Raw genomic sequence first — 288,358 nt, 5'->3', positions numbered from 1 at the left:
GATTTGTGTTTGTCATATTTTGTTTGTATATTTTTTTTTGTCTTTTTTGTTGTTGTTGTTGGTCTTATACTCTCCTCCAACTTTGCCTTTCCTGTTTTTTCCTTTCTTCCTGCAGAACTCCCTTTAGAATTTCTTGAAGGGGAGGTTTCTTGTTGGTATACTCTTTCAGTTTCTGTTTGTCTGCGAATATTTTGAACTCTCCATCATGTTTGAATGCTAGTTTAGCTGGGTAGAGTATTCTTGGTTGGAAATTTTTTTCCTTTAGTACCTTGACTATATCATACCACTGTCTTCTTGCCTCCATGGTTTCAGAAGAGAAATCAGCACTTAATCTAATTGAGCTTCCCTTGTATGTGATGGTTTTCTTTTCTCTTGCTGCTTTTAGGATCTTCTCTTTGTCTTGAGCATTGGATAATTTGACAAGTATATGTCTTGGGGTGGGCCTGTTGGGGTTTATGACTTGTGGAGTGCGCTGTGCTTCTTGGATATGTACATCTGTCTCTTTCAGTAGATTTGGGAAGTTTTCAGTCATTATTTCCTGCAACACTCTTTCTGACCCCTTTCCCTTCTCTTCACCTTCTGGAATGCCTATAATACGTATGTTTGAGCGTTTTGCATTGTCATTCAGGTCCCTAAATCCTAATTGGATTTTTTCTATCTTCTTATTGACCCCTTCTACTATCTGTTTGATTTCTGATGTACTGTCTTCCACATCACTAATTCTCTGCTCTGTCTCTTCTAGTCTGCTGATATTTGCTGCAAGTGTATTTTTGATTTCTTGAACTGTGGTGTTCATTCCCATCATATCTGTTATGTTTTTGCGTATGTCTGCAATTTCCCCTCCAAGTGATGTCTTCATGTTGTTAACCTCTTTCATTACTGCATCAAATTTGTCAGTGATAAATGTTCTGAGATCTTTCATTGCTTGTGCCAAGTTTTGCTCCCCTTCGTGATTATTGGTTTGTTGATTGGATTCAGCCATGTTTTCCTGATTATTGGTTTGGTTCGTAGATTTTTGTTGCTTTCTGGTCATCTCTTTATTTTGACGAATTTAATCAGTTCCTTAGCTTCTTTGTCTGCTCTTGGAGGTTAATTAGTTGTTATTTTTGCACAGGTGTTATATCTTCTCTTTGTCACTTTTTTCTTCTTATTCTAGTTACTTGTTGTTGGTTAAGTTCACTTTAGAGGAAAGTATTAGTGTTGGGGAAAGGCAATTGTGTAAGCAAGGGAAAAGTGTAAAGTTGTATTGGTGATGTATGTTAATAAAGCAGGAATATGAGATCTGGAAGGATGGAGGTTAGATTCATGTAGATTGTATAGAGTTATAGCTGTAGGTAGAGTACCTTTTATGAAGTTGATGACTGAATTTGGGAGGAATATGGTATGAACTACACAGCTATTGTTTTCATGAGAGAGGGAAAAAGAAAAGAAAGGTAATAGTTTCAAGAGTGGATAATAGACAGAAAACAGAACAAACGTATTAGAAATTAAGAGTTAGACACTTTGTGGATCAAAGAACGGGAGGTGGGGGGTGGAATATAGGAGAGACAGTAGATGATAGTGGATATCAAGATGCAGGGGAAGGGGGATAGTGTAGGTAGCCTAAATCAGTTCACACAGAAATGAGGCAGTGGAGGATGGGAAAACCCAGCAAATGTGAGGTGTTCCCTGTAGCACCTATTGTATACTTGAATTAAAGTAAAAATAAGTGGAAGATGAGGGACAAGAGGGAAAGAGAAAACCGAAAAAAAAAACAAAAAAAAAACAAAAAAAAAAAAAAACAAACTAATTATAATAGAGAAAAAAGAAAGGCAAGAAGAAAGGAAGAAAAAAAAAGAGGATGGGCAAACGGTGGGGAACGGATAGGGAGAAGAGAGATACAGGTACACACGTGTCACAATTGCAACACTATCTAAAACAACAACTTCCCCCCGCTTTGCCCTAAAACCCCCCCGTCTGTCTGCCCAAATGGGTCTGCAAGCACCTCCCTTCCCACAAACCCCCAATAGGCCGCCCAGGGCCCACGAACTCCCCAGTACTGCAGATGCTCAAAAAAAAAAAAAAAAAAAAAAAAAAAATTTAAGTAAAATTAAAAAACAAACAAACAAACAAACAAACAAAAAAGAAAAAAACAAAAAAAAAACAGAAACCCCTCCGCAGGCCCCGCTCCGCCCGCCGCGGAGGCTTGGACCGGCTCTGCCCGGCTCCTCACGCCGCCATGGCCTGGCCTGGCTCCGCCCAGCTCCGCTCGCTACAGCGGCCCAGCCGGCTCCGGCATCCACCTCCCGCCACCGCGGCCTGGACCGGCCCTGCCCGGCTCCGTACCCGCCGCGGCCTGACCCGGGCCCGCCCGGCTCCAAACGCTACCGCGGCCCGCAGCCGGGGCCTGCACCGGCCCCGCCCGGCTCCAAGCGCTACCGCGGCCCGCAGCGGGGGCCTGCACCGGCCCCGCCCGGCTCCAAGCGCTACCGCGGCCCGCCGCCGGGACCTGCACCGGCCCCGCCCGCCTCCAAGCGCTACCGCGGCCCGCAGCCGGGGCCTACACCGGCCCCGCCCGGCTCCAAGCGCTACCGCGGCCCGCAGCGGGGGCCTGCACCGGCCCCGCCCGGCTCCAAGCGCTACCGCGGCCCGCAGCCGGGGCCTGCACCGGCCCCGCCCGGCTCCAAGCGCTACCGCGGCCCGCAGCCGGGGCCTGCACCGGCCCCGCCCGGCTCCAAGCGCTACCGCGGCCCGCAGCCGGGGCCTGCACCGGCCCCGCCCGGCTCCAAGCGCTACCGCGGCCCGCAGCCGGGGCCTGCACCGGCCCCGCCCGGCTCCAAGCGCTACCTCGGCCCGCAGCCGGGGCCTGCACCGGCCCCGCCCGGCTCCAAGCGCTACCGCGGCCCGCAGCCGGGGCCTGCACCGGCCCCGCCCGGCTCCAAGCGCTACCGCGGCCCGCAGCCGGGGCCTGCACCGGCCCCGCCCGGCTCCAAGCGCTACCGCGGCCCGCAGCCGGGGCCTGCACCGGCCCCGCCCGGCTCCAAGCGCTACCGCGGCCCGCAGCCGGGGCCTGCACCGGCCCCGCCCGGCTCCAAGCGCTACCGCGGCCCGCAGCCGGGGCCTGCACCGGCCCCGCCCGGCTCCAAGCGCTACCGCGGCCGGCAGCCGGGGCCTGCACCGGCCCCGCCCGGCTCCAAACGCTACCGCGGCCCGGCCCGGCCTGGCTCAGCCCCACCGAGCGGGGCTAGATGCCTCGTCTCCGCCTACCCAAGAAGGGAATCCTCTGCAGGTAGCTGGGATCTCCGTGTATATTTCACAGACGAATCCTCTCTGTTACCTTCCCTCCAAATCGATGTCCAGACACCTCCGGACCAGCAAAAATCCCGAAACAATCCGGTCCCAAAGAGTCTCCAACGCCGCCCAGCCGATTCCCTGCAGAAGACTCTAACAGGGATGTTCACTCAGCCGCCATCTTGCCCCCTCCCCTCAATTTTTCATTTTATGAAGGCAAGCCCATTGGGGTAAGTTTCTCATTTTCATACTTTCTGTAAGAATGTTTACTGACATCCAACTAACGCTAGCAGTGCGGAGGGGGTGGCGCCAGGGACGTGCGGTGGTGCCCAGCACCTGCTGCCCGTCCTGCCCAGTGCTGGTAGCATGCAGAGGCCCCGGGGCGGCACTCTGTCCATGGGGAGAGGTCCAGGACAGCAGCCTGAGTGCTCGCGGCCTGAGAACGCGGGTTTCCTGCCTGAGCTCACCTCCAGGCTGGGTATGAGCCGCCCAGCTGCTTCGCATCCTTCAAACCTAATCGAGTTTGCCCCCTCTTCTTACTCTGTGTCCAAACCTAAATGTGGATAAGGCCGTTACCCTTCTAGTCGGCCAAATGGGAGTGCAAGTGCGCAGACCAGGCTGATGCACTGTGACTCTGCATGTTCAGAGGGCGGGATGTTCTTCCTGTCTGCCCTGCCCTCGCACCTGATCTCCAGGTGGGCTGGGCTGGCCCAATGGGCAAGTTGCAGGTGGGCACAGGTGTCCCCAGAGGACACGCATGTCCTGGGCACATATGGCCTAGGCAGACATGCGTGTCTCCAGTGGGCACACATGTCCTAGTGGCATGTGTGTCCCTGGTGGGCACACATGTCCTAGGCAGACATGTCCCAGGCAGACATGCATGTCCCCATGGACACTCATGTCCCAGGCAGACACACATGACTCCAGTGGGCACACATGTCCTGATGGCATGTATGCCCCTGGTGGGCATGCATGTCCCAGACACACACGTCCCAGGCAAACACACATGACTCCAGTGGGCATGCATGTCCCAGGCAGACACATGTGACTCCAGTGGTCACACATGTCCTGGTGGCATGCATGTCCTAGTGGCATGCATGTCCCTGGTGAGCACACATGTCCCAGGCAGACACACGTGACTCCAGTGGTCACACATGTCCTGATGGCATGCATGTCCTAGTGGCATGCATGTCCCTGGTGGGCACACATGTCCGAGACAGACACACATGACTCCAGTGAGCACACATGTCCTGGTGGCACACATGTCCTAGTGGCATGCATGTCCCTGGTAGGCACACATGTACCAGACATGCATGTCCTGGGCAGACACACATGTCCCCAGTGGCACACATCTCCAACATGCGTGCATGTCCCTAAGCCCTCCCTGTGCTTTCCTGGACCCAGGCCGACCCCTGTCGCTCTCCGTGGAGAGCCCCCCTCTGCCTCCAGGCCAGGCAGCCATGTCCACCCACCCCCCTCGGAGCACACGGTCGGGGACCCCATGCCAGGGCGACATCTGCCACAATGCCTCCTCCACTTGTTGGGGTGAGCTTTACCCCCCAGCTCTGGGCAGGCCGGGGCCCCATCACAGGCCTCCACCCCAGGACAGATGGGAGCCCCCCGCAGACTTCTGTCCCTCGGACCGGCTCTGGGCACGGGGGCCCACCTTGAGCCCTCCACACCCCCGAGGATGACTTATCCTCAGTGGTGTGAGGGACACGTGGGTGTGCAAAGACATGCACAACTGAGGTCACACGTGCCCAAAGTAATTGAACAAGAACAAGGGCTGCTATGCACCTGGCACCATCGTCCTCTATCGGCCTCCCTTGGGCATCTGTTCTTCCTGGACGTAATGATTACACTGAAGACGTCATGAATATCTCAGCACTTGAGTGCTTCATTTACAGATGATGTGACTATTTTTAGAAATTTCAGTTACACAGTAAATGCTGCTCAATCTCAGCATCTGCCATTAGTGTTTGTAGATTACATTCACTGTTGGGTGTCCCCGGTTCCCTGCTTTTCTTCACGTAGTCATGACCTATTAACGCTGTGCCCTAGTGCAGGTCAGAATCTAGTCTCCCAGGTTGTTTTTTCAAAATCCAATCTCTGCTTCCTACTGCTGACGATAGTGGTGTGAAGTGGAAAGCAGAAGCCCAAGGCCACGGCACACCCCAGGGGGCCACTCTGACCCAGCCAGTCTCAAGAACACCTTGAACAGCTTAGATCTCTGGATTTGTGGTGGGACAGACAGAGAGGGCGGCACAGGGCACCAAACAGCCCCTGGAGCAGATGGAGAAGTCTGGTCATTTGTGGTCGTTCATGACTCGCCAATAGTGAAACTGGCCCTCAGGGTGCCCAGTGCCCTGCAGCAGCAGGACACAGTGGAAGCCTCTCCTCGCAGATGACTGTCCCCAATGCAGGGGCCCAGCTGGCATAGCAGGTGAGTGCTGGCTTCACGCAGGGTGCTGGGGCTCAGAGCCCCACAGGCAGGCCCCACAGCGCCCTGAGGATGGGCTGCGGCTCCTGGGCTGCTGGTCTCGGCCTCTGACTCATGGCCTGGTGGTCCCCCCAGCGCCACCGTGTTTCTTGTTGAGCCGACTTACACGAAGCAGTTAATGGCCCAGCCACGGATTCAGTATCAGCCATTCAGAGGTAGGAGAACTCGGCTCCGAGGGTCAGGCCCAGAGGGCAGTGGGGATGCCAGGCTGCTCCTCCTGGGCCCCGTCTTCCATTTTCCCACCAGCAAGATGCCAAGTATATGTGCTTCTAAAGGAAAAAGGTGGCCCAACCCAAGATGGAAACAACAAACAGGTAATGCCTTGGTGTAGCTCGAGGCTCTGTAAATACCCAAACCAGCTCAACGGCCTGCCTGCCCGGCTGGACCATCCTCAGCTCTCCCCACTTAGCTCCCACTCAGGCTCCCTGGGCCTCGTCCAGGCCATGCTTCCTTCCCTCGTGCACACCGGGTCAATCCTGTGGGATGATATGTCCATCACAGGCGACCAAGCCAGGCCAAGTCTGCAGGGGCCTCAGGTGTGCAGAGCCAGCATCCTGCCTGATGAGGAGGGGAGACCCTCCCTGTGCCACTGAACCCACTGCCAGCAGGAGACCCGTGGCAGAATCCAGGCTGACCTCACCCAGCAGACTCCATGCTAAGAAACATAGACATCAAACCAAACTTCCATTCAGCAATTCTTCACTGCCGTGTGTGAAGAAACCTTATACTTCAGTTCTTTCTGAAAAAGGAACAAGCTTGGGATAAGCTGATTCCACTAAATGCAATGTGAAGAGATCACAGAAAAGTTTCTGCTTCCTGAGGAAGTTGAAAGCTCCACTACCTGCCCTTGCCTGCTCTCCTGGCACCAGCGTCCCGGGTCCAGCTTCATGAAGGGAAACCGGAGTGAGGAAAGGGACGAAGGCCCTGTAATTGATCAGAATTATTGAGTCAACCCACACTCCACATGGGCTTGGCTTTTTTTTTTAATTAACTTATTGAAATATATCACCCACACACAAACAAACATAAACAATAAGTGTATAGTAATAGTTGTGAACTTACAAAACAAACATGTATAACATCATACAAGACTCTCATAACTCACCCTACCACCAACACCTTACATTGTTGCTAAACCTTTTTAACTAATGATTAAAGAGCATTGTCAAAATATTACTATTAACCAAAGTATTTTCCCTCAATCCTCCCTATTATTATTATCTGAATGTCTTTTATATATGAACATACATAAACAAGTGTATAGTAAAAGTTGTGAACTTACAAAGCAAACATACATAACATCATACAGGGGTCCCATACATCAACCCTCCACCAATACCTTGCGTTGTCCTGAGGTGTTTGTTACAAATTATGAAAGAATATTGTCAAAATCTTACTGCTAATTATATTTCTTATTTTACATTTGGTGTGTTTTTCCCCCAACCTACCCTATTATTATTTTGTAAATATATTTTTTATGACAGAAGTTGTAACCTTATAAAGCAATCATGCACATGTGCAGAATTCCTAAGCAACACCCCTCCATCAACACACCACACTGGTGGAACATTTGTTACAGGTAAGATAATATCATCTGATTGTTATCATGTCCATGGTATACATTTGGCTCACATTTTCCATACTGCCCCATTATCAACACAGTACATCTTTGGCATAGTTGCAAGAATATTATATTATTACTGTTAACCACAGTCCATCGGTCACTCCAGATGTATTTTTCCCATGCTTCTCCACATTCCCAACACCCTGCAGTAGTGATATACATTTGCTCTAGCTCACAAAGGACACCCTTGCATCTGTACCATCAACCACAATTCCCATCCACCTCTTGGTTCACTGTGCTATTCAGATCCTAGGTTTTACTCTAGCATCTGTTAACTGGCATTTACATACCTGGACTTCCATTTTCAGACACATCCCCATTTATAAACTAGCTATTACTCAGTATTTGTTACCATCCATTCTATACATTTCCATACTTTCACAGTAAAGCTAATTAAAACTTCTACATACATTAAACAGCTGTAGTCCATCTCAGTCCTCCTCTTATCTCTGTTCAGAATCCACCACCTACCACCAGATCTTGAAGATATTTTCCTACAATTTATTCTGGAATTTTTATGGTTCTTGCTTTTATTTTTAGGTTTTTGATCCATTTTTGGATAAGGTGTGAGACAGAGGTCCTCTTTCCTTCTTTTGGCTATAGATCTCCAGTTCTTTCAGCACCAATTTGCTGAATGGACTATTCTGCCTGAGTGTTGGTTTGACAGGCTAGTCAAAAATCACTTGACCATACCTGTGAGGGTCTGTTTCTGAACCATCAGTTTGGTTCCATTGGTCTATGTGTCTATCTTTATGCCAGTACCATGCTATTTTTACCACAATAGCTTGGTAGTATGATTTAAAGTCTTGAGATGAGGGTTCACTTTTCCTTTTTATGATATTTCTGGCTATTCAAGACCTCTTACACTTCCAAATAAATTTGATAATTGTGTTTTCTTTCTTTTTTTTTTAAATTGCTGGTGGAGTTTTTACCAGGGTTGCATTGAATCTGTATATCAATTTGAGTAGAATTGACATCCTAATGATGTTTAGTTTTCCAATCCTTGAGCCTGGAATGGTATTCCAGTTATTTAGGCCTTTCTTTTATTTCTTTTAACATTGGGTTGCAGTTTTCTGAATACAAGTGCTTTACATTGTCGGTTAAGTTTATTTCTGACTATTTGAGTTTTATCTGTCATATTTTATTTTCACCACTCTTTTGACACTTTTAGTTACTTTTATTGATATAATCTTCATTTCTAGTCTCTCTTCCAGGTCCATCTCTCCTGCTTTACTTTTCAGGCTCTAGCACACCCTTTAGTATTTTGTGAAAATCTAGGCTCTTGCTTAATAATTCTCTCAGTTTCTGTTTATCTGTGAATATTCTAATCTTGCCCTAATTTTTGAAAGACAGTCTTGCTGGATATAAAATTCTTGGCTGGAATTTTTTCTCTCATAGCATCTTAAATATATCAGACCACTGTTTTCTTGCCTCCATGGTTTCTGGTGAGAAATCAGCACTTAATCTTATTGGGTATCACTTATATGTTATGCATGGCTTTTCTCTTGCTGCTCTCAGAATTCTCTCTTTGTTTTTTGGTCTTTGACATTCTGATGAGTATGTGTCTTAGAGTTGGTCTATTTGGATTTTTTCTGGATGGGAGTATGTTGTGCTTCTTGGACATGGATATCTATGTCTTTCAATAGGGTTGGGAAATTTTCTAACATTATTTCTTTAAATATTCCTTCCGCCCCTTTTCCCTTCTCTTCTCCTTCTGGGACACCTATCCACATATGTTTGCACATCCCTGGCTGTTGTTTAGTTCCCTGAGACCTTGTTCAATTTTTTCCATTCTTTTCTTCATCTGTTCTTTTGTATGTTCATTTTCAGAAGCCATTTTTTCAAGTTCACCAATCCTTTCTTCTGCCTCCTCAAATCTGCTATTATATGATTCCAATGTTTTTTATTTAATTTATTGTGCCTTTAATTCCCATAAAATCTGCTATTTTTCTATGCATGCTTTCAAATTCTTCTTTGTGCTCCTCCAGTGTCTTCTTAATACCCTTATTCTCTTTAGCCATCTCATTGAGTTTACTAAGGAGATTTGTTTGAACATCTATGATTAGTTTTCTCAACTCCTTTATGTCATCTGGAAGCTTATCTTGTTCCTTTAACTGTGCTATATCTTTCTGTTCCTTGGTGTGGATTGTAATTTTTGGTTGGTGTCTTGGCATCTGGATTGCTAGAGTATTTATTCTGGGTGCATATTTTCTCTTCAGTTTAGGGTTTCCTGCCCTTTCTCCCTTGCTGGTTGTACAGTAGGAGCTAATTGATGTATATAATTGGTGTTATAAACTGTGGAGGCTCAAGCTGCCCTCATTGCCCCAGGGATGGATGAAGCTTCTCCCAACTTTCTCTTTTCCCAGAGGTAGGGCCAGAGTCACAGTTGTGTGGAATAATCCAAGTCTTGCAGGCTTAGACTGTAGTTGCCCAGAGAGAGTGATGAAGTTTCACATCCCTTTCTCCCCTGCCTGGGGCATGGCTAGAGCTGCAGGTGTGGGCAGCAATCTATGCAGTGCAGGTCCAAGATGACTGCAGTTGCCCAAGTAGACTTCTGGTTATTCAGTTTGTGCCAGCCAAAGTTGCCCTCAGTTATCTGGATAGACTGTGCAGAGCTAGCCAGCCTCCTCCCTGCCAGAGGTGGGACTGAAGCCTACACTAGGGCTGTAAGCTAATCTGCTTCCTACCATCACTGTGATTTTCAGTCAGCCTGGCTTCCCCTCAGGCTAGGGGCGGAGTCAAATGGCAGCCATGGGCTTCTTTCTGATTTGGACAAATTCACACCCCAGCTGTTCCTAGGGTTATTCCTTAGCCATCTGAGTCTACCAATCAGTAGCTGAAATCAGCAGCCAACTGTCTGCTCCTCCCCTGTTTTTCAGAAATGGAGTTTTCAGTTTCAGTCATAGACCAGCTCCTGGGGCAGCTTGTACCACCAGAGCAGGACAATCTTGCCTGGCAATTTCCCGGAGAGGCTGGCATAGGTCCCTGTAGCTTCCTCCCTGCTGGAGGTGGAGCTGGGGCTTAGGTTAGAGCTGCGATCTGATCTGGATGGGAAGAAGCCAGTCCCCACCAGCAATGGGATTTGCAGTCCGCCCCACTTCCCCTCGTGCCAGGCACAGAGTTAAGATGGTGGCTTCCAGCCTCTTTCTGATTTGGACAGTCTCAAACTTTAGCTGTTCTCAGGATTTTACTTTAGCTCACTGAATTTTACTCATCAGTAGCTAAAGTTGGTGCCCAACCATCTCTTCTTCCCTCATTTTTGGGAAGCGGAGCTTTCAATTCCAGCCACAGAAGAGCTCTCAAGGAGACTTGTGCCTCCGGTGGAGGATGGGTACTGGCCTCCAGGGCATGGAGCACTTAACTTAGGAGTCTTCCCTGCAGATGGGCGGTCTCCTTCTTCCATTCCTTCATGGAATATGCAGATGCTCTTCTGGCCTCCTGAAGCCCCCAAACAGGTGCTTCAGCTAGCTCAGACAGCTCTGGGTGTTTACTAACTGCCCTGTAGCAGGAGCTGATTTTAGGAGCTCCTTATACTGCCCCCATCTTGCTGTAATCTTGGGCTTGGCTTTTAGTAACCCAAATGATAAAATGACAGTAGTTGAAATGGTGACGTGGAAACGGAGTTGCAGAAGGTTCATCATTGCACAGACCTGGGGCTCCTGGGGAGGGCGAGGCTCAGAAGAAGAAATGAATAAGCCATAATTGTTAGGGGGGAAATAAGCTACATGAAAAAAGTCACCTGGGAATTTTACATCATATACACAAGTGTTCAAAATTAATAGGAAAGTTGAAATGAAATAATGCATGTGCAAAGTACCATAAATCTACAAAACTAGGAAGTGCAAATATTTGAAGGAGCTAGAACTGAATGAGGAAAGAATTTGAAGCACAAGAGCATCCAAAGAAATCCTGAAGTAAAGAACAATGGTTTTAGCCACATAGAGCTTTTAAAAAAAGAATCTGTGCACTGAAAGGTTTAGGGGGAGAAAAGCAGCTGACAAAAAAATTCAGCTAATGTTTACTGGGAAAATATTTAGATTTAACTTCTTTTGAAAATGGAAATTTCTTTCTAAAAATGGAAAAGGTGATTTTCAGAAAAGAATAAAATATGTTAAATTACGTATTTTAATGTTATTAGTATATATAACCTATGATATGTTTGTTACAATGTATTTCTTCAAACATTAGATCAATGAATTTGGATTCACAGCACATTTTTGAAAATTCCAGCACAAAACTGAGCCCACTCCCAGTGGGTCTGAGTAGCACTGCTGGCAGCACAAAATGAAGGGCATGGGCAGCAGAAGCCAACTTAGCAGGAGAGGCCCCTCAAGCTTCCCTCCCCCCTCCCCTGCCCTCCTCCAGTGCCTTCCCTGAGGCCCTCTGAATTATCCTCACAGGTCCAAGTGTATCCAGTTTCTACCAGGAAGCAAGATCAGCACCTAAAGTTTGGACTATTGTTTTACTGTGCATGTATGTTTCTTTATTCTTTTTTAAACATGCATTTTTTTTCTTAGGAAAGTAAAATGTATTGCATATCAAGTGTATTGTGATTAGCGAGTAACTTCACACCAACAGTTCTCCATGGAATATGCAGGCAGCATCCCCTGGGGTAGGGTTCCAGCACCCCCCCCCTCCAAGCTCAGCTCCTCAGCACCAGCTGGGGTGGGACTGGGGTTACTTTATGTGTGCTATGACCACAGTATTTTATTTGTGATTAACCGTTTTTATTTTATGTTAAATATATCTAGTACCTGAGTGATTTTCTCTGAGTAGGCAATTTAAAAAATATAAATTTGGACTAAAGAACAATTGAAGAAAAAAACTTGTAGCTTAAAGTCTACTTGTCGTAACAGCATTGAGGAAGGTTGTGAGATGACACATACATGGGTGAAATGTATGATAAAGTAGAGGTAAGTATATGTACAAGGAAGGGATAAAATGGGGGTATAGGGATACTTCTGGGTGGCGCTTTGCAGGCTTGAGGGGGGCTAGGGTTAGGGGGATGGGTCAGATGCCCCAAGGAAGTGGGGGGATGGTTGGAGGGAACAGGTGAACATGGTAGATTGTTGGGTATGTGGTTGAAAGTATAATGTTGAGAAAACTCTTTAGAAAACATAATAAGGGAGGATTAACTGTTTAAGGTGCTTAAGGTGTGACATCTGGCACAGGGGCAGGCTTCTAGGGAGTATATGTGTGCTCATCTTGTCATAGTGTGTTATATCACTTGGTGGAGGCCCATACAATGAGTGGAAAGGTGTACCTACATCCTGGGGAGGCCTAATGTTCTCCAACAGAAGGAATTGTATCTCTTGAGAGAATTGGTGGCTCCCAATGGGGGAGGACAGTCTAGCATGTCAAGCCCTCAGCATTGTTGCAAGTATCTGTGACTCTGGACCTTCACGCAGTGAAGCTTGGTTGTCACTGTGGGCCCTGAGAGAGGAATAGAATAGATGGAAGCAGGGAAACTGGGGGGCAATGGAAGTATTCCACAAGATCATGCAATGATGGATATAGGACATGCTAAATTTCACCAAAAATGTATTCAAATCTATAGGCTAAAATGTAAACCATCATGTAAACCATAATGTAACTAAAAATTTAGAAAATTAAATAGTTTAAAATATAAACCATAATGTAAACCAAAATGGAATCAGTTTTCATTGCTATGTTTTAATATCTGTACATCAGCTGCAACAAGTATAACATGAACATGTAAAAAGATTATTGTTAGAGACAATGAGGAAGAAATGAAAGAAATTGTCTTCTCACTGTCCATAAAAGGCAACACCTATTACAGTGATGAAAGGTAAAATATCAAAAACAAAGTTTTATGATGTTTTTCATTTTTTAATACACCAATTTTTACTTGATTTTAGTTTTTCTAAATTAGTATTTATTCTATTTCTAATCTTTAAAACTATCATTACTATTTCATTTTCCTATTAATCGAATTTGGCAATATGATAGGCTACATTTTTAAAGAAGTTTTGGACCACAAAGGGGTTCAACTATGGCAGGGGAGGAACACGGGTATGGGGTGTTATTGATAGGGGACACATGGTTGTGAGGGAGTTCTCCAGGGCATGTATTTAGGGTATTATGAAAATGTTTGGATATTTCTTGGGTATTTTCATAGTAGTTACAGTTACAAATGACAAATGAGGGAGTGCTGAGTTCTTAGCCAGGGGAGCTCTGTCACATTCCCCAATGGAACAGCAACAATCCCCCAAGTGCCAGCCAAAGACCAGTGAAGAAGGATGGTTCAATGATGAGCCCTTGATACTGATGACTATGCTTAGGAGGCTGTGTGCCTGAAATTTCAACTAGGCCTAGAGCTGCAGGGTACCTAAGAGTTACCTCCTGAGAGCCTCCACGCTGCTCAAATGAGGCCCCTCTCTAAGTCAAACTGAGTGTGTTAATGCATTACCTTCCCCCCAGCATGGGACATGATTCCTGAGGATGAGCCTCCCTGGCACCAAGGGATTACTACCAATCACTAACTGGTGATTTAACTAGAAAAAGACCTTGACTAAAAGGGGGAAAGGGTAAAGACAAATGAGTTTATATGGCTAAGAGTCTTCAAAAAAGAGTTGAGAGGTCATCAGAAGGGTTATGCTTTTACATGCCTCAGCAGGATCCCAAAGACAGCCAAAGTAGATGCAACCCCAGGTACTGGTGCCCCTGAGGGCTACAGAGACACACAGGTTCTATGGTCATGGCAGATGGCTCTGGAGTTCAGTGCCTTGCCAGTGAGCCCTACTTTGGAATTTGCGCTCCTGAGTGTGATGGAGTTGGACTCAGATGTGACTTTTCTACACATGCCTCTTCTGTCACATTTACTGAAACTGTGGTTGGTGCTGGGGTTGGCATATACTCAGGAGACTTGAATCTCTGGACTGGCCATGTGCCAGCTGGGCCCTGAGCCTCAGCAGAGTTGAAGCACCTACTCTCCAGTTCGTTGGACTTACCCATGTCAGCTAACAGGGAAGTGAAGATGGTCAACTACCACACCAGGGAAGTAAGAGTGCCTACAACTGCAAGCAGGAGAAATGCATCCATCAATCATGTGGGATCTAAGCCCCTTCTCGATACAGAGGTAAAGTGGACATCACCATCTCAGGGTCCACAGGATGGAGGAATAAAGTATGGATGAGAGTGGACTTACAGTGAACCCAAAATTAAACTATGGACTATATACTTACCAGTTCAAATATAAAAATGTGCTTTCATTAGTGGTAACAAATGTACACACCAAAACAAGGTGTTAATAACAGCGTGGTAAATGGGAATCCTTATTTTACACATGATTGTTCTAGAAACCCACAAAAAAGTTCTACTCATCTTGAAGGAAACAAAAGTTTAACTTAAAATAATCTTTTTATGAGAGCCCAATAGATTCTTTTAATCTTGTCAGAACTGCTCAGTAGCTCAGGGAATAGATTTAACAAATTGCAGAGGAAGCCCAAGCAGATACAGCCGGCCTAGGAATGCAGGGGTTACAGGCAAGTCCTTCATATAAAATCTAAAAGTTAATAGGGTAATTAGGGTAATTCAGGTTTGCCTAGGCAAATAATGATTGCAGGAATAAGAGAATGGGACGTTTAGGTCGATCACACTGTGGATGACCAGTGAGCACAGTCATCTGGATGATTGGATAATTGGACAATTTCAGCCTGGGAAGAAAAGAACAAGTGAATTTGTGACATGTGTTGCTTTTTCTAAAGTACCACCTCCCTCCACCAAGGGTAGCAGGGTGGCTGTGGGCACTGCCAGCAGGGCAGCACCCTCTGCCCCTGCCGCCGCCCAGTGAGGGGTCAGCCACAGCAGGACTCATCTCAGGAAGGCTATGGAGCTGGGGCTCAGCCTCCTGCGGCCCAAGAAAATCTACCAAGACTGTCAAGTCTACCAAAAAGGAGCCCAGAACAGAAGGCTACTCCAGGGCCTGCCCTCTGGAGCAGGTGTCCAAACAGGCTCCATCTGTGAGTGCAGGGCAGCAGGCTGCCTGGCCCTCGGGTCGGAAGGTGGCCACTTCTGCTCAGAGGCCATCATGCTTAGAGCCCTTAGACAGAGGCTGGCAACCATGTAGCAGGTGCAGGACACATTGTGGAGGGCAGCAAGAGAGTACCGTTCTTAGGATGGTTTACATTGGAAGGTTTTTAAAACCAAAGATTTGATCTCTGATTAAGAAAAGCTTTTCCCCTTTAATTTTCATTTAAAACCATATTTAAACTCTAGGGTTTAACTGGTAAATTTAAGCTTTCAGCATCCGTCTTAATCTTCTGCCGACTAAATTAAAGCTACAAAACCTGTGAAAAAAAATGGTTTAATTAAAAGATGCTAAGTTGGGATGACAACAAGAATCATTTACAAAGATGAAGATATGTGAGTAAATGTAGGACACTCCCTGTGCCAAGTCCCCCCCCACACACACACACACGTCCCTCTGTGCTCCCAGCAGAGAGGGGAGCGGGCCGGCCTGCCAGATGCTCTCTGGTTCAAGGGCCCATGGGTCCTGGAGGGATGAGGAGAGCAAAGTGGGCAGAAAACCTCCATCCTGCCCATTCAGTTCTCTTGATTCTGATTTCCAGCGCAACAGGAAGTATTTTGTGTGCACACATCATCTCTCATGCCCTCAAGTTTGGGAATGGTCAGCTTGAGACCCCAGGAAGTGTTTGCCCAAGAAGAGCTGTGGGCACATTGTTTCTTTCACACAAACATGATGCTAGTAATGGCCTCCCATGAAAGCATTTTTGAGGCTCTATCTCCTATCTGTGAGACTCCGTAAACACTTTGAGAGTGGCTGTGGAGATCTTATTTGTTCATTCAGCAAATAGTTGAATGAACAATTGACCACGGATATGAGCCAGCCCCTTTGGCTTTAGAGCAAAAAAACAAGAGACCAATTCTTGCCCCCAAGAGGCTCACTTAGTTTTATTTCACAGGTTTGATTATCGGAACCTGAACACAATCCCTTTCTGTTAGAAACTATCCAAGAGTGGTATTTGTCTCTATTTTTTCACTATAGTAAGTGATTTGTTTACAATTCGATGTGTCTTTTGATATATGCTGAATGCATTAGCAGAGGGTCTTAGTTATTTGTATCAAATATGCAATTTTGAATGGACCAAATCCTGAAACATTAAGACAATAAATGGATACTTTTGTCAAATTGATGATAATCTAAATACTAAAGTTAAATTGTCATTCAGGCTGCAGCTTGCTCTTGGAGTCTACCTTGTGTCCTTTCATAAGCATCTGTTCAGTTTAAAATTATTCATAACTTAAAATGTCAGAGGCAAAGAACTCTAACCAGCATGGACATAATTAAATAAGAACACTGTTTCTCATAAAAATGTTTATCCAAACAGTTTCTGTAAAAACAAAAAACATAAACTCAATTAACATTCATGTAAACACATTTTTATAGAAATGCTAGGGAATAACCTCTTAATTTTTCTTGAAGTAAAATGAGTTCAATAAAAAAAGAAACTGGGTCACACAATCTTATTCTCTTTCAATAGATGGCACTTGAAGCATTGTTTGTCACATAAAATCCCATTTTCTGGATTTTTATTCATTGTTCATCAATAAAATATATTTGCTTTAAAGAAATAACAATTCCTATGCCATTTTCCACAATTATTTCCAGTGAATACATTTCCTCATTGTGAAATGATTCTCAACATTATTCCAGCACTAGATACTTATCCAGAGACAGCAGGTGTGAAATATTCCCCCCTCCCGTCTGTGTTTGTCTACAGAGGCCCCCTTGGCTCAGTGCTGCTTCTCGAGCTCCTGCTGTGTGCTGCAGGCATAGGTCCTGGGGATAAAGGACACCAGCCCTTCTTCTGTTGCTCGTTCCTTCTTTGGTTCCTTCCCTTCGTTTAGGACATAAGTGCTTGGGCTTGAGGAGAGGTTGATGGCAGCTTCTCTGGGCTGGCTGGTGAGCCAGTCTCCCTGCTCCCCACACTTGGGCCTTGCTCAGCTTGGGGACCAGTCACCCCAGCTGCCTGTGCCACCCTTCCACATATGTGAGTCCCCCAAACCCAGGGGACCATCCATGGCAGACCCTGTCCTGGACAGAGCCCTGCCTGGCTGGGCAGATGCATGCCTTGGGTCAAGTGTCCACTTCATTCACAGGTGTAAATGTACTCCCTGGACATTATTTGTCTCTTGCTCCCTTTTTCAATCTGTACTACTCTATGTTTCTCTTCACCCTATTGCATCAGCTCTATGCACCTGCTCTCTGGTTAACCTGATTTTTCCTGCAGAGGATTGTTTGCCTTATTAAACTATTCAAATAAGATTTTGGTTTAATACTGCTATTTTACCTCTGAGTTTCCCTGAATTTATGTGAATTTAAAAAAAATTCTTCTTGCTTTCTTAGAGTTAACTCTGATCTTAATATTTATATTTATTAGTTGGTTTCTTAGCTTTAAAATGTTTATTCTTATTTTCTAATATACAGATTCAAGGCTATATATTTCCCTTTAAGCTTTTGGATGCAGCTCAAAATATGTAAGATATTCATTTTTACTTCATTGTAAGAATTCCAATTTGCCTTATTATTTCTTCTTTTACTTATGAATGTTTTCTTTTCAAGTCATGCAGCAGATTTAGCTTTTATTTCACTTATTATTTCTAATTCTATTGTATTGTGGTCAACAAATGTAGTACATTTTGCCTAAGTGCATATTTAATACTAGCCAATATTTAATGTGTGCTTCTCACTTTTGTGTATAGAAGTCTATGTGTAGTTCTTACATAAAAACTGGTGATCTGGCTGTTCAGATAGTCCATAAATTTAGGGATTTTTGTTCTGTACAAATTATAAATTCTAGAGAAAGATGTACTAGATGTTTCCCTATGATTAAGAATTTTTTCCATTAATTTGTAATTCTGTAAATTTGCTCCATGTCTTTGATGCTTCATGGCCAGAAGCATCGCCATGGGTAGTGGCCCCTTCCTGGTGAGCTGTGACTCTGTCGTCTGCTATGAGCTTTCTGTCCATAGAAGTGGTGGCATCGGCCATTTAAGTTGGCAGCTGTCACTTCAGCTGCCCAGTGTCCTTTGCTTACAAGTTGCTTATAAAGCACTTTTCTCTTTTTACTTTCAGACTCCCAGAATCATTACATTTTTAGTGTGCCTCTGTCAAATGCACATTTTTATTCTCTTTTTCTCTGTCCACTTTTTGGGAGGATATAACTCCATTATCTTAATTGAGTACTTACCCTCAAAATGTAAGTTTGCATCCTGAGCTTTGTCAATCTGCCAAAAATATTTCATTATTTCTATTTTCTTTATAAGCATCACTCCCATAATCATACCGAGTTTGCTAACTAATAGATTAGTTCCATTACAGTTTTCATGGCCCCTAAGGTATTCAAATTACCTCCACGCTACCACATAATTTAAATGAAAGAGAGATTTTTCCACAGTTGGTACACATGAAGATACATAAGGACCAAAATGTTTGCTCACCATTGTTCACTTCTTCCTTCCTGAATTTTACTTTTTCCTTTTCATTAAGAGCTTTTTTTCAATGTGAGGATCTCTGCATAGTGAAATTCTGTACTCTTTGATTGTGAAAAAAATTTCCTATAAACCTATACTTAAACAATACCGATTATATATGCTATTTTAGGTGAATGGTTATTTTTCCCTCAGAACTTTGAAAATATTCAATTTTCTTTTGCACTGCAGAATAATTTAATCTGGAAAATTCTATTTTCCATATAATTAAATTGATTTGTAGATGAATAATATTTCCTCTCTGGTGGCTTTTTGGTTTTATTCGAATATTTGGTGTTCTATAGTTTCACTGTAACTTTGAACTTTGTTCTAATTTTTGTTTAACTTGCTCAGAATTTAGTCAATCTGAGAATTTATGTCTAAAATAAATTCTGGAAAACTCTCAGCAATTATTCCTTTACACGTTGCATCTCCTGACTCTCTAATATTTCCTTTGGAGGGTAATATACAAGAATATCAGAAGTTTCCATTTTGTTCTCCAGTTGCAGGAAGCCTGTGTTTCAAATATCCACCTTTTCAAGCCATTCTCATGTCATCTTCAGATGTTTCTCCCAGAATATTAATCTCTTCTTCAGTTTTGATTATTTCTCTTCAGTTTAGATATCCAAACAAAAAAACTTCTGTACAAAACACACAGATGAATGATTCACAATAGCAAAAGTTGGAAACAATTCATGTATAAACTGGTGAATGGATAAAGAAGATGTGGTATATCCATACAACGGAATATTGTTAGCCATAGAAAGAATAAAGAATGAAACATGCTACAACATGGATGAACCTCAAAATGTTGTCCTACATGGAAGACACAAAAACCTCTTAACATGTGAGTCAGAAAGCAAATCAGTGGCCACCGGGGGCTGGGAGTGCCGGTGACCTCATGTGCACAGGGATACTTGTGGAGCGGTGAAATATTTTGGAACTAGATAGGGGTGATGGCCACACAACCTTGTGAATGTACTAAATGCTGATGAATTTTACACTGTAAAATTGTTAAATAGTGTTTTAGTTTGCCAAAGGCTGTTGATGGAAAGTACCAAAAATGGCTTAGTTTTTATAAAGGGTATTTATTAGGGGAAAAAGCTTAGAGTTCCAAGGCCATGAAAAGTCCAACCCTGCCTTCCACTCCAGGCCGCCCCGCCTGTCCCTGCCTTCCCCTCGGGCCGCACCGTCTCCCTGAGCTGAGCCGAGGGCAACCTGGCCGAGGGCTGTCTCCTGCTGAACCTCCTCTCAGGCTCAGCTGCTGTTTCCTCCCGCGCTCAGCTGCAAGCTCTGGCTCAGCTCTCCCCGGGCTCAGCTCTCTCAGCCTCTCCTTTCTCTCCTGCAGGATCTAACGAGGCGGTTCCCTCTTCCGGGCGTCCCCGTTTCCATCAGACCCAGCGAGAGGGTGGAGACTCAACCTGAGTCACGCCTCACTTACGCCGTCCAATTTGACAGGGTCTCCCCTTTCAACACCCACAGGAGTGGATTTAGTTCACAAACATGATCATTCTCCTTTTGCGGCACAAACTGCCACCAAATTATAGAATTTCCTATCAATAGTTACCGCTCTTTTCCGAGTGGAGCAGGGCGCCGTGTGAAATGACAGCTTCCCACCAACCTGAGAGGGATACATCAGACCAGAGGAAGGCTCGGGCAAGTCCAGCTCGGCAAGCAAGAGCAGGTAAGAGGGGCTTAGGGGCCCTCGGCCTCCGCGGCCAGAACGCAGCGCTCTCTCCTGGGGAGTCCGAGCTCCCGGTGGCCTAAACCCTGGTCCCGGCTGCAGGGAGAGAGGGCGGTGCTTCGAGGCTGACGTCTGCACTGCCACGAGGGGAGGGGTCTTTGGTGCCACACGTATGTGCGGGAGCCTGCGGTGCTTGGGAGCTGGGCAGAAGGGACCCTTTCACCCTATCTAGGCAGCCCCGCAGCCACAGAGCAGATCGCGCTTGGAGTTTCTGGGAGAGAAGTCTAAGCATGCGCGACTTAGGAGCAGTCAGTGCTAGCGATTCGTGCATTCTCAGACCTCAGTGATTTCTCAAGGCTGGTGTGTAACTATTAAGTGTTAGATGCTGCTGTGACTGGGGGGTAAAGAATTGGAAGGGCTGTGGGGCAAAAGCACAGCCATATTACCTCCCCCCAGTTTCTACCTCAATACTATTGTGGTCAGAAAATACATTGTGTAAGAGTTCAATCATTTGCAATTTGTGGAGACTTCCTTTTTGGAGCAATATATGATCAATCTTGTTAAGTATTTATTATTTGTGCCGGAAACATATAGTAAAAATATATACGATAAAATTTGCTAATCATGCCTTCAACTGTTTATCAATGACTAAGAGTTGTGCTTTACTGCTGGGGAAATATTGTGATTAGTAAGGGAAGAAATTGTAGTAGTGATGTGGAGAAGGTGGCCACGGTAGCTGCTGATGGTCAGGAGACAGAAGAAGAAATATGGTGTGGGGGCATTTTCAGGATTTGGAGTTGTCCTAGGCGGTGCTGCAGGGACGGATGCTGGACGTTGTGTGTCCTGCGGTGGCTCACTGGGTGGACTGGGGGAGAGTGTGGACTACAATGTGGACCACTATCCATGTGCTGCAGCGGTTCTCCAGAATGTATTCACCGAGTGCAGTGGATGAACCACAATGATGGAAGAGTTTGCTGATGTGGTAGAGGTGGTGTGGGTGGAGGGGGTGGTATACGGGGACCTCATATTTTTTTAATGTAATATTTAAAAGAAAATAAAGAAAAAAATAAGCAACACTGTAAAAATAAAGTATTATAAAGAAAAGAAATATAAAATAGACCAAAAAACCTAACAAAAAGAGTTGTGCTTTAAAATTCCTCCACCATGATTTTAAATAGTTTATTTTTTTTTCTTTTCATTATCTGTTGTTATTTTTACTTTGTGTATTTGAAGACTGTGTGCATACATATTTAGGTTCATTAAATCTTCTTGGTTGACTGGCCAATTTATCTCTATGCTGCAACCTTGTCTGTATCTAATAATCTTTCCTTGCAGTCTATTTTGTCAGAAATTAGTATATTACAACAGCTTTTTTATTATTTATGCAATATATACATTGCATCTTTTCAACCATTTTGAATCCTTTAAAATTTGTCTATAAGTGCATAAAATTATTTTTATTCATACTAAGAAATGTTTGCTTTTCAATCAGATTATTTACTCCATTTACTTGCAATAAAATTATTGATATATTGAATTTACGTTTTCCATATCAACATTTGCTTTCTATTTGTTTGGACTATTTTATGATCTTTTCCTCTTCTTTATTGCCTTCTTTGGGGCTGATTAAGTACTTTCAATTATTGTATCCCCGACCTCCCCTTTATCTTGTTTATTATTATTATTTTCCTGGTTATGTCAATAATTATAAAATACTTCCTTAATTTATTGGACTCTGTATTGTTTTCTTTTGATCAATTTCTGAACAATGAATGCACCTTTAAGGCCACAAGCCCTGTTCTTCCTGTCTTTGTGTGATTATTGTTGTGTGTTTTAACTCATTGGCATTTTTGCTTTCCACAGTCAATATTCATTTAGACTTGTCTACATATTTGTCTTTTCTTCCTTCAGTCTTTGTCCCACCTGCAACTCTGAGCTGCTACCTGGGATAATTTTTTGGTGATCCTGCTGTTGACAAATTCTCTTAGTTATTCCTTCTCTAAAATCTCTCTGTTCTGCCTGGATACAGCAGTCAAGCTTGGCAGTGATTGCGGTGTTTGAAACACTCCACTGCATCACTGACGTAGTGTACACGCAGCTGTCAGTCTTCTTTCTTTTTTGCTCTTTGAGGGTAATTGGCTTTTCTTCTCTCACTTCTTTCAGGACTTTCTTTTTTTCTTTAGTTTTCATCAGCTTTACTCTGTGTTCGTTAATGTATTTCTTTCAAATTTATCCTGCTTGTTCTTAATCCTTAAACTTTTGGCTTTTGAGTTTTCATCTATTTAAGAACATTCTCGACTTTTATTTCTTCACATATGCTCTGTTTTTCTCTCTCTCCTTTGTCTGGGTCTCCAGTTACACACACCCTGGTCTTTCCCCAATTTCCACACATCTGTGGTTCTTTCCTTTACAGTCTGCCTCTCTCTGTGCTTCAGTTGATCTCCTTTTTTCCATGCTGTCATTTACTCACTATCTCTTCAGCTGTTTATAATTTGCTTTAAAAGCCATCCATTATGTCACTTTAGAATTTCTAGAATTTTTCATAGTTTCCAGTTCTCTGATAAAATGCTCAAGAATGCTATATAAGTCCCTGCACATATAACCAATATTCTTCTTCACATACCTGGTTATTTGATTGGTTGCAGGACTCCATGGAGACTGTAAGGGGATTTTGAGGCTCCGAGAGAACATTCTTTCCCTCAGGGTGGGCTCACTTTGCCTCTAGTAGGTGGATCTCTTAGGAGATCACAAACCAACGAGACTGAGTCAGCTCGACTCAGTGATCCAGTCCCTGGAGACTGGTTTATTTCCAGTATCTTTTCTTTTGGTATGTGGCATGCCAGAATCCCATCTACAGCCTGGACTGATCTCCAAAGGCCCTCTTCCTTGATGGGCTCCAGACCCCATGACAAGAAAGTTCCTCTCCGCTCCTCAGAGAGGACTTTCCGAGTCAGCTGTTGCTGGAAGGCAAACTTGTCCCAACCCCCTGGCCTGCCCTCCTCTCCAAGACCCAACCTGTAAATCTTTGATGCTAATGGGCCTCTCGAAATCATCAATTATCTTTTTAGTTATGTGTGCCTCTTTTACCAAAATTAGAATAGCTTATGGATGTAAAACACAAACAAATAAGCAAACAAACAAACACCAAGCTCTTCCCATTTTAACACCTAGCAATATGGGATAAGGGGAACCTCCATCCACCGTAGATGAGGCCTCCATTTGCATATCCCAACATCTCCAACACAGTGAGAATTAAGAAGAACATCCAGCCACATTCCATATGACCCTGGAAAAGATGAAGAGTAGAAAGCATAGCTGGAAGCAAAGCAGCTAGTTTCTTAACACATTTTATTGTTATTCACCTTTAATTGTTTGCTTTGTTGACTCCCTTTTAATTCACTAGTCAGAGGGTATAAAAGAAGGTTATATAAAACTGGTATATAAACCTGCTGGCAATAGAGTGGAAAAAAGACCTCACATGAGATTGGTGATTAGCTGTGCATTTTGATGTTCCGTGTTGCATCTGCATCAAGCCTTCCCACAGCATATCTTGAATGTGGAAAACTGGTCATTTATGATAGTGCTCCTGATAAAAGCATGAAAATGAAATGCATGATGCACACACACATTCTCCTACACTGCAAAGTCAGCTAACAGAAAAAGGATCTCTAGAGGAAAAGCAAGCCCATTTCTGTGGAATGTGTCGATTTTGGAGATGTCTCTCCATGAGCATGCATCTGCTTAGAGTGAGCTTCCCACTTCTAAAGTTTCTCCTCATTCTGGCCCAAGCACAATATATAGCTTAAAAATGGTCATAATTTTTGCTCAAGCTTTGTAAGTTTACTTTTGTATCCTTTAAAAATGCACACTATTATACTGACTTCTTTATTCTTTAGAGTATAAATTACCTCTGTGGTTGCAAAATTGGTGGAACAATCTGATTATTTCCCCCATTTTATTTAACTTTCTTAGCTTTATATGTACATGCTGCAAGAGAGATAAGTAGAAAATGAAAAAAAAAAAGATTTGGAAGGTTTCAATTCACTATTACATCCATGGAAAAGTTTTGGGTTGATGGACAAATCATCTCACCTCCCCAAAATTACTTCAGAATGCTGAAAGTGAGAAAGAGAATATATAAATTCAAGGCCACATGGTGTCTTAGTAAGGGAGGGGCTGGCTAGCTATGAACCTGTCCCAGTGATGATGGGAAAGGTATTTTATTATTATTACTACTCTTAAATCACAACTTCCCAATTTAAAAAGGAGTAGATTCAATTAAATTCAAAATGTGAAAATCAGTTGTGGCCACTTGTCAATTAAAATTGATTGCATAACTTGTAAACTACTAAATAACTACTAAATTTTAAACACTGGAAAGGAGATGGTCCAGATGTCAAGTGCTGTGGGGAGGGCCATGTTCAGGGCAAAGAACATCTCCCTGAGAAGAGAAGAGTTAAAATGCACCTAAAGCATAAGGACGGCAAGGCGGACCTGCCAGCAGCAAAGAGGGGCTGGTGGGAAAAGTGAAGTGGGAATGCCTGTGGGGGGGCATTTGAATGAGGCTTGGCAGCTGGGCACCCACATAGAGTTGGGGTTAAATGCCTGTGAATGCACCCAGATCTATGTGACATTCAATGAAAACTATCCACTATTACAAAAGATGAGTAAACTGATGGACATGGTGGCAGAGTAGCATTAGCTGGTAACATTAGAGAATCATGTGAGGTGGGATGCACTCAGAAAACCAATATGATCCTCAGTGATCTGAAAACTGTAAGAATCTTCAATATGTAAAAAAACAAAATAACAGTTTATGTTTGTGATAATGTTATTGGACATATTCCTTTTTTTTTTTTTTTTTTTTTTTTTGAGGTACCAGGGATTGAACCCAGGACCTTGTACAGGAGCTCAACCACTGAGCTACATCTGCTCACCAGTGAGAGTTGGTTGCTTCATTTGTTTGTTTGTTTTTAGGGGGTACCAGAGATTGAACCCAGGATCTCATCCATGGGAAGTAGGTGCTCAACCACTTGAGCTACATCCACTCCCTTGTACATAATTCTTATGCCCCATTTAGAAATTAAACTGTGAATTGAAAGCTAACTTAAAAATGTCATTGCAATCTGCTAATCTAATAAATCCAGTGTTTACTGTTCACAGAATAACTGTCTTATTTTAATTGTTTTTTGTTTATTGTTTTCTACATTGATTATGTTAAAGATAATTAAGAGAGAACGTTTCTGATAAATCCAACTTTGCCATTTGGCCAAAGCAATGATAACCAATCCCCAAGCTCTAAATTAAACATGACAAAATCCCAAGTTCTTTAGTCAGGTACAGGGTTTAAAGATTTAAAAAGAAACAAAAGCAACTCATTTCTCAGCTCAAACCTTTTACTGATGACTGTGCTATTGAACCTTTTGTTTTCATGGATCTGTGGTTTACTGTTGCAAACAAATTCCAGAGAAAAGCAACTTGGAATTTTTGTTTCCCCAAAAGAACTTTGCTCATAATAGATTTCTCTACATATGTGTAGCTAATAATGAGGGTGCTGATAATTGCATCTACATCTGGAGTTTTTCCTTGTACGATATGAGCTTTAATTTTCTGCAGGAAAATTGGATTTTAGACAATATTCCAATCTGAGTTCCTCATGAGTGTTATAAGCCTAATGCAAAACTCTTGAAACTGAGTTAATTTATCTAGAAATTAAACAGCCAGATTAATTCAGAGTTATATTCATTGGTTTTTAATGAGAATAATAAAAGGGAGCTATTAATATTCAGTATTAACAGTTTCATTTGAGAAATTAAAAAGATAGAGTATTGCCAAGTAAGAGGGGAAAACTTAATGTAGAATTAGAGCAGATTTGGTAAAATAACATTTAAAAGTAAAAAAAAAAGATGTTATCAAATCTTTAGAAAGTAAAGTGTTTTTACATAAATTCTTATTTAACTAATTTGTAATGGACAAAAAAGTGAATTATTTGCCTTTCAAATAATTGGTCACCGCCTACCTCCAGGGGCGGGGGTAGCCGGCACTTGCCAAGGTAAGAAACTCCAGGCAGAGCCCAAGGACTTGCAGATGTGGGAGGCACTTTGCAGCTGGAGTCATCGCGTGCTGTAGGATTAGGTCTTCAAGAGCAAGGACCTAAATAGACCCGCAAACCACAAAGCAGGGAAAATGCGCGTCGGGCGCACGCAGAGCCGGCACGCCATCGCGCCTCATTCCGCCGCACCTGCAGAGAAGGACCTGGCTCGGCTCCAGGGTAGAAACACACCTGCTGGAGACCCTGGGCGCTGCGGAGGACCCAGCCTCGGATTGCGCGTGCGGGAAGGAAGGAGCCCGCCAGGGCGCCCTGGGGGCCTGGGGAGCGACCCGAGCCCGGTCCGGGGCGGCTGCGCGCGGCGACTGGCGAGAGGCGCCTCCTTCCCGAAAGGCCAAACTGCTGCAGCCTTGGAGCTTTGCGTTCTCAGAACCTAACAGTGGAGTCCGGGCAAAAACAAGCAAGACAAAGTACTTAAGGGGACCTGAAACTGCACCTGGCCCTCACCTGCCCCAGGGGGTTGTGGGTGCAGCGGGGGCCACCAAGGATCCCCAGACAGCTGTGGGATCTGCCCCCTCGGCCCCGCAGCTGCCCTAGGAGCGAATGCGCTTGGGAGGCTCCTCACTGAAGCTTCTGGGCAGAAGGGCGTGAGAAGACGGTTCGAGACCCTCGGCGGCCCGTCCCGCCCGCCGTCCTGAGGCGCGGCTGCTGCGCGGACATGAGGACCGTGGGGCCCCCGGGATCCCCCTGGGCCTCCGCGGTTGCAGGCTTTAGGGCGTCGGCCAGGGCCAGACCAGAGCCTGGGGGCGCGCCTGCCTTGGCTTGTCGGCGGCTGTGGTCCCTGACGTGCAGTCGAGCTTTCTCCTCGGACCTCGGTGAGCGCGGCGCGCCCCAGCTCCTTCCCGGGCTCAGCCCGCTGCTCAAGGGACCCAGCCAGAGAAAGCGACCTTGGCTCAGGGTGTCCTGGTGGCCAGGAGCCCCGCCAGGCAGCCGGAGAAGAGTCCAGCGGGCACCCACAGCTGAAGCCGGATTTGTGGACGAAGCACAGGACCGGTCGGCTGCGTTGCCCTCTCTGCTCCACTGCAGGCAATGACGAGGCTGGGCGAGGGGCGAGCGTCCTGAGTCCTGCAGTGGAGCCCGGAGCAGGGGCGGGCCGCGGGCACCAGAGCAAGCCGGGCGCCTGGCTTCTAGCCTGCCCTTCTCCCAGGCCCTGTGGCTCACGTGGATTCGCCCTGAGAACAGGTGTGGGAAGCCGCTGTGCCGAGGGGCCCTCTGCAAAGTGATGGGAGCCGGGGCCTCATCTTCTGGAACCTCCTCTACTCAGTAAGCCTCTCCCCAGGACACTTCCACTGGCAGGTCAGATCCCATAGTGATGGATGTAGGAGGACCGAATATCTGAAAGTAACTTGTTTCTCTCCCTGTTGCTAGGATACAAAGAAAAGAATTGTATGTAAATCAGAAGGTACTGAAATGCAAAGCTCTCTTTGTGCCAAATTCCACTTTTGGTGGTCAAGAATATGCTGTTGAAGCAATGAAGTATGAAAAACAGCTTCAACCAGTTGTCTGGACTTGTGCAGAAGCAGCCCCTTGCTGTCCTCACTTCAACTTGCCTAATTAACGTAGTAAAATTCCCACCCAGGGGTGGAGTTATCCGCCCCTTTCTTGATCATGCAATATATGTGCAAGCGTGATTTCCTGAATATACTAATTGTACAATTATATAACCAGCTACGGGTATTCATCCATATGACTAATGCATAATCAAAGCAAATGCTTAGTAGTAACTTGGGTATTTAATCAAGAGTGAAACTGCAGCACAGGGAGTCGGGTCTGAGTCACTTTAGATTGGCCGTGGCTCCTTACCTCTGCAGACACAATTAATGAGTTTACCTAATTCTTGTGTTGAAGTTTTCTCCATGCCATCTCTGGTTATCCATAAAGGCCCTGCTTTGAGGCCTAACGATAGGACCCTGGTATCTTCTTAGAAATCCCACTTTCAAATAAAAAGAAAATACAAGAACAAGGTTCCTAAGGACAATCATCAATGTCCAGGGCCTGGCCAATGTTGCCTCTTCCTTCCGTGGGCACCGCCCCTGTCCTCTGGGGATCCTTGCTGCTCCACTAGAGATGTAGCAGGACTCCCCAGGTGGGAATTCAATATTCTTTCCTTCATGGTGTGGGTCTCCTCCCACCAGGACAAAGTCCCATGGCCCCTTGACTATATTCATATGCCTTAGAGGTAAGTCCAGGGTGCACCCCTCCCCACAGATCCCCCATCACCAACACCCCACACCAGTGATCCTCCCCTGCCACAGTTGTAACCCTTCTACAATCCAAAATATCTGCCAAAACAAAGCCAAAAATAAATATATAAAAATAATAAGAAAACAAAATAATAAAAAATAACAAAATAAAAAAATATGATTTTAAACAAATTTCATTGAGTCTTTCATCACTGTAAGACCTGTAATCTTTTATGTACAGTGTTCGTTTCTTCTGTATGTTACCCCAGGGTCCTGTTTTTTTTCTTTATCTTCAAAGAAGCTTTAGATTACATAAAAGTCACAAAGAAAATATAGGGGATTCCCATATACCCAGCCCCCTCACCCTCCCCATTCTCTCCTATTAATAACATTTTACATGTGTATGGTACATTTGTTACAATTGTACAATTATTCAAGCATTGCTACTAACCATGGTCAATGGTTTACATTATGGTTTACATTTTGTACCATACACTTTTACAGATTTTGACAAAGTTTTAAAGGGCCTGTATCTGTCATTGCAAGATCATGCATAAAAATTCCAATGCTGTAAAAATGCCCTATGTTTCATCCATTCTAGTCTTAGCCTAGTATTATATATTGTCTAAGAGTCACCTCTTGAAAGCCTCCTTGTTGCTCAAACTTGGCCTCTATCTAAGCCAAACTCAGCATATAAATGAACTACCTTACCCCCTTCATGGGACATAACTCCCAGGGATGAGCCATCCTGGTACCAAGGGATTATTACCAAGTGCCCCTTGCTGTCCTCACTTCAACTTACTTAATTAACATAGTAAATTCCCACCCAGGGGTGGAGTTATCTGCCCCTTTCTTGATCATGCAATGTATGTGCAAGCGTGATTTGGATGCATTTCCATGCATTTGGAAAAAGACCTTGACCAAAAGGGGGACATATTAAGTACAAATGAGTTTTTGTGGCTAAGAGATGTCAAAGTGAGCCAGAAGGTCCTTTTAGAGGTTATGTTCATGCATGTCTCAGCAGGATCTCATTGACTGCCACAGTAAATGGTGCCACAAATGGTGGAGCTCCTGAGGCTCTACAGACATCTAGACACTATAGGCAGGGCAGACAATCTCAAGAATTTGGCACCTTGTCATTGGGCCTTACTTTGAAATATATGCTCCCCAATGTAACACAATTAGACTCCTTTATAAATTCCCTACACATGGCTCTTCTGCCCCCTTTATTTGAACATATAACTAGCAATATGCTCATTAAATATGTGTCCCAGAGACTTAAATCTACAGTTGTTCATATGCCAGTTGATCCCTGAATCTCAGTGGAGTTGAAACACCTACTCTCCGGTTCATTGGGCTCACCCAGGACAACTAACAAAAGAATGATAATGGACAATGCCCATTCCCAAAAACAGAGAGCATTTACAACTGCAAGCAAGAGAGTTCCATCCATCTGCTCTGTGGGATCTAAGCCCCTCTCAATCAGTAACAGAGTGGGCATCACCACTCCTAAATCCTCAAGATTGAGGAATGAACAAACATAAGGGGGAATGCAACTATGGACTAAAGCAGACATTATTATTCTAGCAATGGAAGAACTTGTAACATTGATATAAAGGCAGTGGCCACCAGAGGTTCTGAGAGGAGGGAGAGGGAAGAATAGTTGTAACATGAGGCTTTTTTGGGGCATCAGAATTGTCCTGTATGACATTGCAATGACAGATAAAAGCCATATATATTTTGTCAAAACCTATAAAATTGTGCAAAGTGTAAATTATAATGGTTTACATTATAGTAAACCATGGTTAGTAGCAGTGCTTCAATATGTATTTATCAATTATAACAAGGGTACCTCACTAATAAAAGGTATTGTTAATGTGGGAAAGTGTGGGAGGGGAGGGGTTGGAATATATGAAATCCCCTATATTTTAGATATAACATTTATGTAATCTAAAGCTTGTAAATTTTTTTATTCAAAAAAAAAAACTAACTAAAGAGCAAACATCTTTTGGACAAGCTCTAAGACTTGGTAGAAAACTGGCCAACATTTTCAGCAGCACGGTTTCAGTAACGGGCTTTTTTCCATTCCAACTCTTGAAGAAAAAGCATTTACAAACGCAGCCTCTTCACTGCCCTGTAACAGCCTAAGAGACCCCAGTTGCTTAACTGGGGGCTTTTCACTGGTGTTTTCCATCACTTCCTCTCTGATGCCCCCCTGGAGGCCACACTGACACACGGAGAGACAGACCCCAAGACCCTCAAGGGGCAAGGAATGCTGACTCTGAAATCCTTCCCATGCCCAGGGCTCTGCAAGCACAGGGCAGCTCTTACCAGGTGTTCCTGCTGTTTCTGTTGGCTTCACCTTCTTGTCTTGTGTTGCCTTGATTTAAGGCTTTATTTTCCTTGTTGGGTGTATTTTTCTTTTTCTCTTGTGGTGTGGGGTTTATACTTTCTATGCGTTTCCTTCTACTGGTTATTCTAAACATCTAAAGCATAACAAATACATCTTTCAAAAACAAGACTTAGTAATTGTCAGCATATGCCCTCTTCCATTCCCCATGACTTACCAAGTTGAAGCAATCTAGTGTTTTTAACTCCACAATATTTCAAAAATATTATGCTATAGAAAACATGTAAGTTTTGGTGGCTTCACTGCTTCTTTCTTTCCCTTCAGTCCATTACCTCATCTTTCTCTGAAGTGTGTCCTGCCAGGAGGGCCTTTGCTTCCCCTCCTGAATTCTGTTTCCTGAGGTTAGGGATCGGGATAGACGTCTATTTCTCAGCTTTTTCATTTGTTTTAAAAATTGTTTATTGGTTTCTAGCATCTATTAGCACACACAAGGCAATTTCCATGCCTGACCTTCTGGTTCTTGTTCTTTATGGAATCCTTTCCTCTGCTTGGTTTCCTTCCTCTGCTTTCTGTTTCTTCTCACCAGTTCTCCCAGTGGAGCAGGGCTCTTAACTCTTTCTGTTCCATGGACTCCTTTACCTGTCAGTGAACAGTACGAAAGGGCCCCTTACCAAGTCCACACTATACTGTGTATCATTTAATAAATATGTCACACCCACACCAACACATTCCCACAAGAATAATGTTTTCTTCTATTTCAGTTCAAGCTCATGGTCCCCTGGTTAAGAACCTGAGGGCATGGAGAGGGAAGAAGAGGAGCGATATGGGGGCAATTTCAGGACTTGGAGTTGTCCGGAATGATATCACATGGACAGGCGCTGGACATTATATTTCCTGCCATAACCCACTGAATGGACTGGGGGAAAATGTAAACTACAATGTAAACTATAGTCCATGCTGTGCAGCAGTGCTCCAAAATGTACTCATCAAATGCAATGAATGTGCCACACTAATGAAAGAGGTTGTTGATGAGGGAGGAGTGGGGTGGGGTGTGGGGTGTATGGGAACCTTTTATATTTTTTAATGTAACATTTTGAATGATCTATATATCTTTAAAAAAAAATAAAAAACAATCTATTCAAATTTTTTAAAAAGTTGTAAGCAAAACAGGAGAATTGCATCCATCGTCCAAGTGGAGTCAAGGCACCCTCTCGATAGAGGTGTGGAGTGGACATAGCCATCCCAAGGTCCACAGGATGGAGGAATAGAATATGGATTAGAGTGGACTTACTGATACTCTATTGTGGAACTAATGTGATTAGTAATGGAAGTAAATGTAGCACTGAGATGGAGAAAGTGGCCATGGTAGCTGCTGACGGTGGGGAGTGGGAAGAAGAGATGTGATAATGGGGGCAATTTCAGGATTTGGAATTGTCCTGGGTGGTACCACAGGGACAGTTACTGGACATTGTTTGTCCTTCCATGGCCCACTGGGTGTACTGGGGGAGAGTGTATACTATAATGTGGACCATTGACCATGTGGTGCAGCAGTGCTCAGAGATTTATTCACCAAGTGCAATGAATGTCCCATGATGATGGAGGAGGTTGTTGCTAAGGGAGAAGTGGGGCGAGGGGGGTGGGGGGTATATGGGGACCTCATATTTTTTTAATGTAACACTAAAAATAAATACATTAATTATAAAAATAAAAATTAGAAAATTAAAAAATAATTTTAAAAAGCTGTTTAATAAACAAACAAATGATTGTGCAAGAACAGCAAGAAATAATAGCTATGTAGAGCAGGAGATATAGAGAGATTAAGAGAAGAGGAATTTTCTTATTTCTTTGTCTGTTTTTTAATTACTATTATTGAAATACAGAAAATGCTTTAATAATGATTGAAGTGATAAAAGCACAACTTTCTGATTATACCAAATACCATTGATTGTACACCTTGAATAAATTGCATGCTTTATTAAAAAAAAAAAAAAAAAAAAAGAACCTCTGCTGTGGTTTGTACTTAGCTAGATGGTCTGTATTTTTATCTCTTTTCTCATATATTTTTAATATCTTGTCTTTTTCATTTAAATTATGGAGAATTTCTTCACTTTCATATTCCTGGTGGTGAATTTAGTCTTTGTCACATTTATTTCATAATTTGGTCCTCTTATCAGCTTTGCTTTTGTGGAATTTCCTTTCAAATGCGTATATTGGTCAGCCAGAGGGGTGCTGGTGCAAAGTACCAGAAATCTGTTGGCTTTTAAAAAGGTATTTATTTGGGGTAGAAGCTTAGAGTTACCAGGCCATAAAACATAATTTACTTCCCTCACCAAAGCCTTGTCACCTGTTGGAGCAAGATGACTGCCAACCTCTGCAAGGGCTCAGCCTTCCTCTTCCCCTTAAGGCTCCATGGTCCCCGCTTCTTCCAATATCAGCTGTGGTCTGGGATGTCTCATTCCTCCCTTGGGGCTTGGTTCTCTCTGGGCTCAGCTGCTCTGCTCTCTCCACAAGGCCAGCTGTGAACTCTCAGGCAAACTGCTCAACTCTCTTCCTGGGGCCTCTGCCATGTCTAACGGAGCCTTCTCTCTTTCCTCACATATCTGCTTTTCTGTGTATCTGCTTCCCAGGGCTCCAGCATTTAAACTCTGACTTTCTGCTCTGCCTATTGTTTTTCCTGTGAGTCTCTATCCACCAAGGGGTTGGGGCCTCAGCATCCTACTGATGTGGCCCAATCAAAGCTTTAATCATTATTTAATTGGGTAAAAGTGAAACCTGTGAACCCAATACAATCTAATATGCCCAGAGAAGCAGGCCAGTTTACAATCATAATCTAATATCTATTTTTGGAATTCATAAACAATAGCAAACTGCTACAATGTAAAATATCCATTTCTTATTCTCTGCTTCTTCTATTTTCCCAGCAGTCAGGCCCTAAATTACAGATGAACTATTATCTGTTTCAAGATATTCCTTTTTCCAGAATCATCTATCACTTCTACAATCAGCAGCAGTTTGTTTTTCACATTTACTCTTTTTCCTGCTTTCTTATGATTATTCATTGCTTGTTCTATTTTTGGAGATATTGAGGGAGATAATATTGACCAATTCTCCTAGTACAAAACACTTTAAAATGCTAAAACTATTTTAAATATTATTAATAATAGAGCAGCCAAAAACAAAACAACAACAACAAGAACAACAACAGGGACTCTTCTACCCTGGAGGCCAAAAGCAACCACCAAGTGCCAATCTAGGAGACAGACACTCTGGCCAAAGCTGGCGACCTGGACATCCTGTGTGAGCAGCTCTAGGGAGCAGGTGTGCAGCCCAGGCAAGGGGGAGAGGCCTGGAGCCCACCGCATGCTAAGACCCCAGCACACACCCCTGAACAGGTAACAGCAGGTAAACTGGTAATGGTAATGTGCCCAGATGGCTGGGTAGGAAGCACAGCTCGGGTAGAAGTTGAGGAAAACGGTCCTCAAGAAAACCCAAATGCAGCAGCTCTAGTGCAGCCTGCAATCCAGGATCTGCACACAAGCAAAACCCCAAAACTGAGAACTGAGGCAAAGTGTCCTGGTGAGAGGAATCAAATATTTCTCAGGACCAAAGAATTGTGAGAGATCAATTCTAAGAACAGAAACCACAATTGAAAACATTATAAAGTAGGCAATGAGAACCAAAAGGGGAAAAAAAGCTAATAGAGGAAGAAGACTTGACCCAATAGATAAGGCATCTGCTGACCACATGGGAGGTCCATGGTTCAAACCCAGGGCCTCCTTGACCCGTGTGGAGCTGGTGCATGTGTGGTGTTGATGCGCGCAAGGAGTGCCGTGCCATGCAGAGGTGTTCCCCGCCTAGGAGAGCCCCACGTGCATGGAATGCACCCCGGCTAAGGAGAACCACCCAGCTGGAAAGAAAGTGCAGCCTGTCCAAGAATGGTGCCACACACACGGAGAGCTGACACAACAAGATGATGCAACAAAAAGAAACACAGATTCCCGGTGCAGCTGATACGGATAGAAGCAGTCACAGAAGAACACACAGCGAATGGACATGGAGAGCAGACAACTGGGGGTGGGAAGGGGAGAGAAATTTAAAAATAAATTTAAAAAAATTTTTTTAATGCTAATAAAATCAGACCCACAAAGTGCAGAGAATGGAATTACTCTCTAGGGAATAGAAAATAAGCTTGTGTTAAAGTGCTTTTTGGAAGTATAACAGAGTAACAAGCAATGTCCTCTTGCCCAAATCTGTCAGAAACAGAGAAAAGATGGCACAGTCCTCAGCTGATTTTATGCAGCCAGAAGAGCTTGATTCCGACTCTTGATGAGACATTACCAGATATGAAAATCAGGACAAGTTTACTCATGAACAAAGATGCAAAAGTTCTGATTACAGATGAAACAAATACCATGGCGCAAAATAAGTGTCCTTCCACTGCTGAATTTGGGGCATATTCCAGGGTTCAGGGGATGAAGCAGGGACGCGGGCATGTGAAGCCTGTGCAAAGCCAGTCGGGCTCTGTGGTGTTGGCACATGCAGCCTGTGGCAGTGCTCAGCTCCAAAGTAGAGCCTACTCTGCCTGGCTCCCTCCACCTCCCCCTCACTTCTCTCTCCCCTGGCCCACACCAAGTGCAGGCACCTCCTGTCGGAAGGGCTTGCTCACAAGGTGGACTTACCTGGCTTGGGGAAGGGAGCAGAAAGAGCCAAGCTGCAGCTGAGAACCTGCAGTGAGAAGGGCTGGGGTGGGGCTGAGGGGGGCCCAAGCAGGCAGACACTGTGGACCCCACTCTTAATGCAACCCTTCATTTAAAATAATACAAAAGAATATCCAAACCATATAAAAAAAACTGCTACAATTGAACAGCGAAAAGACAAATAACCTCATGGAAAATGGACTGAGGACTGAATGTAGACAATTTCCTAAAGGAGATTTGCAAATGACCAATAAGTTACTGTCGAGATGCTCAGCATTATTAGTTATCAGGGAAATACAAAGCAAAACAACAAGCAGTGACCCCTTTATACCCACTAGAATGGCTATTGTTAGAGAAAGGAAAACAGAAAATAACAAATGTTGGTACAAATTGGAACCTTTGTATATTGGTGGTGGGAAGGTAAAGTGGAGCAGGTGCTGTGGAAAAAAGTTTGATGGTCTCAGAGGATTGGATACAGAATTACCACATGACTTGGCAAAACCCCTTCTAGATGCATCCACAAATGATTGAAAGCAGGAACTTGAGCAATTACTTGCACACCAATGTTCATCGCAGCGTTATTCGCGATTGCTAAAAGGTAAAAAAACCAAGTGCCCATTGAGAGATGAGTGGCCCAACAAACATGGAGTACCCAGGCAATGGGCATTCTGCTTGAAGTCTTGACCCATGTTATGTGGAGGAACCTTGAAGACATCATGTGAGTGAAACAAGCCCAACATTAAAGGGCAAATAGCAGGTGGTCTCCTACAATGAAAGCTCTGGGATAAGTGAATCCTTAAGGACAGGAAGCAGAATCATGTTACCAAGGGCTGGGGGGGGGCGGAGGATGGGAGCCATTGCTGGTGGGGTAGTTTCTGTCTGTGGTCATTGGAAAGTTTGGGCATTGGATGTTCATGGTGGTAGCACAATATAGTAAATCTGGTTAATACCAGGGAACTGCACATTGACAGTGGTTAAAATGGGGGGTTTTGAGTTGCATATCTGTTATCACAATTAAAGTTTAAATAATAATAAACACAAGAGGGAGTGGAGGAAGGGGTAGGTGGCTGTCTCTTAGGGTGAAGCTTCCTCTGCAGGTGAGGACACTCCCAGTGGCTCCTTTCCTCAAAGGACGGTGGACTTGAGGCTTGCTTGTGTGGGTGTGTTGGCTCAGTGCTAGGTTCACTTCGTGGCTGGGGGGCAAGCAGGCATCCTTTGGGTGCATCCACCCCCACATATCCCACAAAATAAGAATGAGGGATTTTCAGGTGAGCATGTCCCCTCTGAGAAGACCTCCCTTCTCATGTGGCCCATTGCCCCCTCCCCCCCCCCCGCCGCCTCAAGGGCCTCCTAAGTTTTTGCTCGTGGAGGTTTTGGGGCTCCACTGTGGGGGACACAGCCTGCTGCCCTTGGTGCCTGGGGCGCCCCGTGATCTGCACCCATGGGCTCAGGCCATGTGCAGAACAGCCATGGGTCACCTGAGCCTCACACAATAAAATATCCACAGGTAAAGCACCAATATCTTAGCTCACAAACTCTCTATCATTTGGGCAAAATCCTTCTGACCTTTAAGAATGGGTAACACAAAATCTGCCATTTTAACGATTTTAAAGTGTGAAATTCAGCGGCATTTAGCACATTCCTATAAGCAACCACCTCTATCTAGTTCCAGGGCTCTTCCGTCAACCTACAAGGAACCACATTCCCATTAATCAGGAGCTCTTTCTTCCTCCCTTCCACTGGCAACCACTGACTGCCATCTGTCTCTGAATTTACCTACCTGGATGTGGGGAAACACAAACATTAGTTATTCAATAGGGACAAAACGGGTGTCATGACAACACTGATTTTAATGAATATTATTTCTCCAATCACCTGGTCTCCAGAATGCATTTTAGGAAATAAGGCATGCTATACAATACTATATTTTTATCCAGAGATATGCTTCTATTCCTCTATTAAGTCAGCATTTCTGTTTCTGTTACATAAATATGATCTGCTTATCTCAGGGATATGTATAGCATATGGTATCTGAAAGATTTCTGATTGAAATATTGAGTCCTGAAGCTATTACAATGAGTTTTAATAAACTATAGTCCTTTACTGTCTTTACGATACAGTTTCCAGTCTAAGGATGAGTATAACAGAAGATTTTGAGCTACTTGAACATAAAAGGCATTAATGTTTAAAAATCCTTCAGGGAAGTGGATGTAGCTCAAGTAGCTGAGTGCCTACTTCCCATGTATGAGGTCCCAAGTTCACTCCCCAGTACCTCCTAAAAAAAATCCTTGAAAAAGTCTAATTTATATTAGATGAGGAATCACCTGAATAAGAAGAAATTTATTAATGACAGATAAGCAGAAGAGAATGAGTTCAAAAAATGATGTTTATCATTTCCATGAAATTTGGGAAAAAAAGATTATACTAGAGAAGTTGTAACTCAAATTGGGTGAGAAGAGTCATGAAATAGTCAAACTTTTGAACTGGCAAGAAGTCAATATGCTGAAAGGATAAAGATGAAATGCTGAGTTTCTTCATCATGCTGTCCAGAAGTTTTGATCTTAAGGTACTCGACTGTACTTCATCTATTTTATGAAATTCCTACTTAAAAAATGAAAGTTCAGCCAAACGCCTGAAGAATGCCTTCAGACCAAGTCCTGTATAGGCACAGATGTTTGTGGTGGGTGGTGGGTGAAGCTGGGTGGTGAGGTAAGTGTGCTGGTCTCTTGCTCACGTGTGACGGTGTTTTCCATGGACTACTTTCATAGCAGTCCTTTGACTATTAATAAAAATACTTGGCAGCTTGAAGCCAGCATGCATCCCACTGAGTGCGGATCTACAATGACATCTCCATTGAGAGGACAGACACAGCAGCAGGTTGTCAAGTTGTCATGGTAATAACAACAAAATTCTCCTACCATATTTTCAGTACAAAAATGGTGCTATGGGTATCGTTTTTCCTTAGCTTAAATTCAGTGCCATCTAAGGAAAATTATGCAAGCCCCTTGGGTACATCACAGTTCCTTTCCACCTGACAGGAGGCTGCAGTTAATCTCCAGCAATTGCACAGCTCAGGAGGAAGCCACTTGGCCACATTCTCCTCCATTAATTTGCAACCCATCCATGAACTGGCATGTAACACCCCATGTAAGTGAGGCTGATTTGCCATAAATCCAAGTCGTAAATGTAATTTAGTGTCTTATGAATCCTTAAAGGGGCATCTGGAGAGTTTCTGTGGTGGAATAGGAGGACCTCTGGGAAGATATGCAGCCCTCAAAGAAGCTGGCCTCCACAGATAAATGCAAAATAATTCAAGATTCTCCCAGAATTACGCTAAAATCCCATAATTACAGTAACCCTTCCGAATTACACTCTGCAGTTGGCAGAGACATAGTTTCTAAAGATGACCAAAATCCCATCAATTTCAATCTTCTTTACTTAATCCTTACATGCAAAACATTACAAGAAATAGCAAAATCAAGAGAGTAACCTCAGGATAAGGCAGATTCCTCTTTTTGCTGCACTTGTACTGTTCACGAAATTCTCCTTAAAGGACTGAATGAAATAAATGATAGAGGAGCATATTGAGGTCCTGGCATGCAAGTCCCTCAGTGAGAAAAGAGAAAAACCTCCAGCTTTAGAGGTTCTTTCCTTGTAGTTATATGAAAGTTCTATATTCATGAGTCAAAGACCAAGTCTTCATCAAGATGCTTAAAATTGTGTTGTTAAAAACCACTGAGAGGGAAGCGGACTTGGCCCAATGGATAGGGTGTCTGCCTACCACATGGGAGGTCCACAGTTCAAACCCTGGGCTTCCTTGGCCTGTGTGGAGCTGGCCCATGCACAGTACTGATGCACTCAAGGAGTGCCCTGCCACGCAGAGGTGCCCCCCACGTAGGGGAGCCCCATGCGCAAGCAGTGTACCCAGTAAGGAGAGCCGCCCAGTGGGAATCAAAGTGCAGCCTGCCCAGGAATGGTGCTGCACACACGGAGAGCTGACACAACAAGATGATGCAACAAAAAGAAACATAGATTCCAGGTGCCGCTGATAAGGATAGAAGCAGTCACAGAAGAACACACAGTAAATGGACACAGAGAGCAGACAACTGCGCGGGGTGGGGGGGGAGGGAAGGGAAGAGAAATAAATAAATAAATAATAAATCTTTATTTTAAAAAACCACTGGGTTTTCCTTTCTTTTTAGTGAGTTCAACTTGCTTTTGAGTTTGAAGAGTACCAATGTTTGCAGAAATAGAGAGGTTTTAGTACTATTAAAAATAAATCTTTTAAAATCCATAAAAAGTAGACAATGTAGTACCTAATATTTACTGGATTTGAAATTCATTTTTAAGATTATGGTGGGAGAAAGGAAATTATATTTTAAAAGATCCAAGTAGTTCCATATCTTTAAAAACAGGGACTTAAATCCAGGTGTAGTTGGCTCCTTGAGGAATATCAGTGGAATGGTCCTTCAATTACATAAATGCTTGGAAGAAATGTTAATCCTCCCAGTTGTGGGCTCTAGGTTAGGCTATGGAGGGAATGTCTAGCAGTGCGTCTAATAACTGGTTTCTGCCCCAAGGTCAACTTGAAAAGCCTTGACCTGAGCTTGTAGGTCAACAGGTCAGGGTACAGCTGCATTTGGGAAAGGCCGCACCTCAGGTTATGCCAAACAACTCTGTAATGATCACCTTGTCCGAGTTGATACTTGAGAGCATCCTTGTCCAATGCCACCAGGAAAGGACGTTTTCTGAGTCAGAGTGTAAGTGCATGTGGTGCTATTTTAATTGGTGAAGGACACCAAAGTGGCCTCCAAATTGGCAGTCATCCCACAAGCAAGCTTGGTATTCAAGTTTGTGGCCTTTGATAATCTATTATGTGAAAGAGATAATTCATTGTAGATTTTCAATTTATTATCATGGGCTTTCTGGATAAACAGTGATATTTTCTGCTGATAATGATAATTTTGCTTCTTCTTTTCCAATGTTTATGAATAATTTTAACTATTTTTTCTAATACCATGGTCTTCCAAAAGCTGTTCAAAAATAGGGATAATAGCAGGTGTTCTCATTTTGTTTTCATATTTGGTGTCAATCCTGTCAGTGTGAAACTTTTGATTTTAGTCATTTTTAAAATCATGTTAAAGAGTACCATTTCATCTTATTCCCAATGTAATAATCTTTGTTCAAATTTGGATTGAAAGTTGATTTTTTTCAAAACATTTTTATCTCTTTATATAAAAGATTTTACAGGTCTGTTTTTAATTACAAGGTGTTTCATCAGTTGTGCTCCATAATACCAGACTATTTTCCCCATTCTTTGCATTTCTTATTGCACTTTTTCATTTATTCAGTCATTTATCAATGGCGTTCTCTACTAGGTGGACCCATAAAGATGGGGAACTTGTTTCTTGTCATTGTTTTGTCCAGACACAGTGTGGACCATCAACAAATAATTTTAAAGGATCAAGTGGATGAAACGAGGAGCCACAAGAGCATCTAGATTGAAAGGAGCTGTGTTTCAGCCACCACCACATGTGGCAGAGGCATTTGCAGTAGAAGTAAAACCTCCATGCTTGCCAGGGGCAGATACGCCTCTGAACTTTGCTGCCTAAAGCACTGAAATGGACTGAGTAGGACCCTACGGTTACTCAGTGATCAAAGTGCCCATCCTGGCCCCATGTGCATCTCTGTGTCCAGAGAACTCCTGTCTGTGGAAGCTGTGCTCACATTTAACTTGAAACCTATTAGAGATGCTCCCTTACCATACCCCGAGCTGGTGAACCAGGTCATAGCAGCACAGATGGGCAGGGAAGCGGAGCTACTGACCAGACTAAGGCTGAATTCCAGCTCTGAGCACATCACTGCCTTGCATCCAAAGAACCAAGTACAGACTCTGGAAAATATTTTTAAAAGAACAATTTGCAGGCAGCAGAGAACAAAAGCAGGCATAAATTGGATGCATTTCAGCTTTCAGAAGCAGAGGCCACATTTGGTGAGCTTCACTTTCAGGCAGCTTTCTCTATTGGGGTCTTCCAGTTTCAGTAGTGTGGAATGGCCAGAACTCAAACAGAAAATCAAATTTCTTTTATCTTGATTGACTGAAAACAACACTTTTGCCCACAAGAGTGATTGGAAAATGTGAGCACTGGAGAATCAAGTCATAGATAAGGGAGGCTTCACATTTTTATTAAGCTCCCCAAAATCCTTGGCTGACTCCTGAACTATAAATGCATGGAGAGACTCCAAAATCCTGGTGGAAAGCAATATCTGGAAGCCTGGAATATCTGAGAAGAGATTTCCCATTACAGAGGAGCAGAAGTTTGAACCTTGCCAAATCCGAGAAGTGGGTTAACAGCTCAGGTTTGGCTGACACCCCGAAAGGAAATAAAGATTCATTCTGAGACAGAGAGGCAAAACCAAAACACCCCATCCTTAAAAATTCCAACATGATCTTCCAGCAAATTATGTTCTTGCTGGAATAAAAATCAAAATTCTTCTAAGGGAAATAGCAAAATCCAGAGTCTCTTCAACAAATCATCCACACTTTTCAGTATTTGATAAAACAATTATTAAAAAGGAACAGGAAAAGGTGGCCATGTTAGGAGGAAAAATGATCAAGGCAAACAAACCATGCAATGACTCAGATGTTGGAATTAGGAAAGGAAGATTTTAAAGCATTTATCACAAGTAATTAAGTGACAAGATGCCATGATGAGGGATATCAGATAAAATAGACTTCAGTATAAAAAGGATTACCAGAGAGAAAGAGGGATATTTAATGATGAAAGTATCACTTCGTCAGGAGAACATACCAACCTTAAATGGTATGTACCTGCTAATGGAACTTCAGCACATATGAAGCCCAAACTGCCAGAACAGAATGGCAACTAGACAAATCCATAAACATAATTGATTACTTTACAGCTCTGTTTCAGTAACTAACAAAACAACTGGTCAAAATGTCAGTAAGGATATAGAATATATGAGCAATACTATCAGTCACCTTTACTTAATTGAAATGTGTAGAACATGTCACGCAAAACCTGCAGAATACACATTCCATTAAAATACAAATGGAATATTCACTAAGTAAATGCTGGGCAAGAAAATAAGTCTTAACAAATTTCAAAATATTGAAATAATACAAGATATGTTGACTACAAAGGAATAAGTATATGTCAATAATAATAGGATATATTGTACCATATATATATACATATACACCATATATATATGTATGTATATATACCATATATACCGTATATATATGGTGGGTAAAAGGTTCGTATATTTTTCAAAACTCATCAAATTTATATCCAATTGTATAATGCATTGTACATATATTTTATCTTAGTAAAAAATATTTAGGGGAAAACCTGAAATAAAAGAAGCTGCTTAATTATCTTTTGTGACTGCAGTGGAGCCAATTCTTTATGAATTAAAAATCCATCTCTTGTGGGCAGATGTGACTCAAGCAGCTGAGCACCACCTCCCACATGGGAGGTCCCAGGTTCAGTTTCCAGTGCCTCATAAAGAAGATGAGCAGATACAATGAAAAGGTACAAAAAGCTGACACAATGAGCAGAAAAGTGAGCAGACACAATGAGCATGGTATGATGTGCCTCAAGTAGTTGAGCTCCCAACTCCTACATGGAAGGTCCCAGGTTCAGTTCCTGGTGCCTCTTAAAGAAGATAAGCAGATACAACAAGCAGACAATCAGCAGACAATGAGCACAAACAGCAAGCAGAAACAATGAGAAGACAGATGAGGGAGCTATCTTGGGGTGAGGAACCTAAAAAAATTCCATCTCTATACCTCCAGAAAATAAAACCCCATCTTTCCTCTAGGAATGACAAGGACCCACACCTGACTTACATGTCACTTACAGTTTTGAAAACAATAACCGAAGTATAAGAGAAAAGATACTTTGAGGAAAAAACATTCCTTAAATTCTTTATCAGTTTTTAGTTTTCAATAGTTTTTAGTTTAAAATGAGCTAAACATAATACCTCAATAAAATTTTGCTCAAAGTGATTAAACATACTTTCTTCCATTTTTCTTACTTGGATCTTAGGTTGACTTTTTCCCATCTTTCCTACTTCCTTCAGTAATGGACTCCATTTTCTCATTTATCTTCCTTTCTCTCACTTTTTTAATGGTCAATTGATTTTCTTAAATTGACTTTTTCAATTTTTTAATTGTCTTTATTTAAAAGATACATAGATCACAAAGAATGTTACATTAAAAAATATAAGGGGTTCTCATATACCCCACACCCCACACCCACACTCCTCCCACATCAACAACCTCTTTCATCATCATGGCACATTCATTGCATTTGCGGAATACATTTTGGAGCACTGCACACATGGATTATAGTTTACATTGTAGTTTACACTCTCCCCAGTACATTCAGTGGATTATGGCAGGATATATAATGTCCAGCATCTGTCCCTGCAATATCATTTAGGACAACTCCAGGTCTGAAAATGTCCCCACATCACATTTCTTCTTCCTTCTCCCTGCCCTCAACAACTACTGTGGCCTCTATCTTCACATTAATGACACAATTTCTTCCATTGCTAGAGTCACAATACTTCTATAGTATAATACCAGTAAATCCACTCTAATCCATATTTTGTTCCTCCATGCTGTGCACCCTGGGATGGTGATGTCCACTCCACCTCTAAATAAAGAGGGGGCTTAGATCCCATATGACTGATGGATGCAATTCTCCTGTTTGAAGTTGTAGGCATTCTTGGTTCCCTGCTGTGGTGGTTGACCATCTTCACTTCCCTGTTAGCTAACCTGGGTAAGTCCAACAAACCAGAGAGTAGGTGCTGCAACTCTGCTGAGGCTCAGGGCTGAGCTGATTTGAATCTCTTTCACTTTTAACTTTCTAAATATCAGTCCATTGTGAGATCACTTTCCATTTCTCAATAACCACTTCCTAAAACTGCTGATCTCTCCAGATGATACCAGTCCTTAAATTAAGGAACTATTGAGCTGTATTGGTGCCACATGCTAATGTTTGAAGAAATCATCTTTTCAACTTTGACATTTTCTTAATATTAAAATAATTGATCATTTACTGCTCTGTGAGTAGGGGTGAGGGACCAAAACCAATTCCCCCTCTATCCCTACACCTAAAACACAATTTGCCACAAAGTTGAGGATCTATAAAATTTCATTTTAGTGAATGATTATTCATTATTTGGACTTGAAGGATTGATAAAATTCATAAGATTTCTGGGAAGGATACAGATAAGAATAACTATGTCCATAAATGCTAATCATTTTAATTGATGTTGAAAATCCAATATAAATTAGGGATGTAACCTCTGAGCTCCTGGGCTCTGCCCGATGTTCTGAGTTTATTCTAGAATTATCCAAATGCTTGAACAATCCAAAAATTACTATTAGAAGAGGTAGATCCAGGAACGTTTGATTTTGCCTAAAGTTAATCCAGAAATCTCAAGTACCAAGATGAGGGTGAGTCAGTTCAAAGATTTTGTTAAGTAGTTTCCAAAGTGTGAATTATATGGAATAGTCTCTCTAGAATGCTAATAAAAGAAGGCTTTGTACATATAAAGAGATTATATAGTCATAAAAAGAGATGAAAAGTGGACTAATTGCAGGAAAAAAATGGAAGAAGAAAACTGTGGAGACAAGTGATTGAAACCAATAACTGTAAACTAATATGATTCTCCAGTTGGCCCAGGAATTGATGACCCCACTTCAGAATACACCAGAGTTAACACACTGTAAGTTTCCTGAAGATTCCCTTTTGATTATCTGGCTCTTGGGTAAACCAGAGTTTAGGGATAGAAGAAGCATCACATAATCAGAGGTATGACCTTGAAGACAAGGTCTAGAGAGCAGATAATACTCATTCCTGCTCTCAAGCTCTTTGCTGCTGAAGCTGCCTTAGAGAAAGTCATTTTACAACAATTCCCTAAGAATGTTAAACTATTAATATGGAAAGGGGAGCATGTAACATTGCTTTCAAGTGTGCTAAGTCTATTTGGCTTTCTTTTGTTTGCCACCATTGTCTTGGCTGAGTTTGGGGAGATTATAAAGGGATTAAATGGTCATGTTTATGATATTCTTTGGTAGTATTCAACTATTGAGATTACAAATGAATTACAAAGTTCCATAGCTATAGAGATGCTAACTTATTCTAAGATAAGGAAAGGAATAAAGGACATAGACATGCACCTTCTTCATGAAATGCAAGTAAGACTATATATATGTACATGTGTATGTATTTGTATATGTATTTGCATTTAAGTATCTGACAATGAAAATAGACCCTTTAGATAGGTCTTTGATTTCATTTCAAAATCTTTGTACACTACCCTCACATTAGTTGAAACAGCTCAAATTTTGAACCTACGTTTGTTGAAAGGATTTTAAGATAGAGGACACGTCCATCTGTTGAGTGGCAGAAGTAGTCCAAATGTCCAGCAGGCTTCATCACTAGCCCTGTGTCTACACAAAGGGAAACTGAGTCCTCTTTCTCTATTCATTACAGTCTGTCAGAGACATAAAAGATAGAGGAGAAATTAAAACACATTTTGAAAGAAAATGAGTTCCCAGCTGGAAAAATGCCAGTGCGTGTCTGCGGATGAGTCCCCCTAAGTCGTACCTGGGATGTGAGTGCCCTGAGGCACCACTGCAAGTTCAAAGCTCCCCTCTGACCTGCAGTGCCCATGGTGGGCACCTCCTTCCCCTGTTAAGCAGGATATCTTGAAGCATGAGCAGGACAGCGTATTCAATTGGGAGCAAAAAATTCCAATACATTCCAGAGGAAATTGGAAATTCTACGTAGGAACTATCTTACCATAAATATTTTCTGGGCTGATATGATTTTTTAAAAAGTATTAGATTATTTGCAGAGAGGATTTTAGTCAATCTACTCATTCAATGAACAAAAGAGAAGAAAAAATGAAGAAAACTCTCTAACTTCAAAAATAAAAAATTAATGAAATCTCTATCTTCTATGAAATAAGGAAACAGCCACAGCCCATGCACAAAATGCTACTAAGAATGACCAACCAGTGTTGTGCAATATGAACAGAGCCCAGAGATAGAGGGAATGGTAGGTTTAAGAGATGCTTACAGCAAAACAAATGCTGTAGAAGCCGTGGACTGATCCGATTTACACCACCACTGCAGATTCCCACAGGCCATACTAAATACTAGCACAGAACACAATATAATTAGGTTCATATTCATTCAACATAAATAGAATTGACCAAAAACCACCAGTGTGGATCTCTGCAAAACCGGAGTCCATCCCCAAAGAAGAAACAGAATGGAAAAACAATGTAAAATACACCTGCAAGGAGAACTCTCCAAGGCAAAGATGGAACATTCAGAAGTAATTCCCCAGAGTCTCAAGCACAGAAGGAATACTAATTCTCCCTAGAACACTAATCAGAAAGAGCTATGTGCGTTTGAAGATGAGATTATATAGTCATAAAAGGATATGAAAAGTGGACTCATTGCAGGAAAGAGATGCAAGAAAGAAATAGAAACTGTGGAGAGAAATGTCACCTTAAAAAGAGCAATATATATTATTTTAAAAGATTGTTTCTAAAAAGAAAAAAGTGGAACAGAAAGCAATATTTAAAATTCAGTTGAGTAAATAGGTATGTCTACTTCAAAGTGCTTAGGGCCCAAGAAAAAAAAAGTGATAGAAAATATTCAACCCAAGAATATCATGGTAAAACTGCTGAATGAAGTGTAAAATTTAGCATGCAAATATGAAATTTCAGGTAGGCTTACAGGACAGAAAATACTAAAGCATTTTAGACATTGCTCTGAGGCAAAGAGCACGAGACCAAAGGATCTTACCACTCAAATTCCTCTAAATTATATAGGAATCAAACTCAAGATATATGAACCCAAGAATCCTCCTCAAAATGACCGGAACTGAAATAAAAGTATGTAATAAATAAAATAACCACGGGATAGTAAATTCACATAAAATAATGGGAGGCAAAATTTACAGCGGTTATGTAGAGATAATTTAAGAAACACTAAGTGTAAATGCATGAATAATCCTTGCAGGATCAAATGTAAATGCCATGGGAGGTGGGGCAAGATGGTGTCTGAGCGAGTGCACCTTATGGTCTCTCCTGCAAAGAGGCGGCTGAGTCTTGCCAGAGTGGGCTCTCTTGGGGGCTTGTAGGGTGGAGGGCATGTGGACATCAATTTGGAGAGAAAGTGACAGAGGTGGTGCTTGCTAAAGGTAGAATTGCGACTTACAAGTACAGAGGTTGGAAGCTGTGGGCTGGCAGGATCCTTCCCGTGGGGCTGGCGGCCGCGGTGTTTCCTGAGAACTTTCCTTTGTGCTGTGGCATTCCTGGGGCCCATGGTCCCTGGATGCATGGTCCCCAGGCCAGTGTCCCCTGAGCCACCATAGCCCATGTTCCATGGACCTACATGCCTTGGTTCCGCAGAGTCCCGGACTTCCCTTTCCCAAGTCCAGTGCACCCAGAGGTCTGGGATTGCCTTAGCCCTCTGGTTTTGGTGGGAAGGATTTGGTGGGGGGATTCAGTAGGGGGGCCTGGCTAGTGTGGGTTTGATTTTTTGGTGTTCCCCCCCCCTTTTTTTTTTCTTTTCTTGCACTGGGAGGAACATACCAGCTGGATTGGGGAGACTCTGGGAAGAGAGGAGTGGCGAATTTGCTGAGAAAGCCCAATTCACCTAAACACCCTGGGATAGGAAAATTGGCCTGACAGAAGGTGGAGTCAGAAAATCAACAAGCCCTCTCATAGCACACCTAAAGGAGAGGGACTGCAGGAGCTGCTTTCCAAGTCTCCAGTAACATACTTGGCATTCCTGGTGAGGTGTGGGTGCTCTCTCTCTGGAAAGTAAGAGTCATTGTTTTCTGTGCAGAGCTGATTCAACAAGGACCCACTTGAATCTCCTACTGGACCTCTCAGGCAGCTTTCCTGCTGCTTGGGAGAGAGGGACGTGTGGAAGGGAGAAAAGGGGGAACATCAGATCCCTAAGCATTTTATTTAACTACAAATAGAATTCCTAGCTTGAAACTTTCCCTAGTATTTGGTTCATTTTTCCTTGTTTTTCCTTCCTCTTTATGTCCCCAAGGCCCTTTTTTCTTTCTTTTTTCTTTCTTGCTCTTTTCCTTTTTCCTGCTTACTACCCCACTCCCTTTTGTCCCTTTTTTTCCTTCTTTCTTTCTTTCTCTGCTTTCCTATTCTTCTTACATTAGGTGCTGCAGGGAGAGCTTCACATTTGCTGTATTTCTTCATCCTCCATTTACTCTTTTCTGTGTGTATAGATTTTGGCCAACAACACTACTCCCTTTCCTCTACATCTTTTTTATCCTCCATGATTGATTGTTTCTCTTACATTAAACCTCTCTTTCTTAGCCCCCTTATTTTTTTTGACTTTTTATTACTAATATCTTTGTTCTGCTTTCTGCCTTATATTCACTCTTTATATTATTGTCCTCTCTTTTCTCTTTCCCTCTCACCTGAACACACAGGCCTTTTAATTCATGCTGTATTCCTCCCCATATTCAGATTTTTATCTACTCTACTTTTCTTACTGTTATAACTCTACATACCTTCCATGAGTCTCATATCCATTCTCCTATATCTCACATGGTTCCTCTGTTAATATTTACTATTAGTACTACTATTATTCATTTTCTTTTCTTACTCCTTTAGCTTTCTCTGGCCCTAATATTTTCCTTCAAGTTAACTTAGCCAAAAACAAGGAAATAGAATAAGAAGAACAAAGTGACAAAGAGAAGATTTAACATGCACGCAAAAACAACTAATTAAACTCCAAACTAGACAAAGAAGGTAAGCAACTGACTAAACCCATCAAGATGAAATGATGACCAGACAGCAACAAAAACTACAAACCAAACCAATAATCAGGAAAATATGCCCCAATCCAATGAACAAACTAAAAACCAGGAAGAGGAGCAGAACATCGAACAAGTAATTATAGATTGCAAATCATATATTATGGACCAGTTTGATGAGGTGAAGGAAGAGATTAAGAATATGAAGAAAACAATTGGAGAGAATACAGAAGAAATTGCAATCATACTCAAAAATATACTGGATATGATGATGATGAACAGCACAATTCAAGAAATCAAAAATACACTATCAGCAAATAAGAGCAGACTCAAAGAGGCAGAGGAGAGATAAGTGATGTGGAAGACAGTACATCCAAAATCAAACAGATAGTAGAACTAGTCAATAAAAAGATAGAAAAAATCCAGCAGGGGCTTAGAGACCTGAATGATAATGCAAAACGTGCAAACATACATATTATAGGCATCCCAGAAGAAGAAAAGGGAAAGGGAACAGAAGGGGTGTTGGAGGAAATAATGGCTGAAAACTTCCCAAACCTATTGAGGGAGATGGATGTACATGTCCAGGAATCACAACGCACCCCAAACAGTATAAATCCCAACAGCCCTACCCCAAGACATATACTTGTCAAGTTATCCAATGCTCAAGACAAAGAGAATACAAAAAGCAGCAAGAGAAAAGAGAACCATCACATACAAAGGAGGCTCCATAAGATTAAGTGCTGATTTCTCATCTGAAACCATGGAGGAAAGAAGACAGTGATATGACATAGTCAAGGTACTAAAAGAAAAAAAATTCCAATGGCGAATACTCTATCCAGCAAAGTTAGCATTAAAAAATGATGGAGAGTTCAAACTATTCACAGATAAACAAAAACTAAGAGGTAATGCCAACAAAAATCCTGCCCTTCAAGAAATACTAAAGGGAGTTCTGCAGAAAGAAAGAAAAAACAAGAGAGACAGAGTTGGAGGAGAATGTAAGAGCAACTAAAAAGACAAAAACAGAGAAATAAAATTAAACAGAATATGACAAACACAAATCCAAAGAAAATATGGCTAATATAAGTAATTCTTTGAAAGTAAGAACACTGAATGTCAATGGATTAAACTCACCTGTCAAGAGACTCAGATTGGAAGATTGGATAAGGAAATATGACCTTTCCATATGCTGTCTGCAAGAAACACATCTTAGACCCAGGGATTCAAGGAGGTTGAGAGTGAAAGGCTGGAAAACAATCTTACAAGCAAACAAACCAAAAAGGGGCAGGAGTAGCTATATTAATATCAGACAAAATAGACTTTAAGTGCGAAACAATTGTGAGAGACAAAGATGGACACTTCATATTATTGAAAGGGATAATCTTTCAAGAAGAAAGAACAATCATAAACATTAATGCTCCTAACAAGGGTGCCTCAAAAATATGTGAGACAAACACTGGAAAAACTAAGTGAAGGAAGAGATGCCTCTACAGTTATAGTGGGGGACTTTAATATACCACTATCAACTTTGGACAGAACATATCAAAAGAGAATCAATAAAGAAACAAGACTTTGAACAATATATTAGAGGAGCTGGACCTAATAGACATATACAGAACATTACATCCAAATACAGCAGGATATACATTCTTCTCAAGTGCACATGGATTATTCTCCAAGATAGACCACATGCTAGGCCACAGAAAAAGTCTCAATGAGTTCAGAAAGATAGAAATCATACGAAATAATTCCTCTGACCACAGTGGAATGAAGTTGGAAATCTACAAGGGCCAGAGACCCAGATTTGGCACCAAGATTTGGAAGTTAAACAACAAACTCCTAGAGAAACAGTGGGTCAAGGAGGAAATCTCAAAATAAATTAATAAGTACCTTGAAACTAATGAAAATGATAACACAACATATCCAAACTTATGGAATGCAGCAAAAGCAGTACTGAGAGGGAAATTTATGGCCATAAATTCATACATCAAAAAAGAAGAAAGAGCTAAAGTTGAAGAACTAAATGCACACTTGGAGGAATTAGTTAAAAAACAACAAACTAACCCCAAAGGAAGAGAAAGAAAGAAAGAAATTACAAAGATTGGAGCAAAACTAAATGAAATAGAAAATAAGAAAGCACTTGAAAAAATAAACAAAACCAAGATATGGTTCTTTCAGAAGATCAATAAAATTGACAAACCCTTAGCTAGATTAACAACAAAAAAGAGAGAAGATGAAAATACACAAAATAAGAAATGAGAAAGGAGATATCACCACTGATCCCACAGAAATAAAGACTATCATAAGAAGATACCTTGAGCAATTATATTCCAACCAAAGCAACAATTTAGAGGAAATGGACAAATTCCTAGAAACACATAAGCAGCCTACATTGACAAAAGAAGTTGACAATCTCAACAAACCAAGCACAGGTAAAGATTTAGAAACAGTCATTAAAAACCTCCCAATTAAAAAGAGTCCTGGGCCAGATGGCTTCACAGGTGAATTTCACAAAACATTCTGGAAAGGACTAACACCAATCTTGCTTAAATTCTTCCAAAAAATTGAAACAGAAGGAACATTTCCTAACTCATTCTATGATGCCAATATTACTCTAATACCAAAGCCAAATAAAGATACCACAAGAAAGGAAGATTACAGACCAATCTTTCTAATGAAACTTGATGCAAAAATCCTCAACAACATATTTGCTAATCATATTCAACAACACATTAAATAAATTATATACCATGACGAAGTGGGTTTCATTCCTGGTATGCAAGGATGGATCAACATAAGAAAATCAATTAATGTTAATGTAATACACCACATAAACAGATTGAAGGGAAAAAATCACATGATCATATCTATAGATGCAGAAAAAGCATTTGACAAAATACAGCACCCTTTCTTGATAAAAAACACTGCAAAAGATCAGAATAGAAGGAAACTTTCTGAACATGATAAAGAGAATATATGAAAAACCCACAGCTAGCATCATTTACAATGGTGAAATCCTAAAATCTTTCCCTCTAAGATCAGGAACAAGACAAGGATACCCACTATCACCCCTCCTATTTAACATAGTCTTAGAAGTTCTTGCACTGAGGCAAGAACCAGACATAAAGGGCATCCAAATTGGAAAGGAAGAAGTCAAAATTTCACTATTTGCAGATGATATGATCCTATACATAGAAAACCTGGAGAAGTCTACAACAAAGCTTCTAGAACTTATAAATGAGTTCAGTAAAGTTGCAGGCTACAAGATAAATGCCCAAAAATCAGGAGTATTTCTGCACACCAATAATGAGCAATCTGAGGAGGAAATCAGGAATCAAATACCATTCACAATAGTAAATAAAAAAATCAAATACCTAGGAATAAATTTAAACTAAGAGGTAAAAAACTTACACACAGAAAACTACACAACACTGTTCAAGGAAATCAAAAAAGACCTAAATAAATGGAAGAATAGTCCCTGTTCATGGATAGGAAGAATAAATATTATTAAGATGCCTATCCTACCAAAACTGGTCTACAGATTCCATGCAATCCCAATAAAAATCAACACATCATTCTTTAATGAACTAGAGAAACTAACTATAAAATTTATTTGGAAAGGAAAGAGGCCCCTAATAGCCAAAGACATATTGAAAAAGAAAATGGAACTGGAGAATTCACACTACCAGACTTCAAAACATACTACAAAGCTACAGTAGTGAAAACAGCATGGTATTGGCACAAGGATAGACACATTGACCAATGGAACCGAATTGAGAGTTCAGATATAGATCCTTGTATATACAGCCATATGGTATTTGACAAGGCCACCAAATCCTCTCAACTGGGAGAGAATGGCCTCTTCAACAAGTGGTGCCTGGAGAACTGGATATCCATATGTAAAAGAATGAAAGAGGATTACCAACTTATGCCTTATACAAAAATCAACTGAAGATGGATCAAAGACCTAAATATAAGAGCGAAGATTATAAAGACCCTGGAAAGCTAAGTGCGGAAGCATCTACAGAACCTTGTAATAGGAAACGGCTTCATGGACTTCACACCAAAAGCATGAGCAGCAAAAGAACAAATAGATAAATGGGACTTCCTCAAAATTGAAGCCTTCTGCACCTCAAAGGAGATTGTCAAGAAAGTGAAAAGAGAGCCTACACAATGGGAGAAAATATTTGGTAAACATATATCTGATAAGAGACTTATATCTTGCATATATAAAGAACTCCTATATCTTGAAAATAAAAAGACAAACAGCCCATTTATAAAATGGGAAAAATATTGAACAGACACTTCTCCAAAATGATATACAAATGGCTAAAAAACACATGAAAAAATGATCAAAATCCCTAGCTATTAGGGAAATGCAAATCAAAACAACAATGAGATATATTCTTACTCCAATAAGACTGGCAGCTATCAAAAAGTCAGAAGACTACAATTGTTAGAGAGGATGTGGAGGAATGGGAACACTCATCCACTGCTGGTGGGAATGCAGAAGGATCCAGCCATTCTGGAGGACATTCTGGTGGTTTCTCAAAAAACTAGCTATAGATTTGCCACATGACCCAGCAATTCCACTGCTGGGTATATACCCAGAAGATCCGAAAACAAGGACACAAACTGGTATATGCATACCAATGTTCATAGCAGCACTATTCACTATTGCCAAAAGTTGGAATCAACCCAATGCCCATCAACAGATGAATGGATAAATAAAATGTGGTATATACATACAATGGAATACTACTCAGCTATAAGAACAAATACAGTACAAACACATATGATCACATGGGTGAATCTTGAGACCCTTATGTTGAGCGAAGCAACCCAGGCATTGAAGGACAAATACCACACTACCTCTCTGATATGAAATAAGTAAACCAAGCTGTCTCAGAGAACTAGGGACAGGATGATAAACTTTAAGGTAGTTGGAGGATAGAGGAAGGTTGTGAGCCGACAGCTACTCGGGTGAAATCTATGGTAAGCTGGAGGTAAGTATTTGTACAGGAAAGGGATAAATTGAGAGCATAGTGATAACTTTGGGTGGGGCTGTGTGGGCTTTAGGGGTGCTAGGGATGGGAGGATGGGTCAGATTACCCAAGAAATTGGGGAGAAGGTGAGGGGAACATTTTATCATGGGTGATTGTCAGGTATGTGGTTGAAATTGTAGTGCAGAGAAAACTCTTTATTTTTTTATTTTTATTTTTTTTTTACCCTTTGATAATTTTATTTTTTTTTAATATTTATTTATTATTATTATTTTTTAATTACATTAAAAAAATATATGAGGTCCCATTCAACCCCACCGCCCCCGCCCCCCACTCCCCCCACAGCAACACTCTCTCCCATCATCGTGATACATCCATTGCACCTGGTAAGTTCATCTCTGAGCATCACTGCACCCCATAGTCAATGGTCCACATCATAGAAAACTCTTTAAAAATGTAATATGGAAGGTTGCATGTTTGGAATGCTTAAGGGGGGGGCATCTGACACAGGGCAAGCTTCTGGGGAGTATGTGAGTGCTCATTTTGTCACAGTATATTATATCATTGGGTGGAGACCAATAGTGAGAGTGAAGGTATACCCACATCCTAGGGAGGACTGATGTTCTCAAACAGAGGGAACTGTATCTCTTGAGAGAATCAGTGGCTCCCAGGGGTTAGGCCAGTCAAGTATGTCAAGCCCTCAACATTTTTGCAACTATCTCTGAATATGGCCCCTCAAGTAATGAAGATTGATTGTCATGGTAGACCCTGAGGGGAGGGGGAAAGAAGTGTTGAATACATGGAATCAGGATAACTGTGGGGCAATAGAAGTGTTCCACAGGATCATGCCATGATGGATATAGGTCATGTTAAATTACACCAAAAATGTATAAAAGTCTGTAGGCTAAAATGTAAACCATAATGGAAAACATAAGATAACTAAAAATTTAGAAAATTGTATAGTCTAAAATATAAACCATGATGTAAACCCAAATGGAACCATGTTTGAAAGCTATCGTTTCAATATCTGTACATTAGCTGCAGCAAATATTATATGAACATGTAAAAAGATCACTGTTGGGGAAGGGACAAAGGGTTTGATGTAGGATATGTGGGAGTAACATATATTGTATATGTGAATTACTGTGACCTAAAACTTATGTCAAGAGAAACTTAACAATCAGGGGAAAAATAAAAAAGAAAGAAAGGAGGTAGACACTAAGGAAGAAATTGCGTTGCCACTGTACATACAGGGCAACACCTGTAGTACTGATGAAAGGCAAAATGTCAAAAACAAAGCTTTTTCATTTTTTCATTTCTTTGATACCCAAGTTTATTTTTCCTTTATTTAATTTTTCTAAATTTCTATGTATTCTATATCTAACTTTTAAACCCATCATTATATTCCATTTTTCTGTTAATGGAAACCTGGGTTTCCTTTTTAAAGAAGTTTTGGACTACAGAGAGGTTCAACTATGCTGAGGGAGGAGCACTTGTGTGGGGTGTCATTAGTGAGGTCCAAATGTTTGGGAGGGAGTTCTCCAGGGCAAGTATACAGGGTACATAGAAAGGTTTGGATATTTTTATAGTGGTTTCAGTTGGAAACGACAGATGAGAGAGTACTGAATTCCTGACTAGGGGAGCTCTATCACATTCCCCAATGGAACAACAATCCCCCAAGTGCAGTGGCAAAGACAAATAAAGATAGATGGTCCAATGATGAGCCCTTGATACTGATGGTTCTGATTATGGCCTGTGTGCCTGAAATATGAACTAGGTCTATAGCTGTGGGGTGCCTAAGAGTTACATCCTGAAAGCCTCTATGTTGCTCAAATGTTGCCACTCTCTAAGCCAAACTCAGCAAGTAGATGCATTGCCTTCCCCCCAGCATGGATATGACTCCCAGCGATGAGCCTCCCTGGCACCGAGGGATTAATAATCAAGCACCAGCTGATGATGTAACTACAAAAAGACCATGAACAAAGAGGTCAATTCAGACCAGCAGAATATCTTAGCCTACATATGGTATCAGGTGTTAAAAACTGCATTTTGACCTTCGATAAAAGGGAGAAATGGAAAGGGCAAATGAGTTTATATGGCTATGAGTCTCCAAAAAAGAGCCGGGAAGTCATCAGGGGGTGATGCTCATGCATGCCTCAGCAGGGTACCAGAGACAGCCAAGGTAGATGGAAACCCAGGTGCTGGTTCTCCTGAGGGCTTCAGTGACCCACAGGTTCTATGGTCAAGGCAGATGGCTCTGGAGTTCAGGGCCACATCAGTTGGCCCTACTTTGAAGTTTGTGTTCCTGAGTGTGATGGCATCGGACTCAGATATAACCTTTCTATACATGCCTCTTCTGTTACTTTTATCAGACCTGTGGTTGGTGTTTGCGTTGGTGTATACACAGGAGACCTGAATCTCTGAACTGTTCATGTGACAGCCAGGCCCTGGGCCTCAGCAGACTTGCAACTCCTACCCTCTGGTTTCTTGGACTTACCCTGGCCAGCTGACAGGGAGGTGGAGAGGGTCAACCACCACACCAAGGAGCCAAGAGTGCCTACAGCTGCAAGCAGGAGAATTGCATCCATCATCCATGTGGAATCTAAACCCCCTCTTGATGTAGAGGGGGACTGGACATAGCCATCCCAGGTCGACAAGATGGAGCAATAGCACATGGATTAGAGTGGCCTTACTGGTGTTCTGCTGGGGAAATATTGTGATTAGTAAGGGACGAAATTGTAGTAGTGATGTGGAGAGGGTGGCCACGGTGGCTACTGATGGTTGGGAGAGGGAAGAAGAGATATGGTGTGGGGGCATTTTCAGGATTTGGAGTTGTCCTAGGTGGTGCTGCAGGGATGGGTGCTGGACATTATGTGTCCTTCATGGCTCATTGGCTGTACTGGGGGAGAATGTGGACTTCAATGTGGACCATTGTCCATGTGCTGCAGCGGTTCTCCAGAACATATTCGCCAAGTGCAGTGGATGTGCCACAATGGTGGAAGAGTTTGTTGATGTGGGAGGGGTGGCAAGGGTGGGGTGAGGGTTATATGGGGACCTCATATTTTTTTTAATGTGACATTTAAAAGAAAATAAAGAAAAAAATGGAAAAAAATGGGAATGCCATGCATATTGTGGTATAAAAATTAAAGTAAAAACTGCACAAATAAGGAAGTGAAAAATGTGTGGAAAGTTAATTTTTTAATTTAGTCATCTGTTATAAAAGGGAAATAATATTGAAGAAAACAAGTCAAAATTTTACATTATATTTTCTTTACTATATCAGAATGTTTCAGTAAATAATGCTTATTAGTGTAAATAATATTTTACCTGAATTTCATCATCTTCAGGTATTTCATTGATTTTTCTAATTCAGTTTGAATTGAAAAACAAACATTTAAAACATTCACATTCTAAACTTACCTGTTTAAAATATGTCTGTCCTTGTAAATATTCCTCTCCTTCCTCCCTCCCTTCTCGGAACCACTTTCTCTTCCTCCTCTCTCCCCTCTCCTCCCTCTTCCTCTCTCTCCATAGATAACTGTGAGTCCAACCAAGTCCAGAATAAACACAGATTAAGCTGTCCAATCACAGAATTGAGCTAAATAGGTAGCTGCTTTAAATAACTCAAGTTTGGAGGTGATTTTTCACCCAGTAAAAGCTAGTAGTTGCATCATACAATTGTCTATAAAACATGGATTAAAACAATGCATTTTAGTGTTGTCTGGATTAAATGCAATGCTGATTCCACTTACTACAGGATCTGCTACACAGGAGGAGCCTGTTAAAAGCTAACTATGACTAAGGAGAAGGACAACTGCTTTGGCTTCTAGGACCCCAAAAACGTGATAATGAAATGCACAAATGCATGAGATAGACTTTCTCACCTCAGAACCATCTACACACATCTCCAGCCTTAAACAGTCCCTGAACCCAGCTGCTTCCTTCCAGCAGTCCCTCAGTAAGGACCAGTTTTTACATGAGTCCAGTTCTCAATTAGCCATTTGTGAAAATGCCCATGAAAGGAGTGGCAGTGGATGGTAGCAGATGGAGCTTTTTCATCCCCTGCTTGGCAGCTCCCTGACCAAAAACAGGAGCCACTCTTTTTTTGTTTTCCTTTGATTTTTCACATGACCCTAATCTACAAAATACTTTGGACTAAGTATTTTCTGTGATCCTACCCATTCACTTTACACTTTTATTTGACTTTATTATATTCCCCAATGGTTGTCTTCTATTTAATGTATTCTTTGGACATTGGAGTAAAACCAGTGCTTTCTCCAACCCAAGACTTCTCTTCTGGGTCTGCAGTCCATTCAGACAGAGCAAAGGGAAAGAGGAGAAAGGAATGTGAGGATGGTACTCTAGAAGTTCCTTCCAGACTGCTGGCGGTAAAGATCTTTTTTTAATTGATCATGGTCCAGGAAGGAAGAAAAGCAGGTGGTAACAAGGAGAAGAAATGAAACTTTGGAAAAAAAGAAATCATCCAAATGATATGTTCTTTAAATGTCACATAATTACAGATGTTAGGGAAAAGTTCAGGAAGCAAAACAGCACATGTCCTCTGGAAATATAATAGGATCTGGTTGCTTCAAATAATACAGACATTTCCCATCCACATGTTCAGCTGTGGAGAAGACATGGTCATTCCAGGCAGCCAAAGGGACATAAACTTCACCAGGTTGTCAATTCACCTGTCATTTTTAACAGGCAAGTTGTTTGACCCCTACCTAAATGTGTATTCGGTGGAGATTACCTCCACAACAAGTTGCTTCAAAAGCATTTATTAAAGAGAAAAGTGTATCTCAGTAGTCATCATTCTCAGGTTGATGCAGTGGTCCTCCCTCCTGAGGCTGATGATGTGGTCCTCCTTCCTGTGGTTGATGATGTAGCCCTCCTTCCTGAGGTTGTGGTCCTCTTTCCTGATGTTGTGGTCCTCCTTCTTGAGGTTGATGGTATGTTCCTCCTCCCTGACACTGATGGGTGTGGTCTTCTTTTCTGAGATTAATTGTAATGGTACTTATTTCTAAATACTATTACTCTTTCCTAAGATTGAATTTCTTGTTCAGAAAAGAACCAGAATATTACTGTTGCTGAGTAATACGTAATTACTGGTTATTGCTGATATAAAAACCTAGAATTTAGTACCTGGTAGTAATTATTATCTGCTTCCCATCAGAATTTCTTAATTTATGATACGATATTTAGGATTTGAAAAAAAGCATGGTTTGCTTTCAAGAAATGAAGAAACATATTTCATTTTAGGTTGATACAATATTACAGACTAGCACAGAGAAAAGTAGTTCTAAATTAGCCCAAAACTTAACTTGCATTGAACACACTGAATATGACACATAATCTGTATAGAAATGTGTGGTTCTATCTGCCTGTTATGCTATCCTCTTCCATAGATGAACATAACTCCCAGAGTGCAAATAACTCTTTTTCCTTAATACCAGCATTATTTTTTAAATTTACAATGTTTCATGCATCTCTTTTTGGAACAATTTGATATCCCATTCAAAAGAATGACCTAACACCATATACAAAGATAAATTCAAATGGAACCAATACATAAATGTAGGAGCAAAACTATAAAACTCTTAGAAGCATCAGGGTAAATTTTCCTGAACTTATATTTGCCAATGGGCTCTTACATATAACACTAAAAACACAAGAAACAAAAAAAAAGTAGATAAATAGGACTTCATCTAAATTTTAAAATTTTTGTCTAAGACACTATCAAATAAGTGAAAATAAAACATAGAGAGTGGGAGAAAATATTTGTAAGTCATATGCCTGATAAGGGTCTAGTTTCTGTAATATAGAAATAATGCTTATACCTCAATGACAAAAAAGACAAACAGCCTAATTAAAAGTGGAGAGAAGACTTGAGTAGATATATTTCTACAGAGCTGCCAGCATGTCCTGGCACTTCCTGCACCTCTCCCAGGCTCTTTTGGGGTTCAGGCCACTGACCGTGACATGCTTCCATGTAAAGACCTGTTGGCACACCTGCCTCAAGCTTAGATTATGAAACTCCAAGTCCAGCAGTTCTTCCTGTCTTGTCTCTGTGGCCCCAGCATTGGGTACAAGGCAGGGCAGGTTCATATGCTCTGTGAAGAAATAGTTAACTAGGTGGAAAGCATCCCCTTTAGCAGGAATGGAATCACTGCCCTTTGGTCTGAATCAGAGATGCAAATGGGGGGGCAGTATTGGGGACAGTGGGGACTGAGAAGTCAGAGGTCCCATGGACTCAAGTGCTACATGCTTAAGGAAAATTACCAGAGACCTATAATTTCCCATCTTTTCTCATGAGAAGGGCGATGCTGACACTTCTCATGAAACCACATAACAGGATTGAATTTTATACCTCAAAAAGGAGGTATTTTTTCTTTACTAAATTAGAACCAAATATGTATATCTAAATGTTTGACCCATGTGTATTTAAGATAAATTAAGATAATGTTATCCAAGTCTATTTCTTCCTATTCATTCCAGGTATAAAAATTGATATAAGCAAATATATTTTATTCACTTTTTATTTTTAAATAGGTTTTAGATTTCATTAATGTTACATAAAAAAATAAAGGGGTTCCCATATGCCTCATTCCCTCCCCATCTCAAACTTTCCCACATTAACAACATCTTTTGTTAGTGTAGTACATTTGTTATAATTGATGAACCCATATTGAAGCACTTCTATTAACCATGGACTTCAGTTTACATTACAATTTTCCGCTCTGTCCCACAAAATTTTGTGAGTTATGACAAAATATGCAATGGCCTGTATCCATCACTGCAATGCCATGCTGAACAAATCCAATGTCTTGGAAATGTCCCCACACTCTACCTATTCTTCCCTCTCCCACCCCTCAGAACCTCTGGTGGCCACTGCCTTTATATCATTTATAAAAGTTCTTCCACTGCTAGCATATTAGTAAGTCTATAGTAGAATAATAAGTCTACCTTAGCCCATTGTTTATTCCCCAATCTTGAGGATTTGGGGATGGTGATGCTCACTTTGCTTCTAACTGAGAGGAGGCTTAGAGCCCATGGGGCAGATAGTTGGAACTATCTTGCTTGCAGTTGCAAACACTCTCTGTACTTTGGCATGGGTGTTGTCCATTGTCATCTCCTTGTTAGTTGTCCTGGGTGAGTCCAATGAACTGGTGAGTAGGTGTTGCAAGTCTGCTGAAATTCAGGGCTCAACTGGCATCATGGACAGACCAAAGATTTAAGTCTCTGGGACATATGTTTATCACGTATAGTGCTAATTATAGGTTCAAATAAAAGGGGCAGAAGAGCCACGTGTAGAGAACCTATAAATGAGTCTAACTCTCTTGTACTGGGGAAGATAAATTCCAAAGTAAGGAATCCCTGAGCTTGTTTGCCCTGCTTATAGTGTCTGGATGTCTCTAGAGCCCTCAGGAGCCCTGCTGTTTAAGGCACTGTTTACGGCAGAAGTCATGGAGATCTTTTTGAGACGTGCATCAACATAACCTCAGTAATGACCTCCCAACTCACTTGTGAAATCTCCTAGCCATGGAATCTAATTTGTATTTAAATTTTCCCTGTTTTGGTCAAGGTCTTTTTCAGCTGCATTGCTAGTTGGTGCTTCATAATAATCCCTCAGTGCTGTGGAGGCTTATCCCTGGGGAGTCATGTCCCACACTGGGGGAAAGTAGTGTGTTTATATGCTGAGTTTGGCTTAGAGAGAGATCACATTTGAGCAACAAGGAGGTTTTCAGGAGGTAACTCTTAGTCAGTATATAATACTAGGCTAATTGTCAATTTCACAAGAAAAAGTTCATAAGTACAAGCATCGATATCAATGGCCTGGAATAATGGTCTGTCTCCCTTTACTAGGCACTGCCCTTGCACTTGGGGAATTCTTGCTGTTCTATTAGAGAATGTAGCAGGACTTCCCAAGATGGGAATGTCAATATCCTTTTCATTATTGTGTGGACTCCATCAACCAAGACAGTGTTCCATAAACACTTGATCATATTCATATATCTTAGAGGCATGTCACAGGTGAACCCCTTCTCATGCATCCCCCCATCACTGATATCCCACACTAGTGATCCTCCCCTATCACTGCTGTGAGCAGTGATACTAAACCTCTGCAAAATGAGGCCAACAAAATAACCAAATAAAATTAGTGAGAAAATGAAATAATAATTTTAAAAATAACCAATAAAATTTAAAAAATTGAAATAATTTTAAAATGTTAGACATTGTGTCTTTCACCACTGAAAGATCTTTTGTCGTATATATATAGTGACATTTTCTTCCATTTCCTTCCAGTGTCTTATTTTTCTCATTCTATCTTCATAGAAGCTTTAGGACACAAAAAAGTCACATAGAGAATACAGGTGATTCCCATACACCCAAACCCTCCCCCTTTCCCCCCCTCTCTTATTACCAACATTTTACATAAAGATAGTACATTTGTTGCAACTGAAGTACAAATATCGAAGCATTGCTACAAACCATAGTCAATGGTTTACATTATGGATTACATTTTGAATCATATACTTTTATAGTTTTTGATGAAATTTGAAGTGGTTTGTATCCATTATTGCAACATCATTCTGAAAAATTCTAATGCCTTAAAAATTCCCTACATTCCATCTATTCTATTCTTCCCGACCCCACCCCTCAGAACCTATGGCAACCACTGTTTCAATTTTTGAGGAATAAGATTCTTAGTTACTTGCAATAATATTTAGGACTTGACATATTGGTCTGTTTTCTATTAAGAACAGCCTATATTCTCTAGGGATTCTTGTCCCTCTAATTGAGAATGTAGCAAGAGTTTCCAGGAAGGGAATTTGATATTTTCTTGATTACTGTGTGGGTCTCCACCTACTGATATAACATACTATGACAAGATGGACATTTATATAGTCCATAGAAGCCTTACCCAGGTGCACCCTATCCCATCCAACACCCTTCACCAGTAACCTACCCCTGACATATTTGCCAAAAGAACATCCCCAACATTGTAGTATTAAGCACCGATCTGCAAATCCCCAGAGTTCACCTGCTCCTTCCCTTGGCCCTCCCCCCAGTTCCATGGATAGTCCAACTCACAGACCAGTAATGCCGAACCCAATCACATCATTGCACCACTGTCATGCTCATCACTGCACAGCTACAGCCTGCACCTTATCAAAGAGTTTGCCTCTATGGGCATCGGCTCACCACCCTCTACTCCCTTTTAGTCTCCTGATAACCTATCTTCCAGACTCAAGTTCTGTGAGTCTGCTCAATTTGCTTAACTCACATCAGTGAGGTCATGTACTATTTGTCCTTCAATGCCTGACTTACTACACTCAACATAAAATTTTCAAGATTCATCCATGTTATCCCACGTGTTGATACTGCATTCCTTCTTACAGTTGAGTAGTATCCCATTGTGTGTCTATACCACAGTTTCTTTATTCATTCATCTGTTGATAAACAGTTGGGTTGCTCCCAACTTTAGGCCATAGTGAATAATGCCACAATGTACATTGGTGTACATATTCTGTTTGTGTCCCAGTTTTCAATTCTTCTGGATATAGACCCAACAGTGGGATTGCTGGATTATATGACAGTTCTATAGTTAGCTTCCTGAGGAACTGCCAAACTGTCCTCCACAATGCCTGCACCATTCTACATTGCCACCAGCAGTAGATGAGGGTTCCCATTTTTCCACATCCTCTCCAACCCTAGTAGTCATCTGCTTTTTTTTTAAAAGCCACCCACCTAATGGGTGTAAAATGACATCTCATTGTAGTTTTGATTTGTATGTCCCTAATAGCAATGATTTGAATATCTTTTCATGTGCTTTGTTGCCAGTTATATTTCTTCTTTGGAGAAGTGTTTGTTCAAATCACTTGCCCATTTTTAAATGGGTTTAATTGTTTGTCTTTTTATTTTCAAGATATAGAATTTCTTTATATATACTGGATATTAGGCCCCTATCAGATAGATGTTTCCCAAATATATTCTCCCATTGTGTAGGCTGCCTTTTCACTTTCTTGACAAATTCCTTTGAAGTGCAAAAGTTTTTAAGTTTGAGGAGGTCCCATTTATCTACCTTTTCTTTTGTTGCTCATGCTTTGGGTGTAAAGTTTATGAAACCATTCCTTACTACAAGATATCATAGATGATTCCCTACATTATCTTCCAGGAGCTTTAAGGTCTTGACTCTTGTATTCAGATCTTTGATCCATCTTGAGTTATTTTTTGTATAGAGTATAAGGTGATAATCCTCTCTCATTCTTTTGGATATGGATATCAAATTCTCCAAGCACCATTTATTGAACAGGCCATACTCTCCCAGTTGAGTGGGTTTAGTGGCCCTTTCAAATATCAGTTGACCATATATGCAAGGATCTATATCAGAACTCTCAATTCTGTTCCATTAATCAGTATGTCTACCTTTGTTCCAATATCATGCAGCCGTAATTGCTGTAGCTTTGTAGTATGTTTTAAAGTCAGGTAGTATGATTCCTCCAATTTCACTTTTTCTTTTATAATAAGTCTTTGACAATTTTGGGCCCCTTATTCTTCCAAATAAATTTCATAGCTAGCTTTTCCAAGTCAGTAAAAAATATCGTTGTAATTTTTATTGGGAATGCATTAAATCTGTAAATCAGTTTGGGTAGGATAGACATCTTAATGATGTTTAATTTTCCTATCCATGAGCAGGTAATATTCTTCCACTTATTTAGGTTTTCTTTGATTTCCTTTAACAATGGTGTGAGTTTACTGTGTACAAGTCCTTTACATCTTTAGTTAAGTTTATTCCAAGGTATTTGAGTGTTTTAGTTGCTATTATAAATGAATTTTTTTCTCTATTTCCTCCTCAGGTTGTTCATTATTGGTATACAGAAATGCTACTGATTTTTGTGCATTGAATTTATATCCTGCCACTTTATCAGCTCTACAAGTTTTGTTGTAGATTTCTCGTGGTTTTCTATGCATAGGATCAGATCATGTGTGAACTTTTTACTTCTTCCTTTCCAATATGGATGCCTTTTATTTCTTTTTCTTGCATAAGTGCTTGAGCAAATACTTCTAACACAACGTTACAAAAGAGCAGTGACAATGGGCATCCTTGTCTTGTTCCAAATCTTAAAGGGAAAACTTTTAGCATTTTGTCATTGAATATGATATTAGCAATGAGTTTTACATATATACCATTTACCATGTTGAGCAAGGTTCCTTCTATTCCTATCTTTTAAAGAGATTTTATCAGGAAAGGGTGAGGTATTTTGCCAAATTATTTTTCTGCATCAATAGAAAGGATCATGTGATTTTTTCCTTCTATCTGTTAATGTGGTGCATTACATTGATTGATTTTCTCATGCTGAAACATCTTTGCACACCAGGGGTGAAACCCACTTAGCCATGATGTATAATTCATTTGATGTACTGATGAATATGATTAGCAAGGATTTTCTTGAGGATTTTAGCATCTAGGTTCATTAGAGAAAATTGACCTATAGCTTTCCTTTCTTGTGGCATTTTTGTATGGCTTTGGTGTTAGGGTATGTAGGCATCATAGAATGAGTTAGGCAATGTTCCCTCCACTTCTATTTTTTGGAAGAGTTTAAGCAGGATTGATATTAGTTCTTTTCAGAATGATTGGTAGAATTCATCTGTGAAGACATCTGGTCTTCTTAATTGGAGGTTTTGATGACTGATACAATCTTGTTACTTGTGATTGGTCTGTTGGATTCATCAATTTCTTTTCATTAGTCTAGGCTGCTTGTGTGTCTCTAGAAATTTGTCCATTTCATCTAAGTTATCCATCTTGTTGGCATACCATTTTCCAAAATGTCCTCTTATGATAGTCTTTAGTTCTGTGGAATCAGTGGTGATATCCCCTTCCTCATTTCTTATTTCATGTTTTTGCATCTTCTCTTTTTTTCTTTGTTAAGCTAGTTAAGGGTTTGTCAATTTTATTAATCTTCTCAAAGAACCAGCTTTTGGTTTTGTTGATTTTTCCTAGTGCTTTCTTCTTTTCAACTTCATTTAGCACTGCTCTAATTTTTATTACTTCCTTCTTTCTACTTGCATTGGTATTAGTTGTTCTTTTTCTAATTCCTTCAAATGTGCTGTTAGGTCTTTGATTTTAGCTCTTTCTTCTTTTTTAATATAGGCATTTATGGCTATAAATTTCCCTCTCAGCATCCCATAGTTTTGATGCATCCCAAACCTATATGCATCCCATAGGTTTTGATACATTGTATTGTCATTGTCATTCATTTCAGGGTGGTTACTGATACATTTGTAATTTCCTCCTTGAGCCACTGATTGTCTAAGAGCGTATTGTTTAACTTCCATATCTTTGTGCCTAATCTGCTTCTCTGCCCATTACTGATCTCCAGCTTCATTCCATTGTGGTCAGAGAATTTACTTTGTATAATTTCAATCTTTCTGAATTTTGAGGGTTGTTCTGTGGTCTATCATGTGACCTATCCTGGAGAATGATCGGTGTGCACTTGAGAAGAATGTATATCCTACTGTATTTGGGTATAATGTTCTGTATATGTCTATTAGATTCCTAATAGACATATTATGTATTATTTAAGATCTCTGTTTCTTTACTGATTCTCTGCCAAGATGTTCTGTCTAATGGTGATAATGGTGCATTAAAATCCCCCACTATAATTATAGAGGCATCTATTTCTCTGCTTAGTTTTTCCAATGTTTGCCTCATGTATTTTGAGGCACCTGGTTAGGTGCCTAAATGTTTATGATTTTCCTTTCTTCTTGATAGATTACCCTTCTTTGTCTCTTATAAAAGTTTTACATTTAAAGTCTATTTTGTCCATTATTAATATAGCTACTCCTGCCCTTTTCTGGTTATTGTTAGTATATAAAATTGTTTTCCACCCATTCACTTGCAACCTCCTTGTGTCCCTGGGTCTAAGGTGGGTTTCTTGTAGACAATGTATTGATGGAGCATATTTCCTTATCCATTCTGTCAATGCGTCTCTTGATTGGAGAGCTAAATCCATTAACATTCAATGTTATTATTGTCAAGAATTACTTACATTAGTCATATTTTTTAGGTTTATGTATGTCATATGTTGTTTTTATTTCTTTTTATCTTTTTTGTTCTTATCAATAATCTTCATTTCTACACTCTCCTTCAACCCTCTCTGTTTTTTCCTTTCAATGTGAAGAACTCCCTTTACTATTTCTTGAAGGGTAGGTTTCTTTTGACAAACTCTCTTTATTTCTTTTATCTGTGAATATTTTGAACTTGCCCCCATTTTTGAATACCAACTTTGCTGAGTACAGCATTCTTGGCTGGAAAATATTTCTTTTAGCACTTCAGCTATGTCATACCACTGCCATCTTGCCTGCATGGTTTTGGATGAGAAATCATCACTTAATCTTATTGCACTTCCCTTGTATGTGATGGGTCTCTTTTCTCTTGATGCTTTCAGAATTCTCTTTTTATTGAGCATTGGGCAATTTGATAAGTATATGTCCTGTGGTAGGCCTGCTGGGATTTATAATATTTGGAGTGTGCTGCTTTTCCTGAACATGCATTTACCTCAAAGAGTTGGAAAATGGGCGGCAGACTTGACCCAGTGGTTAGGGCATCCGTCTACCAAACGAGAGGTCTGCAGTTCAAATCCCAGTCCTCCTTGACCCATGTGGAGCTGGCCACATGTGTGCTGATGTGCACAAGGAGTGCCGAGCCACACAGGGGTGTACGCCAGGCAGGAGAGTGCCATGTGCAAAGAGTGTGCCCCAGAAGGAGAGCCACCCAGCACAAAAGAAAGTGCAGCCTGCCTAAGAATGGTGCCAAGCACACGGAGAGCTGACACAACAACAAGATGATGCAACAAAAAGAGACAGATTCCCATGCCGCTGACAACAACAGAAGCAGACAAAGAAACAAGATGCAGCAAATAGACACAGAGAACAGACAACTGGGGTGGGGTGGGGTGGGAGGGAGGGGAGAGAAATAAATAAATAAATCTTAAAAAAAAAGAGTTGGAAAATGTTAAGCCATTATTTCCTCCAACACTCCTTCTGCCTTCTTCCACTTCTCTTCTCCCTCTGGGATACTTATAATGCATATGTTTGTGCATTTCATGTTGTCATTCAAATCCCTAAGTCCCTGCTTGATTTTTCCTATCTTTTTATCTCTCTGTTCCACTATCTGTCTGATTTCAGATGCACAGTCTTTAACATCAGTTCTTTCCTTTTCTGTTCAAATCTGCTGCTATGTGTTTCATCTTAAGTGTATTTTTTATTTCTTGCACTGTGCCTATCTTCACCATCAGGTCTGTTATCTTTTCATGTGTGTTTACAATTTCTTCAGTATGTTCTCCCAGCATCTTCTTAATATCCTTTCTCTTCCTTCACTTCATTTACTGATTAATGATATTTGTTTGGACATCCCTGATTAGTTTTTCCACATTCTGCATCTCTTCCTATTTTTAGGTTTGTTTATTAGACTAAGCCATGTCTTCCTGTTTCTTATCATGGCTTGTAATTTTTTGTTGGTGTCTAGACATCTGTTTATCTTGATGTACTTATTAAGTTGATTAGATTCTCTTTCTACTTTAGGGTTTTATTTTTTTGGAGTCTTTGTGTGTGTGTGTGTGGTAAGTTTCCTTTTTGACACTTGGTTCCTCTTAATCTATATACTTGCATTTGTCTGTGTTCCCTTGAAAAAAAATATTAGGGGCAGAGAAAAGGAAAGAGACAAGAAGAGAGAAAGAAGAATAGTATTAATAATAATAAAAGTAGAAGAGGAGCCATACAAGAGATAGGAAAATAAAAAGTAATATGAGTAAAAAAATCTTTAAAAAATACAAAGAAATAAGAATTAAAAAGGTGGAATAGAAAAAAATGAAACAAAAAACAAAATAGAGAAAAAAGAATAGGCTGAATTAAAAAGCTGGAAAGAGGAGAAGGAAGGTTAAAAGAAGAGAGAGAGAGAGAGAGAGAGAGAGAGAGAATAAAAAATGAAGGCCAAACAAGAAGAGTTGGAATGAAAGAAAAACAATAGATGGCAGAGGATAGGAAAGTGAAGCAAGAAAAGAAATAAAGTAGGTTGAAAAGTAAGGAAACGAAAAAAAAGAAACAAAGAAAGAGGAAAGACACCAAACAGGAAACAACAACAAACAAACAAATACAAACAACCAGGAAAAATAGCATTCCTTCTTAGGCCCTTAAGGAGCTTCTCAGACTGCCAGAACTGATCAATTAATCACCCTGCAGCCTATCCTCTACAGATGATGTACCTGGTTTTAACAATTAAAATAAAGAAGAAGATAAAAAGAAGAAAAAAAGAACTAATGAAAAATAACAGATTCAAGACAATCTAAAACAGAAAAAATCTGTCTATGCATCCCCTGTCATAAAGTACTGACTGATAACCTGGCAGATTCCCTTCTCTTCCAATGTACCAGGAATCAAACCAGGGACCTTCTGTATGCAAGGAAAGAATTCCTCCACTGAGCTACATCTGCCACCCAGATTTACTAGGCCTCTGAAAGTTTATCTGGGTCTTTCTACCCCTGTTCTCTCAGGCGAGTTAGGTTTCCAATAGTTTGCTAAGCCAGGCTGAATATGTGACTGTCTCCACATCCTTACTGACCTAATTCCTTTCTGCCAGGGCAGCTGGTTGTGACAGCCTGACTGATCAGATCCCCCCTCTTCTCTCCTTGGGGCCATCTCAGTGCTGGTTGGGGTCTCTTGAGATTCAAAGGGGTTCAGATGCCCAAACTCACCAAAAATAAACCACTCTCCACCCTCTGCCAGTCCCCTCTTTCTCCTACGGAACACTCCCTCCCATTCAGTTGGCTTCAGTGAGCCAGGCGTTTTGTCAAGTCTTTTCACCTTGAGAGTGGGGCATATGTGCTATTTCCAGCCACAGGGGGAGTAACTTATGGTTGGTTTTCCTTTGGCTTCTTTATGTGCCTCACTCCCTCCTGGATAATGTGTAGCACCTTCCTGTTCTATAGATCCCCAAAGCAGCTCCCTCAGGTAGGCTTTTGCCCTTTATCTGCTGTCATTCGTGGGAGAGTTGAGCTTTGCCCTTCTACCTGGATGCCATCTTCCTGGAAGTCCATATATTTTTTTATGATACTTCTATTGAGCATAGGTGAAGTGGTTCTTGTAAAATAAGAAAAAATTTAAAATGTAAAGTAAAAAGCAAATATAAACTAATTGCATTTACTTGATGACAAATAGACTTTTATATGTTTATTGGCTATTCAGATATACTTTTCTGTGACATCACTTGTCTTTTGCCCATTTTTCTATTGGGTTGCCAGCCTTTGTCTTATTAATTTGTAGGTGTTGTTTGTATATTCTTGATAAATTGCTCTTATCAGATTAAGTATTGTAAATATCATGGCTTGCCATTTTACTCTCTTAAAAGTATCTTTTGCAGGGGTGTCCCCCATGTAGGGGAGCCCCATGTGCAAGGAGTGCGCCCCTTAAGGAGAGCCGCCCAGCCCAAAAGAAAATGCAGCCTGCCCAGGAATGGCACCACACCCATGGAGAGCTGACACAGCAAGATGATGCAGCACAAAGAAACACAGATTCCTGTGCCGCTGACAACAACAGAAGTGGACAAAGAAGACGCAGCAAATAGACACAGAGAACAGACAACCGGGTTGGGAGGGGGAAGGGGAGAGAAATAAATCTTTAAAAAAAAAAGTATCTTTTGCACAGAAAATCCTAATTTTAATATATTCCAATTCAATGTTTTTATTTCTCTTCTGGTCCCTTTACATCAATTTTTGCCTATTCCTAGGTCATAATGTTATTCTTTGATATTTTCTGTTGGAAACTTTTAAAAAGTCTTTCATATTTAGATTTGAAATTCATGAAAAATGTAGTGTGAATGGTGTAATCAAAGGATCAAGCCTCTCCCTCCTCCCCCACATGGTTATCTATTGACATCAATCTACTTGTTTGAAAAGACCATCTTTTTTCACCACTACACAGAACGCTCAAGTCTGTTCTATTGATATATTTTCATTCCTGTTCCACTCTTACGTTTGATTCCACTAAACCAGCGGCAGGACTCACCCCAAAGAAAGAAATAAGGGAAGATCTATCCAGGACTGCCCCAAGCCACCTCACAGCTGGGCTTCGTGAGAGTCCAAAGAAAGAGCCACTACACTCCAGGGTAATCAGTCTGAAAGCATTTATTAGGAGAACTTCTTTACAGAGCACAGCAGCTACCTTGTGACAGACAGCAAGATAGCAAGAAGTTCATTAGATTGTGTCCATGCCTATGGCAGTTGCTTACAGGTTGAGGAACAAAGGTGACTAAGTGCCAGGGGCCTGTGTGCAAGTACTGGGAAATCATCTTGCTATGTGCTCTTTTCTCAAAACAAGATGTGCTCCTGATAGGCTGCACTCAGGTTAGAGCAGCCAAAGCTCCCTGTGCCTCTAGAGTGTTGGAGGGATGTCTGAGGAGGAGGGCAGGGGTGAATTCAGTCCTTGGTGGAGTAGGAGATGCTATATGTATTGCACAACCCATCTCCCTACCAGACTGTACAGTCTCACATGCCCCTTCTCCTGTAGGTGTCCCTAGGCTATGGGCAGGGTAGAAGTAAAGCTTGTAAAATGGTTTTCCCCATTTTTAAGGAGCATTGGAGACAAAATCTGCACCAACAATAGAATAAGTCCAGTTGCCCCAATATGCAGAAGGCCTATCAATAGTGTTTTCCAACAGTGAGCCCACCCTGAGAACCAAGCCTTCCTTTGGCACCACGATGAATCATTACCCATTTGACCTATGATTTGCAGTTGTTTTTGTGGGTGGGCAAAGGACTTATTCACTTTGATTTCCTTATCGAGACTGTAGGCACAACACTCAGTTTTTATTAAGGCACACTTTCCCTTTGAACTGCAGTGAGAATATTCAGGACCATGCAGTTTTGTAACACAACCTTGCATAGAGCCACAGTTTCTTGATTTAGGGGAAGAAAGCTGCGGCGGCTTGCTCGGTCGGTAGAGGTGGGGTCTGGCTGTGGACGAGGGGTCGGTCCAGCTCAGGACAAGGGGTCAGTCCCACTCCCACTCGGGACGAGGGGTCGGTCCGGCAGCAGACGAGGGGTCAGTCTCACAGGGGTTGCATGGTTCGGCTGACGGGGTCGCCCGGCGAAGCCGGCGACGAAGGAGTCACCCAGAGAAGCAGGTGATGAAATGGGGACAAGGGAGGCCAGGCCCTTGTCAGGGGCTCTCAGGACTGGAGGGCGCATGGCAGAAGAACTACCACGGAGACAAGGTAAACACGCAAGTCCACTTTATTGAGGGAGAGGCAACAGTTTTATAGGGGCTGGGGAAGGCTGATTGGTTGAAGCCACACCCTGTTCTGATTGGTTGCCGGAGAAAGGTCAGTGGGCAGTACTGGACGGGGGAGGGGTGGTGATTAGGGATTGGCTGTTGCTGTTGCTGGGGGAAGTGGCAGGGTTCAGTGATTGGTGGCTGCTGTTGCTGGGGGAAGTGGCAGGGTTTAGGGATTGGTGGCTGCTGTTGCTGGGGTGGAGGACAGACTTGAGTTTCCCGCCCACGCCTGGCTGTTGCTGCTGTCGGGGGAGGGGAAAAGGGCAGACTGGATTTTTCCGCCCACGCCTGGCTGTTGCTGCTGTCGGGGGAGGGGAAAAGGGCAGACTGGAATTTACCGCCCTGCGCCTGCACAGGGAGAAAGAAGAAGAAGGGTGCCGCCCCACAGGCATCGTGTGGCACCATCCGGGAGGAGGGGTGGCCGCGGAAGCATGGCTGCCGAGAAGGGGAGACCCGAGGGCACTCTGCGCCCATGCCGAGCTCCCTTCAGGGGTGGCGGTGAGTCCGAACAGCCACCCTATTATGGGGGCAGCGGCTTGGCCTGCCGTGGCTGCTCCCCCGCCAGGCCAGCAAACCACACTTCAGCCTGAGGGGTGACCGCATTTCCCCCTTCTTTTCAAATAAGGGCCAGGATGGCAGCAGTAACAAGTAGCCGAGGCTCAAGAGGCAGTAAGCAATGAGGGAAGCGGGGCTGAAGAGGGAGGTGAGTATGATGGGGATATAAATGTACAATTTAGGGGGCGGTATCTTGCCATTGCAAGCAAGGGTGGCCAATGTCCAATTCTCGTTGATCTCGGTGGCCATAAGGTCCATCTGCTGTTAAAAGTCCAGAGTGACAGCGTGTTACAGGTAGTTGATCTCTCTTTGGCGGCGAAGAATGGCAGAGGCAGACTGTGTGATGGTCTGGAGGATCACAGCGGTGAGGACAAGTCGCGTCAGGGCACCAGCGACGGTGGTGGCGGCAGCGTCGGGAGTGGTGGAGACGTAAGCGAGGACAGCAAGAAGGCCAAAGTCTCCACGGGCACGAGAGAGGCTGATGTTAATGGGGCGGGTCGACATGGGGTGGCCCAATCTGCAACGCAATGGGGGTTCAAGCAAAAAAAGGAGGGGGGCAGGGGACGAGAAAGGATGCTTTGGATGGCTGAGAAGGGGAGTGAGGTTGAGACAGGAGGAAGCTCCGCAGAAGTATGGGGAGGCAAGAGCAGAAGCGTTATTGGATGCTAGAAAGCAGGCCGTGGGCCAGGGAAAGCGGGTTGCGGGCTGTTTAGCGGGGCTGGAGCTGCTTGAGAGCGATGGCGGCATGGGGGGCCGCGGTTACAGAAGACTTGGGGCTGTTTCAAAGAGATCTTACACCGGTGAGTGTCTAGGAGACCGGCGAGGGCCCGAAGTTGCGGGGCTTGCTTAGCAGATAGGATGTTAATGGCCTTTTGGAGTTGATAAGAAAAGGGGCCCTTACCTTGAGAGTGTGGCGATGGGAGCCAAGGTGCACAGTGAGATGAGGGGTCGGAGCCGATGGGACTCCGACGGTGGTCGCGGGCCAAGAGAAGGCCCCGACGAGGGGAGGGTGGAACGACGAGCAGTGGAGCAAGGCAAAGGGGAGCAAGCGCAGAGGGGAGGAGGCAGAGGTGAAGGCAGGGGTGGAGGTGCTCAGGCACGCGCTCCTGAGAGTTTTATTGGCGCCTCTTAATCATAGCGGGTCAGTATAAGCCCCCGACATGGAAGGAGAAAGCCATCCAGCGATTCTCCCAGACCACCGTGGATTGTATGAGGTTGCCAAGGTTCAGGAGGAGCAATGCAGAGCGAAAAGATAGGGGTGAGAAGAGAGGAGGGCGTAGGGCTGTGGTAGGGTTACTTCAGACGTGCAAGCGCAAGCTCCCGAGAAATCCAAGGCTCCTCTTAATCATAGCAGGTTGGTATAAGCCCCCGACATGGAAGGAGAAAGCCATCCAGTGATTCTCCCAGACCGCTGTGGACCATATGAGGTAGCCAAGGCTCAGGTAGCGGCAATGTTGCATGAGAGAAGCCACACGGAGAGAAGAGAGGAGGGGGGGCGCCAGGTTATGGAGTGAGGCTGTGGTGGGGTTGCCTTGCCCCACATTGGGCGCCAGCTGTGGCAGCTTGCTCGGTCGGTAGAGGTGGGGTCTGGCTGCAGACGAGGGGTTGGTCCAGCTTTGGATGAGGGGTTGGTCCCGCTTGGGACGAGGGGTCGGTCCCACTTGGGACGAGGGGTCGGTCCATCATCAGATGAGGGGTCGGTCTCACAGGGGTTGCGCGGTTCGGCTGACGGGGTCACCCGGCGAAGCCGGCGACGAAGGGGTCGCCCGGAGAAGCAGGCGATGAACTGGGGACAAGGGAGGCCAGGCCCTTGCCAGGGGCTCTCAGGACTGGAGGGCGCACGGCAGAAGAACTACCATGGAGACAAGGTAAACACGCAAGTCCACTTTATTGAGGGAGAGGCAACAGTTTTATAGGGGCTGGGGAAGGCTGATTGGTCGAAGCCATGCCCTGTTCTGATTGGTTGCCAGAGAAAGGTCAGTGGGCGGTACTGGATGGGGGAGGGGGTGGTGATTAGGGATTGGCTGTTGCTGTTGCTGGGGGAAGTGGCAGGGTTCAGTGATTGGTGGCTGCTGTTGCTGGGGGAAGTGGCAGGGTTTAGGGATTAGTGGCTGCTGTTGCTGGGGTGGAGGGCAGACTTGAGTTTCCCGCCCACGCCTGGCTGTTGCTGCTGTCGGGGGAGGGGAAAAGGGCAGACTGGAATTTTCCACCCACACCTGGCTGTTGCTGCTGTCGGGGGAGGGGAAAACGGCAGACTGGAATTTTCCACCCTGTGCCTGTGCAGGGAGAACGAAGAAGAAGGGTGCCACCCCACAGGCATCATGTGGCGCCATCCGGGAGGAGGGGCGGCCGTGGAAGCATGGCTGCCAAGAAGGGGAGCCCCGAGGGCACTCTGCGCCCATGCCGAGCTCCCTTCAGGGGTGGCGGTGAGTCTGACCAGCCACCCTATTATGGGGACAGCGGCTTGGCCTGCCGCGGCTGCTCCCCCGCCAGGCCAGCAAACCACACTTCAGCCCGAGGGGTGACCGCACAGATTTAATGCAATCCAGATAAAAATTCCACCAGCATTAAAAAAAAATTTAAAACATGATAAATAAATTTATTTGGAAGGGTAAGGAGGCGTGAATAGCCAGAAATATCATAAAAAGGAAAAGTGAACCCTCATCTCCAGACTTTAAATCATAATACCTACCTACAGTGGTAAAACCAACATGGTAGTGACCTAAAGACAGACACAATAGACCAATGGATCCAAGTATATCCTCACAGGTGTGCTCAAGTGATTTTTGACTAGCCTGTCAAACTCACACAGCTCAGGCAGAACAGTCCATTCTGCAAATGGTGCTGAAAGAATTGGACATCCATAACTGAAAGAGGAAAAGAGAGCCCTATCTCACACCCTATACAAAAACTAACTCAAAAATGGATAAAAAAACTGAAAATAAAGCAAGAACCATAAAACTTCTAGAAGAAATTATTGGAAAATATCTTCAAGACCTGGTGGTAGGTGATGGATTCTTTTTTTTTAATAGTACATTAAAAAAATATGAGGTCCCATATACACCCCACCCCCTCAAGGTGGTGGATTCTTAAAGGAGATAAGAGAAGAACTGAGTGAGCTACTGCTCTTTAATGTATGTAGAAGTTTTAATTAGCTTTGCTGTAAAAGTGTGTAAATGCATAGAGTAGATGGTAACACACAGTAACAGCTAGTTTATAAATGGAGATGTGACTGAAAATGGTAGTCTAGTTATGTAAATGCCAATTGACAATGCTTGAGAATGATCTAGGAACTGGATAGCACAGTAAATCAAGAGGTGGGTGAGAATTGTGGTTGATGGTACGGATGCAAGAGTTTCCTTTGCTAGCTAGAGCAAATGTATATCACTACTGCAGGGTGTTGCGAATGTGGAGAAGCATGGGAAAAATATTGCTGGAGTGACCTATGGACTGTGATTAGTAGTAATAATATAATATTCTTGCATCTATGTGAAAGATGTACTGTGTTGATACTGAGGCAGTATGGAAAATGCGAACCAAAAGTACACTATGGACATGGCAATAATCAGATGATATTATTTTATCTGTAGCAAATGACACACCACGTTGTGGTGTGTTGATGAAAGGGTGTTGTTTGGGAATTCTACTCATGTGCATGATTGTTTTATAAATTTACAACTTCTGTCATAAAGAATATATATTTAAAAAATAATAATAGGGTGGGTTGGGAGAAAAACATACCAAATGTAAGATAAGAACTGATCAATGGTATGATTTTGACCGTGTTCTTTCATAATTTGTAACAAACATCTCACGACGATGCAGGGTGTTGGTGGAGGGTTGATGTAAGGGACCCCTGTATGATGTTATGCATATTTGCTTTGTAAGTTCACAACTTTTACTATACACTTAATTGTTTATGTATGTTCATATATAAATGATCTAAAGATAATAATAATTGGGTTAGGGGAAAAATTGTTTAATAGAAATATTTTGACAGTGCTCTTTAATCATTAGTTAAAAAGGTTTAAAAACAATGCAAGTTATTGGTGGTAGGGTGAGATGGTATATATGTTTGATGTTATATGTATTTGTTTTGTAAGTTCACAACTATTATACATTTATTTTTTTATGTATGTTATGTATGAATGATATATTTTCAATAAATTTTTAAAAAATGAAGGCCAAAAAAAACATACAAAACAATCCTATGGAGGGAAGCAGATTTGGCTCAACTGATAGCTCAACTGATGGAGTGGCTGCCTACCATATGGGAGGTCCAGGGTTCAAACCCAGGGCCTCCTGACCCATGTGGTGAGCTGACCTACATATAGTGCTGATTTGCACACACCTAGGGGAGCCCCATGTGCAAGGAATGTGCCCTGCAAGGAGAGCTTCCCCACGTGAAAAAAGTGCAGGCTGCCGAGGAGTGGTGCCATGCACATGGAGAGCTGACACATCAAGATGATGCAACAAAAAAAAAAAGAGACACAGATTCCTGGTGCCACTGACAGGAATGCAAGCAGACACAGAAGAACACACAGTGAATGGACACAGAGAGCAGACAACTGGGGGAAGGGGAGAATGGGAGAGAAATAAATAAAAAATAAATCTTAAAAAAAAAAGACCCTATGGAGATCTGTGTCTTCCCTGTCCCTTTGCCATAGAGCCCATCCCATTCCATCCTCTGTAACGACATATATAGCTCAAATGGTCACCCTGGAGTCACAGTTTGCAGGACCTGTGCTTGGCTACTAACATTTTTTTCTTTGACAAAGTTCTCTTCTTCCTTGTGACTCTAATTTCATACTGTTCCCTTTTCCTTAGCCAATACAGGGGGCATGGGCATTGTGCCAAATGAGGAATGAACCTCCTCAGATAGCCCAATAACTCCACAAGAGCCTGCACCTCTTTAACCATTTGTGAGCAGGGTAAGCTTGTGTCTTATTTTTCACAGCTGATGGAAAAACACAAGTTTTATGTAACCATATTATCCTGAGCAACTTGACAGTATTTCCCGGTCCCTGCATTTTCTGAGGGTTGATTACCCATCTTCTCTTCTGGAGGTGGTGCCAGACCTTCTCAAAGGTTTCTGTAAAAGATTGGAGTCTATAGAGATCAGCAAAATATCATCTACATAAAGTTCTACATGTATTCCTGGAAGTGGACCCAAGGTTGCCAGGTTTCTGCTCCTAACCCATGACAAATAGTAGGACTATGTAGATATCCTTGGGGAAGGCCTCAGAAGGCCCACTGCTGTCCTCCCTATGTCCTGTGACTGTTTATCAGTTTGCATACTAAAGAATGCATTCGCTAAGCCCATCATAGCATGACAGGTCCCTAGCCAGGTTGTTAATGTCTCTAATATTTGGGCTATGTTGGCTATGGCAGCATAGATGGTAGGAGTCATTTGGTTCAGTTCCAGATAATCTAACAGCCATTTTCCACACTCCATCCAGCTTTCATCCAGGCCAAACTGGCCTATCAAGAGTCATCTGTGCTGGTGATATAATTTTCACCTTTTCCAATTCCAAGATAGTTGCACAGGTTTCTTTTTGTCTCACAAGCAGGTGATCTTATTTAATAGCTACTGTTTTCCTTGGTCATGGTAGGCAGCAGTTTCCCACCTTGTATTTCCCTGCAGCCCTGCCTTCATGACACCCACCTTTAGGCAAAATTCTCCAAAATTGTATCTAATACAGCCCCTAAGAGAGCATCTACTCCTAGTATATTGTCAGGTACTGGAGATAGATATACCCACTGTGGGATAGAGGGGTTGGACCTATCTGACAGATGATACTGGGATGGATGCACCCTGCTTTAGTTTGCTAAAAGCTGCAGAAATGGGTTGACTTTTACAATGAGGATTTGTCAGGTTGTAAACATACAATTTTGAGGCTGAGAAAAATGTCCAAATCAAGGCACAATCTGATGATGCTTTCCTCTTGAAGATTGGCACATGGAGGCATCTTCTGGTCTCTCCCTTCTCTTCCAGGTTTTGTTGCTTCAGCTCCTGGCTTCCTTTTCCTGGGATCTGTTGATTTCAGCTCTTGGTTTTCCTGTCTTTTTCTTTCTGTTCCTGTGGTTTTTTTGTATTCTGTGGTTTTCTGTCTGTATTTATCCCATTTATAAAGGACTTCAGTAAGAGGATTAAGATCCGCCCTGGGTCACACCTTACTGAAGTAACCGAATAAAAAGAAGATCCCACCTCTAATAGGTTTATACCCACAGGAATAAATTAGCCCTAAGGACATGATTTTCTGGGGTCCATAAAAGCCTCAAACTATCACACATTCTTATACCCATGAATGTATGTCAGGGGTCCGGAGAACTGATGGGGATTCCCATATATGAAGTTCATTGTGCTCCCTTTTCTACTAGGGCCAACACCTTTTTTTATTTTGTGGGGTCCAGTGTATAGTTACTTCCATGGCTTCCAGCTCCCAGAATGGTCCTGTATCTCAGGGAACCTTGGCCATTCTCTTTCTGTCTTCTCCTGAGGTGTCAGAGCTCTAACCCTTGCCTACAGGACCCTCTAGTATATTGCTGTTCTGGCTTCAGCCCCTTTCGGTATTTCAACAGGACTGCATTAGATTGCTTGTCAATTTTCTCCTGTGTCACCTTAGCTTTCAGCCACATCTGGCTTCTGGAAACCCTCTTTGCACTGGATTTTGGGGAGAGGTAATTATCTTTTCCCTGTATTTCACTCTCCCATTTGACATTCTGAACTCTGGGTATCCTGTTATCTGTCTCTTTCTTTCCTGTCTTAGCAAGGACTTCTCCTGCCTCATGCAAAGGTATACTGGCAAGAGGACCTAAAGTGGGGAGGAGTGTCCTCTTCCAACTGAGAGGTCCCACTTTTAGTCCTTGATTTAATAAGTTTTCCTCATGCTTGTATAAGAGTGGCAATGCCAGAGCCCCAGAAGAGCAGGGCATAAATGGCCAAGTGCATTGTCAGCTCTCTGAGTAGTGCTTGGGCTTCAATAGTTTTCCAGGGAACAGTCATGCATCTTGGTAGGCATTAATGAGCCAACTGGTTAAGGTATGATTGCCCTGCACTGCCTTGCCCCATGTAAGCCCTATCTGATGGATGGGTGGGCAGTGGCATTATTGATCTTATCAGCCTTACTGCCAGACAAGACTCACCCACAGCCTCACTAGCTATGCCACCAGTATCTCCTAAGGATTTCGGCAGAAATGGCTTGCAATATCCATCAGCTGTGGTGGGATATATTCCCATTTGGAATATGTTTGACTCGCTGCTGGAGGGGCCCTTGAGCTCCCACTGGTTGTGTCTCTTTTACTTTATCCTGTATAAGGGACTGAGTGCACAGAGACACTTCCCCACCCTTGTCTTCTGAGCTGACTACCTCAACCAAATCACCAGACTCACTCTCTTTCTAAAGGATTCTGTATCTTTGCATCCCAGTTGGTAACCTTCACGATAGTGCATACCTTCACTTTAAGGAGTCTTTTCCCACACTTTTCTGCACATAGCAGGCCAAGGTGTTTAACCTAGATTCTCCTTTTTCCACCTTTATCCTCTTTATCTACCTTTTTCATCATATCAGTCACCTGCAAAGTTGTAGTTGACTTCATGTCTTGCTCCATCTGCACCTTTTCCTCTACATTATATTCTCTGGCCTCAGCTGCTAACTCTGCTTCAGTAGCAACCTTTACTGCCCACAGGAGGGGCTACTCTATGCCAGCCACAAGATCCTTTACCTCCTTTCTGGCTGGGTGCAATTTTGCCTGGGCCTTTGGAGCATCACTATACTCCTGAGGCAACTTAAAGGTTTCTAAGAGATGTGTGGCAGGCGTGGACCATTGTGGGCAGCTTGGAATTTCCTCATTCAGTTCCTCTTGTCCCCATCCCATTTCCCCTGACTCCTGCTCAATACCAGTTGTTGAACCAGCAAGCTGGACTTGCCCTGAAAAAGAAATCCGAGAAGGCCCATCAAAGACTGCCTCAAACTGCCCAACAATGGGCTGGTTGTGATTCCAAAGAACCACTAAATACCAGTATTTATTAGGGGAACTTACTTATAGAGAGTTGAAGCTACCTCATGGCTGACAGCGAGACAGCAAGAATTTCAGTTGCATATGTCCGTGCCTATGGCAGCTGCTCATAGGTCATGTATATATATGGGTGAGGAACAAGTGCTAAGGCTTATGTGCAAGTACTGGAGAAAGAGCTCGGTATGTGCTCTTTTCTCAAAACAAGATGTGCTTGGAGCAGGCTGTGTTTGAAGTTATGGCAGCCAAAGCTCTGTGTGCTTCTACGGTGTTAAGAGGAAAGTTTGTCTGAGGAGAAGGGCAGGAGTGAGGTCAATCCACTGTCAGGTAGGAGGTGATATATCTACACATGATATCATATTATCTTAATACTGTGTCATAAAAGAGATCTTAATAGCAATATAAATCAGCTTTGTTCTTATTCAAAATTGATTTGGCTAGTCTTTGCTCTTTGTATTTTCTTATTGATTTTAAAATCAGCTTGATATTTTCCACAAAAACCTCGTAAGACATTAGAATTATTTTAAATCTTTTATTAGTTTTAATCAATTTCATAAAAGTTGTCATCTTCCAATATTATTCCAAGTCATGAATATATGTCCCTTTATATTACGTAAAGCTTTAATTTCACTCAGTGTTTGGGGTTTCCAGTGCTACCACATTTCCTTTTGTATTTCCTTGTTACTGTATTAGAAGTAGAACCAATTTTGTATATTAACCTCATATCTGGAGACCTTAAATAATTGACTATCAATTCTAAAATTTACAGATTCCTTTGGATTTTGTATTTACACAAATATGTCATCTACAAGTTAATGAGAGTTCACTGTTTTCTTCTCCAATTGTTAGGCCTTTTATATCTTTATTCTGCCATATTGTATTGGTTCTAACCATGTGTTGAAGTGGCTATACCACTTCTATTCTGCCATTTTCTATTTCTGAAAGAATAATGTCAATAATTCACCATTAACTATATTGTTTGTGGTAGGTTTTTATTAGCTTAAAGAAAAGGTTTCCTTTTATTTTCAGTTGTTAAGAATTTTAAAAATCATAAATAGGCACGGGGTTTTATCACATGCTCTTTTTGTATTTATTGAGATGGTCAAATTATTCTCTTTTGTTCTCTTCATGTAGTGAATTATAGTGTTCCATTTTGAATATTAAAAATAATCATATTCCTGGAATAAACTTTCCCTGGCCATGATGTATTATGCTTTTTATATATTGATGGTATTCAATATTGAGTATTACAATCCATAATTGCATATGGGGACCTCATATTTTTTAAATGTAATATTGAAAAAATAAATAAAGACCAAAAAAAAAAAGAATCTAATAGCATGTTAAAATAAGTATGCACCATGACCAACTAGGATTTATCCCAGAAATACAAGGCTAGTTCAACAGAAAACAAATTCACCTCATTAATAGAATGAAGGAAAAAAACATACACAGTCATCTCAATTGACACATTAAAGACATTTGAAAATATCCAACACCTGTTCATGATGAAGACATTCAGAAAAAATTGAGAGGGGAACTTCCTTGGCATTCTAAAGGGCATTTATGAAAATGCCATAGCTAATATCTTACTCAATGATGAAAGACAAAAAGCTTTCCTCTGAGATCAGGAATAAGATAATGGTTTCTGCATTCATTACTGTTCTTCAACATTGTACTGGAAGTTCTAGCCAGAGCAATTGGACAAGAATAAGAAATAAAAGTCATCCAAATTGAAAAGGAAGAAGTAAAACTCTGTTCATGATGACAGGATCCTTTGTATAGACAATACCAAAGAATTCACAAGAAAAGTAATAGAGTCAAAAACAAATTCTACAACCTTGCAGGGTACAAGATTAACATGCACTGGGACCCCTTCTCCTCTGCTTGGGAAAAAGGGAGCCTCCCAACCTGCTTCCCAATCCTACAAGGTAGACACAGTTGTCCCTGCCATTTGGCAGAGGAGGAAAGTAAGGCTCAGATCTGGAGGCCTTGTCTAAGGTGAAAGGGCTTCTGAGGAGTGGGGATAATTGGATGGGGGAGCCCAGACCCTTCCCTGACCCCTGAGTGAGGGGCCTCTCAAGGACTGACTTTGGAAGAGGGAGTGGATTTATGGCTCTGGGGGCCTGGGGCAGAACTAGGATCAAAAGGATGGAAAGCGGTGAGTCCTCCAACTATCAGCTCCTTTCATCTTCACAATTGCCCTCTGTCCTCTCAGGCCTTCCTCACTGGTTGTCCTGCTCCCCAAGATGTCTGGATTTTGGGTCTTCTCAACATTCAGATTCAGATGCTATTTCCTCCGGAAGCCTGCTCTAATCCACTGTAACTAAACTGTCCCCTTCCTGCTTCACTGGGTGTCCCGCTGTCTCTAATTTACTAGGTTCTAGTCTTTTGGGTTGGGAGCTATACTGTGATGATGCCTCATCACACAGTAGGCACTCAATAAAGATGTGGCAGATGCTATAGGTTTGCCCCCCATGTCCCCTTAGCACCCCACTACTGTGTACACAAACCCCAAAACAAGAATAGCACCTGCAGTTCTCACCTGGGGGCTTTTCAAGTCACCTGAGCCTGCCCTGTCCACACACTGGGCATGCTGGAAATGTCAGGGAGTCAGTGCCCCTTGCAGGGAGGCACACAGGACACAGGAGCTGGTGGGCCACTGCCCCAGCCCTATCCACCTCTGCAGGGAAAACTCAGATGAGTGGTCTACACTCTCCTAAGAGCCCCAGGACTGAGCTCAGGGTCCCACAGCAGTCATCCTCTGAGACCCGCTGCCTTGCACTCTCTGCCACTTTCTCATCGCTGTCTCCACCCCACCTTCCCTTCCTTAGGTGCTTCCTGGGATCAGCCTGCAAACTAGTTGCACTGAAAAAAGAAAACTATAGCAAGGGGGTTGCAATCACCTGACAGCGTAGAGACGCTCTCTTTTCCTTTGCTGGCAGACACATTGGACCTTCCATAACTGGTGCCCTGCAGCTCAGTGTGTCTCAGCTGGCCGTCCCCGAGGCTCGGTATGCCTCAGCTGGCTGTCCCCGAGACTCACTGTGGCTCAGCTGGCTGTGCCCTGAGGCTTGGTGTGCCTCAGCTGTCAGTCCCCAAGGCTTGGTATGCCTCAGTTGGCTGTCCCCCAGGCTCGCTCGGTGTGCCTCAGCTGGTTGTGCCTGAGGCTCGGTGGGTGTGCCTCAGCCGACTGCGCTCCCCTGACCCTGTGTTAACCCAGCAGGCCCCTGCCCACGCCTGGGGCTCTGGACTCTGGAGGAATGGGTCTGACCTTCCTACAGACTCCACGCAGTCCTGATGAAGCCACCACGTCCTCCTACAGTGGAGGCTGAGTGTGCTCTTAGTTAAACCAATGCGAGCTTGGTGTGGCCCCTCATGCCTTCCCTGCACACAAGGACACAGTGGCAGTGCTGGGCTTAGGTCAGAGGTCATCTGTCAGGTCACTGGGCCCCCTGACGGCCACATCTGGGACTTCAGACCTCGGCTTCTGCTGAGAACTGAACATGAGGCTTCAGGAAAATGGGATTTCATGGACAGTCCCTCCCTGGCCCTCTCCCCCCCTCCCTCCCCTCAGCTGACCCTTGGCTGGGGCCTTGATCGGGGTCCCCTCAACCCTAGTGAGGGGAGAAGGGGTGTAGCCCTCTGTGATCCCCCCTGCCTGAGTCCTCGGGGCTGGAGAAAACGAGCCTCCCCTCTGAGCTGTCCACATCTGAGAGGAGTGAAAGGGGGACTCTCCTGGGGAATTCTTCCTCCTTATTTTAAATCAGAGCAATAAATGCACATTTCCCAAGAGGCAGAAATGAAGCAGACCCTGCAGAGTCAGAAGGAGCTGGAATGGGCACGGGAACAAATAGCCCCACTCATGAAATGCCGCATGGGAGGACTCCCTCACCCTGACAGGGCAGAGGGGCTCCTGGCCACGGCAGGCACTGAGCCGCCACGTGGTCACTTGAGGCCAATGACAGTGGTGGCCCTGCCAGTTGGAACATCACCCAGGAGGCAGAAGAGCTGGAGAGGCTGGCAGGGGTCTGCCTGGCCACGTGCCCTGACCTGAGCTCAGACATGGCCCCACCTGACCACGGGGGCCCTGGGGTTCAGTCCAGGCACGAGCCCAGGTAGGGAGGAGGGACACGTGGAGAGTCCCCAGGCTCTGGCACAGACCCCTCACAAGCGGGAGGACCTTGGAGCCGGCCTTCTGGTGTCACCCTGGCATCCACACAGAGGGGCCACGGCAGTGACACCCACGGGGCCTGGTGGACCAGGTCGGCACACCTGTGCTAGCTGACCTCTTCCAGGTGGCTCACCTGAGCTAGAGGAGACCCGGGGAGGCAACCTGGCCTGGGGGCGATTAGTGTGTCAGGACATGCTCTGGGAACAACGCTGAGGGGAGGCACAGTTGGAGCCGGACACCGCAGAGAGGTGACAGCAGGACGTGACACGGCCGTCATCCCAAATCACCTGCCAGGGAAGGGGCGGTGGGGGACGGGGGCTGCCCTGTGTGGAAACGCAGATGAAGGGGCTTCTCCTGGGCCCTGCACTGAACCTGTCAGCCCAACAGCCCCACAGGGAGGGCAGCAGGGGGCTGGAACCCAAGCGCCTGGTGGCAAGGTGAGTCCTGAGGGTCCCCCACCCACGCCCACCCCACTCGCAGGGACTTCCCTGCCGAGGCCTCCACAGGCAGGGGCGAGACCAGTCCAGGGAGGGGTCAGAGCCATGGGCCTCACTGGCCTCACAGCCCGGGGTCCCCTGCACCCCGAGAACCCCCGCCTTCCAGAGCCAGGGCCTCAGGCTCGCTGACCGCCTCCTCCTCTTCAGGCGCTGGCCTGGCCGGGCTCCTGCAGTGCCCGTTCACTGTCCCCCTCCTCGAGCCCTGGGCTGGGGGCCAGACCCTCCGCAGTCCCAGGTGGAGGCTCCGCCCACTAAGGAGCAAGGAGCAGCACGGGTTGAGCAACCAGGGGGAGCAGCGCTGGTTGAGCGACAGGGGGGAAGGCGCAGCCCCCAGCTGCGGGCACACTCGCCCTTCCCACACGCAAATGTGGCCCCTTCTCTGGGCCCCAGGAGATGCCTGTGGTCCAGACCTCAGCCTCCCACATTCTGTCCCTTCCAGTCCAGGCTGGCAGGGGTTCCTTTCATAGGGATCTCTCAGAAGCTTGTTGGTTTTCATGTGCTGCACAGGGGTCCCAGCCATCAGGCAGCAGGGCGTTCCCAGCTCCGACCTGGAGAACCGCATTTGCAGTCCTGACTTGGAAAGAAACCACTGCCCGGTTCCATGCTCAGCTAATCCCTCACAGGGAGCGCTATTTTCTGGGGCTTGCTTTCTCAAAGCTCAGAATTTTCCCAATCATCAATTTCTTTTTTTTTTTTTTTTTTTTGTACCTAAGAGTTCAGTTTCCAGTTATCCCTTTCCTCTCACGTTTTATTATAAGGTTCAAGGAGAAGCGGGCTGCACCTTCCACCCACACTTAGCTTGGAAATATCCTCAAGTTCATAGCTCTTAAGTTCTCCCATCTGTCATCAGGAATCAATATTGCCAAGTTCCCTACCATTTTAAAACAAGGACTGCCTTTCTTCCAATTTTCAATACACATGCATTCTTTCTATCTAAGGATTCATCAGAAATACCTTTTGCATTCATATTCCTACCAACAGGCTCTTCAAATAAATTTAAGCCTTATCTTTCAAGCACCTCACAATTCTTACAACCTCTGCCCAACCTAATTCCAAAACCCTTTCCACTGTTTCGTATTTGCAATAGTAGCACCCCTCTCTCATGGTACCCACATCTGTTCTGGTTTCCTAGGATGCTCAAAGCAGATACCATGAAATCAATTGGCCTAGACAATGGAAGTTTGTTAGCTTACAGCTTGAGGCCGAGAAAATGTCCAAATCGAGGCCTAGCCCAGAATGGAGATGGAGGGTGCCCAGAGGAAACTGCTTTTCTCAAACGCGTACAGGTGCTTCTGCCTGTGCCATGCTGGGCAGCCTGTGCCAGGTGAGGCTGTGGCAGCTCACCCACTGCTATCCTCTGTCTTCTGATCCATGGGACAGGCTGGTGGCCTGGACCAGGTGCTGGCAGGGGAATGAGAGGCCTGGGGTCAGCATCCCCTCCCAGCGTGGGCCAAGGCTGATGCTCACCCCAAGGGATGCTGTGTCTCTAAACACAGGCAGGGTCAACAGGGACAGAGGGCAGAGGTCAAGGTCAGAGGTCAGAGGGAACCAGCCTGAGGATCCAGGGCTGAAGCCCGAGGAGGTCACTGGTCCCAGGGCTGTGTGGTGATGAGGACTTGCCCTCCCAGAGGTCCAAGGGTCTGAGGGCTGAGCAGGCCATGACCAGGTGAGCCGGGCAGCCCCGAGGATGGCAGTGGGGCCAGGCCCCTCTGGACTTTGACACCAGCCTGAGGAGGGGGAGCCCCCATCGTGGGAGGGGGGCTTCAGGAGCTTGTAAGGCTGCATCTTGAATCTGGGGGCTTCTATCGCCTAACATGGAAGCTTCCAGGGACCCACGAAACCTGCACAACTTTCCACAGGCCACTTCCAGATGCCCCCAGCCTGCGGTGTCCCTCAGTGCCTCTGTCAAGGGGCGTTTCCATGGAAACATCAAAGGAGCCCTGCCAAAGGCTGCTCCTAGCAGCACAGGCCTGACCTGCCTCAGGCTGTGCGGAGGCAGCGACCCCAGAGCAGAGGACAGGGCTGAGGGGGCAAGGGTGGGGTTAATGGAGGGGCGTGGCCTGGAGTGAACTGGAGGTGGGGCCTGGGCGGGGCCTAGAACTGAGCCAAGGGCCGGGGCCTGGGGGCGGGTCCTGAGGTTGAGCTGAAGGGCGGGGCCTGGGGGCTGGGCTGAGGCAGGCAGCAGGGCCTGAGGGCCTGGGGGTGGGGCTGCACGGGTTGAGCCGCGGAGGCGGGGCCTGGGGCCTGAGGGCCGGGCCGGGGAGGGCAGCCAGGACCAGGGCTCCAGAAGCTGGAAAGCCTTGGGAACCAGCAGAATTTCCTCCTGCAGGCTCCTGCCCTCTGGGTGCTGCCCGCACCCCCTCCCCCCCCCACATCCCCTGCGTGGAGGACTGAGGGGCTCCCAGACATCTGCCCGGTACCCCTACTAGTCAGGGTCCCTCCTGGCCACCCACTGGTCACATGACTCCAACAGAGCTGCTGTCAGGGCCCAGACAGGGGGAGGGGCAATTAGGAGGGGGCGCTGGGGGCTGTCAGGCGCTCCCGGAGTTGTCTCCACATGTTGGGGAGCCTCTGCCTCTGTCCTCTCGGGGTGCCCTGCCCCCTCCTGCTCCTCTTCCCACAGCTGCGCCTCCTCATGGCAAGCTGAGCCCTGGGGTCACGCTGAGCTCCTCTCTGCCCCCTGCCCAGCACCTGCACCCCCGCAGTCCCTCCCTGCTGCCCAGCCTCCACAGGGCTGTGCTGCCTGGGAGGGGAGGGCGGGGTCTGTCCCTCACATGCAGGAAGTGGGGGTCAGCGCTCAGCAGACACCTCAGGAGCCCCTCAGGAAGTGGGAGGTACTGGGGGTAAAGGTGTCCTCTGAAAAGACCCCCGAGCTTTGGCAACTGTATGGCTTGACCCCGTGGCCCCAGGCACGTTGTGCAGCCACCACCAGGAGGGTGGAGGGGAGCCCGGTGGTCCTGAGGGTGGACGAGGCTCTGCACAGCTCCCAGCAACCCCCAGATGAGGGATGGGGACCCCGCTGCTCAGCTCAGGTGGCTCTGACACGTGGAAGCAAGAAAGTGGGTGGGACCCATGGGCGGGGCCCCAGTGATGCCCTGTAGAAGAATGACCAGCGGGTCAGCTCCTGAGCCCAAAGGCGACCTGGGACCCTCATGCCTGAGGGACAGGATTCCTTGTGTCTGGGAACCCCCCCCCCCCGCCTGCACCCCCCACCTCACCACCCCACCAGGTGGGGCCTCCATGGGAAGCCAATTCTGGCTACTGTAGCACCCGCCCTGGGAGGTGTTCCCTGGGCACCCAGAAATCAACACGAGGCAGGAGGTAGGGGGTGGGGGACCCTACCCTGGGTGGGGGCTGTCTCAGAGATTGGCTGGGAAGCCTGAGCCAGGGTGCAGGGCCAGAAAGCCTGTGGCTGAGGTTCACCCCCTAGTGCCTTCCTGCCTCAGCACCAGGTGCCCAGGTGCCCAGGTGGGGCCTGGGGGTTGGGGAGTCCCCTGTGATGTGCAGTTGGCTCCAGGAGATGGCACCCGTGGCTTAGAGTCATCCCTTTCCCTTTTAAAGAGCTGATCTCAAAACCAAAGTGTTTGCAGTCACGGGACACACAGGACTAGGACTTCTGTCTCACCTGGAGCTGGTTTCCTGCCCGTCGTGTCACACGTTTCACCACGTTTCCTTGGTTAGGCTGATTTTCCCCTTTCTGCAGGCAGGCGCCAAGCTCAAGGCGCCCCTTTGCCAAAGCTCAGCCTCTGCTGGGGATCAGCAAGCCTGGCCCTGAGCCCCCAGCCCCAGCCCCCCAGCCCCCTGCAGCCACCCTAGTTCCAGCGACGTGCAGGGCCGCAGGCGATGAGCCGAGCTGAGTCCTGGAAGCCGGGCAGGCCAGCTGGTCCCGTCATCACCAAGCCCGCCGGGTCTCAGCATTCCTGGTCCTGTCCCCGCAGTCCCCCCTTTCCTGACCAGTTCCCCCATGCTGCTCCTCCCAGCCCACGTCACCCCGCGACGCCCTTCGGAGCACCCACTTCACGCCTGGAACTTGCAGCCTCCACCTTCTACGGCACCTGCTCCCCCTCCCATCCCTCGGTCAAAGCCTGGGTTTGCTCCCCGTGACCGTCACGTGAGGACGATCAGGCCACGCTGCTCAGCCAGTGCCAGCCCCGTGGTGCTGTGGAGACTGTGGGTGACCAACGTCCACACCCCGTGGCCATGGACCAGGCTCTCAGCCCAGGGCTCCTGCCCTCCTGTCGGCACCGGAGGGCCCTTGCTGCCTTCACACCCAGCTAAGGGACAGCAGGTGAGACTGTCACAAAGCCTCAGGTCAGCAGGCGTGAATTGTAATCCAATTCTGGGATACGCTGCTCACATTCCGTAAATCCCTTCTATCCAATTGAATCACTCCAAATCCCAATTCTGTGATTCCAGTGGAATATTCAGCCTATCATCATTGAATTTTTCCCTGTCCCTCTGGTGTCTGGAAAGTTCTCCAGCAGCCCCACCCCAAGGATTTAACCTAACTCTGAGCCTCGGATGGACTCCCCATCCTCTGCTACCCTCAGGCAGCCCCCACCCCATCCTCTCTGTAGCACTTTGATATGGTTATGAATTCCGAAAATAGATATTGGCTTACGTTTGTAGTCTGATCTGTACTTGGGCATGATTGGGTTTTGATTAGGGCTTTAATTTTGCCATGTCTTTAGGGTGTTGCGTCCCACAACCTTGGTGGGTGGAGACTCACAGATAAAAGGTGTGGCAAAGGACAGAGTTGGGGGGGCTTTTAATATTGGAGTTTTGATGTTGGAGTTTGATGCTGAAGCTGGAGCCCCAGGGAGAGAGACTGAGCTATTTTCCTGAGAGTCTACAGCTGACCTTGTGGAGAGAGGCAAAGTCTAGAGAGCCTCATGGTCTACAGCTGACCTTGTGGAGGAAACAGAGGAGCTGAGCCCAGAGGAACCCAGGAAGCCTGAGCCCTCGCAGATGTCGGCAGCCATCTTGCTCCCACACGTGGAAATAGACTTTGGTGAGGGAAGTAACTTAGGCTTTATGGCCTGGTATCTGTAAGCTCCTACCCCAAATAAATACCCTTTATAAAAACCAACCCATTTCTGGTATTTTGCAGCAGCACCTCTTGGGCTGACTAATACACTCTCCTACCTGCAGGCAGCTCCTGGGCTTCCTCTTCTTTGTCCCTGTCCCCAGAGCCCTCTGTCCTGCCCCTCCACCTCCCAGAGGGTTGAGGCCTTGGTGGTGGTGGTCTCTGCAAAGCTGTCTGCAGGCATGTACTGAGCAGAACTGAGGGCGTGGCTAACTTCACAGAACAGAGGAGGGAAAACACATACCTGGAAAAATGAAATCACATCTCAATAAGTTATCTTCCAGCATGAGCGGCTAAATTAAGATGTTGAAAGTTGCCACAATGAGCCAATGAGGCTAGAATAAGATATTTTGATTTCAGATGCATTTTAGTGATCCATTTTAGCCAAGAACTTGCTTTCTTTCCATCTTTATGTGGGAGAGAAATAAAACACCACAAGGCCAAGATTCCAGATTTCGAATACCTGCCAATTCCAGAACCTTCCAGCCTGGGTTCTGACCCCCAGACGACTATCTGGCAGGTTGGTGAAGGTGTGAGGAGCCTCCTGCTTGGGGGTGGGCCCTTGGCCCCTGAGCGGTGTCCTGGGAGAAGGGGCAGCGGCTCCCCGCATTGGCAGATGGCAGGCTGGGGGAGGCTGGAAATGAGGCCTTTAGGGAGAGGCGGTTGTGGACTGCTGGTGGGGGGGAGCGTGGACCCCAACTCTGTTCTGCCCCAGCCTTCAGCAGGTCTGGCTGCACCAGGGGCTTCTGAGCGCAGAGCACCCTGCTCCCCCAGGCGCAGGAGACCCAGCTTAGGGGTGAGGCATCAGCAAGGCCCTTCCCAGGGCGCCCGGGACCTCCCTGGCCTTGGAAATAGCGGTGCCCCCGGGGGCGGCAGGCCCCCTGCAGGCTGCTTCTCCAGGAGGGGAGGTGATGGGTGATTTGCATAATTTTGGTTCAGTTTTTAGGATGCAGGCTGGGAGGCCTAAAGACCATGCAATACAATGCGAAATCCCTAGAGGAACCCTTTCCTTGAAAACCTCCTTCTCCCATCGTTTGAGCTGGCGCAGCTCTGAGCAGAGAGGACTGGAAACGCCCCGACAGGGGGCAGGGCGGGCGGGAGGAGCAGGGACGAGGTGACGCCTGCCTTCCGCTCCCCGCGTGTCACCCGGCAGGCCGCCTTGGGCCTCGCCCCGCTGCCCCGGCTGCCTGGAGGAGGCGCTGCCTTCAGGGCCGTGGCCAGGGGCTCCCACCAGGGCAGCCCAGGCAGGGGGGCATGCGGGCAGGGCAGGTTTCCCCAGGAGCTTGCGGGGCCCGCGCGCCTCCCCTTGGCCACTCCTCTCGGGCGTGAGGCCACGTGGGCAGCGGGGACCTCACCACAGCTGACCCGGCCGCCCTGGGCCCGGGCCCGCAGGAGGCGGCCACAGGGGTGCGCCCACAGGAGGGGAGCAGGGCTGGGGGCCCGCGGGCTCCTCCTGCAGCGCGCCCCGGGCGAGGTGGGCAGGTGCCGGGGCCTCAAGACCTTTCTGGGTGCTGCGCTCCCCAGCTCTCCAGGCCCCCTGCCTCGGGGCTGGGCCAAGCCCCCAGGCCCTGAAGGTGAGGTGCTCTGTCCTTCTCTCCTCACACTGTCCAGCAGAGACGTGGCCTGTTCCTCACGGAGACTCCCTGGACGCAGCTCAGTGCCCAGCCCCAGCCCCAGCCCCGCCGCACCCAGCTCATGGGTGGTCGTCGCCATCTGGTCACCCTGCCCCTGGCCACAGTGTCCTGGTGCAGGGCCCAGCTCTCCTGTCCCACCTGTCCCTGGGTCCTGTCTGCAGCCCCCCTGCTCCTCCCCTTCCCTGGGGACGGCCTCTGGGGAGATGGCCCCTCATGCCCCAGGCCCCTCCTCCTTCCTGCGGTCCCAGGATAGACCCCCAAGGGCCCTGCCCAGACAGCCAGCCCAGGCCCTGCCAGGGTGAGGCCCGAGCACTCGGGGCCTTTCCAGTCCCTTCGTCTTCCGTGCTCCCACCCACGCCCCAGCCGGGCCTCCCGGGCCCCCTGTCCCTGCCCACCTGGACAGGGAGGCCTCAGGCTCCTGCAGTCCCACTGAGCCTCACTCCCCACAGTCCCCCAGAGAGCCAGGGAAACCCCCCTCAGCTCGCCCTTCCTGGGAACTGGGCGCTGCCTTCCCTCGGGCTGTCTGAGCTGCGCCATCCCCCGTCCTGTGTGCCAGGCAGGGGTGGGGGGTGGAAGGGGACATGCCAGGGACAGTGTCCACCCCTGAGGACTGGGAGGAGGTGGGGCTGATAATGTGGAGAGAGGAATGGGGCGCCTGAGGTTAGGGAAGAGGTGAGAGGTCAGGAGGGGACAGAGGTCAGGGAGGAGGTGTGAGGTCAGGAGGGGACAGAGGTCAGGGAGGAGGTGAGAGGTCAGGAGGTGTCAGGTGTGATTCAGTGGGGGTCAAAAAGGGCTCAGGGAGGGGCCAGATGGAGTTGGGGGGCTTCCCCAAGCATGTGGCCTCTGAGCCTGGGAGCACATGGGTGTTTGGCAGGTGGAGAAGGTCGGTGAGAAACATAACAAATGCAGCTCAGTGTGGGCTGTGGCTGTGATTGGATCCAGCATGTCAAAACGGTGGGGTACTCCAGGGGAGGGCAGCCTGGGCGGTGGGGACACCCTGGGGGTCTGCAACCCCCCAGGACTGCATATGACCCAACAGTAATGCAATGTGAGCCACGTATGCAAGCCGCCACAGCATTTAAGTTTTCTATTATTAAAAGTAACAGATATTACTTTTAATAATGTTTTATTGAACCCACTGTGTCCAAAATACATTCCCTTCAAAATGCAGTCTTATTTTCCTACGCTGCTCAAAGCAAATTTCAAGAAGTGGCTCGTAGTTTGAACAATGGGAATTTTTGCATCATGGTTTTGAAGTCAAGATGATGTCCAACTCAAGGCTCATCAGGGCGAAGATTTCTTCCCCAAGACCAGCTGCCTGTGATCCTTGGCACCTCTGTCACATGGCAAGGCACATGGTGGCACCCATCTCTTCTGGGTTTCATTGATTTCAGCTTCTTGCTCCCTCTCTGAACTCCAGTAATAGGATTAAGGACTATCCTGAGGGAGCTGGGCCACACCTCAACTGAAGTAGCCTCATCAAAGAGCCCTATTACACTGGGTCCACACCCATGGGATCAGATTTAAGAACATGTTTTCTGGTGTACAGACAGCTTCAAACCACCACATAGTCAATATAAAAGTGAATGGGATGTTTATATTGTTTTGTTCATACCAAACCTTCCTACCCAGTGTATTCTTTGCACTCACAGTTCAATTTGGGCCAGCCATGTGCTCAGGAGCCACACGTGGCTCGAGGCTCCCATATTGGATGGCTCAGGTGTAGGACCCCATACTCGGCAGACCTGCATCTATTTGTAATTCCTGTTTTGAATATCTCTCTGAATCAAAAACTAATCTCATCGTGATTTTATCTGCATTTTGCAATATTATTGAACTTATCTCCTGAAAGTGACGTCTAAATGCTTATGGAACCATAAATGACAGGGAATGGACAGCATGCATGTGGTTCTGGTCATAGGCATACCCAGTGTGTCCCTCCAGCCTCCTCTTACTGATGGGAGCATGGGTTCCTTAATTGTGCATGCTGGCAAGGGAAAGCCCAGGGTTCATCAGTCTACTCAGTCAGGCCCTCCCACAGGGCAACAATGGCCTCATCTACTAGAAAGGACACTATGCTCTCAAAAGAGACATAACCTACTCAGTGAAGGAAGAGAAGTTTAAAAGCATTGCAGCTCAAGAATTAGGCTTATATTTAAAAATTGGTCTGATTACCTGTTTTTAATACCACCTCTGGTATTTCTGAAGAAATATTCTGTTAAACAAAGCAGACATGACAATTCTAGATCCTTTGAAAGCATGTGTTTCACCCCCCAATATTATGATAAATTGGTTAATGATTTAAAAGGCAATCTAACTCTTCAACCCAAAAAAATAAGTCTCCCAAATCAAAGTTCCTCATATATAACTATGATTTCTTCTGACATTCTTTGATCTAGAGTGAAAAAATTCTTTTTTTAAACATGCTACGAAGCTCCTCTACAATATCATATTTTTGTTCACTTCTGCATGATTTATCAACTGCCAAATTCTTTTGAATATCAACTGTAGAGTCAGATCCATGAAATATGCCAAATTATAAAAGATAATAATAAACATAAAAAAAAGTAATTATTTATGAGAACCCAAAACTTGAGGTGGTGACATCAGCAAAATGGTGGAATAAGAGGCTCCTGGTGAATGGCTCTTCTTAGAATAGTGGAAACCTGGCACTCTGTCAGAAACAACTTTCCCAGAATTCTGGAAATTGACTGGCAATACATAACTTTTCAGTAAACAATGAATCAGAAAAAGAAAACCTAAAATTGGTGGGAAAGCTGCAGAAAACCTTCACTTGTGAGCCCCTCCCCAGCTGTTGGCTTGGCCCAGTGTCTGAGGCTTGATGGTTTGGCAGCCTGCACATCTTGAAGTGCTGGTCCCTGATGCCTGGTGATTCTTTCACCTAAACACACACATTACACGTCTTTGTACATCAGCTCCAATCTGCTTCTTCGAAGACTGACTCAAAGCACGTGTTTGTTTTGCCTAACATGGAATTTGCCAAGGATGGAGAAACAGTGCAGAAAGGAGGAACAGAGCACGGGAACAGAGCTGAGATGACTGCAGTGTCTGGGGTGAAAGACTGTAATTGATACAAACAGCACAACCCAGGGCCCGAAGAGGAGAACCGGAGAAGAGAAACTCCTTTTGTAGAGAGAAAACAGTTGCACATACTGAAAAATTCTTGAAAGGTCCCAAACATGCCAGGGCAAGATGCATGCTTAGAAACCCTGAGAAGAATCTAACTTTTCACCATAAACTGACCTGTACATTCAGTATAAACTGGGCTGGATATTGAAGAAGAATCTCACACAGCCAATGTACCCTAAAATCTGGTAGAATTCCAGAGTCAAAACCAAAGGAATTAAAAGCCCAGACTTTGACAGAAGATCACAAAGCATACAAAGAAACAGAAGAGATGGTCCATTGAGAGGAATAAAGTAAAACAACAGAAGAAGCACAGATACTGGATGAGTAATCAGGGATTAAGTCAACTCTCACAAATAAGTTCACTGAGCTAAAGGAAATTATGGACATAGAAGTAAAGGAAATTGCAAAGCCGCGTGGAGGAGAAAGTCCCCAAAGGACCAGCCGGCCCACGGGGCAGCCCTACCACCACCTCCATGAGGCCCAGTGCCGCTGGCATCCGACTCCACGGTGTGGGGTCCGCTGGGTCCTCAGGGCCCGCAGCTCCTGGTCTGGTAAGGGCTGAGCTGAGCGCAGCCTCCATGCACAGGGCACTTCCCCACTGCCCACAGCCAGAGCAGGCAGTGGCTGCAGTGCTGAGCCCGTGCCCCTGTCACGGCACCCCCAGCCCAGACCCAGCTCCAGGCACCAGTGGACTCAGAAGGACCCTGGGCTCGGGGATTCAGACACTGCACTATGAGGCTGTGTGTTACCCAGATCTCTCCTGTCCACTCCCAGAAGCGCCCTTCCCAGCTCTGGCTCTCGACCTCAGCACCAGCCTCTGGCTGAGCAGGAACGCCCTGGAAAAGCAGGTCTGGGGCTTCCTGCCTGGAAACCTTTGTCTACGTCAGTCCTGGCCCTGAAATGCCTAATTAAGTGACCGTGGCATTGTCCTTAACCTCTCTGAACCTCAGTTTCCTCCCCTTTGAAATGGGAGTTAGAATACTGTCATATACCTGATGATTAGAAATCATATGTCCAGTCTGTGGGGGTCTCCACCTGTAACCGGGGATGGCACCTGCCACCTGGAAATGTCAAGAGCTGGATGATTCCAAAGAGGGAAGGACTGGGTAGCCTGGGAGTCTTCTCTCCATTTAATACCCCCACCTCCAACGCCATCTATTCCTAAGTTCTTAGGGTTTCCCTACAGGATTCCATTCAGCTGTCCCACAGGGGCCACAGGGCACTGAAGAGGTGCCCTCCCTGATGGGACCACCGAGAGGAAGACGGTGGTCGCGTCAGGCAGGTGAGAGGCCAGGGGCAGCACTTGGGGGCCCCGGATGGGGCGGCACCAGGCCTTCCTGCCACGACCCGCTGCACCCGCTTCCCTTTCTCTGGCTAAAGACGTGTTGGTGGCATCTGCCTCCAACAGGGCCCGAACTTCCTGGAGCCAGTGACAATAAGAACAACGTCCCCAGAGCTGAGCGTGTGACTCTGTGCCTTAGAAAATCTGGGCTCCAAAGTTCAGGCCCTGCTCCCAGTTTAGATTCTTCCTCCACTGCCAACCCGAGGCATGTGCCGTGGATTTAATGAGAGAGATTGGGGGGTGGGGGTGACAACTCAGGCAGCGAAACAGTCCTGGCCTCTTCAACCCACCTTCCAATCTCTCGGGGACACCCCCTGGAGATGTCAGAGGCAACCAGGACCATGGAAAAGACACGGGCCACTTGGAAAATGAAACAGCCCCATCATCCGGGTAAGTAAAGCCCGGGCTACGTGACCCCAGAGGCAGGGAGGCCCCAAGGGGACTGGGGAGCACCACGGCCAAGCCCGAGCTTCCTCTGGTCCCTCAAGGCCCTTGCCCTCCTGGACAAGGGATGAGCCCACCCCCCGCTGCCCGGCTGCCGCAGGGGCTCCTCCTGTCCGCTCTGCACACAGGGCCCATCAGTGGTCGGCGTCCCGGGGCTGCCCCGCACCACACGCAAAGCCCACCTGCAGCCCTTCTGCTCTCCCCCATGCTTTCCCGTGAGAGTGCCCATGGCTTGCTCGCATCGCCACAGCTTCTCTGTCCTCTCACCCAACACCTGCCATGTTGCATCACCCCGAGGACGGGGTCTGGCTCGCACCCCTTTCCTCCAGTCTGCTTTTCATGGTATCCGGTCCCTGGGATGCGGCGCTTAGTAGGAGCTCCTAAAGGGCTAAGTAGCAGGTGAGGCCAATGGCAGCTCGGCCTCTGGGACCCTGTGTCTTGAGGGTTTCTCATGAAGCAGGGGCCAGCTGGGGGCTGCACGAGGTGGGGAGGGGCCTGCAGAGGCCATGACCAGCAGCCCCTTGCAGAGGCTCTCACCGTGGTCACACACGCCCCCACCCTCCAGGCCTATGGGAGTGGGAGGGTGTTCTTCTGGAATCATCTGGCTCTTGGCCTGGGGCCCAAAGTTCGCAGGGTGCAGGCTGAGGCACTGTGGGTATTTCAGGGTGGGCACCAAGGCCCCAGGCCTGTGGGCACAGGGCAGCGTCAAGGGCGACCGTCTCGGGCATGGGCAAGGAAAGGCGACGGGGCAGGGTGGGGTGGGGATCCTGGGAGGCTGCTGAGGACCCTCCTACCCACTGGCTCTGGGCTGCTGCTGGGCGCCCCCCAGCCCTGTCCAGTGACACTTTGGAAGGGAGCTGAGCAGTGGTGGGGTTGGTTCTCCACTGTTCCTGGGGCTCGGTCTGCACCAGCCCCAGCAGGGTTTTCTCTCCAGGAGAAATGGCCCTTGTGCTCTGGGGAAGAGCCCCTCGGGACAGACAGGGGCTCCCAGGACCCCTCCCACTCCCCCAGGGGCCTTCGCCCCCCACCTCCCAGATGCAGGCCCACAGCAGAGCTGGCAGACCCTCCTGAGCCCGTGGCTGGCCCCGCCTCCCCCCACTGCCTGCTGCAGGCCCTTGGCGCTGGCGCCCCCTGCAGGGCCTTGGTTTCCCTCTGGAGCTGGCCAGGGGAGGACCGCCTCCTGCTAGGTGAGGAGAGGGAGGCGTCCTCAGCCTGTGAGCACCCTCTGGGTTCCACTTGCGGCCCGCGAAGGACTGAGAGTAACTGCAGACCATAAAGATGCCTGAGCCCAGCCTCTGCCTCCAGGCTCTGTTCCCAGGCCGGGGTGGCCAGGGCGAGGGGCGAGGGAGTGCCAGGTACTCACCAGCAAACACCCAGAACCTAGTAACACACAATTCACCAAAAATGCAGCAATTCTGAGGGTCCTAGTGGCCCCCTGTGAGGGTCTGGGGGAAAAGAGGGCCCGTTTAGCTCCCTCCCACCCCGCACAGATCCTGTGACTCCCCCTTGCTGTTGTGAACAGCCCCGCAGAGCAGCAGGTCACAAAGTGGCCACACGTCAGCCTCCTGGCCTCATAATCATCGGGTCCCGGGGCAGACGGAAGGGGGCGAGCAGGCAGGTGCGGCCGGTGCCCAGAGCCAGCCGCTGCCCCTCTTGGCGCGCTGCGCGGGTGCGTGGCGAGGACGTGCGGGCCTAGGCCAAAGGCGCAGGCCGGGGCCGTTCAGCACGCGCAGAGGTGCCCGGCGTCTGGGCCTGCCCTCTTCTGACTGCTGCTGCTGCTCCTGCCACCGCAGCTGCTGAGCTCGGGACACAGACCCCGTGTTCGGGGCGGGAGGAGCGCTTTGTCTGCAAAGGGGGAGCCAAAGGAAAGCGTGAATTCTGAGTTTGACCTCTACTTCATCCTGGACAGGTAAGTGGGCAGCGCCGGGAGCAGGGGCCCCGGGAGCCGGGGGCGGGCAGTGGGCGGAGCAGGACCCAGCTCTGCAGGAGGTGCCCCATGGCCCTTCTCTCGCCTGGCTCTGGGGGGCGCTTCCATCAGGCACGACCAGAGAGGGCTCTGGGAACTCCTTGCTTCCGGAGGCAGAAGGATGCTCTAGGCTTTTGTGTCCAAACACTTTTCCTTTTCAGGGGAACAATGCCACCATCGTGTTTCTGCAAGGCGTCTGTCCCTCCATCAGGTGGACTGGTCCTTGTCCTACTTCGCCTTAAGCAGGCAGCAAGGGCAGGTGATGGCTAGGAGCTCCCTCCTTACTCACCAGTTGCAAATCTCCTACAACACAGGACAAAAGATAGAGTCTGCAGGACTGAGCCTTCTTTTCTGAGCATCAAAAATAATTAACCATTTTCCAGATCATTAGAAACACTGGTGAAGGGGCACGGCCCACCAAAGACTGAGAGTGAAGCATAAGCTTTGAGAACACCCTCTCTTCCCATACCTTACAGCACACCAGCAGGGCTCAGTGCAGTAACAGTGGGTGTCAGCGCAAGAGCTGCGAGACAGACTCTCTCAATAGGAGTCCTGAGGGAAGTGCAAAGTCAAGAGGGAAGGAAAAAAACAAGGACACTGGAGGAATTTGAAGCCTCTTTCATCTACAGCTATAACAAATGTTAAACACAGCCAACTCCTGGCCAGAATAACATAAATCCTCATGCTAAAGCCTATTTACTTCAGTTCCCGTTACCTAATACCACATGTCCAGCTTTCAACAAAAAATTTCAACAAATGCCAAAAAGGCAAGCAAAAATATACTCTGAAGATGCAAAGCAATCATCAGAACCAGACTCTGACATGGCACAGATGTTGGAATTATCAGAGAAGAAACAAAGTGACTTTGAGAGATATGTTCAGGACTTGAATGGAAAAAGCAGACAACATTCAAGAACAGATGAATAATATAAACAGAGAGAGAGAATCTCTGAGAAAAAAATCAACAGGAAATGCTAGAAATAGAAAACACAGTAACTTCAGCCATAAAAAAGGAATGAAGTTCTGATACAGGCTACAAGAAGGAAGAATCTTTAAAGCATCATTCTATGTGAAATAAACCATGATTCATGATTCCACTTATATGAATAAGCATTTTCATATAGACAAAAAGAAGACTGTAGGTTACCAAGGGGTTGGGGAAAGGGGAATGGGGAGTTCTTGCTTAATGCACAGATTTTCTGTTTATGGTGTTGAAAATGTTCTTTTAATGATGTAACATGATGGTAATGTTAGCACAACATTGTAAATGCAATTAATGACACGGAATTGTACACTTAAAAATGGCAACAGGCAAATTTTAAGTTATATATATATATATATATCCACATTTAAAAAAATTTTAAACACGGTAACAGAAATGAAGATGGCCTACCATGGGCTCATCTGTAGAGTCTAAACAACTGAAGAAAGAATTGGAGAACTTGAACAGAAACTTACAAACTGGGAGAAAAAAAAGTACCTAATACATGGAGCTGGATTATTTGAAGTAATAATGGTCAAGAATATTTCAAAAGTAACAACATATCCAAGAAGTACAGAGAACACCAAACAAGATAAATACAAAGGATACACATAAACATGTCCATACAGATCAAAGTTAAACCACAGAAAACCAAAGACAGAACAAATACTGAAAGAAGTCAGAGGAAGTTTAAAAAAAAAAATAAAACACCTTACCTACAGAGAAACAAGAATAATAACAATAACAGGCAATGTCTCATCAGAAACCACACAAGAGGAGAATGGAGTGAAATACATAAGAAATGAAAATGACACATTGAAGCATATCTGTATAATTCCAATAAAATCATACAAGCCTCCAGATGAAAAGAACAGGTTGCTCATAAAATAGAGAAATACCCTAGCTTTAGATGTCTCCTCTGCAGTAGTGGAAGGAATAAGATAATGTGATTATGAAAAAGAACTTCAATCCAAGAATCCTCTGCACAAATAGCTTTTCATACTACAGGCCAAAAATAAGATGTGTTCAGACTGCAGTCTCGAAAAGTAAATGACCCAGATGACCCTAGCAGAGAAGAACCTGAGGTGTTCCTACAAACCAGGAAACAAATCTCAAGCAGGGAGAACACGAAGAGGAGAAGGAGTAGCAAATAGTAAATCTTGTTATAGATAAATGGTTACAACTAAATGGATAATGTTAACATGATTTGAAATGCACAATGTAGTATTAAAGAAGAGTAACTGAAATTGAAAAAATTCACCATAAGGGAAAAGATATATATATTAAAACTATGGAAAATTACTGATATACTAGCAAAATGATATACTAGTAGAAATTAGCAAATTGAAGGAATATGGGGATGGGATAGGATGGGGGACTGAAGCTTTCTAGAGGTTGTCTAAGGAGGTCTGGAAGAGGAGGAGTGGCAACCACAACACTGTGGAACAGCAGGAGGGCATTTAAGTAATCTGGAACATTAATAGATACAGGCTCAGTTATAATTAAAGGTAGGCTGATAACCACGAAAAATGAAAATCAGAAAATTACCAAATCAATAGAGAACAAAAAAGAAATGAGAATTCTGAACACGCCAGAAAAAGTAAAGAAACTAAAAAAGTATAATGGTACAAATTATAGTGTATATGTTATGTTTTATTATACTTAAATATAATAGTTGCTAAACCAAGACAGAAAGCAAATATACAAATTATCACAGGAAATACGAATGCCTGAATTCCATATCTGAGACAATCATATTGGTTTTAAAAAACAAAATCCAGTCATAAGTTGTTTTTAAAAAAAGACAAATCTGAAACAGAGATAAAGGCAGAAAATAAAGGAATAGGCAAAATATTTCAGGAAAATGAAAATGCAAATAAAAAATTTTCAGGAGAATGCAAATGCAAATAAAAGGGAAGCAAGCATTTATCTATATCAAAGTGGAACTTGCAGCCTTAACCTTTCCATGGTATAAAGACAGATATCATATAATGATAATTAGCAAAATTAAGTCAAAAGGTTAAAAGTCATTATTTTTATGAAGCCAAATATAAAAACAGCAATACAAGATAATTTGTATTATCAGGGACTATTGGCAAAACTTGATGAGGTAGTAATAATGACACCTAAAATCTAAGGGTATTTACTCTATACCAAATATTCTTCTAAACATTTTCAAATTACATAATCTAATAATTTTCATGACAGACCTGTAATATATAGACTAACTTTCCTCAAAATAAAAGACAAGAAAATCAAAGCAAAAAAGAGTTAAGTAGCATACCAAAGGTTACCCAACTACCCAACTAAGGAGGAAGGGGTAGATTCAGGAAGGAAACCAGGGCATCTGACAACAAAGCACTTAATCATTTGATCACATTCTGATCACTGAGAAATTTTTAAATGAATTCTAAAATGTAGAAATTTTACAACCTATATCAATTATGGGCTTTAAAACTGAGATGAAAACGATGATTTCACCAAAGATATCAATAAAGGAAATGTTCCCTAAATAAAACTTTGGCTATAAGATAAATACCAAATCCAAATTAAGTTGTCTTTACATGACAATATAAGAGCCACAAATAAAGCTCATTTGTCTAACTCATTTTTTAATTAAAAAAAACTGAAAATTATTCATTACTTATTTATCTAACAGAAATTGGAAAAAAATAAGAAATAAAGGAAAACAGGACAAGATAACAATAAAATCAGTGATGGATTAAAATAAAACAAAAGAAATAAGGAGGAAGACTAAATAAAATTAAAAGCAGTTTGTTGAAATTAGCCCATAAAAGAAAATGAATGTAAACCTACTATCAGTAAGGAAACAAGGTGATAAAATAAAACTTCAAACAGCTTTGAGAAACAAAACTTAAAAACCAAACTTTATAAGGGAACAGATGTGACTCAAGCAGTTCCCACATGGGAGGTCCCAGGTTTGGTCGCCAGTGTCTCATAAAAACAAAAACAAACAAGAAGCAAACAAATGAAGAAAAAAGAAGAAAAAAACAATGCAGGAAAGCCAATGTGGATCAGTGGCTGAATGCCAGCTTCCCACATACAAGGTCCCAGTTTCAGTCCCCGGTCCCAGTACCTCTAAAAAAAAAAAATTTATGAAGAAAATAAAACCATAGAAAAAAGAAAAATATCACAATCCTTATTTAAATGTTCCTAATATTGGCAGACTACATATAGGAGTATTCTAAAAGAATAGTACAGCATGTCCCATTAGATTATTTTCTCTATAAAAGTGATGACTTTGTTGTTCACAGCGATATTTCCAACAATGTAACCACCAGTGCTCACTATATGTTCACTGAATAAACTTAATGGCCAAATAAGATTTATATTAGGAATGTAAGACTACTGCAACAATAGGAAACTTATCGGAGATATTAATTTTTTTAAGGAGGTACCAGGGATTGAATCCAGGATCTTGTACTTATAAAGCAGGCACTCAACCACTGGGCTACACCTGCTCCCCAAGGAGATATTAAATTAATTCATTAGTTGTGGCTACAGATAAATATATGAATGTGACTCACTAATGGGCACTTAGATACATATTTTAAACTATGGTAGCCAATGATAACTTGAAAATGGAATGACTATCAGTCAGTTAGGGTTAATATCAAAAACAGTAAGTTATTATGAATAAATTGTTTTGTTTGAAGGAGACATTTGAACAAAGTCCTGAAGGGAGAAGGGAGAAAGGGAGGGAGGAAGAAAAGGATAGAGGGAGGGAGGGAAGAAAAGGAACAAGGAACAACTGATACAAATAGAAAACAAATAAAAAGATGATGGAAAAACACAAAAATATCAATATTCACATTAAATATATGTGGCCCATATATTCCAACTAAAAGGCACATATTGTCAGATTGGATTAAAAAACAAAAAGCAACACCTGTTTAAATACAATAGTCAATAAACTCTCATTAGATATAAAGACACAAATAGATTAAAATTAAATGGATAGAAACAACCAGCAAGATGGCAGCAGAGGAAGGAGATCCTAGAGTCAGCTCCTGCTACAGAATAGCTAGTAAGCACCCAGAGCTAAAAAGCACCTGTTTGGGGGCTCCAAGAGACTGGAAGAGCAACCTGGAAGGAATGGAAGCAGGAGACCACCCACCTGCAGAGAGGATTCGTAGAGTACTCCACACTACAGAGGCTGGCACCCATCCTCCACAGGAGGCCCAAGCCACCTCGGGAGCTATTGCACAGCTGGAATTGGAAGCTCCACTTCCCAAAAATGGGGAAGGAAGAGACAGAGGGACACCAACTTCAGCTCTGATTATTAAATTCGGTAGGCTAAAGAATAATCCCAAGAACAGCTGAAGTTTGAACCTGTCCAAGTCAGAAAGAGGCTGGTAGCCTCCATTTTAACGCTATCCCTGGCACAAGGGGAAGCAGAGTGGGCTGCAAATCCCAGTGCTGGTAGGAACCGGCTTCTTTCCATGCAGATCACATTGCAGCTCCACTTTAAGCCCCAGCTCTACCTCCAGCAGGGAGGAAGCTGTGGGGACCTGTGCCAGCCTCTCCAGGAAAACACAGACCACGCTGTAGAGGCCAGTGATCACCCTACTCTAGTGGCACAAACCATGCAGGAAGCTTTTCTGTGGCTGGAAGTGGAAGCCCCATGTCCCAAAAAGAGGGTAGGGAGAGACAGTTGGCCACCGACTCAATTACTGATTAGTAAATTCGGCTAGCTAAAGTATAACTCTAAGAACAGCTAAAGTCTGAAACTGTCCAAGTCGAAAAGAGGCCAGTGGTTACCATTTTGACTCCGCCCCAGCATGAGGGGAAGCGGGGCTGACTGAAAATCACAGTGACAGTAGACAACTGTTTCTTTCACCCAGATCAGCCTGCAGCCCTAGCCGAGGCTTCAGTCCCACCTCTAGCAGGGAGGAAGCTGTTGAGACCTGCACCATCTCTAGGTAACTGCAGGGACATTTGGCTGGCACAGACTAAACAGTAGGAAATCTACCAGGGCAACTGCAGTCATTTTGTACCCGCATGGCATAGATTGCTGCCCACACCTATAGCTCCATTCCAGCCCCAGGTAGGGGAGAAGGAGGTGTGAAGCTTCATCAGTCTCTCTGGGCAACTACAGTCTAGGCCTGCACAACTTGGATTACTATACACAGCTGTGCCTCTGTCCCTACCCCTCACAAAGGAGAAAGTTGGGAGAAGCTTTATTGGTTCCTGGGGCAATAAGGGCAGCTTGAGCCTCCACAGCTTACAAAACCAACTAGATCCCCGGCTCCTACTACACAACCACCAAGGGAGAAAGGGCAGGAAGCCCTCAACTGGAGGGGAAAGCTGCGCCCAGAAAAATATGTCTAGTAAGCCAGATGCCAAGACACCAACAAAAAAATTACAATCCACACCAAGAAACAGGAAGTGGAGACAACTAATCACAGATGTTCAAACAATCTCCTTAATAAATTCAATGAAATGGCTAAAGAGATTAAGGATATTAAGAAGTCACTGGGAGAGGGAAGCAGATTTGGCTTAATGGATAGAGCGTACACCTACCAATGGGAGGTCCACGGTTCTAACCTCACGCCTCCTTGACCCGTGTGGAGCTGTACCATGCACAGTGCTGATGCGCACAAGGAGGGCCATGCCACGTGGGGTGTCTCCTGCATTGGGGAGCCCCACGTGCAAGAAGTGTGCCCTGTAAGGAGAGCTATCCAGTGTGAAAAAAGTGCAGCCTACGCAGGAGTGGTGCCGCACACACGGAGTGCTGACACAGCAAGATGATGCAACAAAAAAAGACAAGAGATTCCCAGTGCTGCTGATGAGAATACAAGCAGACACAGAAGAACACACAGTGAATAGACACAAACAGCAGACAACTGGAAGGGCCCCTCCCCCCGCAGGGAGAGAAATAAATAAATAAATAATAATTTTTTAAAAAGGAAGATAAAACTGGGGGAAGCAGATGTGGTTCAAGTGATAAGGCTCCGCCTACCATATGGGAGGACCCAGGTTCAATCCCTGGAACCTCCTGGTAAAAAAGAAGACAAAGTGTGCCTCCAAACTGAGCCAGTACCCACACAGTGAGCCGAGTCCCCACGCAAATTCCTGCATGGTGCGCCAAGTACCCACGTGAGTGCCCGCATGGTGAGACAGTGCCCACATGGTGAGCCAGGGCCAGTGCAGTAAGCCAGTGCCTGCACAAATGTGTCATGAAGCAAGACGATGATGCAACAAAAGGAGAGACAAATGGGAGAGTCAAAATAAAGCATAGCAGACATCAAGAAGTGAGGTGAGGGAAACCGACTTTGGCCCAGTGGTTAGGGCGTCGGTCTACCACATGGGAGGTCCGTGGTTCAAGCCCTGGGCCTCCTTGACCCGTGTGGAGCTGGCCCATGCACGGTGCTGATGCGCGCAGGGAGTGCCCTGCCATGCAGGGGTGTCCCCCGCGTAGGGGAGCCCCACGCGCAAGGAGTGCACCCGTACGGAGACCACCCAGAGCGAAGGAGGAAGCAGCCTGCTGAGGAATGACACCGCCCACACTTCCCGTGCCGCTGACAACAACAGAAGCGGACAAAGAAACAAGACGCAGCAAAAAGACACAGAAACAGAAAACAGACAACCGGGGGAGGGGAGGGGAATTAAATAAATAAAAATAAATCTTTAAAAAAAAAAAGAGAGAGAGGTGGCACAACTGACAGGGAACCCCTCTCCACATCAGAGGTCCCCAGGATCAAATCCCTCTGAATCCTAGAGGAGAAAGATAAGAAGACAAAAAATAGAAATAGATACAGAAGATCACACAGCAGATGGACACAGATAGCAAAAACAGCAGGTGGTGGAGGGGGGGAAATAAATAAATCTTTAAAAAAAAAAGAAGACATTGGATGAGCACAAAGAAGAATTTGAAAGCACACAGTGAAAAATAGCAGATCTTACAGGAAGGAAAGGTGCAATAAATTAAAAATACACTGCAATCATGTAACAGCAAATTTGAGAGGCAGAAGAAAGGACTGGTGAACTTGAAGAAATGGCCTCTGAAAGCAAAAATACAAAAGAAGAGATAAAGAAAATAATGGGAAAAATTGAACAAGTTCTCAAGGAAGTAAATGACAGCAAGAGATGTGCAAACATATATGTCATGGGTGTCCCAGAAGAAGAGAAGAGAAGAGGAGAGAAAGGGGGTAGAAGGAATATTTCAAGGAATAACGGTAGAAAATTTCTCAACCCTATTGAAGGGTCATGTCTAAGAAGCACAATATACTCCCTTCCAAATAAATCCAAATAGACCAACTCTGAGAGAAATATTTATCAAAATGTCAGATGTCAAAGACAAAGAGAATTTTGAGAGCAGCAAGAGAAAAGCAATGCTTAACATGTAAGGGATACCCAATAAGACAAAGTGCTAATTTCTCAACAGAAACCATGGAGGCAAGAAGACAGTGGTGTGATATATTTAAGACACTTCAAGAGAAAAACTTCCAGCCAAGAATCTTATATCTGGCAAGATTGTCTTTCAAAACTGAGGGGAAGTTTAGAACACTCACAGGTACATAGAAACTGAGAGAGTTTGTAACCAAGAGACCAGCTTTACGAGAAATACTAAAGAGTGTGTTATACTCTGAAAAGAAAATACAGTAGAGAGAGGCTTGGAAGAAGTCTAGAAATGAAGATTATATCAGTAAAAGAGTTAAAAGTCTCAAAAGAGTGGTGAAAATAAAGTATGACAGATAAAATTCAAATATTTTGGAATAAACTTAACGAATGATGTAAAGCACTTGTAGTCAGAAAACTACAACTCATTGTTAAATCAAAAAAGACCTAAATAATTGGAAGAATATTCCATTCTCACAGACTGGAAGACTAGATATCATTAAGACGTCAATTCTATTCAAAATGATATACAGATTCAATGTAATCCCAATAAAAAATTTCACCACCATTTTTTAAATAAGTGGAAAAAATGATTATCAAATTTATTTGTAAGGATAAGGTGTCCTGAAGAGCTAGAAACATCTTCAAAAGAAAAGCAAAGAGAATCAGCAAGATGGGGGCAGAGTAAGGAGCTCCCAGAGTCAGCTCCTGCTACAGGGCAGTTAGCAAACACCCAGAGCTCTCTGGAGCTGCTGAAGCACCTGTTTGGGGGCTATGGAGGCCAGGAGAGCATCCTGCAACATCCTTGGGGGAGTGGAAGGAGGAGACTGCCCGTCTGCAGAGAAGAGTCATAAGTAGAGCACTCCATGCCATGGAGGCTGGTGCCCATCCTTCACCGGAGGCACAGGCTGCCTCAGGAGCTGTTCCAAGGCTGGAATTGAAAGCTCCACTTCCCCAAAACGGGGGAGGAAGAGACAGTTGGGTACTAATTTCAGCTATGATGAGGAAATTCAGTGGGCTACAGTATGATCCTGAGGACAGCTAAGGTTTGAGCTTGTACAGGCCAGAAAGAGGCCGGAAGCCACCATCTTAACTCCACACCTGGCACGAAGGGAAGTGGGGTGGACTAAGGATCCCAGTGGTGGTGGGGACCAGCTTCTTTCCATCCAGATCATATTGCAGATCTAGCCTAGGCCCCACTGCCACCTCCAGCAGGGAGGAAGCTGGGGGGACCTGTGAGGCAGGCTGAAGTCTGGCTGGCAAGTATAGCCGCGCCCAGTGGGGAATATGCACAGCCCACCACTCCGGTGTAGGGCGGCTGGAACGGGTGAACTGCCCTCAGCCATGGAACGGGCACACTGCCCTCAGCCCCGCCCAGGCAACTGACACCGGCCTGCTGATAGCCAGCAGAAGCTGCCTATGCCCACATCCCCCTCCCGCACTATCAAGCCACAGCACAAGCCACACCATGAAAGGCAAGGAACTAGTCCCTATCAATCACTCCCAGCCCTGTTCCCCTCTCTGCCTGTGCCGCCCCTTCACCAACCTAGAATCTGCCTCTTCCACCCAGCAACTGCTCGCCACCGCCAATCCTATCCCCCTTTGGCCACAGATAATCAGTCCCCTGCTCACTCCCCCATAACCCTATATAAACACATGTACTTCCCTTAATAAATTAGACCTGCGTACTCACCTCGTCTCCGTGGTAGTTCCTCTGCCACGCGCCCTCCACGCCTATGAGCCCCAGCAGGAGCCTAGGCCTCTCCTGCGCCCTCGTCTCCCGGACTGGACCATCAAACCCCGTAGACCTGCACCAGCCTCTCCCGGAAATTACTGGCCAAGCCACAGAGGCTGGTGATTATCCTGCTCTAGCAGTATAAGCAGCCCCAGGAGCTATTCTGTGACAGGAATTGGAAGTTCCATTTCCCAGAAACAGGAGAGAAGACAGTTGGCTGGTTGGCTGCCAATCTCAGCTACTGATTGGGAAACTTGGCTGGCTAAGAGATAACCCTGGATCAGCTGGGGTGTGAACCAGCTCAAGTCAGAAAGAGGCCAGTGGCTGCCATTCTGACTCTGCCCCCAGCCTGAGGGGAAGCTGGGCTGATGCACATCTGCCTGCAGGCCCCCTAGGCTTCAGCCCCGCCTCTGGCAGGAAGGAGGCTGAAGAGCCCTGCACTAGCCTATATAGGTAACTGCAGGGAACTTTGGCTGGCATAGACTGAAAATCAGAAGTCTGCATAGATTGCTGCCCACACCTGCAGCTCCATCCCTGCCCCATGTAGGGGAGAAAGAGATGTGAAACTTCATCAGTCTCTCCAGGCAACTACAGTCTAGGCCTGCATGTGGATTATTCCACACAGCTGTGGCTCTGTCCCTGTCCCTGGCAAAGGAGAAAGTTGGAAGAAGCTTCATTGGTCCCTGGTGCAATGAGGGCAGCTTGAGCCTCCACAGCTTACAGCACCAACTACCTGCTTGGCTCCTACTGCATAACCAGCAAGGGAGGAAGGAAATGAAGCCCTAAACTAGAGAGAAAAACTGCACCCAGAAAAAATACTCCAGTAAGTCAGATGCAAAGACACCAACCAAAAAGTACAATTCACACCAAGACACAGGAAGCTATGGTCCAGTTACAGGAACAAGATAAACCTCCAGATGACATAAAGGAGTTGAGACAAATAATTATAGATGTTCAAACAAATCTCCTTAATAAATTCAATGTGATGGCTAAAGAGGTTAAGGATATTAAGAAGACAATGGATGAGCACAAAGAATAATTTGAAAGCATACATAGAAAATAGCAGATCTTACGGGAATGAAAGGTGAAATCTATGAAATTTTAAAACATTGGAATTATATAATAGCAGATTTGAGGAGGCAGAAGAACGGATTGATGAGCTTGAAGAAATGGCCTCTGAAAGTGAGTATATAATAGAAGAGATGAAGGAAAGAATGGAAAAAATTGAACAAGGTCTCTGGGAACTAAATGACAGCAAAAGCCATGCAAACATATGTGTCATGGGTGTCCCAGAAGGAGAAGAGAAGGGAAATGGGGCAGAAGGAATATTTAAAGAAATAATGGTAGAAAATTTCCCAGCCCTATTGAAAGACATAGATATCCCTATCCAAGAAGCACAACATACTCCTATCCAAAAAAATCCATATAGACCAACTCCAAGACACATACTCATCAAAATGTCAAACGCTAAAGACAAAGAGAGAATTCGGAGAGCAGCAAGAGAAAAGCAATGAATAACATATAAGGGATAGCCAATAAGATTAAGTGCTGATTTCTCACCAGAAACAAGGGAGGCAAGAAGAGAGTGGTCTGATATATTTAAGATACTACAAGAGGAAAACTTCCAGCCAAGAATCTTATATCCAGCAAGACTGTCTTTCAAAAATGAGGGCAAAATTAGAATATCCACAGATAAACAGAAACTGAGAGAATTTCTAAGCAAGAGACCAGATTTTCAGGAAATAGTAAAGGGTGTGCTAGAGCCTGAAAAGACAAGACAGGAGAGAGGGGCCTGGAAGAGAGTCTAGAAATGAAGATTATATCAATAAAAGTAACTGAAAGTGTCAAAAGAGAGGTGAAAATAAAATATGACAGATAAAACTCAAATAGTCAGGAATGAACTTAACTAATGATGTAAAGCACTTGTATTCAATGTTAAGCAAATTTAAAAAGCCCTAAATAACTGGAAGAACATTCCATGCTCATGGATTGGAAGACTAAATATCATTAGATGTCAATTCTACTCAAATTGATATACAGATGTAATGCAATCCAGATAAAAATTACACCAGCGTTAGAGAAAAAATTGAAAACACGATCATTAAATTTATTTGGAAAGGTTAGGAGTCCTGATTAGCCAGAAACATCATAAAAAGGAAAAGTGAACCCTCATCTCCAGACTTTAAATCATAATACCTACCTATAGTGGTAAAAACAGCATGGTACTGGCCTGGAGACAGACACACAGATCAATGGAACCAAATGGATGGTCCAGAAACAGACCCTCACATCTATGGTCAAATGATTTTTGACAAGCCTGTCAAATCCACACAACTCGGGCACAAATGGTGCTGAGAGAACTGAATATCCATAGCCAAAAGAAGGAAAGAGAACCCCTATCTCACACCTTATACAAAAATTAACTCAAAATGGATCAAAAACCTAAATATAAAAGCAAGAACCATAAAGCTTCTAGAAGAAAATGTAGGAAAGTATCTTCAAGACCTGGTGGTAGATGGTGGATTCTTAAAGGAGATAAGAGAAGGACTGAGATGGAGTACTGATGTTTAATGTATGCAGAACGTTTAATTACTGTAAAAGTATAGAAATGTATAGAGTTGATGGTAACACATTATAGTGAATAACAGCCAGTTTATAAACAGGAATGTGGCTAAAAATGGTAGTCTATGGATGTAAATGCCAATTGAAAGAAATCTAGAGAATAATCTAGGGACTGATTAATAGAGTAAACCCAGAGGTGGATGAGAATTGTGGTTCATGGTACAGATGCAAGAGTGTCCTTTATGAGCTACAGCAGATGTATATCATTATTTGCAAGGTCGTGGGAATGTGGAGAAGGAAGGGAAAAACACAGCTGGAGTGACCTATGGACTGTGGTTAACAGTAATAATGTAATATTCATGCATCTACGCCAAAGATATGCAGTGGTGATAATGGGAGAGTATGGAAAAAGTGTGCCAAATGTATTCTATGGATCTGGTAATAGTCTGATATTATCCATAATCTGTAACAAATGTTCTACCATGGTGTGGTATGTTGATAGAGGATTGTATGGGAATCCTGCACATGAGCATGATTGTTTTGTATGTTTACAACTTCTGTCATAGAAATATATTTGAAAAATAATAACAACAGGGTTGGTTGGGGGGAATACTCTAAATGTAAGATAAGGACTATAGTAGAAGTAGTAAGATTTTGACAATATTCATAATTTGTAATAAATGTCTCACAACAATGCAAGGTGTTGGTGGTGGGCAGATGTATGGGATCCCTATATGATGTCAAGCATGTTTGCTTTCTAAGTTCACAACTTTTACTATACACTTATAGTTTATGTATGTTCATGTATAAATGATACAGCAGCAGTAGTAGCAGTAATAATAATAATAGGCTTCGTTGGGGGAAAAATACACCAAATGTGAGATACTTTGGTTAGTAGTAATATTTTGAAGATGCTCCTTAATCATTAGTTAAAAATGTTTCACAACAATGCAAGGTATTGGTGGTAGGGTGAGGTGAGGTGAGGTATGAGAACTCTGTATGATGTTAAGTATGTTTGTTTTATAAGTTCACAACTATTACTTTACACTTAATGTTTATATATGTTTATGTATGAGTGGTATACTTAAATTTTTAAAAATGAAAAAAAAAGTAAATGGATAGAGGGAAAGACAAGTGGCTCAGGCAACTTAGCTCCTGCCTTCCACATTGGAGGTCCCTGGCTTGGTTCCCAGTGCCTCCCAAAGAAGAGAGTGAGCTGGCACAATGGGCAAGCATGGCAAGCTCATGCAACAAGATGAAACAACAAGAGACACAAGAAGAAAAAACATAATGAGAGACACAACAAAGCAGGGAGTGGAGGTTCCTAGGAGTGGAGTTGCCTCCTAAAGAAGACAGCGAGCTGGCATGATGGGCAGGCACAAGAGACACGCGCAGCAAGCTGACACAAGATGATGCAACAAGAGACACAGGGTGGAAAAAAAAGAGAGACACCACAAAAGCAGGGGGCAGAGGTGGCTCAAATGATTAGGCACCTCCCTCTCACATCAGAGATCCCAGGTTCAGCTCCCCGTGCTTCCTAAAGAAACAAGAAAGATGAACAGACACAGCAAGTGCAAACAACAAGGGTGTGAGAAGAAATAAATAAAAATGAATCTTTAAAAAATGTAAATGGATAGAAAAAGATATACAGTGCTAACACTAATCAAAAGATTAAAATAACCCATGCTATCATTCCATTAATATCAGACAAAGGAGATTTCAAAGCAAAGGTTGTTACCAGGAATAAAGAGAACATTTCATACTCAACAAGAAATAAAAAAAAATCCCAAAAAAGAAAAATCTATTTATGTAAGCAGAAATAGAACTTTAAAACATATGAAACCACAGCTTATAGAACTGAAGTGAGAAATAGACAAATGTACCAAGTCAGAAATTTCAAAATCCTATCTCAATAACTGATAGAACAAGTAGAGAGAAAAATCTGCAAGATATAAAAGATTTGAGCAACTACCAATTGAATTAGCTTAACCTATTTGTCACTTATCGAACATTTCACCCAGCAACAATAGAATACACATTCTTTCAAGTGTACACAGAATATTTATCAAGATAGTCTATATTCTGGGTCCTCAAACAAGTCTCAGAAAATACAAAAAGAGAGAAGCAGACTTGGTCTAATGGATAGGGTGTCTGCCTACCACACGGGAGGTCCACAGTTCAAACCCCGGGCCTCCTGACCCATGTGGAGCTGGCCCATGCACAGTGCTGATGTGCGCAAGGAGTGCCATGCCACACAGGGGCATCCGCCCTGTAGGGGAGCTCCACACACAAGGAATGCACCCCGTAAGGAGAGCCACCCAGTGCGAAAGAAAGTGCAGCCTGCCCAAGAATGGCCACACACACGGAGAGCTGACACAAGATGACACAACAAAAAGGAACAAAGATTCCAGTTGCCGCTGATAAGGATAGAAGTCTTCAAAGAAGAACACACAGTAAATGGACACAGACAGCAGACAACTGGGGGGGGGAGGGAAGAGGGGAGAGAAATAAATAAAAAATAAATCTTAAAAAAAAATACAAAAAGATTCAAAATATGCTCTCTGACCACAAGGAGATTAAATGAGAAATCAATAGAAAGATATCTCGGAAATATCCAATTATTTAGAAACTAAATAACACATTTCTAAATAACCCGAAGGCCAAACACAGTGTTAAAATGGAAATTTCCCAATTTTTGAACTCAATGAAAATGAAAACACAGCACATCAAAATTAGTGATATTCGGTGGCAGACTTGGCCCAGTGGTTAGGACGTCCATCTACCATATGGGAGGTCCGTGGTTCAAACCCCAGGCCTTCATGACCTGTGTGGAGCTGGCCCATGTGCAGTGCTGATGCGTGCAAGGAGTGCTCTGCCACGCAGGGTTGTTCCCCACGTAGGGCAGCCCCACGTGCAAGGAGTGCGCCCCATAAGGAGAGCCGCCCAGAGCGAAAGAAAGTGCAGCCTGCCCAGGAATGGCGCCGCACACACGGAGAGCTGACACAACAAGATGATGCAACAAAAAGAAACACAGATTCCTGTGCTGCTGACAACAACAGAAGCGGACAAAGAAGAAGATGCAGCAAATAGACACAGAGAACAGACAACCAGAGGAAGGGGGGAAGGGGAGAAACATAAATAATAAATAAATCTTCCAAAAAAAAAAAGTAGAGTTTCATAAAAAAAAATTAGTGATATTCAGTTAAAGCAGGATTTAGAGAGAATTTATAGCATTAAACACCTACATTAGAAAATTTAAAAGTCTGATTATCAATAACCTCAAATCTACCTTTGGAAACTAGAAAAATAACATTGAGTTAAAACCCAAACTAAGAAAGAAAATAAAAAAGATCAGAGTAAAAGTCAATGAAACAAAAAAGAAAACTAAGAAAAAAATTTAATGAAGTTAAAAGCTGGTTCTTGGAGATCAAAGAAAAAAAACCTGATCAGGAAAAAAGAGCAAAGATACAAATTACCAATATCAGGAAAGGAACAGGTAATATCACTATAGATTCTACAGCTATTTAAAGGAAAATAAAGAAAATTATAAACAACTCCATGCCAACAAATTTAAATAACATGCATGAAATTAATAAACTCCTTAATAGAGACAAACTACCAAAACTCATTCAAGAAGAAATAACCTGAATACCTTTATAGCTAAAATTGATATAAAGAAATTGAACTTTATATCTAAAATTGATATAAAGAAATTGAACTTGTAGCTAAAATTTTTCCAACAAAGATAACCCTGGAACAAGATGATTGCACTGGTAAATTCTACCAAACAATTAATTAATAATACCAATCCTACAAAAATGCTTTAGAAAACTGTAGTGAAGAAAATACTTCCCCACTCATTTTATGAGGTATTATCCCAATATCAATATACACTACAGTAAAACTGCACACTTATATCATTCATAAACATAAAAGCAAAAAATTATAACTCAAGTCAATCTCAAATCTTAATAAATCAACAATATATTAAAAGGACAATATGTCATGAACAAATGGGGTTTAGCCCAAGATTTCAAAGTTGGTATAATATTTGCAAATCATTCACTGTAATCCACCCTTTTTAACATACAAAAAATGAAAAACATCTCAATAAATGAAGAAAAGCATTTGAAAAACTTCTCTCACATCTATTCTTCAAAAAAAATCCCAGCAAACTAAAAGTAGATTCTCAACCTGAAAAGTAAATCTACCAAAAAAACTAGATCTAAGATATTTTTCTTTTTTTATTGTTTTTTTAAAAGATAAATAGATCACACAAAATGTTACATGAAAAAACATGAGGTTCCCATATACCCCACTCCCCACCCCACCCCCATGCTCCTCCCACATCAACATCCCCTTTTCATCAGTGAGGCACATTCACTGCATTTGGTGAATATGCCCCGGAGCACTGCCACACTGCACAGACCATAGTTTACATTGTAGTTCACGCTCTCCCCCAGTCCATCCAGTGGGTTATGGCAGGATAAACAATGTTCTGCCTCTGTCCCTGCAATATCATTCAGGACAGCTCCAAGTCCTGAAAATGCCCCATATCACACCTCTTCCTCCCTCACCCAGCCCTCAGCAACTCCCATGGTCACCTTCTCAAAATCAGTGATACAATTTCTTCCATCTAACATCATATTTAATATCAAAAAATTGTATTCTTTCTACATAAGATCAGGAACAAGTTAAGGATGCCTGCTTACAATACCTCTTCTACTCAACACTATCCTAGAGATTCTAGTCCATGTAATCAGGCAAGAAAAATAAATAATAGGCATTCAGATAGGAAAGGAAAAAGTAAATTATCTTTATTTGCAAATAACATGGTTATCTATGTAGAAAATCCTATAGATCTACAAAAATCTGTAGTGAATTTAGTAATGTTCCATGGTACAGGAACAATATACAAAAATTAAATGTTTTTATACTCTAGCAACAAACAAGAGGAAACTGAATTTTTTAGTACTATATACAGTAGCATCAAAAATATGTATACTTAGAGTAAATTTAGCAAAATATGTGTAAGGTACATATAAAGAGAATCTACAAAACATTGCTGAGCGAAATTAAAGTCCTAAATAAGGTAAAAGGTATATAGCTTACTCATGGAAAAAAAGACTCAAAATTCTAAGATGTCAATTCCCACCAAACTAACTGATGGATTCCATACAATCCCTATCAAAATACCAGGGTTGGTTTTTTTTTTTCCAGTAGAAATTGGCAACCTGACTCTAAAGTTCATAGGGAAATGCAAAAAACCAAAAATATCCAAAACATCTTTGAAAAAGAACAAAGTTGGAGGACTTACAATACTTCATTTCGAGGCTTATTTTAAATTTACAATAATCAAAACAGTGTTATACTGGCATAATAAAAAAACAAATAGATCAATGGAACAGAATCTAGAAGTAGACACACATATACAGTTAATACATTTTCAACAAAGGTACAAAGGTAATTCAGTGCAGAAATGGTATTAGAACAATTGGATATGAAATAAAAAAAGAATTTCCATCCATATTTCTTCCCCATATACAAAAATTAACTCCACTGGCCCACAGGCCCAAATGTAAATTATAAAATTATAAAACTTCTAGAAGGAAAACATGAGAGAAAAATTACTTATTTCTAGAATACATACAGAATTCACAAAACTTGATAAGAAACTAAACTTTAAAAAAAAATTATCTGACTACACACTGCACCAAAGAAGGTATGTAGATGGTAAATAAGCACAGGAAAATATGCTCAGTGAGATACTACTATAAAAGTACAAATTAGAAAAGCTAAGAAAAAATTTTACATACTAAAACTGTATTAAAATACCAAATGATGGCAAAGATGTGGAGCAACTGGAACACTCATACATTGTTTATATGAATTTTGGGATACAGTCCAGCAGTTTCTCAAAAAGTTAAACACATATATATTTACCACACGTCTCAGCAAGCCTACTCCTAGGTGTTTACCAAAGTGAAATGAAAACACGTTCACACAGAAACCTGCAAATGACTGTATGCATTTGTCAAAGCTCACAGAACTGTATACTAAAAAAGATAACTCCTAGTATATGAAAATTATATCTTAATTTTTAAAGAGGATAAAAAAGGTTAAGCACAAGGTTTGTACAGGCAATTCATATGAGAAAATGACAAGTGGCCAAAAGGTAATCAACATCATTAACACCAAGGAAACGCCAAACAATGACGCACCATGCAACCTCTCCAGAATTATTACTGAAAACAAAACAAAACCTGAAACTACCAAGTACCAGCCAGGATCCCAGAATTACTACTAAAAACAAAACCAAACCTGAAAATACCAAGTATCAGCCAGGACATAGAGCAACTAGAACTCTGAGCAATGCTGTTGAGTGTGAAAACACCTACAATCACATTAGACACAGTTGGGCAGTATTTACTACAACTGGACATATACATACCCTGTAATCCCTATATTCAAGTAATCTGTATTAGTCAGCCAAAGGGGTGCTTGCTGCAAAGTACCAGAAATTTGTTGGCTTTTATAGATGGTACATATTTGGGGTAAAAGCTTACAGTTTCAAGGCCCTAAAGAGCCCAACTGAAGGTTACTTTTTTCACCAAAGTCTATTGCCACATGTTGAGGCAAAATGGTGGGGACTATCTATGAGGTTTCAGCCTTCCTCTCTCTCTCAAAGCCCAGTGGGCCCAGCTTCTTCCGATCTCAGCTGTAGGCTGGAGGGCTCATTTATTTCTGGGCCTTCTTAGCTGCTCTGGGTTCTGGTCCCTTCAGCTGCAAACTATCAGGTGAATGGTTCATCTCTCTCCAGGGCCCCAGGCTCAAGCTCCCTCCTCTGCAGTGTCTATGGGGCACTCTGGATTCCTGTGAATCTTCTTCTGTGCGAGTGTCTGTTTAAATAGGCCACTGAAAGGGCAGGGACTCAAACTGAGTCACCTAATGATGTGGCCAATTTAATCAAAGGCATCTCAGCTGAATCTAATACAAAGGGTATCATGACCAGAGAAACACACCAATTTACAAACATATCTCTTTTTGGAATTCATAAATAATATCAAACTGCCACAAAATCCAACTCCAACTTATAAACTTAACAGATGTGAGCACATAGGGGCACAAAATAAAATGTTCAAGAATATTAATATCAACTTTATTCACAGACCAAGTATTGGAAACAGTTCAAGTCCATCATGTCATATTCCAATTATGAAAAATTAGACAATAATGAAAGATTAAAAGGCTCCATATGACCTGACCATCAATTCTTCTCTGGTTTCATCTGCTATGCCTCTACACCTCTTGCTGACTCTAAATAAACTGGCCTTCTCCTTGTTCTTAAAAAGCACAGGGATCATTCTCAAGAATGATGAAATACTGCCTCAGAGCCTTTGTACTTGCTCTTTGCTCTGTCCCATACATTCCTATAACTCATTCTGTCACCTCTTCCAAGTATTTGCTCATTTTTCAGTGCCTATGTTTTCAGTAAAGTCCACCCTCAGCCTACATCTCGAGGAGAACAGAAAATACAACATACCAAAACTTCTGGGATACAGCAAAGGCAGTGTTGAGAGGGAAATTTATAGCTCTAAATGTTTACATTAAAGGAGAAGCATGATCACAAATCAGAGACTTAACCTCACAACTGGAGGATCAGAAAAAGAAGAACAAACTGAACCCAAAGCAAGCAGAAAATAAGTAATAAAGATTACAGTGCAATTAAATGAAATAGAGAATTTAAAAAAAAAACTATAGAGAACATCAACAAAAAAAGTTGGTTCTCTGAAAAGATCAATAAAAATCAACAACCTTTAGCTAGACTGACAAAGAAAAACAGAGAGGGCTCAAATAATTAAAATCAGAAATGAAAATGAATACATTACTACTGATCTCACAGAAATAGAAAGGACTGTAAGAGAATACCATAAAACTTACTAGTTATGGATTTGTTGAGATCAAAATTAAAAACTTGTGCATCAAACGACTTCACCATGAAAACAAAAAGACACCTATGGAATGGAAGAATATATTTCAAAGTCACATATCTGATAAGGGTTTAACATCCAGAACATATAAAGAAATCCTACAGAACAAAAACAAAAAGACAACCCAATTAAAAAACAGGCATAGGCTTCTCCAGAGAAGATATACAAATGGCCTAAACACACATGAAAAGATACTCAACATTAGCCATTAGGAAAATACAAATAAAACCACAATGAGATACCATTTCATACCCACTAGAATGGCTACTATTAAAAAATGGAAAATAACAAATGCTGGAGAGGATGTAGAATAACAGAAATACTCATTCCTTAGTGAGAACATAAAATGGTACAGCCCACTGTGAAAGACAGTTTGGTGGTTCCTCAGAAAATTAAGCATAAAATTACAATATGATACGGAAATCACACTTGAAAGTATATACCCAATGAACTGAAAGCAGATACTCAAACTAGTATTTGCATATATATGTTTATAGCAGCATTATTCAGTTGCCAAAGATGGAAGCAATACAAGTTTTCATCAAGAGATGAATGCATAAACATGATATATACACACAGTGGGATATTATTCAGCCATAAGTAGGAATGAAGTTCTGATAGTTGGATGAATCTTGAAGACATCGTGTTGAGTGAAATAAGGCAGGCACACACAAAAACAAATATTCTATGATCTCAGTGATGGAAATAATTAGAATAAGCAAATTCAGACAGTGAGAAACCAGTGTACAGATTACCAGGGTACAAAGAGGGGCTAGGGAATAGGGAGTTAATGCTTAATGGGTACAGTTCTGTTTGAGGTGATGGAAAAGTTTTGGTAATGAATGGTGGTGATGGTAGCCCAACATTATGAATGTAATTAACAGTGCTAAATTATATATCTGATATGATTAAAGGAGGAAATTTAAGTTGTATATATGTTACGAGCATAAAAATATTTTTTAAAAGAATCATAAGACTAGTACAACATAGGCAGTGAACCCTACTGTAAACCTGGTCTGTGGTTTATTATATAAATAAAATATTCTTTCATCAATTGTAACAAAGCTACCACACGAATGCAGTGTTAGCCACAGGGGATAACACGGGAACTCCATGTTATCTGCATGCTTCATCTGTAAACCTACAATTTCCACAATTAAAAAAATTATTTTAAAAAGTTATAACCGGGGAAACGGACTTTGGCCCAGTGGTTAGGGCGTCTGTCTACCATATGGGAGGTCCGCGGTTCAAACCCCGGGCCTCCTTGACCCGTGTGGAGCTGGCCATGCGCAGTGCTGATGCGCGCAAGGAGTGCCATGCCACGCAAGGGTGTCCCCGCGTGGGGGAGCCCCACGTGCAAGGAGTGCACCCATGAGGAAAGCCGCCCAGCGTGAAAAGAAAGAGCAGCCTGCCCAGGAATGGCGCCGCTCACACTTCCCGTGCCGCTGACGACAACAGAAGCGGACAAAGAAACAAGCGCAGCAAATATACACTGAGAACAGACAACCGGGGGGGGGGGGGGAATAAATAAATAAATGAATCTTTAAAAAAAAGAAGTTATAACCAGTTAAACTAAATCCTTTTTTTTCTTTATTTTCTTTTAAAAGATGTTACATTAAAAAAATATGAGGTCCCCACATACCCCCCCACCCTTCCCACATCAACAACCTCTTCCATCATCATGGCACATCCACTTAAAACCGGTAGAGAGGCAGGCCATGTCCAGCATTGTCACAGCAGGTAATTCTACCACTAACCTGTGGCTGTTGCTACCACTAGAGCTTAGGGACTAGTGTATAGGATCAAGAAATCATATTGTGATGTAGGCAGATAAGGAAATGTTGAAAGCTTCTAGGATTTGATGACTTTGTCAGTAAGGTACTGGAAGACATTACTGAGTTGGAAATCACACTATATGAAGGATTACTATATTAGATCAGATCTTGCTAAATGGAAAAAATATAACGATGCTGGTTCCTGGAGAAGGTCCTTAAGCATGAATGGATTACCTTGACTAATGCTAGATTCAGTTTTGTTTTATAATAGCAACAAAATATATTTCCTTTTTACCTTTCAATGTTTAGAGTTTATGAAGCTAAGTTTCCTGTTATTTGAAGATACACTGTAAATGCAAATTTTTAAAACTATACATAACTAACCAGGGTAGAATTTAAACAAACAGATTACAGGAACAAAATTAAAATGTAGCAAAACAAATATATGCATATATAGCTTTATAACTCACTGGGAAAAAAACAACAATAATTACAACTGGCATTCCTACTGGAAAAAATAAGAACCGTTCTCACAACTTACCCAAAAATAAAGGTAATGAAAAACAACACATTACTATTATTAGACAAAAATACAGCAGAATATCATAATCTTGTTAACAGAAATGTTTTTTAAAGACATAAAAAAAAATCCATGGAGCACATGACAATTTAAATTTTTATTATTACTAAAGAAATATCCTTGTTAAAAACAAGGCAAACACTGGGGAAAGATATTTGCAACATAAATAAGAGAAAAAGGATTACTATTAAAATTACATAAAGTATTCTCACAAGCATAAAAATAGGGGAAAAAAACAAAATGGGCAAATACATGAACAAGGTAATCCATATAAGAAGCCTACCACATCATGCACAGTTACTCAATAATTCATTGTTAAATAACAGACCAGCTGTGATGGGTCCTTAGTAATGGAAATGGGAACAGCCTTGTGTGTAAAGAAGCTTGGACTTCACAATGCAGGCAGCTGGAAGCCAATGAAGTTCTGTCCGCATGGAAGAAACATTAACTGATCAATTTTGCAGAAATTATTGAAAATGGGCTTGAGTTGCTAGAAAAAGGAGATATACAGAGTAGTCCTAAGAAAAAACTAACCTATGGCAGTGTAGAAGGGATGAAAGAGGGCATTCAGATTTAAAAAAAATTTTTTTAAAGATATAAGAAATACACATACAAAAAGAAACAAAAATGGACTGAAGAACTGAGGTAGGGAGTGATTCAGGACAAATTCTGCTTTTGGTCACTTGGATGACAGGTTAAATGGCATTAATGTTTGATTGAAAATAAAGGAACATGAGTACTTTTATTTTGGATCTGTTGAGCTGAGAGGCTTTTTAGGCGAGAGAAAACAAGTAAAGTACACATTAGGGCTCATGGTAGGAGCTGAGGACCAGACTGGAGAGACAGATTTTGGGGTCCCAGCAAATGCATTCCAGCTAACAAGAAGAGGAAGTAGAAGGATCAGGAAAGGCACCTGAAGATAATTACTTTTAAGAGTAAGAGGATGAAAAAGGCACCAGAAAACAGAAAATTAAGACAAAGGCACAGGGCCAGTGTGGTGGTGTCAGAAAAACCAACAGGCCAAAAAGGCACTCTCAGGAAAGAACAGTTCAGTGGTGTCAGGGAGACAGCAGACACTAGAAAATAATTAGGTCCCTGTGACCTTCACCAAAAAAAGATAAAAGAAGTAGAAAGGACAAAGCAAGAATGGTCTGAAATGTGAATCAGAATTACAGGCAAAAGTACCAGAGAGTATAACTCTGAATTGTCTGCACCACCCAGAAATACAGACTAAATGGGAGGAAAAGTCATTTATGAAAATAATCTCGATCACATGCATTCCATTCCTTTCACTGGATACTCTTAAGTTTTATTTCTAGATCAAACAGGAACACCAGAAACTGATCAAGAGCAGCATGATTCTATATGGTAGCCACTAGTCACAGGTGACAAACTGGCACTTAAAATGCTGCTACTGCAGCTTAGGAACTAAATTTTAATTATTTTTAATTAAATTTAGATGGAAATATCTACATATAGCTACTGGCTACTCTACTGGACTGCACAGGTCTAGTGCCACAATATTTTACTTCACTGAAAACCAATCACTGAACTCTCTCTTAGCTCTAGAGTTCTCTGCTTCCATTGAAGAACCACTACTTGAAAGAGGCTGCTTTTTCTTTCAGGGATGTTTTTAGAAGGTTGTACACGTCAACACACATACAGAGTCCAAGAAAGGAACTTCTTAGACTTGAATACCAAGAAATCTTCATGTCTTCACTAACCATTGATATAGTTTCTCCTTATAGAAAATGTAAATCATGTAATAATGTCTACATTTTGATACAACCATGAGATCAGAAACAAATTTATAGTTCTGATAACTCTGAAACTTGTACATATGTGACATCAGCCTACTATTGGTCAAAAATTGTTATTTCCTTGTTGTTGATTTATATATATATATTTCCACTCTAATCTACTGACTCTTAAAATCCTTACACAAAGGTATTTTAAATAAAGTTGAGAATAAAAATAAACTCACCTGGCATCTGTTCATTTCCTGCTTGTCTTGGGAAAGCATAAAGAAGTGTGATTTAGAGCTGGAGAAAGAAGAAAGAAGTCAGTCTGCAGAAATCTGATCTCCTTGCAGCTCTTGGATATACTGGCCTAAAACACTTCACAGAAAGGCAGTTCAAACAATGAGGAGGCTTATCTAAGACCAGTTCATGTTCAGCTTAGACATCCAATTTTCACTGGGTGAAAGTACACATATCAAGCCCATTATTTATTAGCAATGTATGTATGTCTCCCTCTGAATTGGGCACACACACTCAAAAACGTAAAGCAGAACCAATTTACAGACTACAGAATGCTAAAAAATGATATTTTCATTAAAACAAATGCAGGAAATTCGCAAATTGTACCCTTTATTCATTTTACTAATATAACACTGTGGATTTTGCTGAAGTTGAACAATTCAAAGAACTTTGAAAAAGAGAGTGTTTTAATAAGATATCTTTTTTAATGTATTCTAACAATTGCAATTTCATAATCTTTCAATAAGAAATCTGTTTAACAGTGCAAAGGAGATAGCATGAGAATCAAAAAAAAAAAAAAAAGAAAAACTAGCAACACTTGGCTTTATCAATAACCAAGGAGTAACCCAGAACAATTCATTGACTCTCTACAGGGCCACATTTTTCTTCTTTCAAATGAGGGAGAAATAGCTAAACCCTGTATAGTCTTCCTGCACTACCATTTTGTGATTCTAGATCAGAATTTTTTAAAGAAAATAAAAACTATCTCAAGATGCCACACACAGTAGATAAGACATGACATGCAAGCTCAGGATCTGGAAATTTTGAATGGAGACCACAAAAATGTGTACTATATGGGGAGGGTTAGGTAGAATTTCCCCAGTTGTGGTGAGTGATTGCTTCCTCCCTATAAGCACCCACAAAAAAGTGACATTTCCTGCACAGCCTGCCCCTCACTCAGTACACACCTCTCTGCTGAAAGCTGGTCCTGGACCTTCCACCTCACCAAGCTGTGACCGCTTCAGATGGGACATCTGAAGTCTGATTTATTTAGGGCAGGGGCACCAAAAATTGCTGCTGGCCTTGCAAATCTAGAATATGCTCCTTTTGGGGTCTTCCACTTCTCTGAAGCTCTGGCCAGGGGTCTGAAGTCACAGGAGTGTTTTCTTCAAGGTGGGATTGAGATTCCTGCAGTTCTTTCCCTCTTATCTCCTTGGAACTGCTTTGTTCCAAAGGAGATGATGGGACCTAGGCCTAGAGAACAAAATCGTTTAGTTGGAACCTTCATATAACCTCCAATGTGACTCTCTGGGAAGTCTCTGTTCTCGAGAATCCCAGGCTAGACCTCCTACCGGCTCAAATCAGGCCCACTGGACACAAAGGATGGGAAGTTTAGGACAAACCCATACTCTCCATTACTCCCAGGGCACCTGAGCATAGCCCAAAAAGCACCCGTGGCCCTTCAAGGCTGGGAGGGCCCAACGCTGGCACTGGGCAGTGTCCTATTAGCAGCCACAAAAGATGAGGCCACAACAAATGTAGATTTCAGTCCAACTCACTTCTATGCTAGCTGGGATTGTGTAAATCATTCATCTCGCAGCCTGTTTTCTTATTTGCTAAAATGGGCCTATTAGCCCGACCTCAAGGATGAAAATTCAACAAGACACCAAACGGAATAACAGCTCCCTAATCATTGCTAGCAGACACTCGGCTAAGCGCCGGATGTATTCCCCGCTTCTGAGCGCGGCCCACTCCGCCGCGTGAAGACGGTTGAGACCGAACTCGGCCCGCCCACCCCCGTGCGGACCGGGCCGCCGCGTGCAGCGCGGAGCCTCGGGCCCCGCCCCCGAGCCGTCCCCTCCTCGCAGGGGCCCGCGCTCCTCCCTCCTCGAGACCCAGACGCCAGCACCCCCGCGCGCTTCAGCAGCAGACCTGCGCGGGCCGCGACCGCAGTCCCGGAGGCCGCGGGCCCGAGCCAGAGCCGCCGCCGCGCCGGTCCCACCGCCCCCCGCGGGCGAGGGCACACTTCGGAGCGCTGGGCGGGTCCCTGGGGGCGCGACGCTCGCCTCGCGCTGGCAGCGGAGGCGGCGACGCGGGGCGGGCCCAGGGGGCTCTGAGGCGGCTGGCCGTGGGCGGGGCCAGGGCGCACAGGCTCGGCGCGCGCGGGCAGCGGGACGCGGGGCGGGCCCAGGAGGCGCTGAGGCGTCTGGCCCCGTGAGGGGGGAGGCGCGTGTCGGGCGGTGGGCGCGGCCAGGGCGCACAGGCTAGGCGCGTGCCGGCGTAGGGGGCGCGGGGAGCCCGGGGAGGGAGGGGCCCGGGGGGGGAGGGGCCCGGGGGGGAGGGGCGCGGTGGGCGGGGCCAGGGCGCACAGGCTGGGCAGGTGCTGCGCTGCTGTACTGAGAAGAAAGGAATTAAGACCTTCGACAGTCTCACCTCCTCTCAGAGATTTGCGCGTTTAGCCATTGAATGCACAACGTCCTGATATTTTGCAGAAACACGGCCTCATATGCTTATAATTTATGACTATTTTCAGAATAAATTTTCTTGGGAAATAACATTTTCTTCGCATTGATAGTAAGGAAAATAAGTTACATTCACCGTCGCATTGAAACTGCGCAAAGTACTTAATTCAAGCTAATAAAAAATGTGTAAAGAAAATGTCGTTTTGTGGTGTATGACGTTTGGGCTTGACAGATAATCCTATCATTTTCTGCAACGGAAGACTCAATCCTTGACAGAATTTCAAAGAGAATGTCGAATTCTATGTCTGCTTTCTCTTCGCTTTTTATTTTGTATTGTTATCGTTTAGGAAACAGAATTTAAAACAAACATCTTGCCACCCCAGAAAACCTAACCACAAAAGTAGAAGAGACAGAAAATAGTTTTATTTTTTAAGAACTAAACCAGAATGTGATGCATATCATGGACAATCCACTAAAAAGACTGCAAAGAAATCTCACTCTTTGGTGTAGTTAGGCAGATACAAATCACTGTATACATGTTCTGAAGGTAAATGATAACTAGTCCTCAAGTAGAGACCTTTTTGTAATACATAGATTATCCTAAATTCATTTGGTAATCTGGGTGACCATCTGTGTTAGCTAATTGCCTTTATCCACAGGAAAAGGAAATCATTTTTAAGACAGGTAGGTTTGCAACCTGGAACCAGGCACCCATTAAAGTTAGGCCCCCATTCTCCCACAGAACCTGAGGTTACATTTCAAAGAGATGGTTCCCAGATCCCTGAGAAAGACCTTCTTGGGCGTAAAGCTGGCAAGAATCTTATTTAGCTTTTAAAAAGACACACATCTCAAAGGGAAGAGAAAATATACAATTACCAGTTTTCTAAACAAAATCCTCTTTTAAAAGTGAGAGGAGTCTTTTCCCTTTTTGCAGCAGGGAAAAATAATTTTTCTCCTTTTCAATTTGTATTTGCCCTTATAGTACTCAACAAGAGAATTGTAAACTTGATCTAAGAGAAGAAAAATGGAATTTTTTTTTGCCATACACAGTACTGTAATGCCCCCCCCTCCCATATATTAAAAGCATTCTATTACTATAATTTTAGTTTGGAATTGGTTCCAAAGAAGAGTGCTTAATATTTTATTACATGATTGAGAGGGGAAAGAATTAAGTCTTCAATTAAACATACTGGACAAATAACTAAGTACTTGAAATTAAAATGTGCTTAAACAGTTCACATGTTACAGTAAGTGCCATTTCATATAGAATCAAGATTAAAACATGAAAATTATTACTTTGTGGTAGATTGAATCATGATGCTAACAAAGACATGTTCACGTCTTGACCCTTAGTCCTGTCAGTGTGAACTCATCTGTAAATTGTACCTTGGAAGATCCTGTTTAGATGAGGCAAAACTATATTAGGGTGGACCTCAATCCCATATGGCTGGAGTCTTGCAAGTGGAGGAAACTGGAATGCAGTCTGCTAGAGGAACCAAAGGAAGAGTCAGACAGGGGTCACCTTTATGTTGCAGGAAATTATACAAAGCACCTTCTCAGATCATAATGGAATGAAACTGGAAAACAATAATAGGAAAGAATTTTAAATTCGCAGTTGTGTGGAGACAAATAATGCACTCCTAAGCAATCAGTAGGTCAAAGAAGAAATCACAGGGGAAATCAGTAAATGTATTGAGACAAATGAAAATGAGAACACAACTTATCAAAACTTATGGATACAGCAAAGGCAATCTTGAGTGGGAAATTTATAGCCCTAAACAGCTATATTAAAAAGAAGAAAGAACTAAAATCAAAGATCTAACTGAACAGCTGGAGAAACTTGAAAAAGAACAGCAAAAATTCCAAAAGCAAGCAGAAGGAAAGAAATCCTAAAAATTAGAGGAGAAAAATGAAATTGAGAAAAAAAAATCAGCAAAACCAAAGCTGATTCTTTGAGAAGATCAATAAAATTGGCAAACACCTAGCTAGACTAACAAAGAAAAAAAGAGAGAAGATGCAAATGAATAAAACAAAATGAAAGGTGTGAAGTTATGGAAGACCCACAGAAATAAAAAGAATCATAAGAATATATTGTGAGAAATTGTATGCCCACAAACTAGAATACCTAAGTGAAATGGACAAATTCCTAGAAATGCATGAACAGCCTACACTGGTACTGCAAGAAATACAAGAATTTACTAAACAATATTTAATTAGATTATCTCCATCATCAAAAATCACCCAACAAAGTCCAGGCCCAAATAGCTTACATTTGAATTTCCTGAGAATTTCAAGAATTACACTAATCCTGTTTAAATCATCGAAAAAAAATTGAGGAGGAAGGAAAATTATGCAACACATTTTATGAATCCAATATCATCCTAATACCAAAGACAGATAAAGACACTACAAGAAAAGAAAATTACAGCCCAATCTCTCTAATGAACATAGATGCAAAAATTATCAATGAAATACTTGCAAGTAGAATGCAAAAGTGTATCAAAAGACTTATATATCACTGCCAAGTGGTATTTATTCCTGGTATGCAAGGGTGGTTCGACATAAGAAAACCAATCAAAGTAATACACCACATTAACAAATTATACAGGAAAAAAAACACATGACCATCTGAATTGATGCAGGAAAGGCATTTGAAAAAATTCAGCATCTTTTCCTGATAAAAACACTTCAAAAGATAGGAATAGAGGGAAATTTCCTCAATATGATAAAGAGATATATAAAAAAACCCACACCCAACATTGTACCCAATGGGGAAATGTTGAAAACTTTCCCTATAAGATCAGGAACAAGACAAGGATGCCCACTGTCACCATTGTTATTAACAGTGTACTAGAATTTCTAGCTAGAGCAATCAGACAAGAAAAAATTATAAACGGCATCCAAATAGGAAAACAGGAAATAAAGCTCTCGCTATTTGTGGATGACATGATATTTGGAAAATTCTGAAATGTCTACAACAAAGCTACTTGAGTTAATAAATGTGTTCAGCAAAGTGCTGAACATGCAAAAATCAGTAATGTTTCTGTACAGTAGTATCAAGCAATCTGAGGAGGAATTCAGGGGGGAAATTCCATTTATGATAGCAACAAAAAGACTCAAATACTTAGGAATCAATTTAATCAAAGAAGTGCAGGACTTATATGCAGAGAACTACAAAACAAGGCTTAAAAAAATCAGTGAAGACCTAGACAAATGGAAAGACATTCCATGATCATGGATTGGAAGACTGAATATCATGAAGAGGTCAATCCTGCCCAAACTGATTTATAGATTATGCAATACTAATCAATATTCAACAGCCTAATTTACAGAAAGAGGAAAGGCAATTACCAAATTAATTTGGAAGGAATAGTGCACCTAAGTAGCCAAAAGCATTCTAAAAAAGAACAGTGACATGGGAAGAATCCCACTGCCTGACCTTGAAATATATTACAAAGCTACCATGGTCAAAAGAGTATGGCAGGAAGCTGATGTGGCTGGGTTGGGGCATGCTGGCCTCACTCATATAAGATCCCAGGTTCAATCCCTGGCCTCAGTACCAAAAAAAAGAAAAGCCAGTATTGCATTGGCAAAACGATAGAAGACACATCAATCAGTGGAACAGAAATAAAAGTCCAGAAATAAACCATCACCTCTATGGCCAACCGGTTTTCAATAAACCTATCAAAGCCATGTTAAAATACAAAACAGTCTCTTCAACAAATGGTGCTGGAAGAATGAGGTACCCAAAACAAAAAGAATGAAACATGATCCCTATTTCAGTCCTATACAAGAATCAACTCTGAATACATTAATGACCTAAATATAAAAGCCAGGATCATAAAACGACTAGAAGAAAATGTAGAGAAACATTTTAAAGATCGTGTGGTATGTGGTGGTTTCTTGGAACTTATACCAAAGCACACACACACACACACACACAAAGATAAATGAGATCTTCTCAAAATTAAGCACTTTTGCCCCTCACAGGATTTGTCAAAGGGGTGAAAAGGTAGATGTCTCAATGGGAGAAAATATTTGAAAATTACATATCTGAAAAGGTTTTAATACCCGTGATATATAAAATGATGACCAGACAGCAACAAAAAATGACAGACCATACCAATAATCAGGAAAACATGACCCAATACAATGAACAAACTAAAAACCAGGAAGAGAAGTGGAACATTGAACAAGTAATTAAAGCTCTCAAAACATGTATCATGGAACAATTTGATGAAGTGAAGGAAGAGATTAAGCATATTAAGAAAACACTTGGAGAGCATACAGAAGAAATTGTGCTCATGCACAAAAAGATCATGGAGATGATGGGGATCAATACCACAATCCAAGAAATAGAAAATACACTCTCAGCAAATAACAGCAGACTTGAAGAGGCAGAGGAAAGAATTAATGATGTGGAAGACAGTACATATGAAATCAAACAGATAGTAGAATTAATCAATAAAAAGATAGAAAAAATCCAGGAGGGACTTAGGGACCTGAATGACAATGCAAAACATACAAACATACACATTATAGACATCCCAGAAGGAGAAGAGAAGGGAAAGGGGATAGAAGAAGTGTTAGAGGAAATAATGGCTGAAAACTTACCAAACCTATTGAAGGAGATGGATGTACATGTCCAGGAAGCAAAACGCACCCCAAACAGCCTAAATCCCAACAGGCCTACCCCAAGACATATACTTGTCAAATTATCCAATGCACAAGACAAAGAGAAAATACTAAAAGCAGCAAGAGAAAACAGAATCATCACATACAAGGGAGGCTCCATAAGATTAAGTGCTGATTTCTCATCTGAAACCATGGAGGCAAGAAGGCAGTGTTATGACATAGTCAAGGTAATAAAAGAAAAGAATTTCCAACCAAGAATACTCTATCCAGCAAAGCTAGCATTGAAAAATGATGGAGAGTTCAAAATATTAACAGATGAAAAGAAACTAAGAGAGTAGGCCAACAAGAAACCTGCCTTTCAAGAAATACTAAAGGGAGTTCTGCAGGAGGAAAGAAAAAACAGGGGAAACAGAGTTGGAGGAGAGTGCAAGAACAACTGAAACTACAAAAAGAGAAAAAAAATCAAACAACATAACACAAACACAAATCCAAAGAAAATATGGCTAATATAAGTAATTCCTTGAAAGCAATAACACTAATTGTCAGTGGATTAAACTCACCTGTTAAGAGAAACAGATTGGAAGATTGGATAAGGAAATATGACCCATCTATATGTTGTCTACAAGAAAAGCATCTTAGACCCAGGGATTCAAGGAGGCTGAAAGTGAATGGCTGGAAAACAATCTTACAGGCATACAATAGCCAAAAAAGGGCAGGTGTAGCTATATTAATATCAGATAAAATAGACTTTAAATGCAAAACAATTGTGAGAGACAAAGATGGGAGACTACATATTAGTGAAAGGGATAGTTTTTCAAGAAGAAATAACAATCATAAACATTTATGCCCCTAACAAGGGTACCTGCAAATATGTGAGGCAAACACTGAAAAAACTAATTGAAAGAATAGATGCCTCTACAATTATAGTGGGGGACTTTAACACACCACTATCACCTTTGAACAGAACAGCTCAAAAGAGAATGAATAAAGAAACAAAGGCTTTGAACAATATATTAGAAGATCTGGACCTAATAGATATATACAGAACATTACAGTCAAATACAGCAGGATACACATTTTTCTCAAGTGCACATGGATCATTCTCCAAGAAAAACCACATGCTAGGGCACAAAGAAAGTCTCAATGATTTCAGAAAGATTGAAATCATACAAAATAATTTATCTGACCACAGTGGAGTGAAGATGGAAATCTGCAAGGGCTAGAGGCCCAGATTTGGCACCAAGACTTGGAAGTTAAACAACACACTCTTAGAAAAACAGCAAGTCAAGGAGGAAATCTTAAAAGAAATCAATAAATATCTTGAAACTAATGAAAATGATAACACAACATATCAAAACTTATGGAATGCAGCAAAAGCTGTACTGAGAGGGAAATTCATAGCCATAAATTCATACATCAAAAAAGAAGAAAGAGCTAAAATTGAAGAACTAACTGAACATTTGGAGGAATTAGTTAAAAAAAAAACTAACCCCAAAGAAAGAAGAAAGAAAGAAATAACAAAGATCAGAGCAGAAATAAATGAAATAGAAAATAGAAAAGCCCTCAAAAAATAAACAAAACAAAGAGCTGGTTCTTTGAGAAGATCAATAAAATTGACAATCCCTTAGCTAGACTAACAAAGAAAAAAAGAGAAGATTCAAACACACAAAATAAGAAATGAGAAGGGTGATATCACCACTGGCCCCACTGAAATAAAGAAAAACTGTATTCCAACAAGAAAGACAATTTAGAGGAAATGGACAAATTTCTAGAAACATATAAGCAGCCCACATTGACAAAAGAATAAAATTGATCATCTCAACAAACCAATCATAAGTACAGAGATAGAATAAGTCATTAAATACCTCCCAACTAAGAAGAGTCCTGGGCCAGATGGTTTCACAGGTGGAATTCTACAAAACATTCCAGAAAGAAATAACAATTTTGCTTAAACTCTTCCAAAAAATTGAAACAGAAGGAGCATTGTCTAATTCATTTTATGATGCCAACATTATCCTAATACCAAAGCCAAACAAAAACACCACAACAAAGGAAAATTACAGACCAATCTCTCTAATGAACCTAGATGTGAATATCCTCAACAAATTACTTGCTAATCATATTCAACAACACATTAAATTATACACCATGACCAAGTGGGATCCATTCCTGTTATGCAAGGATGGTTCAACATAAGAAAATCAATTAATGTAATACATCACATGAACAGATTGAAGGAAAAATATCACATGATCATATCTATAGATGCAGAAAAGGATTTGCATCATTGTTCTTTAAACCCACAATTTCTCTAATAAAGAAAAAAATAAAGAGCCTCACAGATATAATCAGGAACAAGATTATAAGTAATTGGGGACTTATCCAACAGTTTAGATGTTCCATAATGTTTGATCATTTACCCCTTAACTAAAATTTGAGCACTCACCCAGCACAGCTATTTATACATTGAAATATATGTGAAATCTCATTCATATTTTTTAAAAATACAGATACCCATGTATAAATATGCTAGTATTTCCTTCATACATTCAGTGGATTTTCTTGGGCACTCCTTGAGGTAGTATTCTCCAAAGCATCACCTGGGAACTTGTTAGAAAACCACGTTCTCAGGTCTTGCCACAGACCTACTGGGGCAGCCAGCTACCAAGATGGCCTCCAAAGACTCTGGCCTCCTAGAATTACTGCCTTGGTGCAATCTCCTCCCACATTAAATAGGGATGAATTTTTAAACCAATAGGATGTTGCTAAAGCTGCCAATACAAAATTACCAGAAATGGGTTGACTTTTATAAAGGAAATTAATTTGAGGTAAAAGCTTACAGTTCTGAGGCAGTGAAAAGTCCAATTCAAGGCACCATCAGAGATGTTTTCTCACCAAAGGCTGGCTGCCAGCAGATCCTGGAGGGTCTGCCAATCTCCCTCTACTTTCTCCTCAAGCTCAGCTGTGGGCAATCTGGCTTCTCTCCCTAGGCATAGCTCCTGGAGCCTCTTGGGGCTTCTCTATCTTTCTGCAGCTGTAGGTGAACCTGGAGTCCTTTCCTTCACATGGTAGGGTCAAAATGGCAGAGCACCCTTTCTCTCTGTCTTTTCTTTGTGTCCTCAGTTTATATAAGACCCAGCAAGAGGGCAGAGACCCAACCTGGGTCATGCCTCACTGATATATACTCTAATCAAAAACCTGAAAGCAATCTAATCAAGCGATCTAATCAAAGGCCCCTTAACTGAATTTGATGCAATCAAAGGACCCCACACTCACAGGAATGGATTATTTAAGAACATATTCTTTTCTAGGATTCACAAAATTCAAACCATCACAACAGAGTGTGATTTCTGAGGCCAGGTCAGAAAAGACATTGTTCCCTTTCACTTAGTTCCCTCTTGTTTGCTTTCTCTATGAAAAGCCAACTGCCATGCCATGAGGTCACTCAATCACGACAGCAAGGTCCACATGATAAGGAACACTGGCAAGTTAGTGGCCAGCACTAACTTGCCAGTGATGCAAGTCAGTCATCTTAGCAGTGCATCCTTCAAACCAAACTACAAAATGGCTGCAGCCCCAGCTGACCATGAGACCACAACCAGAACCACCCTGTGAGGCCACCTGTAAATACCAGGCCCACAAAAATGGCATGAGATGCATTATTTTTCTGCAAACCTACAACTACTCTAATAAAAAATATAAATAAAAAAAAAAACTACATGAGATACCAAATATTTGTTGTTTTAATCCACTAATTTCTTGGGTAATTTTTTACACAGCATTAAATAACTAATATACAGGAAGTGGACTTGGCCCAGTGGATAGCGCGTCCATCTACCACATGGAGGTCCACAGTTCAAACCCCGGGCCTCCTTGACCCATGTGGAGCTGGCCCATGCGCAGTGCTGATACACGCAAGGAGTGCCGTGCCATGCAGGGGTGCCCCCACGTAGGGGAGCCTCACACACAAGGAGTGTGCCCTGTAAGGAGAGCTGCCCTGCATGAAAGAAAGTTCAGCCTGCCCGAGAATGGTGATGCACACATGGAGGGCTGACACAACAAGATGACGCAACAAATTTGTGGTGCCACTGATAAGGATAGAAGAAGTCACAGAAGAACACACAGTGAATGGACACAGAGAGCAGACAACTGGAGGGGGGAGGGGAGAGAAAGAAATAAAAAATAAATCTTAAAATTAATTTAATTAATTAATTAATAATACAGCTACATAATCCATTATTCTGGGAATAGGGCCTAGCAATGAGTGTTTTAACAAGCCCTCCAGGTGATTCAGATAGACACTAAAGTTTGAAAACTAGACCCAGAGATGGGGTTGATAAACTTCCATAAAGAGCCATACAGTAAGTTATATCTTAAAAGCCATATAGTTCTTGTCGCAATTAATTAGCTCTGTCATTACAACATGAAAGCAGCCACAGACAACACATAAACACGGGGGCTTTTCTGTGTGCCAATAAAACTTTATTTACAAAAACAAGTGGCACTAAATGACAGTATGCCGGAAGTAGGATGGCTGTCACAGTGACAGTGGTGGCACACTGTGGCCTTTAGGATGGCAGTGGGCCTGCAGGAGGAGCACCACTCTAGGTTGCCATGCAGGCATGTGGAGCAGGACAGTATCACTGTACTGCACATGAACCTCACTGAGATGGCGATTGCACCAGAGACTACCAGGGCCACAAGAATTTAATTCCTTTTTCACCTTCGATTCAGTTCCAAGGGCTCCAAGGACTCGTCAAAATTCCTAAAAAGTGATCTCCCCAGTGAAGTACATAACTTTAGCTTTTATTTGTCAATGTGGGTAAAGACGACCCTCAAGGTTCGCATCCAGCAAACATTCTCCAGCTCTGGAGCCTCCCAGCTCAAATGTATGGGATTTAAACAAGATTAAAAAAAATTAATTTGTGCAACAAACAACTGGTATCAGATGACACAAAAAAGAATGATCCAGGCAGAGAAGAAATCCCACAACCATAGCACAGAAGTTATCAACCATATATGGTTATCAAGCCATATACATAGGAAAAAGAGTGCAAATTCAGAAAGCAGCTCAAGATGTTTCAGATGCAGTACCTAAGAGAAAAAGGTCAACTCCCATGAACCCTACAAATACAATTCAAAAGACACACAGCAGCAGCAGTGCTTCTCAGCAGCCATATAGGGACAAAGTGATTCATTTACTGGCACTGTAGGCCTACAAGAAACCTGAGCTGCTTGCTCCACTGCAGAAAGATGGCATCAATTAAAAAGACAAGAACTTCCTCAGAGCAATTCTGAAATAGGTAGCCAATCTGAATCCTAAGGTCCTCTCACATACCTTAAAAGATTATGTTTTAAAGAGCCTCGAAGAGGGAAGAGGACTTGCCCCAGTGGTTAGGGCGTCTGTCTACCACATGGGAGGTCTGCGGTTCAAACCCCAGGCCACCTTGATCCATGTGGAGCTGGACCATGCACAGCACTGATATACACAAGGAGTGCCCTGCCACACTGGGTTGTCCCCTACGTAGGGGAGCCCCACATGCAAGGAGTGCGCCCCGTAAGGAGAGCCACCCACCGTGAAAGGAAAGTGCAGCCTGCCCAGGAATGGTGCCACATACATGGAGAGCTGACACAACAAGATGATGCAACAAAAAAAGAAACACACATTCCTGTGCCGCTGACAACAGAAGCGGACAAAGAAGATGCAGCAAATAGACACAGAGAACAGACAACCGTGGTGGGAGGGGGGAGGAGAGAGAAATAAATGAATAAATAAATCTTTAAAAAATATATATATATATAAGAGGTTCCCATATATCCCACACCACACCACACCCCACTCCTTCCACATTAACAACCTCTTTCATCACTGTGGCACATTCATTGCATTTGGTGAATACATTTTGGAGTACTGCTGCATCACATGGATGTTAGTTTACATTGTAGTTTACATTCTCCCCAGTCTATTCAGTTGGTTATGGCAGGATATATAATGTCCAGCTTCTGTCCCTGCAATATCATTTAGGACAACTCCAAGTCTCGAAAATGCCCCCACATCACATCTCTTCTTCCCTCTCCCTGCCCTCAGCAACTACTATGGCCATTTTCTCCACATCAATGATAAAATTTCTTCAATTGCTAGAGTTACAATAGCTCTATAATAGAATACCAGTAAGTCCACTCTAATCAATATTTTATTCCTCCATCCTGTGGACCCTGGGATAGTAATGTCCACTCCACCTTGAAATCTAGAGGGGGCTTAGATCCCACATGGCTGATGGATGTGATTCTCCTGCTTGCAGTGGTAGGCACTCTCAGTTCTCTGTTGTGGGGGTTGACCATATTCACCTCCCTGTTAGTTGGCCTGGGTAAGTCCAATGAACCAGAGAGTAGGAGTTACAACTCTGCTCAGGCTCAGGACCAAGCTGGCACATGCCCAGTCCAGAGCTTCAAGATTCCTGAGTATACACCAACCCCAGTACCAACCACAGGTTCAGTAAAAGTGACAGAAGAGGCATGTGTAGAAAGGTCACATCTGAGTCCAACTCTATCACACTCAGGAACACAAATTACAAAGTAGGGCCCACTGACAAGGCACTGAACTCCAGGGCCATCTGCCATGACCATAGAGCCTGTGTGTCTCCATAGCTCTCAGGAGCAACAGTACCTGGGATTGTATCTAATTGTATCTACTTTGGCTCTCTCTGGGATCCTGCTGAGACATGCATAAGCACGACCCCTCTGATGACCTCCCAACTCTTTTTTGAAGACTCTTAGCCATATAATTTCATTTGTCTTTATCAATATTCCCCTTTTATTCAAGGTCTTTTTCTAATTGCATCATTAGCTAGTGATTGGTAGTAATCCCTTGTCACCAGGGAGGCTCATCCCCGGGAGTCAAGTCCCATGCTGGGGGTAAGATAATGCATTTACACGCTAAGTTTGGCTTAGAGAGTGGCCACATTTGAGCAACATGGAAGCTCTCAGGAGGTAACTCTTAGGCATTCTGCAGCTCTAGGCCTAGTTAAAATTTCAGGCATGCAGGCTCATAAGCATAGTCATCAGTATCAAGGGCTCATCTTTGGACCATCCTTCTTCACTGGTCATTGCCCTTGCACTTGGGGGGTTGTTGCTGTTCCATATATATAGGGTATATAAAAATGTTCAGATATTGGTTGGGTATTTTCATACTAGTTAGAGTTACAAACGACAACTGAGGTAGTGCTGAGTTCTTAAACTATGAATTCTAACTCCAATTCCCCTAGCACTCAGAAGGCCAGGAGACTCAAGACTACCTTCTGACAGTTTTAGTCAAAATGGTAGTTATCCATTTATAAACCCCCTCATCATGACTCTTCTACCTTCCACTTACTTGTTAAGTTTATTTCTCTAAGATGTAAAGCCTTCCAATTGCTCCTATGCTGGTTGAGCCTTGAAATCCTACAGGTTATGTGGTCAACTCCTACTCTCCTGTTCCTAGGGCCTTTCCTGGACAGCTAACAAAATGACAGTGATTGACCAGTCCCAGCCCCAAAGCAAGGGATATCTCCAACTGCAAGCAAAACAATTTCATTCCTCTGCCCCATAATATCTATATCCTTTCTCAGCCTGAAGCAGTTAGAGGGGACATCATCCCAAATGCCTCAAGACTGAGGAATGAACAAAAATAAGGTGGTGGGGGGAGTGTAACTGCTAATTAAAGTAGATTTATTGTTATTGTGGTTATCATCTTATTTTAACTGAGTAATTGTAACAATTTATATAAAAATAAATTTTTAAATAAAAAAACAGTAGTATCTACTAAGAGAAAGAAACTAGACAACAGGTACTACATATTGTTTGACTCCATCTATACAAAATAGAAATAGAAATAAATTAGAAAAACAGAAACAGAATAGCAGATGTGAACGGCAGGGGAAGCATAGAAAGATTGAGAGGCAATTTTTAAGGGGTAGAGCTTTTATCCTTTGTTTTTTGGTTTTTCATTATTATTATTATTATTATTATTGGAATGATGAAAATGCTCTAATAATGACTGAAGTGATAAATGCACAACTACATGATTACACCAAATACCAATAATTGTACACTTTGCATGAACTGTATGCTTTATCAGTACATACCAATAATACTGATTTGTTTGGGAAAAAATAAAGAAATGACACTGAGACTGTCGAGGGAACTTGCCAAGTTAAATAACTCCAGTCAAGTTCCAATGAAGGAGTTAAAGAGAGCTGTGCTGCCTCAAAAGAGTCTTCCTCAACACCTGCACTCCCAGATTATTTGATAAAATATATTGTTGTTGTCTCCTATGAGCAATGCCAGAATTACAGGGATGACATCAATGCCAAGTATTATGAGTACAGGGCCTTGCAGACCAGCATGGAGACTGTCGCTAGAAGATTTATCAGACTTGGTGCAAAATGAAAGTACCTTTCTCTGAGCTCAAAACAGCATCAGAATGTTCATGAAGTTTTACAAGAGTATCAGAAGATCAAGCAGTCTAGTCCCAATTACCAGGAAGAAAAATACAGATGAATTTTCATAATAAGCTGGCTCATATTAAAAGACTAATAGGCAAATTTGACCAACAGCAAGCAGAGTCATGGCACTAGAACTCTGCTGAGGCCAGAAGATGAGAACAAAGTTAAGTCTATTTAATTAAAATTCCAAATGAGTTGCATGAAGATTCCAAAAGGATGAAATTTCGCCTGTTGAAAGTTTCAGTATTAGTAAACTTGAGTTCCCCCTTTTTTTTTTCCACTTTACTTTGCTTCCTTGTATTTTTGAAGCTTTTTCTGGTCCTGTTTTTCCCCTAAAGACTTGTGTTTATGTCAATAAGAAATCTTTTATTTTAGGCAGATAGTGGAGATACAGTATCTATACGTCAAGTCATTTTTTTTCATCAAAAACTTATGTTTGTCACTAGGAATTTTTTTGTAAGATATTGGGAACCCAATTCTCACACTTCAACGTTGTGTGCATAAAAAAATAATAATAATAATATCCAAAGTCAAATGCTTCAGGATAAACATAAACCTATTTTCTGACCCTTCTTAATGTGAACTCTTTGCCATAAGTTGTAGAATGAGTAGAAATGCGCACAAAATACAAAAAATAAAGTATATATGTACGTACATAGATATACATACACATATGTATATACAGGCTGACTTGATCTAGAACAGTAAATCTGCCTGCAAGTTAACTCCTCATTGCAATGGTTGCCTTAAGGTGTTTACTAGTTGAGTACATAGTGTGGTTAAACATAAGCTACACCGCTTCCCACTTGATTAGAGCAACAGGAAGCACACCTACCAGCGTCTGAAGCATGTGCTTGAACTGTGTGTGTACAGGTTATGTGGATGTGAGCAAGCATCAGAAAAAAAGCTGCAACTCCTAGAAGACCAAATGCTAAGGTTAAATAACTGACAGATGCTACTACAGGGTTTTTTTTTCTGTCAAATTGTTACTTTATTGCAGAAGACAACACATTTCCATTTCAACAGTTTGTCAGCTTTAATAATGTTAGGTAAAATCCTTATGTTATTAAAATGAAAGAGGCCTACAGTTTGGGAACAAAAGTATAAAATTAAACATGCAGGTACCTACTTACATACTGCTATAATGTTTTGTTGGTTTTTTTTAGGAGGTACCAGAAAATGAGCCCTGGACCTCCCATGTGGGAAGCAGGCTCAACTGCTTGAGCCACATCCTCTTCTACAAAGTATTTTTTGAAGACACATATGTAAAGAGGTTATTACCTACATGTAATATATATCTGAGGTTTTTTTGGTTTGTTTGTTTGTTTATTTTATCCTGGGCACCAGGATTATTAAAAAGCAGATATAGTTAAACATATCATACTGCGATTCATCAAAACAGCACACATTTTCATTTCATGGAGCATATATGTGACTTAAATGATCACTTGTTTCATCATGTGGGAACATAAATTATGTGGTTAAAAATATAAGGATTTTGAAGTAATGTTAATTCAAGTTGTATTGTCATTTAGTATTGTCTTTCCAAAGTGCTGCCAATTGAAAAGGCAAGCATTATGTTTACAAATCTCTTTTGAAATGTTTGTCAAACTTGGGATAGTATCTTTAATAAAGATGTTTGTCTCCAGCATCCAAAAACAATAACTTTTTAAAAAGTGACAGAGGAGCGGGCATAGCTCAGTGGATGAGTGCCTGCTTCCCATATACAAGGTCACAGGTTCAATTCCTAGTACCTCCTTAAATAAACAAATAAAACTACTTTCTTTATTTCAAGTAGCAACTTCCTTAATAATAATTTTTAAAAATTTATTTTTGCATCTTGGGATGTACATGTTCCTAGAAGGAAAGGTAGAGTATAAAACAAGGGACTGAAAATACAGTGAACTCAGGTGTGTGGTTAGTAATACAAATACAAGGAAGTTTGTTCAGAGAAAGCCTGGTGAGGCTGCCCCAGGGAGCAAAGGGAGTGAGGGTACTGGCTCCCCACCGGCGCTCTGGAGGCGGAGCTCAGGTGTGCCAGGTGAGAGCAAGCCTCACCACTGCCCACCTGCAGCCCAACGCTCTTGAAAGGACAGCGAGACTACAGTGAACCATCTCCCTGGGGGCACTACAGGACCCCTGAGCAATAAGCCACAGCTCCAACCACTGGTTTCATCGCTTCTTCTGTAGCTGTCATTTTGTTTGGCTTAAACTTTCTAGCACTATAAAAATGTGATAATGGCAATGGAATGTTTCTTCAGTGGGTTCTTTGAGCTGCCATATGGTTGGTTGCCTTAGATGGTCAATTTCTGATATTACCTAGCCCTAAATTTTGGCCTTTTGCAAAGCTTGGAAGCTGCATTTGGGCAACAGAGAACAGAGCTCTTGTCCCAATTATCAAAACCACTGGTTTACAGAGCAGATGTGGCTCAAGTAGTTGAGCACCTGCTTCCCACACAAGAGGTCCCGGGTTTGGTTTCCGGTGCCTCCTAAAAACAAAAAAAAAACAAACAATAAGCAAAATAAATGAAAAAACCAACTCAGAGTTAGCAACATGACTCAGCGGTTGAGCTAAGCATCAGCTTCCCACATACGAAGTTCTGGGTTCAGTCCCCAGCCCTGGTACCTCAAAAAAAAAAATTAGTTTAAGCATTGGAATCTTAATCTAAGGATCATGTAATAGATTAACTGGATGGGCAAGCTCAAGGCTTGGCTGGTTTGGAATGGCTGCACAAGAAGTATCAAAACCCCTGCTAATTACATTGGAGCTGGGCTATCAGTAGTAAATGCTTTCATATTTTTGTTTGTCAGAAGTGAAATACCAAGTAACTGACATACCACAGATACCACACGTTAGTCACAGAATATGCAATCAACCAAACTCAAGATAACTGGTGTGAATATGACTGATTGGATAAACTTTCTACAGTGGGAAACGGATGTGGCTCAACTGATAGAGCATCTGCTTACCATATAAGAGGTCCAGGGTTCAGTACCCAGGGCTTCCTGGCCCTGTGGTGAGCTGGCCCAAGCGCAGTGCTGCCACACACAACGAGTACCATGCCACGCAGGGGTGTCCCCCATGTAGTGGAGCCCCACTAACAAGGACTGCACCCCACAAGGAGAGCCACCCTGCATGAAAGAAGTGCAGCCTGCCCAGGAGTGGCACCACACATATGGAGAGCTGATGCAGCAAGATGAAGCAACAAAAAGAGAAACAGATTCCCAATGCTGCCTGACAAGAATGCAAGCGGACACAGAATAATACACAGCGAGTGGACACAGAGCAGACAAAAGGGGAGGAAGGGGGGAGAAATAAATAAAAATAAATCTTCAAAAAAAGCCTTCTACAGTGCTACACCACACGGTGGGCTGTAGTCTCACAGTGATAGCTGGAATACTCTGGATCCACATTTGCCAGTCATTTATAACAAGGACCACAGTAGACAAAATGGTGGTAAGTATGTAGGGGCAAGTCAATACAATTTTGACTATGTCTTCGTACGCTTCAGTGGCATCTTTCTCGCAAGTACAGTCTACTTTTTGGCCTACTACATAGCCATGAAAAATAGTCCTAAACTATATTCTGAAGCAATCTTAGGAGGATTCCTTTGAGGAATCCTCTGGGCAATAGCTACCTGCTATTAGCTAATCACTAACTAATCACTCTCTAAGTGTGTGGTCAGTTTTCCAATCATCATTGCTGATCCAGGATTCATAACTCCAGTGTGGGATATCTTCGTGTTTAAGGACATACAGAGTCTAAAATACTACCTGTTAATGATATTTATATTTTGTATCATCTTGACAGGAGGATTAGGCCCTGCTCTTTCTAAGATCTAACAATCAAAAGACCAGCAGATGGCAGCAGTGGTTAAAAGACCATCTCTGCCACTACAGCAACAATGTTCCTTAAAGAGTTCATTTTCAAATTATAAATGGATCTCAATTATTCTTTTTTCACAAAATATATTTATGTATTCCCCTTCTTGTCCCCCTCCCCCCCACCCTGCTTTTGCTGTCTGTATCCATTCACTGTGTGGTGCTCTGTATCTTTTTTTTTTTAAGATGTATTTTTATTTCTCTCCCCTTCTGGCTCCCCACCCACCCACCCAGTTGTCTGCGCGCATGTCCATTTGTGGTGCGTTCTTCTGTGTCCACTTGCATTCTCGGCAGCACTGGGAATTTCTGTCTCATTTTGTTGCATCATCTTGCTGTGTCAGCTCTCTGTGTGTGCAGCACCACACTCTTGGGCAAGGTGCGCTTTTTTTTCTGCGGGACAGGTTCTCCTTGCAGGGCACACTCCCTGCATGTGGGGCTCCCCTATGTGCGGGACACTCCCACATGAGATGGCACTCCTTGTGCGGCAGTACTGCACTTGGGTCAGCTCACCACACAGGCCAGGAGGCCCTGTGTTTGAACCCTGGACCTCCTATATGGTAGGTGGACACTCTTATCAGTTGAGCCACATCTGCTTCTATTTCTTTTTTTGGTCTTCTCATTTTTTTTCTCTTCTAGGATTCACCAGTATTCAATTCTGGGACCTCTGATGTGAGAGGTTCCCTGTTAGCTGCGTGACCTCATTTCCTGGTTTCTGGTTCACTGCACTGGCACTAACTCACCATGTGGGCACTCAGCTTGCCACGCAGGAACTGGCTTGCCACGTGGGCACTGGCTTACTATGTGGGTGCTGGCTTGCCACGGAGGCACACTTTCTCTTCTTCTTTTTCACCAGGAGGCCCCAGGGATCTAACCATATGGTAGGCGGAAGCCCTATCACTTGAACCACATCCGCTTCCCTCAACCATTCTTCAAGTGTGTAAATGATTGTTCCCCACAAATGTGAGAAACATGGAAAACTGAGTTGCAGGCAAGTAGAAAAGGGAAAATTATTCTGATGAACTGTATATGAAGGACTTAACTGAGTGATTAAAATGTCTACATTTTCACAGCATTATTTGAGAGGGCTCCTTTTACCACAATATGTAAACATTATTGCATAATCCAGAAAACCATATGGAGTCCATTTACAAAGAACTTACACTCCAAATTTCCAACTTACTATCCTCATTAATTGAGAGAGGCAGAAATAATTTAGCAGAGAAAAACTTACTTTATAATAGAATCAATTCCAAATGATCTGGATCCTAGATAAAGAAAATGTCAAGGGTGGTAACTGAATGTTCAAAAGTCCATTTTGTTATTTTTAGTGAAAACTTACATTCACTTCAAATTAGTATTGCCCAACTCTACCTCTCCCACCCATCTTAGCTCTAAATGATTTTTATTATCCCTAGATAAAATCCATCCTCAAAGAACAAAAAATTTTCACCATTATTATATATGTGTGTATATATATAATTAATTGCGTACGTATACACACACACATACAGAAATACACCATTCAAAATTTGGAGGAACATTCTACAGATACTGAAGTGAGTTCTAGCTTATCAGAATGAGAATTTTAAATGGCCCAACACGTCTTTGGATGTATCATTTACTTTTTTTTTCCTGAAATTCCTAGAATCTCTGTTGTTAACTGGTAGTTTTCCTGTTTTTCTCTTGTATTGATTTGTCATTTCCACTAGGCAAAGGAAAATGAGAGAAAGCTGGCTTTATTTATATATGAAAACTAAACTGGAAACACTAGTACAATGTTTATCACAATATCATACGAAATCCAAATTCTACAAGCTCTCACCTGTTAGTACAGTACATTGCTGTGCAGGAGAGATAGAACAGCATTCTGCTTAAATGAATGGACTCTGGTTTAAATCTTTTCTTTTTTTTCAAGAAAAGAAAGAGTTTATAGCCTGGTTGGCCAGCAAGGAGACTAGGCAAGCCTCAGATCAGTCTCCTGGTTTGAATCTTATCTCTGCCTCTTCTTAGTTTTGACTTTGAACAAGTTTTTGAGCCTCCCTATATCAGATTCTTTATCTCTAAATTGGAATAATGATAGTATCTATCTTGCATGAGAGGTTCAAATTAGTTAAAATCTGTAAAATACGTTCAAGAGTATCTGGCACTTGGCAAACACTATATAACTGTTCGCTGTTAATATGTGTTGCTTGAGAAGGTAAACACGTATCTATGGATTGGAGAATACCTTTTAAGAAGTTGTCTCACCCCTCATCCAAACAATTATACTTCTTCCTCTAGCTATGAATTCAACATAACTGGTGTCCCTGTTTTAATACTGATTTGCTTATATAAATAAAATATTTGTAACATTTTATAAATAAAATTCATTTTAATTTCAAATTGAGAAAGCAGACTTGGCCCAGTGGATAGGGCATCTGTCTACCACATGGGAGGTCCGCGGTTCAAATCCCGGGCCTCCTTGACCCATGTCGAGCTGGCCCACACGCAGTGCTGATGCATGCAAGGAGTGCCGTGCCACGAAGGGGTGTCCCCAAGTAGGCGAGCCCCATGTACAAGGAGTGCACCCTGTAAGGAGAGCCGCCCAGCATGAAAGAAAATTCAGCCTGCCCAGGAATGGTGCCGCACACACGGAGAGCTGACACACAAGATGATGCAACAAAAAGAAACACAGATTCCTGTGCTGCTGACAACAACAGAAGTGGACAAAGAAAGAACATGCAGCAAATGGACACAGAGAGCAGACAACGCGGGGGTTGAAGGGGGAAGGGGAGAGAAATAAATAAAAAATAAATCTTTAAAAAATAATTTCAAATTGATATGTCATTAATTATGCTGATAAATGGAATAAACTGACATGATTTTTTAAAAGTTTGGGGAAGCAAATGCGGCTCAAGTGATTGAGCTCCCACCTACCACATGGGGGGTCCCAGGTTTGGTTCCTGGTGCCCCCTGGAAAAGGCAAGCAAGACAGAAAGTTGGCCCAATGGGCAGGCATGGCGAGCTGGCACAACAAAATGATGCAACAGGGCGACACAAAGAGGAAAGACAATGAGAGATACAACAAAGCAGGGAGCTGAGGTGGCTCAAGTGATTGAATGCCTCTCTCCAACATGGGAGGTCTCAGGTTCAGTTCCCAGTGCTTCCTAAAGAGAAGACAGGAAGACACAGCACACACAGCAAATGGACACAGAGAGCAGACAGTGAACACAAATGGGGGGCGGGGGGGCAAATAAACAAATAAATCTTTAAAAAAAAAAGTTTGTTCAGGAGCTATAAAACAAATATATGCCATAAGTACAAGTATACCTGAATGGGGTATAAATGTATTCTTGTTGTCATAGGTATGTCTTCTGGATAGGTAGAAGCTCATACAGTAGCTATCAAAATATTAAACTTGCATCCTGGGGAAGTCCTGCTTCTTTCTCAAATGAGATGGTAAAGAAAAACAAAAAACAAACTCTGGACTACATAAGCCTTACCTAATAAAAGAAAACAGTCCAATATGCCAAGCCCTCAATCAAAATGCTTGCACTTATGAAACTTACTCCTATAATAATGAAACTAAGCCTAATTATAATCAATGCCTAAGAGTTACCTCCTGAAAACCTCCTTGTGGAGGTCTTCCCTATAAGCAAAGCTCTGCAAATAAACTCACCACCTGCTCCCAAAGTGGGACATGACTTCTGGGCATGAGCCTCCCTGGCATCAAGGGATTATTACCAAGTGTTAATCAGCAGTGCATCTGGAAAAAGACCTTTACCAAAAGGGGAAAATATTAAATAAAACAGAGTTTTTAAAGAAAGACTCAATCAAAAGTGCTCCTCAGATTTTATACACCTGTATAATTGTTTTGTAGGTTTGCAACTTCATAACAAAAATATGTTTAAAAAAAAAAAAGTGCTCCTGAGGGCTCTAGGGACATCCAGACACCATAGGCAACCCACAAAGACTCATGTAATCAACCCTCGGTGGGCCCTATTTGGGAAAATATGAAAATACATTTCCCAAATATAACAGTTATACTCATTTAAAATTCCCCTAATCATGATTCTTCTACTCCTTTTATACGAACCTGTAATTTTCAATGCACTCGTCAAATATGTTTCTCAGAGATGTATTTCCTCTTCCCCATGATATCTAAGACCCCTCTCAGCCTGAAGCAGTCAGAGCAGGCATCATCCCAAATCCCTCAAGACTAAGAGAAGAACAAAAATAAGGGGGGGAGGGAGCAGATGTGATTCAAGCAGTTGAGCCCCTGCTTCCCACATGGGAGAGCTGGGGTTCAGTTTCCAGTGCCTCCTAAAAAAAAAATAAATGAATGAATGAAAAAACTAATTCAGGGGAGATTGATATGGCTCAGTGGTTGAGTGCCAGCTTCCCACATTTGAGGTCCCAGGTTCAATCCCCAGCCCCAAGATCTCAAGTAAAATTAAAAATTAAAGAACTATATTATATGAACAGAGAACCCTAAGTTCAACCATGGACTTTAATTAACAGTACAATTATAAAAAGTCCTATCATCAGTTGTAATGAATTTTCAACACCAATGCAAGGTGGTGGTGGTGGGGTGGTGTATGGGAATCCTGTATTTCATGCATGATTGTTCTGTAAACCCACAAATTCTCTAGTAAAGAAAAAATTAAAAATTGAAATATTAATTTTTTTTTTAAAAGAGGCAGATCAGGTTTGACCTGTCTATAGACTAGGCAAACAAGGTAAAATATGATCATATCAAAACTGATCTCATAAAATGTGCCCTAAAGTACCAAAGGGACTGCCTCGTGAATAACTGAACAAGCATTTCTAACGAGTTAGCAGGTGATGCTCACGCTGCGGCTGATCCAGAAACCATGCTTTTAGACTACCTTCGCCTTAGGATTTACGGCCTTAGGGTATACAGCCCCACATTTGAAATCCTAGGTACAAATATTAGCACCAGTAAAGACATGAAATAAACACTGGACTTCCATGTCCACACTTGCATTGCAGGAGCAATGATGTATAATTGTGGTAACCAATACAGTAGCACCTAGCTACATGGGCTATTGAACAACTGAAATGTCGTTAGGCTAAACTGAGAGTGCCATACGTATAAAATACACAGCAGATTTCAGAAGCTTAGTTCAAAAAAAGGAAATATTTCACTGAGAGTGCCTTTTCAAATGTCGATTATGTGTTGAAATGGTATTATTTTCTGTATCCTGATTTAAATTAAATATGTTATTAAAACTAATTTCACTTGCTTCTTTTTCACTCCTTTTTTTAATGTGTGGGCTCATGTTATATTTCTATTGGTCAGCACTGAGCCAGAAGGACAGTGGAGATTGGCTTAAGGGAAAAGAGAGGGCAAAGGACAGTAAGAGAGCTGATTCAGGCAGTAATAATGGAGGGGCAGAGGAAAGATGATACACAGAGATATGATGCATCAGTCGCCAAAAATCAGGCCCCTGACTCATGCTATAAAGGGAAGATGGGTAAATGAGCACCAAGGGTATCTTTATGAGCATCCAGGTAAAACCCAGTACCATTTGCAAAACCAGAAAGTGGAGAGAAAGAGGCTGGGCTTCAAGTGTCTCTGGGAAAAGCAGAGCAGGCTCCCCAGGAGGCAGCTGGAGGGATGCTTCTGGGGCTCAGAACAGAAGCCCAGGATGAAGTTAAGGCCTGGGGGAGTCGCCGGCATCTCAGTGGTAGCTGAAGCCAGCAGTGAGTCAGAAGGCTCCCAAGGGAAGAGCCTGTGGGGGCAGAAGAGCAGGTACCGGATCTGAAAGAGCCCTCCTCAGGAGCCTGGGAGAAGCCCAGGCCACGAAGAATGAGAAAAAAATTCTCTGAAAGGGAAAACTAAACCCAGGAGAGAAGAGTTTAGTAGGAACCCAAATAACCACTAGTTCCTCACTTACAGAAAATGAATAGAAAAAGAAGCAGATGTTTTAGGGAAATTAGAAATAGAACAATAAGAACTAAGATAATCAAAACAACTGAACACGGAGAAAACAAAATTATAGCAAGAAATGGAAGAAAATCAGCTTTTAATTCCAATGATACTCTTACATATACTGAGAAGAAAATTACTAAAATAAAGTAAGAACAGACTTCTAGAACACAGGACAAAAGTCCACATAGGAGGTGCTAGGAGGAAGTTTTCAGCTTATCAGTAACACTGTGAAGGTCACCACCCAGGGGCATGGCCACCAGAGGGCGGAGTGAAGCGTGAGTTGTAGAATGCTCCCCTGCCCCACCTTACAGCACACCAGCAGGGCTCAGTGCAGGAACAGTGGCCATCAGCTCCAAGAGCTGCCAGACAGACTCTCTCAACAGAGTCTTGGGAAGTACAGAGGGAAGTGCAAAGTCAAGAGGGAAGGAAAAACAAGACACTTGAGGAATCTGAAGCCTCTCGCACCTATAGGTCCAACAAACATTAAACAGAGCCCAACTCCTAGGCAGATTTAACATAAATCCTCACACTAAAGCCTATTATCTCAGTTCTTATTACCAGATACAACATGTTCAGCTTTCAACAAAAAATGACAGGACATGCCAAAAGGCTTACTCTGAAGACGCAAAGCAATCAGAATCAAACTCAGGTGTGGTACAGATGTTGGAATTATTACACAGGGACTTTAAAATAATTACGGTTAATACTTGAAGAACAGATGGAGGGAAGTGATGTGGTTCAAGTGATAAGGCCTCCGACTACCATATGGGAAGACATGGGTTCAATCCCTAGGGCCTCCTGGTGAAAAAGACGAGAAAGTGTGTCTGCACAGTGAGCCAGTGTCCCCATGGCAAGTCAAGTGCCAGCATGGTGAGCCAAGTGCCCACACAGTGAGCTGAGTGCCCACGAGGTGAGCCGAGTGCTCATGAGGTGAGCTGAGTGCTTATGTGGTGAGCCAAGTGCTCACGCAAGTCCTGCATGGCGAGCTGAGTGCCCACATGGTGAGTCAAGTGCCCGTGCAGTAAGCTGAGTGAGTGTCCACATGGTGAGCCGAGTGCCCACATAAGTACCCGTGTGGTGAGCCAGTGCCCATGTAGTGAGTCAAGTGCCCACGTGAGTGTCCACATGGTAAGCCAGTACATGCATGACAAACCAGTGCCCAAGTGATAAGCTGAGCACCTGAGCAGGAAGCCAATGCCCAAACAAGTGAGTCACACGGCAAGAGGATGACACAACCAAAGAGAAACGAAAGGGAGAGTCAAGGTGAAGCATGGCAGAGAACAGGAACTGAGATGGCACAATTGACAGGGAACCTCTCTCCACATCAGAGGTCTCCAGGATTGAATCCCAGTGAATCCTAGAGGAGAAAGATGGAAGACAAAACGAGACATAGATACAGAAGATCACACAGCGATTGGATAGATAGGAAAAACAGTAGGGCAAAAGAGGGGGAGGGTAGAAAAAAAGAACAGATGGATAATGTAAGCAGAAAAACTCAACCAGAAATGCTAGAAATCAAAAGCATAGTGACAGGAAAGAAGAATGCCATGGACAGGTTCATCACACAAAGCCAAGGAAAGAACCAGTGAACTTGAAAAGGTGTCAACAGAAATGTCACAAACTAAAATGCAAAGAGAAGATGAAAAAAGAGAGCATTCAAGAACTTGGGGACATCAAAAGGTATAATAAATGCATGACTGAAATACCAGAAAAAGAAAGAGAATGGAGCAGAAGAAATACTGGAAGTAATAATAGCTGAAAACATTGTAAAATTAATGACAGATAAAGGGAGCTCAGAGAACATCAAAGAGAATAACTACCAAGAAAACCACATCTAGGAATATCATATTGAAGTGCAGAAAACCAAAGACAAAGGGAAAAATCTTGAAAGAATGCAGACAGGAAAAAACACATCTTACCTAGAGGGAAACTAAGATAAGAATGACAGTAGACTTTTCATCAAAAACCATACAAGCAGGAAGAGAGGGGATCATGTAAAATATGAATGTGAGTAATACTGCATATATAAGACTGTTTTTCTCTGAAACTGAACAAATGTATGTTAATGATACAATATGTTAATATCAGGCAAAAAAAAAAACAACCACATTATGCTAAATGAAAGAAATCAGATACAAAGTACTAAATATTATATGATTCTATTTATATAAAATGTAAGTATAAATCAATTTATAAGTACGGAATCAGATTAGTGGTTATGTAGGGCTGGGAAGGATAAAGGGATCAAGAGGTGATTGCTAAGTGGTACGGAGTTTTTCTTTTTGGAGTAATAAAATTGTTCTGAATTTTTTTGTGGTGACAAATGCACCAACATTGTGATTATATTAAAAGCCATTGATTGTATACTCTGGATAGATTTTATGGTATGTGAATATATCTCAATAAAACTTTAAAAAAGTGAGAGGAGTGAATATTAAAAGTCTTGAAAGAAAAAAAAAACACTAATCTAGAATTAATGATTAATGAAAAAGACACACTGAAGCTTATCTTTGTTTAATTCTGATGACGATGAATCAATCTGAAAACCTTCCAAATGAAAAAAAAAAGGTTATTCATAAAGAAGAGAACTATCCTAGCTTTAGATGTCTCAACTGCAATGCTAGAAGGAAAAAGATTGTTTAAGATCATGAAAAGAAGAAATGTCAATCTAGAAATCCTACACATAAACAGTTTTTCATATCAAAGGCCAAAAATCAGATGTATTCGGACAGCAGGGCCTCAGGAGGAGTAGATCACCCAGGTAACTTCTGTAGAGAAAACACCTGAGGAGGTGCTCTAACAAGCACGCAAACACCTCTCAAGCCAGAGGAATATGAAGGGTAGGGAAGAAATGGGAAACAAAAAAATCTTGTTATAGATAGATGGTTAAAACTAAATGGATGGTATTAACATGATTTGACATTTATAATGTAATGTTAGAGAAGAGTAATTGAAACAGAAGAGAAGGGGAAACCAATTAGCAAAATGAAGGAGTATGGGTATCAAGGTGGGGGGATTGAAGCTTTGTGAAGGTTGTCTAAGGAGATCTGGAGAAGAGTGACAACCACACCATGAAGCAGCAGAAGAGCAAGTAACTAATCCTGATATTACTAGATAAAGGCTTAGTTATAATTAAGGATCGGCTGGTAACTACGAGAACTGAAAATCAGAAAATTACCCAATTAACAGAAGAAAAATGAATAAATGAGAAATCTGAACAAGCCAGAACAGGCATATTAAAAGAGTACGCTTAATGTATATAACATATATTATTATATTCTTACATAGTAAACTAAGATGGATAAATATAATCAAATTTATGAATAACTGCAGAAAATATGACTGGATGAATTTCTTATCTAAGAAAGACTGTCATATTGGTTTAAAAAAATCTTGCCATTTGTTGTTTATAAAATATAAATCTAAAACAAAGTGATAAAGAATGGTGAAAATTGCCCAATAAAGTCTCTGCAAGATTTATGTAATAGAAATATGTTTAAAATTTTTTTAAGTTAAAAAAAAAAGAAACCATAGAGGCAAGAAGGCAGAGATTAAATCTAGCTGCCTCTTTTGTGAATAAAATTTCATTGTATCATTACAAAAAAATAAAAATAAAAAAGAATGGTGAAAATGAAGGAATGGACAAAAATTTCAGGAAAATGCAAATAAAGGGAAGCAAGTGTGGCCTTATTATATTATATAAAGTGGATGTGCAGCCTTAATCTTTCAATGGGGCAAAGAAAGGGGGCATGTAATGATAAATGGCAAAATTAATCAAGAAAAGACAAATCTGTATGTATCCAAATAGAGGTAGGAAAAACTGCTACAATTATAAGAGAATTTGTTTAAAGAAAACAATCCACTTTACAGTGGGAGAAAATGCATATCTATAGAGAAGAAAGCTCAACTATCAAATAGAGATCATTTAACTCTTATGTTTCAGAAAATTTTGCAAAAACTGGTCAGGTAATAATAATAATAACTAAAATTTAGTGGATACTTTTATTTAGAAGAGCGACTTTTAAAGGATATTATAAATATATTTTTCCTCTTATAACACTATAAACCTATAACAGATATTATTTTCCCCATTTAACAGATGTGAAAATCGAGGCAGCAAATGGTTACCAACTTCCCAAGGTCACCATGCTCATCTGACAAGGCTCTACTCATAATCATTATGCTGTGCTTTGCTTAGAGAGAAACTGTCACTGAATTCTAAAAGTCAGAAGTTTTGCAAGCTACACTGTCTTGATTGTGGGCTATAAAACTAAAATTAAAAAAAAAATTCACCCAGAAGTTATTGATTCATGAAATGAGACACAGTGTACAAACAAAAACTTTAGATCAAAGAAAAAACAATCAACATCCAATTTACAATTTCCTAGAAAGAAAAAGAAGGGAATAAGTTACATGAAAACTTGAGAGCCACAATTAAAGCTACTACAGAGAAAAATTGTCTTTAACTGATTTTTAAATTGAAAGACTGAAAATAATTATCAACTCTATATTTAGCTAAAAGAATTTTGAAAAATAACAAAATAAAAAGAAAGCATGAAAAGTAAGGATAAAATTCTAAATGAATGAAATTAAAGCCAAAATAAATGAGGAAGGCTAAATAAAACCAAATGCACTTTTTCAGTGTATCCTAAAAAAGACATTATATACCCAATGGGCAAATTAGAGGGGTAAAGTAAAACAGCAAAATTATATAACAGAGTTGAGGAAAGGCATATATCCACAAAGATGGAAGAGTAATAAATTATAGAAGAATCATATGTGACATTTCACAGCAATACGTTTTCAGAATATAAAGGAAACAGACTGTTTACAACAAGATAATAAGATCAATAACTGAAGATGAGATTTGCAAATCTACTGATGATTTAAAACCAGCAGCACTGGAATCTTTAAAGTAAATTCTAGTCAGTCTTTCAGGAAAAGATGAGTCTGGCATTGTCATATACTCTTCCAAAAAATATGGAATGCTCCCAAATCATTACTGAACTATGGTAATCTTAAAATTAAAACCTTATAAAGCAGTACAACAAAAGAAAACTACAGGACAATTTCTTTTATAGTTTGGATGCAAATGTTCCTAATGAAATGTTAGCAAACAAAGTACAGAAGATTATTATTAAAACAATACATCATTTATCTAAGATGTGGAAGATATATATGCTAATTCAAGCCTACTGAGAACTGAAACAAAAGGACCATTTGGCCTTTCATCTCTGTATAAAAGGGACTCAAAAATCTTGTTCGGGGCTCGGGATTGAAACAGAAAGCTCCCGAGTCTGGCCGGCCGTCAATAAACCATTTTTCCTTCTCAAAAAAAAAAACAAAAAAAACCATCATGATCCATTGGAAAATGCTCTCTTTGAAAGTGGTAGCTTTCTTTTGTTCACAGCAGTCTTTTCATCTAAAACACAGTAGGTGCTCAATAAATTTTTTAAGTAAATGGAAGGACAAATAGGGTTTATTTCAATAACATAAGGCCAACTGAAAATAGAAAACTTATCCAATTTATTCTCAATGATGAATCATTACACCATACCTTAATCTTGTCTGCAAGAAGAAAATCACTAGCTAATGAGCAATTAGATGCAGAATTTTAACTATACATTAGCAATATTGATTTAATAATGGAAAAGGGAGGAAAACATAACAAACTGGAGCAATGTTGAAAATGACAAATAGCTACAAAGGTATATGACTTAGATTAAAAATCATGTAAAATGTTAGGGAAGAGATCATACATCTGGTAATGCTTCTGGTGTAAAATACTGTAACAACTCAATAATAAAAAGACAAATAATCCAGTTAAAAAAGGGGCAAAGAATCTGAATAGATAAATCTCCAAAGAATATACACAAATGACAATAAGCACATGAAAAGACACTCAACATCATTAATCATCAGGAAAATGCAAATTAAAACCACACGGTAATATACCTACTAGGATGGCTATTATTTAAAAAATGGAAAATTACTAGTGTCAGTAAAGATGTGAAAAAACTGGAACCTTCATATAATTCTGGTGGGAATGCAAATTAGTGTAACTGCCATAGAAAATGGTTTTAAGAGTTCTCCAAAATGCTAAACACAGAGTTACCTACCATATGATCCAGCAGTTCTACTCATAGGTATACACCCAAGAGAACTTCAAACATATGTCTACATAAAAACTTGTACGTGAATATTCATGGTAGCATTATTGATAACAGCCAAAAAATGGAAACCCAAATGTCCACAAACTGATACGTGGATTAAAAAAGTATGGCATATCTACACAATGGAATATTATTTGGTCATAAAAGAGAACAAAGTACTGACACACTACAACATCGGTGAACGATGGAAACATGCTAAGTAAAAGAAGACAGACACAAAGGCCACATGCTTTATGATTCCCTTTATATGAAATGCCAAGAAGAAGCAAATCTATACAGACAAAAAGTAGATAGTGGTTGCCAGGCAATGGGGATAAAGAAGGGTGAGCAGTGATTGCTAGCAAGTTCAGGGCTTCTTTTGCGAGTGATGAAAATGCTCTAAAATTAGACAGTAGTGTAGCTGCACAATTCTGTAAATATACTAAAGTAAAGTGCACACTGAAGCATACACTTTAAAAATTATGGAAAGTGGACTTGGTCCAATGGATAGAGCGTCCGCCTACCACATGGGAGATCCAAGGTTCAAACCCCGTGTGGAGCTGGCCCATGCATAGTGCTGATGCGCGCAAGGAGTACTGTGCCATGCAGGGGTGTCCCCCGCGTAGGGGAGCCCCATGCACAAGGAGTTTGCCCCATAAGGAGAGCCGCCCAGCGCAAAAGAAAATGCAGCTGCCCAGGTATGGCACCGCACACATGGAGACCTGACACAACAAGTTGATGCAACAAAAAGAGACACAGATTCCCGGTGTCACTGCTAAGGATAGAAGCAGTCACAGAAGAACACACAGTGAATGGACACAGAGAGCAAACAACTGGGGAGGGGGGTAGAGAGGGAAATAAATAAATAAATCTTTTTTAAATTATGAATTATATCTCAATAAATCTATTGTTTTTTAAGTATTACTGAAGGACATAAAACAATGTTTTTGAGAATTATGACTTATCAAAATATTGAGCCATCAAAATTAACAATAAGGGAAACGGACATGGCCCAGTGCATAGGGCGTCCGTCTACCACATGGGAGGTCCATGGTTCAAACCCCGGGCCTCCTTGACCCGTGTCGAGCTGGTCCATGCACAGTGTTGATGCGCGCAAGGAGTGCTGTGCCATGCAGGGGTGTCCCCCGCGTAGGGGAGCCCCACGCACAAGGAGTGCTCCCCAAAAGGAGAGCCGCCCAGCGTGAAAGAAAGTGAAGCCTGCCCAAGAATGGAGGCACACACACGGAGAGCTGACACAGCAAGATGATGCAACAAAAAGAGACACAGATTCCCATACTGCTGACAACAACAGAAGCAGACAAAAGAAGAGCACGCAGCAAATGGACACAGAGAACAGACAACTAGGGCAGGGAGGAGAAGGGGAGAGAAACAAATAAAATAAAATAAAATAATTAACAATAACATTTTAAGGTAAATATTTAGCAAGCCAATTATTTTGTTTGTTTTTCTTAAATTTTTTACAAGGGGGAAGAGATTTCATTAGATACATATTTTTTTAATTCAGGAGGAAAAAGAGACAAGTAAATCTCCAAACAAAACTGCAGAGTGGGCTTTTGCCTTCCTAGGCATTACTATTTATCATAAAGCTGTTTTGATCAAAAGAAAATTAGGTCAATGAGGGAAAAAAGTCCAGAAATAGATTCAAATATATACAGTAACTTAATATACAATAAAATCACAACTTCAAATTAGAAATGCACAGGATGATTAATTTATTAAATATAGTTGACATAACGATTTTTAAAAGTTTGAGCAAATAGGTATGAAATGTAAAACAAAAAACAAAGAAACCCTCAAAGTGAAGACATTTAAATCTACTATTAAAAGATAAAAATATTAGATAAAGGACAACCAGCAAGATGGCAGCAGAGTAAGGAGTTCTTAGGGTCAGCTTGTGCTACAGGGCAGTTAGTAAACACTCAGACCTATCTGCAGCACCTGTTTGGGCTCCAGGAGACCAGAAGAGGATCCTGCAACATCCTTAAAGGAATGGAAGGAGGAGACTGCCCGTCTGCAGAGAAGATTCATTGGTAGAGTGCTCCACACCACATCCTCCGCTGGAGGCATAAACCACCTCAGGAGCTGTTCCGCAGCTGGAATTGGAAGTCCCACTTCCCAAAAACGAGGAAGGAAGAGACAGCTGGGAACCAACTTCAGTTATTGATGAGTAAATTTGGCTGGCTAAGGAATACAGCTAAACTTTCAGCTTCTCCAAGTCAGAAAGAGGCCAGTAGCTGCCATTTTAACTCTGTGCCTAGCATGAGGGGAAGCAGGGAGGGCTGAAAATCACAATGCTGGTGGGGACTGGCTTCTTTCCACCCAGATCAGATTGCAGCTCTAGCCTAAGCCCCAGCCCCACCTCTGGGAGGGAGGAATCTGGGGGGACCTGAACCAGACTCTCCAGGAAACTCCAGGTCACGCTGAAGAGACCAATGATCACCCTACTTTGGCAGCACAAGCAACCCCAGGAGCTATTCTATGGCTGGAATTGGAAGCTCCGTTTCCAAAAACAGGGAAGAAAGAGACAGTTGGCTACCAATTTCAGCTACTGATTAGTAAACTTGACTGGCTAAAGTATAGTCCTAAGAACAGCTGAAGTTTGAACCTGTCCAAGTTGGAAAGAGGCCAGTAGCTGCCATTTGACTCCACCCCCAGCTTGAGGGGAAGCCAGGCTGACTGAAAATCGCAGTGATGGTAGAGACCAGTTTCTCTCACCCAGATCAGCCTGCAGCCCTAGCCTAGGCTTCAGTCCCACCTCTGGCAGAGAGGAAGCCGGCAGGCCCTGCACCAGCCTATCCAGGTCCCTTTGGCTGGCACAGACTGAACAGTAAGAAGTCTACCGGGGTAACTGCAGTCATCTTGGACCCACACTGCATAGACTGCAGCTCCATCCCCTCTCCAGGGAGGGCAGAAAGGAACATGAAGTTTCATCAGTCTTTCTGGGCAACTACAGTCTAGTCCTGCACAACTTCGATTATTCCACACAGCTGTGACTCTGCCCCTATCCCTGGCAAAGGAGAAAGTTGGGAGAAACTTCATCAGTCCCTGAGGCAATGACAGCTGCTTGTGCCTCCACAGCTTATAGCACCAACTACGTCTTTGGCTCCTACTGCACAACCAGCAAGGGAGAAGGGGCAGGAAGCCCTAAACTAAAGAGAAAAACTGCACCCAGAATAGATACTCTACTAAGCCAGATGCCAAGACACCAACAAAAAATTAAAATCCACACCAAGAAACACAAAGATGTGGCCCAGTTAAAGGAACAAGATAAGCCTCCAAATGACATAAAGGAGTTGAAACAACTAAGCATAGATGTTCAAACAAATCTCCTTAATAAATTCAATAAGATGGGTAAAGAGATTACAGATATTAAGACGATACTGGGGGAAGCGGATGTGGCTGAAGTGACAGAGTTTCATCCTACCATATGGTAGGACCTGGGTTCAATCCCTGGGGCCTCCTGGTGAAAAAGAAGGGAAGGCGTGCCCACACAGCGAACCAGTGCCCACGCAAGTGCCCACATGGTGAACCAGTGAGCGCAACTGCCCACATGGAGAGTACAAATGCCCGTGTGGTAAGCCAGTGCCCGTGCGAGTGCCCATGCAAGTGTCCACATGGTGAGTCAGTGCCCATGCAAGTGACTACAGCAAGATGATGATGCATCAAAAGAGAAACAAGGGGAGAGTCAAAGTGAAGCACAGCAGAAACCAGGAATGAGGTGGTGCAATTGACAGGAAACCTCTTTCCCCATCAGAGGTCTCCAGGATCAAATCCCAGTGAGTCCTAGAGGAGAGAAAATAAGAAGACAACACAGACAACAAAACAGCAGGGTAGGAGGAGGGGAAGGGGGAAAATAAGTAAATCTTAAAAAAAAAAAAAAAAGAAGACCCTGGATGAGCACAAAGAAGAATTTGAAAGAAAGCATACGTAGGAAAATAGCAGGCCTAATGGGAATGAAAGGCACAATAAATGAAATTAAAAATACATTGGGGGAAGCAGATTTGGCTCAACAGATAGAGGGTCCACCTACCACATGGAAGACCCAAGTTTCAAATCCAGGGCCTCCTGGCCCGTGTGATGAGCTAGCCAACACTCCATGCTGATGCACGCAAGGAGTGCCGTGCCACGCAGGGGTATCCCCCGCAAGGGGGGCCCCACGCGCAGGAGTACACCCTGTAAGGAGAGTCATCCAGTGAGAAAAAAATGCAGCCTGCCTGGGAATGGCTCCGCATGCATGGAGAGCTGACGAAGCAAGATGACACAACAAAAGGAGACACAGGTTCTGGCTGCCGCTGACAAGAATACAATCAGACACAGAAGAACACACAACAAATGGACACTGAGAGCAGACAACTTGGGGGGGAGGAAAGAGAAATCTTAAAAAAATACATTGGAATCATATAGTAGCAGATTTGAGGAGGCAGAAGAAGGGATTGGTGAGCTTGAGGAAATGGCCTCTGAAAGTGAGCATACAAAAAAACAGATGAAGAAAAGAATGGAAAAAATTGAACAATGCGTCAGGGAACTAAATGACAGCAAAAGATGTGCAAGCATATGTGTCATGGGTGTGCCAGAGGAAGAAGGGAAGCGAAAAGGGGCAAAGGGAATATTTCAAGAAATAATGGTAGAAAATTTCCCAACCCTATGGAAGGACATAGATATCCATGTCCAAGAAGCACAACAGCTCCTATCTGAGTAAAATCTGAATAGATCAACTCTGAGACACATACTCATCAGAATATCAAATGCCAAAGACAATGAGAGAATTCTGAGAACAGAAAAAGAAGAGCAATGTATAACATATAAGGGATACCCAATAAGATTAATTGCTGATTTCTCACCAGAAACCATGGAGGTAAGAAGACAATGGTATGATATATTTAAGATACTGCAAGAGAAAAACTTCCAGTCAAGGATCTTATATCCAGCAAGATTATCTTTCAAAAATGAGGACGAGTCTAGAATATTCACAGATAAACAGAAAATCAGAGAATTTCTAACCAAGAGACCAGATTTTCAGGAAATTCTAAAGGGTATGCTAGAGCCTGAAAAGAAAAGACAGAAGAGAGGCCTGAAAGAGAGTCTAGAAATGAAGATTATTATATCAATAAAAGTAACTAAAAGGGTCAAAAGAGTGGTAAAAATAAAATATGACAGATAAAATCCAAATAATCTTTAAAAAACTTAACCAATAATGTAAAGCACCTGTATTCAGAAAACTATAACTGAATGTTAAAAGAAATTTCAAAAGGCCTAAATAATTGGAAGAGCATTCCATGCTCACAGATTAGAAGACTAAACATCATTAAGATGTTAATTCTACTCAAACTGATAAACAGATTCAACACAATCCCAATACAAATTCCACCAGCATTTTTTAAATAAATTGAAAACATGAATATCAAATTTATTTGGAAGGGTAAGGGGTCCTGAACAGCCAGAAACATCTTAAAAAGGAAAAGTGAAATTGGAGGACTCTCATCTGCAGACTTTAAATCATTTTACCTAGCTACAGTGGTAAAAACAGCATGGTACTGGCATAAAGACAGACACATAGACCAATGGAACCAAACTGATGGTTCAGAAATAGACCCTCTTATGTATGGTCAAGTGATTTTTGACAAGTCTGTCAAACCCACCTCCCCAGCTTGGGCAAAATAGTCCATTCAACAAATGGTGCTGAGAGAACTGGGTATCCATAGCCAAAAGAAGGAAAGAGGACCCCTATCTCACATCTTATCCAAAAATTAACTCAAAATGGATCAAAAACCTAAATATAGGGAAACGGACTTGGCCCAGTGGTTAGGGTGTCCGTCTACCACATGGGAGGTCCACAGTTCAAACCCCGGGTCTCCTTTACCCGTGTGGAGCTGGCCCATGTGCAGTGCTGATGCGCACAAGGAGTGCCGTGCCACACAGGGGTGTCCCCCGCATAGGGGAGCCCCACGCGCAAGGAGTGCACCCCGTAAGGAGAGCCGCCCAGCGCGAAGGAAAGTGCAGCCCGCCCAGAAATGGCGCCGCCCACACTTCCTGTGCCACTGATGACAACAGAAGCGGACAAAGAAACAAGACGCAGCAAATAGACACAGAGAACAGACAACCGGGGGAGGGGGGGAATTAAATAAATAAATAAATGTAAAAAAAAAAAACCTAAATATAAAAGAACCATAAAGCTTCTAGAAGAAAATGTAGGAAAATATCTTCAAAACGTGGTGGTAGGTGGTGGATTCTTAAAGGAAATAAGAGGAGGACTGAAATGGGCTACTGATGTTTAAAATATATAGAAGTTTTAATTAGCTTTACTGTAAAAGTGTGGAAATGTATAGAGTGGATGGTAACACATAGCGAGTAACAGCTAGTTCATAAATGGGGATGTGACTGAAAATGATAGTCTAGGGATATAAACGCCAATTGACAGAATGCTAGAGAATAATCTAGGAACTGAATAGCACAGTAAACCGAGAGGTGGATGAGAACTGTGGTTAAGGGTACAGATGCAAGAGTGTCCTTTGTTAGCTAGAGCGAATGAACGTCACTATTAAAGGGGGGTGGGAATGTGGAAAAGCATGGGAAAGATATAACTGGAGTGACCTATGGACTGTGGTTAACAGTAATAATATGATAGTCTTGCATCTATGCCAAAGATATAGTGTGTTGATAATGAGGCAGTATGTACAATGTGTGAGAAATTTACACTATGGACATGGTAACAATAGGATGATATTATCTATAATCTGTAACAACTGTGCCACTATAGTGTGGTATGTTGATAGAGGTGTGTTGTTTGGGAATTCTGCAAATGTGCATGGCTGTTTTGTAAGTTTACAACTTCTGTCATAAAAATATATTTAAAAAATAATAATAGGGTGGATTGGGGGGAAAATACACCAAATGTAAGATAAGGACTATAATTAGTAATAAGATTTTGACAATATTCTTTCATAATTTGTAACAAATGTCCCACAACAATGCAAGGTGTTGGGACCCATGTATGATGTTATGCATGTTTGCTTTTAAGTTCACAACTTTTACTATAAACTTATTGTTTATGTATATTCATATAAAAATTAGGTAAAGATAATAATAGGGTGGATTGGGGGAAAAATACTTTGGTTAGTAGTAACATTTTGACGATGCTCTTTAATCATTAGTTAAAAATGTTTAACAACAATACAAGGTATTGGTGGTAGGGTGAGGCAGTGAGAGTCCTGTATGATCTTATATATGTTTGTTTTGTAAGTTTAAACTACTACTATTCATTTATTGTTTATGTATGTTTATGTATGAGTGATATACTTCAATAAAAACATCCTAAAGGCAAAAAAATAAATTAGGTTAAGATTTTAAAATTAAGCTACATCGTACTTACAAAGGAAAATAAATGGCACACAAAAATTCATTCATTCATTCATTCATTCATTCAACAACTTCTGAATACTTTCTATGTGCCAGGAACTGTCCTGGATACTTGGGAAACATCAGTGAACAACAGCCTTCTTACCCCGCTCCCTTAGATTTCAGGAAGTGTACAGTCATTCAAGAGGGGAATAAGAGATGATAAACAATAAACAGGGAAGTCATGTGGCTCAACCAGATGGGCACCCTCCTACCACATGGGAGGTCCTAGGTTCAGGTCCCAGTGCCTCCTAGAAGAAGACGAGCAGATGTGACCCTCACCACAACCAGATAGAATGCCACCCCTGCCACGAGCCAGCAGACACCACAGCCCATGGGGTGCAGATGTGGCTCAGGACACTGGGCACTCGCCTCTCATGTGGGAGGTCCCTGGTTCGGTTCCCAGTGCCCCCTGGAGAAGGCCAGCAAACAATGAGTAGACAGATGAGAGAACCATCTAGGTGGGGGAAGGGATAAATAAAGATTAAAAATAAATAAATAAATAAATCTTACCAAAAAAACCCCACAATAAACAGAGTAATGAGCAAACTCCAGGTGAGAAGTGCGGTGGCAAAAATACAAAACAGATGAAGGTAAGGGGGGTAGGAATGCTAGGGATTAGTGCAGCAATTTTGAACTCGGGGTCCAGGTAGACCTGCCTGAGCTGTGGGCTCTGAACATGGTCCAGAGGAGGAGAGGGAGTTGGCCACAAGGTCCCTGGGGAGAGCACACTCCAGGCAGCAGGTACATCTCGCACAAGGATGGAGATGGCATTGTGCTCAGTATGTTTCTAGAACAGCAAGAAGGCCAGTGGGGCTGGTGCAGAGTGATCAAGGGCTGAGGAGGAGGCGAGATACAGAAGTAATGAGCCACATAACCCTTTGGAAGAACTCTGGCTTTTACTCAAAGGAAAATGAAATGCTGGGCAGAGGAGTGCCATACCTAACTCATTCCCCAGGTAGCAAGAACTGCTCTGTGTCCCCTGACATCATCCAGGCAAGAGATGCCTGAGGGTTGTTTTGGGTAATTGCAGGTGATTAGAAGAGGTCAGATTCTGGATATATTTTGGATCTAGAGCCAAGAGGTTCTGCTGATAAGTAAGATGTACAGCATGAAGGAAAAACAGGTCAAGGATGATTCCAAAGGGTCAGCTATCAATCAAGAAGGGGAAGGCTGTGAGAAAATAGGTTTGGGAAGGAAGTGGCCAGTAAGTCAGTTGCAGTCATGTTCAGCTGTGTCTATTAAACATTCAAATAGAGGTGTAAAGTAGACCCTTAGATATATGACTCTTAAGTGCAGGAAGAGGTCTGGGTATGGTGGTTTTAAGCTGTATATTCCCCAGAAAAAAACATGTTCTTAAATCTAATCCATTCCTGTGGATGTAAATCCATTGTAAGTAGGTCCTTCTGCGGAGGTTACTTCAGTTGAGGTGTGGCCCACCTCAATCAGGATGGGTCTTATTCCTGTTACTAGAGACCTTTATAAGAGAATGAAATTCAGACAGAGAGAGAGAAAGCCACAGAAGCAAGAAGATGAAATCAATGAAACCCAGAAAAGAAGGGAGAGACCAGCACATGCAGCCATGTGCTTCGCCATGTTGCAGAGGAGCCAAGGAACACCGGCAGCCAGTCTTTGGGAAGAAAGCAACACCTTGATGATGTCTTGATCTGGACTTTTTTTTAGCCTCAAAACTTTAAGCAAATAAATTCCCATTGTTTAAGCCAAATAATTTCATGGTATTTGCTTAAGCAGCCTAGGAAACTAAAAGAGTATGAGGAGTCATTGGCCACAGAAATACTTATGAGAATCAACAAGAACACCAAAGGGTAGGTCACAGATAGAGAAAGGATGAGGAGCAAGGGCTGAGCTTTGGGACTCTCCAACATCAAGAGGTAGGAAGAAAAGAAGGAGCCAGCAAAGGAAAAGGAGCAAGCAATCAGAGAAGGAAAATTTTTAAAATGTTGTATTCTGGAAGCCAAATGAAGAAAGTTAAATCAGAAGGAAAAAAGTGATCAACAATGTCAAATGCAGCTAACTGGTCAAGCAAGACGAAGCCTGAGAATTCACCACTGGATTTAGCATTTAGCGACATGGAAGTCACTGCTGCCCTTGACTAAAATATTAAGAGTAGGACAGGACTAAAACTTTTAGTTCCTATCAAGATGCTAAATTAGCACAAGTGCAAATCCAGAGAAATGTAAAGAAAGAGAGCAAAGCAAACAGAAATCCTGGGTGCCAATGGGGTTATTTTTGAACTGTCATGTGTACAGCCATGGCTTTGGCCTGGAGGTGTAGGCAGGTATACTGAAGGACAGCATTGCTTTTTCCCAAGCTTTCCCTGGAACAAAGAGCACCTGCTCCCACACATGGGGATGAGAAAAGATGAGCTGAGAAGGAACTGAACTTATATCATATTCTAAAGGATAATTTCCCTAATATAAAGAAATGCAATCGATAATTTTAAAACTTTCCACAAAGAAAATCCAGACCCAGATGATATCACTGGTGAAATTTTATGAGCAATTAAAAAATAAATAACATTGGTCTTACACAAATGCTTCCAGAGAATAGAGAAAGAGAAAACACTTAAGATGTATTCCAAGGTTAGTATAAAATAAATATAAAATCTGACAAAAACATAGGAAAGGAAAATTACACTTTATCTCATGAATAAAGACAAAAATTCTAAACCAATAATCATGAATTACCTTTTTTTTAAAACATCAAAAATCAAGTTGGATTTTTTTCCTGGAAAATAAGATTGGTTTAACATTTGAAAATCAAAACATTAATAGAGGGAAGCGGATGTGGCTCAACTGATAGAACGTCCGCCTACCATATAAGAGGTCCATGGTTTGACTTCCAGGGCCTCCTGGCCCGTGTGGTGAGCTGGCCCATGAGCAGTGCTGCCATGCACAAGGAGTGCCGTGTCACACAGAGGTGACCCCCGTGTAGGGGTGTCCACACTCAAGGACTGCACCCCACAAGGAGAGCCACCCTGCATGGAAAATACAGCCCACCCAGGGATGGCACCACACACACGGAGAGCTGAAGCAGTAAGATGATGACACAACAAAAAGAGACACAGATTCCCAGAGCCGCCTGACAAGAATACAAGTGAACACAGAAGAACACACAGTGAATGGATACAGAATGCAGACAATGGGGGGTGAGGGAGAATGGGAGAGAAACAAATAAAATAAATCTAAAAAGAAAAATTAGTAGAATTACCTCAATTAATATGTCAATATTATTTAATCCATTAAAAGAATAAAGGAGAAAACTATATATTCATCTTAATAATAAGTAATTCAGCATCCCTTGGATGATGAAAACTCCTTGCAAACTAGGAAAATAATGAAACTTCCCAAAAAATATGCACCAAAAATCTTACAGCAAAAATCACACATAATGATAAAATATTGAAAAGTTTCCCTTGAGACTGGGAAGAAAACAAGGATGTACTACTTCTAGTTCATGGTATATTAAAACTCCTAGGCACTGCAAGAAGGAAAGAAAAAAAATAAAAGTTTAAGGACTAGAAAGGAAGCAATTTCTATAAGTAGAAAATACAAAATATTCTACAGATAAAATAATAAAATTAATAAATGGTAAAGTCACCGAATACAAGGTCAATATACAAAAAAAAAAATCAACCACATTTCTACATACAAGCAACACACAAATAGGGAAAAAGTTTTCAAGTACCTATTAATAAATCGAACAAAAGAAGTACAAGGACTCCACATGAAAAATTATCAAACCTTGCTGAGAAAAATTAAAGACCTAATAGAGAGAAATACCATGTTCATAAATTGAAAGGTCAATATTAATATGACCTATACTATCTATAGATCAATTTGGTTTTCAATGCAATACCAAATTCCAGCAAGTTTTTGGGGGAGAAATTTATAAGATGATCATAAAGTTTATGTAGAAAGACAAAGAACTTAAAATAGCCAAAGCAATCTTTTTGTTGCTGCTGTTGTTTTACTTTTTACTTTCAGGAGGTACTGGGGATTGAACCTGGGACCTCATGTGTGGGAGGCAGGTGCTCAATCACTGAGCGACATCCACTCCCCCAGGCCAAAGCTATCTTGAAAAACAAAGGTGGGGAACTTACATCCACAGATATGAACACTTTTTTTGGTATGATTGCATTTATTTGAATCGCCCAGAATAGGCAAATCCATAGAGACAAAGTAGATTAGTGGTTGCCAGGAGCTAGAGACAGGGGCATGGTTAACGGCTATGAATGGATATGGGGCTTCTTTCCTTTAATTTTTATTGTGGTAATATATACACAGGATTAACATTTCTCATTTTAAGTATACATTTCAGTGATATTAATTACATTCACTAAGTTTTGGTAGTGGATGGTGGTGGTGGTAACACTGGGTTGGCTTTTTGGGGTGATGAAATGTTCTGGGATTAAATAGTGGTGATGGTTGTACATAGCTGTGAATATAATAAAGTCACTGAATTGTACACTTTAAAAGGGTGAATACTTGGATATGTGAATTATATCTCAAGAAGAAAATAATGGCATTTGCATAAATTTAGTTTGCCTACTTCTTTACATTCTGCAGAGAATTTGGGATATGGACAAAGTCTCAAAAAATTATAATTTTTTTCCTCTGATCTAGTTCAGATGTTGACGTCAAATGGAAGGGGAAGGAGAAGGCAGAAGGGCAGGTCTAAGACTGCGGTGCCAGTAATTATGGTTCTGAAGGTATTATGTGAAGGGGAGTGAAAAGAACACTTGAGCTGGGCCTACAGTGGACCTGGCTCTGCTAACATTCCAGGCTTCTCTCTGCCCCCTCCAGCCACCGTCATCACCTTGCATCATCTGAACTATTGCAATTACCTCTTTCTTTTTCCTTTTTTTTTTTTTTTTTTGAAGTACCCAGGGGCTAGGGATTGACCCCGGAACCTTGCACTTGGGAAACCGGTGCTCAACCACTGAGCCACTTCAGCTCAGGGGAGCTGAAGTGGTTTTTTTCCACGTTTGCTTGGTTTTATCATTTGTTTTTCTTAGGAGGCACTGGGAACCAAACCAGGACCTCCCATATGGGAAGCAGGTCTCATTACTTGAGCCATATCAGTTCCCTGCAAATGCTTTTCCTTTTTCAATATATTTGTACATTTAATAATTGAAAATATAGACAATAACTTGAAAAAGAAAACAGTTGAATAAAAACATACATTTCTCAATTAAATGTACTGGACACATACTTTTTTTAATCATTCAATATGTTACGCATATTATTTATGGTATAAAGCTAAGTAACAGGGGCTGGAAATATTGGCACAATGCTAGACAAAGAGACAAATGCAATAGAACTGAGAATCCAAAAAGAGACCCACAAGTAGATGGCTACCTGATTTTCAACAAAGACACCACTGCAAATTTGAAAGGAATGTCTTTCAAAAATGGTCCTGGAGGAAATGGATAGCCATAGCTCATATCAAAATATTGTACATATGTATATGTGTATCTAAGTATACATACACATATGTGTATATATGTGTATGTGTATATAAAATACTTTAAGATGTATCATACTTAAATGTGAAAGTTAAACCATTCAAATTCTAGATGAAAATAGAATTTTTGAGTTAGGAATAGGTAAAGTTTTTTTTTCTCCTTTCTTTTTTATTTATTTTTATAATATTACATTCAAAAAATATGAGGTCCCCATATACCACCAACGGTCCTCACCCCACTCCTACCCCCATAACAATAATCTCCTCCATCATCATGAAACATTCACTGCATTTGGTGTAAAGTTTTTTTAAACAGAGCATAAAGAGCACACAGAAGTAAAGACCGGACTAAGAACACATAAAAAAAATAAATTGGACTTCATTAAAATTCAAAACAAGTGTCAGACTCAAAGAAGATATTTCCAATACCTCTATCTGACAAAGGACTCATATAAAGAACATATAAAGAACTCCTACAAGTTAATATGGCAGAGACAAACACCATTTTTTTTTAATAGGCAAAAGACTGGAATAGATTTTTTTTTAATCAAAAATCAGATAAAGATAAAATAATGGCCAGGAAATATATGAAAGCATGTTTGATACTATCAGGCATCAGAAAGATGCAAATCAAAACCAAAATGAGCTCTTCTGTCACTTATTGAACCTGCAGTTGGTGCTGGGATTGGTGTATACTCAGGGGACTTGAATCTCTGGACTGTCCATGTGCCAGCTGGGCCCTGAGCCTCAGCAGAGTTCCAACTCCTACTCTCTGGTTTGTTGGACTTACCCAGGTCAGCTAACAGGGAGGTGAAGATGGTCAACAACCACACAAGGGAAACGAGAGTGCCTACAACCACAAGCAGGAGAACTGCAACGATCATCCATGTGGGATCTAAGCCCCCTCTCAATATAGAGGTGGACTGGACATCACCTCCCAGGGGCCACAGGATGGAGGAATAAAATATGGATTAGAATGGACTTACTGATACTCTACTATAGAACTATTGTGACTAGTAATGGAAGAAATTTTAACATTGTTATGGAGAAAGTGGCCATGGTAGTTGCTGAGGGCAGGGAGAGGGAAGAAGAGAGGTAATGTGGGGGCGTTTTCAGGACTTGGAGTTTTCCTAAATGATATTGCAGGGACAGATAATGGACGTTATATATCCTGCCATAACCCACTGAATGTACTGGGGGAGAGTGTAAACTACAATGTAAACTATTATCCATGTGGTACAGCAGTGCTCCAAAATGTATTCACCAATTGCACTGAATGTGCCACAATGATGAAAGAGGTTGTTGATGTGGGAGGAGTGGGGGCGGTATATGGGAACCTTGTACATTTTTTAATGTAGCATTTTTTGTGATCTATATATCTTCAAAAAAATAAAATTTAAAAAAATGATGGGGGTGGGGGTGGGGAGTGGGGTATATGGGAACATCTTATGTTTTTTAATGTAACATTTTGTGTGATCTATTAACTTTAAAGAAGATAATAAAGAAATGAAATACAATTTTTTAAAAAAGAACGAAAAAAAACAAAATGAGGGAAGCAGATGTAGCACACGTGGTTGAGTACCTGCTTCCCATGTATGAGGTCCCGGGTTTGATCTCCAGTATCTCCCTAAAATAAAAGAGAGAGAGAGAGATACCACTACACTCACCAGTTGGGGGGGTGGAGGGGGAGGGGAAGGGGGGTAGAGAGAGAGAGAAAGCCTAAGACCAGATGTGGCTCAAGCAGTTGAGTACCTGCCTACCATATGGGAGGTCCCAGGTTGGGTTCCCAGTGCCTCCTAAAAGAAAACGAGGAGACATAGAGAGCACACAATGAACAGACACAGCAAACAGCAAATGAAAACAATGGGGGGAGGAAATAAATAAATTAAAAAAAAAAAAAGCATCACCAACAAAACCAAGTGCTGACTAGGCTATAGAGCAACAGGATCTCTCGCATATGGCCGACTATATCATTTGTATCAAATAATACAATTACTTTGGAAAATGTTTGGTGGAATCTATCAAAGCTAAGCATATATATATATATCAATTCTACTTCCAGATTTACACCCCTCAGAATCAAATGCACATGTATACCAAAGAACATGTGCAAACACCCAAATTACAAACAGTTCAAATGTCCATCAAGACTAGAATGGATAAATTGAGGTATCGTCACATGATGGGGGAAAAAACCTCCTGCAACATGCAACAACATGGCTATCTCACAGATGTAATGTTGAATAAAAGGAATCAGACACAAAAAGAATATATATTGGGAAGCAGATGTGGCTCAAGTGACTGGGCTTCAGCCTACCACATGGGAGGACCCAGGTTCAAGCCTGGTTAAAAAAAAAAAAGCAGGCCTGCCTGGCGAGCCAGTGCCCACACAGCAAGCTGAGTGCCCGTGCAGCGAGTCAGCACCTACGCAAGTGAGTCACGCAGCAAGGTGATGATGCAACAAAAGAGAGACAAAGAGGAGAATGAAGGTGAGGCACAAGAGAAACCAGGAACTGAGGTGGCACAAGCAACAGGGAACCCCTCTCCATATCAGAGGTCCCCAGGATCGAATCCAAGTGAATCTTAGAGGAGAAAAAAGAGAAAACCAAAAGAGAAACAGATACAAAAGATCATACAGTGAATGGACATAGACAGCAAAAAACAGCAGGGTAAGAAAGGGGAGAAAAAGAAAAAAGAAAAAATATATTTTTTAAAAAGAATATATATTGTATGATTCTATTTATATGAAGTTTAAAATCAGATGAAATAATATATAACGATAGAGGGCAAAATAATGGTTACCCTTGAGTGGCAATGGGGGAAGTGAGGTCTTGGAGAGAACACAAAATAGCTTTCTGTCCCATATCTTGAACTGAGTGACAGCTATCTATGTACAAGAAAAATTTGTCAAGTTGTTCACCTGGGCCTTGTGCCCTTTAACTCAATCAAAAAAACAAAGATTAATAACTTGAAAGTAATAAAACTTGATCACTGACTGGCTGTGTAGCAGGTAAAAGACATCCATTAGGATAAATGCCATTCTTCACTTGGATGACAGGCTGGTTGGTGATCATATTGGATGGGAAATAAAGGGAAAGAGTCGGGGGCTATAATACTTTTATTTGAATCGATGGAGTTTAAAGAGCCTTTGGATAGCTACAGAGATATACAGCAGAGTGGTGGCCTTTAGGGTCTAAAAGTAGGGGAAAGACAGAGCCAAGCAGTCCGGCAAATAATGCCTTCCCATAGAGGCGAATCAGGGAGAGTAAGGATGAAAGAGGATCAAGAATGGACACCTTGGGAGAAGCAATTAAGAAAGGCAAGAAGAGGAAGATAGCTCCGTGGAGAGAATTGAAAAGAAATAATCACAGAGAGAGGAAAAAACCAGAAACCAACCAAGACAACACTCTAGGAGAGACTGGACATGAGCACCAACTGGACAGAAAGCTCAATTAAAGCAAGCACTAAAGTATCCACAACCTTGCCGTAATAAGGGTGCTGGTGTCCCTCATCAGACAGATCCACAAAGTGAAGCAGTTTAAAATGCCAAAGGGAAATGGGAAAACATCTGCCAGAACGCACAACTTGAAATCTATCTCCTGCACCATGTATACATAATATTTACAGAGATTATCTGAAGGTGATACAAGCCTTTCTTTTCAGAGATATCCTAAATTCTATGCCCGGCTCAATTAGGACCATCAGAAAGCAATCCACGGGACCAAGGTGTTTTGGCCCCTGGAAACCTGGATTGGCTGAGTTCACCTCTGACACAGTGCCATGCTTCCCCTGAGGATCAACGGGAGGCTGCAGGCTGCGCTGATTTCAGGTACTCACTTAGAAAGCATGTCTATGTTACCTTTACAAAAACCAGGAAAGGAACATTGTCTAGACTTCAATGCCAAGAGCTCTAAATGCCTCATGAGGATTTAGCATGATTTCTTTCCATGGTCAATGCAAATCACATCACAGATAATGTCTGCATTGTTGCTATGCCCTGCAAAAGATCAGACAAATCAGCTATAACATCATAGCGCCTATATAGTTCTGTATTCCACTTTGTCCTGATATTGATGGCCTTCCGTGTATTATTCCTGATGTTAACTTCCATCCGTTTCTGCATTCCCATTCTCAACTACAGACCTTAAGGACCTCGTACAAGACACAGTAAACAAAGTAAGGAATAAAATAAACAGCTCACCTGAGATTTGTCCATTTTCTGCTGCTCTGGGAAACATGGAGAGAACAATGAAGGGGGGAGCTGGGGAAGAAAAAAGAAAGAATGAGACCACAAGAAATCTAACCTGCCTTTCCCCTCCTGGATTCTCTTGCCTAAAAAGCTCCACCTGCCAGGTGACTAGAATGCCCTCCCATAGGAAAATGTCCTTTGGCCCTTCTCTATGTTGGTAGTAGTTTCTCCATCTTTTGACAGAAACCAGTTTTGATGTAGTTCAGTGGCTGAGCGCCTGCTTCCCATATGCCAGGTCCTGGGTTCAATCCCTGGTACCACCTTTAAATAAAAATGAAAAGAAAAGAAACTGTTTTTTTACTTAACTATACCAGAAAACCTGACTGCACATTCACCCTCTTGGACTCAGCAGTTCTCATCTTTCATGTTAGGCAGAAATTGGCAATCCAGGATGCCCTTCCCCCACGACCTTCTGAGCCCAGGAGTCAGGATGGAAGCAGCATCTCTCAGCGCCCCGTCTGCTAAGGGGCATGGAGCCAGGCCCCCTGTCACCTGCAAATGTGGGGCGTTTGAAAGGAGTCGAGGGCAGTTAGGGAGGACTGAGAGGAATTTCCTTAGAGTAGGTGGCACTTCTTTTCCACCTCCAGACCACACCCTCTCAAATCCTCAAATGAAGCAACACTTCCTGGGCAGGCCGGCCCCTCTGCCTTGGCCCCAGCTCACCTGTCTCTTCTGAAATCTGGCTCAAAGCTCCTATTACAGTTTGGGGTGGCTTCTGGATGGAGCTCAAGGATTGCAAATTGCTTCTAGCCATTCACAGGTAGGTTTCGCTTTCTCTGGCTCTTCTGCCTCTCTGCTCTGAAGCTCTGAGGGTGGGCCATCTTCCAGGTGGGATTTCATTTCCCAAGGTTCCCTCTTTGCCACACAAGAGCGGCTTTGTTCCCAGGAACCAGGACCTGGGCCTAGGCGACAAAATCATTTGAGTCGGAACAGACATCAGAGCTCCAAACCTTGGAGCTCTCTGACCCCAGGATCTCAGGCTAGTCTTTCAAAGAACGCAAATAATCCCGGACCTCTGGGGATACACAGACTGGCCGGTTCCGATCAGGCCCAGAACCCTTGGATAGTAGTGCTCTGATAGGACACCAAGGACCTAGAAACACAATGGTCACATAATGAAACGGAGGCCACATCTGACACAGGACAGTGCCGTCCTTGGGCTCCTGCCGTGAAGCACACAATGCTCAGTTTGAGTAGAATCGCTGTTTGGAAGGAGGAAACGGGAAGGGAGGTCGCCGTGGACGCGCTCACCGGAGCCCGTCCCCTGCGGCTTGGGGCTCCGGGGAAACGCGCTTCGGCCCTCGACTTGTGGCAAGGGACTCTCCCGACCTCCCGGTGGGCGAGGGCTCAACGCAACACCTCTCGGAGGCACGCAGGGTCCTTCAGGAAAGGGGCGGAGGGCATAGCGAAGAGCACCCGAAAGAAGCCAGAGAGCGCCCCGCGGAGGCCTATCCTGAGAGCCCGACTCCGGCTCCGGCTCAGCCGCAGGGCCCTCCCCAGCCTCCGCGAGCTCTTCCGCGCATGCGCCACGCCGCCCGCGCCAGCGCCCGCGCTCGCGGGGAGATCGAGCGAGATGGTGCCTGCGCAGAGGGGCCTTACCCGTTTCCCGCGCAACGGGGACCAAGGTCCATTTCCCGTCAGCCCCAGCGGCTGATTGGCGCCCTGGGCTCCGCGCGGTGCGGCTTGCCGCAGGGACTGCCAGGAGCCCGCAGGGGCCGGCAGGGGGCGGCGGGGGCCGGTAGGGAAGCAGCGGGGGGCGGCAGGGGGCTGCAGGGAGGCGGCAGGGGGCGGCAGGGGGCGGCAGGGGGCGGGCGCTACCCCACGTGGAATGCCTTATTCGGACTCTAAGCGGAAGGAGCTGGAAGGAGGAACAGCGCGGTGACAGCAGGGCTTTGCTCCTGGCAGTAAAGCGCACAGGGCTGGTGGGGTAGCTGAAGTAATGGAGTTGATAAAATATTGTAAAGCTAGTATAGTGTCTCATGCACACCAACTGAAAGGATCGTTCCTTGTATTAGAGTTTTCTAGGGAGACAGAACCAACAGGTAATATGTGTAAATATTAGAGTTTTATATGAATTGTCTCAAGTGACTGTGGGTTGCACAATTCTGTAGGGCAGGCTGGGAACTCTGATCAAAGTTTTTCAATGAATTTCCCAGGCTGGCGGAAATAGAAATGGAAATTCTCTCTTCTGGCTGCTGAAATCATCACATCTCCTTTTTTAATATTTATACATTTTTTTCCTAGCCCCCTCATTGTTTTTATGCTGGCTCTCTGCTTTCTGTGGTCATTTACTATGTGTTTTTCTGCGTCTGCTTGTTTTTTCTTTAGGTGGCACTGAGAACCAATTCTGGGACCTTCCGGAGTAGGAAAGAGGTGCTCATTCTCCTATGCCAAATCAGCTCCCTGGTCTGCTGCATCCCTTCCTGTCTCTCCTCTGTGTCTTTTTTTGTTGCATCATCTTGCTGCGTCAGCACTCCTGCACAGGCCAGCACTCTTGCACAGGCCAGCATGCCATGCAAGTCAGTTCTCTTCTTGGGCCAGCTTGCCACTCCAGCCGGATCACCTTCACCAGAAGGCACCTGGGATCGAACCCTGCACCTCCTGTATGGTAGACTGGAGTCCCATCGCCTGAGCCACATCCGCTTCCCATTACCTCTTCTTTTCAGGCCGCCAACTGATTGGCTCAAACTTCTCTCCTCATTGAAAGCTATCTCAGTTGATTGTAGATCTAATCAGCCATAGATGCAATCATCTTACTGATTATTTAAGTCCATGAAATATCCTCACAGTAACAAGGCAGGCCAGTGCTTGCCCTGACCAAACAATGGGACACCATCACCTGACCAAGTTGACACATGAGCTTATCACACACACTCCTGTAGTTTACTTAGTCTGTTTTATAAGAAAATTTTCACACAGCCTTGTCAATCTTAAAAGGACTGTATACAACCTTTTAACATTTCACAAAAAACACGATTTGAAGGGCATAAGTGTTACATAGCATGTTTCAGTAAACAACTATCTTTTTCTTGGTCAAACAAAACCTGGCATTTTCTTACAAACATTTCAAATAGAAATGCAATAGAATTCAATGAGCAATAGATATATTCATACCTTACCTAGAGTCACCAGTTGTTAATATTTTGACATGTTTTCTTTATTTGTATGTACTAATTTTTATTTGTGCTGAGCCATTTGAAAGAAATATTAAAAAAAAAAAAAGCTGTACTGGACTGTGGGAAACAGGCAAGGACGACTTTATTCATAGCTACCAAGGAAGGGGAGAGAGAGTAGACCTCAACTCCATTGATAAAAAGGACAGCAAGCTTTTCAAGAGCTGCGTGTGGTTTGGAGGATGGTAGAGGTTTGATCTTTGACATTGGCAGTAGTTTAATGAGATTGGAGTTAGGAGCACTTGGTTAGATTGTTTTACTCTGCAGTAATTAGGCCACCTGTCATCTGTAAGAGCTGGGACAGAGGAAGGGAAGAGGGGGAAGGAAGGGCCAAGGCTGATAGCTTGGAATAGCTAGTATCTGAACTTGTCTTTCCCCTCCTTTTTCCCCTGCAGTCTGAGTTGTTTTTCTCTGCAGTCCTTCAGTTGCAAGATAAATTTCAAAGTAGTCAGGTTGGAGGAGGGAGACTGTAGGGGCATGCAAGGAGCAAGGCCAGCAGCCTGTTCAAGAGAAAACCAATCTTGGTCAATAAATTGCAGACATGATGACACTTCAGCCCTAAATATGTCATCATGAATCTTTTACAATTAAGGACATATTCCTTCATAATCACAATACCATTATCACACCTATAAAATTTAACAGAAATAAAAAAAAATCTATCAAGTTCCTGCTCAAATTTCCCCAGTTATCCCAAGAATGTCTATTATAACACTTTTATTAAGATTTTTGAAGTTGTTTAAAAAAAAAAAACAGGATCAAGTCAAGAATTATACATTAAAAAAAAAGAATTATACATTGTACTTGGTTTACTTAGCATTTTACCCTTTTTAAATTCCAAACAGTCCTCACTCTGCTACCAATGCTTTATTTTTTTAATAAAATTTTTATTAGAGAAGTTGTAGGTTTACAGAAAAATCATGGAGAAAATACCAAGTTCCCATATACTTCCCTCCCATTATTGACATATTGCATTAGTGTGGAAGCTTTGTTATAATTGCTAAAAGAATATTATAATTGTACTATTAACTATAGTCCATAGTTTACATTAGGGTTCACTGTTGGTGTTGTACAGTCCTATGGTTTTTTTGGGTTATTTTATTTTTATTCTAGTAACTTATATACAACCTAAAATCTCCCCTTTTAACCACTTTCAAATATATAATTTAATGCTGCTAATTATATTCACAGTGTTGTGCTACCATCACCACCCTGCTTTGTCTTTTGTGACATTCCTTTATCTTGTCCAGGGGGACAAAGAAAGTAGAAGGTGAGCCTGAGACATTGTGATTTGACAAAGTACAGGGAAGTGCAAAAAAGAATAACAATGTCACATCAAAAGGGCATCAGACCTGGAAGCGGACTTGGCTCAACAGATAGAGCATCTGCCTACCACATGGGAGGTCCACAGTTCAAACCCAGGGCCTCCTCGACCAGTGTGGAGCTGGCCCACGCGCAGTGCTGATACACACAGAGAGTGCCATGCCATGCAGGGGTGTGCCCCAAGTAGGGGAGCCCCATGTGCAAGGAGTGTGCCCTATAAGGAGAGTTGCCCAGTGCAAAAGAAAGTTCAGCCTGCCAGGAATGGCACCACACACACGGAGAGCTGACACAGCAAGATGATGCAACAAAAAGAGACACAGATTCCCCATGCCACTGACAAGAATGGAATTGAACACAGAAGATCATGCAGCAAATGGACACAGGGAGCAGACAATTGGGGTGGGAGGGCAAGGGAAGATTAAATAAATAAATAAATAAATAAATAAATAAATAAATAAATAAGACATCAGACCCAATTTGAAGGGGCTCCCACTGGACAAAATTTGAGCATTAAGTAGAAAGTATAGGAAATTAAGTAGACACACTTCTCCTATTCCTCTAACTAAGCTAATAGTCATGGACATTATATACAATAAGACTGAAAGTCAGGGATAAGAAGGCAGATGGCCAGGGACCTGAAAACCCCAGGAAATAATATGCATCAATAAAATTGCCCTGTTTCAAATAAAAAACAGGAAAAACATAGCAGTGAGTTCCAAGCACTTTCTTTTTGCATCATATATCCCAAACTGGGGCCTGGAGAAGCAGGCAATCTGGAAACACTGACAGGTACAGATAAGACCACCCCCAACAAAAATCATAGTTCTCTAAACAGAGGACAAGGAAAAGGTCAACATAGTAAGACAGAAAACATTTAGACAATAACTGATATATTCAACTATACACAATAGTAGTAGTAGTAATAATAATAAAAGCTGCAGACCTACCTCCACCCAGTGGGGAGCTTAGCCTTCCATCCTTTTACATAATTATAGCTAGCTTCCTCCTCCAACAGTGTCAAGAAAGGCTGAGTGTGAAGCTAGGATTTTCATGAGCTTCCAGCAATAAGCCCTGCACCTGCTTTAAATGTCAGTGTAGACGACTTTGGAGGAGCGACTAGGCCCCTCTCCCTCTCCCATCCATGTGGTTTCCTCAGGGAAGAGCCTGGACCCACACTCCTGCCCTGTCTGACTGAGGAATATTTATTGCCCTGCTGTCGATGGAGGCTAAGAGGAGAACCCCAACTTTCACCCCTACCAGTGCCCCTCTCTCTGGCCTTTGCTGCATCAGAGGGGGTCTTGTGTAACAAAGATTTAAATGAGAGCCAAACTCTGGTAACATAATACCCAGGATACAATAAAAAAAATCACCCATCATGCCAAGAACGAGGAAAACCACAACTTGAATGAGAAATGCAATCAAGGCTGACACCAACAGTGGGATGAACCAGAGGTTGGAATTATCTGACAAGGATTTTAAAGCAACTATCATAAAATGCTTCAATGAATAATTATGAACAATTAAGTCTTGATAAAGAAAGAGAAGATATAAAGAAGAAACAAATGGTAATTTTAGAACTGAAAGAAATACAAGTGCAATAAAATACTCAGTGGTGGTTTCAACAGTAGAATAGAGAGGACAGCTGAAAAAAACCAGTGAACTTGAAGACAGAACAGTAGAAATTGCCCAATCTGAAAAGAGAGTAGACTGAAAAAATTACTAGGACAATGTGGAAAAATAATAGCATTTACATCATTGGAGTCCAAAACGAGAAAAAGGTAGAGTTAAAAAATCATTTGGCAAAATAATGGCTGAAAAATTCTCAAATTTGACAAAAGGCATAAGTCTACAGCCTGAACCCCAGACAGGAAAAACCTAAAGAAATCCATGCCAACACATATCATAGTGAAGAACACATCACTGAAAATGAAATAAAGAAAAAAATTATTGAAAGCATCAAGAAAAAAACAATTCATTAAAGAATAAAATAGAGAGAAAAAAAAGAATAAATGGAAATTTAATAAATTCTTAGACAAAGGTAAACCAAGAGACTTTGTCACCAGAAGACCTAACCTAAAAAAATAACTAAAGGAAGTTTTTGAAAGCAAAAGAAAGTGAAAAAAAGAAGGGAAAAAAGGAGTAAAAATATGATTAAGTACAACAGACTTTCCTTTCAAGTTTTCTAAATTGATTTTGATGGTTGAAGCAATAATTATAATATTGTTCCATGTGTTTCTCAATTTATGTAGAGGAGATATTTAAAACAATTACATAAAATAACAGACTTTTTAAAAATGAAGACTACATTTGATTGTAACATATTGAATATAAATAAATTCTTAAAATCCATGTCTATAGTGATACACATGAGAAAGAAAATAAAGAACACCTCTTCTTGAAAGAACACCAGCTAATGTATGCAAAAGGAATGACAAAATGAGAAAACACCATTTTGCAATCTCCAATGTAATAATTGATTGAGGAAAGTATAATTGATACAAGCGTAAAGTATCAGAGTAAAATTTATTGGGGAATAAGTTATTCTCAAAATGTCAAGGATCACCCCTAATTTCAAAGGGAAACAAAGTATCTTTCCGATGGAAAATATCGTAAAACAATTAATCAAACATAGTATTATTGAGAGATGACCAATATAACATCTATCATTTCTTCTACTTTAAGAAAAGCCAGAATATAAATTCTCATTCACAGTAGCATCAAACATATACATTAGTTAGCATTAAAATTTTTTTAAACCTCCGAAGAAAATTATAAGCTGGACTGTGCTACATGGGGGGGTGGGGGATGGGAAAGTCTTGAATGAATAGAAATACATACCACTTTCCTAAATGAAAAGACTGTTTTAATCCAATCAAATGTCATCAGGGTTTTCGGTTTTTGTATATGTTTTTGCATCTTGCTGTTTCATTTTATTTTGTAAAAATGTTTTTAAATATAATTTATTCCATGGTAAATTTATATCATTAACATTTTTAGTAGATTTTTAATTTATTTTTAAAAGATACATAGATCACACAAAATATTACCTTGAAAAAATAGAGGAGATTCCCATATGCCCTCATTAACATTTTAATAATGGCTGGTTAGCAACCAACAAAATTCCTGAAATTAATTACAGGAATCAATACAAGCCTGTCAGGACAAGCTAGCTCTAGCAAACGCTGTATATGCTCCTCTTTTCCAAATAGTCTAAATGATAGATTTAACTTATTTTTTAAATAATTATAGATTCACAGGGAGTTACAGAGCTTGTACCCAGAGGTCCTTCATACCCTTACCCAGTTGTGTCCTTCACCTCCCTTCACTCTTTAGGTGAGGTATGGCTTCCTGCCTCAGGTTATAGGGAAGGCAGAATACATGACACCTCCCACTGGACAGACGCCATCAGTGGCAGCTTATTGGGCCATATATACACAGACTGGGCAAGAGAATATCAGGTTCTACACAGGGCTACCTGGGGGATGCACTAGGGAGCAAAGTGAGCAAGGAGGGGCTGTGGGGGGCAGGCTCTGTTTGGTTCCTGCTGGATGTGTAATTGTTTTGTTGGGAAAATTCCCTGGACTGGCAGGGGACTGAAGCCCATTACTGGGGGATAAGCAGACGCCGTGACTGGTCTCGTGATAAGTAGAGTTGCTTGGCTAGGATCTTATCCACAGGAACAGAGTTAGGTTAGGTCTTTCCAGGCCCTCCTGGTTCTACCAGATGTGAAGGCAGCACTTAATATTGAATTTTAGATGAACTGGAACAAATTATATGGTGTTAATATAAGGTGGTATACGGAAAAAGATACACCTAATGCAAACTATGGACTAGAGTTAACAGTGATATTTAATATTCCTCCATCAATTGTAACAAAGGTACCACACCAATGCTAAGTGTCAATAATAGGAGAGAATTAGGGGTGAGAATTTCTTCTTTTTGGAGCTATGACAGTGTTCTAAAATTGATTGTGGTGATGAAAGCACAACGGTGATTATACTGAAAGCCATTGATTGTACATTTTGGGTGGATTGTATGGTGTGTGAATAAAACTACTTTTAAAAATATATACTGAGGGGGAGTAGATGTGACTCAAACAGTTGAGTACCCACCTCCCAATTGGGGGTCCCAGGTTCAGTTCCCAGTGCCTCCTAAAGGGGAAAACAAAAAACAAAAACAGACAACGAGCAGACAACCAGCAAACAGACAAGGGAGCCATCTCTGGGAGGGATACTGAGTCTCAGTTATTGGTCTTTCAGGACCCACTTCCCCATAGTTTACAATTTTCCTAACTGGAGTACATTATTGAAACCAGGAAACTGACACTGGTATAAAGTATGTGTATAGTTCTGTGTCATTTTACCGCATGTATAGATTTCTGTTAACACTACAATCCAGATCCAGAACTCTTCCATCACCACAAAGATCTCCCTTGGGTACCCTTTTTGGTCACACCCACCCTCCACCCTCCCTAATCCCTGGCATTCACTCTTCTGTTCTCCAGCTCTAATTTTGTCATTTTGAGAATTTTAAACAAATGGACTCACACATTATGTGACTGCTTGAAATTGGCTGTTTTTCGCTCAGCATAATGCCCTTGAAATCCTTCCAAGTTGTTGCATGTATCAATAGTTCATTTCTTTTTATTGCTGGGTAGGATTCCATGGTATGGATATACCAGTTTGTTTAACCTTTCACCTCTTGAATGGATTTTGGTTGTTTCCAGTTTTTAGCTATTACAGTCAAAGCTGCCAGGAACAATCAAATACAGGTTTTGGGGAGGACTTGAGTTTTCATTTCTCTGGGGTAAATGCATATGGTAATTTCATGTTTTGTTGTTTAAGTCACATGGTAATTTCACATGGTAATTTCATGTTTTGTTGTTTAAGAAACACCAATTTTCCAGAGTGGTTGTACTATTTTACATTCTTACCAGCAACATATGAAATCCAGTTTCTTCACATCCTTCCCAGCATTTCGTGTTGTCACTGTTGTTTTTTTAGCTATGCTAATAGGTATGTAATGATAACTCCTGTGGTCTTAATTTGCATTTCTCTAATGGCTAATGATGTTGAACATCTTTTCACATGCTTATTTGACATCTTTATATCCTCTTTGGTGAAATGTCTGTTCGTGTCTTTTGCACATTTTCTAATTGGATTTTTACTGTTAAGTTTTAAGAATTATTAATATATTCTAGATATGAGTCTATTGTCAGATATTTGACATACACCTGTTTTTCCCCATCAGTAGCTTCTCTATTCATCTTCTTAATAGGGTCCTTCACAGAGCAAAAGTTTTTTATTTTGACAAAGTCAAACTTATTTAGTTTTTCTTTTATGACTTAAGCTTTTGGTGTCATTTCTACAAACTGCTCACCAAGTTCTAGGTTCCAAAGATTTTCTCCTAGATTTTTTCCAAACTTTTCAGTTTTACAGTTTACATTTCAGTCTTTGATCCATTTTGTTATTTCTTGAATAAGGTATAATAAGGTTTAAGTTGACACTTTGGGGTTGCTGTTCTCGTTTGTTTTGCCTCTGGATAACCAATTGCTCCAGCACCATGATAAAATCCTATCCTTCCATGCGTTTGCACTTTTTTTATGGGGGTTCTTTCCGGGTTCTCTATTCTGTCCATTGATCAATATATCTCTCCCTTTGCCAAAATCACAGTTTTTATTATTATAACTATGTAATAAGTCTTGAAATTGAGTAAAGTGATTCTTCCTACTTTATTCTTTTTTCAAAATTATTTTAGCTATTCTAATTTCTTTGTGTTTCATATAAACTTCAGAATAATCTTGTTGATGGCTACAAAATCTCTTGCCAGACTTATGAGAACAGTATTAAACTGTATATCAGTTTGAAGAAAATTGACATCTTTACTATGATATCTTTCAATCACTGTTTTGTAGTTTTCAGCATAAAAGTCCTGGGGTATGTTTGTTTTGTTTACACCTAAGGTTTGTTTTGTTTACACCTTAGGTTTATACCTATGTAGTTCATCTTATTTGAGTGATTATAAATTTCACTGTATTTTAAATTTCAGTTTCCAAATATAATGGCAAAATTTTTAAAAGCAACTTTAGTGAAATTATTAAATAGAACAATTATAATCTTCATCAGAAGAAAAAAATGTAAAATAACGGTGAGATATGAATGATGTATACAATGATATGGAGGTATGTAAATATACTACTGTAAGATTCCAACCTGTTTGGTAGTGCTTCCATAGAAGAAAAGTACCAGAACGAAGAACACTGGAATTTCTTACTTGATAAATGTATTTCAAAGCTATGGGGAAAGAATTTAATCTTCAATTAATCTTGTTAGGACAACAAGCCATCTGGAATAAGATTGTACCTGTACCTCATCCATTATAAAAAAGAATTTTATATCAGTTCAGTTTTTGAAGTTTTTAAGTAAATTACTGTTCTTAAAGTGAATAATGTAAAATATTAGTATTTAGGTGGAATGTGCCTAATATTCAAGGCAGAAACAATAAAGTTAATGACTGATAAATTTCATTATTGAAAAGTAAATGCAAATGTAAAAAAGCCACAGAAATACCATTTTGACTTATTAGAAAAGTTTAAAAAGAATAATCATTATCTATGGTTGGTATAGGTTTGGGCAACTATTCCTGGCCATAACCATCTGCAACGTTGGGAGGCTACTGGGTATCAAAATATAAATGGACTTAACCTGCCAAGTCCATTTCTAAGATTATATACAAGCATAATTGTCCAAAGATCTATAAACACTGTTTCACTTTATGATTCAGAAAAAAATTTTTTAATTAATTTTTAAAAGACTCAGTTTCACTGGATCATGTAGAATATTACACATAAATAAATAAGGCATGCTCCCATTCTTGTGAAAATTACATGCATATTCTAAAGTCTAAAACCCAAATGAAAAAACAACAACAAAACCCATGTTACAATATACAGCAGCAAAGTACGGAATGTGTAACTGAAGACATGGCAAGAGTCACTCCCTATGTACTTACTAATTTTCCTATTGGGAATAATGTAGAGAGGCTGCACCCTCAAAGAACATAAATCTACAAATGTTCTAAAGAAATTTGTTTTAATCTGCTTTTTATTTCCCCAGCATTTCCCAGTTGACTATCATTTTAACAGCACCATACACAAAATCAAATTTTATTAAAAATCAAAATCTATTCCAGAGTTATCAATTTTCACATTTTACAAAATCATCATTAACATCACTACTAAATGAATACTTGGGTGAGCTCGGTTTTCAAAAATGATTCTCAATTATTTTTTAGTTTTCATAATAAATAAGAATTTTATTGAAAGAGAAATATTTTCTTCCAACAAATCATAACAATGGATACCTTTAAAAGATTCTGAATTATAACAACACTGAGTAGTAAATAGCAACACAAGTCATCAGATCAGTCACAGAATTGTCAAAGCCATACTAAACATTTACAGGATACAGGCAAGCAATGAACTGAAGTTTTGAGTGCTAGTTAAAGGGACCAAATATAGTAACAACATAGTCCCCATTTTACTATTCAAGAGTTTTTTGAAATTCTGATTCCTGACAATTTTTAAAAGATTAAGAGAACTAACTACAACTTTCAAATATTTATTCCTATTATTTTAAATTTGAGTGAATCCTGATTTAATCCATAAAATGTGACAGCGCTATATTACAGAGGCAATCCTTGCATTCCCAGGATTTTGGGTTTTTTTTTCAATCTTAGGAGAAGTATATTGAATAAAAAATTGCTTTCTTTATACAAAAAAATACACAGTCTCAAAGCACTAAGAAATTTAAATATCCAAGTTATAGCTAACAGGTGGCAAGTCAACATCCAGGGTTGACAGAATGCTTGAAGGAGCCTGCTAGAGTGGACTCCCACATCAGAGAAGGCATCAATTAAATATCAGTCTCCCAACAGCACAACTGAAATTTCAGTTATGATAGCATAGTAACTGTGAGTAACTGCATAAAGTACAGACTTCTGTAAAAAATAATATTTTGTGTAATCTATGTATCTTTAAAAATACATAAATTTTTTTAAAAAAATAAAAAAATAACCACTTACTGTTCCTTGCATAGACAAAAGAAGGGTTTTCCTAGAAAATAAGCTGTATCAACTTGAACTGTCTTAACTAGTACTAAATGTGGCACTGTACTTCAGCACCCATTTTGGTTCTGTTTAAGACTTGAATATGTCAGTACATCTCTGTCCTCTGGTTTCTCTGTCCTTTTTTCAGGGCCACTTGGTATAATCTTCTGATGTGAGTTCAACAAAAGCCTCACCACTCCATCTGCCTTCCCTGGTGCAGATGAAATGAAAGGCTGACGCTCCATCTTGAATTTTGCAGTTGGAGAGGAAATTCTGCACATCCTCAATAGAGCAAGGCCAGGGCAAGCCACGGAGCTTGACCACGAATCCTTCGCCTCCCTTGGGACCCAGCATCATGGAGACTTGACAGGGCAGGCATCAACCAGCTCAGTGTGCAGGTTACTGTGGCTGAAAAGAAAGAGAAAACTACTTTACAAACTTTTCGATTTAATAATTAAAGAAGAAATAATAAACACTATTTTCCTCATTTACAGATAGGGAAGGTAAGTTTGATTGATATTAAACAAAGGCCTTAAAGAAGACATTTTAGGGAAGCAGATGTGGCTCAAGAAGTTGGGCAACCACCAAACACACCAGAGGTCCCAGGTTCTGTTCCCCATACCTCCTAAGAAGACAAGTACACAGTGAATAGACACAGAGAGCAGACGGCGAGCGCAAAGAATGCGATGGAGAGAGAAATAAATAAATGAAAATAAATCTTAAAAAAAAAGACATTTTAGAGCTGAGATTTAATTCCAGATCTCCCTGATTCCAAAACTTGTACAACCATTCTTACCCACCCCCAAGCACTACCTAACACTTCTCATAGATGTGCACACTTAAACAGAATAAGAGTGGCTTTCAGAGCACATACTGCAGTGCCCTCTCTGACAAAAATTCATAGAAATGACAAAAGATACTTTAAAACTATAAATGGGTATCATAGCTGGAAAATGAGAAAGGTCACCCTCAATGGACATAAAATTTTGAAGAATTCAAAGACAGGATGACCACAGGTTTAGACCCATCACCCAGAACGCTGTAGGAGATGACAGTTGAAAAGCTGCGAGAAGCTCCATGGGTGGTCCGAGCCCTGAGGCTCCCTCCTCCCTGAGCCTGGAGAGGCAGCTGTCTGCTCACTCGCAGGCTGAGGGTGGCCAATGAGGCAGCGGCAGTGGCCCCCTCTCCCCCAGCAGCCAGGCACCTTGGGAGTCCCATGCCATTGCACTGCCCCCTGGCACCCCACACCCCACTGAATGTCCCATCCTGCTATTCAACAACCCAGGTAATGATTGCAAACTCATGGAGTTAATAATTAGAATATAGGTCACCAGAAAAGAGAATGAGGTTAGAGAATGAAAGTTGAGGTTTAATCTGCACAGAATTGCTAAAAAGGTTTTTTGTAAATCTTTGGAAATGCACAGAAATGGTGAAAGCACATCATAGCATTTGTGTAACTAGCGGTGTTAATATGGGTATGATAGTGGTTGAAAGAGAAAGTCTAAGGTCATATTACTAGAAAGAAAGCTAAAAAAAGTAACACAGGACTGTGTTGCGTAGCAAAACCTCATGTGAAATAGGAGTATGGGTTAACATTGCGTATATATCACTATTTTTCCTTGAAACAGAACAAATATATATTAATATTACAAGATGTTAATAGAGGCAGTGGACTTTCCCCAGTGTTTAGGGCATCCATCTACCACATGGGAGGTCCTCGGCTCAAACCCCGGGCCTTCTTGACCCATGTGGAGCTGGCCCATGTTCAGTGCTGATGTGCACAGAGTGCCCTGCCATGCAGGGGTGTCCCCCACGTAGGGGAGCCCCACATACAAGGAGTGCACCCCAAAGGAGAGCCACCCAGCGTGAAAGAAAGTACAGCCTGCCCAGGAATGGTGCCACACACACAGAGAGCTGACACAACAGGATGACGCAACAACAAGAAACACAGATTCCTGTGCCACTGACAACAGAAGCAGACAAAGAAGACCACACAGCAAAATAGACACAGAGAACAGACAACCGGGGTGGGGAGTGGGAGGGGAGAGAAATAAATAAAAAATAAATAAATCTTAAAAAAAAAAAAAAGACGTTACTAGACAAAAATACAACCAAGCAAACTATGGACAATAGTGTATACTAATATACTTAAAATTTTCCATTAAAGGTAAAAAAGAAAAAAAAAAAAGGATGCAAAATGTTAATAGGGGAAGTGGATGTGACTCAAGTGATTGGGCTCCCACCTACCACATGGGAAGTCCCAAGTTTGGTTTGTGGTGCCTCCTGAAAAAGGTGAGCTGGTGTGATGGGCAGGCACAGTGAGCTGATGCAACAAGATGACGCAACAATGAGACACAAAGAGGAAAGACAATGAGAGACACCACAAACCAGGGAAGCAAGATGGTTCCAACAACTGAGTGCCTCTGTCCCACGTGGGAGATGCCAAGTTCGGTTCTGGTGCCTCCTAAAGAGAAGAGGAGGAGACAAAGAGCACACAGCAAAGAGACACAGAAGCAGACAGCGAGCGTAAACAATAAGGGGGAATAAAGAAATAAAATAGTGTGTAGTAATCTATTAAAAATCTTCCATTAAGGGTAAAAAGAAAAAAAAGGTACTACAAATTGTTTGACTCCATCTATACAAAATATAAATACAAATAAATTAGAGAGATGGAAACAGAATAGCAGCTATGTACGGCAGGGGATGGAAAGAGAGATTAAGGGGTAGCGTTTTTTGGTTTGTCTGTTTTTTGTTTATTATTATTATTGGAATAATGAAAACGCTCTAATATTGATTGAAGTGATGAATGCACAACTCTGTGATCACAAGAAATACCACCGACTATACATTTTGGATAGATTGTATGCTTTATGAATATGTATCAATAAAATTGATTAAAAATAATTCGGGGAGCCAATGTGGCTCAGTGGTTGAGTGCTGGCTTCCTACATATGAGGTCCCAGGTTTAAACCCCAGCCCCAGTACCTCAAAAGTAAATTTGAAAATTAAAAATAAAAATAATTTAGTAGATGAAGGCCATCAGTGCACCAATTTTCTTTCTTTCTTTTTTCTTTTTTTCTTTTGAGGTAGCAGGTAAATAGAGGACTTGGAGTCATTGGCAGGACTTTCCAGTCAAGAAACGCAAGCACAACATCCAAGGAAAACCTGCACCCCAAAGGGTGGCTGCCAATCAGAAGGACAAGAGTTAACACCGAAAACACCTAGCCAGTACAGAAAAATGGGGATTTTGAAAGATGTTTACCTGACATAGCCAAAGAAATGAGAGATAAGACATCTATAAAAGGAGAAATGCCTATTATGAAAAAGAACGAATTAGGGGGAGCGGATGTGGCTCAAGTGCTTGAGCGCCTGCCCAGGCTGGATCCCCAGTACCTCCTAAAACAGTAACAAAAAGCAAACAAATGGAAGAGGGAAAAAAAACCTCTGGGGAGCTGGTGTAGATTAGTGGTTGAGCACTGGCTTCCCACATTATGAGGTTATCAATCCCCAGCCCAGTTAACTAAAAAAAAAAAAAAAATTAGGAGTCTGAGATGTTAAAAAGGTCAAAATACAAAAAAAAATATTTAGACAATGTTAATGAAATAAATAGCAAAGAGGAAGAAAATTTGAAGCATAAGACAGTGAGCTGGAAGATCTGGTCAATGTTCCAGAATGCAGTGCCAAAGAAGAGTAAGCATGATTTATAGTTTTAAGGGACTGAGCTAGGTTTCTAGTGGCCAACTACTAAATGTTTTAGAAGAAGAGAAAAGAGAATGCACTGGGGGCAGTACTTTAATAGTAAGATAATTTCTCCAAACTGGAGAAAAAATATGATCCCTGCATTATATGTACTATTATATTAAAACAGGAGACTATTGAACATAGTAGGAATATACAAGTCAGGTTAAGACAAGGGTACTTTCTTGTTAGGCTTATATTCATTCCATATATTATCATGAAAAACTTTTTTGATAATTTTATTCTTCTGTGATAGTCTTAACTATAATTGTTAAGTATAATAAAACTCTTGCAGTTAATAATACTTGCTTCCATATTTTATGTTAGGAGGAATATTTTCACAGAATATAATTGGTGATGGAAGTTGAATTTCACCTTGATCAAACCTTTTCAATTTTTACCTACAGTCTAGGACTTTTTATCATGTCATAATTAACAGAACCAATAAAATAATGTGCCTTGTGGACAGGAGCAACCACCTGCTTTACCCTTATAAGAAATTTTGGTTAAGGTGAAAATGAATGACGACTACAACAGGACTTTTGGCCAGCTCTAGAAAGGAACCACGATTTCGACCTATTCTCAAACTGTAAATGGATATAACTTTCTGATAAAAAAAAAAACAACAATAAAATAGAAAGGAACCAAAATAAGGCAGCAACAATGTTTCCGGGAATCCAAGAGAGCAATGGCTTCCATCTGCTAAGGGAATGTAATTTTGATCCTAAAATTCTCAATTAGGAGAAAAAAAAAAAGTATAAGGCCTATAAACGCAGATTTATTTCAACCCATGAGCACTACTTGAAAGAATCATTAGATGATGTAAAGTACCAAAACCGAAAACTGATTCTAAAGGCGCTCGAGGTTGGGGGCAGCACGGGCTGAGTGGGCGTTGCCAGGCTCCCTGCCGCCCCGCGCGCCCTCCTGCCCCTACCAGCCCCGCACCCCGCCAGCCCCCGCGCCCCGCCAGCCCACGCGCCCCCGCCGCCCAGCGCCCGGCCACCCCACGCGCCCCTCTGCCCCCGCGCCCCGCCAGCCCCCGCGCCCCGCGGCCCCGCGCGCCCCGCCAGCCCCGCGGGAGGCCCGGAGCGTGCGCGGTGGCGGGGCTTCCTGGCGCTCCCGGCCTCGTGGCGCCGCCCGCCCTGCCGCCGCGGTGCTGCGACCCTACGATTTACCGAGCCTTGCTCCTAACACTCCCTGTGGAACTGAAAGCCTCCCTGGCCGCAGGGCGGGGGCTGGCCTGAGCACTGAGCCTTCGCCGGAGCCGGGTTGGTGCCGCAGCTGGCTCCCTCCCCGGCCGGCCCGGGGCACACTGGCCAGCGCCCGGGGGCGTTCGTGCCCGCGGAGGCCTGGACACTCCCGAGCCTGGACACTCCGGCTGGCGCCCCACGTGGGCGTTCCGTCTGGATCACGGCTGGTGGAAGGCCCCTCCGGCCGCGCTGTTAAAGTACGATTCCTTTGGTGATTTTGTTCAGGTGTCGGGCACGCCGGGCAAAAGGGCCCTGGGGGGAGGAGGTGGCGCAAACGGTGGCGCGCCTGCTTCCCACCTGGAAGGTGCGGTTCAGGCCCCGGTGCCTCTAAGAACAAAAGGAGCAAACCAACGAGGGAAACAACTCAGAAGAGCCCGTGTGGCTAGGGTGGGGGTGGGGGTGGTGGTGGTTGTTCAAGGTCCGAGGCTCAATCCCCGGCTCCGGGGTCTCAAAAAAAGAAGGGGTGGGGGCACTGGTTTGAGTCTGAATCCCCTGCTACTTGACAACCCTGCAGAATTATATGTGGAGGGCACAGGAGATCTTTACAAATGACCTAGGAAATAAAGAACCCAAGTGTTTGATAGAGACACTGCAGAATGGTTAGGAGCCTGGGCTGTTTCACAGGAGAGGGACCTTCTTGGGTCCCATTCACCCGATGGGAAGTACTGGGTGATGGCACAGCTGGATCTTACTCGTGGCCATGCCCCAGTGGGACGCACTGGCGTCTGTTCTGTGCGCGCGCCAGCCAGCTTGCGGCTCAAGTTTCACCTCATCTCTTTTTTTTTTTCCTAGGAGGTGGGGGTTGAACCCAGGGCCTCATATGTGTGAAGCACGCTCAGCACCGAGCTGCACCCTGTCCACTCACCTCATCTCTTAGATGTGGGTAGCAAGACTCCAGCAATCTGCATGGCAGAAACGGAGGCAAAACAAGCACAAAAAGACGTTCCTTTGAATAGCTATTTTCCTTCATTTGATTCATGAGTTTTTTCTTGGAGGTCTTTCAAGTGGAAGTTTAGTCTCAAATTCATGGTCAGGTTCTTAAAAATGAAATTCAGCTACAAGAATATTTATTTTTACCTAATCTAATATCATAAAGATTTGTTTTTGTATTATTAAGAAGCACGTTTTGTTGCCTTCGGGGGACTGTTACTTGTAAATACGGGAGGATATTCCACGTCCCCGTCCCCCGTGGCCTCTCCTCGGTCTGCTCACTGTTCACGGTAGTTGTCTGCTCCCTTTCTCTCCTTTAGGAGGCACCCGCGTGAACGCATGTGGGAGCCAGACACGCAACTGCTTCAGCCACATCTGCACCCCAAGGATATTTTAATGAAATAAATGTAATTCTGGAAAAATGAGGTTAGAAAGAGGAACTCACCTAGATAACTGCTAATTCTTCCTGGTCGACTAATTCTTCCTGGGGGAAAATGGGAACAAAAATAGGTTGAGAGGATATTTGATTGGAAGAACTGCCAACTTATTGATGTGGAGAAAGTGGCCACAGTAGTTGCTGAGGGCAGGGAGATAAAAGAAGAGATGTGATGTGGGGGCATTTTCAGGACTTGGAGTTGTTCTGAATGATATGGCAGGGTCAGATGCTAGATTTTATATCCTGCCATAACCTACTGGATGGACTGGGAGAGAGGGTGAACTACAGGGTAAACTATTATCTATGGTGCGCAGCAGTGCCCCAAAATGTGTTGGCGGTGTGCGATGAGTGTGCCACAATGATGAGGGAGGTTGTTGGTGCGGGAGGAGTGGGGTGAGGGGAATACAGTGGGGTGGGGGCGATACAGAACATTTTTTTTATTCCTCTACCCCCAGGCCGGGAAGCCCGGTGGGTGCGCGAAGAACAAGCCCTCAGGGCCTGCGCCGTCCCCGCCCCCCTGCTGCCCACCCTCCAGGGCCCGGGCTCCCTTCCCACCTCCCCACGCACCTCCCACTTCGCGCCTGCCTGTTCCCACTGCCGGACCCCTTCCCCGCGGTCCCCCTGAAGGGCCGCCTCCGCGAACCCGGCCCTACCCCAGACTCGCCCTTCTCCCAGCCTGGCCGGGACGGCCGCGGGCCCGGCGCGCACGCGCACCCGGTAGGGCGGGGCCGCGCGCTCGGCGCGCGCCCGCACTAACCCGCTCCGGGTCCCGCGACGCCACCGTGCCGCCGCGGCCAGCCGCCCCCCGGGAGGAGGCGCGCAGCCAGCCCCAGGCAGCGCCGCGTGGGCGGCCCCTCCAGTGGGGAAAGCAAGTTTAGCGCCCGGCGCGGTTAGCCACCGAAGGGCCTTGGCCCTTTAACACGCTCCTCGCTCTTATATTTCTCAATGTAACATTTTTTTGTGATGTGTGTATCTTTAAAAAAATACAATTTACAGACATGGTGGGGTGGGGGTGGGGAGTGGGGTATATGGAACCTCATGTTTTTTGTATGTTTTTTAATGTAACGTTCTTTGTGCTCTATTAACTTTCATTTTAAAAGTGTGAAAAAAAACTGGAAACGTTTTCTCACCTTAGGTAAAATGAACTGCTGGAGACGAGTCAGACGTGCTGTGTAACCTGCGTTCCCTCTGAGCGCTAGGTCCTTTAGAGTTAAAGAGGAAAGGCAGGCCACCTGGGCCCTGAGCGGCTGTCAGCCGCGGGGAGGCCAGCTGCGATCGCGGCCCCGAGGGCGCCGGCCGGCCCTGGGCAGGAGGAGCGCTGCCCCGAGCCAGGCGGGAGGCAGGACCCCCAGGAGGAGCCTGCTAGGCCCTGACGAGGGAAGCACGGTCCTTAGGCATGGTGTGTCACAGACCTGCTGTGAACTTCGGTGGGTTTTTGTTTTTTGTTTTTAAACTTGGCTTTGTTCCTTCAGTTATAAGATACTACTTAATATCAAAACCTGTAAATGTCGGAATAAAATGGCATCTAATTACTTTACTGAAAGGGATTCCTCCAGATAATGTGAATGTTATGGATAGCATTAAAAATAGGGCTTGTTGTTTCTTTTTTTTTTTTTAACGTAAACTCAGTTCACTTCCAATATTTTTCTACCTCAAGTAATAAGAGGATTACTCATATGGAGATGTGTGCCAAACACTGGGGAGATACTGAGATAAATAAGTTCCTATCCTATTTTAACACCTTTCTCTCCCCCTTTGTCTGAATATCGGCTTTACAGCATAGGCCACCTTTCTTTCTTCTAGTTTAGGTTATGTTTGGCAGAACTTTGCCATATTATGATCTTTCAAATCATTTTTCCCCTTTCCTAGTGTAGCAGTTTGATATAGTTAAGAATTCCAAAAATAGGTATTGGATTATGTTTGCATTCTGATCTGTACCTGTGCATAACTGAGTTGTGATTAGGACATTGAGATAAAAGGCATGGCAAAGAACAGAGTTGGGGGTTTCTTAATGTTGGGATTTTGATGCTGGAGTTTGATGCTGAAGTCTTAAGTTGGAGCCCCAGGGAAAGAGACAGAGCTGTTTGCCTGATAGTCTACAGCTGTCCTTGTGGAGGGAGGCAAAGCCTAGAGAGCCTTATAATCTACAGCTGTCCTTGTGGAGCAAACAGGAGCTGAGCCAGAGGAACCCAGGAAGCCTGGACCCTTGCAGACGTGGCAGCCATCTTGCTCCAACACGTGACAGTAGACTTTGGTGAGGGAAGTAACTTACGCTTTATGGCCTGGTATCTGTAAGCTCCTACCCCAGATAAATACTTTATAAAACCAGTTTCTGGTATTTTGCATCAGCACCCCTTTGGCTGACTAATACACCTAGCATCGACCCCTCTCCATTCCAGGTTACACTGTGAATTTTCTTCATCATTCTTATAGTTGGGAGCCTGTTTTCCAGACTTCAAGAATTCATATTTGTTTTGTAATGCTTGGATCATATATAAATGCAGTTAAGAAAGAAAATCTGCCAACAGGAATTCCTGTCCTGTATACGAAGAGTGTTTATAAATGTAGTTGTGCCACTGATCAAGTGCTATGATCTTGAGTCTCGCCTGTGCCTTAATTTTCTTTTTGGTAAATGGGAATCTGTCTTTCCACCTTCATAGCATTTGCACACTTTTAAACATTATTGGATTTTAAGGCTGGATAGATTGGGCAGCCAACATGAAAACTGTTAACTCTCAGGTTTTTGCACTTAGGATCACCAAAATAAATCATTTAGAATCATTAAAATGTGCTCTAAGTTTATAATGACTTTAAATTGTCATATTCTCTACTATACATTTTTAAACCAATAAAATTTTTTAAAAACCTGATTCTAAAAGGAAGACATGGCATTAACAACAGTGATGCCATAAATGTAAAAAAAAGATATTGACAAGTCTAAAATATAGATTTTTTAAAATAAAATTCCAAAACTAAGATTGCAAATAATTTCCACATGGAAACTATCAAATAGAAGGTAGAGCAGGCATGTGTGTAATATGGGACCTAGTAATCCTGCTCCTGTGAATGTGCCCAAGAGGAATTCTCACAAGTGAAAGGCGGAGGCAGATAAAAGAGCATCAATTAAAAGTGGTAGACAGAGAAAGAATCAATTAGAAGGAGTCTGAATGGAATGAATACACATAGAGCAACATAAGTGACAAAAGAACAAAAAATCACCAGTAGAATCTTGGTTATGTTCATTACAAATAAGTGGTCATAAAAAATTATAACTAGATGGGAAGCAATTGTAGCTCAACTGATAGAGCATCTGCCTACCATATGGAGGGTCCAGGGTTTGATACTCGGGGCCTCCTGACTCATGTGGTCAGCTGGCCCATGTGCAGTGCTGTCACACGCAAGGAGTGCCATGCCAAGCAGGGGTGTCCCCCGCATAGGAGTGCCCCATGCGCAAGGACTGCATCCCTCAAGGAGAGCCACTCCACGTAAAAAAAGCATAGCCCACTCAGGAGTGGCCCCAGAGAGTTGACGCAGCAAGATGATACAACAAAAAAAGTGACAGTTTCCCAGTGCCACATGACAAGATGCAAGTGGACACAGAAGAACACACAGCAAATGGACACAGAGAGCAGACAACGGAGGGGAAGGGGAGAGAAATAAAATAAATCTTAAAAAAAATTATAACTGGAGATCAAGCTTACAATGTAGTTTGTAGAACTGATGGGCTTATTACTAAGTAGCATGGCCAGTATTCACAGCTCACGAATAACCTAACATGGCTGAAGTAAAACTAAAAGTATGTTTTTAAAAAAATTATACATTTTACAAGTTCGCATATAAATAAAAGGATACCCACAATACACATTAGAATTGCTGCCTATATGAGTTCAGGGAATGGAAGTAAGATACAGGAATTAATGGAACTAAGAACATAAATACAACAAAATGACCATAAGTATTTTAAAATTAAGGAAAAAAATTTCCTGACCACTATCTATACAACTGAGGCTCAAATTAAAAAAATATATGTAATAGCTAAATAAAGAATGTATTTATATTAAAACAAATATGGAAGTCTTCCACTTCTGGGCAAGATGGAGTTTCAGGGCCCAGGTTAACCTACCCACCTGAAATAGTTGCAAAATTGACAAAACATGAAACAACAGTTTTCAGGCAACAAAGGATAGTGATAGCACTGATAGATGGGAAACAAATAAGATGAGCCCTACAACTGGCCCAGCATACTTCCTGGAGAGAGATTTTAGCCTGTGGTACCAGGGTAGACAGTTAAGATGGAGCCTGGAGGACTCCCTGGGTTAAGGAGATGGAATTGAGAGTGTGGGGAGATCAATACAGCTACCCAGTGTTCATAGGATAAAGTATCAAAGGGGAGAGTGTTGCACAGAGAGGAGTCCCCAGAGATCTGCAGCGGGTCCCCTTGAATATTCATTTAGTACGGTACTGATCAGGAAATTACTCAGGCTCAGGCAAAGACCCATCCAAAAGGATTGGAGGAAGCAATGCCCAGGACTCTTGGAGGACCTGGAACAGTGCCTGCAGTGGGAGAACTTCATAATTCATAGGCCACTGGGTAGGGTTTGCAGGAAGAGCTTGCCTCAGAGGTGGGGGAAAATAACTTTCACCTGAGCAATGCACTGGACTTCCCTAAGAAATCATACAAAGACTAGGAAGACCGAAGAGGACAAAACCATTTTTAAGTAACTTAACCTATATCCCAAAATAAAGCTCAAGAAGATTTTTTGTAATACAAAAATATCCAGCATCTAACAAAGTAAAATTCATAATGTCTAGCATCCAACAAAGGATTACAAAGCATGCAAACTGACAAGAAAATATAACCTTTAGTGAGGGGAATAATGAATGAATCAAAACAGATCCAGACAGATGCAGGTGCTAGAATTAGCAGAAAAAGACTTATAAAGACAGTTATTACAACTATATTCTATATACTCAGAAAGTTAAATACAGGCTTGGAAAATACAAAAAGACCCAAATCAAATGTTTAGAAAAGAAAACTAGAAAGTTGAGATGAAAATCACTCATCATACCAAGAAGAAGGAAAACTTAAATGAGAAAAGAAAATCAACAGTCATCAACACCAAGATATTAGAATACCTGAGGATTCTAAAAGCAGCCATAATAAAAATGCTTTAATGAACAATGCAATTATAAACATGCTTGAAACAAATGAAAAAAAAATTGATCACCGCAGCAAAGATACAAGATTTTAGGAAGTATTGAGCAGAAATTCTAGGACTGAAAATTTTCCCGAAATAAAAAATGTCTCTGGATGAGCTTAAAAACAGGATGGAGGCTGGAGGAAAAAAAAAAATCAGTGAAAAATAGAAAAATAAAATTACCCAATCTGAACAGCAAAAATAGAAAGGAAAAATGAACAGAGACTTAAAGAATTGTATAACTACAACAAAACATCTAACATTCATGTCATCAGAGTCCCAGAAGGGAAGGAGGAAGAACATGGGGCTAGAAAATAATAGCAGAAATAATAGCAGAAAATTTTCCAATTTTGGGAAAAGACTTCAAGGGGTAATATGGGAAAACTATGAAAATTTCTACATAATTAGACAATTCTGGTGAAATTTACCAACACTTCAAAAGCTACTATATGGGAAGCGGACTTGGCCCAGTGGATAGGGTGTCCATCTACCACATGGGAAGATGGCGGTTCAAACCCTGGGACTCCTTGACCCGTGTGGAGCTGGCCCATGCGCAGTGCTGATGCGCGCAAGGAGTGCCGTGCCACGCAGGGGTGTCCCCTGCATAGGGGAGCCCCATGCACAAGGAGTGCACCCTGTGAGGACAGCCGCCCAGTGCGAAAGTGCAGCCTGCCCAGGAATGGTGCCGTACACACGGAGAGCTGACACAACAAGATGATGCAACAAAAAGAAACACAGATTCCCATGCCGCTGACAACAACAGAAGCAGACACAGAAGAACATGCAGCAAATAGACACAGAGAACAGACAACCAGGGTGGGGGTGGGGGGGAGGGGAGAGAAATAAATAAATAAATCTTAAAAAAAAAGCTACTATAACCAACATGTGATAGATCATTTAAATAGCCCTCTAGTTACTAACAAATTTACTTGTAATTTTAAAAACTCCCCCAAAAATCTCCAGACCCAGACGGTTTCACTAGAGAATTACACCAAATATTTAAAAAACAATTCAAATTAATTTTATGCAATCTACTCCAGAAAATGGAAAAAAGGAGGAAACAATTCCCAATAGAGGGAAGCAGATGTGGCTCAACTGATAGAGCGTCGGTCTACCATATGGAGGTCCAGGGTTCAATCCTCAGGGCTTCCTGACCTGTATGGAGCTGGACCATGCACAGTGCTGCTGTGCACAAGGAATGCCGTGCCACACAGGGGCACCCCCACATAGGGGTGCCCCACATGCAAGGAGTGCACCCCGTAAGGAGAGTCACCAAGCGTGAAAAAAGTGCAGCCTGCCCAGGAATGGTGCTGCATGCACGGAAAGCTGATGCACCAAGATGACACAACAAAAACAAGACACTGATTCCGGGTGCCGTTGACACAGGCAGATACAGAAGAACACAGAGCGAATGGACAGAGAGAGCAGACAACTAGGGGGGAGCGGGGAAGGGGAGAAAAATAAATAAAAAATAAACCTTAAAAAGAAAATCAATGTAGGGAAGCAGATGTGGCTCAAGTGATTGAGCTCCTGCCTACCACATAGGAGGTCCTGGGTTAGGTTCCCGGTGCCTCCTGGAGAAGACCAGCAAGACAGTGAGCTGGAGCAATGGACAGGTGTGGCGAGCTGACTCAACAAGATGACGCAACGCAGGAGACACAAAGAGGAAAGACATAAGAAAAGCAGAGAGCTGAGGTGGCTCAAGTGTTTGAGCACCTCCCTCCCACATCAGAGGTCACAGAACCAGTTCCCAATGCTTCCTAAAGAAGATGAGCAGACACAGAGCACACAGCAAATGGATATAGAGAGCGGACAGCAGCAGACAGTGAGTGCAAACAATGGGAGGGGGGGACAGGGAATGAATAAATTAAAAAAAATTTTTTTTAAATAATCAATGTAATCTAGAGGATCAACAGGCTAAAAAGGAGAAATCATATAATCATATCAGTTGACACTGAAAAGACATCTGACAAAATCCAACAAGCTTTCATGATAACCCCAAATGCGTTAGGATTAGAGGGACCACCTCGACTTGATAGCTTGATAAAGAGCATCTAACATAGTTAATGGTGAAAAACTGCATGCTTCCCCCCAGGTTGGGAATAAGGGAAGGCTGTCCACTTCACCACTCTTATTCAACATTGTACTGGAAGTCCCTGTCAGCCAAATTAGGCAAGTAAAGGAATGAAAAGGCAGATTGGAACAGAAGACGTTAGAGAGCCCCTTGTACTACATAGAAAATCCCAAAGAAACTACAAAAACCCCCTGGAACAAATAAGTTAAGCAAGGTCACTGGATACAAGATCAACTGTTACAGATTGAGTTGTGTCCTCCAGAAGGACATATTCATATCCCAACCCCCAGTCTCATGAACGTGACCCTATTTGGATACAGGATTTTGAAGATATGATTTCTTAAGATGAGACCAATCTGGATCAGGCTCTGACAGAGAGAAGAGAGCCATGTGACGGAGGCAGGGATGGAGTTATGCCACCAGCCGGGCAGAACCCTACCGACTTCAGGGGAGCCTGGCTCTGCCAGCAGCACCTGGGTTTGGACTTCAAGCCTCCAGACTGTGGGACCAGAAATTCCTGTTGTTTTAAGCCACCTATTTTGGTGCTCGCTTCAGCAGCACCACCCATTTTGTGATACTTAAGTTAGGCAGCCCTAGGGAACTAAGGTGTCAACATCAATGTACAGAAACCAATTGTATTTCTATTAGCAATAAAGTATGTGTAAATCTAAACTAAAAATACAAAACCATTTTCAATTGCTCAGAAAAACTAAAAACTTAGATGTAAATCTAATAAAATATAGATGGGACTTGCATGCTGGAAGCTACAAAAAGCTTATGAAAGAAATCCAAGAAGATCTCAGTAAATGAAGAGACATGCTGTGTTCGTAGATGGGAATTTCTCCCCAAAATGATTTATTGGTTTACAACTTTTCCTATCAAAATCCCAGCAAGGGAAATCAAGGGAATCCAGAAGAGAAAGGAGAGTCCATCACCATGTGACAGGAAAAACAAGGCCCAATGATAGCTAGGAGTGAGCCCGGAATGCCACAGCCTTAAGGGAGAAAGCATCTCCTTGTTGACACCGTGGTTTTGGACTTCTCCTAGCCTCGAAATCACAGTTAACCTGATGAGGCTGACTGCTAACAAGTTCTGTCCCACCTTATGCCCTGTTCTTTTGGTGATGATTTCACTTCTGTCAGAAGCTGTCCCCTCCAAAGCAAACATGCAATAGAAGAAACAGATCTCAGCAATGGCACAAAACCCACTCAAGCATACTCAGCTATTGCCTTGTTATACACACAGAACCAGTAGAGCTGAGATTTTACTTGGTACATGTGGCTCGGTGGGTCCACAGTAGAAAAGGTTGTTTCATGGTTTGAGGATGCTGTTAATATCTAGCTATGCTCAGAGATGTAGCCACCAAGTGCAATTAATGTCCCATGATGATGGAGGAGCTTGTTGTTATGGGAGGAGTGGGGTGAGGGGGGTGGGGGGTATAGGGGACCTCAAAAATTTTTAAATGTAACATTAAAAAAAATAAAGACAAAGAAAAAATACATATATAGCTATGCAGCTGAAGTGAAGATATTTCAGTCTCCTTTCCAAGAATGGCTTCCAACAAGACATCATGGATTAAAATGGACTGTTCCTAAAAGCAGGCTATCACAATTTTTCAATGGAAGGCTCAGCTTAATCACAGCCACAAGAGCCCAAGTTCAGGGGCACAAATCCCCTGCTCTGCCCACTTTACACATTGAATCCCCGACAGAAGAGATGCTGGCCCTACCTGCAGGCCCCATTCTGGCATCCGGGCTGCTGAGCATCTCTTCTTGTAGGTCAGCCTGGGAGGGCCTCCTCGGGAACTCCCAGGCCAGGCCCTGCATCTCATGAGACTGATCAATGCTCTTTCATTCTGATGGCCCTTGGGATTTCTCTTCTGACCCTGTGAGAGATGTGAAACAAGATGTTTTTAAGCAGCAGGTGGGCATTCTGTATAAAAATAAGGTCAGGGTGCCAGGAAACAAGGGCTCTGGTCTCCTTCACCTTGGGAACGCTCCTGGGAATGTTTCTTCTTCTTTGTGGCCAGCACTCATGCCATTCAATGGAGACATCACCTAGCTGGATGTGAACTGTCAGGGCCTCTTAGAAGAGAGGATGAAGATTATACCAAGGGTTGTTTAAGTCCAGTTTTCTGGGTTTGAAACCATCCCAACACTTAGTAATTTGTCTGCAAGGCTTTATTTTCTGACTTTTTGTGTCTACTCCAGAAACCTTGGCGCTTTGCATTCACATATAACCAAGAGCCATGACCCTCAGTCCTTCTCCAGGCTCCAGCTTGAACCTTCAGAAGCCCAAGAGCTAGGGGCTTCTGTACATTCTCCAGAAAGTAATGAGGGAAGCAGATCTGGCTCAACTGCTGGAGCATCTGCCTACCACCTGAGAGGTCCAAGGTTCAAACCCAGGGCCTCCTGACCTATGTGGTGAGCTGGCCCACATGCAGTGCTGATGCATGCAAGGAGTGCCGTGCCACGCAGGGGTGTCCCCCATGTAGGGGAGCCCACATGCAAGGAATGCACCCTGTAAGGAGAACTGCCCAATGCAAAAAAAATGCAGCCTGCCCAGGAGTGGCACCGCACACATGAAGAGCTGAGGCAGGAAGATGACACAACAAAAAAGAGATGCAGTTTCCCACCGCCGCCAGATAATGCAAGTGGACACAGAAGAACACACAGCGAATGGACAGAGAGTAGACAACTGGGAGGGGGGAGGAGGGAGCAGGAAGGGGAGAGAAATAAAATAAAAAAATAAATCTTAAAAAAAAAAAAGTAATGGGAAGGTCCTAAGAGACAAATCATTCCCAGTCTCTAGAACTAGAGGAAATAATGTCTCACTTATCTGTCACTCATAATGAATTTTTCAGAGTACTTTTCCTTTAAGTATCTGAACTTTTAAAAAAAATACTTTGGAGGCAAAATTTCCCCAAATGGATCTCTTGTTTTGTTATCTTTTTAAATATCAATACATCTAAAAATTTAAATATTTTTAAACAACTTTGATGATTAATCAATCAACACTAGAGCTTGTAAGATGCTTTGGCCTGGTGCTACAAATGCACTCAACAGCTCTGGGTTTTTTTTCCAATCACTTTCTAGTGAATTGACTATAACATTTCCAAAGTTCTGAAATGGCCAACAGACCACAGAAAGACATTTCTTTAGGAACCTGCTTGGCCCAGCCCGGGGCCAACCGCCCTCTCCCAGCCAAGACGGGCCGGTCCTGGCAGGCCGGCTGAGTGCGCTGTGACCGTCCACGGTCAACACCGCGGACGGGGCAGCCGCGTGCGGGAAGGGGGACGGCCGCGCACAGCAAGGGGCGCCTGCGAGGCTGGAGGGCAGGAGGGCTGACCCCTGGGGCCAGGGACTAGGCGGGTGGGGGCTCATGGGGACTGGGGTGCCCGGCAGGGGCTGGTTTCTGGAACCCAGGCTGCTTGCACAGATGCTTTCCCCGCCTGGTACATCACCAAGGACTCATGCATCTTACACTTCAAACCCACGTGCAACAATCAAGGTGTCAGGGAGAAAAAGCAAGGCTGGGGCAGGGCAAGGGCAGCGCGCATGCCCCAGGGCCCTTCCAGGCCTGCTACTGGCTGCACCCTAGACAAGACAGCTGGCACGGGGGGAGGAGCATTTGGGGGACATCGGGGGCCTCGGCCTCTCTCTCAGCCCCCCAGGGAAAAGGCAGGCTGTGGGTAAACATGGCCTCACAGCTCTGCTCCCCCAGAAGCAGGGTCAAAGGCCGCCGGGGGGGGCAGTAAGGGGTGAGAGGTATCCCAGCGGTTCTGGAAGATGCAGGTGACCTAAGGGCAGGGGATAGGCTCACGGACCTCGCAGAGCAGAGGAAGCCAGTCCCTAGGGTCCCCAAGTGCTGCCAAGGTCCCCAAGGACCCCCATGGTGGCACAGGCAAGGAGGTGGCCAGGGCTCGGCAGGACCTTGCAGAGGCAGGAGGCCGGTGCCCTCGGGTGCAGGCTCAAGGATGGGGCCAGGCCGTGGGACCACCGGTCGGCCAGCGTCCACCACCCCCAGGCAGGAGCAGGTGGTGCAGCCCCTGGAGAAACCGAGTCGAAGAGGAGTCAGCTCCCTGAGGACAGAGGGACAGGAGCTCTCTGAGGGCCGCATGCCATCGTGCACGCCGCGGTCCAGCTCCCCATTCCTGCAGGGATACCCCCTCCCCATCCCGCCAAGCTGCGCTCCTGCCGATCGCCCCACAGCCCACAGCGGGCAGGGCGGGCGCTCTGAGCCATCCACTCCTGCCCGACACAGGGGCAGTGCCCAGCTCTCGGGGCGCTGGCACAGCAGGAACAAAACGAATGAAACACTTAGTGAGTCCTAGAAACCGCCCCGGTGCCCCCTCACTCCACCAAGCCCTTCTGGGCCCCGCTGTGCCCAGGGGCTCCGTGCACCCCGCTGCTGTGGGGTCCCTGCCTGTGGCGGCTTGCTCGGTCGGTAGAGGTGGGGTCTGGCTGCGGACAAGGGGTCAGTCCCGCTTGGGACGAAGGGTCGGACCGGCAGCAGACGAGGGATTGGTCTCAAAAGGGGTTGCGCGGTTCGGCTGACGGGGTTGCCCGGCGAAGCTGGCAACGAAGGGGCCGCCCGGAGAAGCAGGCGACGAACTGGGGACAAGGGAGGCCAGGCCCTTGTCGGGGGCTCTCAGGACTGGAGGGCGCACGGCAGAAGAACTACCGAGGAGACAAGGTAAACACGCAAGTCCACTTTATTGAGGGAGAGGCAACAGTTTTATAGGGGCTGGGGAAGGCTGATTGGTCGAAGCCATGCCCTGTTCTGATTGGTTGCCGGAGAAAGGTCAGTGGGTGGTACTGGATGGGGGAGGGGTGGTGGTTAGGGATTGGCTGTCGCTGTTGCTGGGGGAAGGGGCAGGGTTTAGGGATTGGTGGCTGCTGTTGCTGGGGTGGAGGGCAGACTGGAGTTTCCCGCCCACGCCTGGCTGTTGCTGCTGTTGGGGGAGGGGAAAAGGGCAGACTGGAATTTTCCACCCTGCGCCTGCGCAGGGAGAAGGAAGAGGAAGGGTGCCGCCCCACAGGCATCGTGTGGCGCCATCCGGGAGGAGGGGCGGCCGTGGAAGCATGGCTGCTGAGAAGGGGAGACCCGAGGGCACTCTGCGCCCATGCCGAGCTTCCTTCAGGGGTGGCGGTGGGCCCGACCAACCACCCTATTATGGGGGCAGCGGAATTAGGCCTACCGCGGCCGCTCCCCTCGCCAGGCCAGCAAACCACACTTCAGCCCGAGGGGTGACCGCCCCTGCCTCTCCGTGTGAGCCCCAACCTCAGGCCACAGCTTCTCCCCACAGCAAAGAGGGAGGAAGACGCTGCCGGCAGGGCCTCGGGCGCTGGGCCTTTCCCCAGGACCCAGCCCCCTGGGTGGGTGACTGTGGGTGTGAAGGCATGCCCCACAGGTGGGGGCGGGACCCAGGGGCCACCAGCCAATCTCAGGGGCTGCACGGAGCACCCTCGCCCCGGAGCGCCCCGAGATGGGGCAGCGCGGGCTCGGCACCCACTGCAGCTTCAGGCAGCTGCCGCCTTCCAGAGACATGGCCCCTTTGGACACCTGCCCCCAGGGGACACCCAGGCACCCTCCTTCCACCTGCCGACTGCCAAGAGACCTTGTCCAGTGTCCTGCACTGCCCAGCGGGCGCTGTGGGTCCCCAGGCCCACCTGGAAGGCCCTCGTTCACCACGGCAACTATGTGATGCTGCAGGAGGGGAGGGTGCCCCCCGGAGCTGGGACCGCAGGGTGGGGTGGACATTCACGGGGTGCCCACAGGAGCTTCCTGGGTCCGTGATGAGGGCCCGCCTGCTGTCCACGGAGCACACCCCTCCATGGGACCCGTCTGGGCCGGAGGGCTCCACTGGGGAAGTCTGACACAGGACCCGGCCCCCGAGCTCTGAGGCCGGAGCTCCAGGGGCTGCAGCAGTCCTGGCATGTGTAGGCAGGAGTGCCAGGGCATGGCCCTGAGGCTGGGCCTTCCGGAAGCCACGGGACTTGGGCTGGGCAGCCTCCACCTTGGGGGCCCACGGAGGCCACTCTGTGCCCAGGGTGATTTTGTCTCTGGGCCAGAGGGTGCCATTAAAAGGACATGAGACTTCCGGTCAGCCACCCCTGGCCGAGTCTGAGCTCTTGATTTGGGAGGCAGACCGCTGTGGCTGGCCTCTGGGAGCCTCAGTCTCCCCATCATAAAATGGGACTCAATGTTCTGTTGTGGGGGAAACGGACTTTGGCCCAGTGGTTAGGGCGTCCGTCTGCCGCATGGGAGGTCCGTGGTTCAAACCCCGGGCCTCCGTGACCGGTGTGGAGGTGGCCCTGCAGTGCTGATGCACACAGGAAGTGCCCTGCCACACAGGGGTGTCCCCCGCATAGGGAGCCCCATGTGCAATGAGTGCACCCGTAGGGAGAGCCGCCCAGCACGAAAGAAAGTGCAGCCTGCCCAGGAATGGTGCCGCCCACACTTCCCGTGCAGCTGATGACAACAGAAGCGCATCAGCGGACAAAGAAACAAGATGCAGCAAATAGACACAGAGAACAGACAACCGGGGGAGGGGAGGGGAATTGAATAAATAAAAAATAAATCTTTAAAAAAAAAAAATGTTCTGTTATGGGTTGAACGGCAGCTCCCAAAAGCACTTGCGCGATTCCTAACCTCTGAACCTCTGACAGCCCTTGGGATGGGCTCTAATCCAGTACAACCAGTGTCCTTACAAGGAGAGAGGACTGGATGTGGCTCGGTGGTTGAGCACCTGCCTCCCATGTATGAGGTCCTGGGTTTGATCCCCAGTACCTCAAAAAAAAAGGAGGAGGAGACACACAGAGAGACAGAGTGGAGAAGGCTATGGGGCAGCCAAGATGGGATGCCCTGGCTTGGCAGCCTGCCCCCACCAGAAGCCGGCAGAGGGGCATGGGAAATCTCCCCTGCAGGCCCCAGAGGGAGCCCGGCCAGGCCTGGATTCTGGACTCGGGGCCTGCGGGAATCCTCTTCTGTCATTTAAGCCCCAGCCTGTGGCGCTTGGTCGTGGCAGCACCAGGAGTTGAAGACGCTTTCTTCCCCACAAGGTGGATTTGGGGGCGCGGTTCTCCTGCCACTGTCATGAGATGGGTAGAGGGTGCCCCCTCCCCAGGGGGAGGTGAGGGCTGAGGACAGTGCCTTGGCCATGGAGAGGGCTTGCAGCAATGGCTCGGGCCTGAGGTGGGCAGGAGGGAGCGACGGGCCGTGGAGTCTGACATGTCCCCTTCTCCATGTTACAGGGAGGGAAACCGAGGCACAGGGCTGTGCAGAGCCCCAGCTGATGTCCCAAATCCTCCTAGGAGCTGGGGTCAGGCTGAGGACGTGCACCCAGCAGGACGGCCAGTCCACTGTCCTTCCACCGCCTTCGAGCGTGTGGGGGGCTCCTGCTCTGCCCGGCCCCAGGCCTGGCCCCACGCCCACCCTCTGCACCTGCCCCCTGGGTTCTTCTAGACCCCCAGGAGGGGCCCTGAGCACTGCCCTAAGGTGGGGCCACACCCAATTCCCATAGCCCCGTGCACTCTGGGCACAGCCTCTGCCTGTCCCACAGAGCAAGGCCTAGAAGCAGCACGGACCTGCTCGAGGTGGCCGGCAAAACAGCGGGGGCCCTGCGGCTCAGCGGTGTGACTCAGGGTGCCCCGACACCCCGGAGCTTCTGGGATGGAGTGAGGCTGGTGCCGCTGGGGGCTCTGGTTCCCCGCCACGGGACTTCCCTCGCATGGCAGTGTGCCCGGGGGCCCAGCAGCGCTCCAGTGCTGTGAGAACTAAGGGAAGCAAGCCCGCCCTCAGCTGCATGCCTGGCACCCTGGAGCGGCAGCCCTGTCCAGAGGGGCCTTCCCAAAGTGCTTGCCCGCAGAGCCGGTTCTTCCTGCCTGCCCAGGGGGCAAGTGTTCCCGGAGGAGCCCTGCAGCAGCAGGAGGCTCTGCCTTGCCCCTGCCCACCCGGCCCGGCCTGGGACCCGCCTCCCTGCCCACGTAAACACCAGAGGAGGGTTGTAATCCCGCTTTGCCTCCAGGAGCCAGGCACCACCAAAGGGCAGGTCCAGGGGTGGCCTGGCTGAGGGACAGTGGCCGTAACTGAAAATGCAGTGTCCTCGGCCATCAGCTGCGAGTCATGGCTGCACCTGCACCAGAGGGGCTGCACAGGTGAGTCGCCTCTTCACTCAGGCACTCAGGAGCTCGGCCATCCGGGGTCTGCCTTCTGCAGGTCGAGGGGATGCCGGTCACCCCGAACCCCTCCTGAGCCGCCCTCCATGATCAGTGCCCCAAGGCAGGCCAGCAGGAGCGTGAGAAAAGACTGGGGTGCAGGGCTCGGCTGAGCAGGGGGCAGCTGCGCCCGGGGGGTGTCGGGCAGGCAGGGCCCACCAAAGGCTTCCGCCAGACCCCTAAACAAGGCCAAGCTCAGATCTTCTGCCTGCGTGGGTGTGCAGGGACTCAGAAACGGGCACTGCTGTCGGCTGGCCCAGAGACTGCAGGAAGCGATGCTCAGGAGGTGCAGCACAGCGCAGGATGGAGGGAGCCAAGGGCGTGGACGAGGGCGAGGTGGCAAACACACAGGGCCAGGCAGATGAGGGCTGCACTGAAGGTGGGGGTGAAGCAGGGTGATGCATGAGAGGTGCAGGGAGCTGGGGAGGGGGAAGGCACACATGGTGAGAGATGGGAGAATGGGGGACAGGCACAAAGAGAAGGGGTGTGTGGGGGCAGAGCTGGTGTCCCAAGGGCCACGGGAGCTGGGGAGGCCTAGGACACCTGGGCGGGCTGAGCGTGGTGGTGGGTGGGCTGAGGCCAGGGAGGAGGCAGGGGGGGAGGGGGGAGGGTGAGCAGGGGCCCTGGGGGAGGAGCAGGGGTGAAGTAGATGGAAACCATGGAAGACCCCAAGGAAAGCACAGGCGGGTCTCAGCAAGCTCCATGGCCCAGGACAAACGCCCAACACCCACCCCCAACAGCACTCCAAAGATGGCCAGGAACAGGGCAGGCCCACAGAGAGACAGCGTCCTGCACTCCCCCCACAGGCCGCCCTGCTGCAGGAAGAGCTCAGAGAGCCTTAAAGCTCGGAGCCATCCATCTTCACCGGTGAAATCTGCAAAGTAACTTTTCTTTTTAATTTTTTACATTTTAGTTTTAATTATTTTTAATAAAGGTACTTAAAACAAATACATCGTTTTCAGAATTGAAGAACTGTAAAAGCCTTCTAAAGAAAAAAGAAATGATATTTCTGTTTTTCCTTAGCATATCACTTATTTTTTGAGTGGATGTTGAGAGAAGAGCTGCCATAACCCACTGGGTGGACTGGGGGAGAGGGTAAACTACAGCATAAACTATTATCCATGTGAAGCAGCAGTGCTCCAAAATGTAGTCACCAAATGCAAAGTAACTTTTAAGGAAACACTGAACTCAAGGCAGAGTAAAGGCCAAGGTCACGGGAGGAAAAGGAGAAAATAGGTGACAGAGAGGTTTCCATGGACGCCACGTGGGAGGAACGCCGGCCGTGGGCCACAGACAGCGATTAAAACACAGCCCATCTGAGTGTGTGTGTGCACACGTGTGCGATGTGTCTGTGTGTGCATGTAGCCCTGTGTACGTGTGTTTCTGTCTGCATATGCATGTTTGTGTGCCTCTGCATGTATGCACATGTTTGTGCGTGTATGTGTGTGGTGAGTGTGTCTGCATGTCTGCATCTAGCACGTGTGTGTATGTCTGCATAACATGTGTGTAGAAGTGCTGGGAAGCATACACGTTCCATGTCACATGTACACATGTGCATGGACTCACACAGCAGGTGAACACAAGCACTCTCAGGTTAGGGGGGCCTCGTCTCTCTCCTGCTCTCTTTCGACTCCTCTTCTCTTCATTTATCCCTGTTGGCTGTTTCCCACACTTTCTCTGGTGAATACATATGGCTTTGTCATCAGCATAAGAAAAGTGCACGTCCTCCCAAACCCAGGGCACTAGGCTTCAGCAGTGGCCCCCTGGGGGAGAGGGAAGGGGGTCCCTGCCCTCAGGGGCTTCCGCGCAGGCTCCTGGAGAAGGGAGACATGTTCCCACCACTGGGTGTGGCCCAAGGAAAGGGGGGGGGCCCTGGGCCCAGGGCAGAGGAGATTTGTGCTCTTCTGGGTGGGTGTCAGGAGAGGCTGCATCAGGCTGCATGAGACAAAGGCCCCTCCACACACCTCTCAACTCTTGATCGTAAGGGACCCGGCAAATCACCTCCATTCTCTCATGGCTGGAAATGTGTTCTGCCCTGCGTCCTGAGCAGTGCACACACTTTGCCTCTCTTTTCCTCAGACCCCCTAACTTCTCCTCTCCAGCTGGCAGAAGGCAAGGCTCTGCATGGGTGCCAAGCCATGCCACCCTGCGGGAGCTGATCTGGGGCAGCCCAGCAGGTCCCCAAGCCAGCCTATCACATACCCTCCCCTCCACTTCGTTCTTTCCTCCAAAACTTACACTATTCCCCACCCCCAAAGTATTCCTTTCTCTCCCCCTCTGTCCCCAATGCCTTTTAGGCCCACCCTGCCACCTCTTCTAGGAAGCCTCCCTGGCTCCTCGGGCATCCTCAAGGGATGCCCGGCCTCTTCACGAGGCGCACCTTCCACTCTACCCCGCTCAACTCTCAAGGGTGGGGAGTGGCTCCCTGGAGGGCTGCACGGTGAGGTTTCTGAGCTGGGGTCTCCGGTGGACTCCCACGTTCTGAGTTAGATTAATGATGCCTGCCACAGGACAGGCCAGGGCAGAGCAGGCGCAGCTCTGGATCTGCATCCCTCTGGCTCCTCAGTGCCCCTCATTCAACAACCGGCTGGTACTTCGCATTCCTAACCAGATTATTCATTTACTCATTAAAAAAAAAAAAAATTAGTGTTTACCATGTGCCAGGGTCTTGGAGACACAGTGCCCGCTCCCTGCGTTTACCTTCTTCAGGACCGGGTCAGGGGAGGGGATAATGATAAACAGATCAACAGACAAACAGAAGGTGGTGAGATAGTCTGTGGGGCCAGGGGAGGCTGAGCAGGGGACCCTGGAGCAAAAGCCAAGGCCTCAGGCTGCAAGGAGCTGGGCTGTCCCAGGGAGGAAGGCCGGCCAGGGCTGGCTCTAGTGGTGGCACCAGGGCAGAACTTGCCAGGAGCTTGGCGGAGTGGGCGAGCGAGGGGCTGTGCTGTGAGGAGTCTTCGCGCCTTCTCGCGGGGTCCTGACCTGGCACCCGAGGACCAGAGGGTGGGTCAGCCGCAGCACAGCTTGGCAGGGGCTTCCCCCCAGCCGCTGTGACCCGTGGGGCCTGGGGGGGGGCACTCCAGGGAGCAGCTATTGACCACGTGGACGGAGCTCGTGACGACGCCAGGTGTGGCCAGACGCGTGTCTGAGCCTCCGTTTCCCCACCAGGGCCAGCGTCTCCCCTCAGGGCTGACATGCCCAGCATTGGTCGCCCACCGTGCGTCATGGGGATCCCCTGCGGTGGGCGCTGAGCTTGGAGAACAGGGCTTGGTTTCCGTTTCTAAAAGGGGGAAGGGGGTGGCGCTGTCCGGGTTGGACTGGGGAGAGCAGCCCCTGGTCTCTGCTGACGTCACTCCTCCCCCTGAGTCGCTGTCCCAGGACTGCTGCCTGCCTCCTGTCCCCAGGCCCCCAGCCAGGCCTGCCCGCACGCCTGGGGTGGCACTGCTAGCCTTGGCTTGGACCCGAGCCCAGGCACCCCCATGCCACTGCCCCGACCGGCACCCCAAAGCCAGGACGCCAGCTGTCCCTGGCCCACCTCCGGGCACTGCCCCCAGGGAGCGCCTCTGTGCGCACACTTTCCCCTCCCCCCCAATGACCGCGGGGCGGGGGGGGGGCACCGGCGGGGAGGCCCACCCCTCGCACATCCTAGAGCCCTAGGGCCCCAGAGCAGCCCTAAATCTGGAGGGGAGGGAGGCAGAGCGGTGGGAGTGGGCTCCACCTCCCCCCCTGGCTGGGGCTGGGGGTAGTTCCGCCTTCGTGTCAAAGGCTTTACTTGTGGCAGGACATCCGGTCTCCTGAAATTGAACTTTTTGATTCACTTCACTAGCTTCGGATATTTTGGGTATTTAAGCTACACTTGCGAGCAGTTAACATTTTTCACACTGGGCTAGGGGAAGAGTTGGGGTCCCTCTCCCCCCGTGGAGGGAGCGGCGCCCTGGCCGGGCAGCTCCTGGCCTCACCTCTGCGTGATGATCCCAGGACAGGCTGGGTGGGGCTAAGGACCACTGAAGAGGGGGCCAGCTGAGCCCAGGGCCCGCGCCCTGTCCTGGCAGCCCCTGCAGGACGGGCACGGCCAGCGGAGAAGCGTGTTCTCCATCGCGCCAGCCAGAACCAGGGCAGAGAGGGCGCAGGGTCCCGGGCAGAGGAGCAGACACGGGCAGACCTGCCGGCCCAGGCGTTGGCGCACGTATTTGCCCAGCTGACTTATTACACCCGCTTTAAATTAAAACCCTCCGCGTACCAAAAGCAACCAAAGTAAGCAAAGTCCCCTCCGTCCCGGGCCCCGGAAGCGTCCACCAGGGCCCTCCCCTGTGCGCTGACCCCGAGGATGCGCGGGCGGGGCTCCGGGAGGTGGGGTGGGTGGTCCGGGGAGGAGGTAAGGCCGACTGGGGTGGGCGCAGCGAAACCGAGCAGGAAATCCCCCTTCCGCGGAGGGGGTGGGGTGGGGTTGGGGGTGGGGGTGGGGGTGGGGGGTGGTTGCAGGGGCGCTGGGGGCTAGCGGAAGACGGGCGGCAGTCGGCGCTGGGCGCGGGGGCGTAGCCGCCCCGGGTCACGGGGAGGCCAGCGCGGGGGAAGCAGAGGCCCGTGCAGGGCGGTCTTGGCCGGCCTCGGCTCGGAGGCGGCCCCCCTGCCCTGACTGCAGGCCCCCAAGCGCCAACTCACCCAGCACGGGGGCCAGCCTGCCGCCCGCCCCATGTCCAGCAGGGAACCCGCAGGCGGGAGGCCTGTGGGAACGAGCTCCAGTCCCGGGATGGACTCCGGCCTCCCTCCCTCAGACCCACAGGGTGGCGGCACCCGCCGTGCATCTTAACGTGGCTGCAGCACACACGGAAAATGCTGTGTTTAATCTCTGGAACTGCGCTATGCCGTGAGCCCTAAACTGAACCCATGGATTACAGCTGGTAGTAGAGTGGGAATCACGTGCGCTCACCCACTGTAGCGCAGGTACGCACAAAGGCAAGGTGTGAATGATGGCGTGGTGCATGGGAATCCTGTGTTTTACACATGATTGTTCTATAAACCCACAACTTCCCTTTAAAAAAAAAAGACACACAGCCTGAATTTAAGGAGGCATAACCTGTGAATGGCTTGAATCAAAGGGCCAAGAAACTCAAGAGAAAACGGCAAACACAGAAAACTTCAAAGAGGGAACAGTTTTAAAAGAGAGACTTGAGCAGGTGCATCCATATAATAAGAGGAGAACGGCAGCCAAGGACCAAGGCGAGACTAAGCCAGAGCTGCAGAGGCCCGGAGGCCACCATCCCCGTCGTGTCCAGCCCATCCTGATGCTGTCAGGCCAGCTCTGTCCATCTGCACCAGCATGGCCTTGGCCGAGCGGCCACCTCCTGTCCCCTGCTCTGGCTGCCCAGCTGGACCCCTGCTCTGCTGCTGCCCCTCACCTCCCTCTGCTGAACACTGTACAAGCAGCAGGATCTTTAGCCCGCAGGTGTGGTTCTATGCAGCCACAAGGGCTCCCACTGCATCCAGGAGGGAGGCAGGCCTGGTGACTTGGCTTCACCCTGCCTGGAGACTCACCTCAGGCCCAGCCCCAGTGCCGTCCGGGGGTCCTGAGCTCCCTGCCCCCTGGCTCAGGGCACCTGCCACTTCCTCTGCTAAGGAATGCCTTTTCCACCCTCCACGGTTCATGCCGAACGTCCCCCAGCCTGCCCGCCTGGCAAATCCTCCCCGGGCAGCTCCAAGATCTCAGGGGGGCAGAGCCTTCTCTCTGGGGTGTGCCAGAGAACCCAGCTGGCAGCCCCCCTTCTCCACCTCCCCTCACGGGAGCTCGCGCACTTCGACTGAGCCCATCTTCTCTCCAGCTCCTTGCATTTGGAGAAAGCATCTCGGGCAACAGAAGTTTGCAAATGACCATCACACACCAGGCTGCCTCCAGCTCCAAAGCAGACCCCAGGCAAGGGGCTGCGCCCATGGGGTGGCCTTGTGCCTCTGGCTGAGCAGGGGAGCTGCTGGGAGCAGGTGGAGATGGGGGTGGGCGCTGCCAGCCCTCCCCAGGTGTCACTGCGAGGAGCCGGGGCCCCTTCCCACACACCGTCCCAAGTCTCTGCCGCCAGCCTGTGATGGTTTGAGGCTCTTAGGACCCCAGAAGAGTATGTTCTTAGAGTTCAACCATTCCTGTGGATGTCACCTACTGTAGGTGGGACCTTTTGATTAGGTTACTTCAGTTAAGGCATGGCCCAAGGACAGTCTTAATCCTCTTACTGGAGGCCTTTATAAATGGAATGAATGTGGTTAGAAAAAAGTCACAGAGAATGAGAAAGATGAAACAAGAGAAGGGAGAGCCCACAGACACACCACGTGCCCGGCCATGTGACAGAGGCATCCTGGACCGCCAACAGCCGGCCTTAGGGGAGAAAACATCGCCTGATGATGCCCTGATTTGGGCATTTTTCTCGGCCTTGAAACTGTCAGCTTGTATGCTAACAAATCCCCATTGTAAAGCCAACCCATTTCTGGTATGTTGCTTTCGCAGCCTAGCAGACTAAAACAGAGCCACTTTCTGGGGTGAGATAGAAAGCACATTGACAATTTATTCTGATTTCCCCGGAACCAGGCTCATCATTCCCAATGAGCACCATTTCTCCCGGGGGAAGTGGTCTAGGGGCAGAGACCCCCAGCCGAGCATGCCCAGGGGCATGGGATGGAGGGGCTGGCAAGGGTCCAGAGCGCTGAGAAAGGGTCCAAAGCCGGGCAGCAGAGGGCCCAGGGGGAGGAGGCACAGCTCAGTCTGGGTCAGGGGCTAACTCTGGTGGGGGTCCTGGGGGCTGCCTGGGGAGGGGTGCTGAGTGGCCCCCCTGCAGGAAGTGGCCGCAGAGTCCCTTGTCTGGAATGAAACTGCCTTCCCTGCTGCCGAGTAGATCACGGTGTCCACGTTGGGGAGGGAGGTGCCTTGCCCTGGACGGCATCCTGCTCCCCAGAGTCGGGTGCAAGCCTCACCCCTGCCCTGTGGCCAGAACCACCCATGATCAAGGTCTTGGAAGCTGGGGCTGGCGCAGGGGAGGCCAGCCTGAGGGGGTGGGCCGTAGTCCCCGGGACACTGCGATACCAGCAGGAGACGAGAGACGACAGCCAGGGGACAGAGGCCGGGGCTGCGCCGGGGACGGCGGCACGCCACCACCACCGCGCTACCGGTGCCGCAAGGAATAGGAGACAGGAGACCACAGCCAGGAGACAGAGGCCAGGACTGCTCTGGGGACAGCGGCAAGCCACCACCACCGCGCTACGGGCACTGCGAGGAATAGGAGATAGGAGATGATGGCCAGGGGACAGAGGCCAGGGCTGCACTGGGGACGGCAGCACGCCACCGCCACTGTGCTACAGGTGCTGGGAGGAATAGGAGACAGGAGACGACAGCCAGGGGACAGAGGCTGGGGCCATGCTGGGGATGGCAGCAAGCCACCACCACCGCGCTACGGGTGCTGTGAGGAAGCAGGCCCACCGGCACCTTGCCACCCGACTTGTGGCCTCCAAATCTGAAACAGAACACTTCTGTTGTTGTAGCCAGCCAGCAGTCCACCTGCATCCTAGCTGCCCTGGCAAGCTGAGACAGCCCGTTCCTGAGCCTCAGTTTCCCTTCCAGCCCCAACCCCAGCACCCAAGGATGGTCAGCTGGTGGCAACCACAAGCAGCCCCGGTGAGAGGGGTCCCTGAGGGCTCGGTGGCAGGCTCTCTCCGGGTGCTGGGGGGCATGCTGGCTTCTGGGTGCTGCCCTGGGCACCGCTGGGCTCCCCCTGCTCCCCAGGAGGCGCACGTGCTGGGCCAGGACAGCTCAGCTTCCAGAAGGTGCCCACACACGAAGGAGAGAGAGAGAAGGCAAAACAGCAGAGCCTGGTGTGCTGGGACTCATCTGCAGCTGAGCGCGCACGCACCTGCGTGGGTGAGGGTGGGGTGGGGGTCTGTGAGAACCGCAGTGTCCATCTCGAGCCCGCAGCCGCGGGGCTCCCTTCCAAGGGTGGGGGGAGCAGACCTGGTCGCCCGTCGTGCACGCCGCGCAGGCTGTGGAACGTGCTCCGCATGGGAGCCGCAGAGTTGTCAGAAATGTAGGTCATCCTCGGCGCCGCCTGGTAGCCCTGCCCGCCCCCGCCCGGTCCAGCCTGCCATCCTCCTCCCCGCTGCCCGGCCCTGCGCGGGGGCCCCGGGGGCATCGAGAACCTGCAGCTCTGCTTCCGCCCTGCCTGCGGGGGGCGGCGGGCCAGCCCCTCGGCCCTCCTTGTTAAACAGCGCTAGAACCCCCGCCCTGCGCCTTTCCAAAGGGCCGCGCTGGCTTCGCCGGGGACTGGGAAGGCGCTGCATCCCAGGTGGCCGGGCAGCACCTGCAGAGGACCCCGGAAGGTGGGCAGGGCCCCAGCCCCCATGGTAGGGGTCACCAGCCTTGGCCTCCCGACTTCCGCACCGCAGTCCTGTCTAGGAGCAGCTCTGAGCAGGCAACCGTGGGAGCAGGGGACATCCATCCTCCAGCCCGGTGGGAACCTGGGCCCCTGGGTAAATGCCCGGTGCTTCCAGAGAGGACCGAGGACAGGCTGGGCTGGGGTGGTGGAAGGTGGGGGCTCTGGGACACACACCCCAGACTCTCGGGGTCGACGGGGCATTGGTCATGGGTGGGGTGAGGAGCGGGTCCCGGGTGACCCAGTTCTGTGGCTTGCCCAGGTCCAGCCCCCAAGTGGCCACTGTGGGGTTGGCACCCCACCCCCACCTCACAGGGAGGGTCAGTCTGGCCCCAGGCGTATCGGAGGACACTTCTCCAGCCCAGGTGTCAACAGGTGCCTCCAGACGGGAGTCTGCAAAGGAGCCAGACCCTCTGTGAGCTCAGGGCTTTGATGAGTGCAGGGGATGGGGGGCAACAAGACAGGCTGGGGTCAGAGTCCAGCAGCCCCTTCCCACAGGCGGAGCTGCACTGCACGGAGAGGGAGGAGCCTGCCGCCGCCAGTGGGAACAAGCCTAGGCCCTCCCTGCGGAAGGGGCGGGATGGGTGCAGCCTGAGCCCGAGGCGGGAGGGACACCCGGGTCTGCACAGGGCAGGGCCTCCAGGCCTACCAGGCCCCCGGGGGCTGGACTGCTCAGGCCACCGTCCTCAGAGCACCCACTGCCACCAGGGGGGAGGGAGGCGCTCGGGGACAGGGTGCTTCCCCTCCTGTGGTCTGGCCTCCTGCCACCCCTGCCCCACACTGGTGCACCTCTTGGAGCTGGGAGGAGGCTGGTGGGCTGGGCTCCCAGGGCTGCAGGAAGCTGTGGGGGCATCAGCACCTTCGCCATGCATCTGCCATCTCCTTCCTGTCGCACAGTCTGAGACACTGCAGCAGCTGAGGCAGGGTGCAGCCCTCCCACCCCATGCGGGGTGGCAGGTGGCCCCGCTCAGCCGCCGCACCCCCGAGAGCCGCTCCTGGGCCCTCCCCCACCCCACACGGGCCCCTGTCTGACAGAGGCCTCCCCTTGCACCCCAACTCCTCAGCACCTGGGCCTGTCACATGCCTCACAACCCTCCAGGCAAACTGCCCCCGCCCCTCACAGAGTTTCCGCGCCTCCCTCCCTGCTGAGCCAGGACACTCCGGGCCCCTAAACCCCGTGGTCCCCGCTGCACAGGGGCTGTGCTCACCAGCCTTGGGAGCAGGGAAGGGGCGCTGCAGGGGTGTGACAGCACCCACTGGCGCTGGCTCCCCCGCCAGCCTCGGCCACTTCACCCTGATGTCCTTCGGGCTGGACGCCCCAGCCCTTAGGTCCCGGGGTCCTTCTGCGCTCCATCAGCTCCCCAGACTGCAAATTCCCAGAGGGCACGGGGGCCGGTGCACCCTGCTGCAGGAGGGACAGTGATGGTGATGCTGTGGTTGGCTGAACAATGGCCCCCAAAGACATCCATGCCCGCATCCTTGGAGCACGCAGGCAGATGCGTCACCCCCACGGCAAAGGGACTTGGCAGATGGGATTAAGGGAATTGAGCGTGAGGTGGGAGATTACACTAGATTATCCAGGGGGGCCCAGTCTAATCTATGAAAATTAGAGAACCTCCACCAGCTGGGGTCAGAGAAAGCACGCAACAGTGGCGCCTCATGGCTGGTGCCAGGACAAGGGGCCACCCCCACGGGCCTGGGAAAGGCCCTGAGGAGCTGAGCGCAGCTCCAGCTGGCACCCAGCAGGGGCGAGACCTCAGTTCTACAGTGGCAAGAACGGGGTTCAGCCAAGCCCCAAGCGAGTAGGAAGCTGGCCCCCTGGCACTTCCAGTGCAGCCTGGAGACACCTCCTGACCCACAGAGCTGTGGGACACACGTGCATCGTCGGAGCTGCTGGGTGCATTGTCACTTGTTCCAGCAGTGAGAGGAAATGAATACTGATGGGACACAGGGGGCGGGGTCTGGCTCTTCGAGGTGGGTGCTGGGCCTGGGGTGAGCCCCCAGCCTCTGGGTTTGCACTCTGTCCCGCCCCTGGGGTTGCAAAGGGCACCCACGGGGGCTGCCTGGGCAGGACTCCAGCCATGCTCATAGCGACATCTGTCACGGGTACCCGGAGCCCTGGGGGTCTCTGGCCCCCTCCCACACGGGCAGGTGAGACCAGGACTAGGCTCCAGCCCCATGGAGCCCCCGGGGCACCCACCAGTGCCTCTCAGCTGGGAGGACTGTCGTGTCCCCCGTAAAGATGCGTTCAAGTCCCCCTCCCGCGGGGCCTCCCTGCACGTAGGGACCTTGAAGACGTTCTTAGTGAGGACGGGGCCCGAGGGTGCACAGGCTCTCCAAGTGAATCAGGGTGGGCTCCCCCTGTGACGGGGCCTTTGCAGGAGAGGAACTGTGGACAGAGCCCCTCAGTAGAAGCCAGAAAGCAGCAGCAGCCAGAGGAGGGAGCCACGGCTTGGAAGCAGAGGCCAGCGGAGCCCCAAGGGTGTGGGCCGACTGGGGGCAAGGTGGCCTGTCAAGACCTGGACGTGGCCGCCTGGCCTGGAGAACCACCAGGTAGCCCGCCCGTGCTGGTAAGCCACCCAGCGTGGTGTGTGCCACGGCAGCCCTGGAAGCAGACACAAGACCACCGCTGTCACAGCCAGAATGCCCCAACCCGCAGGGTCAGCCTGTTGCCCTCCCAGGCCCCACCCCACCCTGGAGACTTTGGGTGCCACTTCGGGGGTTGGCAGAGCCCACAGGAGCTCCTGGGGTGGGCGGCACCCTGCCCCGCCTCCTGCCGGAGGTCCTGCTGCCGTCTTGGACCCCTGCCCGGTCGCTGGCCCACTGCCTGCCCAGGCCCCCGCCACGTCCCTGTGCACCCACGGCGCCCACCTGTAGCCCCCTCCCCTGCCCACGTCCTCTGTTCTCATGACTTGGTGCAAACTGCACTTTTCCTCCATCTAACAAGCCAAGGCCCCGGCAGAGCCGTGCAGCACCTGAAGCTGAGGGCAACACTGCCCTGCTCCCACCCATGTCGCTGTGCCCTGGCCATGTCCACCTCGCCAGGCTCCCCCCGGGCCGAGACCCTCCGCAGGGGCTGAGAAATGGGATTCGAGAACAGAGGGCAGCCCCTGCCACTGAGCGGGGCCCGGGGCACCCATGCCTGTACCTCCTCCTCCTAGCCACCCTCAGGCTCTCCCCACCACCTGTAAAGCACCGCTGCACACTTGGTTCAGCTCAGCCAAGTCCCCGTTGTGCAGGTGGGGAAACTGAGGCACAGGGCCGGACACAATGTGCCCAGGTCCAAGGACTGAGGTCACCGTGCTCTCACCCGCCGGGGAGCAAGTGGTCCTCTGCGGCAGGCAGGACAGAGGCTGACCTCACCTAGAGAGGAAGGACGGTGGGGCCCAGGAGGCCAAGCGCCCAGCTGGGAGAGGCCCCGGCCATGGGCAGCTGCTCCCGGCCGCTGTCCAGAGGTGAGTGAGAGGAGTGGCGGGTGTGTATCCCTGTATTCCTGTGGGGGCAGGAGCACAAAGGGGAGTTTGCTCAGGGGCCCCAGCTCTCCAGAACCCACCCCCAGCCTGGCCCAGAAGGGGCAGAGCGAGCACCCGCGCGGGGCCAGGCCGGGAGCCGCGGAGGTCTGACGCTGGGACTCAGGAGGCTGGAGGGACTCAGGAGGCTGGAGGGGCTCAGGAGGCCTTCCTGGACGAGGGGGGGCCTGCAGCCCTGGGAAGCCCCCTGTGAGCGGCCGAGGGGCCGGGCCACCCTGCCCCCCGAGGGGCGCCTCCCGACTCCAGGGGCCTGAAGAGAGGCGGGGCCGCTGGGAGGCAGCTGCAGGGGCACGGCACCATCTCAGCCCCCGGGCGGCAGCACCCGCGGCACAGCCTCCTCCGTCCACCCTCCTCCTCACTCTCCAAAGGGCCCGAGCTACCGCCCTGGCTCGACTCCCGACCGTGGGCAAGCCCTTACCCTCTCTGTGCCTCACGTTCCTCATCTGCCGAAGGCCTGCCTGCGTGGCCTGACGTCCATGGAACGGCCCCACAGAAGGACGGCCGCTGCTGCCGCTGCCCCGGCCTTCTCCCTGCGCAGCGCCCACAGGCCCCCTCGTCGCTGGCCAGGCGACGCGCCGATTGCCCCCCCGTCACCCCCCACGGGGCTGCCCCCCCTTGGGCCCCGCACCCCCACGGGGCTGACCCCCCTCCTTGGACCCCACACCCCCATGGGGCTGCCCCCCCTTGAACACCCCCCCACGGGGCTGCCCCCCCCGGACACCCCCTCACGGGGCTGCCGCCGTGGCCTGAAACCAACCTCCCGAGGGACAGCCCCTGCCCCATGTCTCAGGCGGGCACAAAGCAGACGGGCCACGCTTTGGGGACATCTCCCAGGGGCCGGCTCCTGGGGGGTTCCCCACGTCCCAGCTGAAACTCTGCAGCCCACATGCATGCACCGCAGGGAGGCACGCCCCTGGTAGCCATGGAAACCAGCTTTGTTCCCAAGCCAGCGAGCTGAGGCCCAGCGGGGAGAAGTGTTGTCCTTGGGGTCGTGTACGGCACCTCCAGGCCCCACTGCACAGCCCCTGGTTCCCCAGGAACCCTGGGGACAGGCAGCATCGGGGACATATGCTGGGCCCAAGGCAGGTCCCCGAGCTCACCCGTGGCCGCCTGATGCACCCACCCCTCGAGGGCCCACGGTGAACACCACCAGCCCCTGCCGTGGCCTGCCTGGGGGCCTGGGCAGAAGAACCCCTGGCCTCCTCGTCAGCTGTGAGCACCATCTCCCCACCCCGCGAGGCTGCTGAGACGACAGACGATGGGTGGACAGACAGGATGACCCTGCACCCTCCAGAGGGGCCACCCCAACCCCACCTTCTCCAGGCTTGGCTTTCTAGACCTCCCCACCCAAGGATGGCACTGGCCGGGCAAGCACGAGAGATGAAGGAGGGGGAAGAGAGAGGGCGGGGGGCACTGCAGGGGGACAACACAGGCTGTGAGGGGCCGAGGGGGTGCTGCAGATAGCCTGTCCTGAGACCCCGACCTGAGACCCTGCCACCAGACACCCGCGTCCCTAGGCCTCTGACATGAGACCCCCCCATCCTGATAATCCCACCATGAGGCCCCCCGTCCTGGGGACCCCAACCTCAGACCCAACCACGAGACCCCCCATCCTGACAAACCCACCATGAGGCTGCCATCCTGAGGACCCCGACCTCAGACCCCTGCCACAAGACCCCCCATCCTGAGACACCCCCCAACATGAGCTGCATCTGCCGAGGGTCCCACTGAGGCCATGATGCCCTGGGAGCTCGGCAGGGCATGTGAGGGACTGAGCCCTGGGTTCTGAGCCCCCCGTCCTCGTCAGAGGGTCTCCATCAGGCTGTGTTGGAACACACCATCTCAGAGCGACTTTGGGAGCCACTGCGGTAGGTCCAGGAGGGGCTCGGGTTGCTGTAGGCAGCTTCCCGCAGGCGATCTCTCTGGGGTCCCTGAGGCAGCCCCTTGCCCAGCCCACGAGCGACCACGGGGACGCTGTGCCCGCTCCTTCTGGGCGTGGCCGCAGGAGCCCTTGCTGCTGGATCCTTCTTCCCCACACCAGGGAATGAGGCCCACACCCCTCCCCCCAGGGCACACTGAGGCCTCTGCCCAGGATCCATCCCAGCGGGCGGCAGGGACAGCTGGGGGCTTTCCCCCAGGCAGGGCTGCCACGTTCCGGGCCCCTGCAGACCGGATAGCCTCCTGGCTCCACGGCCTCCTGGGAAGCCCTGTGGCCACTGCCCGGCAGAGCCCAGCCCAGCTATGGGGGAGGTGCCCCGGCCCCAGGACAGGAAACCTTCCCAATGCCACTGCCCTGCCACGGCCCCTCCTCCAGGAAGGCCACCTGGACTGAGGCAAATAGCAGTGACCGTGGCAGGAACTGCAGGGCCGTGGGGGCAAGCCCTCTGTCCCCATTTCCCAGGGGAGGAAACTGAGGCACATGGGGGCCCAGGAGCCTGCCTGAGGCCTGCCTGGGGGCCCTGGCGCTTCTGCCTCAGGAGGATCATGGCGGTGCCAGAGGTTCTCAGACTGGAGCTCCCCGAGTTCTCAGAATGCTTGACGGGGGGTTTGCTCCCTTCTGGCAGATGCAGGATGGAGGCTCCCGGGCAAGCTGGCCAAGTCCCCAGGTGGGCCAGGCCTGTGTGCACCTGCTGCCCCCACCAATCCACAGCCCCAGGTGCCCCGCGGCCTGTGACCCGGGGGCCCGTGCACATGCCTTCAATCCCAGCACCACAGGCAGGATTTACCTGCCTCCCGCTTGCTGCATTATGAGATTCAGGCAGTGCCTACACAGCATTCTTACCAAAATGGTGGGGCCAAGTACAACTACATCTTCTGAGCTAAATTCCAGCTCGGGGGAAATACTGGGGGTAGAAGAACTAGTTGAATCACATCAGGAGAAAGCAGCAGACACCACGAGGACGTTGTATAGTGTAACACTCCAGTTACAGGGTCACAACAATGATATGACACTGGAACAAGCCAACGGTTCAAAAAGGCAGGGGGAGGGGGAGGAGGGGCTGCTTTAGATTAAAGAGGCTTCACAACCAAATGCCACATGTGGGTTTTATATACCAACTGTAAAAGGGCACTTTCAAGACAATTAAGGAAAACTGAATAGGTACCAAGAAATTGCCATTAAATTTGTTCAGCATGGTAATGACTTTGCAATTTTGTATGAAAATGTTCTTGTTTTTTATTTCACAGATCCATGCTGAATATATGGGGTGAATGACAGGTCAGGGGTTTGTTTTAAATATTTCAACCAAAAAAAGAATAAGAGAAAGAAAAAGGAAAATAGAAAGGCAGAGAGGGAGAGCCTGAGGGAGAGAAGGAAGGAGAAGGGAAAGAAAGAAAAATGAGTAAGCAAAGCAAGGTGGTATAATTTTGACTGTTGAATCTGGGTAATGAGTATGGGAGGTGGGTGTTAGTTTTATGTCATTTGTGGACCCCAGAAAATTACATTCTTAAACTGAACCTACTTTGAACCTTTGATTATATTAGATCAGTTCAGGGCCCTTGGATTAGATTGCTCCAGTTGGTGTGGCCCAAGGGAGTCTTAATCCTCTTACTGGAGTTCCTTATCAATGGAGGAATAAAAATCACAGACACTGAAAAAAGCTGCAGAGACAGAAAGGAACTGAGAAACTGAGAGAAGTCCCCAGGAGCCCACAAAGCCATGTTAGCCAGAAGCCAGAAGTAACGAGGTCCAGAGGGGAGAGAAAGTGCACCCCACATGTGCCTGACTACCAACAGCTGCAGCTCAGGAGAGAGCGTCACTGGATGACGACTTGGTTTGAGTCCTTTACAGCCTCGGAACTCTACACCTTTAACCTAAATAAGCCCCACTGTAAAAGCCAACACACTCCTGGTATGTTGCTTTGGCAGCCTTCTGCAAATTAAAAGGGAGTTCATTTTGCTTTTCTCTTTAACTCTGAATGCATTTGAAATTTTTCATAATAAAAGGCAAATTTTAAACATGGTTATCGGGAAACGGACTTGGCCCAGTGATTAGGGCATCCGTCTACCACATGGGAGGCCTGTGGTTCAAACCCCGGGCCTCCTTGACCCATGTGGAGCCTGTCCATGTGCAGTGCTGATGCGCGCAAGGAGTGCCCTGCCACACAGGGGTGTCCCCCGTGTAGGGGGGCCCCACGTGCAAGGAGTGCGCCCCTTAAGGAGAGCCGCCCAGCATGAAAGAAAGTGCAGCCTGCCCAGGAATGGCACCGCCCACACTTCCCGTGCCACTGATGACAACAGAAACGGACAAAGAAACAAGACACAGCAAATGGACATGGAGAACAGACAACCGGGGGAGAGGGGAATTAAATAAATAAATAAATCTTTAAAAAATAAATAAATAAACATGGTTATCAGCAAAGGACTATACATTCAAGCCACTGAAGCTGACCAGAAAAGTCTCGAAATGACCCCAAACACATATGGCAATTTAATATGTGATAAAGGTGACATTTCAAATCAGTCTGCAACAGCTGGTAGCAATCTGGGAAAAAAATTAAGTTGGAATGGTGAAAAGTGGAGGGAAGCAGATGTGGGTCAAGCAATTGAGTTCCCACCTACCACATGGGAGATCCCAGGTTCGGTTCCCAGTGCCGAACCCAGGAGAAGACAAGCAAGACAGCAAACTGGCAATGACAGGCTGGCACAGCAGGTTGATGCAGCAAGGAGACACAAAGAGGAAACACAATGAGAGAGACAAAAAGCAGGGAGTGGATATGGCTCAAGCAATTGAGTGCCTCTCCCACATGGGAGGTCTCAGGTTTGGTTCCCGTGCCTCCTAAAGAGAAGAAGACCTTTCTCGCCACTGCACCCGCATGTCCCATCTGGGAACCTTTCACTCTGGGCTCCTTATGGCTTGGGCCATTCTCCCCCACACCTTCCAGCACTGTCCAGGGGTGATGCTGACAGAAGGCAGACTCTCCAGCCCATTTCCATGTCGGCAGAAGAACCGACAGGTGGGAAACAGGTCAAGCCAGCTTGGCCACCCATTGCCCAAGTGCTTGGCCTCAGTTTCCCCTTCAGAATCACTGCACAAGGGAGCCAAGGCTGCAAAGGAGCCTCTTCACCGACCCTTCTCACACAGGCGGGTACAGGATTTGCCACAGCCCCCCAGTCCAGCACCCCGGGGCCCAGCCCTGCCTCCCCAGCCTGCATCTGACCCTTGTCCCCTGCCACAGGGTGACGGAGAGCCTGGGCTTCAGGCCTGACCCTGACAGGGAGGCCTGCCCTGGGACCACCCCCACTGCCCCAGACCCCAATGTCAGTACTGCGACCCCACTGGCAGGACTTGCTCCCCATGTACCACTCGCTGAGCTCTCGCTACACACCAGGCCCCATGTCAAGTCCTGCATTCACCCAAGGGTCCTCCAAAGTCAGGATGACCCCATGAGCAGGTGAGAAAACAGAGGCTCCGGGAGGCAAGGTCACTTGCCCAAGGTCTTACAGCATTTGACTGGCGGGACTGGGGCTCAAGCCCCAGCCACTGGTGAAGGCTTCCCTGCCCTGCCCGACTCGCCCCTTTCTGGGCCCCACCAGCCAGGCAGATCAGGGTAAAGGCCTGCCCCACTGCTCTACCCTATGTCCCTGAGTGCTGCGGCTCCTGGGGGAGCCCAGGATGCCACTCCTGCAGCTACTCTGCTCCCATCAGCTCAGAGTGTGGTGGGGGCTGAGCATCATCCATCACCTCCTCAACCACCACCCCCTCCATCATCCATCACCTCCATCAACACCATCACCTCCATCAATGTCATCACCTCCATCAACCATCACTGTCACCACCACCATCCTCTCCATCACCCACCACCACCCCCTCCACCATCTATCAATGACCATCACTTCCATCAACCACCATCACCTCCATCAACTATCACCTCCATCAACCACCACCCCCTCCATCATCCATCACCTCCATCAACACCATCACCTCCATCAATGTCATCACCTCCATCAACCATCACTGTCACCACCACCATCCTCTCCATCACCCACCACCACCCCCTCCACCATCTATCAATGACCATCACTTCCATCAACCACCATCACCTCCATCAACTATCACCTCCATCAACCATCACCTCCATCTCCCACCACCATGACCTAACACCATCACCACCCCCTCCATCCCTCACCACCACCCTCCATCATCTATTATCTCCATCAACACCATCACCTCCATCAACCATCACCATCACCATCCCCCTCCATTACCCACCACCACCCCCTCCATCACCCATCACCACCCCCTCCATCATCTATCACCACCATCAATGCCATCACCTCCATCAACCACCATCACCTCCATCAACTATCACTTCCAACAACCATCACCTCCATCAACCATCACCATCACCACCACCACCCCCTCCATCACACACCAGCCCCCCTCCATCACCCATCAGCTCCATCAATGCCATCACTTTCATCAACCACCATCACCTCCATCAACCATCATCGTCACCACCACTACCCCCCTCCATCATCCACCACCAACCCCTCCATCATCTATCAATGACCCTGACCTCTATCAACCACCATCACCTCCATCAACCGTCACCTCGTCTCCCACCACCACCCTCCATTATCTATCACCACCATCAACCATCACCATCACTGCCCCCCATTACCCACCACCACCCCCTCCATCACCCATCACCACCCCCTCCATCATCTATCACCTCCATCAATGCCATCACCTCCATCAACCATCACCTCCATCAACTACTATCACCTCCATCAGCCATCACCTCCATCTCCCACCACTATGACCTAACACCATCACCACCCCCCTCCATCACCCATCACCATCACCCACCATCACCTCCACCACCCCCAGTTCCCACTTACTGAGCTTTTACCACAAGGCTAAAACTGTGCCGAGTGCACTACATAAAATGTCACAGTTCATCTCAAGCCTTGGGGGCACAGCTGTCATCTCTATTTTGCAGCTGAGCAAACTGAGGCTCAGAGAATTAAGAGAAGCTGCCCAAGGCCCCCCATCTGGGAAGGGGCAGTTCACGGGCAGCTCTGCCAACTGCCAGCCTGCCCCCTTCCTGGCCGCACTGCACCCCTCCCAGGGAGGACACAACGCCCACTCTTAGTCACTGACTGGGGGACCCACCACAGCCACCCAAAGTGGGCACAAGTGGGAGAGGGCTGCTGGGCCCGAGACATGAGGAAGCCTGCTTGCCTCCTCCTGCGCTCCCACCAGCATGCTGGAGTTAGGGACAGAGGCCAGACCTGACAAGGGAGGTGGTCAGCAGACAGGCCAGAGGAGCACACAGACCTTCCCCGAGCCTGCAACGGAGGCTGAGGGGAGCGGGTGGGAGACTGGGAGCAGAAACCCCAAGAAAAGGGGTGGCGGGGTCCCCACAGAGTGGCCAGGTGAGCAAGGACCAGACACGTACCTGAGGGCATCTTTGGAGAGGTCACTGGGACTTTGGCCAGAAGCGGGGCCATGGGGTGCCAGACCATGGCCAGCGGGACTAGAGTGAGGGGCCAGCAGGAGACAAGGGGACCAAGGAGGGGGGCAGGGAGGAAGTCACCACGGAGGGGTAGCTCACGGGCTGGTGCAGGGAGCGCAAGGCAGAGAGGGAGGGCAGGCTGGGGCAGCAGCGCTCGGAGGCGCAGAGCCCAGGCCAGGAATGGGTGGGTGGGTGACCAGCCTGGACCTGAGTGATGCTTCACAGGGGCACCTTGGTCCTTGGTCTGGATGCGGTGGGAGCTTGGGCACAGAGAGAGGAGCAGGGTGGGGGGCTCTGGAGAGAGGAGGCTGAGCCGAATCCCCGGGAAAGAGAGAGGTGGGGAAGGCAAGAGGCTCAGGAGCCCAGGGGATAGGTGGGATGGGAAAGTTTAGGTGGTGCATATGTTTCCACAGTTTAAAAACAGAAGTGAAAACAGAGTAACAAAAGAGACAATGAGGGAGGCGGATGTGTTCAGGCAACTGGGCTCCCGCCTACCATATGGGAGGGCACTGGTTTGGATCCTGATGCCTCCTAAAGAAGACAGCAGGCAGGTACAGAAAGCTGGCACAAGAGACACAAGAAGAAAAAACATAATGAGACATGCAATGAAGCAGGGAGCAGAGGTTCCCAGTGCTCCTAAAGAAGACAACAAGCTGGGGCGATGGGCAGGTGCAGTGAACTGACACAACAAGAGACACAGGGAGGAAAAATAATGAGAGACACAACAAAGCAGGGAGTGGAGGTGGCTCAAGCGATCAGGATTCTCCCTCCCACATCAGAGATCCCAGATTCGGCTCCCAGTGCCTCCTAAAGAAACAAGGAAGATGAACAGACACAGCATGTGAAAAACAAGGGGGTGGGGAGATATAAATAAATAAATCTTTTTTTTAAAAAAGAGACACAATGACACATGATACATAATAGCAATCCGTGAACCTGGCTGGAATCTAATAAGGGAGGGGAAAATGCCCAAAAGAACATTTTTGGGACATATGAAAAAATTGGAATACAGACTAAGTTTAAAGCAATGTCAAAGTCCTTGAACTTGATGACTGCACTTAAGGTGGTTATATAAATGAATATCCTTGTTCTTAGGAAATGTGCATTGGAAGTATGTGGTCAAGGAGCATGATGTACACAACCTACTCTCAGATGTATAAAAAACAAGTAGGGAAGCGGCTGTGGCTCAACCACTTGGGCTCCTGTTTACCATATGGGAGGCCCTAGGTTGCCTTCCCAGGGCCTCCTTGTGAAGACAAGCTGGCCTGCGCCCACAGAGAACTGACAGCCCATGCAGGCAGAGAGCTGGCAAGGCAAGATGATGCAACAAAGGGAGACAAGCAGACCCAGAAGAACACGCAGTGAATGGACATAGAGAGCAGACAGCAAGCAAGCAGCAAGGGGGGGCATAAATAAAATAAATTTTAAAAACAAAAACAAAAACAGGTAGTCAGACAGACACACTGACAGATGAGTAGATGGATGGCTAGCTGGAAAGAAACAGTAGTAAGTGTAGCAAAATGATACATTTGGTTGATCTGAGTATCCAGGGTGGGGTATGTTGGAGTTTTCCGAATAGGTTTTGTATTATTTCTGCAACTGTCCTGTAAGTTTGAAATTACTTCAAAATAAAAAGTTTAAGGGAGAAAAAAAAAAGACACCCAGGGAGAAGGTCAGGAAAGCTCAGGCCTGCCTTTCCAGAGTCCCTCGGAAGCCCTCTCTCTTGGCCCCATTTGGGCACCCCACACTGAACGCCCTCCATCAGCTGGACCCCTTCCCCAAGCACACCCCCTCCCAGTCTCTCCAGGAGGGTGACCAGACCCCAGACTGGGCTGAGGATTTATCCATAGCAAGGACGGGGCCACCATAGCCCGGCCAGCGGCTCCTCTATGGCTCAGAGTGGGCACCACGGACGGGGGAGGCTGCGGGAGCCCGACTGAGCCCAGCCCACAGCCGCACCGGGAGGACAGGCCTGGTGCTCACCGGCCCTCCCGAGGCCTTGGCACACGCTGTTCCCTGCAGGGACTCGCCCCCCTCGGCCCGGGGCACTCTTCCTGCTCCCGTGCTCTGAGGAGCTCACGTTCTATTACAGAGACCCAGGGCCAGTGCGGGTGGGGAACAGGGCCACTGCTCAGTGGTACAAGCTTCTATTTGGGGTGATGGGAGAGTCTGGGTGAAGAAGGATGGAAATGGTGAGTGTAACACCACTGAACTGTATACTTGAAAGTATACAATTTCCGAAGGGAAATGGTGTGCTGCATACGTGTTACCATAACAAAAAAAAAAACCTCCTTCGTCATGAAGCTGCCCTAATCACTGGGTTCAAAGAGGAACCCCCCTTGCGCTCCCGCCCCCTTCCTGAGCCACTTTCTAATTATGTTCACTTACTATGCTTTCCTGGAGCAGGGACCTTGTTTCTCAGACTGACTGGCACAGAGTGAGCCCTCGAAAGGCACTGTGGCAAATGAGGTGACAACTAGGTAGCACCCCGATTTCTTCCTGGGGTTGGTTCCCCAAGTAGTCAGCCAGAGCCCACCTCTCAGGGGTGGTGGCCCCAGAAGTGACAGCAGCATGGTGGGCAGTTCCAACTTGGACCCCCTGGCCAGCCACGCCCTCGCTGCCTGCCTTGGGAGGTGCTCTCCGCCCTCCAAGCTGCCCTGCTGCTTGGGGGTGACAGTTTCCACGCCGTGCCTGCGAGGTGCCCGGCAGACTTGTGACTCAATGGCTGTGCAGAGCGTGCAAGCTCCTGCTTGGGGGCGTCTTAGTTTGCTAGAGGCTTCCTCCAACGTAAAACACCAGAAGTGGGTTGGCTTTTATAAAGGGAATTTATTAGGTTAAAAACTTACAGTTCTGAGGCTGTGAAAATGTCCACACCGAGGCATCGTCGGCGATGCTGCCTCACCGAGGTCGGCTGTGGGCAAGCCCGGACCTGGCCACGTGGTGCGGCCCGATGGATGGCGGCTGGTCTCGGCGGCCTCTGCTTTCCCCTCCGGGCGCCTTTTTCCCCAGGCTTGGCAGCGGGCGATCAGGCGCATGGCTTGCCTCTACCTCTCCTCATCTCCTTCAGCTTTTTGGGGGGCCTCTTTCCTCCATGCTCTGCTGACTGCAGCCTCTGGGGGTTCCTCCGTCCCTGCCACTTTTTTCTGTGCCTCTGCTTTCGGTCCTCCCTTTGTAAAGGGCTCCAGCGAGAGGACTGCGGCCCTCCTGGGGCACCGATCAATCAACCAAAGGCCCCCAACTGGGTCCATCGAAAGGACCTCACACCCCCAGGAAGGGGCCGATTCAAGCACATAATTTTCTGGGGTCCACAAAAGGCTAACACCAGGAAAGGAAGTGCACAAATCTTGGATCAGCAGGTGGGATCCAGAGACCCCAGCCCCTCCCCACAGGGCGGGGCACCCTGACCCCCATGCCCCTTGCGGGATGTCCCGTCTCAGTGCACCTGCCGGGGCCCCGTCCAGTGTGGGCTTCCTGGGATGCCACGCTCCCCTTCCAGGGGAGAGTGGGAGGGGGAGCTGCCCTCCAGCCAGGAGCCCCCCATGCCACTGGCCCCATCCTCCTCCACCCCACCCACACCTGTTGTGCCGGTGACGGGGGTCCAGAGTCTGATGCGTCCTGTCCATCCTGAAGGAGGCCCGGAGAGGACACGAGCCCACCACCCCACAGCAGGCTGGGCTGTATCAGGCATGCTTACCGGTGCTCTACCCCAATACAGCCGGTCAGGCCAGTGCTCGCCAGGGTCTTGTGGGCAGGAGCCGGCCTCTGCCAGGCCCCCCTGGCCTGGGGACAGCGCTGCCACCAGGGACTCAGGAAGCAGCCCGCACCCCCCTTCCATCATCTGGAGCTGGAGAGCTGGGCCGTCAGAGCTTCTGGAGAGGTCGGCCCCCCGGTCCGTGGCCCTCGGGTCCCTGCATCTGATGCCAGGGCCTGCCCAGAGCCTCTCCTAGAAGATGCACTGGGCACCAGGCAGCACAGACAGAGGCTGGTCGCAGAGGGAGGGCTCTGCACTGGAAGAGAAGGGGGGGCATGAGGACGGCGGGCTGGGCCTGCAGGGGCATCGGTGGGGGGGGCACCAAGGTCCTGCCAGCCCCTGGATCGCAGAGGGGCTGATGTGGGGGGCAGGGGCTGGGCCCTGGCTGTCGGGCAGCCCCAGGCTTCAGGGCCCTGTGGCTGCCCCACCTGTGAACTGCGATCCGTAGCTCTGGGTGCCGGTTTCCTCACCTGGGAGATGGGAATCAGAGACCCCCCACCGCCACATGCCGCAAGGATCAAAAGAGCTGGTTCCGGCTGCTATTCCCTGAGGCCCGCGAGTTCCGGGAGCTATGAGGGGCCCCTGCTGTCGCCCCAGTGGCTCTCAGGTCCATCTGTCCAGGACCCTAAGGTCCTGCCCTGCACGGGGGCCCCATGTCCCCCACAGCCAGTCCTGACCCCGGGGCCAGCTCCTCTGGAGGAGGAGTCACACTTGCCAGTTTCCCACCCTGGAAAACGCCGCTCTGCGGCTGAAGACCTGGCGAGAACTGGATGCCCCCACGGGGCTCAGAGAGCAGGCTGGGCCCCCACCCGCCCGCCAGCACCAATGTCCACCCCTCAGCCTGCACTCCTTGATGGGCCGTGGACCCAAGCCCCCCGCACAGGGCGCCCCCCGGGTCTGAGCAGGGCAGCTGGGGAGGAGCTGGGAGGTCAAGCGGCTGAGAGGTCCCCGGGCCAGCGCCCCCCCCCCAGCCCACACGCAGGAGGATATGCGCAGGCCCCCCAAACCCCTGCAGCCCTGGAGTGGTGGGCTTCCTCCCCTCGGCGGGTGAGAAGAGGTCCTGGCCCCAGCCGGCCCCTGCCCAATGGTGCTTGCGCCTCCCAGCGCCGCCAGCACGGCTGGCCCGGCCACCCCCCGCCTTCCCGGAGGACCGCTCTCGGCGTCCTCTCACGGCCTTGGGCCAGCACCCAAGGGCTGGCCAGGGCCGGGGCTCAGAGGCTCGACCTCCTGGGCCCAGAGCTAGAGGAAGGTGCGTGCTGCCCTCCTCAGGGCCCCGGGAGGTGGTGGAAGGCTCTACCCTGACCTGCATCTCGGGCGGCTCCACCCTCCTGCCCGAGGCGCCCGCCCTCACCTGGGAGGTGCGCCCTCCCTGAGCCCCTTGGGCAAGCTCTCGGGACCCCGACCTTGGCCAAGACCTTCAAGGCACGGGCGAGGCGAGGGAGTCCACGTCCTGCACCCGGCGGGTGCCCGGCACCCAGGACACACACGAGGAGCGAGTGTCACCCTCATGCACGCCAGGTGCCATACGCCCGAGGGCAGCCGTCCAAGCACCACTGTACCTGTTACAGCGGCCCCGGCCACCTAAGGCAGGGTACGGGGAAGTCGACAAAACGCCTCCCACGGAAGACGACCGACAGACGTCCTCACCGAGCGGTACCCAGCAACTGGTCCACCCTCTAAAGGGAAAAAAACCCTGAAGGCCAGTGGGAGGTCACCAGGCTAGGTCACCGGGCAGAGGGAAGCCACCTGTCAGGGGAGCATGGAGTGGGGCCAGGCCCGAGCCTGCGTGTGGTCTGGGCAGGATGGCTAGGAGGGCACAGAAAGGCGAGGGGGTGCCAAGGAAACATGGCACCTGCTCTCCAGAGTGCACCCTGGCTCAGAGGGGAGACCTGGGTTCAGATGCTGCCTCTGCCTCTCTCCCAGAAGCCTCACTGGCAGAATCAACACAATGACGCCCACATCAAAATATAAAGCCAATCCCCTAGAGATGGACAGGAGAGGACAGCGGTCAGGGTGGGATGCCAGAGAAAGGGAGTTATTGTTTAATAGGTGCAGAGCTTCTGCCTGAGGTCGTGAAAAAACTGCGGTGATGGATATTGGTGATGGTGGCACAATATTCTAAGTGTAATTAATACTGCTAGGGAAGCGGACTTGGCCCAATGGATAGGGCGTCCGCTTACCACATGGGAGGTCCACAGTTCAAATCCTGGGCCTCCTTGACCCTTGTGGAGCTGGCCCACGCGCAGTGCTGATGCATGCAAGGAGTGCCCTGCCACACAGGGGCGTCCCCTGCATAGGGGAGCCCCACGTACAAGGAGTGCACCCATAAGGAGAGCCGCCCAGCGCGAAAGAAAGTGCAGCCTGCCCAGGAATGGTGATGCACACACGGAGAGCTGACACAGCAAGATGACACAACAAAAAGAAACACAGATTTTCGGTGCCGCCAATAAGGACAGAAACGGTCACAGAAAAACACACAGCGAATGGACATTGAGAGCAGACACCTGGGGGCGGGGGGGAGGGAAGGGGAGAGAAATAAATAAAAAGTAAATCTTAAAAAAAAAAGTTAAAAAAATACTGCTAGATTGTACACTTGAAAGTGCTATTAAAACGTGAAATTTTGAATCATAGGTGTATTACTGCAGTAAAAAGTTTTTTTAAAAATTCCAAAAAATGTTTTATTCACAATAGTCAAAAGGTACAACCAACCCAAATGTCCCTCATCGAAAGAATGGGTAGACAAAATGTGGTGCTTTTATAAAAATGGAATACTATTCGACCATAAAATGGGAAAAAAGGAGGTTCTGATACATGCTACAACCTAGATGAACTGTGGAAATTTAACAGAGTGAAAGACATAGATACAAAAGAGCAAATATTGTATGATTCCATTTATAAGAAATGTCCAGAATTGGTAAATCTATAGACAGAAAGTCGACTGGAGATTACCAGAGGAGGGGAAGGGGGTTGCTGCTTAAATGGGTGCAGAGTTTCTGTCTGGGGCAACAAGAGTTTCAGTAACCAATGATGGTGAGGGAACAGGGCATTGTGAATGTAATTAGTACCAGTGAAATGTACACTTAAAAATGGCTAAAATGGGACATTTTGTGTTATGAGTATGTTACCACAATAAAAATTTTTTTAATTAAGTCCTACATCAGCTGAACACCCAGCACCGCCCTCGGGCCACAGGCTGGTCAGGGCCCCCCGGGAGGCACTGTGAGTGGATGTCCACGCACACAGACCCCCGTCAGCACGGGCAGGCCTGGGCTCCGCAGGTCAGTTCCCTTGGGGAAATGCCCTCCTGCCCTTTCCCTCCTCTTGCCAAGCCTCAGTCACCCCTCACATTCAGCAGCTCTTCCAAGTCCCAGCCGGCACATGCCCAGTGGATCCCCTCCAGTGCTGTGAGCGCGGCAAGATGACCAGAGGCTGCCCTCGGGGCCACCCCAGGCCACATGGGGGCTTTGAAGCCCCTGGTCCCTGCAGGGTCACACGAAGGCAGCCCCAGTCCCGGCCGGCCCCAGGAGGAGCTGCTGTTCCTCCCCGGAGGTGACTGGCTGGCCTGCGCACTCACTTCCTCCACCCTCAAAGGCCCCACTGCCTGTCCCCATCCTCTCTGCCGGGGTTCAACAAGAGGGACCCATGAGCGCGCTTTCCCTCAGAGGGGTTTCCAAATCAGACCAGCTAGTTAGTGGTCTGGGGGCCCCACCCCACAAGTTTCGCTCCATTATACTTTCATTGTCTGAGCGTCTTCTGATTTCCATTACGCTTCCCTCTTTGGTCCACTAGGTATGCATACAGGCGTTCTAAATTTTTCAAATACATGGCATCTTCAGACTTATCTTTTCCACAGTTAATTTCTATTGCGACTGCACCAGAATCAGGAAACAGACTCTGATGTTTGCTGCGGCACAGTTGAGGTTTGCAGGCAATTTCTATACATGTTCCAGTGGCTGTGATGTCCTGTGTGGGCCCATGAGATGCCCTGCCACTTTGGGAGGGCCTGCCTGGGTGGGTAAGGCACGAGTGGGTGCAATTCCCCTCTCACCCACCCCCAGTGGAAGCCCTCAGCATGGCCTGGGAGGGAGCCTTGCCCTTGCCCTCTGCCAGCTGTGCTCCCCAGTGTCCTCCAGGCAAGAGCCCCTGGCGCGGGCTGAGGTGACAGCAGGGGGCCTACCTGAGCCCTGGCCCCTGCCCCCAGGCGCAGGCGCCCTCCAGCACTGAGCTACCCTTCCTTCCAAGCTCAGGCGGGCCAAGGCTCTGCCCCAGAGCCTGCCCTGTGGGACACCAGCTCCGCCCCTGCCAGCCTCAAGGCTGCAAGCGCACCCTACCAGGAGGCACCTGAATCTGGAGCATTCGCCTCTGGGTGCTCTTGCATGGAGCCAGAGGTGGGTTCCACCCCTTCCCAGCCTCCAGTCCCTGCCTAGAAGAGAAAGCTGCCTGTGGGGGGACCTCAGGCTGGACATGAGGGGACGGTCCCCTGAAGTGCTGACCGGCTGATCACAGGAGGTCATGGGCCAGAGGCTGGGGTGTGACGGACAAGGGCCCAACAGCTGCCCCCAGCTCAGAGGAAGGGCGTGGTCTGCAGGGGTGGCATGGGCGGGGTGCCTGGAGGGTGTGGCCAGTGATGCCCTGTGGGCGGGGCCAGCGAGGACTGTGTGGGCGGGGCCTGGGGCGGGGCCGGAGGGAGCAGTGTGGGCAGCGCCTGGGAGCTCACCTGCTCCCCGCCTGGCCCCACGCCCCACGCTTCCATCCTGCCCACGGTGGGGGGCAGGGGCAGCGCTTTACTAACAACCGTTATAATAACATGAATAACTGACAAAAGCCTCCTGCCTGCTCTGAGTAATTAACTCAAGAAGGCGGCTCCCGCAGGAAGCCTCTTCTGTGTAAGTCCCTGCCCCACCGCCCCATCACCCTGAGCGGGTCCATCTGCCCACCCCCTCCCACCCTCCTGCCCTCTACCACGGGGCCCTCGCCCCACCTCTGAGGGCCGAGGCCTGGCTCCCATCAGCCAGGGGCAACCTCGCCAGGCCGGGGGGCTGCACGTGCCATGCCACTGAGTTAAATGCCCTGAGAGGGCTCACCCTTGTCTCACGCCAGAGAGGAGATGAGTGCAGAGTGGAGGTCGTGGCAGAGCGCATGGCGTCCTCTGTGGGCCATCCCAGCGGGCAGCGCGGGCCTCGAGGCTGTTTCTACACAGATAAATGCGGCTCCTGACCCTGGACGAGAGAGGTGGTCCACAGGGCACCTGGTGCCACGGCGGGGACATGGCCCCGTCTGGGACACGACTCCCAGGTCAAAGACCTCCTGTGCTGCATCCAGAGCTGTTGCTGGGATCCAGGGTGAGGCCGCCATGGTGGGATCTGGCTGAGTGCCCATCACTGGGGTGCAGGGGGCCCACCCTACAGAGGGGTGGGGGAGAGGCAGCAAGGGAGGGGTGAGGGATCGGACTCCACTAGCTCCTGCACCCGTCAGAGGACCCCTCTCCCAGCCTCCTCAGCTCCTGCGGAGCTGCCACCTCCACTGAAGCTCCTCTTTGTTAACAGCATTGCCTTGGCAACCAGGTCCAGGGAGAAGCTCTCTTCAAGGTAGAGTATGAGTGACACTTGAAGAGAAGGAAGCAGCAACCAAGGCCTCGGCCCTGCCCCCACCTCTCCAGGCTGAACAGGCCCATAACCCTGCAGGGCCCCCTGGCCCATCCCCTCCCTTCCCTCAAAGGATGGGGCCACCATGTGGCCAGGCTGGCACCCCCCCACACACTCCCAGGCACAGGTCTGAGTCCCCTCCCGTTCCCGCTGCATGCAGCACCCCCACACTCAACATCCAAGGTGCAAGCTGAGCCACCAGAGCAGCCTGCACCTCGGGCAGTGACAAGGAGCCTTCCTACGGGGAGTGGCTCCCAGGATCACTTAGGGAAACCAGCACATGGGGAGGGGCTGAGGACCGTTGGGGGCTAACCGGGGAGGGAGAGGGCAGGGGCAGCCCCACGTCAGAGTCCTGCATGGGAGCAGAAGCTCCTGGCTGTGGTGGGGACAGAGGGCAGCGGAACTGTCCAGGCAGGGGACGGCCTGAGGAGGGGGCAGTGGCAGGACAGGTGAGGAGGGGGGGCAAGAGAACACTGGGGTAGGGTGGCCTACGTGGGCTGGTGGATCCGTGGGACCTGCGGGGGTGGATGAGGCAGCTGGGTCAGCTCAGCACCAAGGGGCGGAAGACGCTGTGGCTGGGAGAAGAGGGCATGGGGCCGGGGGGCAGCCCAGGAGGGGAGATGGACCCTGCATGGCCGGGAGCTGCATCATCAGGGTGGAAGGCTCCAGCCCAAGAGCCCCTGACAGCGCACCCCTTGGAGTGAAGGGGGCGAGAGCCAGATTGGAGTGGGCTGGGAGTGGGTGGCAAGTGAGGAAGTGGAGTGAGCAAGCGGGGAAAACTGCTTCAAAGTCAGCCTGGGCAGGGGAGGGGCGGAGAGTGGGGAACAGCTGGTGGGGACACAGGCTGTGAGAGGCCTGCTGTGGTTCGCAAGATGGGAGAGGCTTTATGCAAGTGACTTTGCCTCCTGAGGCCTCCTCCTCTGAAAACGGGACGGTCACGTCTCACCTGGGAGGAGGTTCGGGCCAGGCATGTGGGGTGGAGCACCCACCCCCTGTGCCAAACGCTGGGCCCTGGGGGTGGGGGGGTGGGCAGCACCTCCTCCTGGCCTCGTGGGGCTCCACTGTCCAGCACTCGAGTTCTGTCAACATCCTTTCCTTTGTCAGCATGTTTCCTTCCCCATCAGCAGCCTGGGCCACTTGGGATTCTGGGGTTAACATCAGATGGGCAGATCTGACCACACTGGTCATTGGGCCAGAATGCCACCTCCGCAGGCCACCCACAGCCCCCAGTTCCCAGGCAGCGGTGGGGGCAGCTAGAGCTCTGAGGCTCTGAGGCCTGGAGAGGACTTGGGGCCAGCCAGGATCACAGGGTGGGGTGGAAAGAGGCTTCCCACTGCGCAGGCCTCGGCCACTTCCCTGCCATCCCCAGGCTGAGGGGGCAGGAGGGCAGCCCGGCGGGCACACTGAGGAAGCGCAGGCTGCCTGGGGCGCAGGCAGGGCCGGCCTTCCTGCTTCCCCCACTCTGAGAAAGGCAGAGGGGCATTTCCCCCCTCCTCCCTGCAGGGAGCCTGCCCAGGACAGGAAGGCTGGGAATCTGGGAGGCTGCAAGCTGGAGGGGTGCCAGGGCAAGACGGGTGGCCATGGGCAGGTGGGGGACGCGACTCCCCAAAGCTGGCCTTGCAGGTGGGGACAGTCTCAGTGCTGCCCCCCAACACACACACACAGAGCCCCAAGCATGGCCCCTCCTGCTGGAGCCCACCCTGAGCCGCACAGAACCCTACAGCCCTCTCAGAAGGGACAGAGCAGTCCTCCAGTCCAGCCTGCCCTCCGGGCAGCACAGGACACACCCTGTCCCCAGCCCAGAGGGAAGGCCAGCAGCCCAGGCTGTCCCCTCCTCCTGGGAGCCACCGCGCCACCATCCACAGCCCCAGGGGCCAAAGGAGGGCTTCCCAGGATGAGGCTGCCATGGGGCACCTGGCCGAGGGCTCCCTGTGCACAGAGGGCAGCTTGGGGTTAGGAGCTGGCCCTTCCGGGAGTGGACCCCAGGAGTGGGGGCTTGGGGCTTACCCTCCCCTGGGCATGCCCACCTTCCTGGGGTGTGAAATGGGGAGGCCGCTCTGCATTGCCCTAAGCCACCCTCCGAATCACCCAGCTAGTGGCTTGGGACGTGCTTTTACTGCAGGGGATGTGGGGGGACCTCGGGCAATGTGCCCATGTCACTCCTGTGCTGGGGTTCCCTCGCCCTGTCCCCAGCCCTCGGCAAGGACAGGGACCAAGAATGCACACACCGCTGGGCGCCCCCTCACCTCGGCAGGCCCCACGAATGGACCCCACCTTCCCCTCATGGCCATGCTCTTCTCAGAAGCCCCCTGTTTACAACCCTTGGAGAGCCACAGCCCACCAGGCCCAAGACTGAAACCCCGGGCCCCCCGGCCCAGCCCCAGGGATCCCAAAGGCTTCAGGGGAGCCTGCTCTGGTGTCCCTGGCCCCCCGGTTCTCGCCACCCCCGTCCCCCCACACAGGCCCCTGAGCTTCCACAGCTGTGTCCAGGCTGCCCTCTGTGCTCCTGCCTGCTCCGGGGCTTCTGGCTGTGACTCCCAGGTGTCCCCACACCCAGCCTGCTCAGCAGAGCAGGGAGCAGCACCCTGCAGGCATTCAGAGCCACCGGGGATCCCCTCCTCTTGGCCCACCGCCCCAGGCTCTGTGCCCAGAAAGAGGGGACCTGGGGCACACACCCTGAACAGAGGCCGGTGTGTCCTCACCGGGACCCTGCCCTCACGTCCAGGCCGGGGGCTCCCCCGCCATGGCCACCATGCCGAGGGCCCCTCTTTCCTTCCCTCGCTCCGTCCCTCCGTGGATTCTGCCTGGAAGATGTCATTGCTAAGTCAACACTCATCCACTGGAGAGAGGTGGGAAAGCAAGGACAAGGAACAGAGAGGCAGGCTGGAGGGGTGGAGGCTCCAGGAGGCTGACATCCGCTCAGCACTGGAGGCTCTGGGAGAAACGGCGAGGATAGACCAGGGCTGAAGCAGATTGCCAGCGGGGGGCTGCTGGGGGAGCATGCAGGGGTGGACTGGGGGCTCTGTCCAGAGAAGCCTCATTGTCCTTGGAGCCACACTGGCTGAGAACAGCCAGACAGGGCCTGGCCTGAGTCCCCCACCCCCCTCCACCCCTGTGCCCCAGGACCAGCCCTGGCAGCCCCGGGCGGGAGTCCAGGGACCCTCCCCTCCCTAGCGGACATGCAGAGTTCTGCATTCCTACACCAGCACTGGAGCCCTGAGCGCCTCTCCTAGCTCAGTCACTCAGGAGTGTCAGTGGGGGACCTGAACACCGCCCCCCCCCCACGCCCCCGGGTGCCAAAGCACCTTCAAGCAACCTATTTGACAGATCTGGCTTCAGGGAGACGCTTGGCTTGGTAAAGGGATTTTGTCACTAAATCCCAAAAGTCTGTGACTAAAACCCAAAGATTCCAGTCCTGTCATTCGTTTGACAAGTGGGGAAACTGAGGCTGGTTCAGAGTCTCTCAGGTCACAAGTGAGTACCCCATCCTCCAGCTGGCTCTCCCGCTGAGGACGGGAGGGTGGACTGGAGTGTCTGCGCCTCACCCGAGGCCCCCACCCCCCAGCCTCCCACTCAGGGGTCGCTCCTCACTGCGGGGTGTGCATTTGAGCTGGGATACCTCTCCCGCCACCACTGTAGCCTGTGGCCACTGGGCACTGCCCTCCCTCTGCCCTGCCAGGCACAAAGCTGGAAGGCACCCGCCTTTCTCCCTCCTCTCTCTCTCTGCAGTTGCTAAGTTACACCAAAAAACAAACAAACAAACAAAAAATCACCACTCGGCTCTGTGTGAACTCGTTCCATGGCCATGATTTGCCAGGTGGAAGGCGGCCATCAGGCTGACAGCTTGAGGCGCCTCCCGGAGAAAAACAAACTTGATGGCTGGCTCCAGCCCCTTTGGCATACCTGGGGTGCATCTGCAGGTGCGCCCATGCCTGGGAGCCCCTGCCAGCAGGGCACAGCCTAGGCGCTCCTCTGAGGGAGAGGAGCCTGGGGACGCAGCTAAGGGGGTGGGAGGTCCCTGATGCGCTCCGTCTTCATCCCTGCTCGGGGCAGCGGAGGGGATGGGCGGGGGCAGGTGTTCAAGGCGTCGCCGCGGGGTCCTCTGTCCGTGGAGCCCCGGCTACAGGTTCGGCCTGGGCATCTGCATCTGCCCTAGCTCCTGCTGCCGGCCAGGCCCGGGGTCGGAGAGCAGCGGGCCTTCCAGTGACCCTCGCCCGGGTGCGCGCCGGCATCCCACCACCCGCCTGGCCCTGCACCCTCCACCGCAGCCCTCATGGCCAATTCCTCGCCAGACAGCCAGGGCGTGAGAAGCCACCGCGGGGCCCAGGATGTGCACGAGTAAATGGAAACTTCCAACTGCGCAGACCGGAGCCGCTCCGGCCGCCCAGCCCCCTCCCCGCGCCCGCCCGCGCAGCGGACCCCCTCGGTGCCCACGCACGCCGGCCCCGGGCGCCCGACCACGGCCCCAGACCCGCAGGCCCGAGGCGGAGTTGCGGGCCCCTCGGTGCCCCGCCCGCCGGCGCCGTCCCCCCCCCCCGCGCACCTGGGCCGCGCCGGGAGCCCGCTCCCCGGCCCGCCGATGGCCGCGCCCGCCCCGCGAGGTCCTGCGGCGGAGCCCGGCGGGCGGAGGGAGGGGACCGGGGCCGCAGCCTACCTGGGTCCGGGTCCGTGTCGCGCCCGCGCCGCCCTCGCGCCGCAGCCGGGCCCGAGCAGCCCGGGGCGGCCGGCGGCTCACGCTCCGCGCCAGCCCACCTGCGGCCGCCCCCGCGCTGCGCCAGCTGCGGGCAGAGCAGCTCCCTCCGCAGCCGGCGCGGGGAGCGAGCCGGGGAGCGAGCAGGAGCGGGCGAGGGGGTGGGCTGGCGCCTGCAGAGGAAGCGGGGCGGCGCCGGGCGCAGGCTGAGGCAGGGCGCGGGGCGAGGGCGCAGAGAGCGAAGGCGCGGGGCGCGGACAGGCGCTGGCGGGGTAAGGGTGGCGCGGGGTGCGGAGGGAGAAGGGGCGCGGGGCGAGGGCGCACAGCCAGGTCTCGCAGGCGACGGCGCAGGGAGAAGGCGCGGGGTGCAGGGAGACAGTGAGGGTCTGCGCGGGACTGGCGGAAGCCGGCCAGGCCTTCGTTTTAAAAAGCAAAGGCGGGGAGCGGCTGCAGCTCCGTGGTTGAGCACCTGCTTCCCAAGTACGAGGTCCTGGATTCTATCCCCTGTACTTCCTTTTAAAAAAATGAAAAGAAAAGGCACAAACAACCCGAAAGACAGGCGATGTGGGGACTCCTGAGAGCTACCAGATTTTTTATTGGTGGCACTTCCGTGGCCATCACAGCCCCCGGATAAGGCTGGTATTTTTCCTCGTCCCACCGAGGCTGGTAGAAGTGTAGTGACAGCGCAGGATCTCGGAGCTGTTCTGACCCTCCAAACGCCCGCAGTTTCCCCAAACCAGTGAGAGAAGCGTCCAGGTCTTTCGGTTCGCAGGGGGCCCTCCTATCTGTCCCCACCCTCCCGGCAACAACCCTGGGGCAGGGGTGACCCTGCAGGCAGCACAGGCTCGGGGGATCACAGGATGGAGCCAGGAAGGACTCTGTGTGGAAGGTTGGGCAGGGGCCCCCCAGCACCCGTCAGGGTGGCCCAGGCGCCTTCTCCTTCATTCATTTGGCACGTGTTCACTGAGCATCTACATATGCCAAGCCTGCGCTGGGCATTGGGATGCCGCTGTGGCTGTCCCTGCCTGGTTGGGGTTTGCATTCTTGGGGAGGGTGGACAGGCCGTAAAGGAGCACACAAGTAAATATTTCACATGTCAGACAATACAGGTGATCCGGAGGAAAAACACAGCAGGGAGCGGGAAAGGGAATGCTGTTGGATTGGTGGGGTTGGTTATTTTTATTTTTGGGTGATCAGGCAAGGCCTGGCCGAAAGGGTGGTTTATGCACAAAGTCTTGACTTAAGTGAGCCACGCTGAAGCTGAAGCATGAAACTTTGGGTCCAAAGGAGCAGCACTTGCCAAGGTCCTGAGGTGAGAGTGTGCTGGGCAGGGATCAGGAAGAGCAAAGGACAAGGGTGGAGTGGGAATGAGCAAGAGAGAGGGAGATTCCAAGGGGTGCCAGCATGGCCAACTCAGGAAGTACCTGGGGGGCCATCAGCCACATGGCTCTGACTCAGGATGCTGGGAAGCTGCGGAATGTTCTGTTTTGTTTCGTTTTAACAAATACGTCTTATTATGGAAAGTGTCCAACATTTATAAAAGTAGGGAGGAAAAAGGTAGACTAGCCCCAGTGACCCAACTTCAACAAGCCAAAAGTCCTTCCGTGGAGAGAAATTTTTAGGGGTAATGAATGGGTATCTGTTATCTTGACTTGTCCTGTGGTTATATGACTGTGCAATTGTCAAGCCTTAAAGAACTGGACACTGAAAAGAGTGAGTTTGGCCACGACTAAACCAACACTAAATAAATCATGTTTTAATCCCATGGGGGTTAACTGCCTCTTTCTGTTCAGATGGCCCATGAGTTTTCTGTTCTCCCATCATCGTTGCGATTTCTATTTTCATGGGGAGAATGAAAATGAATCGAAACTGCACCCTCGCCATTGTCGCCACCATCCAAGCAATTTAAGTTTTTCAAAGATACTTGTTTCTGCATGAAAATAAATAGAGCCGATAAAAGACTGTTACAAAGAGATGGCCATGGCTTGGGCAAGGATGGGACAGCAGTGCCATGATGACAAGAAGTGTCTGGAAAAAGACACATCCTGGAGACCAAGGCTACTGTGTCAGCTCGGCCAGGTAATTGTGTCCTGTTGTCCGGTCAAGCAAGCACTGGGCTAACTGTAATACAAGGGCATTTATGGACTTTAGTCACCATTGGCTCTACTGCAGTGGTAAATCATAGATAGCTGATTACAATTACATCCATCAGGGAGATTGCCATCAGCAATGAGTGATGCTTTATCCAATCAGTTGAATGCCTTAAAAGGGGACATGATTCCAGCATTAAGAATTTCCCAGCTCGTCTTTGGACAGCCAACGTCTCCCAGAACTCGTCAAGAACCTTCACTGGACTTTCATTGCAGCCCCTGGTTGCAGCCTGCTTGTGGAACCTGGACTTGTGCATCCCCATGGCTGCGTGAGAGACTCTCATAGAATCGCATACTATTGACATATCTCCTGTGGCTTCTGTTTCCCTAGAGAACCCTGACTAATACACCAAGCCAGAAGGACTCACTGGGGTTGGAGGTGGAGGGATAGCGTCTGGTGTTTTATTTTATGCGTCGGTGGATATCAGTCCCCCTGTCAGTCACTCCTGCCATCCCGTCCCCATGCCCAGGAAAGGCAGCTGTGCCCAGTTCCAAAGAAAACCCCTTGACTGGAGCTTTTTATTTTTTTAAGCCACTCCACCCCACTCCCACCCCAAGATGGCTCCCTCATCTGTTTGCTCACTGTTTTTTTTTGCTTGTTTTTGCTCATTGTCTGCTCATTTTTTCTTTTTTTAAGAAGGCAACAGGACCGCCCATGTGGCAGGCAGGCTCTCACCTGCTCCAGCCACATCTGCTCGCCCATCTCCACTGGAGATTTTAAGCAGGACGTGTGGCAGGCGCTTCCCCATGGCCTGCCTCGGTCTCCTCTGCAGCCAGCGAGGGCGGCTGCCCAGCCTGCCTAGGAGGCACGCCCCCCTTCCTCTGGTTGACACTTTATCTGGGCTGCCTTTAGGGTGGAAGGATTTCTGAAAGTTATTGGGAGCCTGAATCCCACCCCCACACACCACTTGGTGCTGCAAAAACACACCTCCCATTGTCTTGCCCCAAAAGGCAAAAACCTCTAATGTAGGCCACCCCTCCCACTCCTACGCAGGCTCACAGCCTTTCCGGCCCAACAGGAGTGCCACCCAGGAAGGAGGGATGAGGCCTTCCAAGCCAGGCCCCTCACTTCCCATGCTCCCCGGGCAGCACTCGTGCCCCAGAACAAGGTCTCGGTTGCTCCCTTGCCAGTCCCCTAGCTCTCCTTCTCCTTTTTATGTTCACATCCCCCAGCGGGCAAAGCTCTGTCGACCGAGGGAGCCACCTCAGCCTTCTTGAACATCTCCCAGTGTCCATCTGAGCGCCACAGAAGACAATCACACAGCCCTGCTGCCTCCCTCACATCACAAGAAATTCCTAAGCGAACCTGAGAACACAACCCTCCCAGACTCCCTGCCACGCTCCTTCTCTGTTTTAGTTGGCTACAGGCTGCCATGCCGGGGCAATATACCAGAAATGGGTTGGCTTTTCTAATGGGAGTTTATTAAGTTAATCTTACATTCTGAGGATGTGAAAATCTCCAAATCGGCTTCATCAGAGATGCTTTCTCACCAAAAGTCGACTGTTGCGGTCCTGGACTCCTGCCACGTGGCAAAGCAAAATGGCAGCTGGCCTCTGCCTTCCCTCCAGGCTCCCCTCTCCCCAAGCTCAGCTGTGGGCCATCAGGCACACGGCTCATCTCTCCCCAGGCCTCTTAAGCTCAGGCAGCTGCACTGATCCCAGCCTCCAGCTCTCAGTCTCAGGGGGCTTCTCTGGCTTTCTGCAGCTGTAGGCAACCCTGGGGTCCTCTTTCACATGGTGGGGTGAAATGGCAGCTCTTCTTCTGTGTTCCGAATGCATACGACTCCAGTAAAAGGATTAGGACCCACCCTGGGTCCTGCAGTATCATCAGAGACCTCAACTGGAGCAAGCTAATAAAAAGTGAACTCCCATCTGTCTTGGCCTGGCCGTGCCTATTTGTGTATGCATGTGTGTGCTGGGTGCACGTGTGGGTTTGTGTGTGTGGGTGTGGAGGGGATAAGTGGCTGCAACCTGGAGCACAGGGAGCCTCTGCACCTGTGAGAGGAGAGGCTGAAGATGAGCCTCTCCTCTCACAGTTCTGCATCTCATGCAAAGCGTGGCCTACCTCTTGCCCTCACCTTGGGATTCGGTGGCAGAGTTCAGGTCTTTAATGTGGTGTCAGCAGGAGTAGAGTCAGAGCCACTCGACAGCTCTGCAGCAATGGTGGGAGCAATGTTCCTGGGCAGTCACAGCCGTCCCCTCTTTCAAGCCCCAGGACAAGTGGATTCTAGTCTAACCCCAGTGCTGCCTGTTCCTGGGGCTCGAGAGCGAAGCCCTGCCATGAAGAGTTCCTTGGAGTGGAAGACGCCATGGGGAGGCCCACGCAGTCTCAGCTGCTCAGGTCCTCTGCCCAAAGGCTACCCCCCCCCCTTGAACTCACCATTGCCTGACACCCACCTGGGTCTGGCCTGCATACCCTCCCAATTGTCTACAGAGTAAATGATATCCCTGGGGGAGCAGGGAGTGATCTCAAAAGCCGAGATAGGAAGCAGCTGACAGCACAACTCCCTTACAGAAAAACAACCGGACAGTAAAGGAAATGGGAAGCAGGAGTCTAAGACAGGACAGATCAAAATTTTAAAGTAATAACATATAATGATAAATATAACAAAGCAAACAAGAAGACACGGTGACCATGTGGAACATGAAAAACCTGAAAAGAATAAAGTTGAAATATTAGGTAATAAAAATATGTTATTGTTTTTAAAAAGTGATCTCATCAATAGGTCCCTTGACTGATTCTAACAAAAGCTTCCATATACAATAGATTCACACACACAGGAATGGGTTAACTTAAGAACATAATTTTCTGGGGTTCAGAAAAGACGAACCAAGACTCTCCTTTTTGTAAATTGTGAAATAAACATCCGTAAGAAATCTATATGTACAGTTTCTAAAACAATCACCACAGGAAACCCATTATGCCATTATGAACCATGTTCATTCATTGAAAACACATTTTTCAGTACCTGCTATATGCCGGACACTATTTTCAGGTTTGAGATAGAGACTTGATTAAAACAGATCAAAATCCCCACCTTCATGAGTGTTCTAGAGGGGAATGACAACAATAAACAGAAAAATATAGGTAGTTTATATTATCTGTTAGGAAGTAAGTGCTAATTAGGAACAAAAAAGCAGAAAAAGAGATATGTACCCTACTTGCACAAGAGCTCTTTCAGGTGGAAGTGCTGGGTCCTAGGAAATGAAATGCACACGTTCAGCTCTTTGGGGGCATGTTCAGTTAGTTGTTTTTAAAGTAGTCACACCAGCAGTGTGCAGAGTCTGTGGCAGGTTGAATGCCCACCCCCCAAAGTCACCCACACCCTGACCCACAGTATCTGTAAATATGTTTCCTTAAATAGCAAACGGGACTCTACCGGTATGATGAAGTGAAGGCTCTTGAGTTGGGGATATTATCCTGTGATTATCCAAGTCACAAGCATCCTTATAAGAGGACGGGAGAAGGGGCAGAGCCAGAAGAGACGTGAAGGCAGAAGCAGATGTCAGAGAGCGAGGACGCTGCCACCCTGCTGGCTTTGGAGATGGAAGGAGGGGCTGCGGCCCTAGGAATGCAGGAGGCCTCGAGAACCTGGAAAAGGTGAGGAAACAGATTATTTTTATTTTCATTTCTTAAAATTTCTTTAGGAGGTCCAGGATTGAACCTAGGACCTCATATGTGGGAAACAGGTGCTTAAACCACTGAGCTACACCCACTCCCCAGGAAACAGATTCTTGAGCATCTTTTCAGATGTCCATTACCTATTTGGGTTTACTCTTCAGTGAAGTGCCTGTTCAAGGTTTGTTTTCTTTTTCTTATTGGTTTCGAATATTTCTAAATGTCCTAGGTGCTAATGCAAAGAGAGTTAGATGTCTGCAAATCTTTCTTCCCTGCTCATGACTTTATTTTTGCTCCCTTTGTGTTGTCTTTTTGGAGAGAATTCCTTAATTTTAACCGAGTCCCATCTTTGGCTCTCTTCCTGAATGGTTGGAGCTCTTGATGTACTCCTCTCTCAGCTCTCCAGACATTCCCAACAATTTCAGCCTTCTCTCCATTTCCCCACACGTTACCTGATGCCTGCTCCTCTTCCGCTGCGTTGGGAAGTTTGAACCATAACTGGGAATTGTCTCAGCTCTTCTCCCCAGAGTACACAATTGTCTGCACCTGTCCCCCCTTCCCTCCTATCCGAATGGGTGACACAGTCCCTTTTCTCTCATAGGTCACCCTCTCTCCCTCTGCCCTGGATGCCATCCCCTCCTACCTCCCCTTTACCACTGTGCCATCAAGCATGCCTTCCCTCCTGGTCTAAACTTTCTCATCTCCATAAGCCTCCCCGGGGCCTCCCCTAAGTCCAGTCCCGTCCACCTCTACCCATTCAGTGCCAGGATCTCCTGCTCGCGGCGTCGCCCACGACCTGCTCTCCATGTTGCAACCAGAGCGGTCTTTCAAACACTCAAATCGCATCATGTCCTCTCCTACAGAAATATGTAAAGATTCAGCTATCTAAGAAAATGTCATCGATACCCACGCAGACCTGGATCCACGGAACTGCCGTCAGTGGGAAATTCTCACAGCGGTGGGGGGGTCGCCGTCAGCCCTCACCGTGGGAAGCCCCTGCTCTGCCTCAGCAAACTGCCTTTACCAGACACGCCCAAAATCCCCCTGGTCTCTGGTTGGGGCAGGTGCAGGGTCAACCTGCATGTTAGCCCTGAGTAAAACTGACCTTCCCTCCCAGTTTTAAGAAAATAAATAAAAATGAGTCCTCCTGCTCACCAGACTTTGGAAGCCACTGCTCTATTTGGAGCTAACATGACCTAACAGACACCCGTGCTGTGCCCTAGAAGCAGGTGGTTTTATTTGATTCTCACCTGATTCTGTGAAGCAGGTTGTAAGAGCCGCTTTTATCCATCCTCACGAGGAAACTGAGGTTGGGAGATGATGGAGGAGCTCGCCCCAGGCCTGTTTTGCTCTTTGTTCACCTCCTCCCCACCCCGTTGACAAGGGAGGCTTCCTGCCCGAGGGTTTTGCGGACAGCTGAGCCCACGACACTGAACACTGGACAGAGGAACTAGAACTGCAGCACGTCACAGAGACGGTCCGCGGGAGAAGGATGACACACAGCACAGGGCCCTGGGGCTGCACCAGGGATGAACAAGCAGGGGCTGCAGGAGGCGGGCTTTGTGGTAACAAGAGGATGAGGTGCTCCCCAGTTCCCACAGAAGGTGGATGGACTGGTTTGCCCAATTCTGCAGGGTGGCGGAGAACTGAAGTCCATTAGGTTGCGGGCCAGGTGGAGCGCAGCTGGAACAGCGGCTAGGGGAGTGAACTGGGGGGGCCTTTCCTGCTGGGTGGGGGTGTGGGAGTCTTAATCAGTGACCCGAGGGTATCAGGAATGAAAAACAAAGAAAGATTGGGTTGAGGGGATATGAGAGCATTGATTTCTCAAGCTCATCAGACAACTTTATTGATTACAAGGGGCTCTTTATATACCACAGTGTACGTGTCTACAAGCAGGCCCACAGCAGCCTACATGCCATTAAGCATAAGCATTAGCATTAACATAGTGTACAGGACATCAAGGAGCAACACTATTAACAATCAACATTACCTATAGTCTAAAGAATTTTCTTTTTAAAAAAATCTTATCTCAAGGTGCAAAGTCTAAGTGTTCTATACTTCACAAAAGGTATGAGCTCATCTTTTCCTTTAGCCTTTAACAGCTTCAGCCCATTTGCCGGGAACTCCCAATCACTGCATTCCTTAGGTTGCAAGCATAGTCAAGGAGACAGCACGTCTTTCCTTGAGAGGCCATTGTGCCTCAGTTTCCAACATGGGGGCACATAGTGAGAGCTGGGGGACTCGTGACTGGGCCTTTGGGACCCGGTAAGGCTCAAAGGTGTCAACACAGCCCTTAATAGTGCATCTTAATTTGAGGCCTTACACCCCAAGGTGACTCAGCACTTGTGGGACAGATGAAAACTCAGACATTTATGAACTTGATTAGAACCAGGGCTTTTAATCATATTTGTTATGGCACCATATGTGGGTCAGTGTTCCATTTCCTTGCTTGCCTGTTTGCCCTTGTTATCAGACACAACTCAAGTGTGACCTTTGGTTTGCCCTTCGGGGTGACCCAAGGCTCCGGGTCCTTTTCAGAGGCAGGGTGGAACCCAGATGAGGCCCCCGGCGACCCTGTCTCCAGTTCCTGGGTCTCCACTGTCAGAAATGGTTACGGAGTTCTGCGAGGGATCCGTTTAGCACTTTCTTTCTGTTTGGTCTCACCCCATCCTTTTCTGGAAGAATATCTTGAATATCACAATTTCTGATATGTTAATGCCACAAGACTCCAGTTTCTCACATTGATGCATTATTTTCACATTTCCATATTCTGTTGTTGGTCATTTCAACTGAAATTTTGAAGGAAATCAGAGTTGCATGCAACGTAGCCGTTTCACCTGGATGTCTGTTGCGTTGATTACAGAAGCTAAATGCTATTCTTGCCCAGAATCTGGAACAAGATTCTGAATGTAAACACTCGCTCATCTGGGCTAGGAGCTGACACTCAAGGCCATTCCAGAGTGTGTACTTTTGCCGAATTAACAGGGTGGGAGGAGGGGGATGGTGGAGGAGGGGTGGTCCTTAGAAATGCACCTGGGCTTCCCTCTTCTGCCCCTCACTTGGACCCACTCAAAGCTCACTATTTAGGGGCCTCTTCGCAGAGCCAAGGGGAGTGAGAAGGAGGCTGGGTGTGAGGCTACAGGGGCCCCATCCCCACTGCACCCAGAGCAGCTCCACAGGGGTCTGCCAGAGCAGGCCAGCTCCTGGCCAGCAGTCTGTGGATGAGAGAGCTGGGGCACAGAGGCCTCATCCTGAGCCAGGAGGACTTCTGACAGAGTCACAGGGCCCGGGGTGGCTTGGAGCTGTACCCCATGAAAACGTGTTCTGGAAGTTAATCCCTTCCTCTGGGTGTGAGCCCTTGTAAACAGGACCTTTTAATGAGGTTGCTTCCAGGAAGGTGTGACCCAGGATGGGTCTTAATCCTGTCCCTGAAGGCCTTACAGGGAAGGTCAAAAGAGAGAAAAAAGCCACAGAGGGAGCAGCCCAAAGCTGAAAGGAAGGGAGAGGCTTGCCTTGCCCTGTGACAGAGGAACCCGGGACCTGAGATCGCAGTGGCCAACCCAGAATGTAGTCTTTGGGAAGAAAGCATCGGCTTGATGGTGCCTTGATGTGAACTTCTAGCCTCGAAACCATGAGCATGTAAGTTCCCTTTGCTTAAGCTAACCCACTACATGGTATTTGCTTTAGCAACGAGCAAACTAAACCAGACCCTGACCCAGGAGGTGGCGGGGAGCCCAATCTTGCCTTCACCCAAGGCTGGGGTTCAGCCTGTCTCCTTAAGGATGTTGGGTTTCTCTCATATCAGAGGAGGGGATTTTTTTATAACATGGGAAGTTTCACAATGCAAAATTCCAGCAACTCTCAAGCACCTCCACGCTGGAGAGCTTCTGCCACTGATGTTGGGAGCAGCCCTGGCCGCTGCTTCTGCCCGCATGCTCTGTGCTCTGTGGTCCCCTCCCCTACCAGCAGCAGGGCTGCAAGGCTGCGCCTGCTCTGCCCCTCCACCAGGTCAAGCCAGCACCCGTGAGAGCCAGCTTCTGAGGACAAGCGGGCGGTGTGGGGCTTCAGGGCTCAGGAAGGCTCAGGACTTTGTATGTCTGCAGCCAAATCCAATTTCATGCTAAGATTGACAAAAGCCCATACTGCTTGCATATGGCCCCCGGCCACTGGCCACAGGGAAGTGTGGCCTCGGTCAGCACCAGGGACAGCAGCCCGGCCGCCATGCCCAGTGGGTCCCTGGAAGTTGGGTTGTGAGGGATGAGAGGCCTCTTGCCTGACAGCACACCCAGGTGCCACAAATGCCACAGGCAGCCGGCCCACCCCGTCCCAGCATCGCAATCAGGGCCACCGCACTGGACCTTTGGAAGACGCATGAGCCCCTTTCTGGCTTAGGGGCTGGACACCAAGCGTTCCACATGAGTGGGCTTGACAATCCTGGGGGACATCTCTGATGGGTCCCAAACCGGCAGCTTTGCCCGACCAACACAGACAGGCCTGGGCTCTGCGTCCTGGCCCAGAATGCTCTGTATCGCCCTGGCTTGCATCCTCACGCTGCTGGCCCTGGGCTGCTGGACTTTCCAAGGGTCCGAGGGATGGGAATGGAAGTGCCTTTAGGGGTCCTCCTTTGTCTGGGAAAAAACCCAAGGCAGTAGGACCCACTGCCATAGGAAGGCAGTGCCCTGGGATAAGGGCACCCCATGCTCCAGCCACAGGCACCAACCCAGCTGCTCGATGCCTCCTAATCGATGCTCTTTTCCAGCATCATTTAGTGGTGTACCACTGCTCTTCCTCTACCCCGTTTTGCTAGGCTGTGAAAACGCAGTACATCAGAAATGGGCTGACCATCACAATGGGGATCTATTAACTTACAAGCTTACAGTGTTGGGGCTGTGGGAAATGTCCAGATCAAGGCATCATCAGGTGATGCTCTCTCCCCTAAGACTGGCTGCCGGGGGTCCTGGACCCCTCTCTCACATGGCCAGGCATGCGGCGGCATCTGTGGGCTCTCCCTCTCTTCCAGGTTTCACTGCTTTCAGGTCCTTGCTTCTGTGGCTTTCTCTATCTCTCCCCCACCCCTATATTCATCCCGTTTATCCAGGACTCCAGGAAGAGGGTAAAGAGCTCCCCTGGGCCACGCCTTTAATGGAAGTAGCCTAATCTAAAGTCCCACCCACAATAGGGACATCTGCAGGAATGGGCCGGCTTTAAGAGCCTGGTTTTTGGGGGCACATGCAGCCTCACACCCCACCCCCCAAGCGGCTTCTTGCCTGACCTTCTCCTCTGTCCCCAGACACTAGGCACGCCCTGCCATCCCCCATGCCTCACTGCAGGGACCGGTGGGACGGGCATGCTTGCCTCCAGGTTGCAGACAAGGCAGTCGTGATTCAGCAAGGTGAGCCCCTGTTCTGTGCGGTCCTCCAGGGCAGAGGACCATGGGCAAGGCCTATGGGTAAGAGGCACGCACCGCTGAGCCGGGGCGTTCCTTCTCCAGGGAGCTAGAGGCCACGTTCGGATTGGAGAGTCAGACGACAGACCAGCGCTGCATGGGACTCACAAGGCCTCTCTCCCCCGAAGCTGGTGGCCCGGTGGGGAGCGCCGGCACATGTGCAAACCACCGCACATGGTCAACATCTCAGCGCCACCTCATCTCAGCTGACAAGGGGGTACACGATGGTGAGGCCCCTCCCACGTCCTGCTGGGCACCAGGGAAGCAGCTCCTCCTAAGGGAATGGCCCAGGGCAGATGCTGCAGGGGTGGTGGGGAGGGGGCGCTAAGCTTGGGGGTTTCCAGCTTAGGGACTGCGAGGACTTAGTGGCACCTACGTGGTGGCTGTGCAGCAGTCTGGGTCCCGGAAGAGGTAGGGTTTTCCCCATGGCCACCCCTCTGGCTACGTCGCCTTCCTTCACCCCTGGGCTGCTAAGATCAGTGCAAGAGGCCCGCCCTGGCCACATGATCCTCTTCGTTGGAAGCCCAAGGTGCCTCTCAGTAAGGGGATTCCATGGATTTGGAGGAAGGGGGCGAGGGGGACACTGGGGCACCCCACTGAGTGGGTGGAGAGCGCTGGCCTCAAGGGTGTGCCAGCTGTGTGGACTGTGCAAGTCGCTCCTGTTCTCCAGGCGAGTCCACCTTGGTGGTGGTAACTCACATCAGCTGCCAAGAAAGCACTCAGCACTCGCTGGGGAGCGAGAGGGGTCACCATTCTCCATCCCTCCTCCACACGCCCCTCCAAAATGCCCCTCCAAAATGTGTGTCTCCGGGGTGAGCAATCAAAGCCCGGGTTTTCAATCCTAGAGAACCTCGTTTGCAAGTGCTCCACGCCTGGGGGCTGAGCGCCTTTCTCAGGAAGAGTGGTGGGTGTCCTGCCTCCCACAGGCAGCCCCGGAGCCTGGGGACGGAGGGTCCTCAAAGAGCAGGGGACACCTGAGTCCGCGCCCATGCCACCATCCCGCTGAGGATCCCCCTTCTTCCCTCCCCTTTTCCCCCTTCCTTTCTCCACTAGAAAGAGGAGCGCGCAGAGGGAGGAGGGCGTGTTATGTTTCCCTGGTGAGGGAAAAGAGCTGTGTACTCTTGCCTTCCGCAAGGTTTGTGTTTGTCAAAATCTGATTTCTGCCAGTCATCATAAATTAAGCGATTCATTTCTACTTTGCATAAGAAGCTCTGATAGATTTAAAAAAAAAAAAAAAGCCCTTGCATGATGCCACTGTTTTTAATCTCAACAAACCATAACAGATTAGAAAGTTTTCTCCATCCTTCTGATTTACCTGCTTTTAAATGTCAGCTTCAAGGAAACAGACAGTGGCAGTTTCCTCAGGGCTCTGGGCTGGGAGGGGCCATGAGCTAAAGGAGAAGAGGGAAGGAATACAAAGAAGATGGAGTAAAAGGGTTTCCCAAGACCAGCATTAAAGCTTGTTGCTCCAACACGCAGTGCTGCTCCTGGCACAAGGCAGGTCTTTGGTATGTGTTTTTTGAAGGAAAGAAGGCAGGAAGGAAGGAATGGAGGAAGGAAGAGAGGAGGGAAGGTAAAAGGAAAAGAGGAAAGGGAAGCAGACTTGGCCCAGTGGTTAGGGTGTCCGTCTATCCCGTGGGAGGCCTCGGTTCAAACCCTGGGCCTCCCCGTGTGGAGCTGGCCCATGTGCAGTGCTGATGTGTGCAAGGAGTGCCCTGCCACTCAGGGGTGTCCGCCACATAGGGGAGCCCCACCTGCAAGGAGTGCACCCCCGTAAGGAGAGCTGCCCAGAGCAAAAGAAAGTGCAGCCTGCCCAGGAATGGTGCCGCACATACGGACAGCTGACGCAACAAGATGTTGCAACAAAAGAAAACACAGATTCCCGGTGCTGCTGATAATGATAAAAGCAGTCACAGAAGAACACACAGCAAATGGACACAGAGCAGACAACTGGGAGGGGGGGAGAGAAAAATAAATAAAAATTAAATATTATAAAAAAAAGGAAAAGAGGAAAGGAGGGGAGGAGAGGGGAAGAAGAAAGTGAGAGAATGAATATACAAATGGACAATGTCCAGGAAAGTGACCCACCATCACTGTAACCAGACCAGGAGAGCCTGGACCACCACCTGCAGTGACGGGCCTGGGAAGCTGGCCAGTGTCTTCAGCAAGCATCCCAGGAAGTCAAACCACAATGTATAGCAACCAACCCCGGGAAGTGGATGTGGCTCAGGCAACTGAGCTCCCACCTACCACATGGGAAGTCTGTGGTTTGGTTCCTGGACCTCTTAAAGAAGACAGCAAGCTGGCGTGATGGGCAGGTGTGGCAAGCTGATACAACAAGATGACATAACGAGAAACACAACAGGAAAAACATAATGAGAGGCACAACAAAGCAGGGGGCTGAGGTTCCCTGTGCCTCCTAAAGAAAAAACAAGCAAGACAGTGAGCTGATACGACAGGCAGGCATAGCAAGCTGATACAACAGGAGACACAGGACAGAAAAAAAACATAATGAGAGACACAACAAAGCAAGCAACAGAGGTGGCTCAAAAAATTAGGAGCCTCCCTCCCACACCAGGGTTCACTTCCCAGTGCCTCCTGAAGACACAGCACACAGCAAGTGCAAACAATGAGGGGATGGGGAGAAATAAATAAATAAATCTCTAAAATAAAAAAAAAAACAATAGACCCCAAATGACCAGGACTTGATCAATAGCTGACAGTTTCCCTAATGTTTGGCCCTTTTCCCCTAACCAATCATGTAGGATGCCCCACTTCTAGTTAGCTCACCTCCAGCCTCCCCAGGTCACCAGCCTCCAATCAGGGCAGGCGGCCTGGGGAATAAATGAAACACCCAAATGAGTCAACAGGAAATGGTACGGCAAGGATGAGCACACAGTCCCCATCACTGCAGTTTACCGAGGAAACCACCGCCACAAAAGAGAAGCCACCAGCGGAGACAAACTTTCAAGTGTTCGCAGAGATTCCAGGCATTTTCCTATGTCTTCTCACCCATGCACTGTGGTTAAGAAGACAGGGGCAGGGAATGCTCCATTATCTTTGTTTCAAAACTTCCCATGGATGGGTAAATTCCAGAGAGCCAATGCTGTCCACCGTCTCACCATTGGTGACCTTTGTGTCCTTGCACTCCCTAAAGGATCATCCACTTTTTTAAAAAAAAATTGCATTATTTATTTTAACCGCCCCCCACTGTTTGTGCTCACAGTCTGCTCTCTGTGTCCATCTGTTGTGCACTCTCTGTGTCTGCTCATCTTCTCTTTAGGAGGCACCGGGCGCTGAGCCTGGGACCTCCCATATGGAAGAGAGGCGCTCAATCACTTGAGCCACATCAGCTCCCTGCTGTGTTGTGTCTATCATTGTCTTTCCTCTTTTGTGTCTTCTTGTTGCATCATCTGGTTGCATCTGCTCACCGTGCCTGCCTGTTGAATCTCCCATGTGGAAGCTCAATTACTTGAGCCATGTCTACTTCCCAGGGAAATCCACTTTTACAATGGCAAAGGTTTTTTGTTTTGTTTTGGTTTGGTTTGGTTTTTGTTTGTTTGTTTGTTGTTTGTTTTTAGGAGGTACCAGGGATTGAACCTGGGACCTGTACATGGGAAGCAGGCTCTGACAATCCACTTTTAACCTTCTCCAGAGGGTACCTCCATTTTCCCAATAGTCATGAAGTTGCATGCTTTTGCAATTTGTCACAGTTTATTTCCATTTCTAACATAACAATAAAACACTAAAAATAATCATTTTAAAAAAGAATTCAAAGAGAATAAGACTTTAGAATAAGCATAATTAACATCCACAGAAAGATTGCAGAATTAGGAAGCCAGAAAAATATTTAATTACAAATCTTGAAGGCATCCAGATTGGAAGGGAAGAAGTCAAACTATCTCTAATTTGCAGATGATGTGATGTTGTATAAAAAAAGAAAATTCCAAGAAATCCATTAAAAAATTATTAGAACTGATGAACAAGTTCAGCATGGTTACAGGATATGAGTTACATAAGAAAATCAGCTGTATTTCTATTCATTAGCAATGAAGAGTTCGAAAATGAAATTTTTAAATTTTTAATTTACAATACCATCAAAACATTTTAATTTAGGAATAATTAAGAAAAGAAATGCAAGACCTGTACACTGAAAACTATAAAACACATTTGGAAGAAATTAAAGAAATCCTAGATAAATGTTCATGGATGAGAAGAGTTAATTAAGATAGAAATACTCCTGCAAAGAGATTTATAGAATCAACACAACCCCTATCAAAATCACAGCTGATCACTTGTGGACTCTCTCTAAGCAAAACTCAGCATATAAATGTATTACCCTCTCCCCTACCCCAGCAGGGGTCATGACTCCCAGGGATGAACCTCCCTGGCACCAAGGGATTATTACCTACCAAGTGCTAACTACCAATGCACCTGGAAAAAGACTTGGCCAAAAGGGGAAAGGGTAAATACAAATTTGTTTTTATGGCTAAGAGATTTCAAAGTGAGTTCGGAGTCATTCCAGAGGTTATGCTTATGCACGTCTCAGCAGGATCTCATTGACTGTCACAGTAAATATTGCCTCAAATAGCAGGGCTCCTGAGGGCTCTAAAGACATCCAGACACTACACACCCAAGGCAGATAGCTCAAGAGTTTGGCCCCCTGCAGCAGGCCTTACCTTGGAATGTATACTCCCCATTGTGACAGATTTGGAATCATTTTTGGTTTCCCTACACATGGCTCTTCTGTCCCTTCTATTTGAACCTATCATTAGTACTGTACTTGATAGGTATATATCCAAAAGACTTAAATCTTTGGTCCATCCATGTGCCAGTTGGGTCCTGAATCTCAGCAGAGTTGCTACACCTACTCTCCAGTTCATTGGACTCACCCAGGACAACTAACAAGGTGATACTCATGGACAACACCATCCCAAGGAACAGAGAGATTCTGCAACTGCAGATAAGAAAGTTCCATCCATCTACCCCATGGGATCTAAGCCCCTCTCAATTAGAGTCAGAGTAGTCATCACCATCCTAAAATCCTCAAGATTGGGTAATGAATAATGGACTAAAGTAGACTTACTCTTATTCTACTATAGACTTACTGTTATTCTAACAATGGAAGAACTTTTATCATTGATGTGGAGGCAGTGCCAACCAGAGGTTCTGAGGGGAAGGAGAGGGAAAAATAGGTGCAATGTGGTAGCATCTTCGAGACTTTGGAATTGTCCTGCACGATGTTGCAATGATGGATACAGGCCATTATATATTTTGTCATAACTTACAAAATTGCACAGGACAGAGTGTGAACTATAAAGTAATCTATAGTCCATTGCTAGTGGCAATGTTTCAATATGTGTTCATCAATTGTAACAAATGTACCACACTAATGAAGGATGTTGTTAATATGGAAAGTGTGGGAGGGAAAGGGAGAGGGGAATATGGGAATCCCCTATATATTTTTAAATTTATTTTTATTTCTTTATCTGCCCAACCACTCCTGCTGCTTGCACTCGCTGTCTGCTCTCTGTGTTCATTTGCTGCACATTCTTCTGAGTATGCTTGTCTTCTCTTCTCATCTTCTCATTAGGAGGCACCAGGAACTGATCCCGGAACCTTCCAACATGGGAGAGAGGCACTCAATCGCTCAAGCCACCTCAGCTCCCTGGTTTGTTGTGTCTCTCATTGTCTTTTCCTCTGTGTTTCTCTTTTTTTTTTTTTTTTTTTGCATCTTCCTGTTGTGTCAGCTCTCTTTGCAGGCCAGCTCATCATGTGGGCCAGCTTGCCTTCACCAGGAAGCCCCAAGAACAGAAGCTGGGACCTCTCATATGGTAGATGGGAGCCCAATCACTTGAGCCCTATATTTTTAATGTAATATTTAATTTAACATTCCCTCCCCTATATTTTTAATGTAATATTTATGTAATCTAATGTTTCTTTAAAATAAATTACTTTTTAAAAAATCCCAGCTGACTTCTTTGCAGAAATTGAGAAGCTGATCCTAAAATTCATATGGAAATGCAAGAGGCCCCAACTAGCCAGAACAATCTTGAGAAGAATAACAAATTTGGAGAACTCACACTTCCCCATACTAAAACTTAATAAAGAGCTACAGTAAGAAAATGGTTTGGTAATGGCATAAGAATAGACACATATATAATAGAATAGAATTGACAGTACAAAAGTAAACCCTCACATTGTGACCAATTTCTTTTAGAAAAGGTTGCCAAGACAAATCAATGAGGAGAGAATGGTTTTTCAATAACCAGTGCTGGGATAACTGAATATTCACATGCAAACAGATAATATTAAGCCCTTACCTCACACCATATACAAAAATTAATTGAAAATTGATCAAAAGCCTAAATGTCAGAGCATAAACTAGAAAACTCTTAGAAGAAAACAAGTATAAATCTTCATAACTTTGGATTGTGCAATGGATTCTTAGCTATGGCATCAACAGCACAAGCAAACCAAAAAATGCATAAATTGGACCTGTAACAAAATTAAAAACTTTTGTACCCTAATGGGACACTGTCAAGAGAGTGAAAAGACAGCCCATGAGATGGGAGAAAATATTTGCAAATCATTTACCTGACAAAGGTCTAGTGTCTGGGATATATAAGAAACTTTTACAACTTCATGCTACAAAGACAACACATCTAAAATGTGAGAGTTTATTTCTAGAACTCAATTCTATTGGTCTATATGTCTGTCCTTATGCCAGGACCATACTGCTTTGAGTATTGTGACTTCATGCTCTATTTAAAATTGAGACACGTGAGTCCTACTTTGGTCTTCTTTACAAGATTGTTCTGCCTTTTCAGGGTCCTTGTAATTTCATATATTTAGAGTCAGCTTTCTCATTTCTGAAAGAAAAAGGAAAAAAAAAAGGCTTTTGGGATTCTGATAAAGATTGCCTTGACTCTATAGATCAATTTGAGGAGTCCTGTCACCTTAGCAATAATATTAAATCTTCCAATTCATGACGATGAATATCTTTCCATGTTATTTAATTCCATCTTACTTAATTTTTGTTAGCAATGTTTTATAGTTTTCAGTGTACAAGAATTGTGCCTCTTTGGTTAAATCTATTCTCAAGGGTTTTATTACTTTTTATGCTATCAAGAATTCTGTAAATGGAATTATCTTCATTTTATTTTTGAGTTGTGGCAAGTGAACAGATATACAACTGATTTTTATGTGTTAATTTTGTATGCAGAAATTTTGCTTATCTCAGATTGTGTGTGTGTATGTATGAATTCTTTATGGATTTCTGGAATAATAACGTCATATGTGAATAGAGATCATTTTACTTCTGGTCTTCCAATTTTGATGACTTTTTTTCTTTTTCTTACCTATTTGCTCTGGGTAGAGTTTTCCAGTATAATATTGAATAGAAGTGGCACAAGGTAAGCATTCTTTTGTTCCTTTTTTTAAAGATTTATTTATTTATTTAATTCCCCCCTCCCCCTGTTGTCTGTTTTCTTTGTCTATTTGCTGCCTCTTGTTTCTTTGTCCGCTTCTGTTGTCGTCAGTGGCACGGGAAGTGTGGGCGGCGCCATTCCTGGGCAGGCTGCACTTGCTTTGGCGCTGGGCGGCTCTCTTTTTGGGGTGCACTCCTTGTGCATGGGGCTTCCCTATTCGGGGGACACCCCTGCATGGCAGAGCACTCCTTGCGCGCATCAGCACCGCGCGTGGGCCAGCTCCACACGGGTCAAGGAGGCCCGGAGTTTGAACCGCGGACCTCCCATGTGGTAGACAGACACCCTAACCACTGGGCCAAGTCCGTTTCCAGCATTCCTGTTTTGTTCATGATTTTAGGGGGAATATTTTCAGTTTTTCACCTTTGACTATGATGTTAGGTGTAGGTTTTTCAAAAATGCTCTTTATCAAATTGAGAAAATTCCCTTCTGTTCCTTGTTTTTTTTTTTAGTGTTATTATCACAAAAGGGTGTTTGATTTTGTCACATGCTTTTTTCTGCATCAATTGAGATGATGCAATTTTCTTTACCTTCATTTTATCAATGTGGTGTATTACACTGACTGATTTTTCTAATGTTGCACCACCATTACATTCTTAGGATAAATTTCACTTGATTATAGTATATAATCTTTTTAACATGCTCCATGATTTGGTTTGCTAGTATTGTTGAGGTTTTTTGCATCTATGTTCATAAAGGATTTTGGTCATAGTTTTCTTTTCTTATGATATCATCATCTATTTTTGGTATCTGGGTAATGCTGGCCCCATAGAATCATTTAAGATGTATTCTTTCCTCTTATTTTTTGTAAGATTTTGAGAAATATTGGTGGAATTCTTCTTTGAATGTTTGATAAAATTCACCAGTGAAGGTACCTCATCATGAATTTTTCTTTGTTGAGAAGATTTTAATTACTAATTCAATCAACTTACTTGTTATAGGTCTGTTCAGATTTTCTATTTCTGGAGTCAATTTTGGTACTAGAAAGCTGTCTATGTCTTCCAGATTGTCTAATTCCTTGTCGTATGATTGTTTCCAATATTCTCTTATGGCCCATTTTATTTCTGTAAAGTCAGTAATAGCATCCCCACTTTCACTTCTGATTTAGATATGAGTCTCCTCTCTTTTTTCTTAGACTAGCTATAGGCTTATCAATTTTGTTTGTCTTTTCAAAGAACCAATTTTTGGTTTATTGATTCTCTCTCTTGTTTTTCTATTCTGTAGTTCAATGATCTCCACACTAATCTTCATTATTTTCTTCTTTCTGCTAGCTTTAGATTTTGTTTGCTCTCCTTTTTCTATTTTAAGGTATAAAGTTAGGTTATTGAATTGAGATCTTTATTCTTTTTTACTAGAGGCATTTAAGCAATAAATTTCCTGCTGAGCACTGCTTTTGCTATATCCCATAAGTTTTGATATGCTGTGTTTCCATTTTCATATTCAAGGTATTTTCTAATTTCTATTTCTTCTTAGATCCATTGATTGTTAAAGAGTATGTTGTTTAGTTTCCACTTATTTGTGAATTGCCCAATTTTCCTTTTGTTATTTCCTTCTGTTATTGATTCCAAGCCTCAATCCATTGTAGTTGGAGAAGATACTTTGCCTGATTTGCATCATTTTAGATTTACTGAGTCTTGTTTTGTGGCCACCTAAACAAAATGGTCTATCCTGGAGAATGTTCAATATGCACTTGAGAAGAACATGTATTCTGCTATTGCTGAATGGAACGTTGTGTTAGGTATATGTCTGTTAGGTCTAGTTGACTTAGTCCTTTATTTCTTTATTGATCTTCTGCCTGGTTGTACTATATATTACTGAAAGTGGGGTATTGAAGTTTCCAACTACTATTGTCCATTTCTCCCATCCATTCTGTCAATTTTTGCTTCATATATTTTGGGGCACTGTTGTTATGTGTGTATATGTTTAATTAGGAATAAATGTAACAAGAATTGCAACACTGTGTACTGAAAACTACAAAACATTGCTGAGAGAAATTAAAGATCAAAATAAAAGGGAGAGATTCCATTTTCATATATTAGAAGACTCAATATAATTAAAATGCCACTTCTCCCCCAAATTGACATACAGATACACTACAATCCTTATGAAAATCCTAGCAGGGCTCTTTAGCATAAATTGATAAGCTGATCCTAAAATTATATGGAGATGCAAAATAAAGAGACTAGCCACCAAAATCATCTTGGAAAAGAAAAACAAAATTGAAGGACTTATACCTCTTAATCTCAAACCTTATTATAAAACTACAGTAATCAAGATAGTATGGTATTAACATAGGGTAGGAATATATAGATCAATGGAACAGAACTGAGAGTCTAGAAATAAATTATTACATTTATGATCAATTGATTTTCAACAAAAATGCCAAGAAAATTCAATGGGAAGTGAGAGTGTTTTCAACAAAGGGCACTGGAACAATTGCATATCCAAATACAAAAAGATAAATTAGTCCCTGACCTCACAGTATACACAAAAGTCAACTCAAAATGTCAGTGCTAAAACTATAAAACATTTAGAAGGAAACATTTAGGGAAGCGGATTTGGCTCAACTGAGAGAGCATCTGCCTACCACATGGAAGGTCCAGGGTTCAAACCCAGGGCCTCCTGACCCGTGTGGCAAGCTGGCCCATGTGCAGGGCTGATGCACGCAAGGAGTGCCATGCCATTCAGGAGCGTCCTTGCATAGGGGAGCCCTGTGCGCAAGGAGTGTGCCCTGTAAGGAGAGCCGCCCCATGTGAAAAAAGTACAGCCTGCCCAGGAGTGGCACCACACACATGGAGAGCTGATGCAGCAAGATGATGCAACAAAAAAGAGACACAAATTCCAGGTGCTGCTGACAAGAATGCAGCAAATGGACATAGAGAGCAGACAACTGGGGCGGGGGGAAGGGGAGAGAAATAAAAAATAAATCTTTAGACAAAAATTTTAAATTGCAATGACTAGATAGAGAGATATACTGTGTTCTTTGATGGGAAGATGAAATGTGGTACAAATGTCAGTCTGACTAAATTAGCATAGATTTTAAATTCAGCATTCTAAAAATTATTCAAAGGGGGAAATATGTAAGAACAGTCAAGACAGTTATGGAAAAGCAAAGAAATGATGATGGAATGCTCTACAACATGTAAAACATACAATAAACTATTATATTGGAATAACATGTAGAGGTACACATTTAGAATTGATGCACAGATCCTTGAAAGAGAATAGTGTCCTGAAACTGGACCATGCATTTAGGAATTTGCTACATAAACTCAAAGAGGATAAAAATACGGACTGGCCTTCTCTGCCCAGAGGAGCCCACATCAATATCTCAGTGTGTAATCCTGTTCTTTTCTCCCATTTCTCAATAAACTCTGTCCTTTTCTCCTAGCTCTCAATAAATTCTTCTTACTAGCCTAACTAAAAAATATATATATGGGCTATTCAACTATGGTACTGGGGTGACTGACTATACATTTATAAGATAATAAACAATAAAGGTAGACAGTCACATAATAGTAAAACAAATCCAGATGATATATTTACCCAAAGTATCCCAGCCAAATTATAAAATTATTTGAAGAAGATATAAAAGAATATATATTGAGGTAGGAGAGCCATTCTTAAGACAAAATCGCAAAATCTATAAAAAAGAATAATAAATTTGACTATATCAAATTAAAAGCCAAAGTGTTCCCTACCATAAAAGACTAAATACAAACATAAAAGGTAAGTGCCATTGTGGACATAACATATAGCACATCGACAACAGGCAAAGAATATTTCAAAGACTCAGATGCATCTGGAAAGAAAATTCAAGACAGAGGTGGGATATTACATACAGGTGAGTCAAAGAAGAGACTTGTTTTTTTAAAAGGTGGGGCAGCTGACGTAGCTCAGTGGTTGAGTGCCTGCTTCCCATGTACGAGGTCCCAGGTTCAATCCCCAGTACCTCCTTAAAAAAAAAGAACATGCAAACCGTGAAGGGACATGAAAAACTGTTCAATCTCAAGATAGAAGATATATTTTTCACTCGCCAATTTGGCAAAACCTGTACAGACTGACAAAATTAAAGACTAATGGAAAATATAAATTGGTACAGCATTTCTGGAGGGCAATTTGATCACATGTATTAAAATTTAATAGATATGTGCAATCCCTGAGAGCAAATAATTCCACTTCTACACATAGGCATAAACAGGATTTATTTGACATGACTTATAATAATAGTAAATGTAAAGTAAAAGGAACCACCCAAAGGACTATCAACAGGGAAAAGGGTAAGTAAATGGTCACTTTCCAGCGGTTTGGATATTACCTAGTTCTCGCTGCAATAATAGGGAAATGCTCCCAAGATTACACGAAGCGGAGAAGGAGCATTGCAGAAGCATTCACGGGATGCCCATTTATGTTAACCATCTATGTCAACTCAGAGAGGAAAGCCGAATTTTGCCAAAGCCGACACCGTCAGGGGCACAGCGCCCACACAGCTGGCGGTGGGCTCCCCGGGACGGGCCTGGGGTCTGGAGGCCTTGAGGCTTATCCGGCGTTGGCCTCCTCTTAAACAGAACATGTTCACGTACCCTTCGTGCAATCGGGATTCAGGAGTCAACTGTAACTATAAAGGATTTGATTTGGTTCCAGGCAAAGAAAAAGCCGACCTCCCAAAGCATCCGCTGGGTCTTAGTGCCACTAGGGGGGGTCCTTGGGGCTTTTCCCAGGTCCCGCTCAGCAGGGACATGTTTCTCTCCTTAAGAGCAGTGTGGTCTTGAGAGCTTGTGCATGTGAGACAGAAAGAAACACAGTGACAGACAGGGACAGAGAGAGGCACAGAAAAAGACACAGAGAAAGAGAGGGAGAGAGGGGAGGCGCGGGAGGGGCGGTTTTCCCCTGGCTGAGGGGATGCCGGGGTCCCTCGCCGCCGCCTGCGTGCTGGAAGCAGCGCGGGTGCCGCTGCCTTCCTGATCCTGGCGCCCAGGGTCGCCCCAGGTCCCCCACCGCTGACCCCGCTGCAAGGGCTGGCGCGGGGCCTCCTCGCCCACCAGCAGGGGTCAGCAGAACGCCTCCCCACCTCCAGGAAGCCCGTCCTTCCCGTCCTTCCCGGAAGGGCGGGCTCCGCGGGTTCTCCGAAACGTCCAAGGACAGGGGACAGCGCATCTCCGCAGGAAGTGAGGTGAGGACGCGAAGACGCCGCCTGCGGACAGGGGCCCCGGCTTCCGAGGCGGGGGGCTGCGGACACGTGCACGCGAGGGCCTCCTGGCGGGGTCCTCCGTAGCTCCCAGGGCCCAGCCAAGAGCTTCGTCTGCGGGGAATGAAATCCAGGCGCGGGAAATGCAGGACGGGGGCGCAGGGAGCGGGGAGCAGGGCCCCCGAAAAGGCGCCGAGGAGTGAGCGCAGCAGGGGCGGGTCCCGGCCGACGGGCTGACAAGGCTCGGCTTTTTCCTTTCTTCCACAGCCCCTCCCTCACCGTGCCATGGTGTTTTGTTGGGATTTTTAAATTTGCTATTTAAGTAAATAAAAGTTAGAATTTTAAAGTAGCCTGAATGTTAGCATTCATCTTTATGTTGCTCATTGCCGGTTTTAAATGCAAGTTTAAGGGCATTTAACTGGTGCGCAGAGTCGCCAACCTATTTCATAGCGCGTACGCCACGTGTAACTGTTCTTACCGCTGCAGTGGGAACGCTGCGCAAAGCTGACTCGTTGTTCTTCCTGCACCTCTTGAAATGCATGCCCTGCCCGCGCTCTGGCCTTGGCTTGTTGGTGAGTAAGAAGGACCATAGGAAGGGACTCGGAGTCACCCTTCCGGCCCCTTTATGCCTGTGTCATCGTTAAAACCTACAAAATTGTGCAGGGCAGAGTGTAAGCTGTAGTCCATGGTTAACAGCAGTGCTTCCATATGTGCTCATCAATTGTAACAAAGGTACCACAGTAATGAGGGATGTTGTAATGTGGGAAAGTGTGGGAGGGGGAGGGAGTGGAACATACAGGAATCCCCTGTATTTTTCATGTAACCTTTATGTAATCTAAAGCTTCTTTAAAAATAAAATTAAAGTTAAAACACAAGTGGTCGGGTGATACAGGACTGTAACGCAAGTGAGAAAGGACCTGCAAGGACTCCTTGGCCGATGGCGTGTCTTGGAAGGCCCGGGCTCAGCAAATTCTGGGAACCAAAAGAGTGGCCCCTCAGAGCTGTCAGCGCCCCCACCTTCCTCAGCCGGAACGTGACGACTTGTCCTCCCTCTGAGTCTCACTGAACTCCCACTCATGAGGGTCCGCCGATATTCTGTGCCAGGGGGCACCGCAAACGCTGTGAGCAGCGGAGCGAGGAATGAAGGTGCGTCCTCTGCTCACACACACTCCACTGTGCCGTCAGGCTTCACTTACAAAACACCAGTTCAAAGGTTTTAAATTAAAAATCCCGAAAAGGAGACTGCAGGGCTTAAACCAAGTGCAGGCCCTTCGGAGCAGGGAGTTCTGTGTGAAGCTGGTGCCAGGCACGTCCGTGCAGGCAGAGGTTATTGTGGCCGGGTCTAGAGTCTATGCTAAGGAAACCCATCACAGGGAGATCAAGGCTCCCACTTCCCCGCCACATGGAGGCGTCTTCCTCACACCTTAATAATAGATTGGTCCTCTGTTGGGAAAATGCACGTATTGGTCAGCCAAACAGTGCTGATGAAAAGCATAAGAACTCTGTTGGCTTTTATAAAGGGTCTTTATTTGGGGTAGAAGCTTACAGTCACGGAGAGCATAAGTTACTTGCCTCACCCAAGTCTGTTGCCACGTGTTGGAGCAAGATGGCTGCCAGTCTCTGTGAGGGTCCAGCCCTCCTCTTCCTCTTAAGGCTCCGTGGTCTCAGCTTCTTCTGATCTCAGCTGTGGGCTGGCATAAGGCTCATCTCTCTTCCCAGGGCTCATCTCTTTCAGGGCTCAGCTGCTCTGCTCTCTCCACAAGACCGGCTGTAAACTATCAGGTGAATGGCTCGGCTCTCTCCCAGGGGCTCCAGCATCAAAATTCAGCTCTCTTCTCTGCCATGTCATTTTCTGTGAGAGTGTCCACCCATTCAATGTCACACTGATGTGGCAGAATCAAAGCCCTAATTTTAATCAGCCAAGAAAAATTGAAACCTCTGAATTTAACACAATCAAAGGGTATCATGGGCTCAGAGGAACAGACCAGCTTACAAACATAATCCGTATTTTGTTTTGGAATTCATCAATAATATCAATCTGCCACATGCACCTACAAAAACAGCCACGAAAACATGGACTGGGCTTTATTGGTATGCATATTTTGACCATTTATGAGCTAATGGAGTAAGGACTCTCTCCGTCTATAGCTCAATGATTAGGAAATCCATATTCTGTGGCTGCAAACACTGTCTGCCAAGGAAGGCTCTCAAGCTGACGTCACAGGTCTGGGCCCCTGCCTGCTCCTTAGACATGCACGGTCAACTGGGGGGCCCACTGCACCCCCTTAGGTACCTCCCCCTTTATTGTTGGGCAAGTCAAAGGTTGAATTCTGTACCAACAAACACGTTCGTAATCTTTATCCGCTTTCCTGAGGGTGTGACCCCACTGTAAATAGGGCCTCTCGAAGATGTAATTTTTAGCTAAACTGTAGCCCAACTGAATGAGGCTTTATAAAGAGAAGAAACTGGGAGCCAGAAGTCAGAGAAGGTCAGCCCAGAAGAAGCCAGAAGTCGGTGGAAACCAGAAGAGCTGATGGAAAGGAAAGGGCTTCACCATGTGATGGAGGCAGAGAAACCAGCCGAGGAAGCCCGAGGATGGACGGCTGCCAGCACCGTAAGGCTACAGACCCCCGGAGAAAGCCAGCATTGCCCTCTCTGATTTTGGACTTCTGACCTCAAAGTCATTTACTTTATGAAAACTCCAATTAAAATGAGTATATGGTATATTTTGTAGCTTAGGTTGAAATTTTTAAGTAATAACATCTGACTTGTGTATGCTTAAACACATGCACATAAAGGTATATTAAACTTAAGGAGAAGCAGCTGCATGATAAAGAAGAAAGTTCTGGTTAATCAAAATTGATCTTGGGGGAGCAGGTATAGCTCAGTGGTTTGAGTGCTTACTTCCCATGTACAAGGTTCCAGGTTCAAGCCCCAGTACCTCCCCCCAAAAAACAGACCTTGGAGGATTTGAGCTACTCTTTTTTTTTTTTTTAATTTTATTCATTTTGTAAAAATATTACATTCCAAAATATATGAGGTCCCATTCAACCCCACCACCCCCACCCCACCACTCCCCCCCCCCCCCCCCAGCAACACTCATTCCCTTCATCACGACACATCCATTGCATTTGGTAAGTACATCTCTGGGCATCTCTGCATCTCATGGTCAATGGTCCACATCATAGCCCATACTCTTCCACATTCCATCCAGTGGGCCCTGGGAGGATTTACAATGACCGGTGATTGTCCCTGAAGCACCATCCAGGGCAACTCCAAGTCCCAAAAATGCCTCCACATCTCATCTCTTCCTCCCATTCCCCATACCCATCAGCCACCATGGCCACTTTTCCCACACCAATGCCACCTCTTCTCTGTGGACCTTGGATTGGTTGTGTCCGTTGCACCTCTATGTCAAGAGGAGGCTCAGATTCCACATGGATACTCAATGCAATCCTCCTGCTTTCAGTTGTAGGCTCTCTAGGCTCCATGGTGTGGTGGTTGTCCTTCCTTCTTCAACTCCATCTTAGCTGTGGTAAGTCCAATAAATCAGAGTGTAGGAGCTGAAGTCTGTTGAGGCTCAGGGCCTGGCTATCCTATTGTCAGTCCAGAGATTCAAATCCCCTAGATAGATCTTAAACCCCAGCACCAACTACAATTCCAGTAAAGTAGCATGAAAGTCTTGTGATCCCATCTGAGTCCAGTTCCATCACGCAGAAACACCAGCTCCAAAGAAGGGCCAACTGACATGGCAGTGAACCCCATCTGCCATGACCATAGAACCTGTTGGTCTCTTTAGCCCTCAAAGGAACCAATACCTGGGGTTGTATCTACTTTATCTGTCTCTTAGACCCTGTGATTTGAGCTACTCTTGAAGAAAATGTGGTAAAAAGTTATTCTTTACTTTGTTTAATCTGCCTATATAGCAGTGTCCTTATTTTGATCAGACTACTATTACTTGGGAGACTGTTTTTCGCTCATGACCTTGTGCTGAGTTTTGTAATCATCTTCAGTTATAAAGTTATTCTTTACTTTGTTTAATCTGCCTATATAGCAGTGCCCTTATTTTGATCAGACTACTATTACTTGGGAGACTGTTTTTCGCTCATGACCTTGTGCTGAGTTTTGTAATCATCTTCAGTTATCTTTAAAATAAATGTGGCAGTTTGATATTATTTATGAATGCCCCCCAAAAGATATTATGTTTGTAAACTGGTCGGTTCCTCTGAGTGTGATAACCCTTGCATTGTATTAGATTCAGCTGAGATGTCTGATTAAATTATGTTAAGATTAGGGCTTTGATTCAACCAAGTCATTAGAGTGCAATTCAGCATTGACTCCCCGCCCCCTTAGTGAACTGATTAATACAGACTGTCACAGGGAAGGAGACACAGAGGAGAAGAACACAGAGGAATACAAACAGCTCATTAGAAACGGCAGAGACCCCGGGAAGAGATGAGCCTGATAGGCTACAGCTGACCTTGAGAAGAGAGCAGAGCAGCTGAGCCTGGAAAGAAATGAGCCCAGGGGAGAGAGATGAGCCTTGGGCCAGCCTATGGCTGAGATCAGAAGAAGGTGAGACCACAGAGCCTTAAGAGAAGAAGGCAGGCTGAACCCTGCAGACGTCACCTGCCATCTTGCTTCAACACATGGCCATGACTTTGGGTAAGAAAGTACTTCTTATGGTACCTTAAACTGGGCCTGGTGACTGTAAGCTTCTACCCCAAATAAATACCCTTTGTAAAAGCCAACAGAGTTTGGGTACTTTGCCTCAGCATCCCTTTGGCTGCCTGATAAAATAAACAGTCAGAGCATGGTGTCTCACTTTTGAAAGAACCAAAGTCCCCTAAAATAACGGAATCTTCTGTTACACATGTCAGAAGTGTTATTGTCACTCTGGTTAGTGAGGTCGCTCTGGTGAAGGAGGCTGGTTGAGTTACAGATCCCAGAATACACATGTTCTTATTCTTAAGCTGCATTCCTGTGAGCCCTTGTAAACAGGACCTCCTAAAGATGTTAGTTTTAGCTAAGGTGTTGCCCAACTGAATGAGGGTGTGTCTTAATCCCGATTACCAGAGGACCCAGAAGTCACAGAAATGAAAAAGTAGAGGACATGACCCCTGGAGACACAGCCAAGGCATGCCAAGGATTGCCAGCAGCCAGGATCTGAATCCTAGAGTCTTCGGGGAGAAAGCCAGCCTTGCTGATATCTTGATTTGGGGCCTCTTCTGGCCTCAAAACCACAAGCTGATAAATTCTCATTGTTTAAGCCAACCTACTGTGTGGTATTTGTCATAGCAGCTCACACAACTGAGACACCAAGTGTACAACCCTGTCTTGTTCTCAGGAATGTATGATTCTATCTCAAGTAAATGACTGTTCCCTTCAGACAAGCCCTTCTCATGTGGTCTTCCTCAAGATCAGACAATAAAATCAGAAATAAAAACAAAACTGTCCACGTGGTTTTACACCTAATTCATCTTTGGTGCTTCCTGGATAGCCAAAAGCCCCCAGAGGCTTGCTCTCCCACCTTACCACCCAGCACGGCAGGGCGCTCACATGCAGAAGGCACCTCAGCAATAGCAGGTACAACAGCATTCTTCACATTTCAATTAGCGCCACACTTTAATTAGCACAACCTAGAGAGCTGGCCTGCTGACCTGTTTCCCCAGCCCGCAGGGCTGAACAACCTCTAAAATCTACAAGAGCAGCCTGACCTCTCCCAGGTTGCATTTGCATATGGCAAATGTGCAAAATAGTAATAGTTTTAAATAAATAAAAATGAGCTTACACACATTAGAGGGTGCATATGGAGGCCTGCAGTTACACTAACGCCCTCACTGTCTGTCACGGGTTCTTACCCTCTTGGGGGAACCCTCGGGTAATAGCTCTCGATTAAACCCCAGGAGATGTGAACATTTTCTTCTGTGTTGTTGGTGACAGTAATGGTTGAACGAACCAGACCGTTGGTCTTATCAGCAGGTGGTTTCTGCTTTTCGGCCACATTTGCTCAAAGACCCATTTTAAGCCAAGAGCCAGAAATTCATCTCCAGCAAAGGCAGTCTCCACGTGCGGGTGGAAAGGCCTGTGCTGGGTGCACTCAACACGGCCTACAAAAAGCCGGAGCCACAGCACAGGCTCCCCAGCAGCAGCGAACATCGTCCCCAGAACAGCCTCCAGCAAGACCAGGGGTTCTTCTTATTGTAATTATTTTGTTTTGTTTGTTTTGTTTTTTGTTTTTTGAGGTACTGGGGACTGGGGATTGAGCCCAGGACCTCATAGGTGGGAAGCCGGCCCTCCACCACTGAGCCCCAGGGGCTTCCTGAGTTAGTTTTTTCATTTGTTTTGCTTGTTGTTTATTTCGTTTTGTTTTTTTCAGGAGCCACCAAGAGCCAAACCCAGGACCTCCCCTGTTGGGGCGAGCACTCAACTGCTTGAGCCATGTCTGCTCGCTCAGGGGTTCTCAGCAAGGGGTGCCTGAGCTTGCATTTAAATGCAAAAAACAAAACGTTATTCTTGTGGAGACATTTGATTTGTTAATACACAGCATAGTGTGGACTTCCTAAGGGGTCTGTAGAACAAAAAAGGTGAAGAGCCCTGAGCAAGACCACCTGCCAGGGAGCTGGGGGAGGACACTGCCTGCAGAGCAGGCCAAGGCCTGGTCTCCAATTCCAGGAGACTGTGGGACGCCATGAGGACACAGAGCCCCACTGCCCACGTGCCCGCATGGAGGACACACAGCGGCCGGGCCGTGGCTGAGCACCAGCTTCCCCTGCCCGCAGGGGAGAGGGGAAGCTTCTCCAGGAACCCCTGCTTCAGCCCTGACCATCGCCACCTCGCCTGTTAAAGAGGTTCTGGGCACAAGGAGAAGCCTCGCTCTTAGGCCATCAGTAGGGTTCCTTCACGCGCAGCCCTGGCCTTCTCCCTTCCCCGAGCCAGCGGGGAGAGGCGGCCGGGCTGTGAGCCGGGCTCAGAGCCAGCCAGGGCCCCCCATGCCCCCAGCTGCAGGGGCCAGGCCCCGGGGCCAGCGCCTGTATCCGATGGGCTCCCGGGCTTGGCCCTGGCTTTGGCACGGCTGGCTGCCTCCTCTGAGTTCCCGTCTCTCCTTTCTGTAGAGTGACCATAACTGGCTTGTTGGGAATTTTAAGTGGGGTGAGTAGTGCAAGGCACTTGGAAAGGCGTGGCATCACGAGTGCTCACGGGGCTGCTCCCATCTCTCATCTTCACTTGGAGACCGGGAGGCAGGTCATCGCTTGGGCTCTGGAGACCAGGACCTCCTTGCAGCTCTGCCCTGGGCATCCGTGGAGGTAATGGGTAAGTGCTTCCTCGGGGCCCACTTGCCCAAGACAGGGGAGGGGACCTGAGAAACAACTACAGGGGTTTTTACACAGCTTCCCTTTGGGTAAGTCCCCCCCAAAAGATGTGTTGAGGGAAATGGATGTAGCTTAAGTGGTTGAGTGCCTGCTTCCCATGCATGAGATCCTGGGTTCAAACCCTGGTACCTCCTAAAACAAACAAACAAACCAACTCTGGGGAGTGGATGTAGAGCTCAGTGGTTGAGCACCTGCTTCCCACATATGAGGTCTTAGGTTCAATCTCTGGTACCTTCTAAAAAAAAAATCCTAACCCCCAGAAGCTGTGAAAGTGACCTCATCTGGAAAAATTTCAAGTCAAGATAATGTCATCTTGGAGTGGGGTGGACCCTCATCCAATATGGCTGGTGTCCTTTTAAGGGGAAGAGACAGAGATGAGAGAAGGCCATGTGAAGATGGAGACAGAGGATGGAGTGACATCTAGAAGCCAGGAGCACCAAGGGTTGCCGGCAAATGCCAGAGGCTAGAAGAGGCAAGGAAGGACTCTCCCCTACAGCTTACTGGGGGAGCGGGGCCCTGCTGACACCTTGACCTTGGACTTCCAGCACCCAGAACTGTAAAGCAATCAACTTCTGATGTTTTAAGCCACCCAGTTGGTTAGGGCAGCCCTAGGAGCCGGACATCTCCCCCCTGCAGCTCTCACGGAGGGAGGGAGGGAGCAGGGAGTCCTGGCTCTCCCCACCGGCGGGACCCTTACCCCCCAGCCCCCTGTGCCTTTCTGGGCTCCCCCTCCCTGCTGCACCTGACACTTGTGCCTCCAGTTCTTCAGGGCAGAAATTGTTCCCTCGGGCTGGGTGAGACGTTGCCTCGGTGAAGTTCTGAGCTTCACTCCATGTGGATCTGAGGGTGAACTCTGGACCCCAAGGAGAGATGAGGGCAATGGAACAGAAGGTGGGCCTTGGTGCCTGGTTACTGTCCCCCTCCCCGCTACATGCCAGGACATGGCTGAGCATTCCACACTGGCCCGAAGTGCTGTGGTGCCTGCCATGGGGGCTTGTAAGTGCTAATGTGCCCTGCTAACATTCACATCCTCCCATCCTTTTAAATAACATTTTAATGAAAGCCCTGGGTGATAATTATCTCTGCATATGCTTTTTTCTAAGAATTCATATTTAGTAGAATTACTGGGTTATTATAAGGATTTTTACACATATAGCCAAACAGACTTCCAAACTGGTTGACACCTATTTCTACCCTCACCAGTAGTAAATTAGAGTTCTTTAACCCTTGCCAAAGGCATATTTCATAATCTATACCTCTATATATCAATGCTCACTTCATAATTGAAGAATTCTCTCATTGTTTTTACTTAAATTCCTGTGAAAGTGGATATATCAGTTGGCTATTGTCAGTGCCGTGTAACAAACAGCTACAAATTCTCCATGGCAAAGAATATAAGCCTGTGTTTCACACTCATGCACCTATGGGGTGCCCAGCTTCTGGGTCAGGTTGGCTCAGGTCCGCTCCCCAGGGCTTGAATTCTCTTGGGACCAACTGGCAGCCTGGACACATCCTTCTCCTGGTGTCCACAGAAGCACAAGTGAACACGCCTAACTGCCCAGCACGTTTCATGCCTCTGCTCACACCAGGGCCACCAGCATCCCACTGACCTAAGCAAGGCACATGCCAAACCCAGTGTCCAGGGAGGAGGCCTGCCCCCTCTCAGGACACCATGTATGGTGGCTGTACACCAGCACGATGCTGAGTGCCACCGCTGCAGGGGAATGAGCCACCACGGGGACGCGAACACCATTTCACGTGCCGGTTAGCTGTATTTCTCCCTTTGGGATAGTGCCTATTTGGGAATGCCTGGGACCAGATAGGCTGTTTAGACAGTGCTCTGGGGAGGTAAAAGAGTTGAGGCAAGAATGGCCTTGTGGGGAACAGATGTAGCTCAGGTGTTGAGTGCCTGCTTCCCATATTCGAGGTCCCAGGTTCGATCCCTGGTGCCTCATTAAAAAAAGAACAGCCTTGTTATGTTAGAACAGCAATAGGGCTGGGTGGGGTGGAGGGCACTGGAGCAGAATGTAGGGGAAGGGGCTGGTGGGGAGATGTGGGGGGGAGGGAGGCAGGGCCAGACCTCCAAAGGAAATGTTCTGCCTGGCGGACCCAGAGGGGAAGCAGGGGGAGCCCTTCTTAGGCTGTTGCATTAGTTTGGGTATGACTGTTAGATCAGAGCAGGAGCGTGGGGGTGTGGGGGGAGGAGGGGAGAACAACAAGGTTTAGACATGGATGAGATGGAAGCGAAACGGGTGGAGCGTGGGGGTCAAGGCTTGGCCCTTCAGGTAAGGCTGAAGTGGGGAACACGGGCTGAGGATCGTGGTTTTCTTTTTTTTTTTTAAAGATTCATTTTATTTATTTCTCTCCCCTTCTACCCCCCCACCCCAGTTGTCTGTTCTCTGTGTCCATTTGCTGCATGTTCTTCTTTTTGTCCACTTCTGTTCTTGTCAGCAGCATGGGAATCTGTTTCTTTTTGTTGTTGTTGTTGTTGTTGCGTCATCTTGCTGCGTCAGCTTCTCGTGTGTGCAGCTCCATTCCTGGGCAGGCTGCACTTTCTTTCATGGTGGGCAGCTCTCCTTACAGGGTGCACTTCTTGCACATGGGGCTCCCCTACACGGGGGACACCCCTGCATGGCAGGGCATCCCTAGCGTGCATCAGCACTGCGTGTGGGCCAGCTGCACATGGGGCAGGGAGGCCCGGGGTTTGAACCGCAGACCTCCCATGTGGTAGACGGATGCCCTAACCACTGGGCCAAGTCTGCTTCCCAAGGATCATGGTGTTCGAGGTGTGCTCAGCAGTCACTCTCTTTGAACCCACCCTATGAGACATGGATGTGGAGGAGGCCATGGGCTTCTTGAGCCTTCCTGTAGAGACATGGAGAGTCAGCGTGCAGAGGGAATTTAAAGCCACGGCCTCTGTCACGTCACTCAAGAGGGATGAATGGTCAGAGGGAAGATCAGAGGGCTGACCTATGACACAGCCACGGCTCAGAGTGGGAGGTGAGACCCAGAAGGAAGCCTGTTGAGGAAGGATGGAGACCAGAAGAGAGTGGGAAAAGTGCTTCAGGGAAGAGGGCATCTATCTTCATTTGCCAGGCCTGCTGGAACAAAGATTTACGGACTAGCTGGCCTCAACAGGAATTTTTTGTCTCACAGTTTTCTAGGATATTAGTCCATCAAGGTCCCAACAGGGCCAGATTCTCTCTGAAGTCTCCAGTGTCCTGGTGCTGGCTTGAGGACAATCCATGACTCAATCTCTGCCTGTCACAGGGCTGCCTCCCTTCCATGTCTCCTCTTGTGCCCAAGTTTCCTCTACTTATAAGAACTCCAGTCATATTGGAGCAAGGCCCACCATGATTGAGTTGACCCCCTTGCTATAGTTTTCTTTTTTCAGTGCAAGTAGTTTGGGGGCTGATCCCAGGAAGCACCTCGGGAAGGGGGGTGGAGATGGCGACAAGGAGGCAGAGAGCGCAAGGCAGCGGGTCTCAGTGAATGACTGCTGTGGGTCCCTGAGCTCAGTCCTGGGGCTCTTAGGAGACAGTGTAGACCACACATCTGAGTTTTCCCTGCAGATGTGGATAGGGCTGGGGCAGTGGCCCACCAGCTCCTGTGTCCCGTGTGCCTCGCTCCAGGGGGCACTGACTCCCTGACATTTCCAGCATGCCCAGTGTGTGGACAGGGCAGGCTCAGGTGACTTGAAAAGCCCCCAGGTGAGAACTGCAGGTGCTGGCAGCTGGAAGTCTTGTTTTGGGGTTTGGGTACACAGTAGTGGGGTGCTGAGGGGACATGGGGGGCAAATCTATAGCATCTGCCACATCTTTATTGAGTGCCTACTGTGTGATGAGGCATCATCATGGTATAGCTCCTAGACCCTTCCCCTGACCCCTGGGTCAGGGGCCTCTCAAGGACTGACTTTGGAAGAGGGAGTGGATTAATGGCTCTGGGGGCCTGGGGCATAAGTAGGATCAAAAGGATGGAAAGCCATGAGTCCTCTAAGGTATCAGCTCCTTTCATCTTCACAATTGCCCTCTGTCCTCTCAGGCCTTCCTGGCTGGTTGTCCTGCACCTAAAATGCTGCTCCCCAAGATGTCTGGATTTTGGGTCTTCTCAGCATTCAGATTCAGATGCTATTTCCTCTGGAAGCCTGCTCTAACCCGCTGTAACTAAACTGTCCCCGTCCTGCTTCACTGGGTGTCCTGCTGCCTCTAATTTACTAGGTTCTAGTCTTCTGTGTTGGGAGGGCTCCCCCATTCGATTACCCCCATTCCTCAGAAGCCCTTTCACCTTAGACAAGGCCTCCAGCTCTGAGCCTTACTTTCCTTCTCTGCAAAATGGCAGGGACAACTGTGTCTACCTTGTAGGATTGGGAAGCAGGTTGGGAGGCTCCCTTTCTCCCAAGCAGAGGAGAAGGGGTCCCAGTGCATGTTAATCTTGTACCCTGCAAGGTTGTTTAATTTGTTATTGACTCTATTGCTTTTCTTGTGAATTCTTTGGTATTGTCTATACAAAGGATCCTGTCATCTTGAACAGTTTTATTTCTTCTTTTTCAATTTGGGTGACTTTCATTTCTTATTCTTGTCTAATTGCTCTGGTTAGAACTTCCAGTACAATGTTGAAGAACAGTCATGAATGCAGAAACCATTATCTTATTCCTGATCTTAGAGGGAAAGTTTGTCTTTCATCATTGAGTATAATGTTAGCTGTGGCATTTTCATAACTGCTCTTTAGTATGTCAAGGAAATTCTCCTCTCTTCCTATTTTTCTGAGTGTTTTCATCATGAATGAGGTTTGAATTTTTGCACATATCTTTTCTGTGTTAATTGAGATGGCAGTGTATTTTTTTCCTTATTCTAGTAATGTGGTGAATTTCTTTGATTTCCTTCTGCTGAACCAGTCTTGTATTCCTGGGATAAATGTCATTTTATAATGGTGAGTAATCATTTTAATATGCCATTGGAGTTAATTTGCTAGTGTTTTGTTGAGGGTTTTTGCATCTACATCTATAAAGGAAATTGATCTGTAATTTTCTTCTATTGTGATAACTTTCTCTGGTTTTGGTATCAGAATAATGGTAGTCATGGAGTGAGTTAGGAAGAGATCTCTTCAAATTTGGAAGAGATTGAGAAGGGTTGGTGTTAATTCTTCTTGGAATGTATGGTAGAATTCACCAATAAAAGCAACTGGTCCTAGACTTTTCTTTTGTGGGAGATTTTTGTATTGATTCAATATCTTTACTTGTAATAAATCTGTTAAGATCTATTTTAGTCCATTTATGCATACTGTGTGTTTCTAGGAATTAGACCATTTCATCTAGGTTTCCCAACTTATTGGTGTATCATTGTTCATAGTAGTCTGTTGAAATCTTTAATTTCTGCAAGATCAGTAGGAATGTACCCCCTTTCATTTCTGATTTTTCTATTGTGTGTGTCCTTTCTTTTTGACAGTATAGTTAAATGTTTGTAAAATTTTATCATTCTTTAGAACCAACTTTTGATTTTGATTCTCTCAAATATTTTTCTGTTCTATATTTCATTCATGTCTGCTTTAATACTTATTATTTCTGCTAACTTCAGGTTTAGTTTGCTTTTCTTTTTCTTGATCCTAAAGATGTGAAGTTACATGATGTATTTGAAAGCTTTCTTTTTATCTAATGTACACATTTACAGCTGCAGTTTTCACCCCACACACTGCTTTCAGTGCACCCCATAAATTTTGTTATGTTGCATTTTCATTTTTATCCATTTCCAAGAGTTTTATGATTTCTCTTGTAATTTCTTTTGTGATCAAATGGTTTAAGGGTGTGTTGTTTAATTTCCACGTATTTGTGGATTTTCCAGCATCCCTTCTATTACCAATTTCTAGCTTCATTCCATTCTAGTCAGAAAAGAACCTTTTCATGAATTCAATCTTGTCAAAGTTAAGACTTGTTTTGTGATCTAACATACATTCTACCCTGATGACTGATCCAAACCAAATGGAGAAAAATGTGTATTCTGCCATTCTTGGGTGGATGGTTCTGCATATGTCTCCTGGGTCCCATTATTTTACAGGGGTTCTTACCAAGGGGTCCTTGAGCTTAAATTGAAATTCAAAAACATTCCTGTGGGCATGGATTGGTTGGGGTGTCGTATATTTATTAAATAATACACAGTATAATGTGGACTTAGTAAGGGGTCCTTGATTTTCACCTAACCGGCAAAGAGGTCCATGGAACAAAAGAGGTTAAGAACCCCTGTTTTATAATATGGTTCAAGTCCTCTGTTTCCTTTATTGATGTTCTGTCTGGATGTTCTATCAATTATTGAAAGTCATTTATTGATGTCTCCAACTATTATTGTAGAACTATTTCTCCTTTCAATTCTATCAATGCTTGTTTCATGTTATGGGGCTCTGTTATTAGCTGCATAATTATTATTAATTGTTCTATTTTCTTAATGTATTGACCCTTTTATTACTATATAGTGTACTTGTCCTCTCTTTTTTACTTAAAATCTATTTTGTCTCCTATTATTCACTTGGAATATTTTTCCTATCCTTTCACTCACCCTTTTTGTCTCTGGATTTAAGGTGAGTCTCTTGTAAACAGCATACAGTTGCGTCATGCTTTTTATCCATTTTGTCAATCACTGCCTTTTAATGAGCTAGTGTAATCCATTTACATCCAATGTAATTACTAATATGGCGGGGCTAACTATAGACATTTTCCCTTTTTTTGTGTGTGTAAATCTTATACCTTCTGTGTCCTACATTCCCTCGATTGCCTTCTTTTTTATAGTTAATATTTTGTAGTGAAGCTATGTGATTCCCTTCTCATTTCCTATTCAGGATATTTTTAAGATATTTTCTTTGTGGTTAGCATGGGGATTTACATTTAGCATCCTTAATATATAACAATCTAAATTGAATTGATACTAATAATTTGCCTTCCATAGGATCTAGGAACTTTGCTCTTATACCCCTCCAAATCTGCACATAGTGTTTTGTTTTTTCACAAATTTCATCTTTATATATCATGTGCCCAATAACATAGAATTATTATTTTATGCTTTCATATTTTAAATCATGTAAAAATAAAAAGTAGAGTTACAAGCCAACATGACAATAACTCTGGCATTTATATTTACCCATGTAGCTACCTTGATTGTAGATCTTTATTTCTTCATATTGCTTCAAGTTGCTGCCTGGTATCCTTTCCTTTCCTCCTGGAGGACTCCCTTTAGTACATATTGTAGGGAAGGTAGAGTGTAACAAACTTCCTCTGTTTTTGTGTTTTGAGGGATATATTGATTTCTCCCTCCTTTTTGAAGGACAGTTTTGCCAGATACAGCATTCTTGATTGACAAGTTTTCTCTTTCAGCACTTTAAGAATGTCTAGTTACTGTGTTTTCACCTCCATGGTTTCTGATGAGAAAACAGCAATTATTCTTAATGAGGATTCCATGTATGTAAGACGTCACTTCTCTCTTGCTGCTTTTAGGATACTCTTTGTCTTTGTCTTTTGACAGTTTGACCATAATGCATCTCAGTGGGGATCCCTTTGAGTTTCTCATATTTAGAGTTTCTTGAGCTTGGATGTTATACTCACATCTTTCATCAAATTTGGAAATTTTTTCCCATTATTCCTTCAAGTATTCTTTCTCTTTCTCTTCTACTTTGGAACAACCGTATGTTGGTGTGTCTCATTTTGTCCCACAGGTCTCTTGGCTCTGCTCACATTTTTTCATTCTTTTTCATTTTTCCTCCTCAGCCTGAATAATGTCACTCATTTTGTTTTCAAGGTCACTGATGCTTTCTTCTCCTTTGTTCAAATCTGTTGTTGATACCCTCTAGTGAACTTTTAATTTCAGTTACTGTACTCTTTATCTTCACAATTTGTTGCTTTCCTTTTTAACATTTTTAATTCTTCCTTTTGCTTGTGTATCATTTTTTTCTGATTTCTTTTAGTTCTTTGTCCTTGTTTTATCTCATTGAGCTTATTGAATCTTATTTAGTAATGTTGACTTAATGTCTTTTATTACGAATTCCAAAGTCTGGCCTGATGCAGGGACAATTTCCATCATTTTATTTTGTTCCTTTGAATGGACCATGATTTCCTGTTTCTTTGTAAAACTCGTGATTTGTTGTTGAAGTCTAAACATTGGGTATTTTCATGTATTAACTTTTAAGATCAGATTCTGCCACTTTCCTGGGTTCTGTAATGTTTATTTAGTGATTGTTGAAGGCTGTAGTGTGGATCAACTCTGTGTTGAGGGTCTCCTTCTACATGTAGGCCAGTTTGTACTGAGCTCTCATAAACCAGCCCATATTGAAGAATTAGGTTCCTCTCTGATGTTTCTATGCATGCATCTTGCCCTGGGCATGTGTAGTAGCTTTCAAAAATTCTCTGGCATGCACAAATTCTCTTCTGTGTCCCAGCTTCTGATCCTAAAGAGAAACTCCTCAGCTCTTCCTCCTGTATCCCAGGCACCTTTTATATCTTCACCACATTTTACCCCAGTGACTGTGGCTTATTTCTTCCCCATGATCTGTCTGCCCTGCTTCTCCACCCATCTTCTCTGCCCTGCATACTTTCCACATTAGGCAAAACCAGTGGTCACCTTGAGTCAGTCTTTCAGGAGCAGGTGTGTGCAGACAGGCAGATGCACTAAATGGGACCCACCCCATGAAACTACACCACCACACTCACCTTTCACTTGTTTAACTACCATTCACCCTTGAAAGATGTCCAGAATTCTGGGGAAGTTGTTTTTAACCATTTCAACTTGTTTTGTTCACAGTTTGTGGGAAAAGGGGTGGTGTGCACCAAGAGTGCCCACCCTATCAGCTTGCTGACATCACTGCTCTTAACCCCTTCATGCTTAATAAAAAGGCATCACACACTTTTCTTAAGATCATGAGTACGATAAACATTTTTCCTTGCTTTGTAAAACCCCCATGGTCCCCAGCCTGCTTTTCCAGCATTCTGTGCTTTCTGTTGTGGCTGTCCTGGGCATATTTGTACATGAGCCAGCAAAAGCCATCTAGTGCCCTCTGTCTCCCACCTCTTCACCGGGTGTTTAGACCCTCTCCCCTCAGACTATGCTCTTGGGGTAGGACCAACCAGCCAGGCACCAGGAGTGAAAAAATCTAATGGTCCAACAGTGAAGAGCAAAGGCGCATTAATTTATTAATACTCTGGACTTACATAATTATAGACTTTCACTCTTCATAAAATAAAATTTAAAAAAAAATGTTGACTGAGTCAGGCTTCACATCCTACAAAGAAAGAATGTGTGGTCTGGGGAAGCTGCTTGTACAGTTGATCTGAAATTGAGTCTCCAAATGGGGCCTAAACTGAACAGCCGAGCCCCTCCCCAGGGCTTTAAGCCCCTCTCCCTCGCTCCTGGCTCTGAGTTGACCCATTTCGGCCTCGCCTTATGCGGCATTTTGTCACAGGAACAACCTTCTTACCACCAGCTTGGGAGAGGATTTGCTGGCACACAGATGGCCTGGGAGGTGAGTGGGAAATGCTGTCCCTAAGCCCGTCCTGGGAGCTGGCTGGACAGACAGAGGACTCGGCTGCACAGGAGGGCAAGGGGCAGGGAGGGGGAGAGGGGGCTCCCTCAAGCAGCAGCAACACCAGACAGGAAGGCTTTGAAGGTCAATGGTTATTTGTCCCAGGGTAAGCCTGCACATACAACCTGCATACACAGAAATGGGCCCCTCCAGAGAAACTTTTTTTAAACTTGGGAGAAATTATGGTTTTTTCCTTCACTAGCCATCTAACTCAAATGATATTAAACTCCAAAACCTGCCATGTTTTCCCCGTTCTTGCTGTGCACTCAATTGAAAGGCAGAAATGTAGCATTCAGGAAGACGGGATTGAGGTGGAGAACAGCCTAGTTCCCTAATGAAGTGAATGCCTGGTGCCCTCAGTCACAGCTGCCCTTGCAGACCCTCCTGAGGTGCTCGGGGACCCCACGCCAGGTTCCGGGGGCCTGTGGGCCTGGTGATTTCACAGACACAGAGAGACCGTGGGCTACGCCTGGTGGGAGGACACTGCTCACTAAAACTCATCCTTCTTGGGCGTGGATTCTCCAGCAGGGGCAGATGGAACCAGATGGGGACTCAATTTTCTTCTCTAGTGGAGAGGACACGGTTCAGTGGAATCCTTCTGGGCTTGGGCACAGTTCGGGGCACCTGGACGGAGAAGTCATGCTTCCAGCTAGTGACCCTGGGGGCTCCTCACCACCTTCTATGACACGTTCAGAATGTGAGACTCCAAAGTGGGAAACCAGGAACATGGAGAAAGGAGATGAGAAATTCAAAGGCTTCTCTTTGCATGAAGTTAGGGAGGGAGACACAGGACAGGATACACATGAAACAGGCTCTTTGGGCTTTTTCATGGAGTGGAATTTGGCAGATGGATGAAGACGAGGTGCTGTGAGAGGCACAATCCATGTCCAACCCCCATGGGGCCCCAGGATGCGTTATTCTAGCAGGTGGAGCATACATGTGTCTTGGAGAGGACAGAAACTCACCATGTAATAAACTCTTTTAATCATCAGCAACAAATGCCAACATCTTTTTGACTGTAAAAGCAAAACTATGTGAGCATCTCAGCAAGTCAACAATCCTGGTCCTTTGGTGCTTTAGCCTTAGGGCTTTGCAGGCAGGGCTTGTGGAGGGCAGGTGGCCAGTGCCCGGGAGCAGGGATGGGGGTACACAGTGGGGGGACAGCAGTACTGCAGGCACACGGCAACAGGGACCCCCTCATGGCAGGGTGGGGCACACAGGGTTGGGCTGCAGACCACCGGCATGCATGGGCCTCACACTGGGGTGAAGGTGAGGCACCTCCCCTGTAGGACACAGAAGAGTGAGAAGGTCACAGGAAGGTCACCCAACTTGGGAGCGGAGGCTGCAGTTCCCTTGGCATGGTGGGCTGGGCTCAGGATACCTGCACCCATCGGTGGACCTTTCCCTGGCTGCTGGCCTCCAGCCTCCACTCCACTTGGTGACAAGATTCAGCTGTGACCTCCTCTGCAGGAGCCCTCCCACCCTCCCCAGGCCTGACCTCTGACCTTGGCCTCTCCCTGTGGCCCGACTCCCCCTGGGGTCACAGTGTTGCCTGGTTTGGGCCTCAGTGAGTGTCTGCTGAAGGAGGACCCCTCCCCATGGCCCTGGGCCACTGCGGGATGTGAGGCTGGGGGCTGCAGGGGGCACCTGAAGGCAGAGGGTCTGCCCCACCCACTGTGCGAGGAAGCCTGTGCAGACCCTGCGTCTGTCTGCGGCACCCGCCGCCCCGGCGCTGCTGTCCTCTCTGCCCCTCCCTCCCGGGCTTGCCGAGGACCCCCACCCTCCACTCAAGGCCCCCGCAAGTACCAGAGCACATTGGCCTCTCCCTCACTCCAGTGAGGAAGGGTCTCCCCGCGCCTTCAGTCATGCCCCTGCGAGAAGGGAGACCCCCAGCCTTCCAGGACACCTGCTCGCCTCCAGCGGCAGCACCTCAAGGCCCCGGCGTCTGCCTTTAGAGCCCAGCACCCCCAGTGCCCCTGAGGCCAGCCTCAGCAGGACAGATCCAGCAGGGCCCCAGCGGGTCCTTGCCTGCCACCCTCGGCTCAGGCCCGGGGTCATGGTCCTCCAGCTCGCCCGTGCACCCGTGTCTGCCTGGCCTTCCACGAGGGACGGCCCATGCCCCGCTCTGAGCCAGACGCCTGACATCAAGACAGCCCTGCTCTCGGGCACGTGGCCCCTCGGGGACTGAAAAGTGAGCCCAGGGTGCCCAGGTCCTCGAGGGGCCTGCAGAGCTGTGCACATCGCCAGGTGAGGCCAAGGGGCCTGGAGACCCCCTCCAGCCTGTGGATGGAGGATGGGCCAGTATGCATGTCCGAAGCCATGGAGTTCGGGAAACTTCCATGGCAGCTAGAGGAAGCTAAGACACCGCCCAGGGCAGCCATGCAGGGACCCCAGGAAACGATCACATCACAGCCTCCAAGCCACCCAGGAAAGGCCACTGGAACCACGTGAGTTCCCTGGGCCCTGCTGACCTCACGTGTCCCTCCCCACACCCCAACCACACACCGGGCCTGTCCTGTGTGGTGGGGTCACCTCAGGACCTCATGCACGAGGGACGGCGGAGGACACAGAAGGCAGGTGGAAGCCAGCCCCACGCAGCTGGGGTCGAGGAGGGGCCCGGCATGTCAGGGATCTCAGTGCTTTCCTCCGCAAGACACGGGGCCTGACCCCCAGCCCAGGGCACAGTGGGTATTGGATTTGGGGGTCACGAGCCACCCAGGAGCTCTCAGAGAACCTTCCAGAATGCGGACACGCTGCTGCTGGATGGACACCTCCTGGGTCGGAGACCTGCTGTCCCCTGGCTGGGGTCACTCATTGGCCCCGTGGTTCCTGTGCTGACCTGCAGCAACCCCACCATGATAGGGGCCGGGGCGGCCCGAACAGGGGGCTCAGGATGTGGCCAAATCTTACGTTCACTAAGCTCTCCCCATCTCTAAGCTTTTATATACACTCTTCTTCTCTTTGGAATGCCCTTTTTTTCTCATCTACTCATCTTTCAAAAGACAACCCGAACTTTACCTCCTCCACAAAGTCTCATTTCCATAAAAAATGACTGCGCCTGGGAAACCAGCAAGATGACAACGGAGTAAGGAGCTCCTAGAGTCGGCTCCTGCTACAGAGAAGTTAGTAAACAAGCAGAGCTGTCTGGTGCTACCTGAAGATCCTGTTTGGGGGCTCCAGGAGATGAGGAGGGCATCCTGCCACATCCTTGAAGGAGTTGAAGGAGGAGACTGCCCATCTGCAGGGAAGACTCGTAAGTACAGGCTCCATGCCCCGGAGGCCGATGCCCATCCTCCCCTGGAGGCACAAGCCACATTGGGAGCTGTTCCATGGCTGGAATTGAAAGCTCCACTTCCCCAAAATGGGGGAGGAAGAGATGGGTGGGCACCAACTTCAGCTACTGATGGGTAAACTCAGTGGGCTACAGTATAACGCTGAGAACAGCTAAGGTTTGAGCCTGTCCAGGTCAGAAAGAGGCCAGGAGCCACCATCTTAACTCCACGTCTGGCACGAGGGGAAGCGGGGCGGACTGAGGATCCCAGTGCTGGTGGGAACCAGCTTCTTTCACTCCAGGTCAGATGGCAGCTCCAGCTTCGGCCCCAATGCCACCTCCAGCAGGAAGGAAGCTGTGAGGACCTGTGCCACCCTCTCCAGGAAATTACCGGCTAAACCGCAGACACCAGTGATTATCCTACTCTGGTGGTGCAAGCCACCCCAGGAGCTGTTCTGTGACAGGAATTGGAGGCTCCATTTCCCAGAGACAGGGGAGGAGGAGATGGTTGGCTGCCAATTTCAGCTACTGATTCGGAGACTTGGCTAAGAGACAACCCTGGGGACAGCTGGGGTGAGAACCAGCCCACGTCAGAAAGAGGCCAGTAGCCACCATTCTGACTCCACCCCCAGCCTGAGGGGAAGCCGGGCTCAAAGTTTCTTTCATGTAGACCAGCCTGCAGCCCGCCTAGGCTTCAGCCCCACCTCTGGCAGGGAGGAGGCTGAGGAGCCCTGCACCAGCCTATACAGGCAACAGCAGGGAAGTCTGGCTGGCATAGACTGAAAATCAGAAGACTACCAGGGCAACTGCAGTCATCTTAGACCTGCACTGCAGTGATTGCTGCCCACACCTGCAGCTCCATCCTTGCCCCAGGTAGGGGAGAAAGGGATGTGAAGCTCCATCAGTCTCTCTGGGCAACTACTGTCTAGACCTGCACGTGGATTATTCCACACGGCTGTGATTCTGTCCCTGTCCCTGGCAAAGGAGAAAGTTGGAAGAAGCTTCATTGGTCCCTGGTGCAATGAGGGCAGCTTGAGCCTACACAGCTTACAGGACCAACTACATGCTTGGCTCCTACTGCACAACCAGCAAGGGAGAAAGGGCAGGAAGCCTTAAACTAGAGAGAAAAACTGCACCCAGAAAAAATACCCTAGTAAGCCAGATGCAAAGATGCCGATAAAAAATTACAATACACACCAAGAAACAGGAAGCTATGGCCCAGGTAAAGGAACAAGATAAGCCTCCAGATGACATAAAGGAGGTGAGACAAATAATTATAGAAGTTCAAACAAATCTTAATAAATGCAATGAGATGGCTAAAGAGATTAAGGATATTAAGAAGACATTGGATGAGCACAAAGAAGAATTTGAAAGCATACATAGAAAAGTAGAAGATCTTATGGGAATGAAAGGTGCCATCAATGAAATTAAAAAAAGATTGGAATCATATAATAGCAGATATGAGGAGACAAAAGAAAGGATTGGTGAGCTTGAAGAAATGGCCTCTGAAAGTGAACAAACGAAAGAGGAGATGAAGAAAAGAATGGAAAAAATTGAACAAGGTCTCAGGGAACTAAATGACAGCAAAAGACGTGCAAACATACATGTCCTGGGTGTCCCAGCAGGAGAAGAGAAGGGAAAAGGGGCAGAAGGAATTTTTTTTTGGACTTTTTTTGGTCTTTATTTGTTTTTTTAATATTACATTTAAAAAATATGAGGCCCCCATATACCCCCCGCCCCCCTCATCCCACTCCTCCCCCCCATAACCACAACCCCCTCCGTCATCATGAGACATTCATTGCATTTGGTGAATACATCTCTGAGCACCACTGCATCTTATGGTCAATGGTTCACACCATAGCCCACACTCCCCTGCAGTCCACCCAGGGGGCCATGGGAAGACATACAATGACCGGTTAACTGTCCCTGCAGCACCACCCAGGACAACTCCAAGTCCCGAAAATGCCCCCACATCACATCTCTTCCTCCCACTCCCTACCCCCAGCAGCCACCATGGCCACTTTCTCCACATCAATGCCACATTTTCTTTGATTACTACTAATCACAATAGTTCATGAATAGAATATCAGTAAGTCCATTCTAATCCATACTCTATTCCTCCATCCTATGGACCTTAGAATGGTTGTGTCCACTCCACATCTATATCAAGAGGGGGCTTAGATTCCACATGGATGCTGAATGCAATCCTCTTGCTTTCAGTTGTAGGCACTCTTGGCTCCCTGGTGTGGTGGCTGACCTTTTTTACCTCCATGTTAGCTGAGTGGAGTAAGTTCAATAAACCAGAGTGTAGGAGCTGAAGTCTGTTGAGGCTCAGGGCCTGGCTATCACATGGTCAGTCCAGAGATTCAGAAGGAATATTTAAAGAAATAATGGTAGAAAATTTCCCAACCCTGTTGAAGGACATAGATATCCCTCTCCAAGAAGCACAACAAACTCCCATCTGAAAAAATCCAAATAGACCATCTCCAAGACACATACTCAAAATGGATCAGAAAACTAAAACTAAAAGCAAGAACCATGAAACTTCTGGAAGAAATCATTGGAAAATATCTTCAAGACTGTTGTGGGAAACTGACTTACCTGTTTGTTACTGTAAATGTTACACCTGTTAAATGTAGCTGTTGTTAGATGTTGCAGTTGTTTCCTGTTTTTGTAAATGATGTTGCAGTTCAAATAGCAAA

General features: G+C 45.9%; 3 long non-coding RNA genes and 1 pseudogene across 7 annotated transcripts; 1 reads left to right on the top strand and 3 right to left on the bottom strand.

The window, feature by feature from the left end:
• Positions 1-26,328: 26,328 nt before the first annotated feature.
• Positions 26,329-28,245, bottom strand: LOC139439124 (uncharacterized). The gene is made up of 2 exons (XR_011648958.1): positions 26,876-28,245; positions 26,329-26,745 (listed from the first exon to the last, which is right to left on the bottom strand). It is a non-coding gene; the product is annotated as an uncharacterized lncRNA (long non-coding RNA).
• A 65,905-nt stretch (positions 28,246-94,150) lies between these two features.
• On the bottom strand, positions 94,151-174,430 carry LOC131278782 (uncharacterized). Of its 4 annotated transcripts, XR_011649082.1 has the most exons (5): positions 126,874-126,947; positions 125,910-126,195; positions 124,947-125,004; positions 120,558-120,631; positions 94,151-100,278 (listed from the first exon to the last, which is right to left on the bottom strand). It is a non-coding gene; the product is annotated as an uncharacterized lncRNA (long non-coding RNA). The 4 variants fall into 4 exon arrangements; XR_011649083.1 differs by lacking the exons at positions 120,558-120,631; positions 125,910-126,195; positions 126,874-126,947 and adding exons at positions 173,595-173,654; positions 174,306-174,430; XR_009186217.2 differs by lacking the exon at positions 120,558-120,631.
• On the top strand, positions 136,612-144,373 carry LOC131278924 (transmembrane protein 144-like; annotated as a pseudogene).
• A 10,793-nt stretch (positions 174,431-185,223) lies between the features above and the next one.
• On the bottom strand, positions 185,224-241,615 carry LOC131278783 (uncharacterized). Of its 2 annotated transcripts, none has more exons than XR_009186220.1 (4): positions 241,532-241,615; positions 201,600-201,755; positions 192,608-192,646; positions 185,224-186,652 (listed from the first exon to the last, which is right to left on the bottom strand). It is a non-coding gene; the product is annotated as an uncharacterized lncRNA (long non-coding RNA). The 2 variants fall into 2 exon arrangements; XR_009186219.1 differs by lacking the exon at positions 241,532-241,615 and adding an exon at positions 230,328-230,843.
• Between the last annotated feature and the right edge of the window lie 46,743 nt (positions 241,616-288,358).

This window comes from Dasypus novemcinctus, chromosome 6 (assembly GCF_030445035.2).
Source record: "Dasypus novemcinctus isolate mDasNov1 chromosome 6, mDasNov1.1.hap2, whole genome shotgun sequence".
NCBI classification, from domain to species: domain Eukaryota; kingdom Metazoa; phylum Chordata; class Mammalia; order Cingulata; family Dasypodidae; genus Dasypus; species Dasypus novemcinctus.
This window is presented reverse-complemented; position numbering and strand designations above follow the sequence as displayed.